The sequence below is a fragment of the Sarcophilus harrisii genome, chromosome 3 (genome assembly GCF_902635505.1).
Source record: "Sarcophilus harrisii chromosome 3, mSarHar1.11, whole genome shotgun sequence".
Taxonomy (NCBI): domain Eukaryota; kingdom Metazoa; phylum Chordata; class Mammalia; order Dasyuromorphia; family Dasyuridae; genus Sarcophilus; species Sarcophilus harrisii.
The window spans coordinates 527,106,241-527,394,598 of NC_045428.1; the positions used below are offsets into that span (position 1 = coordinate 527,106,241).

General features: G+C 33.6%; 1 protein-coding gene across 1 annotated transcript; it reads right to left on the reverse strand.

The window, feature by feature from the left end:
* Positions 1 to 14,188: 14,188 nt before the first annotated feature.
* Positions 14,189 to 217,261, reverse strand: FREM2 (FRAS1 related extracellular matrix 2). Its single transcript, XM_003764540.2, has 24 exons — positions 210,724 to 217,261; positions 203,169 to 203,258; positions 131,070 to 131,216; positions 124,104 to 124,334; positions 114,040 to 114,165; positions 111,638 to 111,889; positions 68,683 to 68,832; positions 66,348 to 66,557; positions 65,317 to 65,514; positions 63,221 to 63,385; positions 62,945 to 63,127; positions 54,916 to 55,046; positions 53,197 to 53,355; positions 50,684 to 50,987; positions 48,598 to 48,729; positions 45,889 to 46,220; positions 26,146 to 26,338; positions 24,324 to 24,428; positions 22,712 to 22,839; positions 22,280 to 22,414; positions 19,413 to 19,539; positions 17,148 to 17,335; positions 16,433 to 16,579; positions 14,189 to 16,042 (listed from the first exon to the last, which is right to left on the reverse strand). The coding sequence occupies exons 1-24, from the start codon at positions 215,954 to 215,956 to the stop codon at positions 15,533 to 15,535; spliced, it is 9,576 nt and encodes a 3,191-aa protein (XP_003764588.1). The 5' UTR covers positions 215,957 to 217,261; the 3' UTR covers positions 14,189 to 15,532.
* Positions 217,262 to 288,358: the final 71,097 nt, after the last annotated feature.

Sequence of the window (288,358 nt, forward strand, 5' to 3'; positions counted from 1 at the left end):
AAATGAATGTCATCTGAAAGTAAGCAGACTTCATTTTGAATGTATTACTGAAAACTATCTTAGTCTCAGGGATACATTTGTACACTGAAGTTAAAAATGAAAGAAAATGATGTTTAAGCGTTTGCCTTATGTATTAAATAGCAGCCAGGTAACAGGCTTTTAAAATCAAATTTACTGCTCCTGGACAAAAATTTTAAAGAACTCAGATTTAAGAGATTTTATATGTTAGTTTCATTCTATAGCAAAATATTAGTGCCTTCATAAACTCCATAAAAGAGCTAAGTAAATTAATGGCCTGAACCCAAATGAACAAATGCAACACCCACTGGATCTTTATTGCATACTTTTGTTTGCAGTTTCAGTTTGTCTTTACCATTTTGTAGTTTTACCTCTCTTTTCAAAGGAGAGGTAAAGAGAAACCCAGTATCCATTGAGATGGATTAATCCTGTTCTTAAAAGCAAGTCTATCCTAATGGTAATAACTAACATTTATAGAACACTTATGATGTGTTGGGTACAATGCTAGTAATCAGCTGAGGCTAGATTTGAATTCTATTCTTTTGACTCCAGGCTTAATACTCTATCCAGAGTCCTGAATTCTAGAGATAGGCAAATGAGGAGGAAAACTTAACTAATATTCTAACTTTGTGGCACGTGTATGACTTCCAAGGGATAAAGACATTGTTGACCTCATGATCTGCTGGCTCTAAATAGCCATTACCCAAACTAAAGTCTTCCCAGGATCACTGGGAGATAGAGTGGTAAAGCTGCAAGGTCTACAAGGGACAAATAAAGAAAAGAAATCAGAATATCAAGTGAAATTTCTTTCTGTGAAGATTTCCATAATTTTGCTTGATCTCAGAGTTAATTGGGATGTTAGCAGTCCCCTGGTTTAACCAAGACATGAACAAAGACCTCTATACAAAATTCTTGACATTTGACCATCAGCCTCCACTTAGACCTTCCACTGACAGGGGACCACCTATTTTCCAAGACAGCAATTCTAATTTGTGATCATTCAAATCTCCAGGAAATTTTTCTTTATTTTAATAATTTGTTTTTCTGCAACTTCTACCTATTGCTTCTATTTTTTTTTTCACTTGGGACCAACTAGAGCCAATCCATTTGACAGCTCTTTAAAAACTTATCATCCACTGAAGCTTCACTGCCCCAACCTAAACAAATCTAGTTCCTTCAATTAATTCTCACATTAGTTTCTAGTTTTCCCACAATTGTGGAGGTTTTTTTTTTATGAATGATCTCCAACTTATCAACATACTTCCTAAAATCAATATCCTTCCTTCCTATCCAAGTATCTAGTGATGGTCAACATAGGTACCCAAAGCTCTCAAATGGAGATTGATGAATCCTAAAAGGTACTATCATACTAGGTAAAGATTACTAAACTCTGTATCACTCATTTCTTCTTGCATTGTTAGAAATGTCATTCAACTAGTCTATTATTCAACAAGTATTTATTTAGCAGTCTATGCTGGGCACTCTGTTAGTTTTTAGGGATATAAAGACAAAGCAGGAAGTAGTACCTATTCTTAAGTATATATATTTGTGTGATCCAGGTTTATAGGTTTATAAACTAGACAGACAAATCAAAATTTAGTGATAATAAATCATAATTTCATAACCCCAACAATTCAGTTAAGATACTCCATATGGGATCACAAACAGTTCAAGAAATTGGGATATAATGATTGGAGTGTGGGACTTTGTTAGAAAAACCTGAACTTGGATCAGTTATTAGGTGGCCCTAGGGCATCATTAAATTTCTCTATCTATAAAATGGAGTTAATAATAGCACCCATTTCATAAGGATATTGTGAGGATCAAATAAGTTAACACATACAAAGCACTTTTCATAACTTAATATGCTATATAAATGTTAATCATAAAACCAGTAACAACTTTTCCTCCTCCTATTATTTTATTAAACATTGTGTGATCCAGAAAGACTGAACTGAGAGTAAGAACTAAGTAATATTTTAATACATTTTTGAGTTTAAATTGATAATGAATTCTCAACTATTGGTAAATTAAAAGAATGTCAACTAAAATGAATTAAATTTTGCAGTTGAACTTGAGGTTCAGAGTAGTAAAAATGTTTGCTTAATTATACAAGAATTGGAGTAGGATTTGAATCATAACAGTTGAAATGGTGGAATGTTAGAGTAATAAAGTACTTCAAAGACCATTATAATAGCTTTCTTATCATGCAAGAAACTGAGAAAAGAAAGTTTAAATAATTTACCCAGGTCACATAGTTACTAGGAGAAGAACTGGGATTATAGTCAAAGGGTTTTTGATTTACAATACTGGGCTTATAGAGGCAGAAAAGACAATGCAAACATGTTTTCCCTTTGTGTCTAAGGCTAATGGTACCACTGTACCACAGACTTGAGCTAGAATGATCAAAGGCTCTGGTTCTGGAAGGGGCCTTGACATTACAAGGACAGGAGGAATCATAGGATTTAGAAATATAAGAAACTACACCACACATTCTACCCACTTTTTTTAGCTCTATTGGAGAAAGCCTTAAGACTCAATTTCTCAGTCACAGTAACACTGAATGCTAAGGAGATTGGCTAGAACTGGAACTCAGATTTGCTTCCAAGTCCACTGATCTTACTTTTATACATACCACCTGACTCTGCTTGATTCCCAAGTTAGAAAAACCTTCACTTAACTTTTGTATGCTAGCACATCATACATACAGTTTGAGCTCTCAAATAAAACTTGTCCAAGGAGCTCCTTTTCTAGCTCAATGTGCTCAAATTTGTGCTAGCAATACATCCCCTTTCCTGGGCCCCCAGTTAATACTATGTTGGCAAATGTTTAACAACTGGTTTTCTGAAAAAAAAAATTGTGGACCACACATTAAGTATAATCTGTATTACTGACATTTTCTCCATCACTTCCTTATATCTAGGTAATCAACAAAGCAAAAAAATTTGTGTCTCGAGTTGGAGCATTTGTTGAGATATATATGCTCATAATTAAAATTTAACAACAAGTTCTCTAGGGTATGTTGGAACCGATTTCACAAAACCCATTCTTCCAGTCTAGTCCGGCCAACAGGGACTTAAATGAAAGAATATGTGTATGGTTTTTTGTTTTGATATTCTTAGCTATGTCTATAATTCATATATTTTGATGTTAAATAAAAATTAAAACCTTAGAAATCTTCCATCAAATCATCTCTAAAGGCACAGTTTTATCCTATCTTTTAGCCAATAGCAGCATGTTCTGGAATACTGTTGGGGTGGGGGACAAAGTTATGTCAACTATTATTACCTGTCAGTTGTGATTTTTTTTTTAATGGATGAACAATGAGAAGTAGTTCTTTTTCAGCACCATAATGAAAGTCTCTCCTGGGGACATTAAAAATGACTGATGACTTCAGTTAGATGAAGGCAATAAAAACTTCCCAGTTTTCACAAGACTTTTGAATCATTTGAAGTCACCTAATGACAGAATTATAAGATGGCTGAATGCACAATGGGAAAATCTAGTGGACACATGTGTGCCTTCAAAACTGATGGATGGCATGACATAGGATGTTAAAATGAAAAAAATGCTATTGGATGGTTAGCAGAATATGTAAGAGATTGTGATATATAGTTATTTCCAGGTAATGTTTACTGAACATACAGCAAGGAATAGATGAGAACAGGTCCCATTTCTGAGCATGTTTCTACAGGAATGATGGATTGGCCATGATGACAGCTATTTAAGTATGTCAAACAGATAGACTAAAATGCTTACTGTTGTTGTTGACCTGTGATCTCTTTGGGGGTTTTCTTGACAAAGATACTGAAGTAGTTTGTTATTTTCCTCTTCAGCTCATTTCACAGATGAGAAAACTGAAGCAACAGGGTTAAGTGACTTGCCTAGGATCACACAGCTAGTAAGTGTCTCAAGCTAGATTTACATTAATGAAGAAGACTCTGATTCCAAGTCCTTTGCTCTACCTAGCTGCAAAAAATACTGATACCTTGAAGGAACTGGAAGTCTAAGTGAAAGATTTTTCAAGATGAGGGAGAACAAATTGGGTTTGTATCCATCTTTCAAGACCCAATTCTTCTCCCTTTATCAAGACTTTTCACACACTTGAGCTCACTGTTATAAATCCTTCTGAAATTCTCAAACATTCATTGTTTGTATCCATTCAGAAATCAATCATGTATTTCTTTGTGTCACTGCTGAAGCAGAAATTGATTGATCTGTGATTAGCTGGCTTCTTTTTTAATGTTCGTTTCTAAACTGATGGAAACTCAGATACATGTCTGTAGAAGTAGTGATATGAATAATGTACATTTTCTTGGGGCAGATACCGCAGACCAGAGTGCATCTGAAATATGATAGAATGGAACAAAAGATTAGAGCTGTAAGAGTCCTCAGTGTTCATTTAGTCCCATCCACATCCCAAATAATACCAAATAAATAAATACTTCAACACATATGACAAATGCCTATACATTCTTGACTAGAAGATCTTGCATGAGGGTTTGGGGAAGTTGCTACCTGCTGAGGGAATTCATCCATTTGGGGAGATAGCTCTAATTATGTAGAAAATGTGTATGTATATGTGTGTAGATATATTCATATAATACATGCACATGTATATATATATATAAACATATATATGAAATGAATCATCTGACATAAATATATAGTAAAACTATTCAAAATAGCTTTAGAAAACTATTCCTATCTAAATGGTTCCATAGAATCTAGTGAGCATGTATAACAATGGTTCTCTGAGAAAATGACTTTATAATTGAAAGTTAGGAAGTTAAGAACCCGTCTCCCATTTCCCTTATACCTTTTCTCCAAGGTAGTCTGAGTGGGTCCTGTCTCCAATTCTCATCTATTTGCAGGTTACTTTTCTGGCTTGAGTAAGGGCTGTACATCTTGAACTGATAGTTCCGTAGATAACTCATCATGTCCAAAGTTGAAGTCATTGTTCTCCCTTCCAAACCTTCCCCTTTTTCCTAATTTCCCCTTTGCTGTCAAGGGCATCGCCATTCTCCAGTTACCCAGTTTTGAAATCTAGATGTTAACCTTGATTCCTCATTTTCTCATCCTCCATGTCTAATTTGTTGTCAAATCCTATAATTTCTAACTTTGTAACATCTCTAATATATGCCCTTTTTTCTATTCTAAGCCTGACATTATCCCGGTTTAGAGCCTTGTCATCTCACACCTGGACTATTGCAGTAGCTTTTTTTTTCCCCATTGGCTGTTTCTCCATGCCTCTTCATGACCACCTCCTAGCTTTCCCAGCTTCCTTTAAGTCTCAAGCTAAATTTTCATATTTCTTCTTAATCTTACTGCCTTCTCTCTGAAATTATTCTCTTTTCAATTTTCTGTACATATCTATTTGTAAATAATTGTTTGTATATTGTCTCAGTCACTTTAAGTTTTGTCTTGCCATAGGACTTCAATAATTCTGGAAGAATTGAGGCTAATGACTTTATGTAACTCTGCAGCACTTAAATCCACTTCATGGGCAAGTTAAGAAACCACTTCATAGTATCATTGATCCTCTTTAAAAACAAAGTATGAAAAACTTTTTTGGATTGGCAGAGAATATAACTGACTCCATTTTGTTCTATATTTGCTATTATTTTTCTTTACCTTTCTGTGAAATATCCTATGGATGGCAATGAATGTCCCTTTCAGTTACCCTCTTCTTTCTTACTGCTTTTGGATTACAAAAGAAAACTCATAGGATCTCAGTAATTCCAAGAAACTCTTCTCTTTCTCTTTATCCTACAGTGTGAAACACAGATAAGTGGCTTAATAAATGCTAATTAACTAACTGACTGATAAAGAAGATACTGTTTTATTCTGTTTGGCATAAAATGACTGTGCTAAAGGACATATTCTTACCTTGCAGCAATTGAAGCATTCTTTTTTATTGTAATAAGTCTCCTTTCCTGCCTATATCCATCACCTGCAGACAGAGTTCACACTGCAGTGGATAAATAAATTTGTTTACCTTTCTATTAGGATTCAATGCTGGCTTATTTGGGCAGTTGCTAAAAAGGATCCTAAAATTTCTCATATTTTTCTCATAAGATAGTGAACTCCTTGAAAGCAGGGAATCTTTTGACTTTCTTTGCATCTCTACTGCTGAATACAATATCTACCACATATTGGTGCTTAATAAATTCTAGTTGACTTTGTTACTGGCTGGCTGCAAGAATGGATGTTGGGGGGATGAATGGAGGTTTCAGGAAATGAGGATCAGGACCTATAATGGATGAAGTTCATTCATTGCAGCCTTTTCATGAGCTCATTGGGGTTTTCTTATTAGAGATACTGGAGTGGTTTGCCACTTCCTTTTCCAACTAATTTTACAGATGAAGAAACTGAGGTAAACAGAGTTAAGTCACAAAGCTAGTAAGAGTCTGAGACTAGATTTGAAGTGAGGAAGATAGATCTTTTTGTCTCAAGATCTAATGCTCTGTCTACTTAACTATCTAGCTGCCTGAGACATGTTCATTAAAATCTAATTTAAAAAAATCTTACTATATTATAGGTCATCATTAACTCCTATAACCCCCCTTTTTTGGCTGCTAGAGGATAACGAAGGCCCTTTTTCATTGCCATTTCTCTCCTCCCACCTCTTGCTAATTGCTTTTCATCAAGTTTTCTCTCTTTCCTTGTGCCAGTGTCACATTCGTGTAGCCCTTCATGTTCTATACTCTTTCTGAAGCCAATATTATGAATTTTTTCAATTAATTATTACTGTTAGTAACTGGAAAAGAAACATGTATAACTCCCACGTGGTTATCCTCCAACTTCTCTTTTCTTTGAGTAGACTTTGTACAGAAAGATTCTGAAAGGCAATAATAATAATAATAATAATAATAAAATAAATAATTTGAATTATTTACCTTTATTTCCCAGGGAAACTCAGAAAGGATCTAAGGGGAGAAGGAACCCTGAACTGAGGTAAATGGGTTGGAAACAGGCAAGCAATAGTCCCGAACAACACTGTGACAGAGGAGAAGGAAATCTCTAATAATTGTCATAGGGAGAGGATTATGTTTGGCAGTCTGGTTTCACTTTCCAAGATGTCTGTACACTTAAGTTGGGCATACATAAATCAGGATATATCTATTATTTACCTTGTATATTGTTATTTTACTTTTCACATGCTTTAGTCATATTTTTCCCTGTTTACCTTGTAAATCTCTTGACTGTAGATATTGTAGCTTCCAGAAAAGCACTCATATGTATTAGAATCTCAACAAATATATGTGCTAATTGACTAATTTTGTTTTTACTGAACAAGAAAATTAAGTCAAGATTTTACTTTAGGGGAAATGAGGGCATTCAAATTTAAGCATTCTGGCTTTAGCAGATGACAAAATCCTCATCTCTTATAACCATAATGCTAAGACCTCAAATATAGATTTCAAAATATTTAAAACTGGACACAAATAAAATGGATGTAAAAATAATGGAAGTTTATTGCAAACCATAGTAATTTTCTGCTTTTGATCTAAATAACAAGTTCCTGCAAGCACCAAGATACTATTCAGTTATCTTTTATTAGTACTCAAATGTAGAGATGTAATCAGAAAGTAAAAAATTAGATTTTTTTTCCAATAAAGAAGCTGAGTTATTATAGGCATGGACTTAAGACGAAATAGTTGTTTGTAAAACAGAGGAGAAAAATGCACATGTAAAAAAATCTTAGCATTTGTAACTAGCAATGGGAATGAAGTATTTGCACACTGCTGGTATTATAAGCAATCTAATAAAAAACATTACATGGGCTACAAAACTTTGAAATACATTCATTACATATATATAATTTTATGATGTAACTAGATAAATATCAATTGATCAGATATATGAAGTTCACTTCAAGGAAGAAGCAGGCACTCAATAAAATACTACACACATAGTTCCTTGTTCAATGGAAAGGCAAAGTTATTTAATAGGAAAATCGGCCTGAAATATTTTGCCAAAGACTTCAAATTATTGAAACTACAATGGAAGATTCTGGGGTAGATGTCTAGGACTTTTTTTTTTTTAAAGTTTAATTATATTAACTAAACATTTTTTCTGCCTCTGACTTCTACCTCCCCACCTCTTGAAAAAGATCGAAAACTAAAACATTTAAAAAATATATACATAATCAAGCAAAATAAGTTCTTACACTATGTCCAGAAAAATACCTCTTTTTTCCTTTTTTTTTTGCTAAGGCAATTGGGGTTGAGTGACTTGCCTAGGGTCACACAGCTAGGAAGTGTTAAGGTCAGATTTGACCTGAGGTCCTCCTGACTGCAGGGCTGGTCTCTATCCACTTCACCACCTAGCTGCCCCAATATATCTCATTCCTTACCGTGAGTCTATACTCTATTCATCCAGAGGTGGGTGGTATCCTTACTCATCTTAATATGTGTGTAAGTTTTACAATCCTTTTTTTCTCCCCAACCAGTAATTTCATTATTATTTCATGGATGCCTTTTGTCCATAAATTTTTATTATTTTTTTCCATCTTGGTAATTATTTTGTTTTCATCAGTTTTTCTTTTAAATATAGTTCTTATGTTTTCCTACAAAATACTTTTATCAGGAGATATATCACATAACACATTGACTATGTTATTTACATTCTGAAGTTCAGGATACAATTAAGAACTGGTTTCTTTAATCAGTTACCACCAGCTTCAATAAGATTGTTAAAAAGGGGGAAGGGGAGAAGGCAGAGAATTAAACTTAAACTTAATTCTAGTAGGCACAATTTTTTATTATTTTTCTCCTTTTTGGTTCAGACCTGTGATTTGACCAAAAAAGGAGATTATCATATCTTTAATTCTTTTCAAGTTTTGTCTTAAAATGCTGCCATGGTACTGAGAGGTTAATTTGTCTATGGTCACAAAACATGTTAGGACTCAAACCAAGATTTATTAACTCCAAGGATGACCTAATCACCAAAACACATTGTCTTTATTTTCCTTATTAGTGGTCTTTATTTTCATGCTTTATTTTGCGAATCATCAACAAGTGTATGAACGCAATCTTTTCTGTCTGTTAAGACAATGTTAAAAAGCCATCAACAAACTGACTGGGAAAATGTGCCATTAAAATAATCAGTAATTTTTTTAGTTTTCTCTTGGCTAATTCTAGCCTGATCCTTTATTTAAATGTGTTGCAGAATTCTGCAGAGAGGAGACATCCCATAGACAGGTGCTGTGTTGACTTATCCTATCTCTCAGATGAATAGAGCTCTGATCTAGAGGCATCAGTAATAGCACCCAAAGGGGCAGAGAATAGTAATGAGAACCATGCTCACTTAATTAGAAATGAAACAGAATCTTAATTATTGGTATCACAGTAGGATACCACTGCTGGAGTTGCTTTAACTTTGGCAGGGTATCCTGTAAAATTGAGTATTTTAAGGAAAAATGAAAAATGAAATAGAACAAAACAAAAAAACAAGGTACTTGGACAAAGGAGTTAGAAACATCCTAATGAGACATGCCTTAAGCCACATCCTAATACAAGTCAAAAGGAAAATTTTCACCTTTGAGTCCTTTCCTTTAATCAGTCTTGGATCTGGGGAAAGACTAAATTTTTATATTTTAAATTCCCTCAATGTCATTTCTATTCTGAAACATAGTCTGCATTTCCATTTTGAGACTATAATCTAACGAAATCAAAAAATTGATAAAACCCTAGAACAATGTTAAAAATTGTTTTAAAGGGTCAGGAAGTACTGAGAAATGAAAGTCTTCACCTATGTGATTTTTTAATTTTATGAATTAACCAATACATTCTAACAGTATAAAAGCATTTAATGCTTACCACGTGTGATAAGCATTTTTCCGTCTTAGTTTTGTTGTCATTATAATGGCATTTTCTCAAGGAAAGATTATTTTGATGGTATGTGTTAAGGATTAAATTGATTTAAATAAGTTGATTGCTATTATTTGAGATTTGTTTTTTTTTTTTTTTGTTTTTTTTGTTTTTTTTTCATCATGTCACTGAGAATATGAGATGGGAAGTTCTAAAACTGTGATAATACAAAGACAGAGAATTTCAAATTCATCCTTATCACTGTTGTTCTGAACAACTGGAGTAGACTTCAGAGATCATATATTCTAAGGCTTTTATTTTAAGGATGAAGAAACTGAGGCACTGAGAGGTTTTGGCTTATCCAAGTTCACACAGGTGATGTAGGAAATGACAAGTGTAATGATGCAAACCCCTTCCTCTAATTCCAAACAGTATACCCTTTCCCACTTTGTTGTGATACCATCCCTAAGTAATCAGTTTCTCTGTGAGTTTCATCCTAATAATAAAAAGTGTTTTACTGTTCGTTTCTGCACACATATATTGTATCCAAGATCTACTGTAATCTATTTAACATGTATAGGACTGCTTGTCGTCTGGGAGAGAGGGTGGAGGGAGGGAGGGGAAAAATCAGAACAGAAGTGAGTACAAGGGATAATGTTGTAAAAAATTACCCTGGCATGGGTTCTGTCAATAAAAAGTTATTAAAAAAAATAAAAAGTGTTTTAACTGATTTTTTGAGGTAGCTAAAGAGATCAGATTGTAAAAGTAAATGACAAGAACTTTATGTGAAATAAAAATCAGTGGGAAATGATAGTAATTATTTTGGAGACATAAGATTAGATTCATTGAACATGGCCTTCTGAGTTAATTCTTGCCCTTGTTCAGATCTACATAATGGGGGTCACATCACACTGGAGATAAAATATTTGATTGTCTTTAGTTCTATGGTGCTGTTTCTAGAACACATAAATAGAGGAACCTGCATTTCTACATTCTTGACAAATGACATGGTTACCTGAATGAAGCTCAGCATACTTAACAGACTGGTTGTTTTGGGGTCCTTCTTTATTTAACCATTGGAGTCTTTATCATGTTTATGTTAATCAACTATTTCTGAGTAAGGCATTTTGTAAACTTCAAAGAATTATATAAATGTAAATAGTTATTATTACTCATGTTTCATTCTTTTGGTTTCTATTAGAGGAACCATGTTATATTAGATAGAATATTAGACTTGGAATCAGGAGACATGGGTTTGAGTTGTAGCTTTGATAACAACTTGTTTAATCATAGCCAAGTCATTTCAGCTCTCCAAGCTTCATTTTCCTTATCCATAAAGTGAGTATAATGACACTTACTTTATATACTTCAGAGGGCTATTACAAAGAAAACATTTTGTAAATCTCAGTGTTATATGAACAAGAATTATGATTATTTCTCTTTTGTCAGTGCAATGGCTGAAGAGAAGAGTTTCAATCCAAATAGAATGCACTTTTTATTGCAATTAAAACAAAAAATAAGAAAACATCGAGATTAATACTTACACTTTTAAAAACAAAGATATTTTGTATCTGAACCAAGTAACCGAATCAAACATATATTGAAATGGTTTCTTTAAAAATACAACATAAATGTAACTATATATTTTAAAAACAAAAGGCCTTTCTTTTCAAAGGCACAATAATTAATTGATTAATCCTCTCTTTAGCATGGTCATTTAATACTTACTGAGCACCAAAATTATTAATGGGGTTGAGGAGCAAAGCAACTTTGTAAAAAGTGAAAGTCTGCCTCTCTCCAACCCTGGCACCTAGAGTCCATTTTATGGGATGAAATTATGAGTGAGAATGGCTTATAATGAGGTCCTTTGGGTACTTCACTAACTAAACATTATTGGGTGAAGTCCAAAATGAAGCTCCCTTATAATAACAAGTTATAATTATAATCCTTAAGATAACAATAATTTACAGAGACAAAAACAGTATTTTGAATATAGTAGACACTTAATAAATGTTTGTTGAATTTTATAAATTGAACTTTAAAATATTTGTACATATAATATTTAATTCTTACAGAGAAGAAACTTTTTAGGACATGGATTTCAGGAAACAAATATAGATACTACTACCTATGAAGTACTGAAATTAAATATTATGCTCCATTCTTTTAATAAAATGGCACTACTAATTGGATAAGAATTCAAATCTACATTGTTACCAGCTGCTTTATAGATATGTGAAATAAAGTTATTCTTCGAGAACTTTCATTCACATTTTATAAATACAGATGTGTGGTGACAAAGGCAAATAACACATTTTATTTTTGTTTTTTAATGGCAAATATTAGCACTCAAGAGACAAGATGATGTGGTAAAGGGAGTACAAAATTTAAAGCCTAGTCAGGAAGACCTTGATTCGAATTATGTTGCTAACACAAAGTCAGTCAGTCAGTGAAGATTTATTAAGTGTCTTTCAGGTACCATGTCCTGTGCTACACACTGGAGATACATAAAGTGGCAAAAGACAGTCCCTGTCCCTAAAGAACAACCTAATAGGAAAAGTAGCTGGGAGTTTATGAAACTACAATTTCTTAAGGTATTATTAATACTTTCCTCTTGTTCTAGGCATGAATTTTGGTCATTTTAGTTCTAGAGCTACAAGAGACCTTTGAGATCATAGAATCGAAGATTTAAAGCTGAAAGTTACCTTAGAGATCTATTGGCTTCCTCCTCCACATTATCCAAATGAAGAAACTGGGAATTAGAGAAATTAAAGGACTTGCCCAAAGTTAGACAAGTAGTAAATGTCAGAGTAGGAATTTGAATTAAGGTACACGCTGTGTCACACTGATAGGACTCTTGGTTTAGGGAAAGTTTTATGGTAGCAAAGCTTCCATAAAGGGAAGTAATCATGCATTCCATTTTCTTTCGGATTCCTCACAGTAACTAATAGAACAAGCTGCATGCAGAGAATACTCCATAAATTTGGACAGTTTGAACCTAAGCAAACATAACTTTAATTTACTTGTTGACATGTAAAAAATAGAAACAAACAAACAAAAAGATTCGCCAGTGGGTCCTTAGCACAATCATAAATTTTACAAAGATCAGTGACATTTGTTTTTAATACTATGAATTTTCAGTAGGATGACATTCTAATCAATAGCCAAATAACAGCTTCTGATTATCTAGGGAACTGGCTCCATTCCTACTCCAGACAACAGAAATTTTTTTTTAAAGATGGGAACTCATGACAAATTAATAATAAAAGATTGGAAATGAAAAAAATTAAGTAGTTTTTCAAAAATCTGTGAGGTCAATCAATCTTACTATAAAATACATTCTTTCAAGAAATTGATTTTTTTGTGGCCAAGGAGCACAATTTATAGATGGAGGTTAAGATTCTCTATATGCTACAGTAAATTGAAATGGATTTCATTAGAGAACATTGAATTTCCTTTGAGTCCTATAAAATTAAGAAAGTTAGGCTGCATAATTTTAACTCAGCTAATTTTCAGATACTTGTTCTTTGCTCCCCAAACCAAAATGAAATTATGCTTTCTAAAAAGAGAGGGGGAAGAAGAATAAAAAGGAAACAAAGATTTCTAGTTCTTTAACAAGGAAAGTTGTCTGTATATTGGATTCTACATGGCATGAACTATCTAAAAGCATTGCTAAAACACTCCATTATAAAATGGAATTTGACCTAAGATGGGTTTGTAAAGGTATTAATTATTGGAAGTCTCAGAAGGATCTTGTTATAATGGTGACAGCTATAACACAATCTTAAGGGGTAGTTTTGCTTGGTCTGTGAACCATCTTTTTGATGACTTAACACAAGGTTAGATGAAATTCTATACTCTGTACAAATTGTCCCAAAAACCATTAAATGGTATATAATTGATGTATTGTTTACTGCAACAGAGTTAATATTCAATTCATACAAGGTAGCCAAAGAGCACATAACATTGGCCAGAACACTGAATAAGGTAGACAGGTGGATGTTTCCAGATGTCTCACCACTGACTTGTAGGGGAAATCCTAGGATTCAGGGAACTATATATAGTTCTGCGTGGTAAGAGATGCTATGTGGGTTCCTTTGAATTGTAATTGAACCATGGTAAACTCATTTATTGAGTGAAGAATTAGCCAACTCTGTTTTTTTTTTCTCAGAGATTTCTACAATGTTGAATTGCCAAACTGCCTAAGTTTTTTCCCAACTGTACACAGGTAGTTTTCCCAAATCAGGTTAATAGTACATAATGACTGAGAGCTACTTTTACACTAGATTTTTGTGTGAGCATTTGCACACACACATTTATATACATACATATATACACATTTATATGTATAGACATGTGCATATGTATAAATATATATTTTTTCACATGTGTGTATATATATATATATGTATATATCTAAAAAGACTCTAGATGTTGCACTAAAAAGTTTTGGCTAATTCAAAAGCATTAGGCTTGGAAAGAGATTTTTTCTGGATTAAGAAGGATTTTTTTCAGATCTATGAAGCTGAGTAACTTGGAGGGCCTTTTTAGCATGGCAACTATAGGGTCTCTCCATTTGGATCGGTTTCTAAATAGAACATTCTTAAAATGTGTCATTATTAATTTGACTCTCATACATCTAAGTGTGACCATGCTATTAATGCACACTGCCTGAGGATCGGCCTGACAGGAGATGGGAAGCTATCACTCTCTATAGTACTTTCAAAAGACCCCACCATTAGACATTACTATATTAATAAATATAAATCCCTCCAATAAAGTAGGTGCTGCTCCTTCACACCCATTTTCTATAAAGTCCTATCTAACTATAAGACATAGGACTCAGAGTTGCAGGTGTTTTCTAGGCTCAATTCTTTTAGAATCTTGTCTTATGTATGAGTTTAACTTTACATCTTCTCTAGATGACCAACATACCACCAAACCTGTATCCTTTCCCATATCTGTTGGTATTGTCAAGAAGGGTAATTCACTATTTAGTAGTCTATAACCAGGACAGAGATGTCCCACTTCCATAAAGATGTGCTCTCTTCTAGACAGACCATATTCTTTGGTTAAATATAAACTTAAATAAGCAAACAAAATAAAGTGGGTCTGGGGAGGGCGAGAATCAGATCAAATACTATTGGGAGACCTCTTCTCTCTCCTTCTCCCACAGTTTAAGAGACCTGAAACTCATGGATTAAGAGATAGCCCCAGTCATGATTCTGTGCTGTTTTCATTTCTTGGAAAACTTGTCAGGTCAAACGAAGTGCTTCCCATTCCACCAGATAAGTGATAATGAAGTTTCTAGTAATAAACAGTACATCCTGAATAAACAACATGAAAATTGCACCTTTGAAGTTCATACACAGTGAAAAAGAGAAAGAACAGACTTTCTCTTACACCATTTGTAAGATCTACTAGCACCTTTGGATAGTTTCTTCTTCATGTTCTTGAGAGATTGCTTCAGTGGAATGTCATTCCCTTTCCATGCTGTGCTTTCAGCAACTATCACTGCTGTGAAGACATGGGGCTGACTTTTGGCAGAATGAGAGACTGGCTATGAAGTGTTCTTGTGTTTGTAGAAAGAGAAGAAGAGTTCAAAAAGAGTCTGTGAATATACCTAAAGACTCCAGAACTGTCCGTTCACAGTATTACATTCTGGGTTCCTTTTTGAGGCTGAATTGTAGCACCTGAGATCAAACCTCTGAGCTGTCGCTAGTGTACCTGTGCTGGGGCATCATTGGTTCACTGCTCCCTGATCCCTCTGGGGCATCCTTTTTGGAGCTCTGTTTCCTCTTTAGCAGCAGTACAGTAATTGCAATTAGACAAATGGTAAGCAGGCCAGTGGCCACACCTGTGATAACTGTGATGAGGTTTACTTCAGGGTTGCTATTGTTCAACTCCCTGGGAAGAACTCCATCCAAAGGAACTTCCCTTTGAGGGATCTGCTTCTTGTTGGAGCGGTCCAGGGCTATGTGCTGGATGTTTGTCCCTCGGTTATTTTCAGCTCCAATTTCCTTGGCAAGTGACGGAGCATTTTTGGCCTCTCTTTTCTTTCTGTTTTCTGTGGATGTTTTCAGTATCCCAGGATTTGATAGAGAGTGGTACTGGTATTCCACACTCCTTTTGCCAATACCTCGGTTAGTATTGTCTTTTGATCTGACTGTATAGATTGTATGTATGTACCATTCCCTGCCAAGGGACACCTGGAAAACATACGAACAAAAAGTTATCAGACAAAAGCTTTTGGCCAGTCTTGATCATTGTATCCTAGAAAGTAAACAAAAGATGGGTTTTAAAGAATGATAATTTTACTTAGCTTGTTGTATTCATTCATTCAACACACATTTCAGCCCTTATTTATCATTCAATAAGTATTTATTAAGTGCCTAATATGTTCCATGCATTATGGATAGGATTAAAAGCTGGACCTGTAATTCCATTGAAGAGGGAATTCCTAGGTGAGGAATCTTCCTCTTCCAATACAGGTTGCTATGTTCTCTTTAACATAGAGTTTTAGAGAGCTGCCAGTGACATTGCAAAGTTGAATGATTTGCCCAGAATCCTCAGATCTCAAAGAGTAACTTATTACTTACTTGAAATAGTGGTGTGGAGTCAACTTTAAATCCATCAGATCCAGGCTGCTTAACCAAGAGAACTGCTTCAGGATCATCTGCTGCAAGTTTGGCATTGAACAGGACATTTCCAAAGCTAGTGGCTTGGGTCTCTGGTTGAGCTTTGTCCTAAATGATGAAGGAAATAATTGGCTACTGAAGATAACACCACACTTTGTAAGCCAAGAGTGCAACTTCCTTCCTTCCTCCTTCCCTCCCTTCCTCTGTCTCCCTCTGCCTCTTCCTCTCCTTCACCCTATCCTCTTTCTTCTCCCTTTTCTTCTCCTTCTCCCTGTTTCTCTATCTGTCTCCCCCTGTCCCCCTTCCTCCCTCCTTTTCTATTCTTTCTTTCTTTCTTTCTTTCTTTCTTTCTTTCTTTCTTTCTTTCTTTCTTTCTTTCTTTCTTTCTTTCCTTCCTTCCTTCCTTCCCTTCTCTGTATTAATAAAACTTCCTTTTTCTTTCCTCCACTCCCTCCTCCCTCCCTCTTTCCTTTCTTTCTTCTTTCCTCCCTCCTTCTCTTTCCTTCCTTCCTTCCTTCTTCTTTCTCTCCACTTCTTCTTCCTCCTCCTCCTCCCTTCTCCCTCCTTCTTGTAAATTGGAAGCAAGACAAATTTTCTTCCATGTGACGGAGTTCAAGAAGACTAGACAGTTTTATTAATACAGAGAAAGTCAGTGCCTTAAATTATGGATACTTACCACAATTTTAAATCTATACAGGAGAGAGGGAGAGTCTGCTAAGCAGCCATATTCAGCATTACTTGGACTATATTTAGGTACATATCCATCAGCTCCAGTACATAGGAACACTTTCTCAATGCTACAGTAGAAAGAATCACCCAGGTTCTGTACAGGATCCACCATTACTCGACCATAAATGATATCACCTGGAAGAAGAAGTAGACTATACCAAAGCTTCTTAAATTGTGGGTTATTACCCCATATGAGGGTCACATAACTGAATGTGAGAGTCTTCAAATTATGATTTATTATCAGTAAATGTTTGCTTTAGATAATTTCTCAGATGAAAATGTGTTATGAGTGGAAAAAAAATTAAGAAGCCCTGGGATATACTATCCTTATTAAGCTTCTGTGAGAGAGATGGTAAAGAGGTCACTTTTTTGGGGCACAAAACAGTTTTTGACCTGGTTCTAGGTGTATTACAAGGCCCCTTAATGGTTGTCTAATAGTCTAGTGTATTTCAAGAGTTTTTTTAGGAAAACTTGCTCTGTTTCATGTCCATCCCAGCAAGTCAATGAAGCTTTTTCAATGTGATTAAGGTTTGAGTAAATGTAGCCCTCACAGCTTGGCCCAGCATTTGATATTTGAAGCATCCTACCATAATTTAACTCATTTTACATAAAAAAAACTCTAAACAGAATAGAATAACACACTTTACAAGTGAATATTTTAATCGATCAATTAGATTTATTTTATTTTTAAAAATAGTCTGGAAACAAAACCTAAAGCAATTTCTGAAGTACCTGCCAGTTTAAGATGACATAAAAAATGAAAATAAAATGTTTTAGCTAAATCCCACAATAAGTGTTTCAAAAGATAATTTAACTCTACAGAGAAATAACATCTAAAATAATAAATTGTTTGATGTAGTTGGGAATTAAGTTACCAACCCATATACATAAATATAACTAAAGATTTATTAAAGTTATTTCTAGAAAACTAAGATAGGTCATTAAAACATGACTTATAAGGTATCACAGTCTCAAATTTGGAAAGAGAACTCAGAAATTCCGAACTTTAAGTTCAGTACTTTCTTTTCTCAACTAGTGTCATGATGTATGTTAGACACATAAAATCAACCTCAAAACAATTTTTGCACAAATAAGAAAAAAAGTTAATTTATACAAGTAAAAATAATTATATAGAGATATTCAATAAATACTTCTTATTTTAATCTATGTATTTAATGTTATAAAGATTAAAATACAAATCACATAGATATCTCTCTGGATACCCACACACTTTATTCTGTTACTAGAGCTATATAAAGAGTTCCAGGTGAAGAACTATATCTCCCACTACATTTTGTTTCTTTTGCAACTCACAGTCCTAGAGAGTAATCTGGAAGCCTGAAAGATTAAGTGATTTTCTCAGGATCACATGACCATATGACCAGATTCCAAGACAAGCTCTCTGCCCTCTACACCATATTTCTCATGTGGCAAAGTCATAACAAAAGCAAAAACAAAATATCAAAGGGATTATGAAAAAGAAAAATAACAGAGGATGGAAGTGTTCTTACATTGCAATTATCCTCTAAAGCAGAATTAACAAAATTATCTAATAAAGGATGAAAAAATAGAAAAAATAGATTAGTGGAATAGGTTGTCATCATTTGTGATGCTGAGGTAAAATAACTGACTTAGGATTCTAAATCCAGAACATATTCTGTATATGGAAAAAAGATTATGAAAACAAGATTAATGTGTATGCTACCATGTTAAAGGAAATATATATGTATATATATATATACATATAAATTTTAGAATGAGTTTAATAATTGTTAAAAAGTAGAAGTCATAATCACAAATATAATCATTTTTAATCTTCTAGGATTTTTTGCTTCATCTTACAAATTCATGTTTCACACTTTCTTCTTCTATGCATATATATATATATATATACACATATACACACACACACACACATATATATATACACACACATTGAATCCCTGTGATTCTTATGAAAATTAAAATAAAAATGTATTTACATAACATGTATATATTAAAAATCATTCAGGTAAGGATACTTTCCTCAAATCTAGCATTTAGCCTATAGCAAAAATTCAGCTCAAAAGCTCATATGAAAATAAATTTTAAAAATCATTTTAAAAATCCTCCAAAGAGAGTTGGTTTATTCTTTATGAAAATAACTTTAAAAGTAATAATTTTATATGCTTGATTAGCAGCTGAATTAGACCTCTTTCACATGTAAACATACCTTCTGTAAAAGCAACATCACTCTCCTGCCCAAATCCCATTGATCCATCAGATAGCCAGAGACTCTTCTTGGATAGGAGAAACATTTGTGTGTTCAAGCTAAACTCTGCTGCCACAGGGTCACTGACCTAAAACCAATCATAAAAAAATCTTCAATATATTCCTCTTGAACAAAGTGAAGATGTCAAAATAAAACACTGTTGTTCTCCTTTGCTTGCCAAGAAAATGCAGCTTTTACTATTCTCTTTATGCTTTGGATAATCTCATTCTAATCTACTCTCAGTCATTTTGCTTTTGTGATACTATGCCAGCAGCAGTGATTTTGTTTGCCCTTATGAGATCTATTATATCAATATAAAAATATGATTTTGTCGATAGAGAAAACTGATACTGACCACATGCCATCTGTATTGGGCCATGATGCTTTGAAACAGAGTTGGTACCACTTGAATTAATTTCCCACTAGGTAAATAGGTTGAAAACACAAAAGTGGTTCCTTTGGGTCATTGTATAACAACTGTCTTATGTATTGTCTTGGGGACTTGACAAAATCCATGGAACCCTATGGGCTACTTTTACCTGAAGAATCACAGAGCATGACTTAGGAGATATTGAAGGAGAAACCTGAGAAAAGTTATGTTCAATTTGTTCTTTCACTTAGGGAAATAAACAGGATTCACTGCTTAGTACGTGAGTCTTAATGGGCTGTTTCTTAGAGTTCAAAGAAGTTAAATGACATTCATGGAATTTGAACCGAGGTCTTCAAAACTATGAACCCCATACTTACTAACTTGTCACTTACTTCTTATGTGTAAGATTCAGAAAAGCATTAAAACGGTGGATCAAACTGTCTATGGGGACAGAAAAAAGCAAAAATCCTACCACTTAAGCTCTTTTCCACTAGTTTGTCTTATGGAATGTATGTGGTTAGATTAGTTAGCCAACTATTCAATATTACTCATTGAACTCTATCAACCTCCAAATCTGTTTTATGCAGAGCAATGTAATATATCTTAGACCAGTATCAAAGTGTAAGAATTTAAATGTCAAGAAAAATATGCAATAGAGATACTTCCATAAAACTATCCCTTAGGGAGTTATCCCCCCTGTTTTGTTTTCTGTCCAGAGAATTCTACTGAGTCTAATTCAGGAGACACAAAATCAGTTAAATGTTACTTCTTTCTTCAGTGAACTTGGCTTATCTTAAAGATTTTCTCCTAGTGTAACCTGCAGTTTAAGCAGAAGGAATAGCATGAAGAATTAGAGAGATACTGAATTCTGAGCCAAAAATGCCATTATTTCCAGTTTTGCTTCAAGTTCAAGTTCCAGTTTTGTTAATATGTGGTATTAAGTAAGTCCCATAATATCTCAAAGCCTTTGATTTTCTCATCTGCAAAATGAAATGAAACTAGGTGACTTCTAAGGATTTTCCCAGCTTTAAATCTTATAAAGTATCCACTAGTGATCCTCAATAGATCCCTTATACTAGCACCTCAATCCAAAAGGAGACAACAGCCTTCATTAAATGCTCAGGATGTGAGAAGCACCGTGCTAAGTGTTAAAGGTACAAGAGTTAAAAATAAAACAAAAATAGTCCCATTTCTTAAGAAATTTATATTCAAATAGAATAGACAACATTTATGTAAATATGTATATATGTACATATATATGTCTAGTAATACAAGATATATACAGATTATATGAATGTAGTCTGATATAGGGAAGGTATTAGCAGCTGGGAGGACTAAATAGCGTCCCCTGCAGAAGTAGGATTTGAGCTGAATCTTTAAGGGAAACCAAAGTGAGAGACAAAGTTTAAGGGGTAGAGCACTGGAAACTGCCATTTCAAAGCATGGAGATGAGACTTATTTGAGGAACTATAAGTAAATTAGGATAAATTGTAGCACCTATAAAGGGGGAAAAAAGTATAATAAGGCTGGAAAGGTAGGAAGGGGACAGATAATTTAAAGCATTACATGTCCAACGGGGAGTTATTTTTTATCTTTTAAATGAGAAGGAGGTACTGAAGCTTCTTAAATAGGGAGTAGGAGGAAAGATTGCCAGATTTTTGCTTCAGAAAAATTGCTTTTGGAACCTGAGTGTAGAATCAGCTGAAGTAGAAGAGATGCAATAAGGAAACCAGTTAGGAGACTATAGCAGTAGTAGGTTATTGCAGTAGTTCAGATGAGAGATGGTGGTGGTCTGAACTAAGTTTGTGCACGCATGAGTGAAGAAAAGGGCAAATATATGTTAAGGAAGATTTGGCAATAGATTGGAAATGTTGCGTGAGAGTAAAGAGTTGAAGGAAAAGATTATAGTCCTGGATGACTGGAAAAATGGTAGCATCCTCAAAATTGATAGGATTGTTTGGAAGATTTTGGGGGAAAGAGTGAATGTTTTATAGAGTTTACATGTATTTCAATTTTTATTATAATTCTAACTTGTTCACGAGCTAATTTTTAGGTCCTTTTTTCAGGCTTTGGCTTGTGAGTTTGTGTGAACTCATCCGTATGCTACTCTAAATTCTATACTTAATTTATTTACTGGAATATATGACTGAATATATCAACACTTTGTCTATAATAGGAATTGCTGCATATTCAATAATACAAAATCTCAGAATCTTTTAACTTGAATAAAGTTTTAACCATTGTATCATGTTTAGAAGGTATTTAATTTTAACTCTAAGTTAAATACAAATGGATATGATTTCAACTATGAATACCCTTTTCATTTGAAAAATAATCCATAATTCTTTTTTTAATGTTGAATACTTGATATGGATGGCATTGGTTAAAGGTGACTTCCCATAATTATGAAAGCCTGCCAATAAATCAACACAATAAAGAAATAATTCTCTAAGAGTACCTGCTGAAATCGAATGTCCAGGTCAAATGTGATTGGCTCTCTAGGGTTACAAATCACTGGTAAGCGGTATTCCTGATGTGGAGAGGTTGTACATGGTATAAGTTTCACAGTATAAGTTCCTGAATAGTCCCTGACCTGGAAAGGAAAAAGAGAAAATATGGCCCTTCAACTAAAAAGTTGAGTTAAGATTAAGGGAAGAGTTTTTAACCTTTTTACTATCATGAACCCTGTTGGCAGGATGGTGAAGCCAATTTTATTCATAGAATAACATTTTAAGTATACAAAATAAAATACATAATATTGCAAAAGGAAAGAATTATATTGAAATGCATTTGTAAAAAATGTTTTAAAAAGTCCATGGACATCTAATTAAAACTTCCTGATTTCTAGCCACCAATGAAAAGAAATAAAGGTAGATTCTTTATCAATTACCGAAAAGTCAGAAACAAAGCTCCATTGCTGGACTGGCTGGTTATATGTTGGTTCACTCCTTATGAGGCGGAGAGAAAAAGTCAGGCCAGGATGATCAGCTGAGATGATCATAGAACTTGTGGAAGATGCTATAAAGGCAACAACAATAATAACATCAACAATAATGGTACTTATAATACTTTGCCTTTTAAAGTACTTTATTTTTTAAAATACATTTTTAGATACATTCTCTCTTTTATTGCACATATCTCTCTATTATTGACAGGAAACGGAAGAAATGAAATCAGAGAAATTAACTTATATAAGTTAAAATTGGTTGCTTCTTGCAGTACCTGGACTAGATAGCAAATAATTTTGTTTCTTTGTGATTGTTTCACTACATTGTACCATACACTCAATAGACAGTGTGATATGGTAGTCCATTAGGTTTGAAGCCAGAAGTTTGAATTCTGGTACTGCCAATGTGTGTAATCTTGGATTTTTCACCCATCTGGGCTTCAAATTCTTTACTGTAAAATGAGGGTTTTGGACAAGAAGCTCACTAAAGCTCTTTATAATTATGACATGGTTCACTGAAATACTTGCACTACTTAGGGTCTCTTTTCTAGTGAGTTAGAGTCTATTCACTTTCCTACTGCACAGATGTTATGGGCTGAACTTAATGTACCTAGTTACAGTCAACACAGCTGGGCAAGTCTAATTTAAGTACAGAATCTATTTTTAAAGATTCATATGAAGCTTTAAAGCATTTTAAAACTTTGAAACATTTTAACTTAGTAAATTATGTTAGAAAGTCCCTATTTTTCAATAGATTGTTAATGCTAAGAAAATAAAATTATATTGATTGTTTATTTTTTGCAGTTTGATTTCTTTGAAGATATTATGAAAAAATCTCATTCTCTGAAGGGACATTTCATTTTCTCTATTGTCAGAACACACATTCAGGAAGAGGGAAGACTACACAAAAAGAGTAGATGATGTTCTTATATTCTTAGGGGACATATGCACATTTTGCAATGACATATGGATTTGAAATGGTGGGTATTGGTATAATTAAATGAGGAGTTAAATATTGTTAGAAAAAGATCTTAATAAAATATTTCTTTAAATGAGGATTTTTTCAACTTTTAGAATATTGTTGACTGTTAAAATTAGCCAATTGTTTAGGACAGGCATTTCACAGAGTACCACTGTAAGTAAAATGCCTTAGATAATATCCATAAAATACTGTTATAAAAGTCAGTTTTTCATCTTGAGGAAGAAACTGAAATTCCAGTTTTTTCCCTTACAGTTCTATATTTTTATAATACATTTTTCCTTTGGTATATCAATCGTTTATTCCCCAATTATAGGTCTCCTCACTTTTCCATAAAAAAAATAAGCAAAACTATTTAACATAGCCATTGTTATTGAAAGCGCTTCCCACTTTTAAAATGTTGTAAAAACAACACTCAAGTTTTTTTTTTTTTTTTTTAATAGAAAACTGATTATATGTTGCATTTTAAAAGTAAAATTTCTGTCAATGGTAAAATGCATTGAAAATTTTGAAAACAGAAGAAACTTATGCCTGTCTTATTGAAAAGATTATAGGAACATGAAAACAAGCTGTTACCAGGATGGGACAACACAAATAAACCATGAAATCGAGCTTCTGTCTTGAAGTTTACCACCAAACGTCCTTCCTCACTGATACGCATGCTGGTCGGATAAAGGGAACCTACAAGAAAAGAAACCAAAAAGCATTGAAAAACAAACAGGAATAAGAGATCCAAGTCCAGGTATTTTTAAGAACAATAGTTCAAGTATTTTAAAAATTATTTTATATTGTTAAATTTTCCTGGTCCTTTCAACAGAGAGATCAGAGCAGAATTCTACAGACCCAGGTTAAGCAGAACTTGGCTTTCTCTCTATCCCTGTGGTAAAAGATTTCTAGAAATGAAAGGAAATAAGATTGGTAAAAGTAGATTAAGTTATTGTAAACTCTGCAAGCCAAGCAGAACGACCAGGAGTCTTATACCTTGTGAAAGTCCTCTCTAAGCTTTAGCGTAAAGAAATGAAGTAAGCAGCTAAAATCCATGACAAATTTGTACGAATTAGTGAGTTTTGTGGGTCATGGTTTTAAAGATACCTGCATTCTGCAGATTCTACTAAAATTTACAAGCTTGCAGAAAGCAAACTAGAAAATCTAGCTGTCTGACACAAGTTGGCTCCTAGGTACAAGAAGGATGTGATGTCCTTATGCTGGAGATTGGAAGCATTAAAAATACCACCATGAGGAGTCACTTAAAATATGTGCTCTGTGTTTTTTTAAGCAAAAGAAAAAAAAGTTTGAAGATGATCTCTAGGTAATTTTTCAATAATATCACACCATTTGACACAACTCTTAACAAAACTATAATCCAGTTAAGACGATGAGTTCACACTTGAAATATCTTGTCCATTCTTTTTTCTTTATTATTTTTTTTAAAGATTGTTATGGGCATTGTGCCACAATTGGGTATGTAACTAGGATAACACCATAATTCTGAAAGTAAATACAACCTTGTTTGATTAATGGAACTCATTAACTGCATATTTCTGAATTTTGAATCATGACTCAGGAATGGGGATGGATCTAAGGTCATGAGATAATAAATAGAAAACTCTTTGCAAATCTTAACATGTTATATTATATAAAAATGATTGCTTAGGAAAAGTGAAAAAAAGTATGGTCCTATACTGACACTTCTCACTATCGTTCTCACAATCATCTCCCAATGACAGATTAGCATGTTTCTATTGCACACACATTTTCATAAATAAAAGCCTATGTAATTTTTCTGATGATATATCTGTTACTGAAAATATCTCTTTCTTTTCAAGAACTAAAATTGGCTTTTATGTTCCTTTGACTGATTTATAAGGCTTTTTTGCAATATGTAAGTTATTTTGTTTGGCAGAATGTTTTCCCTGATCTTTTATAAGATTTATATATTGTAATATTTCTGAGTTTTAAATGATACAGCTTTCTATGTACTTAAATTATGGGAGTAAAGTCAAGTGTTTTTTCATGAAAAATGATGCTATTATAAAAGAGTAATTAGATATAGTGAAATGTTTCCAATCTTTTAGGAACATAAAACTGGGAGGGGATCCTCAGATTATATACCTCTAGATCAGAGGTCCATGGACCTCAGGAGTCCTAAAATAGATCCCAGAGGGTCTGTAAAATTATGTGATTAAAAAAGTATCTTTATTTTCATTAATTTCTAACAGAAATTGAGTTTTACCTTCAATTATCAAATAACATAATTCTAAGAAAGTTTCCATAAACTTTAGCAGACTGTCAAAGGGATGCTGTTTCATATGTATATTTATTAATATTAAAGAAACAAATTTATATTTATAAATATTTAGTAGAAATCATTTAAAGCTCTTGAAATCCCAGGACCTACCTTGGAGCTCTGCTTCTGGTGGACTGCCAATTCCATCATTCCACAAGATGGCAGTATCATACACAAAAGTGAGTCGAAGCTCAGACTTCAGGTCAAAATGCTGCCATCCTCCCACGCCAACAGGGGAATGGAAAACATAGGAAACATAGAGGGGAACTCGCAGGGTGACATAGGACTGCACTAGATTCAGGACCTAAAGAGGGATGACATAATTCTATTCACAATTGTACTTAAACACAAGAAAAAAAAACAACATTGCATTTAAACAATATACCACAAAAAAACAAAGCAATACAAACCAAAAAAAAAAAAAAAAAAAAAAAGCTGAAGTCCTGGAATAGGCTAATTTACTTCACAGTAAGAGCTTTTATCCCCCTCTTATTTAATATCATTGGTGAGAGGAATCACTGAAGTTGCAATATTTTTACTGCATTTTTGTTCTATAGCAATCAATTCAGGCTCCCTTAAAGACCTGTTATTAGGACTGTTTTCACATAGAGCAAAGAATTTTTAGTCTGAAATCTGAGTTCACAACTATACAAAGCTAACAGTTCCATTATTTGGAGCAATGTCTGCTCCCAGCTGCCCACTCCATTAAAAAAAAAAATTTGGGCCACATTGTAGACAATGAAACAAGGAAGGAAATATTTTCTGACTATAACCTTGCATGGGATGCTTCCAAAGTGGCCTATGTCTCAAGGAACACTGGTAACTGAGGCATTTATCTGGATCTTGTACTATTTCCCTGTTAAAAGTTTAGATTACTCTAAAGGTATTTGTGTGTGTGTGTGTGTGTGTGTGTGTGTGACAGAGACAGAGCGATAGAGGGAGAGAGGAAAGGAGAGACACACAGCAGAGAGAGATGACAAGAAGAGACAGAGACAGAGGGAGACAGAGAAAGAGATAAAGAGAGAGAGAGAGATCATCTTTTTTTATTTATAGTTCCATTATGAGACATATGTATACTATTATGGACACAGAACTTATAGATGATCTAATTCTAGTCCAAACCCTTATTTTACAGAGTGAGAAAATGGAATTCATATAATTAAAGGGATTTGCTTCAGGTTACACACCTTACAAACAGCAGAACCAGGATTCACTCTTTGGATTCCACAATTAAAACTTTGACTTTTGATTCCACAATCCCCACTCCCTCCCCACAGAACATTGTTATTTCAGGCAAAGCTCAGTGCCACAGGTTCAAATGGCCTTGCTAAATAATACTCCAGTTCAATCTATGTCTTTTAAAAAATCTTATTTTTTTGTTTTCTTTTATAACATTTCTATTTTAAAACATATGTGCATGTGTGTATATTTGTATATGTGTGTACATGTGCCCTCCCACCTTGCTGCAAATCAACTCTTATGACAAATTATTTTTGTTTGTTTTTTAAAGACAGAAGTAAAGTAGTTCAGAAACCTAACAAACATTTAAACTCTATATGACAGTGTAAGTAATATTCCCTAACTGTGGTCTTCTCTCTCTGAAAAGAAGCATAAGAGGGATATTATCCCAACTCTTTTCTGGAGTCAAGCTTGGTGATTATAATTACAATGTTTCATTTTCTTTTATTTTTTCCTTCCTTTCTCCCTCCCTTCCTTCCTCCTTTCTTTTCTCCCTCTCTTCTTTTCTTCTTTCTTTCCTTCTTTTCTTCCTTTACTTTTTTTTGCAATCTTTTCTTAATAAAGTTCCCAAAGCACCACTTTCTCAGCCCAAGATGGTTCTCTGTTCGTAGAATTTTCTTGTGTAAGCAATCAAAATCTGCTTTCTATGTTGCTAGGCACAGCCTGCTTGTAATAGGATTACTCCCAAATATACAGAAACCCTGCTTTCAATGGTCAATAGCTACCCAGGAGGAACTGTCCAATTTAGAGTATAAACTCTCACCTCTCGTCACACCCCAAACAAAAGTAATCTTTTCCAAGTCCAGGATCTTAACGATCTCCTAACTCCAAGCATTTTTACTGGCTGTCTCCTGTGTTTAAAAAGTCTTTCACTCTTATCTCCACCTTCCAGATTCTCTGGCTTCCTTCAAATTTCAGCTAAAGACATACTTTCTGGAAGAAGTCTTTTTTACATTTCTCTTTAATCTTAATGCCTTCTGTCTGAAATTAGCTCTACTTTATGGTGTCTATATCTTGCTTGCATATTATTTGCAAATTGTCTCTCCCAACTAGAATGTGAGTTATTATATAAGACCGTATTTTTGACTTTTTTACAGATGTTAACACAGTGCCTGGTACATAATAGGCACTTAAGAAATACAAGTTGAATGTTTGTAGTCACAGAGATGGTGACAGATTAATTTTTTTTTTTTGCCAGCTCAATACCTATTACAGTGCTTTTCACTATTAGGCACATGGCAGTTGAATTGAATTAGGCAGCAGTCAAGTCAGTATGGTCAGGTGTACTGTTAGAACTATTCCAGTCATTTATATGGGATGTCCCTGGCCCAGATGCTACCCCATATGTCTTGTCTTTCTTCTGACTCTACTGAAACTCTATCCTCTTAATATATTTCCTCCTCCCTGAATGCTTCATGAAAATAGATATTGTCTTATTTTTTCTAGCTAGATTCCCTACGCTTAGTAGAGTCTTTAATAAATGATTTTCATTCATTCATTCATCAATTCAATACATATGAACACATCCATAATATATTATCTGATAAGTAACTAGAGTACTAACCCTTGCAGTTCCTACAGCTGTTGGAAGTCTATGTTGTTATCTAATCATTTCTGTCATGTCAGACTCTTCATGACCACATTTGGGTCAAAATATTGGGGGGCAAAAATATTGGAATAGTTTGCCATTTCCATCTCCACTAGGTCTATATAAATGAAAAGAAAATACTCTCCAGAGCATTACCTCAAAAGTATCTCTATTAAGGATGGTATCCAAGCTGGACTTTTCCATCATGGACAGTCAGGTATCTTCTTCCCTACCCCGACTCTTTTTAGTTTTTTTTTTTTTTAATGTATTATTTTCCCATATTAGAATGTAAGCTCTCTAAGTGTGAGATTTTTCTTTCTGCTTGTATTTGTATCCTTAGCAATTAGAATAGTGCCTGGCAGATTGTAAATGTTTATTAAATGCTTGTTGTCTGATTGATTGATTCTCTGAATCCTACAACCTATAATGTAGGCATTCCTGTGGAAATAGGGGATTTCTACAAAGCACTTGTAAGTTAGCTGCTTTAGAATAGGGATTCTTGATATGGGGTATACTAGCCTCTAGATTTTAGAGGAAAATTGGATAGGAAAGAAATACATCTTTTTTTCAATATAATTGATTTCTTATGTTATATTATTTGTTTCATTTTATTATCTAAAAATCATTCTTCTGAGAAAATATCTATAAGCTTCTCTAGACTGCCAAAAGGATTCATGACACACACACACAAATGACTACGAAACCCTGCTTTATAGAAAGGGGGTATAAAACAGGATGGAATTTGGGGTAAAGAAGTATCAACTTGGGGGAGTTACAATTGTGTATCTAAGTATGAGTTAATTAATACTGAGTTTAAACTGGCAGGCCACTTTGACAATCTACATGGCAGCAAAAAATACCTTACTTAGAAATTTCTCCATATTGTAGAACAAACCTATTAATTAATGAACCTATTTATGAATCTTTTTAAAGTTTCAAAAAATTTCCTTATATGTGGTCTCATTTAGACTTCATAGCTGTCCTGTGAGGTAAGACAGACTAGTTATTATCTTCATTTTGTGAGAAAACCAGTGTACCAAAAATTCAAGTTGTTTGCCCCAGGCTACATAGAAAGCAAGAGGCTAATTCAGGATGAATACTCAGATCTTCTTATTCCCAGACCACTGTTTTACCTGCTAAAATGCAAATGCTTTTGCTGAAATATTTCATTGAGGGGGTGGGGGAAATGAGAGTATATGATTTAAGAAAGTTTTATTTTCAGTATGAAGAAGTAGCTATTCTTCACTATATACCTTGCAGTATTTCAATCACTCACATTGACTTTCATTTCTTTGGTTTGTTTGCAAGGCTGCTAAAGAAGAAATTAAATAGTTTAAATGAGCAAGTAATAACCTAAAACCATTGAGTTTACATCACTGCTCTGGCTGACACATTTTAATGAAACAATGCTTCCAAATCAAATTCTTATAGGCCTTCATTATTAAAATAAATTTGGCCATGGAAGTTGATCAAACACATGGGAGAAAATGACAGCTCAGAAAACTAAATGTTATTTGTTTGTTTATGACACTAGGCTGAGTGACATTGTCAATAACTAGTATAATCAGAATAACATTAAAGGAAAGCTTAAAGCTTTTAAGAAATTGTTGACCCCAAATGAGAGGAAGTTAAACAGGAACAAATACATCAGTTACTGAGCTGGAAACCAATGAACTGTTGGGCAACTTTAATTGCTACCTCTACAATAATTTGTCTACTTTTCATGAGATGCAAGTCATAAAATCACCAAATAAACAAATCCATATTAAAAAGAAAGACCATTTATTAAGCTATTTGATTCCTAGTCAATTTTTCAACCACTTGCTGAAATCCATAAAAGCAATCTGAGAAAATATATTAGTAGGCATAAGTCATTACAGCAATTTAGTAATAGTTCTTTAAATAATCTTTTGTTACTAAAGGGAAAGTGATTAATTCATATGTTATGGTCAATTCAGATTGATATTTTTCTATGCAAATTAAATATATCACAAGTTTTACTTTAAAAAATTTCAGAGCTTGCCTTATATATAGTTCACCAACCTCATGTGTAAAATGGAGCAAATTGAGGAAAAAGGCAGTATGGTTTATTAGAAATACTAAGTTTGGGATCAAGAAAACTGAGTTTTAGCTTTACCTTCATCTCTAGACTTTGAGAAAGCTATTTAATACTTATTCATTTATTCCCTAAGTATTTCTAAAGTGCCTGTTATGGGCAAAGTATTGTGATACACAAGAGAAGTGCAAAGACAAAAATGAAAACCTGCTTCTGCCCTCAAGGAACTTACATTCTATTGAGGGATGCAACAGTTAAAAAGATAAGGAAGCAGAAAATAAATCTAGGAGGCAGAGAAAACTGATAATTAGTAGCATCAGGAATGGAATGCTTGGTCTGGGAAACAGAAAAATCAGTATATCTTTTTTCTAGTCCAAACAAACAAGTATAATTCCTATCCTCGTTCCCACATATGCTGAGTGGATAAAATTAAACAAGAAAAAGTGAAACTGTTCTACAAATTAAAGAGATTATTGCTTCAATCTATCAACTTTTCCAGACTACTGTGACTAGAAAATAATTTACATAAAATGCTTACTAAATATAATAGTTAATTAAATTCTGTAATATTTGTTGCCAGGTTAAACCTTTATGACTTCGTCATGAAACAGAAAATCAACTCAAAAAAGAAACAATGTCAATTTAGCTGTAACTGAGACAGATTTCCTTCTTAAAAACTACCTGAATTTAATCCTTAGTCCCATTGTTCTGCCTCTAATTACTTTCTATATAGCTTGTTTTGCTTTTATTTGTTTTCATATTGCCTCCCCTATAAGAATGAAAGTTTCTTGAGGACATGGATTTTATTTTGCTTGTGTTCATATCTCCAGCACTTAGTACAGTGCCCGGTACACAGCAGGGACTTGACACATGTTTATTGATTGTTTGAATTATCAATGGACTTCTTTAAATGGGCAGGGGAATGGATCCTTCTGTTCTTCCTGTTGTCTATGCTAAGACCCTTACTAAGAAAGTTCCCAGTTGTTCATATTTTGCTTCATCTGGTGACTTGTCGAGACAGCAGACAAATTGAATAAGGACTATGAAAAATTAACTCCGCCAAAAGATAGAGAGGGAGCAAGTCACTTTCTAGCTGTGCTTTAAATTCTCAAGCACACTAAGACACATATTTTCAGATGCACTCATTCATTCTCTTGGACATAGTAAATAATTCAGAATGATGTGTTGGAATGACCCTTACTTTCCTCCCACATTTACTCTATTTCTTATAAACAAAAGACATTTAGGATAAGATTCTTATAGCCTTATAGAACTGACATATTGAGGTTATTCGATACTGAGGATGAACACAGAAGGTACTACAAAGCATAGAAAAGCCTACAATAAATAATAAAATGCTTCCTAATTAAATGATTCTAGTAGGGGTTGTCCAAAGAACTCTTAAGTATAAAACAAAATTTTCTAGTTCATCAGCTTTATATTTGAGAAGGCAAAAGAAATGTCTGTGATATCTGTTTCCAATTTTGGGGCAATTCTGTCTTACTATAAGGACAGAAGTAAGTTATAGATGTTTTTTGTTGTCATTGCCCTTTCTTATATTTTTTTAAAATTAAATTTACCTAATAAATTATTTTTCATTTTTCAATACCCCCATAATATGTCAAATGAATTAAACAACATAACTAATTTAGTACTTATTTCACTGTGTGTGTTTAGAGGAAAACAATGAATCCCTAGTGGAAGGGAAAGCAGACAGTGCCAATAACCACATAATTATTAGGCTTTTCAACATACATTATTTCATTCTTGGTTGGCCTTTAGAAGATCTGAACCACATCCACGTTGATATTATCACTATAAATAAAACCAAAAAAAACCCATAAAGATGTTGCAGCTAAATGGAAGCCTTGATCATACATTCTCCACATAAAGGTGAATAAAAGAAATAACAGGTTGGTTTCATCATTTGCCCAAAGTCAACAAGAAGCATTATTTTCTGGGCAAGGGATCAAGTTTTTTCCTGGTGCTGAAAATAAGCAGAAATAAGCAGATCACAATGAAGATAACTGAAGTTTATACTTCGATATCTATTGCATTGGCTGAATTGGAAGAAACTCTATGGAGATAATGTTATCTTCAAAATTAAATCATTATATAATTTGATATTCAGAACTTTCCCCTCTTGATTTTGCTTCTGACTTTCTGGACTTTGCCTTTAAGTATAAATTACCATCTCATCCTGGAACATCCTTGTGCCATGCTGGTTCACCTTCCCATTGGTGAGTTTCTTCCAGACCATTCATCTTGGGGACTTTGGCACATAATCCACAATCACTACCTTTGCTCTGTTCTCCTTCTTTTCATCTTCCTTTAATGTGTTGTCTCCCCCAATTAAGATGTAAGTTCATTAAGAGCAATGAAAGTGTTTCTTTTTTGTTTGTATCCATATTCCCAGTACTTAATACAAGGCTTGGCACAATAAATGCTTAATAAATTAGTTCTTGCCTTCCTTTCAAAATAAAAGTGGGTAATGATAATTCATACATACTTGATTGATTCATATTTGAATGTTTGTAGGATGTTTTGCTCAAAATATTCCTCTAAATTAAATTGTATCTTCTCCATTTTGCATATTAGGAAACAAGCTTTAAGATTGTCCACATAATGGCCATTATACTAAGATTGCTCATGCTCATAAGTAAGCAATAAATCAAGAAAAAACCATTTATTAAATAGCTACTATGTTACGGTTACTAAAAGGGAAAAATGGGACAATCCCTACTCTCAAGGAGTTTACATTCTATCATACAATATTCCAGTGTGCTATAGAACATAGTAGTGTCTATGGCAGAATTTGAACCCAGTTATCTTTTGATTCTGTCTAGTTCCCTTTCTTCTGCATCACTCTGACTCTATCAAAAGGAAAGATAATGAAAACTATTCTAGAAAATGTGATCTGAGATCAAGAAAGGAAAAAGTACAGAAGTTGGTACTAAAAAGAATATGTACTCCCCCAGGAGTGAGTAAGATAGTGTAGATTATGACAAGCCCTAAACAGGATCACAAAAGATGAAAAGGACTAAACCAAATTGACTAAATCATGATCACTCAAAACAGGAATCTTAGTGATGAGTTTTTGAGTAACGAGACAGGGTTGGCCAAGAAAGACTGAAGTACTGATAAGATTACTCTCAGAGGCAAGTAGGGAAGGACACTGCTGGGGATCAGTTCAATCTTACAGCCCTACCTTCTGTGAAGGTCATGAATTGTCTCACCTTGCTATTTCCAGTCAGAAATCCAAGTTATGTTAAACCCTAAGGTAAGTTTTCCCCCATTAATCTGTCCATGACTCATGCCATCTTTGCTGAATCCCTTTTGGACTGAGCCTGCCATGGTGGTGTTCTGCCTTCTGATGTCTTTCTCTCCATCCCTCCCCCATGCCTCATGGTGTCTTTCTCCTTCTTATAAATAACTAACTCTTATAAGGTGCTAATAATCAATGGAGTACTTGCATCTCATGGCATATTTCTTTAATGAATTCTTCCAAATTCCTTTCCTTGGTAACCCTACTGCTCTACCAAATCTATTTCCTATTTACCAGTCCTGGTATCTATTGTATCTCTTCATTTTGTCTGTAATCACTTCTCTTAAATAAATGTAACTTTGTTAAGAGAATGGCCATTGTGAACTCTTTACATGATCAAATCCCAACATTTGGTACCAATTGCTCTCCTCAATCTAATCATCTAGTGCCTGAACTTCATATCCATCACTGGAGATTCCCCAAAGAAGAAAAAGGGAATAAAGAATGCCTACTATCCAGACTATCACCTATAATTGCAAGGACATATATAGGTACATATATCTTGGATTAGCAATGCTTACCATCATGCCTGATGCATAGCAAATATAGATGGCTAGAGAACTGGACCCAAAATCAAATAGGAGGAGATGGAACTGAATCATATTCATATGATTGTACAATGCTTCAAATGAGCTAAAATTGTACTCTGTTGACTATCAATGGTGATTGTGCCATTGTAAATCATGAGCTACCACGATGTCAGAAAAATTACAATTATAGATACCTCAAAGGACAATACTAATACTTAATACTGATGGTAATGATTGATGATATATTAAGGAGTAATATAAAGGACATTCTAGAACATAGATGATCAGAAGAAGTCTGGCCAGCCATGTAGTTTAGGGACAACAGATAGACAGCCCGAATCCTGCAATGTATTTGAAAATTTTTGAAAGAATGAGAGGAAGATCAATACTGCATTGGGAGATCCTCTACAAGGTATTTACCAAAAGACATAAATAAGCATCGTGCCAGATTACAAATGATGAAAGGGATCTCACACTGTTCAGTGTTATACAGATAGTAAATTAGCAATGTTATAACTCGAACACAGTTTACTCTGTCTCCTAACCCAGTGCTCTTTCTTATATATCATTGTTAAAGGATCCTAATCATCTTGTACAGAGTTTCTGATGGGAGAAATTATCTGTAACATGGTGACTAGAACTAAAGATTAGCTGACACTGGAAAAGAAGGGGAAAATCCTATAACTGGAGGGACTGTTGTTGTTCAGTTACATCCAACTCTTATGACCCCATGGATTATTTTTTCCATGGAATCTTCTTGGCAAAGATAATGAAATGGCTTGCCATTTCCTTCTCCAAGACCATCTTTCTTCCCCCCAGAGTATTTGTTATCTACAAGTTTATCTAAGTTGTAAATATGGCCATATATGGCCTTAATTTACTTAACCTTGAAGTTATTTTGTTTTTCTGTATTTCATTTAATCTAGTTTCATTTTACTTTAGACATAAACTTTGTTTCTAAAAATGGTTTAAAATAGTTAAAAAATACTGTAATATGGGACAGTTAGGGACATTAACAAAACATTTCATATAGTTTACAGCTGGGGAATTAGTAAGATCAAACAGCTAACAAATCATTCATTTACTTTTGAAATCTTTGTACTGAGTCATAGGGATTTGGATACTCTTCAGAACTTAAACACCAAGTTTAGTGTTTAAAACTGTATCTATATAAGGAGTTGTGTCCCTGTTGCCTATTCATGCCCACTGATCAATGTTATCAGATGTTCATGTATTAAAGTTAAGATTCTGTTCTAGTGAGATAGTAGACCAAGTCACCTGAAGACAAAATGAAAAATAGTGGACTTATTTTTCTTCATAAAAATGGAAATTAACACAAATCAGTTTTGAAACAACAGTGTTTAACCTTTGTCTTTTTGTACTTGCTTTTATAATGTTACCTGGTAATAAGACATTTATGGAACTTTCTCTAAAATTATTTCATTTATTATTTTGGAAAAAAGGCATTAAAAACTCTCCAGAATATCATTATCTTGAGAAAAATAATCTTTATGTACTTGTTAACAGCAGGTGATAGTTTTAATAAATCTTTAAAAACCATATTAATTCAATATAGTCACTGAATTCAAATCAATTGAAACATCATTTTCTGACCATAGCTAAATGTGATCTCTTTCCTGAATGGTGAAGAGAAGCTAAGTGACTTCATTTGGTCAGAATAGCTTCAAGCTATTTATTGTACTTTACCTTCCCCCCCCCAAAAAAAAAGTACTTAAGAAGCTCTCTCTCTTAACTTGATGTAGTAAGTAAAATTGGTTTAAATAATTTCCTTAGGCTGTGAGGCCAGCTCTAGTAAAGAAGTTTATGAAGGTAACTTTTGGTAAGTGCTTGGCAGGAACTAAATGGAAGTTGCAGATGCTAAATTTGCCTAGTATGCAGATGCAAGATGGCAGTACAAGTTTTATTACCTGTAAGAGTAGAAAAATAAGCCCCAGTGCTCCTTTGTAAAGATGTAAAGAAAGGATAGATTTACATTTATTTATTGACAAGTAATCTAAATTACATAAACAATTTCAAAGCTGGACATATTTTTAGTAAAATAGTCTAGTGGAGAGAGCACTGGATTTGGAGTCAGAGGACCTGAAAGTTTTCCTAAATATTCATGTGACCTTGAATTCCTTTATGGGCAGCCAAGTGGTAGTGGTGGGGGAGGGAGGGGCTGAAGTCAAGAAGACTCAGATTCATGAGTCCAAATTTGGCTCAGACACTTGCTCTATGACTATTGACAAGTCACTGAAATGAAGTTTGCCTCCATTTTCTCATCTGTAAAGTGAGCTGGAGAAGGAAATGGAAAACCACTCCAATATTTTTGCCAAGAAAACCCCAAATAGAGTTAATAAAGAATTGGATATGGTTGTAAATGATTGAATATCAATGAATTTCTTTATGTCTTTGTACCTTAATTTCCATCATTAGTTTTCTTCAAAACTCAGCTCTAATACTATCTCCTCCCTTAGGCCCGCCTTAGTCTACTTAGCTATTATTGCTGCTCCCTTCCCCAGCCAAATTACCTTCTGGATACTTATTTTGTGGATACTTATATGTTGTCTGCCCTGACAGGATGTAAAGTCCTTGGGGGAAGATAAATATTTATTTCCTTATTCCTGTACTAACATCAATGCATTTTGTTATAGTGATTTCTGCTTCTTGCATATTAAAAAGGCATAGCTAAAAATGATACGTAAATATTCCATTTCTCCTTCTCCCTCTCCCTCTCCATTTCCTTCTATTTCTCCTTCTCCTTGTCCCTCTTTCTCTCTCTCTCTCTTTCTCCCTCCCTCTTCCCTTTCTCCTTCCTTCCTTCCTTCCTTTTTTCCTTTCTCCCTCTCCCTTTACCTCTTCCTCTTTTTCTCCCTTTTCCTCTCACTTTCTCTTTCTTTTTTGCTGAGGCCTGAATTTAATTCAGAAAAAGAAGGAAGAATTTATGCAAGGGCTGGATTAATACCATTTGCATTTCTCAGAGACAGGATGTTACAGAAGAAGCAGTACTGACTGTGAGACCAGTGTATCTAAGTTGATATATTCTTATGTTTGATTCTCACTACCAATGTGACCTTAGTCAAGTCATTTTAATTTTTTCACCTATAAAATAAAGGATTTGGACACAGCAGTCTTTGAGTTTTGGGGCTAAGTTCTGAGCTATTTTTAAAAAACACTATAGATCAGAAGGAATGTTAATAAGAGAAGCACAAGGGAGAATGGAAGTAACTGTCTTTTGAGAGTCAGTTTAAGATTGTATCATGAGTAAAAAGTACACTTTTAAAAAGGGGTTTCATGAAGATAGATTTTAGTATTTATTTTGGCAAGATATTGAAATTCTTATGTTTTACACAAAATTTTACTCTCTATATACAATGCTGATAGCTGAGATTACAATTTTATTATTAAATTTGTTTCCCAGTATGAATAAAAAAGAGGATTTTTTGAGAAGTGTTTCATTCCCCATTCTGGTGGTCTATAAGCATATTATTATTATCAGTGTATTTCTCAAACATTTTTTTCATGATTTCATCATTTGTCATTCATAGTGTTGTGTACCAGAAATCTCCCAGGGGTACTGAACCCAAGGAAAGTTTACAATTGCCAACTTTTGCCCCATGGGGTAGGATTATTGGCAAGGAGTAACAATGTTGACAGCCCGAAAGTGAGAGCAAGAACTGGGTTTCTCTATTTAATTCTTTGCTCCTGCCCACAAACACCAGAATTAAACAGAGAAAAAGAGAATCAAAGAATCATTGTTAGTTTTTTTTCTAGGAACAATACTTCACTTACGAATAAGCTAGCTCTACATTTTCTATAAAGGTCTGGCTTAGAAAATTACTATCTTGGAGGCTAGAATTACTATTCAAACTGACCTGAATAAGACAGAAAAATGGATAGCCATCAATGAGATAAAGCTTATGAAGTAAAAATGAAATGTGATTCAGAAGAGTAGCATTATAGGATCATCGACTTGGAGTTATAAGGGACCTTGGTTGCCCTCCAGTCCTGCCCATTCTGTTTACAGATGAGGAAACCAAGGTCAGTAACAATTAAGTGATTTGCCAAAGCCGTACACTGCATTTCTTAACTCTAAAAATTATATATTGCATAAAGAAATATGAATTTATTTGCATATTCAAATTGTATTAATTAAAATGCATAAATAAAATATTAGGACTCTCTACTATATTCAAAACTGTCATGAAAATCCATTGTTATGATATATCATAGTAATAACAGGTCACATGAGAGTTGTCTAGGATCTTAGAGGTCATCAAACATGTACTTTATTTCCTCCATTTTACAGATGAGAAAACTGAAGCAAACAGAGTTTGTGCCCAGGATCACACAGCTAATAAATGTTTGAAGTCATATTTGAATTCAGATCTCCCCATATCCATCCAATGCTCTATCCACTATCCACTGTCACCTATCTGTCCTCATATCAAGTATTTAGAACAGCAAGAAGTCAGTGTAGCATAATCAGGCTCCAAGGAGAGGAACAGAAGACTGGAAAAGTTGGAGAGGATTGGTTTATGAAGGGCTTTGAGTAGCAAACATATATTTGACCCTAGAAGCAATAGGGAATCACTGGTGTTTATTGAGTGAGTGTGTGGGGGGGAGGTCAAATAACATGGTCAAACCCTCATTATAGGGAGATCACTTTGACAGCTGAATTAACAATGGACTGGAATGGGGAGAGACTTGGGACAGAGGTAAACTCACCAGTAGAGTATTGTAGTAGTCTGGGCATGAGGTCATGAGTAGGATGTTGACACTATTGGAAAAGAGGAAGGGTACATCCAAGAAATATTACAAAGGTAGAACTGGCAAGACTTGGCAATGGGTTGGATATGGGGAGCAATGAGTGCAAATAAAAAGTGGAGGATAAAGTCACAATTTTAAATGTGGGTGGCTAGGATGGTGCTGGTAATCCTGGAAAATTATTAGAAAGATGGGAAAATGAGAGGGATTTTTTTGGGGGAAAGATAATGGATTTGACAATGAGATGTCCAGTTCAAGCTATCTGAGATGTACTTGGTAATGTGAGATTGAAGCCCAGGGGAAAGACTGGGTCCAAATATATAGATCTATGATTTATTTGCATAAAAGAATAGTTGAACTTATGGGATATGATGATATCATCACGTGAGAGAACATAGGAGAAGAGGAGAAATAGATCCAGGACACAACTTCGGGGGATAAGCACTGTTAGTGGGAATGATCTAGATTAAGGTTCAGCAAAAGAAAATGAGAAAGTAAAAAGGGAACCAAGAAAGAGGGGGAGGTCATAAAAAGTAAGGGAGAAGAGAGTATCTAAAATTAAAGATTGATCAACAATATAAGAAATTTCAAAGAGGTGAAGAAAGATGAGTAATGGGAAAAGGTCATTGTATTTGTCAGTTATGAGATCAATGATAACTTTGGAGAGAGGACTTTTAGTTGACTAATGAAGATGGAAGCCAGATTAAAAAATATGGAAGAAATTCAAGATAGAAGAAGTAAAAGTACCAACTTTAAGTAGCCTTCTCAAGAAATTTAACAGCAAAGGGGAGCATGATGACTAGTGGGGAATGTTAGATAAAGGTTTTTTCATTATGGGGAAAACATGTGCATGTTTGTAGGAAGCCGGGAAAGATTCAGTAGAGGAGATATTAAAACTTATTGAAGGGGTAGAATGATAAAGGGGGTAATCTACCAGAGAATACAACTTGGAATGGAGTCAAGTGTACATGAAGAGAGCTGACAATAGTGAAAAAGAAGATAGCACTGAAAAACATCTGAGTGACGTGAAATGAAAAGGGTAAAATGGGACCTGTAGGCAATGGCCTCCAATTTTTTTTTTTTTTTTTTTTTTTTTGGTAAAGGATGAAACAATTTCTTCAGCTGTGAGATTAGGTGAAGGAGTGATATGGAGAGCTTGAGAAGAGATTTCAAACGACTGTGATGAGAGTATGGAGATGGAAAAGAATTGCTTTGATAAAAGGAGGGCCAAATTGAGATTATGTAACATACATTTGTCTCAAACACAGTCAATATGATTTCATGACTTTTATCTATCTCTCTGTTCAGCGGCATGTAAATAGGAGCAAAAGTGTGGATTATGGGAATGATCCAAGGCTGGGGTTCCACAAATTTTGATCGATTTTAGGATAAGGGAGCAATTGACCCAAATGTTCATTAAGTTATTTGCTCAAGGTTACACAGTGTCATTGATGAGATCTAAGCCTACATCCACTACTCCAAATTCAGCACCTTTTTCATTTTACTGTAAATACAATGCAATTCTAACATTTATATAGTGTCTTATAGTTTACAAAGTATTTTACATATCTTATCTCCTATGGACCTCACAACAATAATGTAAAATACATCATCTCATTTTATGGTTGATGAAACTGAAATTGAAAGAGATTAAGTGGCTTGTTCAAAGTAAAATAGCTTACAGGAATCAGAGGCAGAAATCAAGATCCTGCATTAATATACAACTCCTTATCATACAATATCACAAGTGGAAAAAATTCAGGAATTCAGGATACTATTACTTAATAAGTTAATATGATACTGGGTAAACTACACAATAAAATAATTTTTCTTTAAAAAAATCACTGGTTAAATCTTTCTTGGAATATATACCAATTTGTAGATTCTTTCATTCTTAAGAGAGGAATAAGTGTTTTGTTGGTATGAGGAATTCTCAGGGGAGGAAGCTCCTCTACCAAGACATGTCAACAGCTTTTCTGCAACTAAGATTCTTAAAGAGTTGCCTACAGCAGAGGTGCCAAACTCACTGCCTATGAAAGGAATGGTGACTACAGTCTATCTTCAATCAAAGGTCTCGAATTGCCATTAGTAAACATTTGTTGAATCAGGGAGCTCCAATGCTTGAAAATAGAGGACTATCAATGAATGATATTTGTGTGAATCCATATTTTCATGTCTGTTGGGATGTCAAGGCCAGATTGGGGTTAAGGGGGCTTTGGAATAGATATTTTTATTGTCCAGTTTTTCAGTGATGTTTGACTCATGAAACCATTTGAGGTTTTCTTGACAAAGATACTAGAATTGTTTGCCATTTCCTTCTCCAACTTATTTTATAGATGGAAAACTGAAACCAATAGGGTTGAGTGACTTGCTCAGCATCATACAGCTAGATAGTGTTTGAGGTGAAGTTTAAACTCAGTCCTTCCAGCTCCAGGCACAGTATTCTATCCAAAGTTGCCACCTAGCTGCCCTGGCATAGAAGTAGCATACCTTGTGCACAAATGTTTGTGGCAGCCCTTTTTGTAGTGGCTAGAAACTGGAAACTGAATGGATGTCCATCAATTGGAGAATGGCTGAATAAATTGTGGTATATGAATATTATGGAATATTACTGTTCTGTAAGAAATGACCAACAGGATGATTTCAGAAAGGCCTGGAGAGACTTACACGAACTGATGCTGAGTGAAATGAGCAGGACCAGGATGTCATTATATACTTCAACAACAATACTATATGATGACCAGTTCTGATGGACCTGGCCATCCTCAGCAACGAGATCAACCAAATCATTTCCAATGGAGCAGTAATGAACTGAACCAACTATGCCCAGAGAAAGAACTTTGGGAGATAACTAAAAACCATTACATTGAATTCCCAATCCCTATATTTATGCCCACCTGCATTTTTGATTTCCTTCACAAGCCAATTGTACAATATTTCAGAATCTGATTCTTTTTATACAGCAAAATAATGTTTTGGTCATGTATACTTATTATGTATCTAATTTATATTTTAATGTATTTAACATCTACTGGTCATCCTGCCATCTAGGGGAGGGGGGTGGGGGGTAAGAGGTGAAAAATTGGAACAAGAGGTTTGGCAATTGTTAACGCTGTAAAGTTATCCATGCATATAACCTGTAAATAAAAGGCTATTAAATAAATAAAAAAAAAGAAGTAGCATACTTGTTAACTGCAATTTAACTATCCTAACCATTAATCCCAGTTTAACTGACTGACTATTGGACAATATCATAGCTAGATTAGGAAACTGAGAGAAATTTACTGACTACAAGCATTGTAAAAACAAAATTATCCCAAGGATTTTTCTAAGTCCAAGCTATACACTTCCTTGCAAATCTTGCCTCAAAATACGACATAAGACCCCTTAAATCCTAAAATTCTTCTGACAGTAGGGAAAGAGAATGGAAGAGTAAAGAGTCTTGGAAGTGAAATGTTCTTCAGTAGGTAAGAGATAAGAACTAGAGCATAAGAAACTCCCAGAAGGAAAAAAAAAAAACAAAAAATCTCCCTCTATCAGTGCAGGCTGGCACTTTATTTGCAACTTTTTAGATTTCAAGGAGCACAGAGGGCTGCAAGGTCACAGCCATTAGGTATCAAAGGTGAGATTTGAACTCAGCAAATTCTGTTTTCCAAGCCAACTTTCTATATACTGCATTTGCTGCCTCATGTAGTTTCTCTGCACTTTTCTTCATTTAAACAGTTATTAGAGTTTCTTGATTTTAAGACACTAGTTAGAAAGCATGGTTTCTTAGAAGTAGGAAGCACTTTCTCTGTTTCCTTATTTAAAGTTTCCCTCTTTGAGGAAATGTGGGAAATTCTACAAACTAGGATAGGATGGGTTTTAGATTTCCTTTCTATAAGGCAGGATTTCTCAGATCATATTTAGGGTTCCTTTTCCCTTTCTGCTTAACTCGGTTTTAGAGCTTCAATATATTAATGTTAGTGAATTGGCAGCTAAACTTTTATGTGCTTTCTGTGTGCAAGGAAAGCAAAGAAAAAAATTCTCCCTGTTTTTAAAGAGCTCAGATTCTAAAAAGAGGAAGCAATATGTAAAGAACTAGGTAATACAAGATATAAACAGGTAGATGAAGCCATTTCCCAAGACAAAGACACTAGCAATAGCATGAGGGACTGGGAAATCCTTTTGCCAAAAGTGGGATTGAGCTGTCTTGAAAAACCCAGTCAAGCTAGGAAGAAGAGGTGAAGAGGGAGAGCTTGAAAATATTAAATGTTTCTTTTCTTTGCCCTAAAGTGACTGGCAATGGTAGGTACCTCAATAAATGACATTCCTGGATAAGAGTGCTGTATAGGATGAAAAGCTATGGAATGGGCTATATACTGATGTAGGGAATTCCAGGTCTGGCAGTTAGGAGATCCAAATTCTAGACTGTTCTTGGTTATGTGACCTCAAGCAAATCACTTAACTACTATGTAACTTGATTTTCACAACTGTTAAACTGAGATAATTATTCTTTCTCTATCAAGGTTGTGAGGATAAAATGTGACAATATCTCTCATATTTACTGTCTTTATGACTTTGGCTACTCATTTAATATCTTTGGGACACACTCTCCTCCTTTGTAAAATTTGAGAACTGTTACCTGAGTGACCCTGGGCATATCACATAATATTTGTGAAACTCAATTTCTTAATCTATAAAATAAACTATTAGATTAGATAATCTCCATAGTCCCTTTTAGCTGCAATTAAATGATAGCACTAAATAAATCAATAAAGAACATGACATAATATATTATCTTCTACCTACTCTGTTTATATCTTCTACGCACCTAATTATTCACATACTCTCACCCCATTAGAATATGAGCTCCTTGAGAACAAAAATAGCCTCTTGACTTTTTTTAAATCTCCAGAGTTTAGCATGGCTCTTAGCACACAGTAAGTACTTAATAAATGTATCGTAATTATAAGGTTAGCAAATGGGAGAGTTGGGAGCAAACTATTACTTAATTTTTAACTGTAGTGGAAAAATACAATGGTAAAAATTTCCTCACTTTAAGAATGTTTTTTTTTTTTTGGGTGGGGGGAGAATTCTGCTTTATTAATAAAAACACCTTTATTCTAGGAAACTTTAAGAAACACAATGTTCTCAGATAAAGAATGAAAAACCTGTACTGAGGCATAGAAGATATAAACAGAGTAGCCAATTACTGAATTAAAAGTTTCAAAAGTTCTTTCATAAAAGGTGACAGTTTGTACCCAAGGAACTAAAATGCCTAATTACTACACATAAAGTTCTGGCTTACTAACTTGAGTCTTTATTTCTATAGATGGATTTAAATGGTTTTGAGTGACGAGTAAGAATTACAGGATTCTTTTGTTTGTGTTTTGCTGGTAGGTACAATTACCAGTTTCTTCTGGCACTAGACAGGTATGTTTTATACACTTCCTTACTGCCTGGGGAAGCACTGAAAAATCACTGCTATATGCCCACATCAACACAGCCTGAACAAAATAAGTTTCATAACTTTGAAGTTTAATGAGGCTGAGAGTGAGCTATCTCTTGCTTTGCTTCTTCCACATTTTAACACCCTAGGAAAATAGCACAGCTAAGTCATTTCCAAACACTAGCCAAATTTGTAATACCATGTATTATATGATTTATCTACATACCTCTATAGTAAAGATTTCTAACCTGTCATTCATGACAGTTTTGATCACTATATTTCAATAAAATTGTTTTCCTTTATAATTCTATGTAGTTTATTTTATAGATCCAAAAACAATAGTCTGAGAAAGTTTAAGCTTGCTTCCTAAGACTGCCACGGTAGGGTCTAATGACAAAAATAAGGGTTAAGGACTGTAATCCTACAAAGTTTTTAAAAACTCATTTTCTTATGAAAAATCTATTCTTATGATTTAACAGGAGATAAAAGGCTAAAATTTCTAAGGATTTTTATAAAGAAAACAAAGTATGTTAGGATAAGCTAAGGATCTAATAATGATGCTCTATCCTTCATATACAAAACTGATGCTATTGATTCACTATCAATAGGAAATCATTTCGTCTTTTCCTCCACAGTATTAGTGATAGAATTTCACTGAGTCATTGACACATAGTAATCTATTTCTCCAACAGCACACATACAAATATATACACATCTATATAGGTATAGATATATGTGTGTGTATATATAAATGTTTTTATATCCATATCTATAATCTATATCTATACTAAGATGGTTAATTTGGGTTAGATTTACTCTGTATCCAAGGCACAAAGCAAAAGTCCTCTATACAGAGATATATAAAAAACCAAGACCTTGATCATTAGGGACAAAAGAACTTATGTTATAAACTCTTACCTGCCCATCTGTCCCAATGGAGCCTCCACAGTCTGTAAGGAGCTCAGACATATCATAGTAGCTAACAAATTCCCATAAGCAGGCTTCCAGATTAAGGTTACGGTAGAATCTCAAGGTTCCAGAACCCCTGATGGATGCACTGTATTGGTAAGGATATGTCTCTCCAATCACTTCTGAGTTTCTGGTAGCATCAGTCAAGAAGCCATGATGAGTCTTTACTTCAGTGTAATCCAGGAGGTTGGAGCACTTGTGGTTCCCAACTCTTGTGCCGTCAGGGCTGAGAGTCAGCTCAAAGTTGGACAGCTCTCTAGTGGAGATCACGGGGAGCATACCTACAAGTTATGGTAAGTTATTGTTCATGTCTAGTGGTCACTTTAAAAATTGTATAGGGTAGAGATCTTATGAAATGGGTTGCATAAACTACATAATAATAATTTATATTTTATAGAACTTTAAGGAATATAGCATTAGAGATTTTGAGATAGAAGAGTCCTTAGAGATTATCATTCAAAGATTGAGAATAAAAAGTAAATTTAGAGCCCATAAATTCCAGGCTTCTCATTCTATAGATGAGGATACTGAGATATAGACTCATACAGGTAGTAAATAACTGAGGGAGGATTTTAATCTAGGTCTTCCTGACTCCTATCTGCTGCCTATCTACTATGCTACATGGTCTCTCATTCTATAGATGACTAAACTGAAGCTGAGGGAAGTGGAGTAACTTGGATAAAGCCATATAGACAGGAAGTAATAGATTCAAAATGAGAACTCATTCCCCTTATTCAAAATTTAACACTTCCCATTTTATTAAATTATGTCTTAATGTTTACTAACTGCTTCACAGGGAGTATTGTTATCCGTATTTCACAGATGAAACTAAAACTATGAGGGACAAAGAAACTCATGTCAGATCTGTGACTGCAACCTGGGTCTTCAGACTCCAACTCTAGGGTTTACTCCACTATATTAGACTGCTTTCTGAGGTTCATCCCTGCATCTTTCCTGTGTCCAGTTTATACCTTCAAACAGGTTCTCAGATTGTAAGTTGAGAACTAAAGTATGGAATTATTCTGTTGTTGGATAAATAGGGCAACAAGGAATCTTCTTAGTTTTATCTTTTCCTGACCTCTCCTCCCCTGTCCTCCATAAAATTTTACATAATCTTAAGGTAGGAGGCAACTAGTATTCACCCTTAGTGAAACAGGCAGATTTTATCCTCATATTCTTGACTCTTTTGGTTACATCATCTCCCTCCCCTTCTCTGTCTCTCTGTCTCTTTGTCTTTGTTTGTTTCTGTTTCCTGTTTATCTGTTTCTATCTTTCTCTACATATGCTATATATGTATATATATATATACACATAAATTAGAGACATTGCACTATATCATGAAATTAAATTTAAAATTTTTCAAAATTTAATTATGAATTTTTATAACAGATAAATTGATTGACTGAACTCAAGATTTTGGAGTACCTTCTGAACTTAGGGCAATATATTTATATTTCCCAACAAATCTGAGTCACAGATTAAATTCTAATTCACAATTATAAGAGAATAATTAAAGATAATTAGAAAAATTAATGAATTAATTTTAGACTGCTATTTGCTTCTCAGACATAATTTAAGAAGCTTCTTCATAAAAGAGGGGAGAAGATCCACATTGCAAAAATGTTCAAAAAAACTTTTTGTGTTGACAAGGAAATTAGAAAATGAGTGGATGCCAATCAATTGGGGAATGGCTGAATAAGTTATGGTATATTAATGTAAGGGAATATTGTTGTTCTAGAAAAAAATGAGATGTCCAGAAAAGGCTGGAAAGATTTACATGAACTGATGCTGAATGATGTAAGTAGACCCAGGAGGAGATTGTATATATTAATGGCATGATTATGTAATAATCAATTATGATAGACTTAGTCGTCTCAGCAATGTGGTCATTCAAGAAAATTCTAATAGACTTGGGGGATGGAAAATGCCATCTACATCCAGAGAAAGAACTATGGAGACCAAGTGCATCAAACCATACTATTTTCAACTTTTGTTTGCTTTTTCTTTCTCATAGTTTTACCTTATTGTTCTGTTTTTTTCTTTCACAAAATGGGAATGTTTAAAATGATTATACATGTATAACATATCAGATTGCTTGCTATTTTAAGGAGGTAAGGGAGAAAAAATGTAACTTAAAATCTTACAAAATGAATGTTCAAAACTCTCTTTACATATAATTGGAAAAATAAAATACCACTGAATTAAAAAAAAAACAGAAAGCATCCTATTATAAATATTTAGAGACAAAGACTCATCATATGTTTAAAGGGAATGCTCTGATATCTACATCAACTACTCCATTTTCTGAATGCTTAATCTTTAGCAAAGTTACTGAGCACTTTAGAAGCAACTATATATGTATTGCTATTTCTCAAAGATGGGGAATTCAAGTATTTGTCTGTGGCTTTATTTAACGTTTAAACAACCAATTTATTGAATTTCAAAGATAGAAGGAAGAAAATGAATTTCAAAGACACAGAGGGGAAAAAAAAGGCTGTTGTAGGAAAAAAAAAGGCAGAATAAGTCTAAGGGCATGCTAGCTACGGGTCTTCAAAGGCCTGAGTTTATGAATTATATGTAGGGTTATTTAGGATAGTAAGCAAAAAAATTCTAATTACCAAAACATTTTCATGATTTGACCAAATTTAGTTTACCTACCATCAATGTGGGGCATTGTGACAGTAAGCTTGATGAGATTTGTGTAATCTGTATCTTCAGAGCCTGTATAACGCAATTTGGCTGAGAATGGTTCTGCACCGACCACACCTGGCACCCGAGGCTGACAAAGACCTTTGTGAAAAGTATAAAAAATGTTTTTGCCTGTGCAGTTAAGAGGAAGAATAGCTTACTATGGAGCTTATATATATATTTTGAAAAAAGATAATTTCTCTTAATACCAATTTTTAAAAAACCACATGTAATAGCAGGTTATATCATTAGGAAATGAGACAATCCAGTAAATGGTTCTAAGGCAATTCTACCTACCTTATGTGCTCTACTAAAGCACAAGAAGTTTTTTTTTTTTTTTTTGTTGGAGGAAATTTTTTTGGGGGGTTGCCTTTGGACATTTGAGTTAATTTAATACTATGTCTATGATCATGAAGCCTTCTTAATGACAACAGAAAGTGGATGATTAGTAGGTAGAGAGGTGGTAACAGTGTCTGATTCAAATTGAATTTGATTTCTGTTTCAGATACTGATTAGTATTGTAACAGTAAAGTCACTAAATTTTTATTTGCCTCATTTTCTTTATAGGTAAATTAAGGGAGTTGGACTTTATGTGTTCTAAAATTCTTTTCAATTTTAAATTTATAACATTATACTAGGAAGGTCATATATACACAAATAAATGAAATAAATAGGAAATTTCACTGAGTGGATTTAGCTGAATTAGCATATTTATCTTTATAAGCACTTTGTTGTATGTGTAAATATGAAGGGATTCTAAATAAACATAAACTTTTTGGTTCACAAATTAAACTCATTGAATGTTCTTTCCAACTAATTATAGCTATCCTTAGTAATAGATGCCAAAGATATAGATTTTTTCCCTTTCACACTGAATCATATTTTAAAAAAGTAAAAGTGACTCAGGGCATAAAAAACCAAAAGCACCAGTAATTCTGACATATAATATCTTATAATATAAAATATAAAAATATCTTATGATAATAGTACACTAGCATTTTTTTGGAAAGAACTTTATATATCTCATTTGATCTTTACACCAATTTTGTGAGGGAGATATTATTATTCCCATTTTAAAGAGGAGAAAACTGAGACTGGAAGAGGTTATGTGACTTGCCCAAAGTCTTACAGTTAAGTCTCTTAGGAAGGATTTGAACTCAGTTCTTCTAGACTTTAAGTCTAACATTCTATCTATTGTAATACCTAGGTGCTTCTATATTTTTTTCAACACAAATTTATATACTATGATTTCATTTCTGCAGAAAGGCTTAAACTCTTGGATTATGAAAAGGTAACATTAAATTTCTTATCTATTTCTATTCACACAGAATAGAAAAGAATAAATGGCCAGATCAACATTACAGTGGAAATGAAAGAGAGAAGTAACTATTAAGCCTATTTCATTTTTGGATCATTTTGTGTAATGGCAATGTTTAGTATTGTTGCCTAAGCAATTGCTTGATCTCAAAAACACTCAAAACTATAGATAATCAAAAGAGATAGAGACTAGACTTATTGATTTCATTTTAATAGGGAATTCCCAAGTTAGGGAACTCCTTCCACCAATGACTCATAGCTTATAGTCTTAAGTGTTCCATATAACAATGAGTGGTTAAGTGATTTTTTTCCCCAGGGTCATACAGCTAATAATTGTCAGAAGTGGTGTTTGAACCCAAGTCTTCTTGACTTCAAAATAAATTATACCATGTTGTGTGTTTTTTAAAAATAGTCATATTTGACCTAAAAAACATTTTTTATTAAATAACAGATACTAAATATATAACTGCAGTATACTTCACTTCATGTTATATATGTGTTCCTAAAGTGTACAAAGGAACTGAATTTATGTAAATTAAACCATTATTAAATGTACTTGTGAGATCATGATCTTCAGAACATGCAAAAAGTTTGTTTCTTGTAACAAAAAGTATAGAATGCTTATACAGTGATGCTGATTTGCTTGAGAGAAAGATAACTTTCTAATACTGTTCTGAATGTAGATGCTACATACATTTGACTATAACTTTGACTTGAAATGAATAAGGGCAGAAATTACCTTCCTCTCTGTTCACAGTGACGATTGGGCTCATTAGTTCCAATCCTTCATTTCCATCAGCGTTCACAGCTCTAGCTGCACACTGTACTCTGGAACCAGCTTGAAAGTAAATGGAGTCCAAAGTGATCATCTTAGAGGATGTAAAAAAGGTGTCAAAATCCACTTCTTTCATAGGGCTGGTCACACCATCCGGGCCTGTGGGTGCACTAACAAGCCATCTGTATCTAGTCAAAGTGTCATTGATACTCTCACTTGCGCATATGGAGCCTGTCTTCTCATAATCAGAATATTTGGGGTTGCAAGCCTATGGAAAACATAAATAATGTTATTGTGACAATTATACATAATTACCTGAAATTGTTCTTTTCAGAGTGATCTTATCTATTTCCAAAGTTCCCTTGACGCTTTCTTAGATGTACAGATTTCTTAAATAAAGATTTCTATAGTAGAGGATCCTAGACCTGTCTTTTCCTTCACCCTAGTCCTACATTGCCACACTTTCAATGAACATCTTGAATAGGAATGCTACGTTAGCATCTGGTTGTTCAAGATATCAAACATCTACATATAAATTTATTTTCTTCACTTTCCTATTTTTCTTGATGGTATTAATGTTTCCCACTTATCCAGTCTTCAAATTTTAGAATCAAACAAAATGGATAGAGACTAGACCTGTGATTTCATTCATTACAGAGAATTCCTAAGTAATGGAACTTCATCTACCAATGAGTCATAACAACTTTGTTTTCCCTATAACAATGAGGGCTTAAGTGATTTTTCCAGGGTCACTCAGCTAGTAATTGTCAGAGGTGTTGTTTGAACCTTGGTCTCCTTGGCTCCAAAATAAACTACATGTTGCCTTTTTTTTTAAAAGGGTCATTTTGATTATTATTATATTATATTATACCATAGTTGATGTTATATTATGTTGATAATGTTATATTATATTGATTCTTTCTTATAGCTCATTTAATATTCCCTAGTCAGGGGATCAAATCTTACTTTTTGATATATCTTTCCATTGCTATTACTTTAGTGAAGGTACATGGTTCATACCCAGAATAATGTAATGAGCATTTGACTGATATTTTGGGGTTCCTTCCTCTTTTCATTCTATACTGTACACTATTGCCAGAATAATATTCCCACAGCATCATTCTGAATTTATCCTTTTCTGCTAAAACAAAAAAAAAATTGTAGACTCAATTTAATCTAAAAATCCTCTATGCTACTTTTTCAGATTCAGTTCCAAGCTACTTTTTCAGATTTATTAATTCACTCAACAAAAATCATGAGCTCATTTTCTTGGACCATACTTCTAATTCTGGAAAAAGACTATATATGAATACCATGGAAACTGAAGGAATTGGCTTGTATCTTAATGGATTGAATCTTAATTGAGTTCTTTATCACAGGAGATGAAGAGTCAAGATCTAAAGAGATCTTGATAGAATAGAACATTGGGATGAATCGAATAAGATGAAATTCAGGAGAGATATGTGTGAAGTGCTATATTTGTGTACAAAAAGATCAACTTCACATATGTAATATGGGAAAACATGGATTTAGCAGTTGTTCTGAAAAAAAAAAAAAGATCTATGTTTGTACTGTACTGTAAGCTGATTATGAGTCAGCAGTATGATATGACAGTCAAAATAGCTAATGCAATCATGGGTTATATTAGGAGGGATGTAGCTTCCACGAATAAAGAAGTGATAATCCCACCTTGTCAAATGTCATTTGGAGTATTGTGCTCAGTTCTGGGTACAATGATTTAGAAGATATATAAACTAGACAGTGTTCATATTTAATACATGAGAAAAACATGGTGCCTTATATGATGCAGTCACAATACAAATGTATTATCTCTTCTATTTTATGTTTTTGTCATTTTCTACATATGATTTGTGTTTTAATACATCTATATCTTTGACTGGGTACCTTGACTTAGAATTCTTTTAAACCCTCATACCATCTTTCCCCACCCAATTGTTCATAACAATTCTTCCAAGTCAATCTCTTCCATGAAACATTCTAAAAATATGTCAAATCATTTCATCTGAATTCAATTTAATTTGATCCAAAATAACCATCATTTGTTAATTGGCTATTGTGTGTAGAATAATTTATTAACCATTGGAAAGATACAACAATGTTATAACAAATGCCTACTTTTTTATCTCTTATATTACCCTTATTACATAGATAGATCATTGTAGTTATCTATGAATATTTTGAAAAATTCTATAATAGTTTGCAAGGTTTTTGAAAACAATGATCTTATCTTAACTCATTTTCCTATTCCCAAAGCATCTAAGAAATAGTTATTCATAATTGGCACTCAACAAATGAATGAAGGAATGGATAAGTGAGTGAATAAAAATAAATTATTCATTAAATGTCATCATAATTTTCCTTTGGAAATGTCAAGATTATCATATCCAGAAAAAAGCATACACTTATTTGACTTTTAAAAATCGGCTATTTTCAAGTATTCCATAGTTCCTACTCACTGTAACACAAGCCACAGGATAGCCAGGCACTGGGCCAGGGCTGTCTTTAATTTGGAAAGTGTCATCATATATCAAAAGGGACACAACTTGAGGCACAGAAGGGAAAGTGACATCTGCCATGCTGTTCATTTCTTCTATGTACACAATGGCTTTGGTCACCTAGAAAAAAAAGAATAAATACCATTGATTAATAATTTTTTTTTACCCTAAGTACACTAATCAAAATTGATTGTTGATGTGATTAGTATTTTTCTTTAATCACAGATGAAAGTGATTATCTTCTCTACTTCTTGAATTTAAAAAATAACAAAGTAAAAACAACACAAGTTATTATAAGAGAAACATAAAATAGAAGAGACTATGAAATTTAATGAAAAAAACAAATTTTGTTTTGAATTTACATTTAAGTTTAAGTTAAAGTTTAAGACTGAGAATGTTGATTTTATCTGCCCTTTAGTTACTAGAGTTACAGAGAAATGTCAAAAACAGTGTACCTGGATTTCATCATTGTTTTTGATAAATCTCTAATGATAATTTAAAGATAAGAAACTTTAGCCAAGAAGCAAGTGCTGGTCTTAGGCTACATTAGGCTACATTAACAGAAGTATAAAAGTCTAGGATGGTGTAGTAGATAGAGATCTGGTTTTCAAGATAGGAAGACCTACAACAATCTAGGTCTAACCATTAAACAAACATGCAGGCTATGTGACCCTGGACAAATCACTTAATCTCAGTGTTTTAGGCAACTCTCTTAAGATTCTAATATAACAACAAGAATAAATAATATTTACATAAAGCTTTAAGGTTTGTAAAATAGTACATATATATGTATATATATGCATGTAAATATGTATATATATATATATACATTTTATTTTATCCTTACAATAATTCTGTGAACTAGGTGCTGTTATTAATTCTAATTAAGGCAGATAGAGGTAAAATGATTTGCCCAAGCTCAAACAATAACTAATGATAAAGAAAATCCCAACTTGCATTAATTAGAGAGAATTTCCTCATCTGTTCTTTGTATCAGGGAAGACACAGATCCAGTATCTATCCTTATAATGAAATGAAGGAATGAAACAATTAAGCTTTTACTAAATGCAAGACACTATAATAAACACCTTAGCAATATTATGTCATTTATTCAAAACAACAACCCTGGGAGGTAGATGCTATTATTAACCCCATTTTACAGATGAGGAAATTTAGACTGAGAGATAAGTGATTAAGGAATCTATTTCATTGATTCAAAATCATTAGATTTGTTCAGAAAGGAAATGTCAGTATTTTATGAAAGCTGTGATTTCATCTATGTAGAATAATCTTTGAAATAATGTCTCTTCAGATTTTAGTAGATGGTTTAATTCATTGGTATGACCAACAATATTCATTTCCTGGAGATCACACTTATGGTAAGATGACTTTCTGAACTTATTCTGCTAGGTTATTCTGCAAGGACAGATGCCACCTCTTTCCAAGTTTAAACCTTCCTGATTTGATAAAATCCAACAGAGCTTGTTCTATGATGGCATAGGCTCCAAGTAAGAGGCAACATATCATGGTTGATGGGGCACAGATGGGGTTGATGGGCTTAAACCCTACCTCAAGCATTCATCTTGTGAATGTATATAGAATTTTTGTAGCAGATTTTGGAATAAGTCTGTAACATGGTGACCAGTAGAGTACTTGCACATATGAGGATTACTCACTTACCTGTGTCTCAGCTACCATGTTTTCATCAGGCTTCAGGTGAACAGTGAAGGCTTCTCTCATCTCTCTGACTCCATCAAAGAGCACTTCAATCTCAACAATATGCTGGGTTTCACCCTCCTTAAATTCAATTTCTACAAATGTAAAAAAATATATAGATTGAATTCTAAAGTTTATAGGACAGATTACATATAAATTTTAAATTATTTTTTTTAAATTAAAAAAAAAAGGTAAACAGAATTTTCTATTTTCATGACTCATTTCCTACATGGCTACCACTAGTCAATATCAGGAATACCCTAGAAGCACAATATGATAAAATCAGAGGTCTAGATTTAAAGCTAGAAGGATTTCTAGACCAAGCTTCTAGTTTTACCCAGGAAGTGTAAAGGGCATTGAAGTAAACTCTCTAAAATCACAGTTAGAATCTGAACCCAGAACCTCAGATCCTAAATCCAGATCTTGTTTTGCTCTAGAATACTAATTACAAGTTAACTTGACTAAGTATAAACTAAATTGAATCAACTAAAATGATTTTTTGTCACTAGTTCAGAGGGTGTTTTTCTTCTGGGTTGACAAAAAAAAAAGCTTTAAATGGAGTTTTAATTTTTAGTTTCATTTCAATGAATAATTTAATTTGATTGTACTTTTGGAAAATCAAGTGGTTAGAGACAGTAGAGCATGATGGAAGGTTAAATTTTAAATCAAAAGACTGGTTTACAGACTCATTTTACTGTTTACTAGTTGCATGACCCTGGGAATGACTTACTTTTCCTCCCTAAGTTTTACTTATCCCATCTGAAAAATCAGGGAAATGGACTGCTGGTTTATAAGGTACCTTTTAGTTCTAGATCCTGTGATCTTGATTGTATTTAAAATATTTTTTTATTAATTGCTTAAATTATTTTTTTTTCTTTTAGAAATAAGAATGTAGTTGAATTTTTGCTCATATTTATTTATTGCTGGACATGTCCTAGTAGAGAAGGGATGATATGTTGATAAAAATAGAGTACAGATTAAAAATAGATGACAATATTTGCCTTTTAAAATTAGGCCAATTATTAGGATAAAATAAGTAACCACTTTAGGTAGATGATTCAATGCATATATTTTTTCTTTTTGTTAAATATTTTTAAATAATAGTTTTTTATTTTCAAAATATATACAAAGATAATTTTCAACATGTACCTTTGTAAAACCTTGTGTTCTAAATTTTTCTCCCTCCCTTCCCTCATCTCCTCTACTAGACAGCAAGTAATCTGTTTAAAGGTTAAACATATGCAATTCATCTATACATATATGCTATTCGTCTATACATATTTCCACATTTATCATGCTGCACAAGTCACATTAAAAATGAAAATAAAATCCCAGAAAACTAAAAAGCAACACACAACAAAAAAGGTAAAAATATTATGTTGTTGTCTAGATTCAGTTCCCACAGTTTTCTTTCTAGTTGCAGAAGGCTTTCTCCATCACAAGTCCATTGGAAGTGGCCTGAATCACCTAATTGTTGAAAAAAGCCATATCCATCAGAATTGATCATCACATAATCTTATTCCTGTGCATAATGTTCTCTTGGTTCTAGTTACTTCACTTAGCCATTAGTCCTCTCCAGGACTTTCTGAAATCACCCTACTGATTGTTTCTTATAGAACATAATATTCCCTAACATTTATATACCACAACATATTCAGGCATTCCACAACTGATGGGCATCCCATTCAGTTTCCAGTTCTTTGTATCACGCAAAGGGTTGCTACAAACATTTTTGCACATGTGGGTCTCTTTCCCTTTTTATTATTATCTCTTTGATTTATAAATCCAATAAAGATACTGCTGTATTGGACACGGTTCCAAATTGCTCTCCAGAATGTTGGATCAATTCACAACTTAACCAACAATGTATTAGTGTTCCAGTGTTCCCACATCCCCTCCAAACTTTATCTTTATCTTTTCCTGTCATTTTAGTTAATCTGAGAGGTGTATAGTATGTGCAATAGAGTTGTCTTAATTTGCATTTCTCTGATCAATAGTGATTTAGAGCATTTTATCATTGTTTTAATTTCTGAAAATTGTTTGTTTATATCCTTTGACCATTTATCAATTTGAGAATGGCTTTTATTCTTATAATTTTGAGTCAATGCTCTGTATATTTTAGAAAGGAGGCCTTTATCATAACTCTTGGATGTAAAGATTTTTCCCCCCAGTTTTCTATATCCCCTCTAATCTTGGCTTACATTGGTTTTGTTTATACAATAATTTTTAAATTCAATATAATCAAAATTACACATTTTGCATTTCATAATGTACTCTGGTTCTTCTTTGGCCATAAATTTTCTTCTTCTCCACATATCTGAGAGGTTCCTGTTCTCCTAATTTGGTTATAGTATCTACCCTTTATGTGTAAATCATGAACCCATTTCAACTTTATCTTGATATAGGGTGTTAGATATTGACCGATGACTAGTTTCTACCAAACTATTTTCCAATTTTCTCGGCAATTTTTGTCAAATACTGAGTTTTTATCCTAGAACCTGGGCTATTTGGGTTTATCAAACACCAGACTAGTATATTCATTGGCTATTGTGTCTTGTTAGCCTAATCTATTCCAGTGATTAACTATTCTATTTCTTAGCCAGTGCCAAATGGTTTTGATGACTGATGTTTTATATAATATAGTTTTAGAGCTGGTACAGGTGGGCCATTTTTGTTTGCATTTTTTTTTATTAATTATCTTGAAATTCATTTTTTTCCTTCCAAATGAACTTATTATTTTTTTCCTAGCTTTGTAAAGTAATTTCTTGGCAGTTTGATTGGTATGGCACTGAAGAAGTAGATTCATTTAGGTAGAATTATCATTTTTATTACATTAGCTCAGCCTACTCACAAGCACTTGGTATTCTTACAGTTGTTGAGATCTAACTATATTTTGTGGGAAGTTTTGTAATTGTGTTCATATAGTTCCTGACTTTGTCTTGACATGCAGACTCCCACATATTTTAAAATATCTAAAGTTTTTAAAATGGAATTTCTCTTTGTATCTCTTGCTGCTGGACCTTTATTAGTAACAAAAAGAAATGTTGATGATTTATATGTATTTATTTTGTATCCTGCGACTTTGCTAAATTAATTGTTTCTAGTAGTTTTTAGTTGATTCTCTAAGAATACCTTTATATCATCTTTAAAGAATGAGAATTTTGTTTCCTTATTGCCTACTCTAACTCCTTTAATTTATTTTTTCTCTCATTGCTAAAGCTAGCATTTCTAATATAATATTGAATAGTAATGCTGATAGTGGGAAACGTTGTTTCACCCCTGGTCTTACTGGGAATGCTTCTAGTTTATCCTCATTACGTATGATGCTTGCTGATACTTTTAAATAAATGTTGCTGATCATTTTAAGGAAAACTCCATTTATTCCTAGACTCTCTAATGTTTTTAATAGGAATGGAAGTTGGATTTTGTCAATTGCATTTTCTGCATCTATTGAGATAATCATATGATTTCTGTTAGCTTTATTATTGATGCAGTCAATTATGTTAAGAGTTTTCCTAATATTGAACCAGTCCTGCATTCCTGGTATAAATCCTACTTGGTTATGGTGTATTATCATAGTGATAACTTCGTGTAATCTCTTTGCTAATATTTTATTAAGATTTTTGCATTTATATTCATTAGGGAAATTGGTCTATAATTTTCTTTCCTTGTTTTGATATCAGCACCACATCTGTGTCATAAAAGGAATTTGGCAGACCTCTTTCTTTCTCTATTTTCCAAAAAGTTTACATAGTATTGGAATTAATTGTTTTTTAAATGTTGTGTAGAGTTCATTTGTAAATCCAAGTGGCCCTGGAGATTTAGGGAGTTGATTAATAGTTTGTTCAGTTTCTTTTTCTAAAAATAGAACTTTTAAGTAATTTATTTCCTCCTTTGTTAATCTGGGCAATCTATATTTTTGTAAGTATTCATCCATTTCACTTAGATTATCAGATTTACTGGCTTACAGTTGGGCAAAATAGCTCCTAATTGTTGCTTTGTCCTCCTCATTGGTGGAAAATTCATACTTTTCATTTTTTATACTACCAATTTGATTTTCTTCTTTCCTTTTTTCTAATCAAATTAACTAAAGGTTTATCTATTTTGTTGGATTTTTCATAAAACCATCTCTTAGTTTTATTTATTAGTTTAAGAGTTTTCTTATTTTCAATTTTATTAATCTTTCCTTTTATTTTCAGAATTTCAAATTTGGTATTTAATTAGGGTTTTTAAATGTTCTTTTCCTAAATTTTTTAGTTGTATGCCCAATTCATTGATCTTCTCTTTCTCTATTTTATTCAACTAAACATCTAAAGTTTTGGCTGCATCCTATAAATTTTTGTATGTTGTTTCATTATGGTCACTTTCTTGGATGAAATTATTTAGTTTCCAATTTTTTTTTTTTTTGGTTTATTTCCCCCTGGACTTTATTATATACAATTTTCATTGCATCTTGATCTGAAAAAAGATGCATTTGATTTTGATTTGATTTGATTTCTGCATTTTTATGCATTAATACAAGGTCAATTTTTGTGTAGGTTGAGATTCCCACTAATATAATTATGCTGTGTATTTCATCTTTCAGTTCTTTTAACTTCTCTAGGAATTTAGATGCTATATCACTTGGTGCATATATGTTTCATATTGATATTACTTCAAAATGCAATTTCCTTTTTTTTAATCTCTTTTAATTAGATCTATTTTTGGTTTTGTTTGATCTAAGATCAGGATTGCTAGCCCTGCTTTTTTTTCCCCCTTTCCCTGAAGCATAATATATTCTGCTTTAGCCTTTGACCTTTATTCTGTCTGTATCACTTTGCTTTAAATGTTTTCCCTATAAACAACATATTGTAGGATTCTGGCTTTTAATCCAGTCTCCTATCTGCCTCAGTTTTATGGGAGAGTTCATTCCATTCACATTCATAGTTAAATTACTATGTATTTCCTGCCATCCCTCCCTCCCCCCATCCCTTATAGTTTTCTTTTTTTTCTCCTCTCCAATGTTTTGCTTTTGACCACCACTTGCTTCAATCTGCCCTCTCCTTTTACAGACCCCCCCCAATTTTTTCTTATTCCTTTGCCCTTCTACTTTTTTCTTCCTTCTACTAGCCTTCCTCTTCCTTTTTCTCTTTCCCATCCTTCTTCACTTTAGAGTAAGACAAATTTCTCTATCAAACTAAATATGTCTGATATTATCTCTTTGAGCCAAATCTAATGAGATTAAGGTTTAAACAATGCTCATCTTTCTCCCTTTCTTTCCCTCAATTGTAATGGGTCTTTTTTTTTTTTTTGACTCTTCATGTTTTATAATTTACTCCATTTTACCTTCTCTTTCCTCTTCTTCCAGGACAACCCCTTTTTCCATCCCTAAGTTCTTTTTTTATGTCATCATAATAAAGTCAAAGTATATTATACCCTCTAAGTATATAAAACATATATAAGTATATAAAACAGTTTTCAAGAATTAAACATATCTTTTCCCCATATACGAATGTAAATATTTTAACCTTTAAAAAAACATAATTTTTTTTTCTTCCCTTTTTACCTTTTTACGCTTCTTTTGTGTTCTGGGTTTGAAGATCAATTGAAAATTTCCCACTTCATTGAATGTCCATTTTTCCCCCTGAAATATAATGCTTAGGTTTGTTGAGCAGTTGATTTGTGGGTGTGTTCCAAGTTCCTTTGCCCTCCAGAATATCATATTCCAGACCCTTTGATCCTTTAAAATGGAAGCTGTTAGGTCTTGGGTAATCCTGATTGTGGCTGCTCAATATTTAAATTGTTTCTTTCTGGCTGCTTGTAATATTTTCTCCTTCATCTGATAATTCTGGAATTGATCTACAATATTCCTTGGAATTTTCATTTTGGAGTTTCTTTCAGAGGAATTCTTTCAATGGCTACTTTACTTTGTGGTTCTGGACATAGGGCAGTTTTCCTTGATTATTTCTTGAAAAATGTTTTCTAGGCTTTTTTTTTTTTCATTGTGGTTTTCAGGCAGGCCGATAATGCTTAGATTGTCTCTCATGAATCTATTTTTTAGATGAGTTACTTTTTTCTGATGAGGTATTTTACATTTTTTCATTTTTTGGGTCTTATTTGAATGATTCTTGATATCTCATTAAGTCATTCACTTTCATTTGTTCAATTCTAATTTTTAATGAACTATTTTCTTCAGTTAGCTTTTTTTTAAACCTTCTTTTGCATTTGATCAGTGAAAATTGTTCACTTGACTTTTTCCATTTCACCAATTCTATTTTTAGAGAGTTATTCTTTTTTTTTTTTCTTTCTTTTTTTTTTTTTTTTTTTTTTTTTTTTTTTTTTTTTTTTAACATTTCACCAAATCTATTTTTAAGTTTTTCCATTTCGCCAAATGTATTATTTAAGGAGTTGTTTTCTTCAGATAATTTCTGTTTCCTTTTCCAAACTCTCCAGCAAAACTTTCATTTTATTTTTCTATTTTTCTTCAAATTCTTTTTAAAAACATTCCTTGAATTCTTCCAAGAGAGCCTTTTCATATCAGACCAATTCATATCATCTTTTGAGACTTCATCTGGAGATGTTTTGCTTTTACTTTCCTCAAGGTTTGAAGCCTGTTCTTCCCTATCTCCAAAATAGAGCTCATTTTGCTTTTTTGCTCATTTTTAAAGGTTGAGACTGTTTCTTAAGAGAGATTGTCACTGCCTTCCTCTACAGGCAGAAGGGATTTTATGCAGCTCTGGTGCTGGTGCTGTGGGTTTCCTTCCCACTGGATAGGAATAATCAAGTTCTGTTTGTTATGCTAAGGTTCAGGGGCTCACTGTTTGCCTTCTGTAGTTACGTTGGAAGTCTCACAGCTAGTCTGCTGATCCACTGGTTTATGAATTAGCACAGAGTAGCCAATACTGCTGTATTTTGGCTCAGAGCCTCCTACTAGATTCCCCAGTATGCAGGAGTCTTTCTGTCCTGGCCTCCTTATGCTGTACCTGTGCTTGTCCTCCCCTGCCCAACTGAGACAGACCTTTCCCAAAGTTCTTCCAAAAATATCTTCTGCTGGAAATTTATTACATTCCAAATATTTGTGGACTCTGTCACTTCTATTGATTTTGAGGGAAGTCAGGAAGAACTCAAAGACCTATCTAATTTCTTCCATCTTGGCTTCATTCCCCATATATTTTTCTTATAAACCAAAATTTACCTCTTACTATTGAAAAATAGTGCTTTGGTGTATACAAACACCTATAAAATCTTATTTTTTTCTATTAACTTTCATGAAATGGAAATATTTTCTTTAAACATTTAGTCAATACATGTTAATATTTTGTTCTTTGGGGATACAATAATGTCAAGCCTAAGAATTTATTATTTCTTTTTATTTTGTTTGCAAATCTATCATTAAATGTATTTATTTTCTTTTTGAAATAATTTATTTGTTCTTACATACTTCACCCTCTCTTCCTTCTCTGTCATAGAGAATTATCTTTATCAAAGAATAAAAAAGAAGGAAAAAATAGTTCAGCAAAATTAACCAACACAATGAAAAAAAGTCTGTCATGTGCAATGTTCAATGCCTATTATTCCCATTCTCTGCAAAAAAAAAAAAAAAAAAAAAAAAAAAGCAAACTTTTCTTTGGGATCAAACTTCATTATAATTTTCCAACATTCAGTTTTGATTGTTCTGTGGTTGATAATATTTATTCAGTTTATATTGTTTTAGTCTTTGTGTATATTGTTCTCCTGGTTTTCTTCATATTGTATCACTTCATTTAAGTGTTTCCATGCTTCTCTCTATTCATCAAATTCATTGTTTTGTCTAGCATGGTAATATTCCATTATAGTAACACATCACAATTTGTTGAGCTATTGCCCAGTTGATGGACAACCACTGCAACAGAGCAAATATTCATGTATCTATGTGAATAGTTCTTTTCTTGGTTCTTTTTTTCAAATGCATTTATCAACATAGAAAATCAATTAAACACTAATCAGTTTAAAAGAAAATATGGCTTCTGCTCACCTTCTGACACGGGGTGATAGTCTTCTCCTGAGACAGCAGAGCCATCCTTTGTATGCACTCTCACAATGGAAACCTTTGAAGTGTCTCCTTGGCGAAGCACAGGAATTTTCACAATGACTGACTGACTTGGTCCCTTTGGTTCATGGACACTAAATTTGGTTTCTCCAAGCTTAATAATTGTCTCTGAAATTTTTTTGAAAAATAAAGACAAAGTGATTATATTGGTAGTAATCTCCATGCTTAGTTCACATTAGAATAGAGAAAATATTTTCTTACTGTCAGCATCATCTCGGATCTTTATCAAAGTTTCATTTTGTTCACCAACTGAAGCTCCAAAAGGGGATTCACTTTGTGGAGTACCAAGAACTAGACGTAATTCTTCTTCTTCTTCATAGATCACATCATCCATCAATACAAGAATACAGGGCTTTTCAGTCTCACCTGGAATGAGAATGCAAGAACTTGATAAGTCATTATCATACAACCCAATCATAAAGTACATTTGCATAGTGAAAAAATACAAGTGGAAGTGGATGCAATGTTTTTAAAAGACCCTGAAAATACTTATACTCATAAATATAGGACATATTTTTAGAAAACTGAATACATTTTCCAAATTTCATAGAGATTTTCCATTTGTGTTCCTATATCTTTAATAAAATAGGCAGCTTTCCAAATTGACATATAAAGGTTAGCCAGATTTAATTTCTTATTTTAATTTTTTTTGAAAATAGAACTTTAAAATGTTATGGCCTTCAACTTGCAGAATTTTGAAGTCATTCAAGACTTTAGAGGCTTTTTAATTGTAAGCTATAGTAGACATTAATTACAAATTAAAGGAAATGAAAATATAATTGATAAATAATTAAATAAAATATATTTTAAAAAGAAAAAATTCAATATTAGATTAAGAAATATATATATATATTTTATCCCATTAGCAATGATTCAGGTACTTCAAAAAGTGACTTTGTGAAGCATAGCTCTCAGGAAGATTATTTAAGCACTTATATGTAATGGGCTGAGGCTTGAGTTGATGCACTGAGGTCCCAAGTACATCAGGCTAAATAGTAATTGGACTATACTCTATTAATATACATGATTGGATAAAGAATGGTCCCTGCCCACTCTCTGTGCAAGTCCTGATGTGTTGTACAGGAAATGACGATTTTGGTGGGTGGAGGCAGAGAGAGGAACAGGAAGAGAAGCTGGGAGAGATTGGGCCTGGAGTCCATTCTCCTGGCTGCTGGTCGTGTGGCTGGTTATCTAGCTAGCTTCTTGACTCAGCTGCACACATTGCTATCGCCGATTCTCTTCCACCTCCGATCCTTCTTCACTGAGAATAAAGACTGACGATTTTCCCCTAACCTGAACTCCGGACTCCTGCTGATTTTAAAATACGCGATCTTCACACTTAATGGAAGATAAATTGGAAACGGGAGAAATGAATCAGGCCAGTTGGATATATTGGAAAAAGACAAAAGAGACTCAGGGCAGTTGGGCGACTATTGAATTAATTGTCCAGGCCAGAGAAGATGTGGGGCTGAACTAGAATTAAGGTAATAGCATTTGAGAGAAGGGAAATTGACACTAGCAACGTAGAGGAAGGCTGAGCTTGTCTACAGCTATCTGCTAGCCTAGCTATAAGACCAACCTCTTGGCATACTGGAGTAAAGAGCTTCATATTATTCCCCATAAAACTGGTTTTCTGTGACTGTCATCATTTTTCAATGGGGACAAAAATTGAGGGAGGCTTTTTCTTTCCAACAAGGCAGGACAAACATGATTCCCTTCTTAGTCTTAAAGAGACCTGAGGAATAATTATATTAATGCTACTCTTTATCGTTTTAATTTCATGTCCATTTAAACATGCAAACTATTATTTAACACTACTTTAATCAAAGAAAAAAAAAAACAAATTACGAGAATTGAAAATTATTTATATCCATTGCCATAAAGGACTGAGAAAAAGTTTAAATTTAACAACTTTTTAAAATGTGTTTTCTTTTTAGAAAGGATAAATTTGTTATCAACCTTGTTATAGTGGTTATCAATCACAATCAAAGATTCTTAGATCTTAAATACAGAAAAAAATGTTTTGTGACAATGAAAATCTACTAAGTAATAATGCACAATCAATGAAAATTTTTTCTCATTTTATTCTTTAAAAATCTATTTTTGTTGTTACATTTTGTTTTTATATAATCTAAATCTCTGCTTGTGTTCCTCCTTTTTCTCCTACAAAGCTATCCCTTATAATATTTTTTAAAAGAAAGAATAAGACAGAAAATCAGCAAAATCATGCAATATATCCATTTAAAAAACCTGATATTATATGCAATGTACAACCCAAAATCTGAGTTCTAACATACCAGGAAAGAATGTGATAATGGAACTGTCTGTGTTTGGACGTTCTTCAAAGTCCATCATTACTTGCGCAGATCCTTGTCGAGTGTAGCATCTCACTGAAGACTTATGTTGGATATCCCCACTCCTATATATCATGGCAACAATCTGGCCATCATTTTCATTCCCACTGTATACACGTTCTTTAAATTGCATCTTAGGCACTATTAAAAATATACAAAAATCAGAATGTTTGGAAACTAAATTTTGGATGAAGTTGCTCAAAATACATTTCATTTTAAACCATTTATCCATTTTACTTGGAGACATGTAAAAGGCAAATAGAGTAAGTTTTTTTTTTTAAAAATTAATGACATCAAAAAGAATAATTAGTTCTTTCCAGAGAATTCTGGTCACAACAGGTTTGAGGTAGGTTATAGTTAGAAATATGTTGGTAAATGTTTAACAATTAGCTATCTAGATAAAAAAAAAAGTATGTTCAATACATTTTAAAATTTAATTTTATTATTAACATTTCCCCATCATTTTTAAATGTCTAGATAATAAAAATGAATAAATCAAGCCCTGATTTGTAATATTTGCTGACTTCTGAGGTGTAAGTGCTTATACTGAGAATTTAACAATTCACGCATGAGTGGCCATTGCATCCTCTTGGATACTGATTACATTAAGCAAAGCTGACAAAAAATTGATTATGTGTTATTTCACATGGAACTTGGATTGTTTCAACTAAAAGAAAAAAAGTAATATGACAATTCAAGATAATAAAAATGTGATGTCTTGCACAATTTGACAAATGTTGAATTGAATGGAATTTTACATTTCTAGAATAACAGAGGTCATGGCAACTTTTCTCCAATTCCATCATAATTTCTGATTTGAGGCAAATATTAAAAATACTTTTAGAAATTGAAAAATTCTATAAAATTTACCTATGGAAAACATGAGCCCAATTCAAATGTCAATGTAGTAATAATCAGATAGTATTATGGCACTTCTAAAAATTATGAATAATGTGAAGACAATATATACTTACAATCAGAGACTGAATCATTAATAAAAATTGTGGCTTTGTTGGGTTCTCCAAGGGCAGCATTCATAGGCATACGTAATACTAATTCAAATCTCTCAATTCCTTCTAATATTGGTTGTCCTCGATCATCCAGAATAATGACCCGGAGAGTTTGCATGTTAACTCCAGGTGCAAAATCTAAATTACGACTGATCCCCACATAGTCAGTTCCAGCTTTTAGGGAAATAAAGGATTAATCAATTAAAAAAATGACAAAAGAAACTAACATTCTTCCAGTCACCCACATTTATGACTTTGTAACTTTTTCTCCCTCATCTTTCACATAATGCTAAATCTTGTCAATTCCACCCTCTCCCAGCCCCCATATTTCTTGCATCTTTCTCTTTCTTTCCATTTGCTCAATTAATATCCTAAGTAGGATCTCATCACTTCTCACTATAGTTAGGTCCTATTTCAATATGACAGGTTCTTCTAATGGTTCTTCCATCATTCAGTCTTTCTCCATTATATTTCTACTTCTATAAGCTTGCCACTTGATATTTCTAAAGCAGAGATCTGACCATATAACTCCCCTGCTTAAGAAGCTCCAATAACTCATTGAATATTCTAATATAATTAAGATGGATAAACATCTGGAACATAAAGAAATCTCGAGGGACCTTTATGAAATAATCCAGAGATTAAGGTCTTTGGACAGGAACTATTTGGTTTTTGACTTTGTATCCTTAATATCTACCACAGTTCCTAATATGAAGTTGGGATAAGGACTGAAACCATGATTTCACAGGCACAGGAAAAGAAATTCCTCAACCAAAGGAAAATATCAACTTATCTTCAACTTTTTGTCTTTTTTGCCTAGAGTACTGTGAGATTTAAGTGCTTTGCTCAGGCTCACAAAATCCCTGCATCTTAAGGGTGGCACAAAATAGGCACATGATAGATTCCTATTGAAGTAAATGGAATTAAATGTAATTAAAGCCTTACTTCCCACCCCCACAAAAAGCCAGACCAGAACACTATTCCTATGTGAAAGGAAAAGATAGCTGGAGTTAATGAAGAAACAAAGAATGCAGAGGGAGACTGAAGAATGAATGATACATTGTTCTGGATATTTTATATGTTTGAAAGTAATTTATTCAATTTTAAATAGTTAACAAAGAAATTGATTTCATGAATGTTTAATATTACATTTCTAATAAAGCATCAATGAACAACAAAAAAGTCACATCACATCCCCTTCTCTAAGCCAAGAATACGCCCTTCCCTATTCTTCTTGACAAACAGCTTGAAAAAGGCTTTTTTGTTGTCCTTTGCTTTTTTCCCCCTCAATCTTCAGCGCACTCTAGACTTTAGCCTTTCTAAAAATTTTCTCATAGGTCTGTGCCACTCTTTTTATATCCATCACTTCCATCTTTTGTAAATGTTCTTTTTGAATGTGAATTCATCAGAGAGCTTTCTACAGAGTCACATTGAATCATTTCAATACCCTGCCCTCAGGATCATTATGATAGCCTTGCCAGAGTTCCATTTTAGAGAGCTCCTCTTAATCTTTCACAAGCTTAAACCATGTAATTATGCTTATCTATTCATTGAACTTGCAAATATCTGGCTTTCTTAATTAGTCATAATACATAATTGAACCTCAATAAAGATATTTAGGTCTATTCATTAAATGGAATTATGGTGCAAAATTTTAAAAAGAAAATAAACAGATTTTTTTATTTTTCTATTTAAGAAAAAAGAATCAAGTAACACATATATAACATAATGAAATTGCCGAATACATATCTCATTCTTGGATGAAAAAGATCATTAAGTCACTAGCTTATAACTTAGTTTAAGCCTCATATAATATATTGTGACTTCTCATAATGCCAAAAAGTCTCATGTTTACTTAACAGTGATAAGAATATATTTTAAGTAAGCCAATTATTTTAATTATTCAAATTTATATATATTTACATATATTCAAATTTAAATATATTTCTTCACATTTCTATTCAGTGATGCGCATAATATTCCTCTTCACAATACTTAGAAAATGTCTCTAATAAAAAAGCAAAAGGGAATTTATTTAATTGAATTCATTTCATGTATCATGGAGTCATTAATTTAGAGGTAGAAGACCTCACAGGTCATTTAGTCCATTCATGCCTTCATTTTACAGGTGAGGAAGCTGAGGTCTAGGTAGACTGTGACTTGTCTAAAGTCATATAAATAGTAAATGGCAGAGCTAGGGTTAGTTTTTTAAATTAAATATAATAATGCCATATGGAAAGGGCCAGATTTATCAGAAACTTTAATAAATAAATAAGAACTAATATAAGAAATGACTCACCATCTGCAGATGAGGGCTCACTTTTCCGAGATCTCACCATGACACTAGAAAGCCTTGAGAGATCAGTACCAGTTCTCCAGATGCATACTTCAACAAATCCAGCACTCTCATCTACAGAGTACTCAACAGCACCAAAGTAGAAAGTTGGTTCTGTGAGAAAGAAATGGAATCCAAATCATGTTATTTTTATTTTCTTTTCCAATCCTCAAATTTATAGACAGTGAAAATTAACTTGCAATTATGAACCTTGGGTATATTCAACATTAATAAGTCTTATATCACATTTTAATTCCCCCATTACTAGAATAGAATCCCATCAGCACAAGAGTTATGAATCATAACAACTTCTAAAAGTGTCATAAAAGATGATTAGCCTAAAGTATCAGTATTAGTTTTTTTCCCCCCAAAATTTTAAAGTTAAAAGAGAATTCCATTTTATCTACAGGACAGCTAGTTTTGGTAAACTATATAAAAAATGATATTGTTACCAGATGCTGAATAGCTTTGTTTTCTCTGGGGTTTATTTTCTCTGGGGTAAGACTTCATTTTGGATGGCAGATTCCGTTGTTTAACTTATGACTTACCTAAGTCTAAATTACATCACCTGTTTCCCTTTCATCTTTGATCCTGAGGCCTCTGTATCAACTCTAATCCTGAGAATTAATCATTTTCCAAGATTAACATAGTTGGATGGGTCACTATAGCCAGAGATTAGGTTTAAGGATCTATTTGGGCTTGTGAGGTACTTTGATTAGTCTGTATGAAATCTGGGTTCACAAATAAAATTAAGTTTGTCTCACTGGAACTTCTTAGGAGCCACTTAGAGTTGGGGAGAAGAGATTTCATATCTACTTTTCCCAGTGTTAGTAATAGATTTGTGCTGACCTACCTATTGCCTTTTTCTTAACTTTCTGACTAACCACATATGTTTATGATATAGATAAGTGGAGTTTGAGGCATAAGTTGGTATCCATGGAAAGTCATTTCACTACCTGATTTACAGTTTTGGGGGGATAGATACTTGCTACTTGAGTCTCAGCTTCTAGTCAACAAAGTGGTTGACTACACATATGTTTTGAGCTAAAAGTGTGAGAAAATTTGAGTGACATTATATTCTGCTGCCTTTTTTTTTTTTTATCAATTTCGATTTACACTAAAACCAAGGTGGCCCTAGGCAAAAAGAGGCATGGAGCTTGAGCCTTTGCTCCTTAAAACACAAGGCCATTGTGAGCCTGATTTTCATGCTTCAGAGGATATAATTTTAATTTAAGCTCATTCCTTAACACCAATGGCTTACAAGGATAAACACACACATACACACACACACACACACACACACACACACAGAGAGAGAGAGAGAGAGACCCTTATTTTGTACTGCTTCATAGTTTAATTTCTTCACTTATTTCATTTATTTGGATCAAATAATTCTGAATACAAGAAAGCTATTTTTGTTCTTATTTTCTGTAATACAACTAGAAAATAATCTTTCTTAAGAATTTTTGAAATATAGGATACCAAACTTAGAGATTTTGTTTGCATATTTTGGTCAAATGGGTGATAAATCTCCTGGAAATATTTCCCCACTTTTAGACCTTTCAACCTGAGCTGTTCCTGCTCTTCTGGATGCCAGGGCATGTGAGTGTGTGTGTATAGATGAAGGTGTTATCTTATTAACCTTAGTCAAGTTAGACTTTAAATGTAAGCCAATAAATTCCTGACATTTCTCACTTCAATGCAAGCAGACAAAGGTGAAGATAAAGAGGCTGGATAGAGTAACTAACACAGAGAGTTCTTATTTTGACCAGCTTCCAAACCACAGAATATCTGAGTTTTCTGAAAGGCTCCCAAAATCATTTTGGAGAAAAAACATTGAGTTGGATCCAATGTGTTCAATAAATAAATGCACTAATCTTTCCCCCCTTACAATCCTTGCAAATTATGTTTTTGGATAAATTAGATTTTTGGGGGTTAAGGAACCAACTAGTGATTCAATAGGGGAAGAAATTCTATTTATCTATGCTATATCTGCTTTCATTAGTCCCCTTACCATCACAAACCCAGAATCCTGTTTTGGCCCCACCACCTTATATTTCTCTATATTAATGGGAAAATGAATAGAATAAAATATTTTAAATAAAGAAAATTCTTGTTATTGATCATAAACTTATTTAAAATCTTAGTTTTCTTTTTTGGGTCTATGTTCATTTGGTCAAGTATGGACCAAAAGTTCTTCACTTTATAATTCTATACAGCAATTATGTTTTAAAATGAGTCTTATTCAAGCTTTTTGTTTTCCCTAAGTTGTCAGATAAGATGTAAATTGGAATATTTTAAGGGGAAAATAATATTCAGTCATAATCATTTGAAATCATCCAGAAAACATCAAATTATATGATGATCTATTGGGATGGCACACTTGTCAATATGTGGATGGAAAAAAACTGGAAGTTATACATTATATATTGAATGACAAATCTGAGATAAAAATGCTTTTACAATCTACAACAAAGGATTAAATATGATGATTGAAATTCTATTAGGATATAAATATAATGTCCAACATGGTTCTGAGGAATATTACCAAAAAACTTAACTCACACTTGATTATAATATAGAATTACATCTATGCTTTACTAAATTAAAAAAATACATATTATTAATGGTCTTCTCTTTTCCATTAACAATGGAGACTGTTTATTTTTAAATACAGAATTCTCTCTTCGTGATTCCAGGATGATATTAGATTAAAAATCAAGTCAATAAGCATCTATTAATAATCTACTATGAGTCAGACACTGTGCTAAATGCTGGAGAAACTGTGGTCCAAGCTAAATTATCATCTTTAATTTCACTTAATTTTTGCTTATTCAGGAGTTTAATTATAATTCATATATTTATTCATTTGTTCATTTAAACAATGAAAACCAAGTCAGAAGACTATACTTATAGATCAAGGGCATACAACAGACATAGTGTATTTGGATTTCATCAAAGCATCTTATAGTAATATCACTTTATGAATATAATAGAAAGATATGAATTGGATCACAATTTAGTTAAATGGATTTGGTAGTTGCTCATAGATTATTATAAACTTGTAAAAGGCACTTTAGTGGCAGTGTTTAAGGAATCTATTCTTGGTCTCCTATTCAATATATGTCAACAGTCTGTAGGACAACATAGATGGCTTGCTTGTCAAACTTGTGAAGGGAATAAAGGTGGAAGTTATGTTATATATTAAATGACAAATATGAGATAAAATGCCTTAACAGTCTACAACTAAGGGCTGAATATGATAAATAAAAACTTATTAAGATATAATTATAATGTTCAACATGAGTTTGTATAATACTTCACAAATACAGAATAAGATGGATGTGGCTAGATAGCAATTCATAGAAAAATACCTAGAAGATTCATTTAGATTTCATACTTAATGTGAATCAGCAACATGACCTGGCAACTAGAAAAGATAATATCATTTTATAATATATTGAAAAAATATAATTTCCAGGATGAAAGAGATGATAGAGAAATGTAGGATCAAATTATGTCTAGAATATTATATAAAGTACATTTTACAATAAGTTTGTGCATGTTTAGAACATAGTAACTGGGACAGGGAAAAGTCTAAAGACTGATATTTGAAGAAACAGGAATAATTAGCCTGAAGAAGAAAATTTTAGAGGTAAATATCCTCTAAAAACTGTCATGTAAATTTATTAAAAAGGCAGATGTTGACTTGATAATTAGAAAATCTCCCTAAAATTAGAGCAGCTATAAAAAGGAATGGGTTTCTTCAATAAGTAAGGAATATCCAGTTACTGACAGTGCTTAAGCAGAGACTGATTAACAACTTTTAAATTTTGTAAAATAATTTCTTGTTTAGGGATGGGGTGGATTTGAAAATAACAAATACCAAGACTATCATTACAGTGACAATAATATCCCTTTTATCTGTGTTAGTATATTATATGGATAGTTTCCTATGACATAAATAAAAATATTTTCTTTTGAATTTTGCATAATTCATCCATATTTCAATGGAGCTGTAATCTTAAAGACATGAGAAGTCCCTTTCCAGGTGAAGAATACAATTCCATTGTGCCCTCCTTTCCCAGATTATTTTTGTTCATGTATTTCCATAAATTCTCCTTAAAGAATGTATAAAATATATCAGGAAAATATATCTTCCACTTTTTCCCTATACCAGGGAAATGTTTAAGTTATCCATGTAAGATCAGAAAAGGAGGATATACACTGAGAATAAGGCTAGTTCAAGATGAACAATTAAAATACAATTGAAACAAAATATTACTCAGATCAATAAATTAATTTTAGATCAAATCCCAAATACCTACTTAAGTCTTCTGAAATTTCATCCAGTCCAATACGTATATTCATTTCTTTAAAAAAAAATCCAGCTATAGATAGATATGATATATGTTCCAATCATTTCCTAATGTATGTTTCTCACTAAATACTTGACTCCTTTCTAGTGTCACAGTTAAATAAAACCAACTTATGAAATAACAATGTCTGACAGAATATGCAGCATTTTACAAACAGTTTCTTACCTCTTGAAAAGTTTGAGCATTTTACATTTAAGTATATCTATTTTGACAACACATTATATAGTATGGTTGAATTAAAGGATATTCTTTAACTGTGAGAATGCTTTGAGAATGACTAAGCAACTTTAAACAATGTAAAAAGATAGGTAAATCTATTCTACTTGCCTGTCATTAACAACCTACTTTTGAAAACCAATCTCTCCTTTCTCCTCTAAAATCTGACTCCATTGACTAGTTCTATTCTTTTATCTTCATTTTTTTCTCCTATCATCTGGGTAACTTCTATCTACAAACAAAGCTCAGTCAGGTCTAGCTAATATAAAAACCACAAATTTATACACATAACTTTTCTTTAACTTTGCTACCCCTCTCAAGTTTTATCATATTGTCATTCCTATACATTGAATATGCTAAGGTAATGAAATAATAAAATGATGTAAGTGTCTGGAACTTTCTCAGATTCTGAGAAGGATATAGAAGAGAAGAAATAAAACAACATGTGTTCAGCAGTTGAATCTCAGTTTAAGATCTCACAGGCAATGGCTAAGCTTTTTTCATTAGAACTTTGGCAGAAACCTGCTAATTATGGATCAAAGAGAGCCTGGCAAGCTAGCAATATGCTATGAGAAAAAAAAATCATAACAGTTCTTACATAAGGTGATTTGCAATAGCCAGCAGAAATAAAGGAAAATGGGGCAGAAAGATGGGGATCAGTATCTTTCATCTAATCAGCAGGCAGAAGAAAAGAAGAGAACAGGTGAGAAGGAACTTGAAGATGTAATTTATGTTGAACCTTCATAACATTTAGAAAAACTTCCAGGAGCATTAAGGCTTTGGCATATGAATCAAAGGCAGCTGAGTAAGTTAGTGGTAAATCATAAAGAAAAACTAGAAAGCCCTCCCATAAATAAAACTCTGATCAGGAGGTATCAGCAACTAAACATTTCAGTCATGACAGTGAGCCATAAAAGTTACTAATATGAATAACTGAGAACTGAGGAACTTGAAGTATGAAGAACATCAGGAAAATATTCCAGGAGCTTTTATTGTTGCTCAGTTGTTTTTCAATCATGTCTGGTTCTTATTGACCCCATTTGGGGTTTTCATGATAAAGATCCTTGAATAGTTTTCCTTTTCTTTCTCCAGTTCATTTTACAGAAGAGGAAACTGAGGCAAATAAGATTCAGTGACTTGCCTGGGGTGACACAGATTCTAAGTATCTAAGGTCAGATTTGAACTCAGGGAGAAGAGTCTTTCTGACTCTTAAGTTTGTAACTCTATCAAGTGTGTCACCTCACTAATCAGTAACTATTAGCCTTCTGTTTCTGCCAATGCCAAGTAATAAACACAGTGCAGGATAGTATGTAAAGTATTTGAGTTAGAGTCGGGGAAGACCTTGGTTTTGAATGAAACAGTCACTAATTGTATGATGATAGGCAGTTCAGAATTTCTTTGAACCTCAGTTAATTCCTCTATAAAATGGGAATAATAGTGTCTGAAGTACCAGTCTCACAGGATTATTTGAAGATTAAATCAAAGTAAACTTTAAAGAATTACACAAATCCCAACTATTATTATTTGAATACTCAAGATTCAAAATGGTTTTTCTATAAGAGGAGGAGAACAGTTTGAAGAAAAATAATAATTGATATTTATGAAGCCTGTTAAGGCTTTTTTTGCATTTTCTGTACATCATCTAATTTTGATACAAATAACAAATCTGTTAACAAAGTACTAAATGAATGTTACTCCCATTTTAGTGAAAAAGAAACTAAAGCTTGAAGGTTGACTTATCCTCTAAAAAGAGTTAGTAAGTTAATAAGAACTAGTAAGATATAATTCAAAGTCTAAATCACTGTTCATTAGAGAAATGCAAATTAAAACAACTTTGAGGCTCACAGCTATCAGACAATCAGACACACAGCCAATGTGATTAAAAAAAAAGGAATATTAAATGTTGGCAGGGATGTGGGAAAACTTAAGCACTGTTGGTGGAGTTATGAACTATCCAACCATTCTGGAAAGCAATTTGAAACTATACTTAAAGGGCTATACAATTGTGCATATTTTTTTATCCAGCATACCATTCCTAGGTCTATATTCCAAAGACATCCAAAAAAAGTGGGGAAAGGACCTATTTGTGCAAAAATAATTATAGTAACCCTTTCTGCGGTGGCCAAGTTGAAATCAAAGAGTTAGACATCTCTTTGGGGGATGTTCCCCTAAATTGGGGAATAACTAAGCAAACTTGGGTATATGATTGTAATGGAATATTATTGTGCTATAAGAAATGACAAGCAGAATGATTTTAGAAAAACCTGTAAAGACTTACAGGAATTTTTTTATAGTGAAGGGGACACATAAGCAGGAAAACTTAGCAGACAATAACAGCAATATTTTTTCAATGAAAAACTGTTTGTGCTTTAACTATTCTCAGCAATACAATATCCAAGATGGTCCCCAAAGATTAAAGCATACTAAAGTGTACTGCCTATTAAATACAGATTCAAGCATGCTATTTTTAATTTCCTTTCTTTTTTTCCCTTTTATTCAAATATTTTTGGGCAAAAGTACTAACATGGAAATGTTCTACATAATTGCACATGTATATTCTAGATCTGATGGCTTATCAACTCAGGAAGAGGAGAGATAAGGGAAAGAGCAAATGATAGAATTTGGAACTCAAAACTTTAAATAAAAATGTTAAAATAAAATTTTAAAATAAGGGACTGCATAATCTCATTTAACATCATTACACTTTTCAAGGCTGAACTTTTGCTCCAAATGGGACAGATAGAATCATGTGTGTTTCCTATATGCATAAAGTGATGAGAAGGATTGGCATATTATATAACACATCTGCAAAAGAGATAATGGAAAAGTAATGGAACTATTTTTCTCCCAGAGGGCAATAAATCAGTTTTTTTTAACGTCTGTGGTGTCTAGATATAAACATCAGTTTATAACCACATTTTATCTCATGAGATAAAAAGAAAATTATTAATTGCTCTCTTAAGCTAAATCACATTACTCTCATTTATATATATGACAAATAGGACCACATTATAAGATCTTTAATACCTGTTTAAATATTCAACATCTAAGAATAAAAATTTGTATTGTAATCTTTTTGCAGGACTGAAAAAAGGACATGAGGTTAAAAAGACAATTTCTTCCCACATATTTTTAGTGGCAAATAAATTCATTTTTTGTGATTCTAGGAAGTGGAAGGTAATAAGAATAAGAACTTAGGTCTTGGATGGTACCACAGATTTTTACCAACAAAAGTAATACATCTAGATTATATATCTAGATTAGATGTCTCAGACATAGGAGACTACTATTTGTATCTAGAAACAGTCTTCATTTTTAAGGGGAAAATATAACCTGGATGAAAAGGAGCTAAGTGATAATCAGTGAAGAATATTTTACCAAGATTTTTTCTATTTCATATTTATTTATATTACTTAAACACATATATATTTATCCTACCACCACCACTATACATTCATATGTTTTTAGTTATATTTGTCTTAAAGAACACTATCAAATTTTTTAAATTGAAGTTAAAAATCTTTTGTACAAGATAAACTTAATAGATTTTAATTAATTATTATAGGTAGGAGATTAAAAGGATGCATTTATATAGCTTCTTTTCTCACAAATCTCACAAAATTTTCCTTTAAATGAAGAATAGTTACTATCTATAGAGTGTGCTAGTAACTTAAGACCCATATTTTCCTACAGATTTCAAGTGGGGACCCTCTAAAGATAACATTATCAGAGATTCTACTATCAATTTACCTCTAAACCTTTCATCTGACCTTTCTCAGAGTCAAAATGAGTTCATGGACAAACTTTAACCAAACTTCATGTGATTATCAGGATTCATGACCAATTCATGGCCAGCAATGTTTGAAGAAGGCTAGATGGGTATTGCTTTTGGTTTTCACATGCTTTCCAATTTTCAAGGTAGTAGAATTGATAAGCAGGAGGGGATTCAAATGAGGAAAATCCAGATAGCTAAAGACTTTGCAGACTAGTTGAAGAATTTTTTTTTTATTTTGCTTTTAGCATGGATAAAATTTTGACTATTACAAATGCCCAAATTAATTACAAAGGACATATGAATAAAGAAACTATCTGCATCCAGAGAATTGATAAATACATATTTGGATCTAATGTTAACCATCTCTAGGGAAGTGGGGAGGGGATGGGAAAAAAAAAAAAGTTATATGACAACCATTATATGAGTAGAAAATTGTACATAATACATTTGTAGATTCATGTGCAACTATATGATACTATTGGAAAAAAATGCTTTTTAATTCCATAAATTTAAAAAATAACAACTAAAAAAAGATTTGTGGAAGAGGGGAGACATTATATCTCTCTTCAAGAATACAAAATCTTTTCATGTGGAAGGGGGATTGGACTTTTTCTGCTGGGTCTGAAGGTCAGAACTAGGGGCAATGAGAATCAACTGTAAAGAAGCGGTGAAATTTGAAGAAAGGAAAAACTTCCTAACATTTGGTGGAATACAGTCACCATTACTTGGAGGACTTGATTCTTGGTTCTACAACTTATGCCCTGGAAGTCTACCATCCAGGTTGATTAATGCCTCACATTGCTACGAGGCCTACCAAATCTAAACAGGTTCCAGATATACTTCATTATATTCCTGGCCACTTTTTGTCTACTTCCTTGACAAATCAAGTGTTTTCCAATCCACTCTGCTCCCTACTTTAATAGATTAGGAACCATGATCAAACCAATATTGCCATTCGTTCTTCAAAGAATGTGTTAATCTACTTCTACATTTACCAGCACTAACTTCCCAAATCAAAATCCCCACTATATCCCTGACTTTTTGCATTTCATTCTATGTGAATGCATTATGTTCTAATATAAGCTCCTTGAGGGCAGGAATTGTCTTTATATTTGTATCTCTAGTGCTTAAGCCAGTGTTCAGCACATGTTCAGTAGTGTTTGACTCTTCATGATGCCGTTTGAGTTTTTCTTGGCAGAGAAGCTGTAATGACTTGCCATTTTCTTTTCCAGCTCATTTTACAAATGAAGAAACTGAAGCAAGAAGCATTAAATGATATGTCCAGGATAATATAGCTAGGAAGTATCTGAAGCTAGATTTGAATTCAGGAAGAAGAGTCTTTCTGATTCCAGGGATGGTACTTTATCCATTGTACAAACTAGCTCACTTGTTCAGCATGGAAGAAACACTTTTCATTTATTCAATAAAACTTCCTCAATCAATTGTTACATCTACTTGGATTCAAAATTAGAAAAGTAGATATAGATGCTTGTAATATTTTTCTTCACTTTGTATAAATCATAATGGCTTCCACTTAAGATTCAAAAGTTTCTTCAATTAAATGGAAGTGGTTCAGCAATCAGTATAAATGAAAAAAAAAAAACTATTCCAAATCAAAGGCTGCCTTACCACTACTGAGACCACACGTAGGTTCATGAATCTCTTCAGTTATTCTAGGAATTTGGAAGCCAATAGGAAAATGGAAAGGGGTCCAGGGTAGTTTCTATTAAAGATACTTGTAGGATATCCAAGCATTTAAAATAAGTTAAATACCAAGTATAAATGAAATGGAGCATTACTGTGCCACAAGAAAATAATCATGAAGAATAAAGAGACATATAGGAAGACATATGAAGCACAGTGAAATCAAGCAAACTTAATCAGTAAAGCAGTAAAGCATTATAACCATGTAAATAATAAAAATGACAAAATGATCAAACCTGATTGCAGTAAAATTATTATAATTGAACTTCATCTCCCCCCGCCCCCCCAAAAAAAAGATAGGAAAATATATCAGGATTCAAGGCTCACCTTATACTTCTGCTTCAGGGTATCTCATCTCTAAATATTATGTTTAGGTATCCAGTTAGTGGAGAGATGGAACAGATGAAACTCCATTTTTTTTGGAATTAGACATCTAGATAGATGTCTTATGTGAGGAAAATTTAAAAATATATTAAAGACATTTAGTCTTTGGAGTATGAGCTAAAGGAGGATAATGAGATAATTAACATTTGTACCTAACAGCTGACTAGTACAAGCAGCAAGAGGAAAGTCTGACAGAAGCAGAATTAATGTATAGGGATACAATTACAAGCATTTAATTAGTATTTAAATTAATAGCAAAATACTGGGAACACAGTGGATATTCGATTCCTAAGACAAACATAGCGATATGAATATATCACTATGCTGGAAGAAATGATGAATGCAATGAATAGATGCAAAGTGAAGTAAATGGAGGCAGGACACAATATATTTAATGATTACAAAAATGGAAATATAAAGAATAACCACAAAAAATAACTAATATTGTAAAATTACAAAGAACAAGCATGGTTTGAAAGAAGAACTATGAGAAAACACTATCTACTTTTTATAGAGGTGAAAAGTCGATCAACAAGTTAGAGAGGTCCACTGGAATAATGCATATATTGTCAGATTTTTTTATTCTTTGGTTTTGCTGAATTTTTTTTTCTTTATAAACATTCTTACATCTAATAAGTGCAACACTTATTCTACATGGTTATTTTTTTCACATTTTTAAAGTAGAAAGTAAAGTTAGTAGACCAACAGGTTCAGACTGCTACAGTTTGAAGGGAGCTGACAAATTTATGCTATTGGATAGACACTTTTTTTTAACGGCACAAAATTTACTATATTTTATTAAAAACAAAACAAAAAAGATAAAACAACCTCCAGAAAAGTGTCCATTCCCTGGTCACATATTTGTTGCCTGAAACCTTAAAAGCCATACTATCAAAACACAAACTATGGAAGATGCTATTGAAAGGAAAGTTTTAAAATAAAGATGCTCCAGCTCCCCCTTCCCTCCCAAAAAAAGATTGTGCTAAGGAGAAATTTAGTTTAGAAGGAGAACATATTAAGATCGGGTTAAGTGATTAGGTTATCCTGAGAGCATTTATAGATAAAATTGGAAGACAACAGAAGTAAAGCTAGGAATTTTTGTACTTGAGCCAAAAGCAATCAGTATGAATAGCAATTACTTGAATTGATGGGGAGAGGGGAAGGGAGAGAAATGTTTAGAAATCATTCCCTTAATAATACTTTCTAGAATTTTGCTAAAAATAAGTTAAAGGTAATTAACAATTATAATAAATTACATGTATATAGTGCTTAATATAGTGTACTTGATATTCACAACAACCCTGGGAGGTAGGTGTTATTATTATTTTATAGATGAGGAAACAAGCAAACAGAGATTGAGTGACTTGCTCAGGTTCATACAGCTAGTTAATGTTGGAGGTACTTTTAAAACTTAGGTCTTCCTGACTCTAAGCATAAAACTCTAACCATCAACTAGCTGGGAATCAGTAAAAGCCTGTGAATAAAGAGAAAAGAAAACAAAGGAAGTTGATATTTTCTATTCCATATTTTTAAGTTCAGATATTTCCCCTTAACAATCAGAAGGATGTGGTCCAAATTGCTGCCTCACATTAAAAATGTGCAACAATCTACAGAAACATTATATCATTTCTCTGATTATTCCCTTTTGGAGTCATCAATAAACATTTATAAGCACCTACCTCATGTCAGATATTGTATTAACTGTTGGGGATTTCTTGTCCTCCACCAAAAAATAACAAAGGAGTTCATAGTCTAGTGGACCATATCCTTGAGATTGCTTCTTGCTAGTTTACTAGATTACTACTCACATTCTGGCACCATATTTATTTATGAAACCTCCAATTTTGCATAGAAATTAAGCAACATATTCATATAGATGCATTAACACATTCTACTTAGTAATTCTGAGAACTCCTCTTAGAGTTACTCCCTTTGCATACCATTCTCACTTGTACCTTCCAATACAGTGACCTTTTTCTCACAGTTTCTGCACTCCTTTCCACACACTAATGGATCTATCAGTACCATGCCTCCTCCTACCATAGATAGATAACAGCAGTCAACAGGGTGCTTTTTTTTTTTTTTTTAAATAAATGGGGATAATTTTCTGTATTAGCACTCATCCTCACATTAGCATATTGTTTTTTGTAATTCTTTTTCTCATTCACCATTAGGAAAACTTCCTGGTGTGTTGGTGTTTACATATATATTTAAACAACTTTGACCCATAATCCCTCCTCTTCCCCTTACAATTGGGTCATCTCTGCCATGCCATCCTTTTTAACTTTCCATACTTAATTGACATCCAGTTAAAAGCTATACAATTTAAGTCATATTTTAGATATCTGGACAGTATAACATACTGGCAAATACCAAACATCAGATTCTGAATGCAAGTTTTTTTTTTTTAATTCTTTCTGCAAGATTATATTATGCCAATATATCTATATATGGCACCACAGCTTTGGCTTATAATGTTTTTCTAATATCACATTATTGAAAATTATCCTTCAGACCAAGTATAATTCTCTCCTAGAAAAAAAGAATAAACTGCAAGTAGGCTTTTCAACTGAGGAGATCTGGATCTCAGCACACTTCCAGGAACTTTGAGATAGATTAATAAATACTTGAGGAGAAACTTAAGCTGAGATAAATTCAGTCTGATCAGGTGTGAAGATAGATTTCCTTTCCCCAAAGTTATTGCATTGAGATTATTTATACATTACTAGCTAGTGAACCTCTACTATTTCTTTCATCAGTTTCACAAGATTGCAGTTGAAGCTATTGGCAACCACTGAGCTGGACAATGTCAATGGAAGGATTTATTCCAAATCCTTCAGCTGTCTTTATGATGAACAGATTGCTGTGTCCTAATTGAGTACTTGGCAGTCCAAATCAACCTGAAACTTATTAAAACAAAGTGCCAGTATAAACTCTTTGGGTTTTTTTGTTGTTGTTGCTAGGTCTGGATAAAATGTCATTTCAAATAATCTGTCCAACCAAATAGAATAATGGAATAAAGGATAAAAATGCAGTATCATTTTACAACCCTTTTAAAATGATAACTATAGAATTAAATGATTTTATTTGTTACAAACTTTATAAAAATGATTTTATACATACCTAAACATGATACACATAATATACATTTTTGTTGTGTTCATTTGCAATGTGGCACTCATTTTCATCCTTATAGGAACCTTAACATCTTTGGAGCCCAAGGGAAATTATACTAGGTGTCAGTAGGATGAATAACTCTATCTAATGTATTTAACTATATGTAAGTATCATGCATTATCTCTAAATAGAATAATAAGTTATACAAAAACAGCTTGAAGTAAGCCTTTTTCTGACTTTAAAGCAATTGTAATTAGAAGAGAACTATTGCTTGATGGCAGGGGGTTTACCAAACTCACTGAAACTTCATGACTCTGCATATTCCTAACTGCAGTAACTGCTATAAAGGAAAAAGCTTCACTCTTCTCAGTCCAGAGGACCATTTGCCCTAGCAACATCTTTTCTCCTACTTGCTTCTTTTCTAGAGCCAATTCACACCCTAAATACCACCGTCTGGAATTCTATGCCCAGAATCTTCCAAACTAGAAACTTCCAATTTTCTAGCAAATTGACTTCTCCCTACTTATGATAGTAGAGTTAGAAAACCTGTCAGAACTTACTGAGCAGGACCCCACAATTTTCTGTACATACACTAGGTCTTTTCAGCTTCTGGAGTTGCCTTAATGCATAATGATGAACATAAAAATACCACTCATCAAACTGGTGAGAGCTTAAGGTAGGTGGTTGCTTGGGATAAGCAAGACAGAATTCATTCCAAAGACCATCAGGACCAAAGGATTTAGTAGGCTGCCTAATTTAGCTATGTCATCTGCTGTTCCAATTTCAGGAGAAGACTGGATATTGTTTTAGTTTTCTTCTCTTGGTGACTATGCCTCCCATTTCCAGAGGTGTTTATCTCTCTGTGTGCTGAACCTATGAGTTCTCTGTTAAGTCACAACTTTTCCTTAAATGAACCAAATAAAGATTCTATTGTTTTCAATACTGAATAACTCTTTTAATTCTTCTTCTAAACCTTTGTTATTCTAGCAATGGGCATATCTAAAAATTTGATAACATTCATATTAATAGTAACATATCTACAACAATAAATTATATCATACACTTATAAAAATGGGTTTTTAATATCAATAATTGCAAAAAATTGAATTAAATAAGAGCACTAAAACATATGCAATTATTAAATGAATAATAATATTGATAATAAATCATTAAAATACACCTTGCAATATTAAAGAGATGTGAGAAGGAATGGCAGATTTTGATAAGTATTCATTTTACTCTTTTTAAGGTCCTTTGTCAAAGATGAGTGTAATATAGATAAAGTTTACATCAATAAGACCAAATAAATATAAGACAGGATTTATCTAGAAAAGATACAGCAGGAGACAGGCCAGAGCATTAATCTACCAGAAAGATAGATAATCCCTTAACTTGGTTAAATTCCTGAGCTATGTGAATTGAACAGTTGCTCCTTGTACATTTTAAGCTAGGTTAAATTCATGAACTCACTGAAATGAGCACTGAATTTGAAGCTAGAGACTAAAGTTGGAATACTAGCTCTACTACTATCAGCCATGTAATTGTGAATAAATATTGAGTCACTAAGTTTCAGTTTCATAATATATAAAATGTATAGATTGGATAATGTCTAAAGTTTCTTTCAATTTTAAGCTCCACAATTCTGTGATTAGGTTTTACAAAAATGTTGCAAGTAACTTTTAACAAGCCCCTGCTACCACCATTTTAGCAGATGTGATATAGTGCCCCTCTGAGCAGATGTTCCCAAAGGATTTCTCTGGCAGTGCTTCTCCTAGTTATTTCATATCATATCAGAATCTCTGAAACTTTGGCCTCTAGGACTCCTTTCCTTTCCAAATAAAGAATTAATATTCCTTTGAATTGCAGTAGACTCAAAGTATTACTCATAGAGAATAGAAAAGCATGGTAGAGTTGCGTTATATATAATTAACAACTTTTTTTTCCCTAATATCTCTAAATGTCATATGTTCTTTTAAAATGCCTTGTAATGTTTTGGTTTGCTTTCTGGAAGTCTTGGGACCAACCTTCATTTCAGCAGAGTAATCACCACGAGAATAGCCAGGGATAAAGTCCAAAAGTCTTTATTGTCTCCTTCACAGTCTGTCTCCTTGCCTGGGGCTGGGATAGCTTTCTGGAGGTCCTCCTGAATGTGACTTAGTTTCAGTGGAGAAATGCAAGAGAGCCACCAGGATGGTCTCTATCTTGAAGTCTGTCTGAATCCGACAGCTTGAATTCCAGCCTCCAGTTCTCTTCCAATGACTTTTCTGAGCCTGTCTCTGGCTGAGTTTGTCCAAGTTTATATATATGCTCTATTACAATTACATCATTATAGTATACTGAATATAAACCAAGCATTATATCACTAGGGCAATCATACTGAACTAGAGAATTCACATAATAAAATAGATAACCATTGTCTTATCAATTCCACTGAGTTAACACCTTGCTTAAATCAATCATACTGAGCATTAAGTATATTTGTCCAAAGTTTCTGCCCTTTACAATGCCCTACATTTGAATGTAGCTTATTTCAGTAAAATGAAAAGAACATGTTGTGTCCCACGTTTTGTACAAGTGCAAATGTACCTTTTTAAAAAGACAGAATAGAGAGATGTCAAATTCTGCCTTGGGTCATCAGAATGAAGCTACAACTCATAAAGATGCAAATCAATATCTTGGCCATTCCCATTATACATCCCTTGATCATTTGCTTAAGTTGATTTCTTATGTATTTCAATTCTCCTTGTATTTTGTAGGCCAGCAAAATTGCCTTCTTCCTGGTCCTTACATAGGATGTTTCATCTTCCCTCTTAACACTTCTTCATTGATCATATCTTCTGATTGGAATGTATTCCAATATCACCTTGACTTCTCAGAATCTATTGTTTTTTTCAAAATTCTATTTAAGTAACAGCTTCTTAATTAAGTAATTTCTGATAAAAGTTTGCTATGTATTTATTTTGCATGTATACTATATATTATTTATTTCCACATTTAAGGACCAGCCTCTCTGTAAGTCAATCAGCCAGTATTTGAAGAACAAGGCTGGCAGATGAGCTTGCCCTAATCCTTGGGGTACATGTTCCTTGATCTTGGGTAAGACACCACCTAACCAGGAGATTGAAGCGTAAACAGAATCTAATCTTTGTGAAATCGTGTCCTGAGGGAACAAATTAATATCCTTTGTCCTAATTGCTAGAGGTGGCTGAGCTTCATGATCAAGTAACATTCTCAGTAGGAGGAGTTGAAAACTTTGAGCCCACCCCACAATAATTATTCACCAATCAGGGTTTTCACTTATCAGCAGGACCCTCTTTTCTAAAAGTATATTAAAGATTCTAGTTTCTTCAAGTCTTTATCTTTGATTACTGAAAGAAACCATGGACCATCAATTTATTCATTATTAGTTGGCATAATTAATACATTGGTTATTAATTATTCAGAAACTTTGTCACTTGGATTTTTCATTCATCATATACATATCAACCCCACATGATGTTCACAGAGTACCAGTAAGTAACCAGATGAGTTAAATGTCTTCAATCTCATGAATAATAACAGTCCATCCAATGACCTAACCTGAATATAAAGGATCTCTCAAAAAGTTTTGATGTAGTTTTAAGTAAAACTAAAATAAAGAAGGTAATTAAGATAAATAAAGTTGATCATGGCAGTAAGACATTTGGAACATCCCAAACTTTATTTAAAACTTTACTAAGACTTTTGTGGTATCTACATTTTAGCCATATTTCCATGGCAGCATGATATGGTGAAAAGTTATTGGAACTGGATGGAAAGGACTTTTATTGAAATTAAAGCTGTTTTTGATAGCAACATGGTTTTGGGAAAGTTGCTTCCCTTCTCATAATTCAATTTCTTCATCTGGAAAGTAAGGTTTCATACTTACCTGGAGTGTTTATTTTTAATATTTCAATATAATTTTTTTCATAATATATTTTATCTTATTCACTTCAAAATATTATTGTGAGAAGTGATCTATAGGATTATTAAATTGCCAGCAGAGTCCATGTTACACAAAAATATTCATAATCCCTGGAGTCAGTCATCTTTAGGTCTATTCCTATTTCTGCAAGTTTTGTTTTTACTAAATAACTTTGTTTTACTCAATCAACAGACAAAAGAGATTATTTCTGGCACTAGTCATTTTGTATATCTTGATGGTGAAGATGATGTCATTCTGAAATGTAAGATATGCCAACTTCTTAGTTGTGCTTACAAACAACTCTAACCTTTACCTTTTCTTTTAAAGGGGCGCTGAAATAGTTTAATGGGAATGACAACAAGGTTTGAAGTGGATATGTGTGTGTGTGTGCATGCATATGCACAGTGGACCAAATCTATTTAACATCTTTCTTGCTATAAACAGTTTCAATGGTTTCAGCAAGGTAGGAAAGCCGCTCAACAGCAGGGTAGCTGGCTTTTTTGGTGATATTAGCTAGTGTTGGGAAATAGATATATTTTAACTGCTAACAAATAGCTTGACCTCAAAGTTAATGGTATATGACCTTTTAGTCACTTTCCTTTCTTGGAATCTATACAATCATACCTTTATTGCTATTCTTAATAACTCACTTTCTTCTCACTTACCCACTCAGTCCACAAAAAGATATGTTTCATTAAAAATAAATATAGCTATTGAGAAATCTACTTTTAACAGTATATTTTCTTTATTTGTTTCCCTAACTCACACAATCACTTAAATGTAAATGAATTTTTTAAAAAATGGAGACAAGATTGAATTTTTGAGTTGACTTAGCTATCTCACTTTAAAATATATAATATTTAAATTTAAAATAGGCTTCATTTGAAAATAGTAACTCCATATTAAAAGTTACATAAAAATGCTTTAAATTATTATTGATTAGAGAAATGCAAATTATTTAAAAGAACCAAGAGAACTCTGTATTCTTATTGTATGGAGAAGAACAATATTTTTTTTTTTAGAACAACTTTGAGCAAATTAATTATTTTGACTATTATAAATGCCCAAATTAATTATAAATGACATATGAAGAAAGATTGGCTGCACCCAGAGAAAGAACTGATAAATAAAAGCATGTATAGAATAATTTTATGTATATATGTGTGCATATTTACACATATATATGTTATACATATGTATGTCTATATGCACATGTAGTATTTATCTACATACCTATTTATTTATTTGTGTCTAATAGTAGCCATCTATAGGACAAGAGAAGAGGGAAAGGAAGAACAAAAAGGAAAAGAAAAGAAATTTACAAGAAAATTTTGTTGTATATTTGAAAGGAATAGCAAGTTGTGTATAGTAGATTTGCAGTTTCATGTATAATCATTTTTTATTGTGCTATGTTATGCAAATATTTATTTTACTCCATAAATTAAAAAGAGAAAAAAAATAGTAATGGAGAACATGCTTTTAATTCCTTCCTATAACATACATTGAGAATTTCTAAAATCATCTACCCACACAATAATACAATGATCACTAATTAGGATCATAGAATCATAGATTTAAAGTAAAGAAGAATTTTAGAATATTCACTAGGTTAAAGTATTTATATTCATTGTAAGGAACTGAAAGAATTTGTAGCCCATGGCTACAGAGCTACTTTCAGTGATATGTGAAAAGTTACAGGGAATAAATAGCTGAGATTCACATAGGATTTTAATATTTTCAATGTTTTACATAGTTACATTACATTACATAGAATGAAAATTCTATAGATATTCTATTTTACAGATGAAGAAACTAAGGCTCAAAGAGCTTAGGTAAGATAGCCCAGTTCATTCACTAAGTTTTGAAAGTGGTCTGTGAAATTAAGTCTTTCCTTCTTCCAAGCACAATGTTTTCTGCTACTTTATTTTATGTCTTTTACAAAAATAAAATTTGGGAGAGACGAGATGTTTAAACCAGAGGCTAGTAAATTTGAGTTTGATTCTTAGCAGAAATCTAAAATGTTTATTAAATGAGATTGTTTATAAACATTAAGAAAGGAAGAGTGTGATTAGCAAGAGACAGTATGGGTTCCCCAAGAATAATTCATAGTGCTCATCAATTGAGAAATGGCTACGGTATAGGAATATAATAAAATATTATTGTGCCTTAAGAAAAGATTAATATAAGGAATTTTGAGAAATTTGATAAGAAGTTCAACTAGATGCCTTTTGAGATCCCTGTCGGCTCTAAAACTGTTTTTATGGCTTATGTGAATTGTGAAGTATGTAGGATCCAGAATAATTATAAAGACCGATGAGAATTGCAACTTCCTTCTTTTGGTAGAGAGGTATGTTTGGCAGGCAGGGCAGGGCAGGGCAGGGGATTATGGGTGTATAATAAACCATACCTCATTTGGTACAGTGGCTCTCCTAGTTGATTTTGGTTAATTTTTTATTTATTACAAAAGAAGGCATAAAGTGGCATGTCTAGAAATGAATGTGATGTAAAAACAGAGATATACAATTATTTTTTAAACTTATTTTTGTTTTTAGGGAGGTTTAGCTTATTTTCTTTTATAACATGACTAACATGGAAATATGTTTTGCATGACTGCACACATATAACCTATATCAAATTGCTTGTCTTCTCAATTGGGGGAAGGAAAGGAAAGGAATTTGGAGCTCAAAATTAAACAACAATCACAACAAATGTTAAAATTGCTTTACAAGGAACAAAACCATTTTTTCAAAGCATGAATTATGCCAGAATAACTTCACTTTTTAAAAAATAACTTACTATAATGGTAGATCAAAGAAATAGTGCTAACATGTCGGGATTTCAGTGAGACATTCTACAGAGAGAACCAGAGATCCCCTTGGAGATAAGATGAAGAAAAAAGGCATGGTTAAATGTCCAACTGATTGTTACTAGTTAAATGACTAGACCTAAAGAGTAATGATTAAAAGATAATTATTATTATCATTCTGGAGGGAGGTCTCTGGATCAAATGAAAATTTATTTAGTGCCTACTATGTGTTAATCATAGCCAGATGGCACAGTTGTTAGAGTGCCAGGTCTGGAGTCAGGAAGACCTGAATTCAAATCCAGCCTCAGACACTTAATAGTGTGTGACTCTGAACAAGTCACTTAACCCTGTTTGCCTCAATTTCTTCATCTGTAAAATGAGCTGAAAAAGGATAAGGCAAACCACTTCAATATCATTATTTTAAAAATCCCACTGAATCACAAAGTTTTGGATACAATTAAAAGCAACTAAATAACAACAAAATTACGTGTCAGTAACGTGCTATACATACTATGTGCTTTGCAGCCAATTTTTATCCTCAAGAAAGTTACATTCTGTTGGAAAGTGTGTACACAGATGGGTCAAGATCAAGATAATGGATGGAAACCTTTCATTGTAAGGATTAAATGATGTCTAGAAGCCTGTCATTCAAGCACCAGCATGGCAAAGTTCATTAAAAATCATATAAGGGCAGAGAATAACTTTGTAATTCTCAAAGATGCCTTTGAGGAGTTTTAGCCTAAATTGGTGGAGGATATCTTGGGGAATGGATACTTCAGTGCAAATTATGTAAAGAAATGTATGTGGCAGAGGCTAATATTACTGAATATAGAATTCAGGGAAACGAATACAAATAAAGCAAAGTATAAAATGATAGGCCATGATAATCTATGGAGATCTTCTACCTTTTGGCATATAACCTTTAGCATGACAATTTCTACATATAGAAGATACAGTGAGTGTTTTATAGTCTTGTCAGGAATGAGCCAGATCTTTGTATAATTTCTTGATTACATTATATACTTGTCTTTTGGGGGTTCAGAGATCTCTATTCGCTATTCCAATTTTTTCACATTTAAACATATAAGGAATATACTCGCTTAAAACTAAATAAGGAAATACTGAAAACAGATTATTAGCTTTTAGATTGACTGGCCAAGGAAACTACTTAGATAAGGATTTGTTACTCCAACTGAGTGAAATGAGAAATTCCATGGTGGGGGTCAACTTTCTGTTCTTTTCCTATATTACTATAGGAAAGGAGGCTGGTGGGTTTAGTTCTGCACCATGGCACTAATCTCCATGTAATATCCATAAATTTTTTTTTAATCTAGTTATATATGCTCTTTCCAAATAAACCATTTTAAAGCACCTTACACAAGAGTCAAATTGTGACAAAATATTAAGAGGTAAAGTCTTTTACTACCAAATCAGTGGCTTTGTTGGAAAATCATAGGCCAAAAATAATTCCAACATGGTCACCAATTTATGTCATTCTGAAAAATTCTTCTAGGACTAAAGGACAAGACATAAATAGCCTTTTGTTTTTCTGGTTATAAAAAAGGCTCAAAATTTGAGCAATAAAGGTAAATAAGCATATTTCAGGGTTGGGAATACTTCTTGACTCCTAAGTCTAGTGTGGTTGAAGATATGAAGGAGAGTGATAGAAGATAAAGTAAAAATAAGGTAAAAGATAAATCAAAGTTGCTTGTCTCATTTCCTGGGAGATAGCAATCCCATCACAATGTTTAAAAGACAAGAAGTAATTTTCAAGGGAAATGATGGATTTGGCTTTGGATATATTGAAGGTAGAATTCTACCAAGCTATAAAATATAAAAATATTTAGGTGGCAGCTTCAAATGAAGTCATGAATATAAGGTCTTCTATTTTTACATAAGTTTTCTTGAAATAGAAATCATTTGTTACATATTTTGAAATCTCTCTGCTGTTCTATTGGGTCCATGACAATATTTTTTGTTTGTTTGTTTTGTCCTTTTTTGTCATTTTTTCTTTCTATTTTTTCCTATTTTGTATTTAGTTTTAAATAAAAAATGAAAAAGAAAAAAACATCCATTATAAAAATGATGAAATTAAGTCAATAAGATTAAATCATTTAAAAAAAGAAGCTGTATGGAGAAGTAATAAGGAAGTCAAGGAAGTAAATTGTTTCAAATATGAAAGTTTTGGTCAACAGTTACCAATGTAAGAAAACATTGGATTTAATGATCCAAAGATTATTGATTTCAGTAGAGTGTGTGTGTGGACTTCCTAACAATTTATTGCTTGGTTATTTTGCCAGGTCTAACTCTATGTGACCCAGGCAGGGGTCCTCAAACTTTTTAAATAGGGGGCCAATTCACTGTCCCTCAGACTGTTGGAGGACTGAACTATAGTAAAAACAATAACTTTCTTTTGTGGGTCTTTAAATAAAGGAACTTCATAGCCCTGGGTGAGGGGGATAAACGTACTCAGCTGCAGCATCTGGCCTATGGGCCGTAATTTGAAGACCCCTGTGAGCATAGTGAGCCAATACTGTCCACAGGACTTTCTTGGCAAAGATATTGGAATGGTTTGCCATTGCCTTTTCCAATGAATTAAGGTACACAGATTAAGGCAAAAATGACTTGCTCAGAGTCACATAGTTTATAGGTTTTTGAAATCATATTTGAATTCAAATCTTCCTGAATCCAGGCCAAATGCTCTATTCACTGAACTATCTAGCTGTCCCTCCTAACAATCAAAGCTATCCAAAGTAGAACCCCTATGAGTTCATTTCATGTCTGGAGGTCTTCAGTCAGGGTCTAGGTGACTGACTACTCATTGTAGATTGAGGCAATTGCTTCAAAAATTCTTTCCAAATCTGATTTCCCAGAATTGATTTGATAAAGTTTCTTACAAATCTTTGTGCATAGGACTGAGAAATATGGACTGAATAAAAATTTCAGTTAGATACATTCTAAATTAGTTGAGTAGATTGAGTAAAAGAATATTGATTCTTAGCAACTTTGGATGGGAATCTCTAGAGGATGCTTCTTTGTCCCTGATCTGGTCAACAATTTTAGCAGTGAGTTTGTTAAAGTTTAACATTGCATGTTTCTCAACTTTGCAAATTATATTACTATCTGGAAGGATATAGCTTATATCAGTGGTATCAAACTCAAATAGAAGTGGATTCTTGTAGTCCAGATTTAGAAAAACACAAATTAACATGATCTATGTTTTATTATATTTTATTTAGCTGTTATACATTTCCCAATTATATTAACTTAGGGGAGTCTTATTAGCCTTTGTGAGTTTGACACTTCTGGGTTATATAACTGATAAGAGAAATAGGAAGCAAAATTTTCTTAACAGACAGAAACAATGGGCTAAATTTAATAAGCTAAAAATAACCCACCAAGATATCCAGAAGATTTTTGTGGACTACCAGCTCAAAAATTAGTCAACAACTTGTTATGGTAACTAGAAAAGTCAACGTTCTCAAAGCAGGTGATGATTTTGCTTCATTCTATCTTGGTGAGACAACATTTTGATTTATTTTGGTTTAAAAAAAAAACTCATCAAAATTTATTCAGCATCTACTGTATGCAGAACACTATGATAGCTGTTTGGAAAAATACAAAAATTAGATAAGGCATAAATTCTCGTGGTCCTTACAGTCTATTATGCTACATAATATTGTGTTCTTTTCTGGCCATCAAATCTTAGGAAACATTTTGAAAAAGCAAGAGTATGGTCAAAGGTAAGGGACCAACACAGCAAGCAGACTTGAAATCATACCACATATAAGGGTTATTTGAAAGTAATGGGGACAGAGGTGACAGAGTTGATAAATTAGACCATTACATACTTCATAAGTGCAAGGATTTTGAATATTTCCAAATTCTTATCTTTTTTATTTAATATGTGGTAACTGAAATAAGGTGGATTGGTAAAGAAGTAGTCAAAATACTCTCTGACAAAGTGCTAATGAGGTAATTAAATGAATAATTTATTTAATGTGACAGGAAGGAATCCCTTTTCTCCCTAAACCCTTACTATTGCTTTAACTAAAGCTTATACAACTACATACGGCTGATTTTGTAGTTAAATAAAGATTTGCTCTTTCATTGACTCCAGATCTTATATTAATTGTGTCTAGTCCTTGAATATGATTAAATTGTCATTGCATAACTGTAGCTTATGTTAAAAGAAGCACTTGTTTCAAGCAGAAACAGGCCAGTGACCAAGTCTTTTAACTCGGGGATAAATGAAAAAGATGAATTCCTCCCACACAACCACAATCTCCATGTATTCTAAGAACTGATTTTTTATTCCCTGTCTTCAGAACTCCTGCTGTCAAGAAAATCTTTTTGATGACAGCCTGCTTTTGAATGGGGTTGAACTGAGTTCAGTAAAGAGACCACCATGCAGCTTTTTACTTATTCTTGGCTTAGATGTAGCATGATGACTTTTCCAGGATTGGCTGGGAAGCCAACAACTTTAGCTGAAACCACCTATTGGTTTAGGCTCAAAGAGATAAAATGGATTCAAAATACTGAGCTTGAATATTTCCTAATTAACAAATAGGTAAATATCAGCAAAAGACAATCACAATGCAGCCAATGTTGGCTTTTATTGTACCTAGAAAAAAAATAAAGGACCTGATGTGGTAGTATTATTAAACCTGACCTCTACTGTCTATTATCTATAACATTAATTCATGCCTACCACTTAGACAGTAAATACCACATAATAGCATTACTGTTCAATAGACTTTTGCTGTCTATATAAAAACCCTTTTGAACAACAAAATGAGAAATTTATCTGTCAAAGATATGAAACCATGGGAAGCAGATTGAAAATTTGTTAGCATATCATTTCCATTTTTTTTTTCAGAGAAAATTACTTCACAATCAAACCTTCCTCAGTGAAAAGAGCAAAAAGGAAGAGTGGACTAACTGCTTAAACAGATTTTATCAAAATGTTTCCCACAAGGAATTTTCACTTTCGGGTCACTGTGGGCATGGGGTCTAATCCTTAGCTTTGCATTTCAGTAACTTGATTTTAGCCACGTGTCCAGAACAGAAAGACAACTTAGCTTGGTGTACAGAGAACTAGTGTGGGAGTAAACAAAAGCAAAAAAAGCAAACAACAAACCCCAACACACCTGAGTTCAAACCCTACCTTTGATACATACAGACTGTATAATCCTGCCTGGGTAAATCTCAGCATCTCAAGTAATTCTTGAATACCACACATTATTTACTTAGTTCCAATCTGCATTAGTAGGTGAACTACTCTCTAAATTGATGAAATCACAGTTTCTGGTTAAAAAAAAAATCCTTCATTGCTCTTCTCAACAGGGAGATGATCCAGAACAGTTCTAATGATCTTATGATGATGAGAGCCATCTACAACCAGAGAGAGGTCTGCAGGAACTGAGTGTGGATCACAACATAGCATTTTCACTTCTTTTGTTGTTGTTTGCTTGGATTTCATTTTCTTTCTCATTTTTTTTTCTTTTTGATCTGATTTTTCTTATGCAGATATATTGTATAAATATGTATGCCTATATTGGATTTCCATATACTTTTACCATGTTTAACATATATTGGATTACTTGTCATTTAGGGGAGGGGATGGAAGGAAGAGGGGGAAATTGGAATACAAGGTTTTGCAAGGGTCAAGGGTGAAAAATTATTATTGTATATGTTTTGAAAATAAAAAGCTTCAATAAAAAAAAATCCATGAGTGATGGGGCTCTGGGGAAGTGATTCATTTGTAGACCAGTTTCGATTCATTAATTTCTCAAGGTCATGGACCTTCTTAGTGACTGGAATACTTGTGACACTTGTCTAAGGCAATTCCCTCCTTGATATGAAACTACTAAGTAAATTAAGTTAATAATTAGAAAGTTTCAGGGTGGGCTTGGAAAGGGAGCAAAGGGAGTTAAGCTCTTGTGGGATATTTTATATAGGTTGGGGCTAGAAGCAATTAATTATTCCTGCTTCACTGTATAGTAAACCTTCTAGTACCCGGAATACTCATGCCTGCCAAATGACAACAATAATGGTTTAAAACTTTTAACATTTACATTTAATACTTTAAGTTTTGGAAAACATTTTATACATGTTATCACATTTGATCCTTGTAAGAAGTCCAAGAGGCAGATGTTATTATAATCTTCATTTTACATATGGAGAAACTGAGGATTAAAAAGATTAAAAAGATGAAATGACTTTTCCAGAATTACACAGCTACAAAGTGTCTAATGTAGGATTTGATAAATTTTGCGCTTTTGGATAGTCTCAAATAAATATCAACAAAAGTGGAAAACAGAATAAAGTTTTTAAAAGTACACAGTAGAGAACAACCTCCAAGGAAGGAAAGAAAACATGAATACTCATGAATATAAATTCTTCTACCATTATATATGCTTTCTTGAAATGAAAATTTATTGTTATATATTTTAAATCCTACCTGATGTTCCAGGCACATGACAATGTTCTCTTTTGCTTTTTATTTTCCTTTTCTGTATTTTTATTGTTTTTTTTTAATTTTACATTTAGTACAATAAATAAATTTAAAAAATAAATGTCAACAAATTCTTGCTCTTTAATATTCCTTTTTCTAGACTCCATGTTGACCATTCATTCTTTTCTGTATGTAGTAGACAGAAGGAATAAGGAAGATCTGAATTTTACTTCTGTATCAGATACTTCCTAGTTATGTACTCCCTATAAGATGTAAGGCAAAATGCACACTCCTTAATTTAGAACTCTAGTCCTCCATAGTTTGGCCTTCTGTTTCACATTACTCCCCTTCATATCCAGCTAAGTCTGTTTCCCAGAATTGCCTTGTTTTCTTCTATCTCTGCCTCAGAATGCATAATGCAATCATTATTCATCTTCTCTTTATTTAATGTTCATCTTAAGTGTGCCAGGTTATCGGGATCTCTCCCAAATTAAATTTGGCCAAGAGGCCTCTAGTCCATGAGAAAGAACCAACATGTCTGTCATGTTGTCAAGTAGTCTTTACTTACTTCCCTAGGCAGTTCATTCCATTTCTGAATAGCTCAAGGGCTTAGAAAATGTTTTTCTTCCTTTATCCAATCTATCTGCAATTTATACCTATGGCTCCTATGTCTGCCCACTGGGGCCCAAGAACAAGAAAGTTTAGAAATGTGTGTATGTATTGTTAACTGCACTTTTGGGATTGCTGATGCCCTAGATTCACTGCATGGATGTGTTTTTATGTCTTTTTTCAAAAGTATATATTGTTTGTCTTTGACCTGTCTTCTTTATATTACAAACTCTTTATAAGCAAGAACTATGTCTATCTCTTTTTTATCTTCCTCAGGGGTCTAGAACAGTGTCCTCTGGTAGGTGCTCAGTGAATATTGACTAATAGAAAACAAAATCAAAACCCACATATTAATGTAGATAGGATGGTTGTCTCTGAGTACCTACACTGCAGCTAGCTTTCATATTAAGAATGTTCACAAAACTCTCCTTTAACTGATTAAATATTCATCTATTTTTCTTTTTTGATTTACTTGGTTTACTTGTATGAATTTAATTTCACAGAGCTATCATACAGAAAGAGAAATGAGTAGACCTGGCATAAAAACAAAAAGACTTCCCAATAGATGCCAGATTAGGCAGCAGAGGAAGCAGGGTGGTAAGTGAAATTACTAGGATATTCCTGTAGCCCCTAAGCCACAGGAATTGGTAGAGGGAAAAAAAAGTCCCTTTTATCCTAGGAGGTTTATTTATTTTTTTCATACAGTGAGAGAAATGAGTTAGGAGGCAGTGATCAGACGCATGAACAAGATAAAAAAAAAACCATTCATTAACCTTCTTTGTCTCTGTCTCTGTGTCCCTCTCATCCACCCTCCTTTCCTCTCTCCTTCCTTTATTCTCATTCTCTCTCTCTCTCTCTCTCTCTCTCTCTCTCTCTCTCTCTCTCTCTCTTTCTCTCCCTCCCCCCTTCTCTTCCCCTCTCTTTCCTTCCCCTCTCCTCTCCTCTTCTCTCTTCTCTTCTCTCTCTCCTTCTTCCTCCTTCCTCCCCTTCCCCCCTTTCCCCTACTCTCTCCTTTTAGTTAGTTAATTTTAGTTTAGAGGCAAAAACACAAATGAAGGCAAAAGAATTCCAGCATAGACAGGGACGAGACAAGGGAGATTGACAGACAAACAAAGGAGAAAAGTAAGGTTTAGAAAATGAGGGAGAGGTTTTCTTTTGTATACTTAACTCAAACTCTTATGTTTGTAAAGGTACCATTAGGAAAAGAGGGAGGGTTTGGTTTTTCCTATTTGTTGGTTTAATATTTAACTTGTTGCCTTTGTCACCCTTCTTTAATGTCTATTTCTAGCTTATTTCTCTGATAAATGAGCAGTTAGCTGTCAGGCAACACCCAGGTTCCACTGTCTTGTCAGGTTCTTTGCCAAAGGCTTGAATGCTCATTTAAGGTATTATTTTCTTATAGTTGTCTCCTGCATAAATAGATGCTTGTTTAACAGTGTAACTGTGAGAACTGAAAAAGAAAAGTAGAATAATTCAAAGAATCTTCTCCTTTGTTCTATATATACATGGATATATGTGTGGGAGCACCTGCATTTGTGTGTAAATACATTTCATGGTAGGTAGGTGATGCACTGGATAGAGGGCCTGGCCTAGACTCAGGAGGACTTGAATTCAAATCTAGCCTCTGACACCCTCCAGCAGTGTAATCATGGGCAAGTCACTTAATCTCTGACTGATTCAGTTTCCTCATTGGTAAAACTATCTGTTTTTCAAGATTGTTCTGAGGATCAAATGAAACCATATTTGTAAGGCATTTATTTAGCAGGGTGCCTAGCAAAAGTGCTTAGTAAATGCTCTTATTATTATTTGAGGCAAAGTGATCTGAAGGGCAAGAGGAAAATGTTTCATAGACATTTGAATGACCCAATATATTAACAATGCCACAAAACCATCTCATACAGGCGGCTATGTGATAAAGCGAATAGAGTGCCGGGTCTGGAGCATGGAAAATCTGAGTTCATTTCTGGTCTATGTGATCAAATGGAATCATGAAGAGTTGGACACAATAAAAAATAACTGAACAATAATAAATGGAAAATTGTGACTATGTTAGGTGAATATTCTAAGGGAAATGCACAAAAAGGGCCAAAAATTTCACAAAATGAGATGGCATGGGGGGTTAGTAATGCACACTTGAAGAAGAGGCATTCAACTAGTGAGACTAAGAATCAATGGTATTCTTGAGGGATGTCTATATCCTATTTATTTGCTAAGTGCTACTATAAAAAAATGGAAATAAAAAGGTTATCTCAACTGATAAGAGTGTGATACTGATCAGTCCAGACTACCAATGAATTCTCTTAGAATTAGTTTGTTTTTCAAAGGAAAACAAATAAAAACCTGTTTTAGACTGTATTTAGATATATTACAAAATAAATGTCCTTGGTCTCCATGGGAATAAGAGTTTTATCACACTGATAAACTATCAGCATTCCTGGAGAAATCCATCTGAATTAATGATGTTAGTACAAGTATAAATAAGTCAGTGTTATCATTTTTGTACTAGCAAAATTGTGCTCGTAATTAATTATCCATGTTGTCCTAAAAGTGCCAGAGTATTTTTCTAGATTATATTCCCCTGACATAAAGAGCTATGGAGAGTTCCTTTTAATGAGAAAAATACTCTTTAAAATATTTCAAATATGTACATGGTCCTTATTTTAGAGATGATTAGTAAATGAGATACATTGTTTTTAAGTCTCACAAACTTGAAGTAAACCTTTTTTTAATTTAAAGACTTTTACTTTGATTTTTTGATAGCTTTTAGTTACACTACAATGTGGAAGTATTCAAAATTTTCAGCTACCATCTATGTGAACTTTGGCAAATCATTTAACAAAAATTGCCTGCCTTAGTTTCCTTATCCGTAAAAATTGGGGACAATAATAGTACTTACCTTCCAGAGTTATTGTTAAGATCAAATGAGATAATAATTGTAAAATGATTAACATATAATAAGTGATATGGAAAATTTATCATTAAATAGGCATATTTTCACTAACACAGGACATGGTCATTTGCAGTTGTCAATCTAAGAATATCATTGTAAGTTCTAGGGTGTTTTATTTTAAACAAGACACTGATTTCATGGATTTAATTGTTGAGGTAATAATTCTTGGATTCTTTGGCTAAGATACCACAATAGTATCATAAAGTAATGTCAGTTATAAACAAGTAGATTAATAGAATTTAGGGAACTATTGGAAAAATTAGGTCTAAAAATATCAATGTAAATTGGATGAGATTAACCAGCAACAGAAATGACTTATTTATCCTGTGCAAACTTCCTTCTGAAGAGACTAGGCTATCTTTTACATCTTATTGCTGTAAAAACTAATGTAAGATAAGCTGTAATCTTTGAAATTATGGCATGTAACATGCAAATAGAAGTATGGTGTTCTGTGTGGAATTTAGAGAGGAAAGTGAGTCAAAGAGTTAAGAATTTATCAGTGTTTATTTAGAGAGAAGGGGAGAGAGAGAGGAAAGAAAGAGAGAGAGAGAGAGAGAGAGAGAGAGAGAGAGAGAGAGAGAGAAAGAGAGAGAGAGAGAGAGACATTATATCTAATAGAGTGATAGAGATCAGGTACCAGGCAATGAGTATGCCCACTAGAAATCTTTGAAAAAGTATATTCAATTAAATAAATATTTATTGAGCATTCACTATGTACAAGCACTATGCTAGATAGATAAAAACAAAACCAAAGAAATAAAAAAAGTTGAGATAAGCCCTGTATTTTAATTACCTGGGAAGATAATAAAATATATACAAACAGACAAGTATTATAAAGTTTGTTTTTTGCCAAACTTTTGATTTTATTATTATAGGTAACTTAATGATAATGACATGATTATAATACCTGTATCAGTGCAAGTTAAAGTTTGCTTTCCATCTTTTAATTTTAGATAGCTGTCAAGATGTGCTAAGCAGGAAAGTTAGTCAATTAACAGCCATGGATATTTGCTTGTTGTCTTCCCAATTAGAAATTGAGTTTGAATTGAGTACTGGGACTATATTTTTACTTTATGTTTCCATGGATATAAAGAAAGTAAAAATACAGTCTCTGCTCAAGGAGCTCACATTATAACTGGGGAGATAACATACAAATAATTGTCATACAAGATATGTACAGCATAGATGGGAGATAATATTAAAGAGAAAGTACTTGGAGTAGGAGCTTTGACTGAGGTTATGAATTTGAGCTGAGCCATGAAGGAAAGCAGAAAATCCAAAAGAGGCAGAGCTGAGGAGGAAGGGCATTTCAAGCATGGGGGAGAAGCACTGTAAATGCACGGAGTTAGGGGATGAAGGATACATGATTAAATCACTGAATTGATTAATTAAATTGTCTTTCTGGTTTCTTAGAAATTTTAGAACCACTGCATGAAGTGATAAAAAATTGTTTTTCTGACCATGTAGGGATGAAGATCAGATCCTATATCCATGAGGATTCAAATAAATCATAATTGTCCTTGTAAGGCTTAATCTTTGCAGACATCATATCTTTTATTCACTTTAACAGAACTGCAATTCTAGTTTTCATTTGATTTTTAGTGGTAAATAAAGTATATATCTAGAGACAGAAGATTCATGGATCCCTGGAGAGGAAGCAAAATGCTTGCCCTTCAATGTGAGACCGCTTTAGATGAAAGTAGTAGGAGTCTCCTTTTGTGCAACTCTCTTTGATAGTTAAGAAGTCAATGCAACAAATATTGTATCAAGAACTATGCCAAGAGTGAAGCCATTTTGGCATTTATTCAATCACACTCCCCTCGGGGCATAATGAAGGAGCCCCACATTCCACAGTTTCCATTGCCAACATTGTTGTTCTGTGATCTGTCTGTGGAGGAGCTGGGAAAGAAAATCCCAAGGCAGTGATGAATCACACAAGCACAAAAAAGTTTCCTATGTGCCGAGAACACACCCTATTCAAAGCCCCAAAATTCTAGAGTACCCATTAATCTGTACAAGTGAAATGTGTATCAGATAAAATAAAACAATACAAACTATTTTGAAAATAAATGTTAGTCTTATTAGAAATGCTATGTTTTTAAAGCATCCTGTAACTCAGGAGGAAGGATTTCTAGGGATGAGGGATAATTTTGAGCAAGCACCCAGACACAGGGCTTCCTTCATTCAGCTCTGACTTGTACCATGTTCACCATGCCACCATGCCTGGATAAGGACCAGGGCTTACAAAATCTAGTCTTCATGTCATCTTTTCTCCCATCTCTAAACTAATAGGTTAACCTCTGACCTAACAGGTCACTTCAGTGACATACAGGCTGGTCAAACACTTGATCTCATCATGATCCATATGGATTTAGCCTTTATAAATACACAGAGTTCTTTTAAATTACCATATCCTTCTACTGTTCCATCCCTTCTTACCCATAAACCTTCAAATGCCATTTTTTTCTGTATTCATCACAGCTTCCAGTTACTCAGCCCCTATTATTTTCTCAAATTGGTCACACCTCCCCATTTCAGCTATTTTCTTTGCTTCAGAATCTTTATCCTATAGTTCAACTTCACACCATTCCCTATCCTTGAATCCCTAGTCTGGCTTGTCTTTTCCCTACTTAGGTCTTTCCAAACTGCTTCTCTAGAGTACTCATATCATATACTCTCTCAGTTCCCATTTGTTATGCTATTAAATGTCCCTGGGAAAAGTCACAAAGTCATGCTAATTATCCACTACAAATTTATGTTATTTGTTTTCAACTGGGCCCTTAAGATTTCCAAACATTCTTTTCACTTTTTACTGGTAAGTCTATCTTAGGATCTGTATTAGATGTTCTAAACTTTTCCTTTAAACACTTGTCCAATCTCATTCTGTTTTATCTTAAGCAGAATTATTCTCGTATTTTACTGGAAAAAAATTAGTGTAAACTAGCATTCATGCACTACTTTAATTTTGTGAAACCTTTACAGATTATTTGTTCCTTTCCAATTATGTACTTCAGGTTTCCTCAATGTCACCCCCTCACATTCATTCTTCCTCTTTTGTTCCATTGTCAGATAAAGAATTTGCCTTTCTCCTTGTTAAGGTATGCCCCTCCACTTGGATTCCTGAAAATTATCATTTCTTCTTGTTTCTTTTGGGCACCTTCTCTTGGCCATTCCCTATTATTCTCTTTAACTTTTCTTTATTCATTGGCTCCTTTCCTGCTACCTACAAAAATACACAGATCTCTTCCTTCTTACATTAGACCCTCAAACTCTCATCTTATATTACTCTCTCTTTCACAGGCAAACTCTTAAGGAAAATGCTATTTACATTGGTTGTTCCTTTTTTCTCTCAACTCCCACTTCATTATCAAAACTTATATTCTCAAATCTTGCCCGTCTATTCCAGCCCCTCCTATTGCCACTACCATTTGATTTATATGCTTTCTCTTAAATCAGAAATTATTTCTTTGTTGGTAAATAGTGATTGTTCTGTCACTGTTCTTCATTCTTTTTAGCTTTCCATACTTTCAAATTATTCTCTTCTTACCTCTATGCAGAAGAGTCCCAAAGCCACATATCATAACTGAACTCTAGTCTTACATTTATAACTAGATTAAAGATTCTTTAAATGGTATCCATAAAGTTATTTTTTAAAGTTTATTACTTTAATAATTAAAACATGATTAGCTTTCTTTATAATTTACTCTTTATAACTTCTGTTATGATATATATTTTATTTTATACATTTAAAATATTATTCTAAGATTTGTAGTTTATGTATAATCCCTCCCCCATTCTACTATTTCCATAAGGAAATGCTTATTTCTTAAGTTCACAATAAAATAAATTATTTTTTTAAAAAGAAAAACTATTATTCTGACATGGGCTTTACCAGATTGCCAAAGGGATCCATAACTCAAAAAATGGTTTAGAATTCCTAATTTACCCATCCCAAGGACAGCTCAGGTTCAACAAAGCCACTATCATTCTTCTTATCACATGTTTTCTTTGATGCTTTCCTCTCTCTGAAGTCTCATATCTAATCCACCACTCCTATCTACATAACTTTTCTCATATCTATATCTCTCTACTTATGAGGCCATAAGACCACTTTGGACCTTTATCACCTCTTTCTATTACTCTATTCTAATAGCTTCCTAATTAGTCTCCCAACATAAAACTTCTTCACTCCAAATCATCTCTTCACAACTAACAAATTGATGGTCCTAAGACAGTTTGACCACAATACCTACATAGTCATGGAGCTTTCCACAGTTCTATATTGCTTCTTGTATAAACCACAAACTCCTTGGTTTAAAAGGAGTTTAAAAGGAGTTTAAAAGGAGTTTAAAAGTTCTTCAACTCTTTTTATGCAGTTATTCAGGATTTCAAATTTGTTTTTACAAATAAAAAGCAAAATCATCAAATCTATGCATTTTCTACATTTCCTTACCATGCTGCTTTTTTTTTTTTTATAAGTGAATTTGAAAACCTAGAATCTCAAATTAAGGAGATAGAAACAGAAATTTTCTATTTCTCTTTTAGTGAGGAATTTCTCTATATAGGAGGTTTCTTTTTGTCACTCCAATAGTTAAATCCTTTCAACAATGAGAAAGTGATTAACTTTCTGTGATCCATTCCATCTCCAGTTTCTTTGCTGAGGCTGCCAATTAACAAGAATGGGGTTTTGCCAAGATGAGTGAACTCAAATGCAAAGGCAGCGCACTGCTTTTTTGCACTGATCACTAGAGGGTGGAAATATTTTCACATTTCAGATAGGATCAACTTCAAGTCCAGTGAAGAATCACTATCACACTCCTGTACCATCCAGTCCATTTTCTACCAAGACTTAAGTGAACTGTTTCTTTTAGGTTGAGAACTCTAAGCCTTGCAGAAGTCTTAAGCAAACCAACCGATAAGATATCTTTGGGTTAGATATTCATGACTCATTGAAAGTACAATGCTTATAAATTTTAGTATCAGATCAAGTCTGTAATAAAATTCAGTAGAGCCCAAAGCTATTGTAACTTTTTCCTCTCAGATGTGTGTGTAGATCTAAATCTTTATAAACTCTGCCTAAGGACATACTAATAAAAAGAAGCCCTGCTTAGTCTCCAAGTAAATAACTAGTACTTTTGGAGATTAGATTAAGCCATTCTTGGCCACACCAGGCTATTCCTTCATTCAGTCATTCATTCAACAAATACTTAATGAGCAGGGATCCTAGTCTCAACTCTGTTCTCTAGAAGAAGGCCATGCCATTGATTCACAAAATTCCTGATTCAGCCCTCATTTCCTCTGTTTCCTAAATCAAAAAATTTAGGAAAATAGGAATCTGTTGAATCATTAGTCACAGACCTGGCAAAGGTCTTATGTTTCAGAGATAATGGTTTATTGGAGAGAAACATTAACTATCAAGGGGAGATACACAGTGGAGGACCAGTCACTCAGAATGATTACACAGGTAGTCTGCTTGGACCTTGGATGGAATTAAGTACTCAACATGGGTAAATTTGGTAGGTTTCCATGGGGCAAGAGTTGTGCAAGAAGTTGAGCTGGGTGCTCAGACCTGAAGTGTTGGTCAAAGGGGAATCATTGGTAGCAAGTTAATATCTATTTTCAGGGAAAGAATTCTTCAAATTCCTGCAGATTACATAGGGTGACTCTGGGATTTTTAAAAAAACTCTCCTGGTTAAGTTATTGTATTCTTTACAGGGAGGATAGGGCTGTAACTGGTCAAGTTAGTCTCATCCAGCCAACAAGTGAAATAGTTCTGGTTATCAGAGCCCAAGAAATAACCACAACTAGTTGAACTAATGGAGTAGTTATTCCTTCCATGTCTGAGATAATAATTTACCAACTGGGAAAAGTGGTTAATCAGCTAATTAGCAACACAAAAACAGTGATGAGATAAGCTTTGAAGTGAGTAAGAGTCCAAAATAGGAAGCCCTAACATTTTAGAATACCAACTAAACCTTATCTACCTTCTATTCTTACTTCCTCTCCAGTTCTTTTGATCTGTCTCTCTCTCCATCATATTCATTTTTTCTTTCCCTTCTTTTCCTGGCTTTCTTCCTAGCCCTCTGATCAGTATTCCTTTCTCTTGAAAAAAAGGAAAAGGGATATGTAGCCTGTATTTTGGTCAGGAAAGAAAATGGGAGGAATTCATAAAATCCTCTGGAGGGAAATGGAACGCAAGAATTTACACTGGCAAATCAGGGCAACTGGTTGTAGTAGAAATAATAGTTCTTCAAATGATGGATGAGCTACAACCATACTACAGCCATTGATGACTATAATGATGATAGAATTTTAGAATATTAAGCTTAGAGTCAGTCACTGGAATTTATTAAAGTACTCATAAAGTGCCAGGTACTATGTTAAGTGAGGAAAATGCAAAGAAAGGGGAGGAAGGAGGTCCTTTCTTTCAATGAGTCCATAGTCTAATGGGAAAGATAAAATGCAAACAACTCTGTACAAATAAATTGGAGATAGTGGGGAGAAAGCACTAAGATTAAGAAAAGGCCTTTTACAGAAAGAGGGATTTGGGGTCAAAACTTTAAATCTGGTTTGAATCCAAACCCTAAAGTTAATTTTAAATTCCTAAATAACTATGCCTCTAAGTACCTAATTACCTAATGTCTATATCCATAAACTTATTTACCTAAATACCTAAGTACTTAACTAACTGATTACCAAAGTACCTAATTAAGTAGCTAAATGCCAAATTACAAAATTACTGAAGCAACAAAGTATTTAATTTCTTAATTGGCTATATAACCAAGTATCAATTACCTAACATATACTTAAGTGCTTGAGTTTAATCCAATTTAAATAGGTTCAGATCACTTAAATCTAATTTAAAACTGTTCAAACCATTTCAATCTGGTCTGAACTGGTTCAAAGTGATCTAAATGTCTTTGAATTGTTTCAAAGCAGTTCAGTTTCTTTAAAATAATTCAGCTCAATCAAAAATGATTTAATCCAGTTCAGAATTGTACCCAATCCTAATTATAACCCAAAATACCAAAATGCCTAAGCACATAATTACCCAAATACTTTTTATGTCCACCTAATATTTAAGTGCTTATGTCCCTAAAGAACTAAGCATTTAAGTACCTAAGTAAAAAAAAAAAAAATATATATATATATATATATATGCGCCTTATATATATAAGGTCCTTATATATATAAGGTCCTTATATATAAGTGCCTAAATTCCTGAGTATGTCCTTAAATTGTTAGTCCTTATTTTCAGAGAGGATCAATGACATCACAGGATGATCAGATAAAGTCTTGACTTTTGTATAAATTGTATTGAAGTGAAGAAGAGTTTCACAAAGCCTTAGCCTTACTCTTGCAGATTCATCAAAGTTCTGTGACAGGACCAAAGCTAGGACAATTGGCAATGGACCAGGAGGAAGTGGATGACTGAACTCTAAGTGTTCCATATCACCTGCTTGAGCCACTTTCATGGTCTTTAGAACAAATTATTCTAATTCACTGATTTTGTTGGGGGAAGTCTTCACAAGCTTTAGGTAGAGAGTTTTATCCAAGTGGGGTTGCTTCAAATACTATAACTTTTTGGAACTGTAGATGAAAAAGTGAATGAATGGCTCACACTCCATAAAACCCGAGTGTCTAAGTGATTAAGTACCTAATCACACAATTAATTAGTGAAGTACCTAAATACCCAAGAGTGAAGCCAGGGAAAATAGAAAATAGATGAGTAGTGAGAGACATTCCACTTATAAAGAAAAACAGCCAGTGAATATGCCCTGGAATGGGCCAAGGTAACTGGATCTCAGAGTTCATAAGAGAAGATTAGAGTGTAAGAAAACTGGAAAGGGGTAAGGTTCTGAAGGGTTTTAAAAGCCAAACAGAAGATTTTATATTTAATCCTGGAAGTAATAGGAAGCCAATGGATTTTATTAAATTGGGGAAAGGGGGTAACACAGTCACCTAGATTTGTGGTCTATAAGAGACGAGATTAAAGTAGGATATAATTCCTGTATTCAAGCTATGAAAGGTGTTCATATTTACAAAAGACTTAATTTCATTTTGGCCCTTGACAAAAAAAATTGAAACAATGAATAAAAGTTGTAGAGAGGCACATTAAAATGGATAAAAATGTTCATATCATTTCTTACAATGTTTTTTGGGTTCCTGATATTATATATGTGCTTGTGTCTGTCTTTCTTCCCTTTCCCTTTTTACCTATAATACTAATATTTCATTAATTTAGTAGAGTCTTCATATTATTAATACATTCCAATTCAACAAATATTATTAATCCTAACATGTCCAATTGACTGAGACACAAAGACAAAAAAGATTTCTTGTCCTTAAAGAGTTAACATTCTGCTGAAATGAGTGTAGAGAACAATGTCAGTATAGTGTCTAACTCATTGCTGGCACTTCATAAATTTTTTTTGACTAACTGAATTATATGATATCCCAAAAGTCTTAGTGCAGTTTTAAGCTTTAATGGCTTTGAGGACACATTGAATAATAAAATGTAATTTCAGGAGTGTGTTGGTCAACAAACATTTATTAAGTTTATAATGTGTCAGATACTGGGTTGAATGCTAGAAAATCAAATACAAGCTAAAAAAGCAAGTTCCTGTTCTTAAGGACTTTACATTCTTAATGGAGGAAGATATTATATAAGAGACTGAAAAGGATGGTTATAAAGATAGTTGGAAAGGGAGCATGATAAAGAAAATTCAAAGTGCCACAGGGATAGGGCACTAGAAAACAGCAAATGAGCTGAGTTTTGAAGAAAAACTAAGGTTTTTAAGAGGCAGAGATCAGGATTGAAATACATTTAAAGCAGGAAAGGACAATTAAGTATGAAAAGGCATAGAAATAGAATGTTCACTTTGGAGGAAGGCTAGAAGGTTAATGGAACTGGGAGTGTATAAATGGGAGTGATAGACAATAATGTCAAAATGTGGACTTTTCTTCTTACAGAAATTATTCAGGATAAGTATAATTAGAAAAAGAGATGTACTGCAAAGAATAACACAGCCAGTCTAAACACTGAACTAGTAGAGATAAAGAGATCTAATACTGAACTGGTAGACTCAGAATGTTAAAATATCAAAAGAAAAACCAATCAGTATAATGAATAGATATATTTCATGGGAGAATGTAAAATGTAGACAATATGTAATTTAAGTACATTTTAAAAATATTTATGATAATAAAATTTTACATTCTTTTATTACTATGTAAATCAAGTGAATTCAACTTTTTATAACATATTAAATTTTAAAATCACCCACCACTAAAATAAGCTTCTTTTCCTCTCCTTGATGTATTTTTTCGTAAGTTAGTCAGGACAATTTATATAAAAGAAATCCTTCTCTTTACTGCTCTAAGCCAAGGGTTCTGAGCCTGAAGTCTGACATATTTCAGGATGTCCATAAATTTGGATGGAAAAAATATTTTCACTAACCTCCAGGTAAAAATTTTAGCACTTCCTCCAATCATTTAGACAAATTATTCTTAAAAGGAACCCATAAATTTTATCTACCTCTCAAAAGAATGCATGACATATAAAAAACCTTAGAGATTTTGTTACAGGCAAATAGAAAATGAAATGTTTTTGATGCTTATTTTAGGCAGATTCACTTGGGTATAATGTTCATAACAGGAGTAATTAAAGCTGATGAGATCTTGTGGGAGATTATTTCTATAATTTTGACATGTGATGATAAGTACTGAAAGCTCCATAGAGATAGTGAAAGACAGATGGTAAGAACATTAAAGAAAAGAGAATGGACAGGACTATTGCTTGATGACTTATTTTCTATGGGTTTGTAGTGATAGGATAAGGAAAGAGACCAAAAATTTGGGTGATGGGGAGGAGAATATTGTTGACAGAAACATGGAAGTCAGAAGGGGTGCTGGTGTTTGAGGATGCTGTTGTAAATATGTTGAGAGTAGAAAATACAAGAAGAAATATCCAACAGTGTGGAGAACATAGGACAGAAGTTGGGATGGAATTCAGGGATGAAATTACAGATGTAGCATTCATGTACATAGAGATGCAAATATCCTCCTTCAGAGAGCAAGAGAGAAATGTTAAGGAAACATAAATTTAGATTTAACAGGTCATATCTTAAGATTCATTACAATTGATTTTTGAAAAATATTCCAGATTTTCATTATTTCTCTGTTTCTGTCTTTCTATATCTGTCTCTGTCCTTCTCCATGTGTTTTTTTCACACACATACACACACACACACACACACACACACACACACATATATATATATATATATATATATATATATATATATATATATATGTATAAAACCCAGGAATATTAGACATTGAACTGGGGGGTCCTGTGTGTGTGTGTGTGTGTGCTATTTCATTATTTCAAAAGACTCGGGAACAATGTCTGTAATCCAGAAGAGTTGCCACCAGGTGGTGTATGAGGTATACTAACAAAGTCCAGGAAGCAATATCTCTTGACAGGGTCATTACTATCACTAACAGAACTCATAGTTTGCAAAGCACTTTATAGATGTTATTTCATTTGATCCTCAAAACAACTCAGTGAAATACATATTTGTTATTTCCAATTTGTTGTTGTGCAGTTTTAGTTATTTCTGACTACCTGACTCCATTTGGGATTTTCTTGACAAAGACACTGCAATAGTTTGCCATTTCCTTCTTCAGCTCATTTTACAGAGGAGGAAACTGAGGCAAACAAAATTATGTGACTAACCCAGACTCACCTAGCTAAGAAGTGTTTAAGTCTCCTAACTCCAGGCTCTCTAGAATCCATCCATTGCCCCATCTAGGTGTTCCTATTCCCATTTTACAATGAATAAACTGAGGCTGAAAGAGGTAATTTAATTTTTCTAGGGTCTCACAGCTTTTAAATGTTTCAAATAAAATAAGTCAGGAAAACTCCAGGTCGAGCATTCAAGTCATTGCCACTTAGTTGTATCATGAGTTTCACAAAAACCTTTTCTACTCGACTTGTAAGATAAAAATTGTTGTTACTTTTTTTTTTTTTTAAACAGGTCCTATTTTGAATTAGCCTTACTTCTCCTCTCCCATTGGCCCAAAAGAAAGAGAATGAAAAATCATGTGGCAGTTCAATATTACTGGTCTTTTTGAAGACAGGGATGATGACCATAACTGTTAATGCTTCCACCATCCATGAAGATCTTTTTCAAATGAAGTAGGAATTTTATTACTATTTGATAAACTTTTTCTAAGCTTTTCCTTTGCATTCTCTCCTCAAACCTTTGTATTATTCTCACCCCCCCTCTCCCACTATGTATATGTATTTGAAAATTTGAATATAATACGCAGAATTATGTTGCTCTGGATATAGACAGCCATCCTTTTTTTGAAGGATCTCTTTTCTTATAAAATATTAAAAAGAAAGTTTTAAACAGAGCTGAAAGGCAATTTCTTAAATTAAGCAATGAAATATTATTTTAAAACTACTAGATAACTTTCATGAGTTGAGGATAGCTGGGCCCTTTGGCATATACTTCATGATTAAAGAGAACTACCTGTTAAGGAAACTCCCTTTACCAATATAGACAGGCACCATATATAACCTTAAAGAGTTGCATAGACTACTAAGAAGTTAAATGACTTCCCCAGTCATTCAGCCTGTCCTCAACTGATGAGATTTCAAAAGTGCTTAAGTGTCAGAGATCCAATAGCTTTTCTCTCCAAACCAGACACTGACTTTGTCATTCTTCTTTTTATCCCAAGAGAAAGAATGGCTGGAGAGAAGAAATAAAAATCTTGTATCCTCATCTCTTTGTGGTTTCCCATATGGCCATCCATGCCTCATTCTTTTTTCATTGGTTGTTTAAAAAACAAATAAACCCCAAAACAAACCCAATAATACACCTTTCTACATGGAAAGGTTATAAAATCCATGTTTGTCTGCCTATATGTTGGTCTATCTGTCTATTTCTCTCTCTTTCTCTCTGTTTCTCAATCTTTGTCATTCTTCCTATCAGAGAAAGGAATTTTTCTTCAGAATTTCTCTTTAAGGAGATGGAGTGGAATAAGATTCTCCGGTTCTCTTTCACAAGCTTTCTAGTTACTGATTTAACATCCATGCCTGGCGGGTTCCATCAGGAATGACTTTGGATATAGAGTTTAATTACCAAATCCGTCCAGACTAGCACAAGCAGAAAATAACTGGATTTACTTTTATTTGCTTTCCTTATTTTTTTCCCTCATCATTAAAAAAAGCATCAATCATTTGATATTGCCTGGCATCAGGTTATAGAGCATATAAAATGAAACCATTCATGTGGGGACCTTGTATTAAGAGGATAAAATTACATATTTTGCAGAGACATTGAGGAGTCACAATAAGAATAACTAATTCTAAAAATAAGTGTGAATATTGCCACTTTTCAAAGACTTTTATTTCACTAACTTTACGCTTGATTGAGGAAGGAAACAGTTGGGGATGGAAAGAACACTAAGTTGATATATGATGGGAGGGTGACATTTATATTATCATATTTTGTAACATTTTGCTTCTTTTAGAAACAACATTTAGAATGATAAATTAGTTCTTACCATCATCTTTGTCAGGGATAATCGTAACCTGAGCCCCTGGGAACTCTGAACCAATTCTTCCACCCATGGGCATGCTCAGCAGAACGTGAAATGTTTCAGCCTCTTCATACAAAGAGTCGTCAATAATAACAATCCGGCACATTTTCTCCTGTTCATCTTTGTCAAATCGGACAATACTGGTATGATCCTCAGGCCTGGATATGTAATCAGAATAGGAGAGCACAGATGTAGGGACAGTCCCTGTTGCAGTTCCTAGGATGAGAGAATGGTCCAAAAGTTTCATGAGGAAAAAAATCTCAAAATTGCTTTCAAAGACACTAATTTTCATACCTAGGATTTCACTTTGTTCTCCCAATGTATAATCATAATGATCAATTACTTCTTTCCTTTTCCTACTATACTAGTTAGTATTTAAAATTCTGGAAAATGGAAAATGGAAAATTTTAATGTTCTTGGTAAGAAAAAATATTTAATTTCTCGTAAGGTTCTTCAAAACCTTAATTAAAAAATAATGTGCTATACAAAATCAATTTAGTTAGAGTCACATTTTGGTTGGAAATAGTTTGATATTAAAAGAAAAGGAAAATTTTAAACATAAATATCTGTTACAAGTTATAATGTTACAGATTATATGTATAAATGCCTTATTCATGCAGAAGCAAATTATTTTGAAAGGTGCTGTAACTAAAATTTAATATTCAAGCATCTAAACTGTCATTCTTTGTTCCATCATGTTTACAAACAACCTGATTGACTTTTTATGCTGAAAGAGAACAATATTTTTAAGCCAAATATATATTTCTAAGGGAGAAGGAAACTGTTGGGTTAAGTAATTAAGGCTACTTTAATGTGTTTTAGGAATCTTTACTTAGGGTATCTCCCAAAGATTTTCCTAGGAATGATGCATAGTGTTACAGGTACTGAGTAGCACCCCTATAGTTAAGGGGGAACTTGGTACAAATTCCAATAATCTTTTAGTTGTCTTTATTGTGGCCAGTAAAAGGTTAATCTTGAAATCTTGCCTCAGTCTAGTAGATCAAACTATTTCCTCTGGCTGCTCTGATTTTACTGTAATGATTTACCCTGCTAAGATATCCTCCTGGGTGAACTGGTTTATTCCTTCTACTAAAAGATCAAAACAGTCCAAGAATGCTAGAGAAAATCAGTACCTGTCAATGGATGATGGATTAGAACTACAGAAAAGTCAGCTACAAATCCAATATGAGTTGGTCCTGAGTTTAAGCTCTAAAAAGTTAAACTGGAAAGACCCATAAATACCTCAGTAAGATATTGTATTTGTCCTTAAGAAACAAAATCTTGATTAGGTATAGTTAAACTATAAAATTTCAGATGTTCTCTCTTCCATTAAGCATTTTGTCATTTTAAATTACCTTGCAAATTAAAAATAAATAAATAAATAAACCTGTCCAGGTGCTATATATTACTGACTTTTATATAGCTCCTTGCAAAGCACTGTGTGTGTGTGTGTGTGTGTGTGTGTGTGTGTGTGTGTGTACATGCTCTTATTTGATCTATACAACAAAAATCTGAAGAGTAAGTTCAATTTATAAATAGGGAAAGTGAGTCCCAGGATGTTGAAATGATTTGCTAGGTGTCAAGTATAGGATATGATAATTGTTTTTGTTTTAGTCCTGTCTGACTCTTTGGGATTCCATTTGAGGTTTGCTTAGCAAAGATCCTAGAGTGGTTTATCATTTCCTTCTGTATCTCATTTTACAGATGAGGAAACTAAGGCAAACAGGGTTAAATGACTTGCCCAAGGTCACTCTAATAGTAAGTGTCTGAGGTAGGATTTGAAGTCCAGTCTTCCTGATTTCTGGTCTATCATTCTTATCTACCTGCACCAACTACTGTGTGATAATAACAAACATTTATGTAGCACTTGTTATGTGCTAAGCATGGTGGTTTATAATTAGTATCTCATTTGATCCTCACAATAACTCTGACAGATATTCACAAATAACTCTATTATCTCCATTTTACAGATAAGGGTCACACAGCTAATAAGTGTCTGAAGCTGGATTTGAATTCAGAACTTCCTGACCCTCTGATCCTGTATCAAATTGAAATACTGACTTGTATACAGAGGGCTGCATGTTTGATATCTCTGTCCTAAAGTTCATCATCAATAATCCACCAAATCCACCAAATCAAATTATTTTGCTTCAGAGGCATTTAAGGTTGTTTGAAAAAATAAACTTATTTATTCAGTAGTACTATTTCCTTAATGAATAATGCTTCATAAGTTTCATTACCTGTTAGTGGTTCATGAAAAATAAAAGGGAAGGGAACTGATCTTAGTATAAATTTATTTGTGTCCTTGCTTCAAAAGGATTCCCTTTTCTCCAACCATCATTTGTACTTAACCTGACTTGTATTACCTTGTCGAGTGTAGCAGATCACCATTAATTCTTGGCTCACATCTCCACTTCTTTTGATGGGAATGAACAATTCACCAACATCTTCTTCAATGGTGTAGACAGACTGAGGAATAAAGACAGTTGATTCTGCAGAGATAACAGAATAAACATTCATTACTGTACTTCCTGAAATCATCACTGTGAAATAACCATATACATATTCAAATTTTCCCCGTGTTTGTTTTGGGTTTTTTTTTTTTTTGGTTGTTGTTGTTTTTCCTTTCATAAACTATTATAGAACAATGATGGGGGGTAGGAAGAGAATGTGGAGAGGACACAAACTTCTAAAATATACAAACTCAGAGCCAATGTATCATCTCTGTGAACATTAAAAAAAAAAGATTTCTCTTTCATCTCTTCTGTAATCTCTTTTTCTCACTTAAATAAGGGCTTCTGGCATACCTTCCCAGAAAACTAGTTTTGGCCCCTTGACAGAGAATGAAACTTCAGCAAATTAATTTAATCTCTTTCATTTTGGATGTTGTATGCTTAGAGGGATAATCATACAATGTACACATATTGTAAGCAAAAATTCCTTTGGAATTCAGGACTCCATTCATTAGATGTAAAGAAGCATTTATTTGGACTCTTTCCCTAGAAGAGTCGCCATGATATATACAAGTGTACGCATACAAGTATAAACTTCTCATTTTTTAATGGCAGAAGAAGGCTATATCAAACAAAGGGTGATAACAAAAAAGTTCCATGCAGACAATATAAATGATTTTCCAAGACATTTTTCATATTACTATATGTAGTAAATTTTTGTTTGACATAATTACTTCAGAACTTATTACATAAAGGTTTTGTCAACAATTTCCTTTATAAGAAAGATTACAGAAAACAACAAGTTATCATGTTCTCTTTGAAGCACTGAAACACAATGGCTCTCTTGCAGTCAAAGAATACTAAAAATACTGCAGGTAAGAAAATAATAGAAAATGTCATTATACTGATATGATTAAATCTGTGGCATTTCAATTTCACAAATATAATTTTAAACATTTCCAAATTTATTATTTGAATTATTTCTATAGCAGTTGCTTTTATCTAGGTAATTTATCCCATATCATTCTTAATTTAAAAACAAAAGTCTATGAAGTGGAATTCAGCTTTGGATTAACTACACTTTTATGAATTCGGATTTCATTATGTCTAATTCCTTTCAAGCAAAATCCACACTCACAATGTTCAATTTCAAGGTAGAGATTTTCATCAGACTTTGCAACAAAGAAAGCAAAACACATCATACACAGTTGATATATATAATATTTTAGTAGTGCTGTTTTCATTCAGATCAATATAGGAAATCATTCCATCACTAAAAGAAATTTGATATTTGCCAGTGGATTTATTTTATTCTACCTTGCTTAGAATTTGCAAATTATGGAAAAATCTACTTTTTTGGATGGTATTTGCTATTATTAATACAGATTCAATTTGTCTGTACTACTCAGAACTTATTAATAAAATTTACTTGAAAAATTCCATGTGTTGGATTTTAATTATTAAAGCCCCATGAGGTTTGAATCTTGAATGTTATTTTCTTACCCTGTACCACTTAAGACTGTAAAGTAAGGGAGGGCAGCTCTCCTGCCATTTGTCAGTAGATTTGAATAATGAAAGAGAGAAAAGTAGGGTGATCTTGGTGGGGGGCCTTCAGTTCTGGAATTTCCTCCTCCACTTGGTTTGACAAAGCTTGGGCTTGCTGACCTGTAGGGCACAGTACCAGGCTTATCTATTCCCTTGGGCTTTTTGTGTATGGGAAATATTACTGGATATTTAGAGGGAGAAAGTGGTAGAGAGTTTAGCAGAGATTAAACAAGGGAAATTTTTTGTTAGATTTTTCTGTTCTTCACTTTCTCAAGAGAGTTGTTAATTTCATGTGTGCAGCTTGCTTCAAGTGGGCACAGAATTTTGAGCTCATTTGATGATGGTGTAAACTTTTTCTTTTACGGCAGTATGATCAGTTTATCTTAACGTAGCAATGTCCTTGGAGTTAAAGAGCAAAAACAAGAGAAAAAGAATGAGATCAATTTAAATTAGATTAAAAAGAGCTGCCAAGAGGGACTTAAATTCTGGAAAAATAAGAGTAGAAGCAGAATGAAAAATATTTAAAGATCATGTATTTAGAGATTGATCACTCAGCTTGGAAAAAAAGTATTGCCCAGAAGATCTGTCACTGTTAAAAGAAAACAAACCAAACCAAAACAAAAAAACCTAACAATAAAAAGTTGGTGCTCAATACATGTGGTTAGTTGAACATGGTAGAGTGAATGAATGAACAAATGTTTCAGTATATAAGAGGATGAAACAATGTCATCAATACTATTGTTTTTTGTATTAGAGGAAACTAAGTGATGACCATTGCTTTCTGTGTGAACCGATGAGCACGAGTGGAACAATGTCTGAACAGAAAAATATGAATGCTTACTGGGACTGCCACTGTTGGTAACTTTAAAATTCCAAGGAGTTTTCATAAGCCAAAAAAAAAAAAAAAAAAGTGATTTTAAGCACTCTGAAAAGGAAACATTTCTCTCTATGGAAGAGGTTCTTAACCTGGGGGTCCATGGATTTATATTCTAAAGTAAATTTCAGTGACTGTATTTCAATATAATTGGTTTTCTCTTCAATCTTATGTTCTCTATACCTTGAAAAGCATTATTTGAAGAAGGGACTGATGGGTTTCTGCAGAATAACAGAGGCCCATGACACACAAAAAAGAACTTGGTTCTATAAGCTAACCAAATCCTAGTACTAAGAGAGACAGAGATAGACAGACATTACTCTATAACATTTAATAGGACAAAGCGAGTTCTTAAAAAACTCATTTGCATCAAAAAATGCAAGAAAGGAAAGAAAATAAAGTCTCATGACTGATATTAAATTTGGTCCAATAAAACAACTTTTTATAAATATTCACAATACTTTTAGATTGCATTCTTTAAATTTGTGGACAACTGATGGCAAACACAGGGTTTGTTACATATTTGAAAACTAAATCTGGGAAAATCTATCAACTTTTCTATGTCTTATTTTTTTCTTCTCCATAAAAGAGAAATAATCATATTTATCAACCATAGAGGAGACATGAATGAATGTAAATAGGAACCTTGTAATTGAAATCATGACAACATGTACAAGCTCTCCTAAGAGCTGTCTGGGCAAAGCACTGATGTACAACTTAATAGCATGGAAGCTGAAAACTTTCCTGAAATACCATATAAACATGCAAATCTTCTCTGATTGGTGAGTTCCTATCTGGCACCACCATTCCATGAATAACTTAGATAATTCACTCTGTCTTCTTTCCTGATTTCATGTGCCCTTCCAATACTCCCCATTCATCACTCTCTTCAACAAACCCCACCTTTTCCAGCTTCCTTTTTATGTTGTTTTTCCCTCAGAATATAAGTTCCTTGAGGGCAGAGACGATCTTTTTGTCACCTTGTATTTATATCCCTAAACCTTAGCACAGTGTTATGTGCTTAATAAATTATGTCTCTCGATCTATCTTATATTGGATGGTCAAGGAATGCTATTTTATGTGTCAGCAAAATTTGGTGTTTATTTCATGTAGCTTAAGGGATTTTTTTGAGTAGGGTTTTTTTTCCCCACAATCACTTTTATTTGTACTTTTCTGTATCTATTAGAAAATTTATATTCTATGGTTAACAAATTATTATAACCTCCTGTTTTGTCTTAAGATTCTTAATCATATCTTAATCTCAGTACAGGACCCACATACTGTACTGAGAATTCATGGGTGTTATTCAAAGGCACAATTCCTGATGTTGGCAGGACTGAGATTCTGGCTTCCTTTCTTTATCACTACTCTGTTCTCAGTTATAATGGACTGTAATGTTATCAATTCTTGACACTTAAGCCTTCAAATTTAGCAGTGTACATGAATCAGTCACCCAATGTTTCTCTTCTTCCTGAATTCCTTATAGTGCAACAAATTACAATTAATTTTAGGTCTAGTGAGGAAAAAAAGTGCCTGTGTCATCTAAATTCTGTTACGAACTTGAGTTCATTCAAGGTACATTGTTACCATCCCTTTTCATTCAGTTATATTCTTGAGACATGCAAAATTCTAGACTTCTTTGTGTAAATGAATCTTATTCTGTTAAATAATAATTAATCAAACATACAGTCCTAGTGAAAAAGTGTCTGAAGTGGGCAAATATTTAATCCATTAGTTCAAGACTATAAATATACATACATATTTATATATGTTTTGTTGTCATTCTGCAAAAAAAAGTTCAATTAGTTCTTTTCATAAAGAGGTTAGGAAAGACTTCAAACACACAGTCTAAATAATAGTATTGAATTACTTAAATATTTTAGGTGGTCAGTCCTGCTAGAGTAGACTTAGCAAAGTTCTATTCTCCCATGCGTACAAAACCTATGCTCTGATTAGAACTGGTTTGACGTAAAAAATGAAGGAAGCTTTTCAACATAAATATCTATTATGCCTTATCTTTATAAATATAGAAAATATTAATTGAATATATGAGGAAGTATTTTAAAATGAAAGTAAGTCCAGTGAAATTTAGGTCTATTTTATAAATATGTTAATATGCAAATATAAAAGAAAAGAAAGCTTCATTTAAAAAATTATGTAAGGTAGAAATATTTTTGTTTTTCCAGAAAAATCATATTGTGCTCATATTTTAAATTATGTTTATGAAATAAATATTTGTCTTTATGTGGTTTTTTTCCCTTAAGGATATTTGTTTATTTAAACAAATATTAACAAAATCTCACAGATTCTTTGAGAAGTAAGAAAACACTACCAATCAATAGTAGTTGGTAAGGTATGAAAATGGGTTGGCAAGAATCAGAAAGTGAGAAACTTTTTAAAGTCACAAAGTGATTGCGTTTAAAATCATTATTTTGAGCAACAAAGTGAACCACTATGTTCTATTAGGTGAAGGGCATTGTTAAAATCTGTTCTAGAAATTAACTTTATCAGGACATTTGACATGTTTATAAGTTCCTGATAGACAAATTTGCCATTTGTTCCCTAGGGTGTGGGAATGCTTTCTGTACTTTCAACACTAGAAATAAGAAGAACACAAGGACCTACAAGGACCTGTCACTTGTAGGAATTCAACACAGTGCTCTGAGCAATTAGTGGGGTCTGCTTTGTGGGACATTCCAACCCAATCAGCAAATGATCAGTTCAAAGTGAGATGGTTACTGCACACAGAAGCATTGTGGATGGAACATTGGACTTGAAATCAGGAACACCTGGGTATTAATCTAACTTTAGATACTTGCTAATTGTGAGAACCTGGATGATAGACTTTCTCTGTCTCAGTTTCTTCCTCTGCAAAATAGGATGGAGTTGAACTTAATGATTTCAAAAATTTTTTCCAGTTGTAAATTTTTGTGATGTTATGATCCTATGAATTGCTTAGGGGAAGAATTTCCATTCTCTCATCTCCAGTCTTTTCAAGGCTTAAGAAAACAATCAAATAATACCATCTGAAAAAGTTTAGCTTCTAACAAGCTAAGGAAGGAATCTACCAGAGTGCAATCCCTCATCTCCAAAGTGAGGGTACTGGAATGTCCCTTTCAACTTTAAAATTCTATGACTCCGTATAAAGCAAATGAAGAAACAAGGAACAAGAGTATTATTTTATTACACTAAAACAAAATAGAACTCTAAAGTGAAAGAGCCAGAAAAGAGAGAAAAAAGCAGAGAGAAAAGGGGAAAAAATTAGCAATATTTGTTAAGTTTTCTGCAGGTCTATAAGATAAAGTTGATTTTTTTCATCTTTTTTTTTTGCATCACATGGCATGGGAATAAGCCATTTTTTTCTATTAAGATACTGAAATTTACAAAGTAGCGGATGTATTATTTTGGCTATATAAACATCTGATTTTTTCTCCCCAAGTTTTCAACTAACCAAACAACTTTCCTTCCTAAAGACAGGGGAAATGAATCATTGCAAGAAAACTTTGGTTTCTTAAGTCCCATATTCCCATAATTTCTTGAGTACATTTAATACTTGGGTGGTCTTCTATATGTGTGAAGGGCCACTGTGTGGGGCAAGTGACAGGTGCCAATGGTCAACAATTGTCAGCATCTAGCCTAGAGTTGACTGAGGTCATCTAGGCTTGAATCTGTCTAAACTCAAATTCTGTCATGAAAAAATCTCAAGCTAGGGTGAGTTTCCAGAGCTTTGTGTTGCTGTAGTACTTGGTACCTACCACATAAAGTATATACAAAGACTCAGGCTTTCTTGATATTTAAGCTCATCCTTTCCATAGATGACAAAATTCTTGTTTTTATAATAGTATCTCTATGTATATGGACACACTTAAGAAAGGAATCAAAGAATTTAAAGCTTTATCTCTAGGTGATGAGAGGAGGACATTAGCCCTTTCTGATCCCCTCATTTGCTAGAATCTCTATGAAAATGTCTTTTTTTTTCTTTTTTGCTTTCCATATGTTCAAGTTCTTTCCCTTGGTAACATGTAATTCTTTTTGACCTTTTTATTCTCAGTACTTAGCAGAAAATTGAACCAGAGCGGTGTTTATTCGATTTTTGTTGATTGAATTGATTGATATTCACAGCTTTTTTGAAGAGATAGAAATGTTTTTATAATGGAGAATATAGTCAGAGATTGGACTAGTGGTACCTATAGTGTAGGAACCTCCAGGAGAGAAAATGCTTCTACCAAGGCAGTTCAATAACTTTTTCACAAATAATATTCTGAGGACCCCAGGAGATTGTGGCTTGCCAAAAGTTGCAGAACCAGGATGTATCAGAGGTGGAATTTGAACCAGGTTTTCTGGTTCAAATCTTAGAAATCATGTTCTGGGAAAGGAAAATACAATAACTATCATTATTCCTTTACTCTCATCATTTGTATGATCCATAGCCAAGACATTCTAATTTTTTAAGGAATATGAAGAATTTAGACATGGACTAGAGTTAAGCAATCACTAAGACTAAAGGTTTGGGAAATTTATTCTCTGTGGGATGATCAAAGGGTCATTTAATCTGATGAAGAAAGGGTCATTGTTGATTCCATGATTTATTAATATGCTGTTCTCTATTTTGTATTGAAATGAGAACAAGAAAAAATGTTTAAGTTGGAGGAAGAGGGGCACATTCTAGGCATTAAGCAGCACTTGTTAATTATCCAGGTTTCATATATGAGGTTGCATTAATGAAAAGAAACTAAGATTTCCTCTGGAGATTTTGAAGGATGACAGACAATTAAGATGGTTTTAGCACAGGTCCTCTTCGGATACAGGATAGAGAAGACAGACTCCAGATTAGAAAGCCTCTTTGGCTCACTTCTAACCCTTCAATTTCATATGACTAGAGGCATAAAGAGTCAGATAGAACTAAAAAATACTAGAGCAGAATCAAATCTCTTCTTTCTTAATACAAAGAAATTCAGCTTTGTAAGTTAACAACCAAGTATTCAGAAGTTAATTCAAACAAAATTTTAACACATGAGTGGACATTAAGGACAAATGAGGCTTTTAAATCAGAAAGCTTTGTTACATGGGCATTTACCAAATTCTCAGGACCGGATGAATGAAAGACTGGTTTATCTTTCTACCATGCTGACCAAATCAAATTTTAATGCTAATTGCCCTTTTATGGGACTCCAGAATATATTTGAACAGTGCATTTAACTAAATGAGAGACAGGGTAGTTTTTTTTTTTTTTTTAAATTAAAGTTGTAACAATAGAGTCTCTATTTTCTACATTTAACTGTGCTCAACCATCTAAAGCAGGGATTTCCTCATGACTCTTCTGGTTAGTGCACTCAGGTCGATTTTATCTTGGCAGAGGTTTAAGAGCTTTCTGATTGACAAAGCAAAGTGAGCTGGCCATTTAAAAAACAAACCATGGTTTCTGACAGAGGAAATTTTAACTTCAGAAGAGCCTCTAAAAGGTTTTCATTAAAAAAAAAAAAAAATGGTTCTCAAAAACGTGCTCAGACATCATTTTCAGCTAGGACTGATAAAAAAAAAAGCCCTGAGGGCCTGTGACAGTAGAGAACAAGGGTCAGAGGCAAGTAGTAAGGTTCACCCATATTGACCACTATTGACCTAAGCATGTTCATGGATAAAAAAACCTAATTCAAAAGGAATTTAAAGGAAGGCTTCAAGACACTAAGAACTGAGACAGAGAGGAGGAAGAATCATAAAAAATGAGAAGCAGAATATATTTTTTGTAAATTTTCTTACATTCCCATCAATATCAAGAGTCCAAAATCTAGTCAACATTAATGAGCCTGTGTTTTATTAAAGAAAGTCTCTATACCAATGAAGGTTGTCAGGTCTACTTATAATTTTAGAGCTGCCTCAGCACTGAGACACTGAAAATTAAATGATTTGTCCAAAAGACTTAGCCTGTGTTAGATTGAGGACTTGAATAGAGGTCTTCTTGATTTTACAGATAGTCTTTTCTCTATTTATTCCTAGTTGATACGGTAGGTTATCCAAGAGATCTTGAAAAGCTATGCTAAGTGCATGAGGAATAAGAGTACAAAAAAAAAAAAAATGCTCTGTTACATCCTACTACTATTCCTGCTGCTGCTGCTACTACTACTACTACTATTAAACAGAAATAGTAACTAGAATTTATATAGTGCCTACTATTATTTATACTAAGAACTTAACAAATATTTGATTCTTATAATAAATAATGCTGGGGGAAAAGGTACTAATAGTATCCTCATTTTACAGATGAAGAAACTGAGGCAATCAGAGGTTAACTGAGTTGCCCAAAATCATATAGCTATTAATTGTCTGAATATCTGCTACTGTCTGATTCCTGTCTAATTCCTGAACCTATTCTCTCAAATTATATAGATTTTAGTTTTCAGCCTAACTTTAAGATAATACATTGATCTTATTTTTCACAGTAGGATTTTTATAAGGAGTTCCAACACTGGCAAATAGGAGATGTTACAGAAATGCCAGTTGTTAACATTACTGATCATTTTTAGAATGTTACAGAGCATCCTTTTTTTCTCTCATCCTTCATGCTCTTAGCTTTTTAACACCTTTTGGACTAATCTTAATTCACTATGTCACCTAGAAAACAATAGAAAAAAAGCTATTCTTAGCGTCAAGCAGACTTAGTTTCAAGTCTTGAATCTAACACATGATAACTTTTGGGATTCTGAAGAAGTCTCTTAACTTCTCAATACCAAGCCTACTCCAAGATTATAAGAAGTAGTCAGGAAAAAATCTAAAGCGATGTTCTATCTTAAAATAATAATAGAAACTAAAATTTATCTAATGTCAGAAAAGAAACAGGTTCAGAAATTAGACAGATGTTCAACTCAGTCACTTACTGGCTGTGCGACCTTAGGTAAGTCATTTAATCTCTGCTTCAATTTCTTCATCTGTAAAATGGGTATAATAACATGTACCTTCCAGGATTATCATGAAAATTAAATGAGATAACTGTAAAGCCCTTAGGACAGTGCCTGGCACATAGAAAACACTATATAAATGTTAGATATTATTATTGCCTGCTGCTTTTTTGGGATAATATTTATATGTTTATAAAGTCTTAGGTCTAGAACTTGAAGGACTTTCAGGGAGATTTCATATAGCCCTTTTGTTTTATAAAGGAAAAACTAAATGTTTTGCCCGAGGTCATAATTGAAAATTTAATTGATAAGACATTAGAACTGGTAGGAAGAGATTTACTTTTCAAATAGGAAATATCAATTGGCCTGGTTTTACTGTCATATGTCAAATAGCTCTTAATAATAATTTAAGGAAAATAAGCCAAAATGGAAAGAACAACTAAAGGAAAGAGAACATGAATTAACTCATATTTGTGGTACAAATGACTTTTAAAAAAATCTACCTCCACTTAATTTCTAATTTTATTTCTAATGCTTACTGAATACAGAACTGTTATTTTGGAAAGTTCTTAATAGAGAAATTTCAAACTGCAATTCATTTTTGAGAATGTGTTAAATGGAGGCTACTCTTGGAAACAAAAGGAAAATATATTAAATCCTCTTACCATCTCCTGGGTCAATAATCTCCACTGTTGTCACAGCAGGGAATTCTAGAGCAGCCATGACAGGCTCCGATAGCACCACCTGGAAGGTTTCTGACTGTTCATGTTCACCGTCACTCAGAATTCTCACTCGCCATGTGGCTGTGGTTTGACCTGGGTTAAATTGTACTTGTTTCTGTGCCTTTCCTTTGAAGTCTCTGTCTTTTTTTGCTGTACCATCTTGTGTGCCAATACCTTTTAAAGAAACACAGTATTAGTTTTGCTTAATTTCATTTGAAATCAAATCACTTACAAGTTTTTCTACTTACAGTTGATTGATTCATATTCTGTGTCTCTGTTTCTGTCTCCATCTCTGTCTTTATCTGTGTGTGTGTGTCTCTGTCTCTTTCAGTCATGTCTGTCTCTTTCTCTGTCATTTCTGTCTCTTCCTGTGTCTCTTTGTCTCTTTCATTTCCCCTCCCATTCTCTTTCCTCTTCTAAAAAAAAAATTAGTCTTTAGATCCCTTTCTAGAAATGTTTCTTTTAATGTTGGTCCTGAGATTATGGCTATTTTACAATAGCAGAAAATTTAGTTTGATAATTTGGGTAATAAATGGAAATCAGAAGCAAATTTTCTGTTCTTAACATTATTCATAGTGTTGAAAGAGATTATTTTTCTTTCTACTCTACTATTATATTTCAATTTCCTTTGTTTTTTTGTTATTGATTTTTCTAGGGCTTACCACAATACCTAGCATATAGTAGGTGCACAAATATGCTTCTTGATGTTTTGATTTCAAATGATAAATTGACTCTAATTGAATTTTAAAATATTGTAATTACTTCTGGTTTAATCCATATACTTCATTTTTACAGATATATTTAATCCTGAAAAGTAAAGATGGGATTGAATTCCATATATTGAGAAAAATCAAGCGAATTAATATATCCTTTCCAGTGTTATGGACCACTTATAGTTGATAATGGATCTACTTGGAGAAAATATTATGAAGAATCCAAAATAATATATTTTCTTAAAGTAAAAATAGAAATTAAAATTTATATATCTGGAAAGAAGAAACAAATTTTAAAAATTAGACAGGTATGCTATGCTGTAGAATGTCATGGAACAACCTTTTTGTTCTCTTAAATCTTTATGCAATTTTGGCATAGCTTTCAACACCTCTTGGATTAACCTCAATTAGCTGCCAACACTGACTGATAAAAGGGAGAGTCATTTCTAAGATTTCCAGCACATATACTGATCACTCTTTGATGGGATCTATTATTTATCCCCAGTGGCATTGTTGACAGAAGATACCTGCTAATACTGACCTTTTGATAGGTACTGCCCAGTTTTTTTTTTAAATGACATTATTTTCTTATTTTTGTAGATTATAAGGGAGTGACATTTTTTTTAAAAAAATGTAACTTCTTTATGCAAATTTGCTTCCTCAATGAGGGCTAGTCTTGCTGAAAATAAATTCTGGTAGCTTCCAGACTCAAACTATTAGTTACCAAAAAGAAAAGAAAAAAAAAAAAGTCTCCTTAGTAGACTTTTAAGAGATCTTTGTAATATTGTATTAAATCTATGGATATTTTTGAATTTTGTCATGTGGCAGGCCCATAGCAACATGTATCCAACTGAACATGGTTAGCAAACTGCCATTAAAAAAAAAAAAAAAAAACCCAAAACTTATCTAGTATTGTCCTTCATAGACAGTTTAAACTTTTCCCCTCTCCATGCCCCTCCCTTTCCACTTTCCCAACCCTGTGTTTTTTACATGGCGATTTCCTTTGAGTTTTGAACTTTTTTTCCTCTCTAACTCAATTTATGATTTTCTACCTAACCCTTAGCATAAAACTGCTTTAGTCAACTTTTGGTCTCTGAAAAGTTTTCTGTTTAAATGATTGGCTCTAAGACTGGAGATACACAAACTTTGACCCCACTCAACTTCTTCCCATTTCCACTTCAACTGTCCCTGATCTGTGGTTCAAGTAATCAGCCCACAACATAGGGAGTGAGTTTAGGACTCCATGGTAAAAGAAATGTGTATATATATGTATATGTGTGTGTACATACATATGTAGATATATGTATATGTATGTGTATATATATATATATATATATATAAAATCAGTTTATCTCTGATTTGTTTTATTTTCTTCTGGAACACAAAGTAAATATAATATGATGAAAGTACTTTTATCCATGAAAATAATAAAATAACATAAATGGCATATTAATGTCATTTCATGACCCAAATGAATATTCCTTGGGAAAAAAATAATTGTTAACCAAAACATATAGTACCTATTCGGTCTATGACATTGTGCTATACACTATGAAGCAAACAGAATTGATATTTATGTAAGATATTTAAAGTCTACAAAGCATATATCTTAATTTGAGCCATAAAAAATTTGAGCCATAAATAAAACCTTACAATTCAGAACAATAAGTATTATCTTCATTTTACAAATGTGAGAACTGAGGTTATGAAAAGTGAAATGACTTGCTCATTATAACACAACTAGTAATTATAAAAAAAATAGTTTTAAATACTATTTTATTTTTTATTTTAAAAACTTATTTTATTTAATTTTAATTTAATTTTATTTTAAAACTAGTTCTTTCCTGATCTGGCACTGTCCTCTTTGATGGGCTCTCACAGGTATCTGGTGCCTTGTATGGCCCATAAATAGCACTTAGAAGATCACTTTTCTTCAGGTGGTAGGCACTTGATAACAATACACATTGGTTGATTTATCAATGTATTTATTGATTATATGATAATAGTAACAATCAAAACTTATACAGAACTACTATGTGCCAGTCACTGTACTTCTTATATCTACTTTGAATGTTTTGCATTTGTTGGCTTTATATTGGTTGGTATGGGAATAAGAAAGAATACACACGAGTAGCCAAACAGCTACATTTCTACCTTATTCGTTTTACTTCTTCTCAGGAAGTAATGAAGTCTAAAGCTAAATGAAAAACCAGTCTCTTGGGAACCTCACCCACTCTTGTACAGAAATCCATTCAAAAGGTAAAATGCATGCACAACAGAAATATTTCTGCCAAACATTACCTGCAGCAAGGAAAATCACTTCAGTAATTTGAGCTGTGCTAAAGTTCATACTTTTCTTCCAAAGATAATTAATTTTTAAACAAAACCCTTTGGCCCTAATTAAGACTTGGAAGTGTTAAGGAGCCTCTCTGCACATTAATGTAAGGCCTTTGATATTTAAGCACACTAGTGAAATTGATGAACTTTTATATACATTCTTTTTTGCTATTGGGGATTTGTGAATGAATCAATTATACAATTACACAGTGAAGAAAACCATAAACTTAAATACAATTCTTGAGTTTTCTTAGCGATTCTTCCCTGACATTAGCTATACATACTGTCAAATATTCAGGAATGTATTAGTAAATTGCATAGGGCTTAGTGATAGAAAAAAGTGTTGGGTTTTTTTTTTTTGTTTTGTTTTGTTTTGTTTTGTTTCTTTTGGTTTGTATTTTCTAGAAAATTTTGAATAAGGAGATGAAGTTTCAGGCACACATAAAGACTTGAATCACATGCAGAGAAAGGAAGCTTTTTGAGGTTCTGAAGACTAAAGGGCCATTCTTATATCTGAGCATTACTCCATGACATGCTAAATCCTATTCCTGTTTGCTCTGACTGACAAGGTGTGGGCCACTAAGGGGAGATTTCCAACTTTCTGTTACCTCAGGTTATTTAGTAACTCTGTGAGGTTAACCACTTACAGTGGTAAAATGTTGTATCTTTGCGGCTGATGACATCCATGTCTATTGGAAAAAAATGCTTTGTTCCAAATGAAAGCCAGATATCATACAGAACAAATATAAGACAACCAGATATAGCATGAAACTGCTCATTGTTTTAACATTCAACCAAAAGGAAGCCAGCAGGTCAAAATGAACTAAAGACAATGTCTTGAAAGAACATCTACTGAGAATATTCTGCAGCTGTTGACTTTATTGATTAAACACTAGTTGGTTATGTTGTAGCTGATAAAGTAAAGATAACCCCTCATTTTGAGAAAATACACAAAATGCAAACAGATGCAAACATTATAAAAGCTGATAAAGAGATTTGTTTTTAGCCCTCTCTTCCATTTCCTTTCCAGACAAAAAGTTCAAGAAAAAACCAGTCTTGGATCTGTATCAAAGTGTGAAAAATGAATTGTCCTGATGTTTTATTGCTATGTCATTTGGTTTGGATCGCAGTCAGGAAAAAGATTTAAAAATTATCTGTGACTATACTGTCATCCAAAAATTGAAATTAAAAAAAATGAAGCAAATGATTCTTAGAATCAAATCTAGAGAAAAATTTTTGGGAAAAATCTATATAGTACAAGAATTGTGGATCTAAAAATGGTTTTAAATTATAAGCATTTCTTAAATGTATATTGTATACTAGGTACTGTTTTAAATTCTAGGAAGAACTAGGATGGCAAATGTATAATTTTTGTGATCAAGCAGCTCATATTCTAATGAGGGAGACAACATGAAAACAATAATTTACATATAAATCATATTAAGAAAAATAATTTTTTTTGCTACAAATTCCAATCTAAAGAGGAAACAGATTTATTTATTGTATTATAATTGTCTACAGATAAAAAAGGAAATATTTCAGGACATGTAGGAGATAAATAAGATCATCAATACTGCTACTATTCTTGTGAGACTGGTGCCTTTTCTCAAATAAAATTGGCTTTAGTGATTTTTTTCTCCATTTTTGACAATTTGGTTGAGAGTCCTTACCTGAAAGATTGAATGGATTATTGGTCATAGTAATTCCCAAATAGGGAAAATTTGGGCTATTATTCTGCTTTAGACATGAAAAAGCCATGTGGCTCTGGAATGTCCTAAAACCTTTTTCCCACCTCATTTTCCTCATCTGTAAAATAGATATAATTATGGCAGTTATATCACAGGATTGTTGAGAGTATCAAATGAGATAATGCATGCAATGAGTTTTCTAAGCTTAAAAGTTATATGTAAACATGATATTTTGTTATCATTGTTCAATTGTTTTTCAGTTCTGTATAACTCTTCTGACCCCATTTGGAGTTTTCTTGGCAAAGATCCTGGAGTGGTTGGCCCTTTCCTTCTCCAGTTCATTTTAGAGATGAGGAAATTGAGGTACAGTAAAAATGAATTTTTAGCAGGTCAGTTTAACAGAGGACCTCAGTGTCTGATACCTTATTTTGCCAGGTGATCTTCAGGATCTTCCTGAGATAACTCAAGTAAAAGTGGTTCAGCTTTGTGGGCAGGACTGATAGACTATCCAGGTTTCAAAGGCACACAAAAGTTGATAAATATTTTTTGACTGAGTTAGAGGACATGCATTTAAATAATTGTTGATTGAATTCTTGTTCTTCCACTTACAATTATTCCTTGCACATTACAACTTTCCCCATTGTCAGTATACCATAGGTGGGCCAAAAAATTAGATGGGAATTTTGGGGAGTTTTGTGAAAGACGTAATGACACATGAAGGCCAGTAGACAAAGAAAAAGTTAGAAATTAAGAAATAGATAAAATATATGTATATCATTGTATCATATAAATATATTTTATATTTTAATTCCACAATAATTTGTACTTCTTCTTGGCACACAAGAAGGGTCAAACAATTTTACATGGATTTCTCAGATTGTGGCGACACTGCAATCGTATTACTTGTGTGATCTAACCTTAATCTGTCTGGTTTTACTTTTCTCATTTGAAAAATGAAAAATGCGTGTACTCTCACATTTGTAGTCAAATTTAAATAGAAATAGGGCCACTAAGCTACATGAAGATGGTTAAGGGCTGCTCATTGACTAACAAAATCACATATTAATATTCTCTATGTTCTATTATATTTTTATTTATTTTTGTCAAATATTTTCCAATTTTTTTAAAAATTCAATTCAGAGGCCCTTGTGCGATATGTTTGATATCTCTGGCCTGAATGAACTCAAATTCTTCTACCTTTAAAGTTATGACCCTGTGACCACTTGATCACCACACTAGTACCATAAAATCATAAGCATTCTTTCTTTTTTTTTTATAGCTGCATACAATCATATACAATCTGATAGAAGAAGAGTTTCTCTTCCAGTTAGCATTAGTTTTGTTATGTTTATTTTTTTAAATGCGAGATGACTAGGAGGAAAAGCATGATAACTATGCAAGGTTCTATAACACCACCAGGAGACATGACTTTAAAAACACAAAGAACATTTCCTTTGTCTAGTGTGCTTTATTTCTCTGGAACTTGTAAGGGCTCACCTGAGCATTCAAGTGCAACCCATGACAGGAAGTACCTCCTATATGCTTAATGAGTTACTACTGAATGGTTTTTTGTTTGTTCATTATCAAAGGAATGTTCACATGGATTTCATACAACTATTTCAACAGTTTAATTACATGGTTACATCCTAAAGCCCTCTAGATGTTAAACACAGAGGAAGCACATTCTCCCTACCATATTATCATAATATATCTGTGCCATTTACTTCATTTTGTTTTCAAGCCTCTATGTAGAAACAACTTTCCATTATGGAATTTTATTTCTGAGGGCCTGTTGAAGGTGGTGTATTGTAAGAGATGTATTTTACAAACAGGTTTCTGATGTTCTTGTCTTTTGTCCCTTTGCTGGGGCCACACACTAAAAATAACACCTAACTACCAAAAAAAAGATCCTGAGTAGGAAGTACCCTGAGACTTGAAGCCTTCATTACAAGTCTTAGTAGCTAGTACTTTTTTCAAGGCAAGTCATAGCATTAAATACTCAGAATAATCTGTAAACACATGCTTATTGGCAGCTTAAGAATTTAGTTGATATTATGCATTGCTAAGATTTAGAAGTGAATTATAAAATTCTATTGAGATACCCATTCCAGGAAAGAAAGTACACATTTTCAACAGGAAACGGAATAGAAAAACCAAATGAATGAACTTACTGACAAAAGAAGTTTCTCCCAAATAACCTCTTCGTTTGAGGACAATATCCAAAAATTTGAAGTCTTCATTGACCAGATAGTATTCTTTTTCCAAGGAGATCCATGCCCAATTCAGGTGAAAATGCTGGTTTGTCAACTTGTTTCCTCCTGGAAAGTACAATATTAAACTTAAAATGGTATCCTTTTTCTGTCTAACATTCCTAAGCATGCACTAAGAGTCACAATAATCTAGCATCTACTATCTCCTTATGGAACAATCTTGTACAGTTTTAAACTTATAGAAAATAAAAATCATTGTAATAACTTGCTATGCAGTTCTTGGATACTTACCTTACAGAATTCTTTGGGTTGCTCAGTCATATTTTTGATGTATACAATCCCTTATAACTTCATTTACCATTGGGTGAGCCACTAAATGTGCTATTTGTTAACCCATGGCTTACTGTCTTTGTATCTTCCCCTCACTTCATCTGAGCTCTATCTGTACATTTCTTAAAAAAAACTCAGCAGATTATCCCATTATGTCAAACTGGTAGCATTTGTGAAAAACAAATGAGAACTGCTTGTTCTTCTGATTAGAAAAAGAAGGAAGAGAAATGAGGCATTTTTCAAAACATGTGATAGAGTGAAATAATCATTATCCATCTTTTTTCTTTAGATATAAATAACACTTAGTAGTTGCTTTTGATATTCTAAGTATTGTTACTACCAGAAGATTATCATTTCTGTGTGTGTGTGTGTGTGTGTGTGTGTGTGTGTGTGTAAAGAAACTGCTGCTTTCTTCCATGTAATTTTATTACATTTGGAGACTAATATTTATTTTCAGGTAAACATTGCCAATTTTTCTTGAAAATCAATAGAAAAATGATTCGAAAATAAAAGATATTGAAGTAATGGAAACAATTTTAGTAATGTAACTATTCTTCAAAGTGATAGACAAGTGAGGAATAGATCATTGTGTTTTGTTGTTAATAATAACAGAAATAATAATAATAGAATTTTTTAATGTTTTGCTTTGTTTTGTTTGATTTTAGAACATAGTGACCAAGCATCATAATACAGAAGTACATTCCACATTGTTAATCCTGAGCCATTTCCAGTCATCTTGATCTATATCTTGATACTGGACCCAGGTGGCTCTGGAAGGGACCTTACACAGCCTTCCCTCACATAAATCCAGTCCATTTGTATATCATGGCACCTCTCTGATGTTATGGTCCTCTCTGAGAACAAAGGGCAAACCACCACCACAACAACAACCACATTGTTAATAGGAATGGAGAAAGTTATGATTACCCAGAGTATATATCACTCAAAGGACAATTGCCCCAGGTCAAGACAAAAATGGAATGAATTAAGTACAGCCAAGATATCTATAAGTATGCTGCCAATTATTTTTCAGTTCGATAGCCAATTTTATAAATAATAATTATCATTTAAATGAATAAATATTACTCCTCTACTGCATTTATATTTAGCATAATTATCAAAGTATAAATTTAATATTTTCATTACTCAAATGTGTTACTACCAAGAATGTAATTTAGATCTCTGGAAGAGAGAGATCTTCAGGTGCCCAGTAGAATAATTAACCCTTTTGTTGCCTTTCTAATTGTTGAATAAAAATGAAATATTTTCATTTCATAGGAAGTTTTCTTCTGTATTTCATTTAAATCATTTTAAAATGAATTTTGTGTGTGTGTTTGTCTCTGTATGTAAATATAGAAAGACTGCAAGGCTTGCAGTCATAAAGACCTGAATTTAATTCAGATTCAGACACTTAGTAGCTGAGTGACCCTGGGCAAGTCTGTTTGTCTTAATTGATTGGAGAAGGAAATGGCAAACCATTCCAGTATTTTTGTCAAGAGAACTCCATGTATAGTGGGAACACAAAGAATCAGACACAAATGAATAATAAAATGTGTGTGTGTGTGTGTGTGTGTGTGTGTGTGTGTGTATGTTTTGAAACATCTAGGGATCTTATAGAAAAATGAAGACCTTCAAAATTCTTTCAAACTGATGATAGACATTCACGAAACCTCTGTGCTAGAGCTGGAATCTCCTCATGTAAACACATGCCTAGAGTAGCTGTTAAATAGCTGTCCTCCATAAAACCTAAACTTCAGGTGAGCATCTGACACACATTGATTCTGGACCGTGGGCAAGTTACTTACCCTGTCAGTATCCCAGGCAATTCCCTAACGTTTTAGTTGAAGACTGTCGCTCTACAATGGCAGAAGGAATTTCATCACAGGTAGCACATTACATAGAAGAAATTGCACAACTACTCTTCTCCCTCAAAAAACATGCCTTATCATATTTGAAACAATAGTCAAATGCTACGAAATTGAAATTTTAATTAAATTGTTTTGCTTTTCCAAAGAGCAGCTTGATTATTTTCCCTTTATTTTCTGAAAGTATAATAAAAACTTTACATATGATTAAAGGAAGGGAGAGATAGGTAAGGAGGAGGGGAAAAGGGAACGAGAGGGAAAGAAAGGGAGGAAAAAAGAGAGAGAAAGAGATGGAATTTGGGAGAGAGAGCAAAGAAGGTAAGTACCAGAAGAAAAGATAATAATCTGACATCCACAAAACAGACCACTTAACTCACCTTCCTTCACCAATGTCTTAATTCTGGCTATGGCATGCCAGGTAAGGCACAACATTGCTATGAATTCTTAATTCCCCACAAGAGGCCACTGAAGAGCAAGTTTTGCTCTATTACTGATTGAATGGAACATTTGTGACTTAAAAAAACAACAAAACTTTTTCAAAAATTGTTTTGGGTTAGTGGAACTCTTTTGGGAAATACTTTAATTCACGTTAATTATAGCCACTTAAAAATATCTCAATGTTTTCCACTTTGTTCCTTTGGGCACACAAATATCTTAATTTCTCCTACTAGGCTGGGGAGAGAAGACTTTCTTTCCACAACTTTCAACTAAGTGGAACTGCTTGTTTAACAGAAAAAAAAAAAAAGAAAAGAAAAGAAAATGTGTGATCTCTCTAATGTGAAAGCTATTATGCTTGGTAAAAGAAAGGAAAAATGGTAATCAGATGATCACACTCAAAGTCCTCATTATTACAATTTCCTTTGATGTGTCCCAACTATTTCAGAGAAAAGTGAGTGTGGTTAAGAACATAGCTATGATAAGTAATTTCTTTTTGAAATGGGGCTAAAAAATGGACAGAATTGGAAGGTGTGTTTTCAACTTTTCTTTTCCTTCTGGTATCTTTGTAGTTTACATTTTCAATTAGCTCACTCTAGATAAGAAATCATATTTAGGGGACAGAAATAGCCAGCTTGTCCCATAATTAATCAAAAGAAAATCAAAGAAGAAACAGAAGGAATAAGTATTGTCTGGGTTAAAAATAAAAGAAATTATCCATACTTCAAAGTCTAACTCCAATGTCTACTTTCCTAATTCCCACCAGTCAGAAATAAATTCTCCTTACTTCTACCAAACAAAATGCGTCCTTTTGTACCTATTTTATGCATTCATCATATACTAGTTTGTATCATATTTGTATTTACTGCTAGATCAAATGCTTTTTAGAGAGCAAAAGAGAGGGGAAGCATCTACTATGCACTAAGCATTGTGCTATGCACTTCACAAACATCATTTTATTGTCACAACAACCCTGCAAGATAGAGATTATGTTCTTTATTTACTTTTTTAGGAAACTGAGACAGTCAGCAATTATGTGATTTGCTCAGGGTCACATAGACAGCAAGCGTCTGCAGTATATTTGAATCTGGAGTCTTGCTGTGTATAGGGCCAGTGCTCTGTCTACTACTATAACACAATGTTCTGCATGTAGCAGACTCTTTAACAAATGCTGAATTATAATTTGTTAAACTTATGTTCTAGTTATCCTTATCCCTTTATGATTGAATTAATAATTGCGTTCTCTATCAAGTTTCCATAACTCCAATTTTTCCCTCCATAGCCTCTTCCATACCACTGTTAAGCAATATAGTTTGAATCCTGTTTTCTCCTTGTCGTTTTTTCTGCTTAAAAATCCATAATACCCTATTAACTTATAAAATTAATTCTGTTTATATCAGTATGACTTTCAAGCTGCTCACAATGGGGTCTAAACCTGTTTAATTTTATTTTCCATTCCTCCTTAAGTCATGCTTTCCTCTTCCAGGCAAATCAACAAGCATTTATTAAGTACTTAAGGTCAATATTTTGGAAAACAAATAAACCAGGAACAAAAACAAGCCCAAAACAATTCCTGCCTTCAAAAAGCTCACATTCTAAGATTGCTGGTGGTATATAAATAGGTACACACCCACACACACACTCACACACATACCCTGCAGTTGGAAGGCAGTCTTAGAAGAGAAGGACTAGCAGTGAAGTGATGCTTCATTTGAGTCTTGAAGAAAGCCAGGGTTGCTAAGAGTTACAGGTGAGGAAGGAGAGCAAAGGGGAAAAGCAATGTAAATGCATGGAGAGGGGAGGTAAAGGAGTGTCATTTGTGGGGAGCAGCAAACTGATCAGTACAGCTGGATTGGAAGGTACATGGAAACATGTAATTAAGAAATACTGGCAAGACATTCAGCTTGAAAAGTCCAATAATCAGTTGATAAATGTAGATTTGAAACTCAGGTAAGAGACTAGAGTTGGCTATGGACAGAAGATCTCTATATCATCTGCCTAGAGATGAAAATTGTACCCATGGGAGTAAATGAGATTATCAAATGAGACAGTAAAAAAAAAAAAAAAAAAAGACATTTTAAAGCAGTTGTCCAAGCCTTGGTGGGACACCTTTAGTTAGAGAGCATGATATGAAGTTCTAATAAAGGAAATTGAGAATGAGCAGTAAGACAAAAAGGAAGAAAAGATCAGAATCTTGAAAATTAAGAGAAGAAACTGAATAGCAGTGTCAAGAGAGATGAGAATTAAGAAAAAAGGTCTTTTGATTTTTACAAATAAGAGACCATTATCTCTTGGAGAGGGCAACTTCATTTCAATGATGAGATAAGAATTCAGTGTGAAAATTTAGAAAAGAGAAGAATGAGAGAATATGAGAGCACTGAATTCACATGACTTTTATAAAGGAGGTTAGCTGAGAATAGAAGCAGCTAGATGGCTCCGTAGAGGGATCCCTGAGCCTGGAATTAGGAAGAGGTGAGTTCAAAATCCAGCCTAAGACACTTACTAGCTGTGTGACCCTGGCAAATCTATTGCCCATTAATCTATTACAAAGGACATGGTAAACCACTCCAGTATTTTTGCCAAGAAAATTCCATGGACATGAACACAAGCAAGCAACTGCAATAATAAACTGAAATTAGAAAGTTTCCTTTCACTGAACATGCATGTTATACTTCCCTACCTAGTCTGCTATTTATATTTTAGAGATGAAGAAAAAGGCCCAGCAAGGTAATCAACTTCCCAGAAGCCACACGGATAGGAAGTGGCAGAGCTAAGATTCAAATCCAGTTCCTCTGTTTCTAAATCAATTGTTCTTTCTGTTTAAATGTATTGTCATCCATTATATTAGTATCCCCATGGACCAGTGTTATAGCTGGAAAGCCTTTTTACATTATCACTTTCTTATTTTTAATTCATTTTAATTTCAAAGCCCTGGATTTCAAGTTCAATATGATTTGGCATCAGAGTCTGAGTTCAAATCCTACCTTTTTTCACTTACTAACTGTTATGACTCTGGAACAATCCCAATCTCTAAGAGCCTCATATTCCTCATCTCTAAAACAAGGAGGATGAAGTAGATGACTCTGAAGATCTCTTCTGACTCTAAATCTATGATTCTATTAACCTGACTCTAAAACTCACAATCTGATTATGGACAAGATTTTGTCTTTCTTTCAGTCTCAATTTCCAAATCTGTAAAATGGAGTAAGAGTAACTATGAATAAAGTTGGGGTTTTTTGTTTTTTATTTTTTTTGTTTTTTTTAAGGCACTAACATGCTTTGTAATTTTCCCATCTCTAGCACATGGGATATTTGTGGTAGAATGCCAAACATCCAAGATTTGGAGTTGGGAGATTTGCATTCAAATCTTATTGTTAATACCACTAGCTGTGTGATTATGGGAAAAATGGGAAAACTAGCATAATACAAAGGAAGAAAATGAGCATATATGAAGCACTTAGCATGTATCAGAAATCATGCTAAGCACTGGGGATAGTAATATAGAAGCACAAAAGAAAGTCAAGAAGCTTCTTGCCTTCAAGAAGTTTCCATTCTAACAGGGCAAAATAACAGACAAAAAGGATCTAAATGGACAGAGAGCAGAGGGAAGTACTTAGACTGAAGGGCTGTTTTTGAAATCTGGAAAGTCAATAACAGGATCAGAAGGAGAAAGAAGGCAGACTGGTCTGGACTCTTGCACAGAATGAGGTTCCAGGAGGAATTTGTACATGGGAAAAGGGGGGCAGACCTTATGAGCAGTACTGGAAGGCTATTTCATGGGTAGAAAATCTAACAAGTTCAGAATGAGTCAACAGCAGAGAAGCAATGATTCTGAAGTCCAGAAAGTTAGGAATAAGATGAGTAGGAATTATCTCAATCATGCTTTGTAAATGTATATAAAAGTGCTTATTTTTGTTTTCTTTCTTGGTTATAATTTCCCTTAGTCTTTCTAAACATTAATACTATGTCTTTACATTCTTTTTTCCCCTAGGATAACACACCTCCCACTTCTCAACTCCCACATGGCTTGGGTCTAGGTCCAACAAGCTGTTTCACATGGTAAGGGAAGGGGAGGGTGGTGGCCCCAGAGCACACAGCACAATCAGCTGAGGTTTAGACAAGTGAAGCTGACCATACTCAGCATTCTGCCTGACCTGCTAACATAACACAGACCAGATTCAGGCATTCAAAAACTATACCTCCCAGAGTACATCTCAGGCACTCACCAAGCCCAGACAACTGAACACTAATAAAATTTCATTAAGGTAATAAATGCACTTGTGTCATCTATGATACTTTTCCTTCGTTCAGGTTTCAATCATAACCCTGGCAGTTGTGTAAATATTCTACAGATCATAAATCAGTGACCTTCCCCCTCCTTAGTTAACATCCTAGATGAATATCTGTAATACAAATATGAAAAAAGTTAACTCCCAAAGTGACCTCAAGATTAAACAAAATGGTAGTAAAGATTTTTTAAAAATGCTTAAAATCTAGTATCTGTATCTCATTGCAAAATGTCCTCCAAGGTCTCCGGATAATATTGTTCTTTCTTGATTTGGAGAACAAAACATATTGAATGATTTAACATACTTTAAGTTTTTTATTGATCACTAGTGGGGAGATTATGAGCATCAGTTAATATGCCATGCTATATATAATACAGTACTGTTTTCAAGGCTCTTGATATACTTAGTATTGATCTCTCCTAATTCAAATGGCCTCCAAACTTTAATTTTCAAGCTGGAATTTATTTTGAGATATGGCATTGTGATATAGTAAGTAAGATTCAATTTGAAAAGTCCAATAAGTGATAATGTGGGATTGGAACTCAGGAAAAAGAATGGAACTAGACACATATAATGGATTTTTAAATATCATCTTTCTGGAGATGTCTGCAAATTCATCACTGACTATACTGCATAAATTTAATATCCTCAATATGCAAAATTTTTCAGCTGATTAACATTCAGAAATTCTCCCTCAGTTTGGTCTAAGAAGATAGAAACAAAAACATGGATTTAATCCTGAATGATATGTGATCCATAGAAGGCCTCTCTATAATGGACAAAATGTGATGTATTATAAACTATTCACTAAGTCTCATTTGAAACAAATTAAAGTACTTAACTGATGTCATAAATCCACACAACAGGTGCCCAACAGCTGAAAACCACAATCCCGAATGCTTTGTCCCCAAACACTATCACTAAAAAGCCACAGAAATCTTGATGAAAAGACCTCTTTTGAACTTTTCCAGCTGGTCTAATGACTTCTTCATATAGGCCATGGGAACTCAATACCTTTTCAGAACAACAAAGAATCACAACCTCCAATTAACCCTCCCTAAAAACACAGCCTTGTCTGATTCTTCAGAAGATGAGGCACGCTTCTTAAACACAAAACTGGTGTGACAACTCTGGCTCGTGCTTGATCAAGGGTAATTCCAGGGTGCCCATTGAATTTCTAAAAGGGACTTTCTGGAAAACATCCCTTCAATCACCAACAACTAGTTGAAATGTAATAGTTCTCTGATAGAACAACAACAACAAATTATGGGAAAACCAGTTCTTGTCAATGTTAAGAATGAATTTAAAGCTATAAACTAAATTTGGCACTATCATTAATATAAATACTTTCCACTAAAGTCCTACTCTGATGCTTCATGAATTATTTGGAGGTAATTCTGGAATTCTTCAAGACTATGTCAATGTAGCCCAAATTCTGACAGTTCATACCAAGACAGAAAGAAGCTAGGATCAGTGAGAGACCATGAGATGTCTGTCCATTGGTCATCCTGAACAGGCTAGGAGGAGCTTCTTGCCAGGTTGACCACAGGGTCATCAGTGTTTTGGTTATAGAAATTCATGAAAACTATCTATTTAAGCCCTAAAGCAGGTATATTCTGTGTCACTATACTGGAAAAAGCATTTCCGTTGCCATCCAAACCATATAAATAGAGAAGCAGAGACAAAAACGGAGATGAAAAAAAACAAATGCTGAGGAGAGTAGACCCATCTATACCCAGAATGAAAGTAACACTGATGGAATACTATACTCATTTACAGTCCTTTGAGATGACATTCTGTCTTCCAACTCTACTATTACACAGGTTATTTTCCCTGCCTGGAAAAGTCTAAATTAAAAGCCCATCTTCTGCAAGAAAGCCTTTCTGCTCCCTTTTAATTTTTGTGTCTTCTCTCTTTTGATTATCTCCAATTTTTTCTGCATGTATCTTCTTTCTATATAATTGTTTGCATGTTTTCTCCCCCCCAAAACTGTGAACATTTTTCTTTTTATCTTTAAGACTTAGCAAAGTACCTGCCACATACTAATAAGCAGTTACCAACGTGACTAAAAATTTATGTCAATGGTGCATTTTCAAAACCACAGCATCAATAAAGGCATTATTTCATGATCCACATTCTATAGAGCTAATCATTCCATGTATTAGGAATTCCATAATATTGTCCTATAAATTAAAAAGATGCCAAAACATATTTTTGAATAAGTATGTGTGTGTCTGTGTAGATATAGACACACTTCTGAAATATATAGTGGAAGTATAGATAATTGGGTTCATAGCCCACCTAAAATACTAGTTGTGACCCAGAAGTCTTTTATTTCTCACAAAATTATACTTTCTTCATTTGCAAAATGTAAACATTACTTTCATAACCTACCTTTCAAGGTTTTTATGACTAACATATTTAACATATTCTAAAGTGCTATAGAAATATGATTTTTTTCCTATAGAATTAATTGAATTCTTTCTATATTCAAAATAATGATACATTTAATTTAGGCAGTGTAGAATGGGAAAGAGAATCACTGGAATCAGAAAACATGGGCCTGAAACTGGGATCAACTACTAATCATGATCTAGGACAATCAGTCAATCAAATACTTATTTCAAGAATATTATATGCCAATGATTGTTCCAATTGATGGGAAGACAAAAATAAAATGGAATAGTCTCCTACCTAAAAGAGTTTACATTCAAACAAATGAGATAGCATATATCATATAGACTGAGTAAAATATAAAATTTTCTCATTTGTAAGATGAAGAAGTTAGATTGATGACATTTAAGTGGTTCAGTAGGTAGAGAAAACTGAATTCAATAAATTCTGAGTTTAAATCCTGCCTTAGACACTCCTATCTGTGTGATTCTGGACAAGTTATTTGGACTCTGTCTGCTTCACTTTTGTCTTCTATAGAATAGGGGTAATAATGGCATCTAACTCCCAGAAAAATAAAATGTATATTTATAAAATACTTTGCAAACCTTAAGAATCTATAGAAATACCAGCTATATATCTATACCAATATTTATCTTTTTTATATATTTATATAATATATGTACACACATACATACACATACACATACATTATCAGTAGTTAAAAATAAAAATATTTCTCAATAGCTATTATAAATATAGATATGTACCTAGGTGGTACATATATATATATAGTGCTACTATATATTTTAATAGATATTAGATGTAATCATATTAATATGTTATATTAATTATTTATATATTTCTTTATATAATATATTATGACACAATGTACTTGTTTTATTATTATAAATTATTAATTTTTATATAATTATACAATGTTGAACTCAAGAAGATCTGATTCCACACTCCAGCCTCTGATTCCAACTATGTGACTCTGGATAAGTCACTTAAATCTCTGCCTCAGCTTCTTTATCTTTAAAATGAAGATAACCCAGGGTTTTTATGAGAATTTAATGGGATGATAGTTGTAAAGCACTCTGCACACCTTAAAGTGTTACACAAAGGCTAGTTATAATTACACTTCTTATGATCATCATTTTATCTAAACTTTTTTCTAACTAAAAATTCTATGGTCACAATGTATAGCTAACGCCCCTAAATCTTGTATTTCAGTCCTCCATGCATTGGAACAATGATTCCCAAGACCGATTAAACAACGAGATCATAGTTCACTTGTTTGGAAAAGTTGAAAGACTGACACTAAAAATATGTGCACAAAAAATTATGTATTTGTTTTCTTAATTTGCTAGAATCCCCATTGTAGAGGAGAATGTAGTTGGTAATAGCCCTTATCTCTGTTGAAGATATTTACTGGCAGCTTCCCCTCCCTACAGCATCCTTAAGATTTCAGAGAAAAATCAAACAAAACAATTTTATACCTTATTTTTTGTTTCCTTCATTAATATTACTTGTGTGTTTTCTATTATAATTTTATTCCCACCAAAACATATAAATGTAGATACATTCAAAAATAGAAGTGAGAAAACACAGTCTGAGGAATCTATTTGTGGAAATAATACCTATTTCATCTAGAATTGAATTAAGTTCCAGAGAAAGATTTACACCCTTTGCCTACTTTAGGGGAAAAAAAAAAAAAAAAAAATCCTAACATTCATGCATATACAACCCACCACCTGGCTCAGCAAGGTTCCATGCATGCACTGCCTGCAGCTACAAACAAATTTATTAGATCTCTGGCAACACATTCTTAAAATAAACTTAATAGCCTTCGGGTCTTTGCTCAAATCATAGCCTAATTCCTTTTGTGGCGCCAGACAACTTCCCCCCAAAAGGAGACTCCACTTGGAAATGAAAGCTGGGTTTCTCAGTCATCACTGCAGAGTAACCGGTTTAGCACCATTTACTTGGTTAATTCCCTGTGATGTGAGGTTGTTTTCTGATCCCTATTTGTAAAATAGTGCCTCACACGTTACTATATACAAAATGCATAGCAATTAACCTGAATTACTGTCTGGGTCATATTTGGGGTTGCTGGGGTTTTAAATTATATTTTTAAAAATTACTTCTTTCCACCTGAAATATCACAGAAACAGTCAAGAGAAAGAGAAAGGTTGGGGGGAAGGGGAGGAATAAAAGGTTGGGGATTTCATTACAAGTTATTTCATAAGTCAGTTGTCAGAGAAAACAAAACAAAACAATTATTATTTTAAATTATATTCCCTTCATTAATCTTTTTTAGATACTATTGTGACTGTGAATTTAATAGAGGTTCAAACTTCCCGGAGAGATGTTCAAGGGTTAGTTTAATTTAGTTTTATTCCTTTCACATAAGCTGGTTACATGATCTGACTCAAGGCCTTTGTTTTCAAAGGCAAAATCAAGATTGGAAAGTCTAAAATTTCTAGGCTTTAAAGTAAAAAAGAAATATATTGGCTCACACCTGGTCCCTTGGTCTCTATTCCTGTTCCCTTGTTAAAAAAGATGACTTCTTTTCCCCACCTTCATCCCAACACATGCCATACCCTCCCCAACACACACACAGTTTTTCCTATCCAAAAGATTACACTTCTCTTAGAAAGGGAATCATTGTCCAGAATTCCATCTCTACCTCTGTCTCTGCTTAGCTGATACAACAAATGAAATAGGTTGAATAGACCACTACAAATGCCACAAATGTTTGCTTTACATTTTTTCTTTTCATTTATTTCAGATTAATTTTGCAAAGTAATCTTTTGTGTTTAACTTCTAATATTTGATTGGATAAACTCTTTGGTGACGGCTCTGATACCTTTAAAGTTATGCCAGGGCTAGAAATAGAGCCCCACCTTCCATCCCCCAATTCCGCCTTGGTGATTTAAATGCCCTGGACTTATATAAAAGCTCTTTGTTTAGTTATTTTGCTACAAGAAAACAAAAGAGGATAAAAAGTCTATTTATATATTGCAACCTAGCATCATAATTCTAAATGCAGAAAGTTCAGAAATAGTAAAGTAACTCAAATACATCAAGAATATCAGTTTTTCTAGCAGGAAAAGAGTAAAATCTTACCTATATAAACATCTCATGAGAGAAAAAAAATGTTCCTTAGAGACAGCTTTTGAATATGGCATAGAATAATGTGATTATAGATTTAAAGTCAAAAGGGGCCTTTGAGGTCAGATAGCCCAATTTCCTTATTTTGTAAATGGAGAAAGTGAGATCAAGAGAAGTTTGATGGCTTTTTACTTTCATAGGCATGGATAGCACGACCAAGGACTTGTCCAAGGACCTTTGCTTACAAAAGTTATTGTTCTTTTATATTGTGTTGCCTTTGACTTAGCTATAAACAGCAAAATGACAAACTAGTTCTCCATTTTAAGTCAACATAAACTATGAACCCTAAAGTAACTACATTGAATAAAATACAACAATCACTTTGTCCTTTAGATCCATACCAAAGACCCCTTTATTAATGAAATCACCTCATCAATAGAATTGCTGTCTTCATACAGGGAAATAAAGAAGTGAGAGGATTGATTCCATTGTGTAGTCTTAGGCAACAAAAATCATAATTTAGTGAGGCACATGATCATTTGGCTTAAACAGAGACTTCTATGGCAGCTTATTGGGGAACATCCATTGTAGACGTTGAAGAAATAAATTCTATGAATAACTTGACAATGACTTTTTCCTCTTGAAACCTCTTTTTACTCAAGAAATTTTTACATGACTCAGGTAGATAGGCATATAAAATAGCTATACAGATAAAACATTTACTGAAAAAAAATCATTATTTTGTGACTTTAAGTATTTGACTCATCAGTTTAAGAAGCTTTGCTCTAAACTCTGTTAATATATACCTTGATTATCAGTGACTCCAATAACAGTCACTGTGAGCATATGGGAGACCAACAAAATTGAATATTCAAAAATATAATTTGGGATCAAGAAATGAACAAGACTAGATAATGGTTTATGTACTTGGAAACTTCTCACCTATATATCATCAATATTTTCTTCAAGAAGAGAGTTGGAAGATACTGGATAAGATGAATACCAAGTAGAATCTTTAAAACTTAAATTTTCTATATCTTGACAGAAAATATTTATAAATATAGCTGTCATTTTGGAATCATATATGTGTGTGTGTGTGTGTGAGTGTGTGTATAGTCAGATTATCAATCAGTTAAAGATCAAACTTAATCACTTTAAAGGATAGCAATGATATAATTTTGGCACCTCCATTCTGACTTATTTAAACAAACTATTGATTCCTAAAAATGTGAAATGGATAAATGAAAAGACATTGACTTTGGGTATAATGGTTTCTCTTAAAGAAGTTCAATTGATGGAAGAAGATATCACATAATAAAAATGTAGAAATGGTTTAGAAATGTTATCCCAGGAACTGCTTTACCACCTTATAGTTAAGGATAGTCATCCTTGCTTGATTCAAAAAACAGAACTTCATTTACAAAAATATCACAGAGAATGATGGAAGGCTCTGAACAGTATTGCTTTATAATACAATATTAAAGCATTTGAGAAGAAAATGAGTAAATAGAGAATGGGAAGTCAATTCTAATTAAAGCCAAATCATCATATGGACATTCGGACTAAAACTGAAGAGAAGACAAAGAAGAGACATACTGTTTAATAATTTTTATAATGAAATATTTCATTAACAAAAACATTAGAGCCACCAGATTTGGGCTCTTCTCCAAGTACAACATTTAAATCTATGTCTTTTCCCAGGCTATAACTCAGGCCTAGAATCCTCTCCCTTTTTACTTTTCCCTCCTTGGAAACCCTAGCTTCATTAAAGGCTAAGCTCAAATATCACTTCCCACATGAAGTCTTTCCTCACCATCCCGTATTGTTAGTCTCTCAAAATTCTTTTGTATTTCTTTGTGAACATTTCATATTTATTTATTTGTAAAATATTACTTCTCCTTAGTTGGTTTTAAGCTCTTCGAGGGCAGGATGAAATTTCTTTTTTGATTTTTTTACCCTCAATATCTAGCAAAGTGCCTCAGACTTAAGCACTTGATAAATTATTGTTGAATTAAATACTACTATAATAAAGCAATGGAATTTAGGAAAATAGAATCAGAAGAGTGGTACCCACATTTGTATAAATATGTAAATAGAAATCTCTGTGGTAGATGACATATTTTATTAGCATTCGAACATCAATTTTTAAGATATCTTAAAGAGATTGAGAAATATTGGGGAAGATCATGATGGTATTTTTTTCACACACGCACAAAAGTGACAGCTATTTACCAATCCATATGTTCATTTTCTTATTGCTATTATATCTTTATAGAAATAGTCTCTAACATAAATATAAAGGGTAACCAGAAGGCAAAATAGTTACATCTTTATGATTACTTATTAACTAAAAGCTATAAAGAACATAATGATCCCACTTTTTTTATTTATTTGAATTTCATCAAACAAAAACAATGCAACTCAAGGCTGTTTTGCAAAGTATCTTCTGTATGTACCTAGAAATTATATACATAATTTATATGTATATAAATTATATATAACATGTGATGTATAATTTATATACATATAATTTGTATATTTATATATAATTAAAGTTATATATATATATATATATATTTACTGCAGATGCAGCCATGGAAATAATTGCTAAATATGCTACAGAATACTGATATCAAGTGAGGAATAAAGTAGACATGTTCATGTTGCATCACAGAAAATGTTCTCATCAAAGTATGATTCCCTAATGATATTATGGTGAGAGTCTCCAACTGTTCATCTTCAAAGATAACATTATGTTAATTGCTTTATGTTACAGTGTTCAATTAAATTTCCTTCAAAACTTCCACAACAACCTGAAAGAAATCAGTTTTACCAACAATGATGGGAAAAAATGGGGGTGGAGAAACTCTTCACGACCTCATTTTAGGTTTTCCTGGCAAATATACTAGATAGAGTTAAGTGATTTATTGAGGATCATACAGCTAATAAGTGTCTGAGACCAGATTTGAACTTAGGAAGATGAACTCCAAGTTTGGCACTTCCTGACATCCATTGAACTACCTAGCTTCAGGACAACAATGATAATGATGATTATGAGAATAACAATATTTTGATTCTTCCAAGTATCTGGCATACTAGAATCCATAGTCATAGATAATCACTCAGAGATGATTTGTAGTAAAGATATATTTAGTATCAGGGAGCAGTTTATCAGTTAAGGCACTGTTTATTATCCCCAAAGTGTTCTTACAGGAATTGATCTGCTCTTTTCTGGACTCAGGTTATATCTCCTTTGCTACACTATTCCTGGCATATAGTAAACACTTATTAAATGCTTGTTGACTGGCTCACTGACTAATGACAAAATAGGTCCATAACGTGTATTATCTGACTCAGATTTTTGCTTTTTTCAACTACTTTTCTGGGAAATATGGGCTTCCCCCTCCATTTTTTCCCATCATGATTGGTGAGATTTTCTTCCAAGTAGCTGTGAAGATTTTGGAGAAAATTTTATTGAATACTTTAATACAAAGTAACTAGCATAATGTATCAGAATCACATGAAATACGGTGAAATCACCATTATTTCATCATTAGAGAGTCATTTGTTCTTAATTTTATTAAGAACATTTTCCATAACATTGGGTGAATATGGTCATAATTTAGTAGAATATAAAATTGTAAAATGTTTGGTCAAAACAACTCTTAAAATTGCTTACATGGCACAGAAGGCTTGCATTTTGCATCAATAAAAGCAATAAGTATATCAATGAATTTTAAAAATGCTATGAGTTTTTGTAGTACTGTAGGAGGAGAAATATTCTTAGAACTTCTAGAGAAATTAAATAAAATATGTTTCTATTTATGTGGAGATTTTAACCCTTTCTGCTGATAATAGTACTGACTTCCCAGGGTGATTGTGAAGACAAAATGAGATGATATGTATAAATCTCTTAGCAAATTAAGTTTCTTTGTAAATTTGAGATGTTATTAAAATTATTAGTTATTATAATAAGTAAATTTGGGAATATCAAACTTAACTATGAAAAAATATGAAACAAGGAATTACATAAGAGAAATTCAAGCCAAGTGTTACATACAATACAAAGATTAGGGTGAATAAGAAAATGTTTCATAAAGTAGGGGGCATTTGAGCTGGACAATCATTTTTATTTTTAAAAATCCTTTAAAAATCATTAGCATAGGGGCAGCTAGATGGCACAGTGGATAGAGCTCCACCTCTGAAGTCAGGAGGACCTGAGTTCAAATCTTATCTCAGACACTTGAGACTTCCTAGCTTTGTGACCCTGGGCAGGTCACTTAACCCCAAATGCCTCAGCAAACAAACAAACAAACGAACGAATGAATGAATAAAAAACACTAGCTTCTTAGTGGAGTTTTTAGCTTCTGTCTAGTTACTTGAAATATAAAATTGCTTTACATTGTTATACTTTACAGAAGATAGGTCTAGAATTCAGGCCTATGTCATGGTCTGAAATAAGAACTTCACTAGGAGAGTGGTCCTAGAATGGTTTAGAGAGTTGGGATTGAATATTTTAAAATGGAAGCTGGGGTATGATTTGGTCAGGCAAGTGGAAATCAAGGTCAACAAATCTGGATGTCAGATGGCTTTAGCAGGAAAGTCAGACAGAGCAAATGATCATTATTATCCAAAGCTAGCCTAGGTCATGATTACCTGAGCATATGTCAAAACTGAAAAATAAATGTGCATAGCTTGGAGCTTAATACTGAATCAGAAAGACACATACAGAAAATTAGATAGGAAACAGCTCCTTTAAGCAAGCAAAATAGGAAAGTGGTAGCAGAGAGGAAATCCAGTCAACAGATAATGTCATGGTAGGTAGATTCATTAATATGGATTTAAGATTTGGAAATGAGAAAGAATAGACAAGAATTCAACCAAGGTGAGAGCTGAGTTTGCTCAGGGAAAGCATTTTCCTAAAAGATTCTTGCAACTTATCAAATGTGAATTTGTCAAAGATCTGGCTTTTAAGAGATTGGCTCAAGGTTACATCTTGGGGTAGTCTCTCCCAGTTTTATTGGTTTCTAGTCCATCAATGGTCCTGGAGGGAAGAGACAGATCTGTTGAGGATTCATCTTTTGCAACATGTGAGTGACAGAATCACAGAATCTTGGCCTTGTAGAGAATTTTAGATGTCATTACATCCAACCTATACATTAAGCATGAATGCTATTATTCTTTGATTCTTCTATGTCTGTCTTGGGAAGCAATCATATATCCTTGAGGCAAGGAAATACTCTGCCAGTACTTGAATGTGTGTCTAGCTTCTCATTATTTGATTTATCTCACAAGACTGGGGTCTTTGGTTATTCTATCCTTTACCCTGACTGTGAAATTCTTTTATGTTCATAAAAACCGAGAACTGGTATAACAAAAATTCACTTTTTAGCCAAGACAAACCACATTTTTCTTTGCTCAGTTAATATGCAACAAAGGAACAATTTTTGGACTGTGGGAAGATAATCATAGGAGAGAATTCATGGGTAAAATGAATTTTTTGAGAACTAACTTTAATGAATCAAATACATAGGGCATTTCAGTCAGTAGAGGCCACATTACTTGCCCTTGATCTATATACTCCATTTGCAACTTGACACCCCAAGTTTTTAAATGTTAAAGTTGCCTTTAATTCTTACCTCAAGATGCCCATCTCTGTTCAAATATTGGAAAACTCATTGATGCTCAACATTTCTTCTATATGAATATAATTTAAAATCAATATGCTTTTTATCCAGTCAGTTTCACAGCTACTCATCAGAGGAAGTCAGGAATGAGGATTGATGTTTTACAGATAATGAAATAAGACTCAATAAATGTTACAGTATGGCAAAAAGTGATTTGGCATTTGTGTTATAGTGTATAATAAGTGAATCAGCTGTAGTTTTCATTCTTGAAGTTCTATGAGCTATTCCATAAAGTACTGATGATAAAAACCTTACCTGTAAAAAGAGTCTGCTAGAGTGCAGATGAGACTTCAAAGAAACAGCCTGAAGCCAAAGTGTAATGTTTGATGGTAACAGCCCAAATTCAAGAGAGAACAATTCTTAAATAATTCTCTATGAAGTTGCCAGAAGAAAAGATGGAGAACACAAAATGTCGGGCCTTGGAAGTCATTTAGTCCAATTTTTTCATTTTAAAGATAAAAAAATTGAGGTCCATTAAGGGTAAGTGACATCCAAGTTCATACAGATAAACATCACAGTAAGGATATGAACTAACGTTTTTGGATTCCAAACTTTAGCTTTAGCTCCACTGTACTTTGTTATCTATCTCAGGTTAAAATGAAAATATTTTTCACTCCATCATTCACTAAATGCCAGAGGACAACAGATAATACTTAAAAGAAAAATGCCAATAAACTGGGCAGTTTTCAATTATTCATTATGTTATACATTAAGTATAACTGTATTTGATTTATTGTATAATATATTTATACATTAAGTATAACTGTGATGAAAAGCTTGACTCACAACAAACCAATTTCCTAAATCAAACTGCAGGGCAAATATGTAACTTTGGGAAGTACAGAGAGTAAACTCTAGAAAACATAGCCTATACAAAGAACTTTTATGTTTATTTCATTGGAACTGGACTCATACTTTGAGACACGTGCATCCCCTGTTTATAACTCAGTATTCTGAGGCAGCTTCCACACAACCAAAGGCAGAATCAACTTCCAAAAGAAACAAAGATTAGGGTTTCAGGGAGTTACAGAACAAGCTGAGCCAAAATCAACTACACTATACAGTGAACTATGTCAGCCTCCCATTTTCCTCTTTATCTTACTCACAGCAGACACCTGAACCTTCTGATCATCCCTGTTCTGATAAGGGGCTTAAAGGCTTATCTAGAAGAATGTTTCTGAGGCATATAGAACAACAGGCAATGGAAAAAGCAGAGTAAATTGAAACTCCAAAAGGAGGAAATGGTGTAATGCAGCAAAAACTTTTTAAAACTTAACAAAAAATTTTAAAAGACAAAAGAACAAAAAAAATTCCTATAGTCGGTATCTCCTTTAGCCTAATGAATATACTAACTGTACCTGTTTGTGAATTGTAGGGGGAAAATGCTCAATCTCTTTCAACCAACTCATATTAGCTATCTACTTTGTATAAAGCATTATTTTCAGAATTTCATATTTGGTGTTTAATTTGAGGTTTTAAATGTGTTATTTTTCTAGCTTTTTTAGTTGCAAGCCCAAGTCATTGATCTTCTCCCTCTCTTTTTAATTTTTTTTTTTTATTTTATGCAAGTATCTAGAGATATAAAAACCACTTTGGCTGCATCCCATAAATTTTGTTATGTTGTCTCATTATTATCATTTTCTTGGATGAAATTATTGTGTCTATGATTTGTTGTTTCACCCATTCTCTTTCTTTGAACATCTTAGAAGCAAGCTAAGGGGCTTATCATTTACTCATTTGGCAGTGGATAGTCACTGAATGATTTTGGGACATGTTGAAAGGGTCACATGGTCAGATATGCTCACTAAGAAAGATTATTTTGGTATATGTGTATAAAATGAATGTATAACAGAAGAAACTGGATGGAACCAATTAAGAGACTACTACAATTGTCCAGAAGTATAATGTCCTAAATTATGGTGGTGAAAATATGAGTAATAAGAGTATGAGTTTAAGAAATATTGTGGAAGCAGACTTGACTGGATTATAGAGGGAAAGAGAGGGAGGAGTACAAAATTACTTCAAGGCTTTAAGAGTAGATAATTACAAGAATGGCAGATCATGTCCTTTAACCAAAAATGTCCCTCTTCCTCAGGGCCTTATTCTCTTCATTTTTTACACTATTTCACTTGGTGGTCTCATCAGCTTCCATGAATTTAATTATCATCTCTATGTCTGTAAACTACTTAGCCTGTCCCAATAGCTTTTCTGACTTCCAGTCTTACATCTGCCTGTCTTAAACTAGATGTTTAGTTGACATCTAAAGTTCAACATGTACAAGTCAGAACTCATAATCTTTCCCCCTAAATCCTATCCCCATCACCTTCCCTATTATTGTTGAAGGAAATATTATCCTCCCAGTTCCTTAGGCTCACATTTACTTTTGCACATCTTACAAATATTCCCCCATTCTTTGATACTATCACCATTCTACTACAGGCTTTCATATGTTTATTGCAATAATCTGCTGGTGGAGCTATCTGCCTCAATTCTCTCCTTTTCAATCCATCTTCCACGCAACTACCAAAGTTTTTTCCTAAACCACAGGGTCACTCTCCATGTCATTTCCCCTCCCTTTCCCCCAATTTCTTTGTCTCCAGAATCAGATACAAAATATTTGTTTGACATTCAAAGCTCTTCATTACAGCTTCTTACAACTTACAACTTACTCCCCACTATGTACTCTGATCCAATGGCATTGGTCTTTTGGCCATTTCACAAATACCATGCATCCTCTCTCAAGATATAAGAATTCTTTTCTGTTTCCCTTCCCTAGAATGCTTTCCTTCCTCAATTCCACCTTCTGGCTTCTCTGGCTTCTTTTAAGGCCCAATTAAAATCCTTTCTTTCACTTTCACATCCCTTCCTCGACTACTATTAATTTTAGTGCCTTCCCTTTGAAAATTATTTTTTATTTATCCTGTATGTATATTGTTTGTATATATTGGTTTGTATGTTGTCTCCCCCATTGGACTGTGAGATCCTTGAGAGCAGATTGGTTTTTGCCTTCTTTGTCTCTGCATTGCTTAGCACAGAGCTTAGCACAGAGGCTAATAAGAGAGTTAATACCTAAGATAAGCAGGAGGTAGTAAGAAAGTTTCTCTTGAAAAGTTTAAGACACTAGGCCTTGGTATGTCCTATATCATAAGAAACTGAAAGAACTGGAAGATATGATTTTTGAGTTATTGATGATTTGAAAGATCACAAAGTAATGAATATCCATGCTATGCAGATATACTAAAAAAATGAGAAACAAATATCTATGAAACATCTTCTATCAAATATATGATGGCCATCAAAAATATGATGTCTAAACCATAGAATGATAAAGCAAAGAAGTAAAGACAAATATCACTAATGGATATTAGTGTAAAAATTTTAAAAACTACAGCATAAATATATACATGTATATTTATGTATACATATACATGAATATCTGCATAAACATATATATGAAAAATACATATGTGTATGCATATAAAAACAAATACTTTCACTATGACTATTTTGAATTTGTATTAGGATACAACAATGCTTCAACATTAGGAAAAAATATTTTCAGCTTATCATTGAAAGGAAATAAAAATTATGCCACACGTTTGTATCAATGGATGCCAGAAAATGTTTTTAATCAATACAACCCTCCCCTATGCTAAAATCTCTATAAAACATAGACATAGGAGAATCATTTTATATTCAAATACATATATTTACATATGTGTATGCATATGTAAGGGTGTGTGAATACAACAAAAGTTATCATTATTCCTGATAGAGAGACAACAATCTTTTCCCACTAAATATAAGAGTAAAATATGGAAGTTATCTTTACCATGAATAATTATCATTATCATCATCATAATTAGAATTTGTAAAACCTCTATTGTATGCCACACATTATATTAAGTGCTTTATAAATATCATCTCATTTGTGAGAATAATAGTATGAAGTAGATTCTGTTATTATTCCCATTTTACAATTGAAGAAATTGAGGGAAATAGAAAAATTTAATGAATATTTAAACCGTTTTATTTCCAAAATTCCAAATGGTTTTCCAAAATGCTTGTATTGATTTATTATTCCACTAACAATGAAACCAATATTTATTATTTTCATCTTATGTCATTTAAATTTTTTAATTCAATTTATTTTATTTTCAGTTTCTGTTTTTCTCCTTTCATCCAACCCTCTTATACCATTAAAAAGACAAAAACATAAAACCCATTACAAATATGAAGTCCTCCAAAAATAGATTTCTGCATTAGTCACATTCCAGAAAACAACAAGAAAAAGAAAGAAAAAATTTTCAATTTGCATTCAGAGACCAAACAATAAAGCATTTTTCATCATGAGTCCTTTGAAATTGTAGTGGGACATTTGTGTTGATCAGAATTGCTAAGTCTTTTACAGCTGATTATCTTTATAATATTGCTATTACTATGTAAATTCTTCTCCTTATTCTGCTCACTTTACATTTCGTCAATTCGTAGACCAAGACTATCTAAGACCATCCTCTCCAGTATTTCTAACAATGCAATAGTATTTCATTGCATTCATATAAAATAACTTTATTTAGTCACTCCTGAATTCATGAGTCAGTTTCCAATTCTGACTCTAAATTTATGCTCAGGTCTTCCCTACTCCAGTCTAGCTGCTTATTTGACTTTGGAAAATTCAAGTGATAGTAGTAAAATAAGAGAAAGAAATTAAGGTCAATAACATTGTCAAGGAGACAACAAAATTATTTGTATTTCCAGATGGCCTGATGGTTTATTTGTTTTAAAACTATAGTCATCCAAGAAAAAATATTGATGAATGTTGGACAAGATGTGGGGAAACCTGGGACACTAATACATTGTTAGTAGAACTGTGAGTGGATCCAGCCATTCTGGAGATCAATCTGGAACTATGCCTGAAGAGTTATCAAACTGTGCATATTCTTTGATCCATCAATATCTCTTACTGGGCCTATATCCCAAAGAGATCTTAAAGGAAGGAAAGGGACCCACATGTGGAAAAATGTTTGTGGCAGCCCTTTCTGTAGTGGCAGAAAACTGGAAACTGAGAAGATGCCCATCCTTTAGAGAATGGCTAAATAAGTTATAGTACATGAATGTTATAGAATATAACTGTTCTGTAAGAACGATCAAAAGGATGATTTTAAAGAGGCTTGAAGAGACATGAACTGATGCTAAGTGAAATGAGCAGAACCAGGACATCATTGTATGGCAACATCAATATTATATGATGATCAATTCTGATGGACGTGACTCTTTACAACAATGAGATGATTTAGGCCAGTTCCAATGATCTTGTGATGAAGAGAGTCATCTACACCCAGAGAGAGGACTGTGGGAACTGAATGTGGATCACAACATAACTTCTTTTTTTTTTTTTTTTATTTTGTTCACTTGCATTTTGTTTTCTTACTCATTTACTTTCCTTTCTGATCTAATTTTTCTTGTGCAGCAAAAGAATTGTATAAATGTTTATACATATTGAATTTAACATATATTTTAACAAGTATAACATACATCAGATTGCTTGTCATCTAGGGGAGGGGAAAATCTGTAACACATGGCTATGCAAGGACCAATGTTGAAAAATTATTTGTGCATATGTTTTGAAAATAAAAAGCTTTAAAAGTAAAAAAAAATTAAGAATAAAAAAAATAACAACCTATAGTCATCCTACTGTACTTTCTGTTGCTCACATACAACATTCAATTTCCTAATTCTGTGTACCTGCTTTGGTTGTCCCTTAGACTAGGAATTCTCTGCCTTCTCATTTCTGCCCCTTAGAATCCCTTCAAGATTCTTTCTTATCCTTCTCACCCTAGTCATCTGCTAAAGGCTTCCCCTTTAAAATTATCTTCTGTGTACTTCATATGTTATCTTATATGGAGCGCTTTGGCTTTCCTTTGTATCCTCAATATGTAGCATAGAACCTGGGATATGGTAAAAGCCTAATAAACATGTGATTGATTATTTGACTCTTCACCTTCACCACATGCAGAGAATGGTGTGGAGAAAGATGGGGCTAAAGTTACTGTGAAAACCAGGTATTTTGGGATACCTTGCATTTCCTGAATCTATTTGCACCAAAGGTACTCCAACCATAGCATCTAACTTCTTATGAGGGAAAGAGAGGGAATTAGCTTTTATACCATGCTAAATGATTTACCCTTTAGTGATTTATTATACCAATAGCTTTTATATTATGCTAAGTGATTTACAAATAGTTGATGACAATAGTCATCATCATGACCTTGCCCCTAAGGGGAGATTTATCAGTAGTTAACCCTCACTCTCCCAAGTTCTCATAAACCTATTGATTAGTAATTAAGTGAAGTTTCAGCAGATTTCTGCTCCCATCATTCTTCTCAGGCTGTACAATGGCAACAAACTATTATCTTCCACAGCTGAACTTAAAGACAGATGAACTGTGTGCAGATCTTGACTCTTACCTTTGGGGACTTAACATAATTCACTTAACATGTTAAAGCCTCCATTTCTTCAATAGTAAAATAAGTTGAGAAAGATAGCTTCTAAGATCTTTTCTAGCTTTCAGCTTAAGGTCCTGGGAATGCTTGTTTCTGCTTGTCTTTTAACTCTTTTCCTCAAGTGTTATTCCATGGAAACTTCCCTGCTCCCACAACAGAGTAGCATCAGTTTCTCTTCTGAACCAAAGAAAGATTTCTATACTGTTTTAAGGCATTTTTCTAATTTTATCTTGTTTTCTATTAGTCTTATTCTCCATTGAAGTATAAGTTTCTTTGAATTGGGAACTTGGTCTTATTTTGTAATACTTAGCATTTATAAGGCACTTTAAAGGTTGAACAGGACATTTTATCTTTATGGCGAAATTGGGAGATAGGTCTTACTTTTCCCCCTATTTTCACAGTTGTAAATTTACTTGTCTCATATTCCCCTCAGTTCATTGTACAAAGAAATTATGCAATAAATATTTAATTATATGAATTGAAGCAAATGAAGGAGAAAATATCAGAGTGATTAGCAACTGCCAGCTCTTTTGAAATATTGCCACTCTGATAAGATAAAGGCATTAATTGTTTTAAGAAGTACTTAAAGGCTTTATACTCTGTGGAACAGACTAGCATAATAGTTTAGCTATTAACAACCACTTTTATCCACCTTGTCTCTATTGTGTGCCATCTCTGGGCATATCCATTACGCATCGCAGTGAAATATATCCTTTTCACATGACAGAACTTTGATCTAATCCATATTCTGGTAGGAAAAAAAATCATAGAAAATCAAAACTATATTCCTTCTTCCTACAAAAGCAAAAAATATTATTATATACACTTCTCAGGTTGGGTGGATAAAAGCTATGAATACATTAAGAAAAACAAATGACATTTTAAAAATGATGGTCATAATTGCGTTGTCACTTGCAACTAAAAGTCTTTCATTATCATCAATATATATTGTCTACTGAATTCATAGCACCCTATTAGGCACATGTTTTGAGATGCAATTCATCAGGTTGACATGAACCACAATCAACAAAGAGAATATAGAATAGTTCTTTTGTTTCTTTGTGAAAAATAATGACTCCAAATAGGATAATGTAATTTCCTTTGTCCTTTTTGTTCTAGCAACAATAAATACAGGGGCAAAAAGCAACTCAATTATTAGATTTACCTATTGGCTCCAATCAAACTATGTTAGCAATTCATGTTTGTTCACATTCATTTCAAGCAATACAGTGTTCTAATAGCACATGACAGTGCAAGTATTGTTAAAGTCATAATTTCTTATTGAAATACACCAGAGTATATTTCAAATCATCCTTTAGTTTACTTCTCATTTTCCTGATCTTCCATTCTTTGTCTAATTAAAATACTGAAATGCACAGCTCAGGATACATATATATATATATATATATATATATATATATATATATATACACACATATATATGAATTAAACAGAACCAATATATAATTTTATTAACTACTTTTTTTTTTTAGTATGGAGTAATGGAAAGAAAACTGGCTTTGAAAACAAAAGACTTGGATTCAAATGCTTTTAATACATAATTGGTATGTGACCACAGACACATCACTTAGTTTCTCCAAGCCCTAGACTATTCTCTAAGACTAAATTACAGATAAGGTACTTACTTACTTGCATTGATAGGGGGAATTTCCTAATCTGCTAATTCGCTTTGTCAATCAGTGAAATCACAGATCCTGTCCTCATTACAATTTATATCTAGTAAATAGGCATTTATCTAGCCATCTGCCTGAATAAATCAGAATTAACAGCATGGTATAGTGGTAGAATCAGATACCATGGTACCAAAAGAACAGAGCAGCCTCAGCCAGCAAGTGTGATTTACTTGCCAAATAGAGATATTTGGAAGCCAAAGACAATACTGTTTCAGAATATAAACTTATTTGAAAAATCTTACAGAGGATAGTGGGAAAATGCGAGTGGCATTACTTCATAAAATATCAAGAAGAAATAGAAGAAAGAAAGTTATTGGAAGTCTGGCAAGAGAATTAAGTCAAATCATCCTGAGCATTTAAGAATGAAGTAGAGGGGAAAAAAAAAAAAAACAAAAAAAAAACAATAAGTAGTTGAACAAAGGAAACAATCTACTCAGAATTATGTGTCCAACTATTTTTTCTACCAGTGACAGTGAAGCCAGCAAATTTGAACTCTTATTACATGACTTTTGAGGTGATATTGAAATAACAGTTTACAGTGGTTAATGGTAGGATGAATCTTATATATGCTCATTTCTGAACTTATTTAGTGGTCCATGATAAACCCTTTATTCTGTTCCCTCTGAAGTCTACTGATGGGATTAGAGAAATCTCAAGGATATGGAAAAAAAGAGAGATGGAAATGCAATCAAGCTGTGACAAATTACTTTTGTGGCCCTATCAAAATTTAATAATTTCCCTTTACACCCTGAATGATAGCTCTAGATTTGGAAAAGTTCAAATGCTTAATTTGACAAAATAGGAAATCAAGAAGAAGAATCAAGGAGAGAATCAGATGATTTATTCAAGGTCATACAGATTATAAATTTCAGATATGATATTTGAATATTGACAAGATTGGTCATCGTCAACTCTGAGGTACAGAGTTCACACATCTCAAATTGGCTAAGATGATAGGAAAAGATACTGATAAATGTTGGAGGGGATGTAGGAAAACTGGGAAACTAATACATTGTTGGTGGAATTGTGAGCTGATCTAACCATTCTGGAGAGCAATTTGGAACTATACCACATATTAAACTGTGCATACCCTTTGATCCAGCAGTGTCTCTACTAGGTCTATATCCCAAACATAAAAAAGGGAAAATGAACCACATGTGCAAAAATGTTTGTAGCTGTCCTTTTTCTAGTGGCAAGGAACTGGAAATTGAATGGATGCCCATCAGTTGGGAAATGGTTGAATAAGTTAAGGTATATTAAGTTAATGGAATATCATTGTTCTAAAAAAAATAATAATAATGAGCAGGTTGATTTCAGAAAAGCCTGGAAAGACATGAACTGATGCTGAGTGAAGTGAGTAGTACCAAGAGAACATTGTACATAGTAACAAGATTAAGTAATGATCAACTATGTTGAACTTGGCTGTTTTCAACAATGAGGTGATTCAAGGTAATCCCAATAGACTTGTAATAGAAAGAGCCATCCACATTCAGAGAGAGACGACTATGGAGACTGAATGTGGATCAAAGCACAGTATTTTCACTTTTGTTGTTATTGTTTGTTTGCTTGCTTTTTTCCTTTTTAATGTTTTTCCCCCCCTTTTAATATGATTATTCTTGTACTGCATGATGAACACAGAAATACATTTAGAAGAATTGCATGTTAAACCTATATTGGATTGCTTTCTGTCTAGGGAAGGGGGGAAAAGGAGAGGAAGGGAAAAATATTTGAAAAACAAGACTTTACAAAGGTGAATGTTGAAAATTATCTTTGTATGCATTTGGAAGGATAAAAGGCTATTCTTAAAAAAAAAAATTGATCATTGTATATGAGGACAAAATTGTACAGCCAGAATTTCCTCATAGTTATTATCATACCACAAGATCTTAGCACTGAATAAAGTGTAACATTTTAGGAATTTCCACTATCCTATTTTAAATGTTAGGAGTCAACCACATATGGGATTCTATGTATCTCCTAAACAAAAAAGAATTTTTAAAGTGCTCACTATAATTTTTTCCTGTGATGTTACACCTAATTACTGTTTTGATGGGTAGACTCTTTGTCTAAGAACATAAATTGCCTGCAACCTAATAAAGGAGTGCTTATCTCTTTAACAGGTATAATCAGAAAGAACCATCAAAGAAACAGGTAATGCTTTCATTTTATTGAATCATGTTCACAAACATAGATATTACTAGAGAGCTATAGCTTCATAATAAAACTCAAGGCATGCAAAATCTAACATTGTGTTTTCTACACTGAGGATCATATGAGCTGAGAATGTGAAGGCAGTTAAGAAATTTCGAAACTTTACAATTTCTGATACATAGAAGCAAACTTCACTTTCTTACCAGTTGCATATAGGAGTATAATAATAAAAATATTCCACAGAAGGTCAAGTTTTCCCCTTTTAAAGAATAAATGAGATCAGCTTGTCTCATAGTTCTGGAAAAAATCCAGAGTTTCTAAGTTGTAGATTCATGTTTGAAAATATGTGGTATCATTAAAATAATCCATTACTGCTGGGTACTTTGGGAACTCCTTTTGCCCTCTGGGTGTTCTTAAGGAAGCATTATCAAAAGTACAAGAAAAAGTTGTAAAAGAAGGAAAAGAAAAAGGAAAGATAAAAGGGAGGGGAATGTGAAAGGAAACCTATTTAATTGATTAAGATTGTTGTTTGTCCTTCATTCCTTTTATTTTTTATCCTTCATTCTCAAAGAGGAGCATGATATCAGGGAGGTGATGCCATGACATGCAAGTGAATTGGATTGAAGTGAGGGAGGGCTGTGCTAGATCACTTGCCTCACTTTCCCCTCCAGAGCCATCCTGGGTCCAGTGGCCAGATATTGACCAGGATGACTGGAGATGGGTCTGAATGCTGTGGGAGATGTTGACCTTTTTAAGTTAAGTTCTTTAATTGGTCTCACTTGGACTAAAGCAACACCTAATCAATGATGGGCTAGATAAGAAAGGTGTCAGAGAATGATCTCTTTTACCTAATAGGAAAAAAAAAAATCAAATGGGAGGGGAAGACCCTCTGGACAAAACAGAAACAAACAATTGCTATTTACCTTCACTCTGAGTCAAGGTGGAAATATTAATAGAAATGTCACAATAATAGCAGATAAGAGCTGATACATTAAGAAGAATACTGTACTAAGAAACATAGGAAAGATTGTTGAGTGGGGAGGGAGAGGGAACAGGGAAAGCAATGTGATATAATGGAAGGGTCTGAGTTTGAATTCTACTTCAGCTATTTACTCCTCTGACATTGGGTAGGTATTCTTATAATCATGTAAATCTTCCATCTATCTCAAGCACCTCCCCAAAAAGTGGGAAATGAGATAAAACTGACAATATTCTGACAAATGAGTTTTTATTTTATGTTTGACAAGTGCCAGGTATCATGCTAACTTCTGGGGATGCAAAGCAAAGAGCTCACCCTTGGGGGAGTCAACATGAAAATAACTAGATATATAGAAGATAGAGACAGAATAGAAAGAGGGAAAGACACCAGCAGTTAATAGGCCTGGGAAGAACTTCCTAAAGAAGGTAGGCTTCTTTACCTATAGCCAAGTAGGTACTGAGGTACTGAGGTACTGAGGTACAAAAGGTACTGAGTTTGAAAAGAAGCTAGGAAAACTAAAAGGTAGGAGTGGAAAAGGAAGAACATTTTAAGCATGGAGGAAAGCCCATGCAAAAGTACCAAGAATGAATATTGTGCTTGAAAGAATTATAAGTGGGCCAATGTAGATATATTACAGAATTTGTAGAGGGCAATAAATTATAAAAACACTACAAAGGGACAGTCCAGGTTGTGAAGGGCTTTAAATACCCAAAAGAGGATTTTATAATTGATTTTATAAATGATAATATATATAATATAATATAACATAACATAATATATTAGATCAACACTTTAGGAAACTGACTTGGATAGCTGAGTGGAAAATGTCTTGTATTTGGGAGAGCCTTGAGGAGGGACAACTGACTAACAGGCTATTGTAATGTATGGGACAAAAGTTATGATTACCTATGTTAGAGTGGTGAAAGTATCAGAGGAGAGAAGAACCACACAGGCATGCCTTGTTTTATTGTGCTTCACATTATTACATTTCATAGATATTGCATTTTTTACAAATTGAAGTTTAGTGGCAACTGAATCAAATAAGTCTATTGGCATCAATTTTTCCAACAGCATGAGCTCATATAATATCTCTATGTCACATTTTGGTAATTCTCACAATATTTCAAACTTTTTTATTATTATTATGTCTTTTATGGAACTTACTGATTAGTGATCTTTGATGTTGTTATTGTAATTATTTTGGAACATCACAAACTATGCCCATATAATATGGCAAACTTAACAGATAAATGTTTTGTATGTCCTGACTGCTCCATCACCTATCTCTTCCCCCTGTTTCTCTCTTTCCCTTCTGACTTCCATATTTCCTGAGACACAACAACATTGAAATTAGGTAAATTAATAACCATATAATGGCTTCTAACCATTCCATTGAAAGTCAATCAATGTAGCAAACTTCATTGTTGCCTTATTTTAAGTAATTGCCACAAACCATTCCAATCTTCAGCAACCACCACCACCCTGATCAGTCAATAGTCATAACCATCAAAGCAAGATCCTCCACTAGAAAAAGATTGTAATTCATTGATGGTTCAGATAATGGTAAGCATTTTTAAAGCAATAAAGCATTTTAAAATTAGGTCTGTATGTTGCTTACTTAGATATACTATCCTAATAATATACTATCCTAACACTTAATAGATTACAATATTGTGGAAGCATGACTTATTTGTACTGGGAAACAAAAAAAAATTCCTGTGACTCACTGTATTGTGATATTTGTTTTGCTGCAGTGGCTTGGAACCAAATTCACAATCTTTCAAAGTATGCCTGCATACAAGAAACTGTTAAGAAGGCAGAATAAATAGGGCTTAGCAACATACTGGCAATGTGGGGTGAGTGTAAATGAGGAAATAAAAATGATACCAAAGTTATGAGCCTGAGTTGTTGGAAGGATGGCATAGTCCTCATTAATGATACAGAAGAAAAATCAATTAAAAAAATGACAATAAGGGAAAGGATTATATGTCAAGCAGATGATGAAAGCTTAAAGATAGATAATATCAAAGAAATAAAAAAAAAAAAAAAAACCAAGGTGGGGCAATTCAATTGCCTTTATTCTGTGTTGAATGTACTTTGCTTAATGGAATCTTGTCCCTTAAAACAATAAAGAACATAGAACACACCAGAATTCGAGAACAATGGAAAAGTAAGTGAAGAAGTTAATAAAAGTTCTGAAGACAGATGTCCATGTCCAGTCAGAATAACTTAACCTACTTTGATGACTTCCTTCTAATGTTCTCTGGAACTTAAGACAAATGCAGATCTGCAGCTGTTACCTTTAGAATGTATCTGGAGACTATTAAGACCCTTTCAGAGCTGTCGTTTTGGACTGGAAAAAGCATGACCAAACAAATTGCTCGTGTGTCTCTTAACAAACCATCTCTGAAACCTATTTCGTCTGTAGGTTTCAATACATCTGAACCTAAACGTAACCATGAATTCATAGGTTGAGATTTAGCATCCCTAAATCTGAGAAAGGTCTTTCTCTTTATACTTATCCAAACCCATATTCCTATTATAGACAAGATTCAGAATTACCGTTACAAGAGAGTGTATAGGAAATGTACAGTCAGGTAGTAACCAATAGGTGCTATATGTCCAAACTATTCCTTTTTTGCAGGGGGCTTTGCCATTTTCCCCAATTGACCCCAAGTATAGGTCATGAGTGTCAATATAACTGAGAAATCAAAACAAAGAAGGAGTCCTTCAAGTCCACATCCTTCTCTTGCACACAATTTGCCCAAGAATTCAATTTTCCCTTCCCCCTTCTTATTTTATATCTTTTCTCCATGTTATAATGTTAATATAGATAAAACTTATTCCAATAATAATAAGGTCAGTATTAGAAAACTTATACCAGTAATAGTAAGGACTTTAAGGATCAAAAAAACAACAACAACAATCTTTCAAGAGAATAGTAGAGAATAATTACAAACTACCAGGATAGCTTGGAAAGTTACATACTGAATTTAATAAGTTCAGAAAAAAAAAATAATTCTCAGCAACATAGTGAATATTTTTCCCAAGGGGTCTATAGAAAAGATTGTATGGGGTAAAAAGAGAAATGAATATTCTTCTAATGATTTTGAGGATCTGTTCCACTTCCATCCACCAGAATAATAAAGGCCAAAATCTTTATAAAGTAATCATTCCATGAATAATGGAGACAAAACCACAATTCCACAAACTTCTAAAGGTAGATTCTTAATCAAACTCAAAGAGCTTCAATATATGTAATAAGTGAGGGAAATGAAAGAGCAATGAGATAAACATTTCTAGCACTTATGAAATCCTCTATGAAGCTGGCACTCTCGTTTAATTTATCTTCTTGAAATTGATTCACAAATAATACCACATGGTATTAAAGCTAAGGTGATCTAATACATTAACTAAGCCATTGTTAAATTAGCTTTAACTTATGCAACCAATTTATTGAGCTTTTGCAAGTGCTTGTTTAGGCTCCTGGACCCCTCTCCTCCCTCCTTCTCCATTTGTTCCTGGCTCAGGAAATAGAAGTGTCATTTCCCCCCTTAATTAGTCATTAAACATAGTTTCAAAAAGACATTTCACAAGCTGTAGGGAACAAATGATGCTTTGAAAAAAATAAGAACTGGAAGAATTTTACTCAATGACTTTTCAGAACATTAATCTTTTTTTTCTTAAGTAAAACTAATAGACAGTATCTGGGCTGGAAAATATGACAACATATGTGATTTACAATTCCTCAGATTTTAATCATAAGGATTAGTTGCCTATATTAAACAAAACACCACCTGCTATTCTATAGCTTCTAGTTACATTGGTTGCTGAAAATAAACATGGATTATGGCTTCTCAGAATCCTCTATTTTTATTAGTGCAAGCAATAATATATAATGCAGAGGTCTATTGCTACTACCACTCCCCCCACCTTTCACACCATCCTCCACTCCCATCCCTCTTTGGAAACTTTGAGGAATTATATGTCTGTTGAAGAGTCAATTTCAGACTATTGCTGGGTATCAAATCAAGGTAGGAAGCATCCTATTTTATAGATCACAGTGGAACCAGTATGGAGGAGAAGCAGTCAACACACTTCTGGAATTACCAGGACTTGAAAGCCCCAAAGACCACATTATGGATCTCTCCTTTAGTATGACCTGGACTGCAGACTTCTCTTTGTATATGCTCTCTTTAACCTTAACATCTTGGAGCCCTGTTGCCATCTTAGCATAGCCCTATTTTGAAAGTCTTCTCTGACTACAACAGGAAATGTCCCAAAGTAGCCATCAAGAATTGATGACAAGATGTTGCTTTGGGTATCTCTCTGGTGACAGTTAAAATAACAACAACAATAACAATAACTTCTTAATTGATGCCCCCTCCCTTCAAGTCTGAGTCTCCTTAGAACCTAGGTTGGGGGAAGGGAGCAATTTTTTTAAAGGATCTTATCTGACCCACATTCCATTTGGGAACACAGGTGCTGATCAATTCTCTAAATTTCTCCAGTAAAAGTCATACCACTTAGCATTTGTCCTCTGAAACGCTCTCTTTCCATTCTCTTCACTCTCATTTCCATTTAGGTTAGATTTCCTTTTTCACATTTAGTCCATCCTGTGTACTCCATGTCTAGGTCCTTTTATTGCATCCTCTGAAACTTCCTTTCTATAGGTAGAAAACTGCTGTATAGCTAATCTTTTTTGATGAGTACTATCTTACTATTATCACCTTAACTGAAATATCTATTTACCAAGGCAACAGTTTTTATCCTATAGTTCATTTCAGCAGAAACAACTTCTTTTAACCTTGTTCCTCTAAATTCCTTTTCATTGAATGAATGAATGAGTGAGTGAGTGAGTAAGTGAAGCAGTAAATGAAGTGGTTTGTGGTCCCTTTAAGAAACTAGTCCTTTCAGTTTGCTTTATTCCTTTCTGATTCCCAACCCCTCCTAGCTGATGCATTATTAGTTCAGGAAGCTAGGACTTTTGATTCACAAATCTTGGTCAAAAGCACCTCTTCTGAATTCCAATAGGAGATCTGGGCTTGTCCCAGCCCCCACCAGATCTGAGTCAACTCCACCCATAGCCCCTTTTAGCTAAATCTCTCATTATAAAAGAGCCAAGCTGGAGTCTTCTCTTTGCAGAGGTTCCAAACAGGCTAGCCTTACACCTGGCATGCCAAGGGTCTCTGTGCACTGGAATAATATTCCCAGTGCCCTCTTCTCTTTACCTAACACCTTTTACTACTAACTAGACTTTAATTTTCCTATGCCCATAATAAGCCTCTTTTATCAATCTAGTTTTTCATTTAACTTTCCTCTCTTGCACCGGATCCAAAGGGGTTGCAGGGAGCTCTATTTGACTCCCTGTATCCTGAATCTGCCACTAGGCCTTATTTTCATTTGGGTACCCCAAATCTAGACCTCATCAAAATGAGCACAGACATAGTGAAGAAAGACAATTCTTACTCTCAGTGAGCTCATATTGAATGCAGTAGAAAATGGTTATAAGAGAGTTTAACTGCAAGGCAAATGAAAATGTCTGATAATTTTTAGAGCAAGTGAGTATGAAGGGAGTCTTATTTTTCTCATGAAAAGAGAAGCAATGGATAGACTTCTTGCTCCCCAAGCCTCTTTCAGACCATGTTTTATTTTTCTTTGTAGCTATACCACACACATAGTTGTTGCTTAATATATGGTGCTGAATAAACTGCTTCTGCCACCATTACAACAACACTCTCTTTTGAGATCACTTATAATACACTTTCTATCCAGTCTTTACTGTGACTTTCATTACATAAGTCCTCTATTGTTTTGACTTGCCTTCCTAACTTGTGCTATGGTACAATGGAAAGAGTACTGGATTTAGAGACTGATAGTTTGGGTTTAGATTCCAACTGTATTGACTAGTATTCATATGACTATTTGGTAAGTTGCTTGATCCAACCATGACCCCAACTGCAAAATGAAGAATTAAATGAAGTGATCTCTGAGATCCCTTTCAGCCCCAAATCTATATTCTTAAGTTCTTCTATCTCTCCAAGAGCTTATCTAATTTTGATTCAACTCTCCACTCTAAGTTATTTCAAGATTAGTTGTTTAACACCTGTCAGATTGGCTAAGATGACAGGAAATGATAGTGATCAATGTTAGAGGGCATGTCTGAAAACTGGAATACTGATACATTGTTGATAGAACTGTGAACGGATCCAATCATTCTGGAGAACAATTTGGAATTATGCTCAAAAAGGTATTAAACTGTGCATATCCTTTGATCCAGCATGTTTCTACTGAGATTTTATCCCAAAGAGATCTTAAAGGAGGGGAAGGGATTCATGTGTGCAAAAATGTTTGTGGCAGCCCTTTTTGTAATGGCAAGAAACTGGAAACTGAGTGGATGCCCATCAGTTGGAGAATAGCTGAATAAATTAAGATATATGAATGTTATGGAATATTATTATTCTGTAAGAAACGACCACCAGAATGATTTCAGAGAAGTCTGGAGAGATTTAGATGAACTGATGCTAAATGAAATAAGCATAACTAGGAGATCATTATGCATGGCTACAGGAAGACTATACAATGATCAATTCTGATGGACATGGCTCTCTTCAGCAATGAGATAATTTAAATCAGTGCCACTTGTTCAGTGATGAAGAGAGCCATCTACATATAGAGAGAGGGCTGTGAAAACTAGTGTGGACTATAACATAACATTCTCACTCTCTGTGTTGTTGTTTGCTTACATTTTGTTTTATTTCTCAGTTTCTTTTTCTTCCTTCTTGATCTGATTTTTCTTGTGCAGCAAAATAATTGCACAAATATGTGTACATATATTGGATTTAACATATATTTTAACATATTTAACATGTATAGGACTTCCTGCCATCTAGGGGAGAGGGATGGGAGGCAGGAGGGGAAAATTTGGAACAAAAGGTTTTGTAAGAACCAATGTTGAAAAATTATCCATGCATATGTTTTGTAAATAAAAAGCTTTAACAAAAAAAAAAAAAAAAGAGAGAAAAAAAAAAGGTTACTTATTTAACATCCTCAATTCTCCTACCTTTTATGGAACCAGTAGCCAGTCTTAGTATATCTATAGAGTAATATTGTTGTTATGGTAGAAGTGGTAGCTGCAGATGTGGTTGTGATTAAATATTTCTGTTTCTATTCCCTTGTTTCTTGGTGTCATTGAAGACAGTTCTTGGCCACTACAATTCACTATCTCTTATTTTATATGGATTATTTGTGACTCACCTGTGGTAGAGTCTCTCAAACTTGTATTGATCTGACCAACCACAATCAAATACACTGTACCCAGAGCTCAAGAATAATGTTATTTTGGTCCTCTTTGAGAATGAAGGATAAAAAAAAAATCCAAGTATATATAACTACAATGTTAGATATGTTTGCTGCTTCTGGGCAATCCTTTCATTGATATCTTGTTGATTCCTTATCAGACTGTCCCAGATTTTTCAAAATACTAAATGATTTATTTACTTCTCCTTTTTTTTTTCTTAGTTACCATTTCTTTGTTCCTGGGTCCTTTCCTCTCAGAAGATGATATCATTTCTTACTTATTGAGAATACTGAAACTGTGTTACATGAACATCTTAGATTTCCGTCCCCAAAATATTTCTGTTGCCATATATTGTCCTAACCTCAACATTTCTCTGAAGTCTCACCCATTTTCTTCTATCTCATCTTGTCTTTAAGCTTCCAAACAACCCTCCATCTTTCTGTACTTTATAGTACTGACTTATTAGTCTGAGTAAAATTTTGATCATATTATCATTGCATTGTTCAAAAATGTTCAGTAGCTTTCCATTGTTTAGCCAACAATATCCAACCTCTCCATTCTAAAAGTCAAAATTCTTCACAATCTGGTCTTATCTTACTTTCTCCATTTTCTCTCTTATAGCTCTCCTACAAATATCATATGCTGTGATCAAATTTTCAGGCTCAACTCAAACAAGCTTTGGTTTTCTCATCTTTTATGCTAATCACTTTAATTAGAGTAGGGGGTTCTTAAATTAAAATACTTGTTAAAGTTAAAAAATTATCACAAGTTAAAAAAAATCACAAAAGTAAAAACTATCCCATAGATTCTTTTTTCTGCTAGGGTAAAATAGAGCAGGCATCATCATCATCAGTATATGTTACTTTAAAACTATGTTTTATTTGCATTATCTCATTTGAAACTTACAACAACAATGTCTAGTTATGTGATCTTTGTTTTAATTGCCTTTAGAGTGAAGTTATTAGACCCACAAAAAGGATTGCTCAATTTTTCATCCATGTGTAGGAACTCTCCACAATTCCCTGGAGTCTACAAGCTTGCAAAAATATAGAGCAACAGGTGGCATAAAAACATGACGACCTTCTTCCAAAGGCTGAAATGGTAAATGCCATCTCTCAAAGAGAAAATGTCATACCACTAAGAACCAGTATCAAACATAACTCATTCACAGAAGCAGTTTCCTTACCATGACTTTCTTCCATTGTAAAATTTTAAGCCTAGTTAATCTTGTGCGAGATTATGATGTTTATAGTTTAAGTTTAACATGGAAGGCAGCTGCATGCCTGGGATGACCTGGAGAGATATTTCACTCTACTCTCATAATACTTTTTATTCCATATTCATATTCATTTAAAAGAATTAAGATGAAAAGTTGGTTTCTGTGAAAAATATAAAGAATCAATTTGTCACATTGTTGTGTGTAGGCAGTTCGAATGATCTGTTAATTCCTTATGAATTTTTGGAATTCTAAGGTTAATATATTCCTCAGTGAGTTTTTCCAGAATAATTTTTAAGAAAAGCAATCTATTTTGGTGCTTTTGTCATAATTTTGTTTTCATTTTATAACAGAGAAGAAAGTGTCTTTGCAACTTCATTTCCACAGAAAATAATCAACTAAAAGTTACAAGAGATATCATACTAATAATCTCTTTAGCTATAAGGTTTGCATACTTGAGCAAACTATAGCAAAATATTGGTTTGCGATCCAAAGATCACCTCGTGACTAGAGTAATAGGCCTGGAATCAGAAAAACCTTAATTTGAATACAGCCTCAGACACTTTCCAACTGAGTAACCCTGGACAAATCACTTAATCTCTGTTTGCTGCAGCTTCCTCAAATATAAAATTGGGATAATAACACCACCTGCATCTACTTCTTAAAGTTATTGTAAAAATCAAATAAAATAATATTTTTTTAAGCTATGGACACATAATGGATATTATGTAAATGTATATTCCCTTCCCTTCCTAATGAGAAATGAGAGAAACTAAAGGCTTTCAATTACTCAGAAGCCTTGTTTCTATATATCACAAATATTGTCTAAATAAAGTTGGAAAGTGCTGGATAAAGTGTGCCCAAAACAACATAAAAAATAAAATGAACTTCCTTCATATACAAGAATCAGCTAATTATTGATGTGTTGCACAAAGTCCAAAGAGAAGAGAAAGACTTCTTACAAGTATAGGGATATCCTCCAGATTTATCTATTTAGAAATAACAGTGAATCAATTACATTATGCTGAGCTCTGGTACACTACAGGTCTTTCTCCCTGAGACTATAAAAACAACAAAACAAAACAAAACAATAACAACAACAAAACAAACCTACTTCCTAAAGTGGGTGCAAAATGAATATTGCCTGATTTTGTGCCTATATTTATATTTTATCTGCATATATATCCATATTTATGTCTATATCTATATTGACATGATTATCTACCCTATATCTATGTCTATGTCCATATTTATATTTATCTTCATCTGTGTCTATATCTATATCTGTGGCTATATTTATGTCAGTATCTGTGACTATGACTCTGTTGAGTCTATTTCCCTATCTACATCTACATCTATATGATACTATGTGACTATTTGTATCCAATGTATTTGATATCTAAATACTGCAGATAAGTGATTCTGAACTGATCTCAGAATTGAATAGTAGGAGTTAATTAGGCTGCAGCGTTTTTTAGGAAATGCATAACATTTGCTTTAATGCTTCTTATTTGCATCCTTAATTGCTCACTGTCACAAAAGTCCATCTTTTCAACGCCAGTATTCAATGCCATAAAGTTTCAAAAACATGGAACATTAAAGTCTCAAAAGAATAAAAATTACAGGTGACCCAAAGGGCAATGAAAAGACAGTCTTTTTTTTTTTTTTAAAGGTCTCTTCTAAAACTAAATTCTGATAAAAGACATAGTTTGAGGGCAGCCAGGTAGCACAATGGATAGAGAGAGCATCAGCTCTGTATTAAGGAGGAACTGTGTTCAAATGAAGCCTCACATACTTACTAGCTGGGTGACTGTAGGCAAATAATTTAAGAAAGAAAGACTACATATTCTACCACTTTAATATATATATATATATATATATATATATATACATACATACACATATATACACACATATATATATACATATGTATATACATATGATGTATGTGTAATATATATAATATGTAAAAGACATAGTTTCATGATATAAAGGCAAAGATAACAATTTCAAGGAAGAGAGAGGTTCTTAATATATTTTGTGTCATTGAGTTCTTTGTTATGTGGAATTGATGGTATTCTTAAAATAATGTTTTAAAATGCATAAAATAAAATACATAGGACTACAAAGGGAACTGATAATATTGAAATAGTTATAAAATGTGTTTTCTTAAAGAGGGCCCTACATTATGAACCCACACTTTATGTGAAGGGCCTAACGCCAGGGGAATCTTGCTAGGTTAAATGCAATTATTTAAGTAATATCTTGGAATAATTTCCAAGAAAATGTCCTAAAATCTTTGATATCTAACAGCCTCCATTGCTCCTTTTACTGGAAAAGAGTATGGATTTAGACTGCCTCAGGAGACAAGTACTTTTTTTGGAGGACTAGAGTGCCATGAATCATTATTATTGTATGTATTACTTAAGATTTCATCTTAAAATGTTTCCATTTATAATCCTTTCATTATAAGAATATTATATCAAACATGATGAATTGCTTCCCTAGAAATGTTGTGCCACAGTTCTCTTTTATTATCCTGACTCGGTTTCCCTAATTATTCTGACTCAGTTTCCCTAAATTATACTGCCTCCTGTTTCCCTGAATTGTTCTGCCTCAGTTCCTAATTGTTCTGGTCAATCCTGCAACACCACCCCTCCCTTCTAATTATCAGAATATTTGATAAGGATAAAAGACCTTGCATCTTAGACATCATGATCCCAACCCTTCCTTACTTATCAGAATGCCTCTCCCAATCCCAGAATGTCCAGTGCCTCCCCCCCACCCCCTGCCAGAGTCCCTTTCCCACTCTTAGCACCCTGACTCCACCCCTGCCTCTGTCTACCCCCTGGGTCTGAGCTACTTCTATAATATGTCATTGAGAACTCACATTGTTTGCTGGATTCTTGGAAACCATAGTTTCATTCAGCCCTGGGACCAAACCATGGATCCATTTGGTCCCAGTAAATCTCTCCCTTTCAAATAAAATATTAAATATTTTCTAATTTCTATCTTGCCTCAGTTTCTCCGGCATTACAGAAACACATTTGTCCAAACATTATCATGGATAAATTATTATAAAATGTGATACCTCTCTGAATATAAATACTTCTGAAGTAGGAGCATTCTGAAATGTGTATGTATATATGTATGTATGCACGTATGTGTGTATATACACAATAAGAAATACTACCAATTATTATTCTGTATTTAGATTTTGTATAATCTGGATCTGGGGAGATAGGGGAATTTTGCAGGAGAGATTCCAATCAATGTAACCCTGAGTTCTATGTTCTTGGTGGCCAAAGTATAAATAGACTTTAAATTAAGTCTTCACAGAGACCTCAAGTGATGCAGTCTTAATCAGTTGTCCCTCCTCTCCTTTCTTTCTACTTTCCTCTTCTCTCTCCCCCTTTCATTTCTTCCAACTTTTCCTTTTCCTCATTTAAAGAGACCTATGGTTGTTCAACTTTTGGATGGGACAGAGGCAATGCCCACATGTTTCTTTGTGTTTTTGATGAACTAAGAGAAGATGCATAATGCTGTAACAGTTTCCAGTAGAACTGTGTTGTCATTCCCTTGTGTCTTGCTGTAGGGCCTTAGAGGAGAAGCCATCAACAAACACTCATTGAGGTGGAGCTATATGTATTTAGAAGCAATGTCCATGTAGGTTGATGCTCCCTAGTATTTGTTGGCATTGGCACAGGCCTACATAGCAATTATTTTCTGACTAACTCTGAAGTGGGTTATTCCCCATTGTGTACTTGTCAAAGTTCTGAGGATATTTGCATTCCTGAAGATCAGTCATCAGTATAAAGTGGTTTTGATGTAACAACATTGATTGGGTATACCTTATTTAGGAATTACCCTCTACTGTACTATTGTGAACAGAGAAAAACTTATCTGTTATTGGAGGTGAGAGGCAATGTGGGTAGAATGGAGTCCGAGGATTAAAAAGATGTAGGTTTAAATCCTGCATCTGACAAGTACTGATTATGTGACTGAGGACATGTCACTTAATTAAATGTTGCCAAACAACTCTCTAAAAATTAAACTGTTTTTTTTTTTTTGGGGGGGGGGAGGTAGAGAGGAGTTAAGTGACTTGTCCAGGGTCACACAGTTAGTAAGTGTCTGAACACAAATTTGAATTCAATCCTTCCATACTCCAGGGTCAGTGCTCTAAGCAGGGCCACCTAGCTACCCCTTACTTATTTGTTTATTTGTTTGTTTGTTTGTTTGTTTGTTTTTGTAGAGAGGGGCTGCTCTGCATTGATAGAGAAACTCCCTCACAGCTAGTTTTTTTTTTTTTTTACACCTTTGAAATGATAAATCTGGCCCAAATACAATATAATTAAGAAATTTCTTCTAAATAAGTGAAATTATATGAGTTGCTCTTTCCTTTGGGACAATATACATTTTAACAGAAACTAAGATAAAACTCCTGGGAAATTCCTATAGAAATGTAATTAAATCATTTATCAATTGAACCCCAAATTAGTGTGAAAGACATCAGTGATCCCAGGAGATTTATTTATTTTATTAGGAAGACCAGTGTTTTTTTTTCACATTGTTTTTGCTTACCTTTGAATTCTTGAACCATTAGTTTTTTACTCCCCTCTCCCCTTTCTAATCAACTTGGCCTAATAAGGAATTTTTGGGAAAACAAAAGACATATGGCCCTTCATCCTTCCTTCATTGCTTCATTAGCTGCTCTCTAAAGTACTTTGTTCTGCAGTTTTTATCAATGATTGATTAAGCCAAATACACATAAAGTTGCTTTATTTTCATGTAAAAACCAAAGAATAGATCCTATCATTTCCACTGAAATTTTCATCTTACTATAAGGAACTACTTTGAATAGTCTAAGCTCAGAAAGAAATGAAAGATTAAAAGTAAAACTTGCTGACTGCAAAACCTTGAAACCTTGACATAGGATAGAGTTAACATTTATAGCTATCATATACATGTATTCTTGTTCATATATGATAGCTCTAAATAAAGTCACTGGGTGTGTGGAACACCTGTCATAGTGATCCCAAAAAGGACCACCTTACTTGAATAAAGTATAAAAACCCCAGTACTGATACTCAATTAAAATATGTTCTAAATGAAAATCTACTTTCTCTTTTATTTCAAACTTTATGAGGACAAGGTCCATCTATGTTTTACATATCATTGGAAATCCCTTGGTGACAAGGATAATGTTTACAAACAATAAGCACTGAATACATTGAATTAAATTGATATCAAATTGAAATTAATATATTAAAATAATTTAATTTAAAAGCATTAAATTAAAAATTAATACATTAAATTAAATGTAATTTTTATTTAATAGTTTTACTGATTGTTTCAGGACAGTTTTCTTCCTTAAATTAATGATCAATGATAGGAGATGATAACTGTTTATGGACCTGTTGGATATAATCCCAATTAGATACTTTGAGTATATTTTAGAGTATAAGAGGATGGGAGGGCAGAAATGATTTTATACTAAATACTGATTACCACATTAATTAAAAATAATACTAATTTCTGTTAAAGACATCATTGTGCAAGTCCTGAGTCAAGAGGACAGTTTCCAAAAACTGTCTCTGACAAATAATGGCTTTGTGACTCTTTTCAGTGCTCCCAAGCAATTCTAAGAATGGAAGTTGCACACAGATGTACATTTTGCATTGGTAGGTGGAGTTCATTTACTGGAATAGTACTTACACCAATGAAATCACAGGTCTGTAGCAGAACAACAACAATAACCTCCAAATAAAATAATTTTCAAGTTATTTACAGTCACAAATTACATAGATGATTGCATTTGTTATATACACACACAAACTTTTTTAGTGCTATGTAAACATGTTATTTACAAATGGAGAAACAAGCTCATAGAAATAAAATAAGAGAGAACTGAATTGGTTGAAATCATACACCAATAAGTGACACATCTGGGATTTATATCCAGGGCTTCTGCCATAAAGTCAGTATTCTTTTGGGTCTATCATACATTGCCATTTCTTGTTTTGAATAGTTAAAAGCATGTGTAACTCTTGCACTGACCCAGAAGTACAATTATATAATTTAATATAGTCATACCCCATACATTCAGAGGACAATCAAGACAATAGAACAGAGTCACAAAATCAATAGGAAAAAAAAAATCTCTGATCAATCAAAATAGATGTCACTCAGTCAGCTTACTGTTTCATGACAGAACACACAAGGCTCTGTTCCTATCTCTTTTCCCATTTACACAATTCTCACAATACTGGCAAGCTTATCAAATCCAAGGCAGAAATAAAACTGCAAATTAGCAATAGAGAAAAGGGTTGTTGTTACCAGCAAGTCCACTAAGAGTAAAAAGAATTAGCAGCTGGCAAACTGATTGGGAAGTTCCTAGAAGAATAAAAAAGTACAACACTTTCAGGCTCTTCTGTGCAGGATCACACATCTCTACAAATTTCCAAAAAGGAATATGCTGTACGATTCTAGATGCTTAGAAGGAAGGCCCTGAACTATCAAGAAATGGTTAGAGTAAACATAGCATTATCTAAAAGCATAAAAGAAAACAAAAAATCCCAGATATGCTTTTGGTGCTACCATGTTTTAAAATAGAAAATAAAATCTCTACCCCTTAAAAATTTAAAGGATTAAGGGTAAAAGGGAAGGACAGAAGAATTAATTAACTTCTCAGTGGTTAACAAACTTTTTTGATCATATACTTTCGATCATATACTTCTAATAGTCATTATTTAAAAATAAGCCATTGCCAACATGTGTACATGTTGGTACTTTCAAGCACTAGAGTTATTTACAAATTAAATATACACTTGTGTCTACTGTACTAATATTGTTTGCCCTTCAATCTTGATATTTTGTATACCTTATACATAATATTGCATATTATACATCCTATAAAAATACAAAAAATAGAATTAAAAAATGAGATTATAGAAATAATAAAATTTGAGAATATGAAGGAATATTAGATACCATCTAGTTGAATCCATATATAAAGGGAATGTCCAGGATAGCTTGTTTAATCAAAATAATTAGGGGTGTATATAATATAATTTTCATGCAGGCTCTGTTTGAAGATTTCTCACTGAAGACTGGAGATATGATATACCATTTCTAGAGGTAGCTCAATTCATTTTGGAACAAGTCTAGTTGTAAGGAAGTTTTTCTTGACATTAAGTTTAACTTTGCTTCTTCATAACTTCCACTAAATGCAACTGAATCTGCCATGTGTGCTAAACAGAATAAGATTTGTGCTCTACATGGAGCCGTACTTATACACAATCAATTAATGGTGAAAAAAGTTATCATATTCTCCCTTTAGTCTTATCTCCCCCAGGCTAATTCCTAGTATTTTCAACCATACTCATTTCTTCATAATAAGTTGGCTCCAGGCCCTTCAATCAATCAATCATCAATGTAAATTAATTAGGAACCTACTATGTGTCAACATTATTCTTCTCTAGACACTCTCCAATTTAATAATGTTCATAATATTTTAAACATTTTTCTTTTTTTTATTAATGGAACAAAAAGATCTTTTTTCTCTTAACTAAAATGTTTTATATATATATATATATTAATAAAAACAATGTGGTATGTAATTCATTATTTTATAAAAACTGGCTTATGTTCTGGAGAATAGCCCAGACTTATAAATAATAATAGTTTATTAGTAATTAATTATTCAGTTACTTTAGTCAGTGATGCTGCCCAAGCAACATCTTTAAAGATTTTTATTTTTGCTTGTATCTGCAATGCAATGCAACCATAAAAATTACAGATCATAAATGTCAGTGACCACAAAAACTTTTCATCAGGTATCATGTTTCTTCATATGTTGATATTAACCCCATATACAAAAAAAAAAAAAAAAAAACCAAGAAAATATATATTGTTTCTGATTTGCACTTAGAAGAGAGTTTTCAGTATAAATCAGTTCCCCTTTATTTATATAGTTCTGCTAAATGAATACTTCAATTTCCTATTAATATTTGGATATTCTTGTATTCTTGTTGATTGTATTCTTGAGAAATAGCTAGAAGACCTATTTAGCTGAATTGTAGGGCACCAGACTTCTTAAATTGTGAGGGAATTTGTATTTGATCCTTGAGTCAATAAGAAGACATTGGAGTTAATTGAGCAGAGTGGTGACATGCTCAGACTTGCCTTTATTGGATATGGAGCAGATGAATTAGAGAAGGGAAAGATTTGAGAAAGAATGACCAATTAGGGACCCCTACCATAATCCAGACAAGAAGTGATAGATTCCCAGAGGAGTGTATTGGCTGTGTGAGAATACAGAAGAAGATATGTGTTGTAAAAACAAGAGGATTTGGCAACTGCTTGGATATATGCAGTGAATAAGTGAAAAATTAAGGATGATATAGAACTTGCAACCTGAGTGGGACAGTAATGCCCTGGGAATAGTGAAGCATACAAGCAGGGTGGGCTTGGGGTGTGCAGTGAGGGTGGGAGGTGAAGATAATGTAAGGAAATCTGCAGTGCAAATTGCAACCTATGCATGCTGGTTCATCCAATATAACACATTTCCACCCAAAACAAAATATGGAGACAGCAGAGTTCTCACTCCCTAGTCACTGTCTCAAAGTCTCATCTCTCCCAGGGAACCCTATTCACAACCCTGAGGTGATCTGGGTGATTAAAGGATATGAACTTATAGAGTGCAAATGCTGCTGCGGTTCTGCAGGTGGTAATTAAATTATAACTGCCCTAAGGGGCCAGTCCTCAGAAGAAGTGGAAAGGTCAGGACCTTGCACAGCAATAAGAGATGATTGAGTAGGGGAGTGTCAGATGATAATGGGTAAAGGGTTAGTGAGGATGTGTTGAGAACAAGCCTCACTAGTGACTATTAAAGGATGTAATCTATCTTCCCATAGTCCAGTTGGTTGAACATACCACTTTTAAAGTCATCCCACAATACCACTGGGGTCATTCCTTGGCTCTTAAAGAGGTACAGGACTCTTAATTTGGAGACTACTGGCTTATAATTAGGAATAGCCATAAAGAATCAAGTCTAGATTTAATCAGTTTTGGACTTCTTACAAATCTTTCTTTCTCTCTGGACACATACACACACACACAGACACACACACATTAATTGTAGATTAATGACACAGTGGATAGGTAGATAGAGAATAGGGCATGGAGTTAAGAAGACTCATCTTCATGAATTTAAATCTGACTTCAGACACTGGCTGTATAACCCTGGATAAGTCATACCCTATTTGTCTTAGTTTCCTCATCTGTAAAATAAGTTAGAGAAGAAAATAGCAAACCATTCTAGTAACTCTGCCAAGGAAACCCCAAACAAGGTCACAAAGAGTAATACATGAATGAAATGACTGAACAACAACAACAGATTATTCCCTTTTTGGGGCATTTAAGTTGAGAGATATTCTATAGCAAATATAGAAGCCTCTTCTCCATATCATAAAGCTTAACAGGCCAATAACTAATCCCCTCTATCAGACATCTTTTTAAGTAAATAATACTAATCTATTCTATGAGATAAACTTGTATTCTTAATGTTCAGAGAGTTTGGACAAGAGTTTCAAGGGCCAGCTCTGTCATTATCTAATGTGACTTTTGATAAGTTACTTAATGGATGAATAAAAAGCATTTATTAAATGCTCTCTGTATTAAGGGCTGAAGCCATAATAAACAAAAGCAATATGGTCCCTTTCTTCAAAGGAATTTTAAGGGAAGAAAACACACTGAAGAAAAAAATAATGGCCAGGGAAGAATAATTTGGCTTGAGAAGTCTTAGAGACATTGATTTATTTGTTCTTTCCAAAAGTTTTGGTCGGATTGATTTCATTACCATTTCCAGAGCAAAGGGGTATGATATATAAACTGTAGCAAGGTAGACTGCAAGAAAATGGTTGTTGCAACATTTGTGAAGCATTCACTGAGACCTGAGGCTTACTAGACAAAATAGTTCATATGTACTTTTTTGACTCATCAATCAGAAGACCACAGCCCCAGGGTGTTAGTTCCAAAATTCAGTTTATTATACCCAGGACATGGTCTTAGGAGGTCTGGGATCCAGAGAAAGCAAAGACAGGGAAGAGGGCAAGGACATAGATGAAGCATATAGTTAGATGGAATATGAAGCATAGTCCTTGATCTGGGACCAATGAATCATAGATTAGAGCTGGAATGGAATTTATGCAATGGAACTAGTTCAATCCCCTTTTTTTCTGGATAAAAAACCAAAACCAAAATAGACAAAAGAAAAACAGAAGTTTTGAGAGCTACTTGCTTGAGAAGTTACTTATTGAAAGCACAGCTTGACTTTCTTTCTACTTTGGAAAAATAAATAAATGATAGGTTCTTGATAAATGAGTGAACAAAGGAATAAAATAATTTAATGAATATATGCCTAGGAAAATTTTCTCAAAATTACTTTCAACTTTATTTCCTAATCTCCCAGAATTGTTATGAGGATTGAGTAAGATAATACTTGTAAAGTACATTGTAATGCTTAATGAATACTTATTTCCTTTTCTTCCCTCTTTCTTTCTTTCTTTCTTTCTTTCTTTCTTTCTTTCTTTCTTTCTTTCTTTCTTTCTTTCTTTCTTTCTTTCTTTCCTTCTTTCTTTCTTTCTTTCTTTCCTTCCTTCCTTCCTTCCTTCCTTCCTTCCTTCCTTCCTTCCTTCCTTCTTTCCTTCCTTCTTTCCTTCCTTCCTTCCTTCCTTCCTTCCTTCCTTCCTTCCTTCCTTCCTTCCTTCCTTCCTTCCTTCCTTCCTCCTTCTTTCATCCCTCTTGCTCAGCATCCACAGAAATTTAAGAGATGAAATATTTATGATTTATAGGATTGTTTCGGCATGTCAGTTGAAAGATTTTCTTAGAGTATTGGGAAACTTGGATCTAGAATACTAAAAGCTACTCTATGCAAACTTTAGAAGGGTTAAAACAATACTTTCCTTTGCACCTTAATTAAAATCAGTAATGGAACCACACTTCGATTTGCCAGACCTCACAATCACACCTTTCATTTCCAGTCTTTTAATTAAAATCTCTGGCAATTTGGCAGAAGATTTACTGATTAATTGAACCACCATTAAACTCTTTTAGTAAAATCCATGAGATTCCAAATTTGTGTGAGGTCACAATTGTGGGTTCATCAGATAGATAATGGACAAATATTTTTCTTTCCTCCACCCACTATTGCATGATTTTGTTAGGAGATCATACAGAGGATGATTTGGCTCTAGAATATGAAAAAGTTGGTAAAAATTTCCCTGTAAAAACTCATAAAGATTTCACAACTAGGGTTAGTCAAGAACATCAATAAAATAAATGAAGGCACTTTTGTCTTTCAATTGGAATCAAGCCTTGAGCACCTTAGCAGAAATTAATGTACCAAATTAAGTAGCACTTTCTTTCAAGAGATTCAGTTCTCTCTGTTAAGAACCTGGATTGTTTTCTCATCATCAATAAGTGTTAAGGACCATGCCTAAGCGACTGGACAGGTCAATTCTCTGAGAGCCTCTACGGCTGTGAATCATAACACTTGAAGGAGTTACAAAGTAGCCTTCGAGGATGTTTCTTCTGGATTGGGAATGAAATAAATTGGAAGCTGAGGGAAGAGGAGATAGGTCAGAGAATGCAATTGCCTCTCAGTCTCTTTGCATTATCATCATCATCATCAATCATCATCATCATCATTAATCATCATCATCAATCATCATCATAATCATTATCATCACCATCATTCTCTCACATAAAGAGATCCATTCTACCGATTTGAGTTAGACCTCTAGCAGCCACTGGCAAGTGGCTATCATATCACACCAAATAAGCTATAACTTAGAGCCCTCTCCTTCCTCATCTCCATATCCTGTTAAAGTCTCAACTAAAATCTCATCTTTTCTGCAAAAACTCTTTCCTGATCCCCCTCAATACTACTATCTTGCTTTTGAGATTATCTCTAGTTTATCCTGTGTGTATTTTGTTTGTGTTTTCATGTGTCTATCCCATTAAACTGTTTGCTCCTTGAAAACAGAGGCTATATTTTTTTTCTTTTTATCTCCAGTACTTAGTACAGTGCCTACTGCATAGTAGATATTTCATAAACTTGTGGATTTGACTTGGCTTCAAATGTAGATGATGAGAAATAGAGAACTAAATAGATACTTATGATCAAAAGAAACTCTGAAATTTCCTTTTTTGCAAAGGGTATTGATAGCAGCTTTGGTTTTTAGTCATTTGCTCCTTCTCCATAATGGCAGAAAATGCTTCACAAAACTGGGCTGGGTGAAATTAACTTTTTTTTTTTTAAAGCTAGAAGCCTCATAGGGCAACCCAGTCAAGAGTTTAAAAGAACATTATGAATAATCCCCTTATTTATTAAGCATAGGGCTTTTCTCACAATCATTCATGAGATTGGTAAAACAAGTATTACTAATCTTCACTTCATAATACTCTTCCAAAAGTCTTAGTGCAATTTTAAATTTCAACTGCTTAAAACTACATTAAGATTTTTAGAACATCCTGCATACAAAGACACTAAGTTTATGAGAGATTAAGTCACTCATCCACAGACATATAAATCATGAGTTAATGTGAAATTGGGGCTTAAATTCAAATAGGCTCTTTTAGTATTTCAATATGAAAACCATAGTTTATTACAAAAATAAAAGAGGAAAGGATGACAAATGTAGTCAGTTTGAGGTTTTTGAAACAACACTTGTAATTTCATTGAGTTTGAGGACTTCTGCTAAAGAAATTCCTTCTAGAAATGCAAATATTTAACTGCTTTGAAATTAGTAGTCTGAAATAGTCAGTATTGTTCAATTCAGTAGTCTCTCTGGTATACAGAAATATACTGAATACAAGTTACCAAGTGGGATAACTTTGTGAGAAAAACATTTGATCCTCTATGAAGGTAACAAACATAGACCCTATCAACCAATCAATAACTATTTATTAAATACCTACTATATGACAGGCACTGTGATAAGTATTAAGTGTACCAAAAGAGGCCAAAAAAACCCTGCTCTCAAGTTACTTCAGAAGCTACATAAAGGATAAATAGGACACAATTTATAGAGGAAAGATATTAGAATTAAGAAGCGGTAGGGAAGACTTCTTAAAAAGTGGGATTTTAGTTGATATTGGAAAAAGAGTATCCTGAATAATAAACACAATTATTCAGGTTATTAGAGAAATAAGTGCTGACAAATCAGCACACTTTTTAATTGATAAATGATCAAAGAACATGAAAAAAACATTTTATAGAAGGAACCAACACAATATCAATAACTACATAAAAATACTTTAAATTATTATTGATTAGAGAATTATAAATTAAAATAACTCTAAGTTACCACCTCACACCTGACAGAAAAGGAAAATAACAAATGATAGAGGGGATAGATAAAAATGTTTATGCAAGCAAAAATATTTATAGTAGTTTTTTTGTACTGGCAAAGAATTAAACATTGAAGGGATGACCATCATTTGGAAAATGGCTGAATAAATTGTGGTATATGATTAAGATGGAATACTATTGTGCTATAAAATAATGAGCAGGATGGTTTCAGAAAAAGTGAGAAAAGTTATATAAACAAATGCAAAGTGGAATGAACTAGAACAAGAAAAATCTTGTACACAGTAATAGCAATACTGTAATGAAAATCATTATGAAAGATCATTTCAAAAACACCAAGATAAAAAATGCTATCCACATCCAGAGAGACCTGATGAACTCGGAGTGCAAATTGAAGCATACTTTTTCATTTTTTTCTTTTTGCAACATGGATAATATGAAAATATATTTTGTATAATTTCACATGTATAACTGATATATTCCTTGTCCTTTCAAAGGATAGGAGAGGTTAAAAGGAAGAGAGAAAATTTGGAACTTAAATTTTAAAAATGTTAAAAAGGAAATAACAAACTTGAATTACTGTTGATACATCAGTGTCTCCCAACTCTGTTTAGCATAAATCATTTTCCTATTTCTTGATCATTCAGTGGTCACATGATAAAATGAAATTTCACAACTAGTAAAACTGAATCAATCAACAAATTAACTTGTGCTTTGTTTATACCAAGCATTGTTCTGGGTACTAGAGAGATGTGGATAATAATGAAACAGCTCATCCCTCAGGGAGTTTATATTCTATCTGAAGACCTGCATCATCTGGTAATATATGTTGTAATCAATTCATGACCCTTATCTTTACTAACTAACAAAACTTTCCTTAGTATGCACTATCCATGGTGGGAAGAGAACAACAACATGAAACTAGGTTAGAAATTTTAATTAATTTAATTAAGCTTTCTGCTTAAGGAACCTGGGGAAATATGCATTCAATGCTAATGCCTATTTTAAACTACATAAAAGCTCTGGGAAAACAAAAGACAAAAGACTTTCCAATTCATAATTTAGCATTCTAAGTACAATAATAATAAAAACAAATGAAATTTTAAAAGCACTTAAACATTTATAAAACCTTAAGCTGTTACATCAAATCTAAGACATTTAGTAATTAAATTTCTCTGTACTTTTGATCATAAAAATGTATCCGATGTTTTTCTTCTACAATTCTTTCCTCTACCTTTCCCTTGTTTCTTTGATGAAGTTTGGAAATCTGGAGATTAGTTAGCAAATATTTCATATATCCTTCCTGCTCTTTGTTACATTATGTTGTATGCCTACACAAATTCTAGATAAAGACTCTTAATTTTCTTTTGATTTGGCAATGAGAAAAGAAATCCCCCTTTTTGGACCATTTCCCTTAGGGTTTAATCAGCAAATCTTTTTAAGTAAAGTTTTTAAAAAGTGGTTTGAGTTACTTTGGGAACAGATTTTGTGAACTAGTAATTAATATTGGTCTTTTTTTCTCTCTCTCATAAATGTATTTTTGTGAAATGGTATAAAAATAGTGCTTGAAATCTTTCAAGATAAAGCATTAAAATAGTACCTAATTATATATTTGTGTATACATATGTGTCAGGCCATTTTAAAAGAAACTTGACTGATTTTATATTTTACAATTATGAATTTTGAATTGATTTAACTAAATGTATGTTGTCAGCCTGAAGCTTTACTTTCAAAAGTATTTAATATTTAAGTATAGCAATTTTACGAGGTACACCATGAATTCTTATATGTGCTATGACATTTCTGGACTACAAATCAGAATTTTATCCTATCTACTATGGTAATGGTGGTTTTATTCAAGATATCTTAAATTTTGAATGAATGGATACCTATTATGTACGAGAACATAGTTAGAAGTGTGAGGGACTTAAAAATGAAGAATATATAGTAATAATGTACAAGAAGTTCATAGTATAGGGAAGTGATAATAATGGTGGTTCATAATTATAAAATATAGCTTATAAAGTACTTGACTCAAAACAACCTTGACTTGTAAGTAGTAGAAGTGCAGTATAGTGGCAGGCTGCCTGGAACCTACTTTTTTTCTTTTCTAAACTGGTTTGTTCACCCAGTCTTTACTAACCCTGGCTGGTTGGGGAATCACACTAATACAATTCACTTTCTCAACAATCTTAATAAGAGAATTTATTTCTATTATACACTATCACTCCCAAGCCCCTACAACTGTTTCCCATTTAACAAATAAGCGAAATATAACATTGTGTTCTTAACCAAAAACATTTATTAACTAGAAGGTGAAACAAAAATAATTAAAATATAATTTTCTATCCATAATCATGAGGCATATTATCCGAGTAATATACAGTGCTTTGTGGGGAAGCAGTGGGGGAAAAAAAAACTTAGAAAACTATAACATGAAGAAACATGAAAGGGTTCATGTTCTTCTAGGTAATTCATAACCCTGGACTATGGAACTTTGTGTCTTCAATATCTCTCAGGGACAATCTATTCTGCAACCATTTCATGGACAGAGCTTCTATTTTCCCAAACTTCTCCAATCTCTTGCTAAACAGAGTCAATTCTATGCTAGATGCTATATATAGACCATTCCTCTTTTGAGTATATGAGGAAATATTAAGCTTCCCCCAACTCTGTGAAACAGAGACCCTGAGCCTAGGGTCTGAAGATCCTTTCCAGGTGTGTTTCCTTGACTCATGTCTAACATGACATCCCAAATCTAGGATTCAAAGTATTCTTTCAAGTATTTCTCCATTTACTAGACTTTGAGGAGTTTCCACCTCTTAAGTAGTAGATAGAAATTCCAGAAAAGATAAGAGAACTATTCCTCCACAATCAATTCTTCAAAAAGGCAAATCTTTTTCTCTAATAAGCTTTTTCAAGAAGCTGCTAATAGTACAGATTCTGAGGTCTTCCTCAGACCCAACTCCAAGAATTCTTCTCATCTACTCAAAGATCTAGTCTTTGTCTTTAGAAGTCTGATCTTGATCTAACCTTTTGACCTGAACCTTTCACTGTAAAACAGTGATAGCTCTCCTTTATCTTATGATTAAAAAAGAACCAACCCCCCATTTCTATCAACCAGGCCCTAAATACACAATACACAGCTACCTCATAGTCACAAAACAATTCTAAATATCAGAGTTCTCAGCTCTTATAGTCTCAAGATAGTAATGTCAGTTTTAATTTGATGCTAGGAAACAGGAAACAATTTTTATTTGCAAATATGTGTTGAAGTGCTTAGCACAGTGTCTAGCATATAGCAGATGAAAAATAGTGCTGTTTTCCTTCTCTCCTTCCTTTTTTCTTTCTATTCTTTTTCCCTTTCTTTTTTCTTCCTTCCTTCCTTCCTTCCTTCCTTCCTTCCTTCCTTCCTTCCTTCCTTCCTTCCTTCCTTCCTTCCTTCCTTTCTTCTTTCCTTCCTTTCTTCTTTCCTTCCTTGTAAGATGAACTTCTTCTCCCTTAGACTTGGATATAATGGAAGAAACATTATACAATGTTTGAGGAGATGATAATTTGAGATCTTTTAGCATAGAGTGTTGGATGCGAGACAAACTGAAAAGAAATTATTCAAAATGGTAATTTTCTATGTTATTTCTGTCTCATCTCCTTATCCAATTAAGATTTGGCTCTATGTATATCTAAATCAAGGGCTCTTAATCTTGTTTATGTCATGGACTCCTTGAGCATCTTGCTGAACCTTATGAACACCTTTACAACATAATATTTTAAATGCATAAAATTAAATACGTAAAATCACAAAGAAAAGCAATTATACTGAAGTATAATTGTCAATTTTTTAAAAATTCCTGGAGCCCAGATCAGGAATCCTTGATTAGATCCACATGATAAAAAAACCAAAGATATAGATTTTTGTGAAGATCGTGTATTTTTAAATCAGCAGAAGTCAGGAATTCAGGTTAGGGGAAAATCGTCAGTCTTTATTCTCAGTGAAGAAGGATCGGAGGTGGAAGAGAATCGGCGATAGCAATGTGTGCAGCTGAGTCAAGAAGCTAGCTCGACCAGCAGCCACACAACCAGCAGCTCGGAGTCTTGAACCCAGGCCCAATCTCTCCCAGCTTCTCTTCCTGTCTCTCTCTCTGCCTCCACCCACCAAAATCGCCATTTCCTATACAACACATCAGGACTTGTAAGGAGAGTGGGCAGGGACCATTCTTTATCCAATCATGTATATCAATAGAGTATAGCCCAATTACTATTTAGCCTCATGTACTTGGGACCTCAGTGCATCAACTCAAACCTCAGCCCATTACAGATTTTATTTGTTGTTTTTTGGTCATTTGGTTGTATCTGGCACTTTGTTACCCTATGGACCATATTATGTCCGACCCTTTTATCCTCCATTATCTCCCAGTGTCTGTTCAATCTCATGTTTTTGATTTCATTATAATATCCACCTATCTCAGTCTCTGCTATCCCCTTCTCTTTTTGCCTTCAACATTTTATTGGACAACATCTAAAATGAATGTGTTGCTTGAAGTAGTAGTACACAATAGGTTACAAAATAGGTTCTTTGGTGGTAATAAAAACCATGCAGTCTTGTAATTAAAACAACAGCAACAGCACTGATAGTGTCACTTGTGCTAGTATTACATAGTATGCAAGAAGAATAAATCTTAACTTAATAAGATAAGGAAATTATTGTCCTTCTCATTCTGTTCCTATGCAGCACTATGTGTAAGTAAGTCCTATAATCAGCCTGACTCTAGCAATTAAGACAAAAATAAGAGCTAAGAATAGCTAATCTTGATGTAGTGCATTAAACTTTATAAAATGTTTTCCATACATCACATCTTTTGATCTCCACTATAACCCAGTGAGTTATGTGCTATTATTATACTTGTTTTCAGGGTGAAAAAACTGAGGCTCAGAAAGATTAAGTATCATATAGTTAAGAAAATATTTTGTACATCTATAAAAGCTAAAATATAGATAGGTAAAAGCTATCTGTAAACCAGTAACAGACAAACAATAGTAAACTGTTAGAAACCTAGGTAAAATAACAATTTGCATACTCTGAGGTTTAACATTTCCCAATGTCCATTTAACATTCCAACAACAACAAAAAAATACCATCAAAAGGTAAATATAAGACCCTAAAAGTTAAAAATGTCCCAAGAGAAGAACCTGGAAGAAAATGGCTTAAAAACAAATTCTTTTCAAATGGTTTTTACTTAGTGATTTCATTATGAATGAAGTTAAAGAAAAGAGTGTGGAGAAAAAAATCCAAAGTTAAATTTCTTTTTTAATCTCCTATGTTTACTTTATTTGTAGCCAAATGTGTGTATACCATCCCATGTTTTAGTTCAATTTAGTTTAGTGTATAACTCATCTGGATGTTTAGATTTACCAGGGAGATATTGGCCTGATTATATCTATTTAAATATAAATCATCTTGGGAAAGAAAAGGAGTGCTGATTGCTGTCATCAGTTTGTCAGGAAGAGAAGGGGGAGTCAATGGGAGTCTAGGATCAGGAAATCATTTACCCTGCCTTCTGTTCATTCTGTGAAGTCTTGGGTATAAATCAATGAGATAGTCAATATGAGTACAACTCTGTAAAGAGAATCAGAGCATTTGTAAACATGAAACACAATACAATTGAGAACAATCTTTATGTATCTAGGACCTAGGTGTTCCTCAGAAAGAAAATTCTACTTAATGAACAATACTATGCATGGATTGTCAGAAGTTGGGAGAGCACTTCCACTATCAATACAGACTGATTTGTCTCAGAGAATTGCCATCAGGAACCGAGAAGTTTAAAGATTTTTTTCTGTGTCCCAGAGGCAATAGGTATCAAAGGCAAGCCTTGAAAAAAAGACTCCGAGATCAGTTTTAATCATTACACCACACTGTCTCTCAAGTGTAATCATAACTACAAGAAGACCTTTCCAAGAAAAATGACTAATTCTTTAGCAGTTCAGTGTGACAGATGTGCTATATGAAATGGGTATAAATAATAGGGAAACAAAAGCAGTTATTAGAAAATGCAATGGCAACTTGCTATTATTTTATTAATTGCTAAATACAATACTAAAAATCCACTAACTCCTTAAATGTAGCCTTAGTCTTCTAAGAATTCCTAGCTTTATCCAAAGCTATTGATTATAGAAAGGAAATGTTAATCCTCCAACAGGAAAATAAATTTCTCTAATAGGAAAAACACTCACATATGACTTTATTTCTTTCCACAAACTTTGCAATCCAGCTATATCTTGTTTCTTCTATATGATACTCCACTTCCAGACTCAATGCCTTTATATCAGCTGACCTTCTTCTCACCTCTGCCTCCAAGCTTCCCTGGCTTTTTATTTCACTTCTCATTTTTTATAGGGGTCCTTTTCTAGTTCTCTCAGCTACTCATTCTTTTCCTCTGAGATTATCTTCCATCTATACTTCATGTAGGTTATATTACCTGGTTATTTACAAGAAATATCATGTTATCATCTTCATTTGAAGATGAACTCCTTGAATGCACAGGCCACTTTTTTTGTTTGTTTGTTTTTCTTTATATCTTCATCACTTAACACATTGCCTGGCAAATAGTAAATGGTAAATAAATGTTTATTGACTGTATAGTACCTTTTGAAGTCTAATTAGAAAATATTACTAAATTTACATTCTTTTTCCAAAAAATAGTACTTCTTAGCAAAACATTAAACATGAATATTTCTTCAGTCAATAGATATTTCTGCTCTTAAGAGAAAGGATTAGTACACTGTGATTCATTCTTTTAAAAATGTCCATGTAGTATTCAAAGAAATCTTGGAAGGAAGGAAGGAAGGAAGGAAGAGAGAAAGGGGGAAAGAAGGAAAGAAAGGGAGAAAGAAGGAAAGAAAGTGAGAAAGAAAGAAAGGGAGAAAGGGAGAAAGGAAGGAAGGAAGGAAGGAAGAAAGAAAGAAAGAAAGAAAGAAAGAAAGAAAGAAAGAAAGAAAGAAAGAAAGAAAGAAAGAAAGAAAGGGAGAAAGAGAAAAGGGGAAAGAGAGAAAGATAGAAAAGGGGAAAGAAAGAAAGAGAGAAAGGGGGAAAGAGAAATGGGGAAAGAAAGAAAGATAGATAGAAAGAAAGAAAGAAAGAAAGAAAGAAAGAAAGAAAGAAAGAAAGAAAAGAAAGGAAGGAAGAAAGAGAAAAAAAGAGAGAAAGACAGAAAGAGAGAGAAAAAGAGAAAGAGAGAGGGGGTAGGAGGGAGAAGAAGAAAGAAAAAAAGGAAGGAAGAAAAGGGAAGGAAACCAATAGCCTTCCCAGGTGGTTTGGCTCTTTATCAATTCCTATTTTTCCTTATTTGTCCAATAGGATTAAGCATGACGTTTTGTCCCTTTGACCTCACTGAGAGAAGTGAAGCAAGGTAGATGATTAGAGTAATATCAGATAATAAGTTTGTTGCGTATAGCCATAAAAATAAGTCTACTATCAAATTATTATTTGAAGGAAATCAGAGTATTAATCAGTTTATTTTAATGCTTAGAAAAAATAGTTCATCCATTTTTTTAGAGGGAAGAAAGTTAATGTTTCATATTTGTTAGAATTCTTCACAATCCTTAAAGAAATATATAAATTCTCTGATCATTATTATTAACTAGAGAAAGCACTCATGATCCTTAAACTAATTTTTTTCTTTAAAGATGGCAGCACATATTTAACCTATTTCAGATTGCTTGTTGTTTTGGGGAGGGGGAAGGTAAGGGAGGGAGAGAGAAAAATTTGGAACACAAAGTCTTACAAAAATGAATGTCGAAAACTATCTTTACATATATTTGGAAAAATAAAATACTATTGAAAATTTAAAAATAAAGTAAAAACTAAAATAAATAAGATATAGCAACAAAATGTCAATTTCTTTTTATATCACATGGAAATAAATCAATAATCAGGAAAATTCTACAATAATCCTTCATATACAATAATTTACTTAGAACATACAATAGGAAAAACAGTAGAAACAAAAAAGAAATTATGTCAATCAACTAATTTTTAACTTAAATATGCTTTTAATTCTTCTAATATATAAGATGGTCTACTTTTCAAAAGAACTACATCATGAACTATAAAAGATATATCATACTCTATTCCTAGGACTTAACTAGTAAAAAATAAAACTTTAATTATACTAAGAAACCCTAGTATAATGTTTTATAAATATTTTTAGCTCAGAAAATTAACATGCTATGATTTCACTCTTTTCATGCTCTACATCACTACTGAAGTAAAAATTAAAATAGGTGGGTAGCCTGTAAATATGCCTGCCACTCTAGGTAGGAGAATAAATTTAAAATGGACATGTATATTAGATAATCAGATAATGTAGGAAGGTGATAAGATTAAACAGTCACATCAGTACTCACCATCTTTTTAAAAAGTGTGGTAAATGCTTTTTTAAAAAAAGCTATTAAGAGCACAAAACTGTTGAGGATTGTTGAGTGGCAGTTGTAGGGAGGTACATCAGTTAAAATCTAGATTAAAGCAAGCTAGCAGTGAAGTAGAGGATTCCATGTATTGGAAATATTAAAATGTTGAGTAAGTATCTGTGATTTATATTGAAGAAAAATCAAGACCAAGCACCTGAAGGGACCTCAGAGGCCATTTAATCTAACCCTTTCATTCTAAAAACAACAACAACAACAAAAACTAGACCCAAAGAAATTAAATCACTTAGTAAAAATCACTCTCACACACACACACACACACACACACTTTTAGGTAAGATTTAAACTCATGTCCTCTGACCTCAGAGCTAGTACTCTTTCCATATACAACACTGCTGGTTCCATTATACAAAGTTAAATGCATTCTGGATAGGAGTTGACTGTATTATTTTTATTTTTATTTTATTTATTTATTTTGCTGAGGCAATTGGGTTTAAGTGACTTGCCCAAGGTCACACAGCTAGGAAGTGTTAAGTGTCTGAGATCACATTTGAACTCAGGTCCTCCTGACTTCAGTGTTAGTGCTCTATCCACTGTGCCATCTAGATGCCTCTATTACTTTTAATTCTAAGATTAAATCTGTTCAATTCTTCAATTATGTGATTTTGGGGGATTTCCACAAGTAGTCAGCCAATAAACATTTATTTATCATTTCTTATGTGCCACTGGAGACAAAAAGAAAAACTAACAGTGTCTATTCTCAAGAAACTTATATTCTGATAGAAGGAGATAATATATAAATGAGTAGCTACATTCAAGAATTAGAGAAAGTAGATGGAAGATAATCTTAGAGGTAAAGTACCTGCAGCTGTGAAGATTGGAAAGGCTTCCTATAAAGGGCGATTTGAGCTGATGTTTGAAGAAAACAAAGGAAGCTTTACAAGTGGGATAACATTATGTAGAGTGAAATTTGAAAAGTACAGGACAGAGCTTTGGGGGGACAACCACAATGAGTGGGTATGACCTAGAAGCAGCAAAGGAAATGGAGGAGCAGGAGAACCAAGAGAAAGCAACATCATAAAAGCCTAGGAAGAAGAGAATCTCCTATGAAAAAAGTGATCAGCAGTATCCAAAGCAACAGAGAGGTTAAGGAGGGTGAGGATTAGGAAAGGGCTATAAAGAAATCATAGGGAACTTTAGAGAAGGCAATTTCAACTAAATAGTGACATTAGAAGCCAGGTTGCAAAGGGTTTAGAAAAGAAGAAAACAGAGAAATTGAATATGTATGGCCCTTCAGCACATATTTCTAGGGCTGCTAGTCACACGAAGCAAATTTAGAGGAAGTGAGTCTTATTTAATTGAGTAGAACAAATTAAAATATAGATGATTAAAATATATTATATGAGGTTTATTTAACTTTTAAAAATCACAATAATTAATAATGGTAGTAAAGATATATGTATACATATACATCAAACCTTTCAAAATAAATGTAGATTGCTATACATTAATTTATTCATATTCTGATGGATCTTTGATCTCGTCAGTTTGGATATTTCTTGCATTTATATATATAAATATAAAGCCAATGTTTGCCTATTCCATGTAACTTATCCTTGTCTTCCCCCAAATTCTCTGGGTGGGAAAAAATAGAAAGGGTCTTCCTCTCATTCTCTTAACATCATGTGGACACCAATAGAAAATATATTTCTTTAGTTTCCTTTGCTGTTCCTATGTGGTTGACTCAGCTTTTCCCTCTAGCCACACATTTTTTCTAGTGACATTTTTCATGGTTCTTCTTTTGAGCAATTTTTTATAATTTGTTGTGGTCTGCTTATACCATAAACCTTTTCCTTGACTTTGAGTTAGCTTCAACTTTAATTCTTCAGAGACCATGGTACTCCTTAACTCTCAGTCATGTAGATTACAAAAAATATCATTTTAAAGAGATATGTCTTTGATTCAAGAAGATGCTTGGGGGTCATTAAAAATATTGCAGAATTTTCCAAAGGCAATGAAGTGGCCTTCATTCTATTTAATTCAGCTTTTCTCCTATTTAATTCAGTTAATGGATAATTAATCTTACCAAAAGAGACAGTGTTTTTAGCTTTTTTTTTTTTTTTTTCCTTGAAGGAGACTTAGAAGGTAGTTGTAAATAGAAATTAGCCAATGTATATACATGGAGAGATTATGTTTAATTTTATATTTTAAACTTATCGAATTTATCTTCTCATATTAGACAAAGAAGCACAGAATCTTAGTTGTGGAAGAGACCAAGGACAACTTACGCAATTCTTCACTTAATGTAAGAAGCTCCTCTACTATATTCATGAGAACAGGTAAATCTTATGAGATGGAGATTTAAAGCCAGGCATCTGAGAAATAAAGGTCTCTCCAGTGTGTGCCCTGAAGTGCCACACTAATTTGAGCCATTCTGTATTACTCAATGAAAAATAGAAATGGCTGGCATTCAATTATGGCAGTCAACACCCATTCCCTGAATCTATATTTTGAAACATGTGCTCTCTTATGCTCATGGATCAAAAAATATTTCTATGCAAGTCTGACATTACTTCACTGCCTTATTATAACCCCCTTAAGGCATTAATGTCTTTCTCTGGTTCTCATGTCACCAGCAATTAATTTTATTGCCAAAAATGCTTGCTTTCCCCCTCTAATCCTAATAGGTCTACATAATCTTTTAATGCTTCTACTCAGACCTTATTTTCCTGATCACTGACTTTATTTAAATTTTCCTTTGTCTTAACTTTACTTTATGTTCAAGCTAGTAATCGATAATTCATTTCACTACTAACCCTGACATTGCTCTCTAGCTTCATGACCCTGCTCCTTCTACCTATAATGCTCAGTTCTTGCTTGTTTATGAGTACTAAACTGACAAATTTACCATATGAACTCTGAAAGGCTCCTTGTAAACTCATGATATTACATATCCAAAAATGACTTTGTAGCTTCCACTACTATGTCAAGCTTCTATTTATGTCTTTCAAGAGCATATGAATTAAGAAGTATGATTGATGGGAAACTATCTGGGTACTTGGAAGTTCAGTCAAAGAACAGCAGCAAAAAGGGTTGGCTTGGACCCAGATTACAGATGCAGCTGTAATGCTTGACACTAATGGTATCCCTGATGGCCCAGTTCTATTGCCAACAGTAAGCCTTGCTTTCTGAGGCTGCTTGCCCTGTGACACATGAGAGTTCAGATGAGGTCAGTGCTGGCCAGTTGTCTTAATAAGAGGAATAAATAAAATTACAGGTTCAAGTCTTCCTCCCCACAGGCCAAGTGGGACGCATTTTATGATCTTTTTCATAGGCTCATCAAAAATGCATGAGTAGAATATTTTTGAATAATAACTTTAAAGAATAATCTCACACAATAATTTGTAGCAAAGATGAATCACAGGATCAGATTAAAGTTGAAAGAGATCTTTGAAGTTATTTAATCCAAATCTCTTATTTTACAGATAAGGAAACTGAGGCCCAATGAGGTAAAGTGGCTTAATAAATGCTACATGGCCAATATAATTTCCCAAAGTCTGCTTGTTCCCTTGTTACTATTCTCTTAGTACATCTCTTATCTAAACTTTTGCAATAACTTCTTAATTGGTCTCCTTGCAACCAATCTCTTCCTTCTTTCATCTAATACACCTAACACACAATGCCAAATTGATATCCCTAAATTTCAAAAAAACATTTGTTTTCTGGTTGGATGCAAAGTTAGTGGTTTATTATAATTATTATATATATAAATATAATAAATATTATATAAATATAACATAATATAAATTTATATTAGTTTATATAATATATAAATATTATATAATAATATGTAAATATTATATAGTAAATATAAATAAATATAATAAACTAGGCTCAATCTCTTGGTGATTTGAATTCAAATCTTACTTTTAACACATAATGACCATGCAATCCTGAGAAAATTCCTTTAACTCATTGCCCTAAGTAATTCCCTTAAAGTTGTGTCAATAACCTTGTTTTTGAGATTCCTATGTTTTGCTTGTTTAAAGATCTTCTTGTTTTTCCTTTACCTATCTTTTATTTCAGTATATTTATATTCTCAATTTGTTGTTTTCTCTTTGGCTTCTTTGAAAAGACCATTACAGAGTCACATTTTTGATTATTCTATTTCTTTCTGCTGTGTAAGACATAAATTCTGCCATTTGTTTTTTATGCTCTCAAAATTCTTCTCTATCAAACCCATTCTAATATGTCAGACTATAGTTCCATGCTCTCTTGGGAACAATAGTGTTCTATGTTTCATCAGGGATTGTAGAGGGCTGAAACTTTGAAAAGGTATGCTTGATTCAGACAGCAGAACACTTAAGGCTAATTACCCACTCCATGTGAGATAATACCTCTATATACATATTTAGATGAGATGGTGATGTGATGGCTCTCCTTACCATTGGTACTTGCTGAATGTTTTGGTGGTGAGATAATCATAGGTAAGGATTGGAGGGCTGGGAGGGAGAAGTCATCCTGGCAGCAGGATGAGGATGAGAGAGGCAGGAGACTCTGGACTCCAAAATCCAGGATACATTTTTGGCAAGCCACAACTTGCCTGCCTCCTTCACTTCTCCCTCTAAAGACCAAAAACTTTGATTAATCCTGACTCTGACTGATCCTGAGGCCCTCCAGATAGCTATCCAGACATTGCAAGGGATTGGTTCAATTCACTTTATCTTGAAATTTAAAAAATTCTGTTGGACTTAGCATCAGTTTTATATACATATATACATACATAAACATACAAACAAACACACACACCCATTTGTGTTTAATAGTAGCTATTTCTAGGGTGGGGTGAGGTTTAGGAGATAAAAAGGAAAAAAATTTACATGATAAGTTTGTACATTTGAAAAGAACAGCATGTTGTACATAGTAGATTTGTGGTTTTATATGATATCATCTTTTTTGTTGTATTATGTTAAAAATGTTTTATTCCACAAATTAAAAAAGTAAACTTTAAAAAATAAAATATAGTTAATTCTATTAAAAGTTCAGAAAGTTTTCAAATAGCTAAATCCCCATGACATTCCTTTTCCCATTAAATTAAGAAAATGAAGTTACAAGACTTTAAAAAAGAGTTTCCTGTAGGTCAATTCACCATATTTTTTCCACCTAAGTCAAAACTTAGTTTCTCAGAGTTCACACTAGAAAATGTTAAAAAACAAAACAAAACAAAAAAAAAAAAACCAAAAAAACATACAAACAGGGCTGAAGCAATAGAAAGATAAGCACATAGCAAAAATGGTCTTATTTGTAGTGATAAAAAAGCACCTTTCTAAACATTGTTCACTAAATCATGAAATTCATTAAATGAAGAAGTGTTCAAGGTAAACTTATAAATATGCCATATTATAAATTTCCTCACAATACAGCCAAAACAAAGGAAATATTAGATAATAGAGATTCAAATTCCTGCTTTAATTTTCTCCTCAGGATAATCCATCTTCCACACAACCACCAAAATACTCTTAAAGCACAAATCTGACCCTGCAAATCCATTGCTAAAAAAATCTTCTGTGGCTCTCCATTCCCTCTAGAACAAAATACAACTCTTCAGCTCTACATTTAAAGCCCTTTATAGATTGACCCCAGCCTATCTTTAGGGAACTTTATGTGTTTATATACATATGCATGTATATAATTTCATTAAGTTTTTTAAAGCTTAAAGTGCACCAAGACTTATGTGTATGTTGTCCTAAAAGTCTTAGTGCAGTTTAAACTTTTTAAAAAGGTTAATGTAGTTACATAGAATTATAACAGAATGGTAGTTGAGTTTGATCTCTGATCATCAAAATTTTATTTTTGATACTCAAAATTTTAATAAGCTTTAAAAAGACAGTGTATAGGTATATATATATATATATATATATATATATGTACATTTGTATGTATACATGCAAATATAATGTTTTATCTATATAAATCATACAAATATATAATCATATTCACATGTAACATATGCATCCGTATATACTTCCACATATGTTCATGCATGTGTGTATCCATATTTCCCTTCTTTCACTCTAGTCAAACTGGTGTCCTTATTCTTCCCCAAACTCAGCATTCCATCTCCTCCACTCATGCCTTTGCACAAATTTCTATCCATACATAGAATGCACTCTCACTTCACCCCAGCTCTTAGATTTTCTAGCTTCCTTCAACATTCAACTTATTTGCTATCTCTTATGGAAAGTTGAATTTCCTGAAGCAGTTAGTTATTATTGTTCACCAGTTCCTTCCTCAAATATTATTGTATAACTTAATTATGTAGATTTCCCAGTAGAAGATAAGTTCCTAGAGAGTAGGAACCATTTCACAGTTTGCCTTGGTTCTCCCAAAGTCTAGAATAGTGTCTCAGACATAGCAGGTACTTAGTAATATCTAATTGTAATTGAATCTTTTACTTTCTGAAAGTGAAAAAATGAAAAATAATTAAACAATCTTTAATGTCATTTTTAGTGATTGGTAGAAGGACCTTGAACTTAAAAAAAATTTTTTCCAATGTATAAATTTAGCATATAGTCAATGTTATCATCTTGTTTGACCATGAATCTGACATTTCCATGTTCTAGAATTATATTACAAATAATGCAGTTTGCTATAGGGTAACAAATGCAAAGCCTATAATATCAACTCACATTTTAACAAATTCTATTTTACATAATTGTTAATATTTTAAAAGGATAAAAGGGAAATTTTTTTATTTGGCATTCTACTAGCTTAAATGATCATACTCAAAAGTATAGGAGAAGTACCTGAGCTTCTCTTTTCTAATTTTTCACTTATATGTTTGGTGGTTAACACCTTCTCAATCTCCCTTGATGGATTGTCATCTAAGTCATTCCTATTAACTTGGTGTCCCCAAGGTTCTGTCCTATGTCTACTTTTCTTCTCCCTCTTATACTAACTATACTTTTCATGATCTTATCAGCATCCATAATCTCAATGATCATTTCTATACTTTATCAAGACTTAACATCTCTCCTGACCTACAGTCTCATAACTGTAACTGCCTATTAGACATCTCAAACTGGATTTCCTATAAACATCTTAAATTCAACACAACCAAAACATAATTCATTCTTTTTCCTCCCATTCTTTTTCCTCTTCTCTTTCAAATCTCTTATTACTGTGTTGTTGAGGATACCATTAGTCTCCTAGTCATCCAGATTTACATCCCAGTTGAGGATAATAACTCTCAACTCACTCCCTCTCATCCTGCAAGACTTGTTGCCAAGTCCTATTGATTTTACCTTTGAAACATCTCTCACAAATGCTTCCTTTTCTCCTCTGACACCATCACCATGCTTGTGTGCTCCTCCCCCACCTTATGCCTGGTCTGGCAATCATCTTTTGGTGCCTTGAATCTCTCATCACCTCTCATCCAACATTCATCTGTCAAAGTGACCTTGCTAAAGTGAAGTTCTGACCATTCACTTCTTCCTTCCCATTAAATAAACTTCCACAATCAAATACAAGATCTTTTGTTTGGCTTTTAAAGCCCTTCATAACCACTTTCCTTCTTCCCTTTCTAAGTCTTCTTACATTTTACTCATTTCCATAAATTCTGAGACCTAGTGATATAGTACTCCTTGCTTTTCCCAACTTATCACATTCCATTCCTGCTCCCTATTGCCCCCACACACTCAAAATATATATATATATATATATATATATATATATATATATAAATTTTTCCTAGCAACCCCCAATGTATGAAATTCTCTTCTTTCTTTTTCTCTCCTATTTCAGGGCTTCCCTGGTTTCCTTCAAATATCAGTCTAAATTTTACCTTCTGCAAGAAGCCTTTCCCAGTCATCTTTAATCTCAGTGTCTTCTCTCTGGGGATTCTCTCCAATTTATCCCGTATATGTCATGGTTTGCACATAGTTATTTGTATATTGTTTCTCCCATTAGACTGAGAAGTCCTCTTGGATCTTTTTAAACCTTTTCTCTAGTCCTGGGCCTTTTAGTTTTCACTGGTTCCCTGTGCTTGTATAGTCCCTGGCACATAGCACTTAATGATTGCTGATGACTACAAAGGGGAGTGAGGAGAAGGACAAATTTTAAGGACTTTAAAAGCCAAACATCTTGGAAATGAGAGAGAGTCCCTGTAGTCTATTGGGTTGAGAGGTGACATGATCAGACCTGCATTTTAAGGAGATCACTTTGACAGTTGAATAGAAGATGGACTGGAGCATCAGCCATCAGGCTATTGTACTCAACACTTCATTCTTACTTAACTCCCACCCAGGATTCAGTCAACTACCAAGTCTTGTCACTTCTGTTCAGTCATGACTTGGCTTGTCTGACTCTTCATGTCTAACTTTCTTGGCAAACATACTGGAGTAGTTTTCTTCTCCTGCTAATTACACATCCTTAATATCTTTTGCATCAATCCATTCTTCTTTACTCATACCCAAACTGCCCTCATCATCTTCTGCCTGAACTATGTATAGCAATGGCCTCCTAAATATTTTCCCTGAATCCAGTCTCTTCCCACTTGGGGGAATCCTCCATACAAAGTCAAATTGATATTCCTAAAAATCCTGATCATATGATTCCTTTGTTTAAGCATTACAGTGGCTTCCCATTACTGTTAGAATAAACTAAGTTCCTCTATTTGGTATTTAAGGCCTTACACTAGCTAGTTCCAGCCTGTCTTTCCAGGTTCTTTATAAGTTATTCACTCAAACATCTGTAGCTCAGCCAAACTAACTTACTTACTGTTCCCTATATACATCATTCCATCTTACACTTCTGAAGCTGGAATGCTCTCCTGCCTCTGGTTCCAATAGTTGAAGGTAAGCATCCTATTATTTTACTCTTATCGTTAAGGATGTATTAATGAAATTCAAGTTGTTTCTCTTTCATTTTCCTAAGTCTCTTCCACATTTTCCTTTCATCATCTTTTACTCTTGAGCTTCCCAAAATTCACATTTTGAATGCTTTTTCTAGGCATTCTGTTACTTTCTGCAATTATCTTAGAAGGTAACTAACTAAAAAACAAGGTACTCTTCTTTACAACCTTGTTGACTTGGAAAAGAACCTGATATAATTGGCTGAATATTAAATTAGGAATAAAGATCTCTTAATTCCAAACTCAACTACACTATTCATTTGTTTCCTGATGATTAAATACAGGAAATGTTTCCTATGACTTCCAGGGATTAAGTGATGTCTTCTTACTACTAAGATTTTAAATAAAGCAGTATATGAATTAAATTATTATATCTGATTAGAGATAAATTGAATCATCTACTTTAATTCACTATTCCAGATAGTACACACAGCAGGGACCTTAAATATAAAGAGACTTCAAAATGTATTTTAATTATACATTTAGAAAGAGCTCTCACTCCTACTGTATGGAATGTGTTGCTAAATTAAGAGATATAAAATGTTCACTTTTCAATCCACAAAAGGTATTCTTAATTATAGTTTGTCTCAACCAAAATAACTGTCAGCTTTACTAGAGTTTAAATGTAGTATAGTAACACAGGTATACTTTCTTGGCTCCTAATTCCTTTACTGTGAGTCTTCAGCATGTTTTCCTCCCACTATATTAGATCTAGTTGTATAGTTTCTATGGGAAGATGTTATGAACTACACTGTTGCTCTACAGAGGATCTGGAAAATACTGAAACGGTATTTATGCTATTTAAGCTTTTTAAGTTTCCTAATATGATACTGTCTTTGGTTCAGCCTGATCCATTCATTTCATTAAGAGTTCCTTGTATATTTGACAACAAAATTTGATCTTAAATTGGGTTTCAGAGGCTAGTTATTTGGCAGAGTGGATCGAGTACTTTGCTTATAATCAAAAAAATTCATTGTGAGTTCAAATTTAACCTCAGACACTTACTAGCTGTGTGACCCTGAACAAATCACTTAATCCTGTTTGCTTCAGTTTCTTCATCTATAAAATGAACTGGAGAAGGAAATAGCAAACTACTCCAGTATCTTGCTCAACTCCAAATGGGTCATGAAGAATCAAACATGATTGAAATAATCCACTAACAGTGTTTAAAAGAAAAGAGCTTTTCAAGGTCATGCACATATTTAGGAATTTTAAAATGTAATACAGACTCCTGAGAAATAAAAGCAAAGCAAAAACAACTCTAAAGATACTTGTGACTTTTTATTCTCTGCTTCTAGATCCTTAATGTATTGATTCTTTCATGGAAAATTGGTCTTTCCCCAGGGACACTGAAACATATGTTACTCAGCAGGTATTCTTCCAGGGCTTACCTGAACCACATAAGCAATGCTTTGAAGTCTATGGAGAGGAGGGGGATATCAAGCAACAATCTCTGAGTTTTTTTTTTTTTTTCCCTTCTCATGGGAAACTCTAGTTGCTAAAGAAGCCGATATAATAATTTAATTTTCATTCCCACCAGACAATTCTTAGTGTCTCAGCCATATTTCTATCAATGCCAAACACAAACTCATTATCATCAGCTAGCCATCCCTAAATATTTTGAAATTTTTAATGACTCATTGTTTTATACAGTCTGAATAAAGGCTAAAACTTTAAGGTAATTGCCACCTTGTCATCCATTTAAAGAATGTGTAAAATGTTATGATCCCTGGCATTTAGGATTTTGTTCAAAGGATGAAAACATAACACACACATTGAAATTATTTTGATGAATTATTTCCACTTTCTTTATAACAGCTTATATGCAATTTTGGAGGGAATAAAGTCATAAAGTATGAAAGTATAGAACTTTATTTCTTCCTAGAAAAATCTGTTGTCAGGAGCCATTAATTTAGTTATTGATCTCTGGCTGTTAAATGAATTAAATTGTTTTGGAGTCTATTACTGAAATTCATGTGTAAGGGCACTTCCAAATAAGTAGGGAAAACTTTAGAAAATACCTAAGATTGATTTCAGTTTCAGACCTTATTTCATACCATGATCTCATTTCTCAATTGCACAGCCTTGCTAGAGAAAATTAGCCCAGTGGAGAAACATAAGTAAATTATACTTTTTTTGATTACCATGGAAATGAAGGAGCTGGATGCATTTTAATTCTCAGAGATAATAAGAACATAATATCTTGAATCCAAATCAACATTAATATGTTGATAGTATATAGACAGATGCACTCATTTAGTTGATAGATATATTGGGTCCTTGATACATATTTAGCAGCCTTCATGCCTTAAATGCTTTGGATCTTGTTAGGCATAGTTATCTGGTGAGATTTCTTTGAATAATTACTTTAGAGTATAAATTGTTATAGGGCAAGTAAATAGCAAAAGTATATTTGTGCATGTTACATGTATATGCATATATATATATAAGTACATATACATGCATATATGTATCTATATAGATATATATACCTGTAAACATACATATATACATGCATACCTATATACACATACACAATACAAATATATGCATATATACATGCATATATAGATATACGCATGTATATACATATACTTATACATACACACATGTATACAAACATATAGATATATGTTTATACACAAAAATAGATATATACATCCTAGAATGTCTCTAAAAATGACATAATAAATTAATATATAATACTTTTTTACATACTTTCTTAGTTCTCTTTTTTAAGTTTATTATAATTCTTGCTTCCCTTTTCACAAATATTTATTCTACCCCTACTCCTGCCCCTCCGTTTTTAAGTTTCCTTTTTTTCTTGAGAAATAACAGCAATGGTTTTATAAGAGAGAAAATTATTAGACCCTTTGGATGTAGGGCAATAGCAATATGTTTAAAAGGAGATTTGGAGGCAGCTAGGTGGTGCAGTGGATAGAACACAAGCCCTAAAGTCAGGAGAACCTGAGTTCAAATCTGGACACTTAATGCTTCCTACTTGTGTGACCCTGGGTAAGTCACTTAACCCCAATTGCCTTAACAACAAAAAAAAACATTTTGATCATGAGCCTGAGCTAGTTATCTGTAGCACCACTGCTTAAAACACTATTTTGAGAAGCACCACCTTAAACTAGAACCATTAAAAGTTATGTAAAAAAGTGGTATCTGAATTTTTTAAAGTCCTCTTCCATTTTTTCCAAATCATATAATTCATTCAAAGGCTTTTATCACTTCTCTTAGCAGAATATGACTGTCTTGGTTCCAGAAAGATTAGGACATTTTTTTTTATTGCTTATACCAAATACCAAGCATTCATTATAGAAAAATAATAACAATTTGCCACAATCAAAACTATATGCAGCTATTAAATAAAGCATGAATATCTATACTTACCACCATCTTCAACTGTAAAATGGAAACTATCACTTGTGGCATTAGCCCCCTCTCTTAAGACATAGCATATTTTCATGTCATCAATGTCAGCTGAAAAAATAACAAAAGCATAAAATGACTTTTTAAAATTAGGGGAAAATGCAAAGTATCTAACAGGTATTAACCTGTAACCTCCCCCATCCCATCACCTTTTGCTCAGCCAGATGTAAAATGCTTATCTACACACTAACATGCCCATGCCTGAATCCATTGTTAGATACAGAACTCTGAAAGGGGAATACCTAGTATCATATTGGAATTTGGTTTTTCCAGCAGTTGACTTACACTACTCTGAGATAAGTTGAGTTCAGCTAAAGAAACTAAAGAGTACCCAGAGGTACAGGGAATGTCAGGCCTAGCTAAAAAAAGTGAGGCAATAGAAGAGCTCAATTCTGGTATCCTTTTCCCTCTACCTTTTCTCTCTTGGCACACTAAGTACCTAGGTACTTGTTCTCTGTCTCATTCCTCAATTTCCCTTTGTTTAATTCTATTAAACTAAAATCATTTACAGAGTATCTCTGTGATAAACTTTGATAAAGATGGAAAAATAACCAAGACAGAATCCCTATGTTCAAATATTTTATTTGTTTCATGATTTTAACCAGCTTATTTCCCTCTATGATGGTGTACTGGCAATGAAATTGATCAAACAACATTCTTTTCCAATATTGTAATCACCACCATAAACTGATATTTGTTTCAGGCAAGTCAAATAGTGACTGTTTCTAAAACTACATGAAAAGTAAATCGTCACTAAAAGTAGATTCAACTATAGTCTAATATTTATGTGTTCAACAAGTATGTCAGGGTTTTCTCCTTTTTAACAGAACTTTGAGGGCTCAGCTAAGGGGAAATATGTACACAAATAAACTTTATTAATGCCTCCAAGAATACAAGTTCAACATTATATAGAATTGTATATGGATTATTTTATAGTAATTTGTGTAAGTACAATCTTCCATGAATGGATCTCATAATGAATTAATTTTCTCAGGGTCAAACTATGTTAGTAAAATATATGCTGTATATGCTATAGAAGTTTAAAACATGGTCATCTTAAAAGATTCTTTGGACTAACTATTATCAATTACATGTGGGCATTTTGGTGATGTTATTACCTATGAAATACCTAACCTTTTTAGAGAAGATATTCCATTTACTGGTTGCATCAATATGAAATCAGACTTTGTTGCATCATGTAAATTCAGACTATAGATTTCTTTATAAATTCACTCTTTTCATCACATGGTAATATGTCTGCTTTTAATTTAAACTTAGGCTAGTATAACAATAACTACTGAGTTTATGAAATAAACATAAAACAAGATGTAAATATCCCTGTTAGATACTGAATTTGTATAGAAAAAAAGTTCAAATAGTTTGCTTTAAAAGCACCAAGCCAGAATTGCCCCCCCCCTTTTCTATGATATTCCTGGTTGACGTAACTTCTAAAGTAACTTAGAACTGGGTGGGGGGAGAATCTGATTTAGTACTCGTTATTTTTCACATGCCATTGTGAAAAAGAAATGTCCTTTTGTTGCTAATTGAAGATCCAATTCAAGAGGCTTGGAAATGAGGTTTGTCTAATGTCATGAAAAATCATATCTATAGAATGGCAAGGGTGGAGCAAGAATTATTAGTTGATCCCCCAAATCCCTTCCAACTGAGTAAATTCATAGAAAATTCAAGACTAGAAGAAAAGAAAAAAAAAATGCCTTGTCAAGTAGTAGTCTTTTGTTCCCTGGATCCCACTTGACACTTGGCCTTAGCACAAATAACAGGAAAGTAGTATAGTAGAACCTCAATTCAACCACTGAGGAGCTTTTCACTCACTGGCCACTCAATCTTGACAAGTCTTAACTTATCTTTTGGAAGAAAATTGCACTCGGCTCAACCCACATAACTAAATAACTCAAAATTAAGGTTACTTCTGACCAGGAATTAAAATACTTTGATTAGTTTTTTCCCCTGCTCCTTTTATAATTTTCAAGGAAAATTGGTAGATTCAAGATTATAATCTTTTGCAAGCAGAATTTGAAAAACCTCCTCATTAAAACAAAGGTCTCATCACTGTTTCATAAGGAGTAAAACTTTCTCAGAGAAACAAAACACTAGTTCAAAATGGATTTTTAATAATTCTTTAAAGAATAAAAAGAGCAAAGGGAAAAGAATGTATTTGTATAAAATATTTCTAGAAATCTTTTTTGGTGGTTAAGAATTAGAAACTAAGGAGATGTCCATCAATTGGGGAATGGTTGAACATATTGTCCTATATGATTGTAATGGAATAATAGTATTTTGCTATAATAAATGACAAGCAGGATTATTTCAGAAAAAAAAAACCTACAAAGACTTAGATGAAATGTTATAAAGTGAAGTAAGCAGAACCAGGAGAACATTATATATATTAACAGCAATATTGCACAATGTAGAATTGTGAATGACTTAGCTATTCTCAGCAATATGATGATCTAAGACAATTCCAAAGAATTCATGATGAAAAAATGCTATCCATCTCCAAAGAAGTAAAGGAGTCTGAATGCAGACCAAAGCATACTGATTTTCATGTTTTATCTTTCTTTTTTTGTTTAAATTTTCTTCCACAAAATAACTAATCAAGAAATATGCTTTACATGTTTGTACATGTATAACCTAAATTAGATTGCTTGTTGCCTCAGAGAGAGGGTATGGAAGGGAGGGAGAGATAGAATTTGAAACTCAAAGCTTAAAAAAAAGAACGCTAAAATTGTTTTTACATGTAATTGAGGGAAAGTAAAATATTATTTAAAAATGAAAAGAGTACACTATATGACACCCAATTATCACAGAATTTTCATTCCAAGTCAAGGCAAATGATATTGATTAGCTAAAATATGACAAAAGCATATTTTTCTTCCTACTTCATCTTTTAAGAAGTAGAAAAGTATAATACCCAAGTTTTTAATCTGAAAGAAGGAAGACCCATTGACAAAAGCAATCTTATTCTACAATTATCCTCAAAAACATTTAATAACGATTAAGCTAGAAATTATTAAGTTGTATTCACATTTTAAATTATACACATACACACATATTCAGGATGTTTAAGGTATGAATATAACATGTGTGTGTGTGTGTAAATAGATAATAAATAGATAAATTCCCTTTGTTAAATTATAGATGAATTAAGAAGATAAAAATATATTTTAATAAATCTAAGAGATAAACAAAATTTCTTATGTTAATTAATCAAACATTAGATTTACTTCTGCTAATCTATACAATTTTCTCATGTTTTAAATAATAAAACACAATTTATCATTTGATTAACTGCAAATGAATTGTAAAATATAACCAAATTTTTACTATTTGGGTTAATACATTAAGCTTCTCCAAAGTGAATTCTAAATCACACTATATATTCATTATGCAATGAATTCTAGTGATAATTTGTTCCATATTCATCTGGAATACAATGTTATATTTTAAATGTTTTTAGTCTGCCTGAACTATTGTTTTAGTAGTTTTCCTGAATATATTTTTAAGACTGAAATATATAATATAATATATATTATGTTAGACACAGATAAATGTGTATATTAATATATGTATATGTCTACATATATATATATATATATAACATTGTAACATCATATTCTTCTAACTTGCTAAATTCCATCAAAATATAATTCAATAAATCTTTCTATGATCAAAAGTTAAAGCTCAGCTTAGCCCTCACCCTAGACATATACATCATTCTCTTTCTGGAAGAGCAACCATAGCAACTCCATAATGGAGTTTTTTCATACTTTCTTACTTATCTAATCTCCATAAATAACTCTTATGAACCAAGCTCCAGCCTCAACTTGTTGAAATGAGTGCTCTTTGATTATATACATAAAGTAATTTTTTTAGTAAATATTTATATCCTTGCTAGTGTTATATGAGTTTGCTAGTTTCACAAAAGCAGGTTCATCATTCACAATTATTTTAAATTTACAAATGGCTACAAGGCTATGGCATACTGGGTTTGAGAGCAGAAGGGATGGGGGCAGGGGAGCAGAGGGGAGCAGTGGAGAGCTGCCATACACCAATATTTGAAAGACAACGTATGTGTTTAGAGCTGTTGGAATTGGTCTGGGATCACTTTAATTAACCTTTTACTCCAAATTCTCCAGGACCCCTTATTATCTGTAATACCTAATCCTTTTCACAGTAGGGAAGAATGTTTAAAGCATAATTTTCTGCTCTTTTTGCTCAGTAAACATTCCTCTCACCTTCTTTGCTTTGTAAGAACCTGGAACAGATGAGAGACAGTATGGCATCATTTATATGGTACATGTCAGGGGCCCTGACAAAAAAAAAAAAAAAGCTTCTTGCTGGTTTGGCACGACACTTGGCATTCTGTAGCTTGCTTGTCTCTGCAGGCCCTGGGATATATTCAGGCATTCAGCCAAGATTCAAGGAGTTGGAGTGTGAGGCTATTTGCCAGGGTCTAAAACAGGCAAGCAGTTCACTTTAACACATTTTGAGACTCCCATGTTTATTAAAGCATTTACTATCTAAAAGCAGAGTATTGCTAGGAATCTAGAAACAGGAAAAGAACACTCCCATTGGGATATCCTAGAGTTAAACTTCATCCCTGAGCATAAAAATCATTGTGAAGGATATATATCCAGTTTCCATTCTGTCACCCTGAGAGGGATTTTAATGAAAGCAACTAAAGCACTTTGAAAAAATAAAAGGGGGGCTAGGGAGCATAAGGTCTAGGGTCAGGGTTTACACCCAAAGAGAGATTGCTGAACTAGGTAACCAACTAAACCACAAGTAGCTATGCATAAATCACTCACCCTTCCTGTCTCAGGCTATATGTAAACAGAGAGGGAGCCAAAGCAAGTGGTTTATTCATTCATTCATCAAACATTTGTTCAATGTATATTATGTTCTAAGAATTTTAATTCAGATTAGAAAGGTACTTAAGTTTTTAAAATATCTAGGGAATGGAGGCAATTAGTCCCTTAAGTTACAGACTAGTGAAGGGTGGAGGAGAGAGGAGGCTTGAATTAGTTAAATAATTTGTTTTCCACATTTTAAGATTTCCTAACAGAAAGTTGGAAATGTGTTATTACTTAATTTATTATTGATTGTGCATATTCAATAGCATCTTATTCAGAGGTTTTTTGTTGTTGTTTTTATCTGTATGGAACTTTAGATAGAAGTTGCCTAATACAACTCACTCAACTTGTCTTGAAAAGATAAATTAATTCACCATTTATCCTGAGGATATAATGAGTTATTATAATAACACTTTCAAAGTGATTTTTCTAAGTACATACATAGCAAGGTACACTATGTATGAATAGCCACAAAGTTATAAGAAATCATAGTCCTCTTAACATAAAGTAAAGGATAGCTAGTTGATGTAGTAGAATGAGTGTCAGGCTTGAATCTTTCTAAGTTCAAACATCACTTCAGGCACTCACTACCTATGTGACCCTGGGTCAGTCACTTAACCTTGTTTTCTTCAGATTCCTTACTGTAAAATTAACTGCAGAAGGAAATGGCAAACCACTCCAGTATCTTTGCTGAGAAAATCCCAAATGGATTCTTGAAGAATCAGAAATAAATGAACAGCCACAAAAAGTCACTATATAATATTTCTGGGGATGGATGCATTTTTGGTATCTATGTTTTGTCATTGTTGGGCTTTGTTGTTGTTGTTGCTGTTGTTTTTCGGTCATTTTCAGTCACGTCCAGCTCTTCATAACACATTTGGGATTTTCTTGGCAAAGTATGGAATGGTTTGTCATTTCCTTCTCCAGTTCATTTTACAGATAAGGAAACTGAGGCAAATAGGATTAAGTGAGTTCCCCAGGGCTACACAGCTAGTAAATATCTGAGGCCAAATTTGAATTCATAAATATGAGTCTTCCTAACTTTCTATCCACTGTATTCTATTTACTTCACCACACAGCTGCCCATTGGTGTATGTAACTGGACAGCTATTCTTCCTCTGTTCTTGAATTTTCCATTTGGAAATACATTTATGTAGAATAAATAAAATTATACAAAAATCAATGACAACTCTCTGGGAGTTCAACATTTCAGTCAGTTCCTAGAATTATTGGGAGAAGTTAGTGTGCTACTGTGGGAAAAAAACAAAACCAAAACCAAAGCAAAACACTTAACTTGAAGTCATAGGAATCCAGGATTTCTAATCTCAGCTGTGTACTTGTTAAACCTTGGACTATTCATATACCTTCTTGGTTACCTTGTGTATAAAATAATGGGTTGGACTAAATAACTTCCGAGTTCCCTTACAACTTATGTCTATGATCCAATGAATTCTAAAAACAACTTCAAAATATTAACTGAAATCAAATAAAAAAAAAGTCCTCTAAAGTAATTTTATCTAGTTTTGAAGTTACATTATTATTAATAATTTTTATTACTAATATTGCGGTATTATTGTTCACATAACAGCATTCTTCCAAAAGAGCACTGTATAATAGATTGAGGACAAACTTTAAAATGTGGAAGCCCCAAGTTTGAGCCTTTCCTCTGAAATATGCTGTGTGTGTATGTGTGTGTAATTATGGATAGATAAGTCATTTCATTTTCTGGTGCCGTAGGCAATTCTCTAAGACTGCAAATTATAGGTGCATTCTTAATCTGTATTATGGAAGGAGTATCTACCCTGGGAATTTTCTATACTAATGAACTGACAAATATAGATTCATTTTTCCAAAAAGCTAAAAACTCTTTCTATGCTGTTGGGAAATTTTTTCCCCTTAAAGGTACAAACCTTAAAAGGAATATGGCCCGGGTAATTTAAGAAAGATATAGGGCAGTGTCATTGCTATCTAAATCCACTAATTGTTCTAGACATAGATGTGACACAGGCCTTCTTTCCTGCCCCTTCTCAGCTTCTTAGCTGACTTCCTTCTTCTAATCTCCTTCCCCATATATTCATCCAAGGCTTTTTTTTTTTTTCATTAAAATCTTTAGTCTTTCATACCTTTCTCAGTTATCTTCCTCATGTCATCACCTCCCAACCATTCATTCATCCCTCTTCTCCTGCCTAGCCCCTCTATCAGCTGTCAGTACAACTGGACACGTGACTACAGATGATTAAAAGTTTTCTTTGTTGTACCCCCAAAATAAGCCTAAGCATTCCAGAGAATCCAAAAATGGGATAAAAGCTTGTGCTCTGAAGGCACTAAAGCAGTGAATTCCTAATTTCTTCCTGAAGGGGAAGATAATAATCAAAAGCATCATCTCATTTAGTCTCACTGCATCCTTCTGAGGCGGAGTTAGATAGGTATTAGTATCCCTATTTTAAAAAGTAGACAATGGCACAGAGTTTAAGTGACATCCACAGTGTTACACACAGGAAGTTAGTAGCTGAGCCAAGAGCAGAATCTGGTCCTATTCCTATTCTAATACTCTATTTTTGCATTTATCAATGAAAGCTATCACTTCCGGAAATAGAACCTGGTGTATTCAGTAACTGTAAGTAGAGAAAAGAGAATGGTACCTTGTGTAAACTGAGTGATGCTGTGATTGCCTTTCCCCAGGTTGAAGAGAAAGCCGTGTTGTGGGGCTTCTGTCACAATGAACTTGAGGGAAATGTGCAAACTGTCCTTGTCTTCCACTTTCAGTATTTTGTTTGTAATCATGAAACCTAAATGTCCAGTTGTCAAGATGCGAAGGGTGGAGGCACCTTTGTTCACCACTATTTGAGGTGAGCTGTTGTCCACAGCAATGACCTGGATTTTCATCCTTTGAGGTCTCCTTGTTTCAAATACAGTATCAGGAAAAACATAGAAATCGGCATGTGTGCCATCAGTCACAGTGAATGAGAAGCTATCTTCAGTTGATTCTGTCCCATCATGTTTATAGCTGATCAAATTTTCATTCAGGTCCTGTTTGGTGAAGACCATAACAGGTCTGGTATTATTGAACATAAGATGACCATGAACAGGCATTTGAATGACAGTGAATTTCAGGAGATGGTCAGGAGTATCTCTGTCTTCTACAGTGAGTTCAAAAGGAGTGATTAGCTTATTTTCACTTTCACTCACCACCAGATTTTGAATAGTGACTACTGGCTTCTTGTTGTCTACATCACTAATAGAGATCCGGAAAGTACGAAAGACAGAGTTATGTCCATCAGTAACTTCAAACTCAAAGCTATCCATTTTCACTTCATCATCAGATGTGTGAATGTAGTAAATTTTGTTCCCTGCGAGCTGAAGCTGGGTGAAAGAGGTGATAGGCACTCCTGAGTGATCTGTACACTCCAAGTGACCCCTCATAGGGGCCCTGGTGATGCTAAAAACTAAATTTTCATCTGGACTGTTGATGTCACTGGTACTCAGTAAGTCTGTTGTGAGTGTCACCCTGCCACCTTCTTTCAAGGATACTCCCTTGCTTATTACATCTGGGAAAACCATGTCAATGCTACCAATGGAAACATAAAAATATCGGTCAATGAGAGGATTTATTCCATCAGTCACATCAAATTTAATTAGGTCTCGAATACCTTCCTGCCCCAAATGCACATATTGAATTAAATTTCTGTCTACTTCATCCTGAGTAAAATTCATGCCCAGCGTGATGTTCTCAACTGCACCATCAGGCCTTTGTCTTTGTAACAGGCCATGCCCTGGTCCATAACGAATAATATAAACCAAACTTTTATCTTCAGAGTCTAAATCAGTTGCCATCAATACCTTGTTGTTGATAATTTTGGTTTCTCCCATTTCAATTTCTAGTCCATTATTGATAGTCATTCTGGGAGTCTCATCATCAACAGGAATAACCAATATGATTACCCTCTTCTCTACTGAATACTTGCTATCAGTTAATTTTATATCAAAACTATCCTCTTGGGTCTCAGAGTCATCATGCTCATAAATAATGCTAGAACTCTCAATGATCTGATCCAGGGTAAAGCTTTCCACCAAAACTGTACCATTTATCAACTGGTTCATGATGTGACCATGGGAGGGAAAACGGGTAATAACAAAAGTCAAATCATCTGCAGGAATATCTCCATCAGCAGCATTGAGAATGGGAGTATCAATAACCAGACTCATGCCTTCCATCACCATAAATTCTCGCATAAACATTTCTGGCTCTTCATCATTGGTTGGAATGATCACAATGGGGAAAAAGTGTCTATGAGAAAAATTAATTCCATCAGAACAACGGAATGCAAATCTATCTTCCACTGGTTCCACACCCTTGTGTATACTCTGAACATAATATATATGTCCCTGTTTAAGGTCTTTCAGAGTGAATGCACTGATGGCTATGCCTGCTCTTGATTTCTCTGAGCCTGGAGCTGGGGAAATATTTTCAACATATCCTGAAGCAGGTTGAGTAACTATAGTACATAAAATGTCATCATTAGGGGAATCAATATCTTCAGCACTTATATGGGAAGTGGTAATTACCCTCTTATCGCCCTCTACCACCATAAATTGCTCACCCACAGTGACCTCTGGGGCTTGATTATCAATGGGGAGAATGGTCACCAACACAGTAACTCCCCGCACAATGTTGCTACCAATACGCCACTCCTGAGACATATCTGACAATGTCAGGTTGAAAGAATCCTCTTTGGGAAATGGACCTATTTCACCACTAGTGTGGGCATATACAACAGACCCCTCTAGGATCTCTCTTTGTGAAAACTGTTCAGCTGGGACTCCATTGACTAGGATTTCCCCATATAGTGGGGGATTTTCTAAGAGAAAAGTTAGCATCAAATCATCAGTATCCTCATCGGTACCCTTGATTACATGAGCTGTGATTTCAGCAGCTTCATTTTCTAACACATCTAGATAGGAACCTAAGGTACCAGTAGGCAAGGACAAAATGGGTACCTCATCATCTATTGGACGTACATTTGCTCTGAGGGTAATAGGTACCACATGGAGGCCATCACTCACTTCTATTGAGCAACTGTCACTTGGATACTCATCCCCATTGTGGACATAAGTGACCCTGCCCTGAACAATATCCTCCAAGTGAAAGAATTCACCCACTCCTAGCTTCCTTTGGTTTAATTGCATTTGACCATGCTTGGGAGCCTGAGTGAGGGTGAAGGAGATCTGGGTAGCAACAGTGTCCACATCAGTGGCATGTAATTCAGTTTCACTCAGGATGTGCTGGCCCCTCTCCTGGATGGTGAAACCTGTATTGAGGATCTCAGGGGGTTGATTATTCACTGGCTGCAGATAAAAAGTAAAGGTCCCTGGAACCATATTCCCAGACTGGTCTTCTACCCGGTACTGGAACTGGGCTACCCGAGCAGCCACCCCCAGTTCCTGCTCTGGTGGTCTATAAGCAATTTTGTGGTGATTGATCTGGGCCTGAGTGAAATGAGTCACTGTAACTGAAGGGTTATCAGTCAAAACCAATGTGCCCAATGGGGCTGGAGCATGATTTTCATCTGTGTCTGTAGGAGGCTGTGTCACAGTGTAGCGCAGTTCTCGGTCATCTGTGTCCAGGTCAGTATAGCGCAGCCACTTCTTTCTTAGTGGGGTAAGCTGGTACTCTTGTACCACCATCCTCAGTGGGCAGCCACTGCCCACCTCTGGAGGTAAGCGATCCACGGGATGAATACGCAGCACAAACTTTTGTAATCCTGATTGGTTGGGGGGGTCATGGTCATCCTGGACTCTGAAGATGAACTGGTCTATGACAGGACCCAGTCCAGGGCTGTGGGGACCAATGTGCCGGTAGAACAGTCTCCCCTCAACAATGTCTTGCTGCCTCCACTCTATCACTGACCTCTCATATAATATACCTTTCTGAGAGTCTACCACTTGCCTCCAGGGGCCTCCAGAAAGCTCCTCTCCATCCCTAGGGGGTTGGGTCTGGCGGAGTAGGAATTGTCCTGTTGCTGAGTATGGGGGTTCCAACACAAAAAGTATCATAGAGTCATCTGAGTCAATATCAGTGGCACTCAAAGCCAGTGGTGGAATTGGAACAGTATCACCCTCAGCCAGCACCAGTCCAGTATTAGCATTGAGAACAGGTGGCTGGTCATCCACAGGCACCAGGGTAATGGGAAAAAGGAATTGTACCTGATGTCGACCTCCTCCATCTACCATTCGAAGAACCAGGTTATCACTAAGGGAGCCATCATTATCATCATGCTGGTAGACTACCTGCCCAGCTTCCAACTCAGCTACTGTGAAGTACTTTCCTGGTGGCCTAGCACCAGGATCTCCACCAGGGGAACCCAAGAGAGCCAAATGCCCATGCTGAAGGCCAGCCACCACCTCCAGCTGCACAGCATCCAGGTCATCCTCATCACTGATGACCAGATTGGAGGATCCACTCCCTGGGGGGCCAGTGAGGGGGCGGGATTGGCCCTCATAAAGGATAAGACCAGTATTTCTAGTGACCACAGGAGCAAGAGTGTTCATGGGTTTCACAACCACCATGAAGGCAAAGGGATCTGAGGCTGCACCTTCTGGATCTACCACTTCAAGCTCTAGTTCAAAAAGACGCTCCTGGTCAGAGTCCTCTGCTGGAGGCTGGTAGGCAATTTTGAGGAGCCGCAGGTCTCGTTGGGTAAAGGAAGACAGAGGTAAGCTGCGGTCATCTGTGCTCACCAAGTATCCTTGACCCTGCTGAAATGGGGAAGTGAGATTGAAGACTAGCAAATCAGGGTCTGATTCAGAATCTTCAGCTGCTAACATGTCCGGTGTCAGGGCAGTCAGCACAAATTGGTCCACTTCCATCATCATCATGGCAACGAAACTGGGCTTAGGTGGCGTGTTCTCTATGCCTCCCCGGATCCTCACCAGCACCTGAAAGTGCTCACGTTTCAAAGACGGGCTTCCTATTGGGGCATCTTTGGGGTGCAACTCCACGACCATGGGCACCCAGTCCCGATTTGGGGAGCGACCTGGGGCTATATGCAAGTATCGCACTCCCAGTTCCAGAAAAGCACTGCAGTCCATCATCAGAGGCTTCCTCAGTCCCCTTTCCCCTCCCCCTTCCCTCTCTGCTCTTAGAGCCTGCGGATAATGAAGCAGTTTCCCATAGCGAGGAAGAGCCCCCAGCCCAGAAAGGATGCCTACCCTGCATTCCTCTGTCTCTGGCTGGTAAGTGAATTCCAGGCTACGGCGATCTAACGGGTTGCTAGTACCCAAAAGCTCCTCTACGACCAGGGGCAGGTTCCTGGTCACTATCTCCAGCTGGGTAAAGAGTACCTCCACTTCCAGCACCAGGGGCAGCACCACTGACCCACTAGGAGTATCATAGCGCAGCTGCAATCTGACCCGGTCTTTTGAAGGGCTGCGGGCGCCCAGATGAGAGTAGCTCACCTCTCCAGGTCCAAAGTCACAGGGAAACCGCTTGGGACTGAGGTGACCCGGCAGCTGAGCCAGCGCGTCGTTGTCCAGCACCCCCACCTGGCAGCGATCCCCAGGCTGTACCTGCAGCACCAGATCATGCAGAGGGTCCAGCCAGACAGCGCGGCCGAAAGGCACGCGGAGTCCGCGATTGGCCAGCACTATGGCCTCTTCGGCTGGGGTGCCAGATGGCCCAGGGAACCCAAGAGACACCCGCGCAGAGCTGGAACTTTCAAGGTGAGCGGAGACACACCTCGCTAGGGACAGAATTAGGAGGAAGAGCCAGGGCGGCAGCTGCGCCCAGGGTGCCCGCGAGGTGACAGAGCGTGCAGTCGCGGGCTGCGCTGGAACGACCCCAAAAGTTCTTGAAGCTCCGCTCACGGCGTGGTGCATGATGCCGGTTTTTCCTTAATCTATGGCAGTGCGTCTGAGAACTTGCAGAGTCTGCTTCCCGAGCAAGGAACAAGCAGCACCCCTGGGAAGCGAGGGGGCTGAGCAAATCTACCACGTTCTCCTAGGGTCCCTGAAGTAACTGGACCCGGCGGAGAGCGCAGCGCAATTCAGGTTGGCGGTGTCGCTCAATGGACCGCTCCGCCAGGGCCGAGCCCGGCCAGCTTCACACTCTCTGACTCCTTCGCTCGGGTAACGCTACAAACTGAGTTTTCCCCTGCGCGCTTCTTTGCAGGTCCGGGGGGACCCGGGGCAAGGAGAGAAATCCCGCCCCTCGCCCCCCTTGCTCCTGCCTGTCAGAGTGACCAATGGATCCTCTGGAGAGGAGGGAATCTCGTCGAGGATTGGGTATAAGATACTGCCAATCAAATCGAAAGCAGAGGCGGAGAAACGGTGGGTTGAGGGAAGAGGAGAGAAGCCGCAACAGGTTGTTCTTTAGTGATCCGGGAGAGACTCCCTCCAAACCAGATCTCCCAACTTTAGCAGGCTTCCCCTACACTGCAAGTGCCCCAGCTGCTAGTGAAGGAGCGTGAACATGCTGCAACGGAATGAAGTTATCATAGAATCATTCTCCATTGAAGTTTGGGGATTCTCCTTTTCCCTCCTCATAACGAATTTAAAGCCCTTCCCTTTAGAAAAGAGGTGAGAATGGAGGGGCGGGAAAAGATCTAAAGCCTGAATTTCAATAATCCAAGCGGATTCAGAAATCAAGGCACTCCGGGATGACCGCTTGGAGATTTTCAGGTGAATAACTTGAGTTGATGAGAAAAGAGACAAAACTTGCGCTGCGTTTCTTCTCCCCTTTAAGAAACACGATGGGTACTGTACTGAGCGTTGGGTGGCTTTATTAGTCCCTCTTTCCCCACCCCCTTTGCTATCAAAGTTCACAAACTGAGAGAAAAGGGCGCTTGGAATGCGTGAGAAAGGCAGTCTGAGAACACTCCTGAAAGAACCAAATTAAGGAAGGAGCAAGAAAGAAAGTAGCCCCAGGCGTTCAAAAAGCCGGGAAGGGCTTGAAGAGCTGTCTTTAGAGATATTCCTGTTCCTCTTGCAATAATTAGACCGAGTACAAACTAAATCTACTTGTCAGCATCACATTTCTTTGCATGTAGAGAGAATTGATAAATATCTGGAGGGTAAGTTAAAATAAATTGGATCGAGTTTCACAGTAGTCAGAACTGAAAAAGTCAAGCTTGAGCTCTTCCTGCCCTCTTGTGTTTATACCTTTTCATTATTTATTTTTTTAAAAAGCCATTAATAAAATTTCATATATGTTCCTTCCAATAGTTTGGTAGCTTTACTTATCATTAGCAAAATGTTTATTTTTCAGGTATTATATAATGTAATTTAACTTACAAGAAAATAGACATTAGCTATTCCCTTCCTGTATTTAGCCTAATACTTTGGGATTGGCGGACAAAATATACTTGAGGGTTGGAGTTGGTAGAGGTAGTTACAGGTATAGAAAATGTTTGATTTCACTTAGTCTATATTAAAATGTAAAAATAGGTGACTTTAGTCTGAATTCAGAATGATTATCTGGTGATAACCTCAGATACCAAGTGGTCTCTCAAATAATCCGTCAAGGAATTAAGATCCAGAGAGGCGAAACAATTTCCCCCAAATTACACAGCTAATTAATGACAGAATGAAAACCTTACTACTCTTCCAATATCCTTTCATCTGATTCCTGAATATTTTATGATTATATCTGTAACAGAGCTCCCTGTACACAAAAGGTGTGTTGTAAATAATGAAAAATATTGTAGGCTAAGGCAAATCAGGCTCAGGAATACCCTGTGGGTTGGGCAGTGAATTGATTCAACTACTTGAGAAACATTTTGGAATTATGCCCCCCAAAGTGTTAAAATATGCATACCCTTTGAGCCAGAGATCTCACTGTTAGGCATATTCTTCCAAGAAATAAAAGATAGAAAATCCTATATAATTTAGATAGATAGATAGATAGATATGCACACACATGTATATATATATGTAATTTATAAATTAGAGGTAGCAAAGAACTAGAAACAAAGTGAATGCTCATCAATGGGGAAATGACTAAACAAGTTGTAGTAAATTAATAAAATATAATGTTATTATGCCATAAGCAAAAATGAGTATGAAGAATTTGGAAAAATATGGAAACCCTTATTTTAACTGGTGGAATGAGAAAGAAGAAAAATGAAGAACACAGTGCCCAGTGGATACATCAATATATATGAAAAAGGCAACCAAAAAAAGAAAGAAAAGAAAAGGAAAAAAGGAGGGGGGGAAGCAAATTCTGTGTAGTTGTATTGATCAAGTTTGATCCTAGAAAAGAAATGAAAAAAGTGTGACTTATTTCACTCTTTGCAGAAGTGGAGGAAAATGGATGTAAAATATTGTGTAGAATATTGTTAGGTTGGTTTATTTAGTTTTGCCAAGCTGGCTTTTCTTTTTGTTTTATATATTTTTTTATTCTTGGTTAGAAGGAATGGAAGAGAGTCCATTTTGGTAAGTGGTAAAGGGTATATTAAGCAATAAAGGTATTGTAAAAACAACATACTCCTCAAAAGCGTTTTGTTTTAATACTCAGAACTGTTCATTTAGACAATTTAAAGTATCTTAAGAATGTCTTCACATTTTGTAAGACAAGAATTGAATGGTTTAGAAAGTACATAACTTCCTGTTGATGATGCAATGAGATGGTACAGTGGATTGAGCAGTGGACTTGATCTTATGTGTTCCAAAAGTAATAGAGTGGTTATAGATTGGTCACTAAATCTATATGTTTCCTTATCTGTAAAGTGGGAGTTAAGAATAATAGTTACACCCCAAGATTGTTGTGAGGATAAAATTGAGATAATATTTAATATAGTTTTGCAAGTATGAAGATGCTATATAATTTGTTATTATTAAAATACAGAAAAGTAATCTGCATCCCTTGTTGTGATGATTGTTTGGTTCTGTCCAACCCTGAGAGCCTAGTTGATTTTTTTCTTAGCAGAGATATTGGAATGATTTGTTATTTACTTATCCAACTCAGTTTACAGATGAGAAACTAAGACAAATAGGGTTTTGTGACTTGCCCAGGTTTATATAACTAGTTGTATCTAAGGTCACATTTGAACTCAGATCTTTCTGACTCCAGATCTGGCGCTCTATCAACTGTGCCATTTAACAGCCCTATTGTGAAATGATTTTAACCACTTTAAAGATATTCTTTTACATTGCTATCCAATAGTAAATTTTTAATGGCTAATGAATATCAACATTGCAACTGCTAAACTGGTATTTGCTTTATTATTCCCAGACCCTAAATAGTAAGCTGAAAGAAACCTATTTAGTAACATAGAATTTAGTATTTGAAGAAACTTTCTAGTTCAATATATTCTTAATTTTAGGACAAGAATCCCAGAAGAATAGAAATTCTCATGGGGCAGAGTCTATGGCATTATCATGATGTAAATCAGAGTTCCAATTTGGAAGGGATCTAAAGATTATCTAATCCAACCCATTCCTGAATAAAAATACCCTCTTCAATATATTAGACAAGTAGTTATTCTTTTTTTTTTTCCTAAGACAATTGGGAGATAAGTGACTTGCCTAAGGTCACAGCTAATAAGTATCTGAGGCTGCATATGAACTCAGATCTTCCTGACTCCAGGACTTAAGTATTTGTCATTCCTTCTAGTTGCTCCCAGTCTTTGCTTCTAAACCTCTATAGAGAATTCATTTTCTTCAAAGGCAGTCTATTCCATATTTGGATAGCTGAGATTGTTGGCAAGTTTTTCCTTAATTCACTTCCTTTGTGTGGTTGCTTCAGCTTCTATCCTTGAGGGTCAAGCTAGCCTAATCCCTCTTCCATGAGACAACACTTGAAATACTTGGAGGTAAGGATTTTATCTGTGTGACAAGTAGACAAGTTGCAGAACTTAGTTTAGGCATAGCTTCTTTTTGGTTCTTTAAATTAGTTCAAAAGAGGATCCTGTCAGGTATTAGAAGGTCCATAGGATTAAAGAGAAAAAACATAATTGGAAATTTTACAACTATCAACTTTTGCTTTAGAAAATATTTAGAATTGAAAGGGGTCCTAAGAGATCTTCTAGTCTTTGTTATTGTTCAGTTGAATCTGACTTTTTGTGTGCTCATTTAGGGTTTTCTTAGCAAAGATACTGGAATTGTTTCCTATTTCCTTCTCCAGCACATTCTGGAGATGAGGAAACTGAGGCAAAGAAGTTCACATACCCTTGCCCAGAGTCATACAGCTAGTAAATATATGAGGCCAGACTTGAAGTTGGATCTTCCTCACTTTCAGGACAGAAACTTTATCTACTGTGCTACCTAGTTGCTCTCTTCTAGATTAACTTAATTTTAAAGATAAAGATAAAGAAATTAAGAACCAGAAAGATTCAGTAATTTACCTAAGGTTCTATAGCAAGGTAGATTGTGTGGCCCTGGACAAGTACAGTACTTATGACATAATAGGTATTTAATAAATATATCCTTCTTTTCTTTCCATATGAACAATCCACATGTTCCATTTTTCTGAGACTTCAAATAGGTCTTAAAATCTGCTAGATAGTCCTTTTAAAGTTTGCAAAGTCTATATTACATACCTTGATTAATTAAAAACTCCTGTGAAGTATGTGCTATTATCCCCACTTCACAGATGAAGAAGTTGAAACTGAAAGAGGTTAAGTGATCATATAGTTAATCAATACCTGAGATAGTATTCAAACTAAGGCCTTCATGAGCTTCCTCAGTTCCAGCACTCTAACCACCATAGCAATTAGAATATAAGAAATACACTGAAACTTATTTATGCCCATTATGCATCTTCCCTTGTCTTTTTGGCATCTCATAGTTTTATTTTTTGGGTTGTAGGGTATTCCAACATTCTAAATCATTGAGTATCATTGAGAGAATTTTTCATTTACAAGGCAGTTTCTTTGTACATCTTTATAGATTTATGGGAATTCAGTATTGAAGGCAACTTCTTGGGCAATATAATCTAACTCATACATGAAAAGGAGTTCTTAGTACAATATACATGACAAGTGACCATTTGATCTTCAGTAAGTGGAATTCCATTCATTACTTCTGAGGCTGACTGCTACTTTGAGGGACTATTGGGTGATATTGTGCATAGAATGCTGGTCCAGAATCAGGAGGACCTAAGTTCAAATGTGGCCTCAGACTGCTGAAGTGTGGGCATAGTGGGAGAGATCCCCTCTGCTCAGAGATGCAAGTCCAGATGAGAAAGAATTTGTGAACCCTGAAATCTGGCAAAAAGGAAGTTTTAAGTGAGCTGTCCCATTTTGCCACAAGACATTTACTGGAAGCTCTGTTATTCTAGGCAAATTACTTGCTTGTTTGACTCAATTTCCTTATATGTAAAATGATCTAGAGAAAGAAATAGCAAACCACTTTGTTATCTTTGCCAAGAAAACCCCAAATGGAGCTACAAAAAATTAGACCCAGCTGAAATAACTAAACATCAACAACATGTTACTTTGGGAAAACTCTAATAGTTAGAAACCTTTTTGCCTAAAGCCTAAACTTGTCCCTTTGTATCTTTAATTCATTGTTTATAATCCTGCCTTCTAAAATAAACAGAATTTATGTTTCCTTTTTCACATGACAGTCCTTCAAGTCTTTGAAAAAAACTATCATATACAGCCAGTCTTTTCTTCCCCACGAAAGAAATATCTCCACATCCTTTAATGGATCCTCATATAGCATGGACTCTAAGTCCATCATCATCTTAGCTGTTCTCCTCTGGATGCTCCATCGATTTCTTTCTTGGACAGAAATCCCCAGAAAGGAACTTGATACTTCATTCACTCACCAAAACAGAGTACAGGAAGACTATCACCTCTTTATTCTGAGAAGTTATAACTTTCGAAGGAATCCAAGACTATATAACTATAATTATGTATATACATACACACATACATATATAGTACTACATATATAACTATGCCTATGTGGGTATATGTGTATATATAATGTATGTATGCATAATATGTATAACATTTATAATACATTATAACATATATGTGTGTATGTATACATATATATATATTTATATATAATGCTGAAACATTGCACTTTTAATTTATTAAGCTTGAAGGCCACTAAGATTTTCAGAACTTGTTCAGATAAACTAATGTCTAACCATGTCTTTCCTCTTACTGTACTTGCAAAATTGATTCGTTCAAATCCAAGGATGAGACTTGATATTTATGATTTATGAATTTTGTCCTATTAAATTTATTCCAGCATTCTAGACAGCTATAATTTGTCCTACACAGTCAAAATCTTGATAAAATGTATGTATATCATTTCCCTGATCCATTGTTTATGATGTTTAAAATGATTTAATATTACATTTTAATCAATTTCAAGTATGTGTGGATGTTAGAAGATGCTTCTCATGACTAATATCTCCTGATTCTTTTCTTTAAAAAAAGTATTCATGAAATGAAGATTTGAGCCTTAGATATAAAGTCAGGGAGACATGGATTCAAATACAACCTAGGACAGTTCCTAGCAGTGTGACCTTTCTGGACTTCAGTTACCTCATCTGTCAAATGAGGAAGATGGATTTCATAATGTCTAAAGTTCCTTCCAATTTAAATTTGTTATTTTATGAGGTAGACAAGCCTTTGGGTTCACTCATTTCCTGTTATATGCAAAGATAGTTTTCAACATTCACCCTTGAAAAAGCTTGTGTTCCAATATTTTCTCCCTCCCTTTGCCCCATGCTCTCCCCTAGATAACAAGTTATACAATATTTTAAAGATGTGCAATTCTTCTATATATATATTTCCGAATCTATCATGCTGCAAAACAATAATCAGATCAAAAAGGAAAAAATTAAAAAGAAAAAAAAAGCAAACAAGCAAACAACAACAAAAAGAAGGTGAAAATACTATATTGTGATCCCCATTTAGTTCCTACAATCTTCTATCTGAATGTAAATGACTCTCTCCATCACAAGTCTGTTGGAACTGACCTGAATCACCTCATTGTTGAAAAAAGCCAGAGCCATCAGAGTTGATCATCACATAATCTTCTTTTTGTATACAATGTTCTCTTGATTCTACTCACTTCACTTGAGGCATATTCCGCAGCATAGTTTTGATCATCTTCCTCCTATGCACTTTTGCAATGCACTGCTAAATAGCAAAGCACATATTGATTTAATCATAGGGTTTTATCATATAATGGATGACTATGGTGATGCCAATAATAATGTCAATAATATATTTATATAGAAATGTATATATTAAAGTGTTCTTATATACTCGGATTAGTACATTTTTAATTTCTCACCATATCTAAGAGCCATAACAAACAGTGTGGCATAGTGGAAAGCAAATTGGCCCCAGAGTCCAGAAGTGCTAAGTTCAAATCCCTCTTCTCACACATAATGACTGGGTGACCAAAGACTTAACCTCTCATTGCTCTGAGATTTGTAAAGAAGTAGCGAGCCTGAATTGATAGAAAGCTTCTTATGCAGGAGTTCTTTATATGGGTGAAATCACACAGATCCAATACCTGCTCCTATCTAAGAGAAAAATGTCACATTTTAGACTTTGAAAGCATATTTCATTATCTAAAAAAAGGAAGTTTTGATGGTGGGTATGGTGCAATAGAATGGTCTGAGAATCAGAGATTCAGAACTTATCTCTGATGCTTATTTTTGTGTATGATCTTTAACAAGTCATTTGCTCCTTCTGTATCCCAGTTTTCTCTTTAGTAAAATGAGAGTGAAACTAGATATTTCAGTCACTCCAGTGGAATTACATACTTCAGTTCCAAGGTTCCTTACAACTTTGAATCTGTGATCTTTGGGATAAGTTGCACTGTTTTTGCTAAATAAAGCATTTCTCACAAAATGCCACAGGGTCCTCATTTTTTTCTTTTTTAAAATTACAAACTTTGCTTTAGAAGTTTCATTTCAGAGCTGTTATAACCCAATGCACTATGACCTTTACCTGCACTATATAACACTGGATTGGTTTTTGACTGGACTAAAACAGATAAACTGGGAGATCAACAAGACTTCCTTTTGGCTTCAGGGTTTTCCCTTCATCCCTTTTAAATCTCAACTCTGTTTGACTTGTAAGAATTGATAAGATCAGCTCGCAAAGTATGGTAGTATGCTAGAAGGCTAGAGTTCACTTAGTTTGTTTGGGGTAGGAAAAGGTCTATCCCACAATTAAGAAGAAAATCAATAATCTATATTTTTGTTGTTGTTAATTTTCTTTAACTGTTCTCAATTATTTTTGTTGACTCCTTAGTTACTCCCTACATTTCCCTAATGGCATGGGGCATATATTGAAAATTGCAATTTTTCAATTAGTAGGGAAAAAAGCAAAATCTGTAATATTGCTTTTTCCCATTCATCATTCAGAGAAAAATAAATCCTAGAGACAAATGATTAATTTGAAGAAGAAACCTTAGGCAGTAACTAATTAGAAAGGAGCTTTCATCCATATCCCTTAGGGCAATTGAGATCCCACTTCATTATAGTGCTAAAAATAAGAGTTCATTCATGACAACTTCCTGAAAACAAAAATAATAATTTAGAGAATATAAGAAGATAGAATAATGAGAAACTTAATCACTTCAACTGAAATATCTCCTCATTTACTTGCTAGTATTCCTCTTAACACAGAGGCTAAGCACTTATCTTTGTTGATAGATTGACTAGCTGATGCCTACTGACAGTTCCAGCCAATAATTTTATGTAACTTGTTATCCATTTAGACTGGATAATTTCATGAATCTTTGTATACGAAAATATCTTTCCTGGGAAAATTGTGCTAACTCATAAGTGAGGACAAATGAATCTAATTAATCTTTCCCTCTCCTATTCCCACTCTGTCTTGGACTTTCTATGTGGGGATGTCTGTGTATCTCAATGATTAGAGAGACTAGCTCTCCCATTTCTAGGATTCATCATATTGCTTCTAAATTTAGTATGGACATCTGGTCAATTGACTGTAGCTTAGAACTAATACAGGTAGAACTCCAGAATCAAAGCAATCTGCCAGGTTAAGCCTCCCAGGCATCAGGGACTACAGGCACAGGCCACCATACTCAGTCAAGTTTAGCTGGTCTTAAAACATTTAACAGTTAGCTAAGGAATTAGTCAACATTCATTTATTAAATGTTTACTATGTGCCAAGAACTGTGTGAAGTTTTGGCCATATAAAGAAAGGCAGCAATGTCTCTGCTCTCAAAAAGCTCATATTCTAATAGATATATCTATATAATTTATACACACAATAGCTTGAAGGTAATTTTTGAGGGGAAAGCACTAACAATTGCAAGAGAGAAGAGCTAAGACAGACTTTCTGCAAAAAGCAGGATTTGAATAGCGTCTTCAAAGAAGCCAGGGAACCTTGAGAGTAACAGAATCCAAATTATATCTGAATTGGAATTTCCTTTTACAATTATCTAATTAAAGCTGCCAATTTGAATTCTTTTGAAGAGACTCAAAAATCTCAAAGAAACCCATTCCATTTGGACAACTCTAATTGTCTAATTGGAAATTCTTTTTTTTTTTTTTTTTTTTTTTTACAAACAACTGAAATATGACTTCAACAAGTCTTTACTATGTGCCAGACCCTGTGCTAAAAGTTAAAGAAATAGATATGAAAGACAGAAAGAACTAACATCAAGGAACTTGGAGTTTACCAGAGGAAGATAACATCGAAAGACAAGCTGAAAGCAAGAGAGGAGAGCAGGAAGATGAAACATGGTAGAGAACCCAGTCAGATAAGACCCAGACTAGTTCTCCAGGTGAGAAATGAGAAAGAATCTAAGGTGAGCCCTCTGTTAAAAGGAAGTTTGGAGATCATAACTTCTATCCTTCAATCAGAGAGGCAGAGGATAATAATAAGGTTGAATACAAAGACTGATGAGATCTTGCAGGATGATGAGGTTATCCCAATAATGAACTTCCCGGAACATGATATAGAAGACCATCAAAGAAGTCCTAACATAGTATAGCCAGATGAGAAATAAGATGTCTGAGCAGATCTCTTTTCATAAATGGAGAAAATGCTCATTTTTACAAATGAGGAAAATAAGATCCATAGATCCATAGCTGCTCAGCCAAGGACATCCAGGTTTGGTTCCAAATCCAGTTCTCTTCCTACCATTTCATTTTTTCTCTCATTTTAAGTCCTAAGGAATTCTGTGGCCAAGTTAGCTTTAAAAATGCTTTCCCATGAATTGTGTTCATTAAAAAGTCCTTAGAACCAATGACTAAATTTCCACATATTCTATCATGAATGACATTTTATTTTATTTTATTTTTACTTTTTTAATATTTTAATTGTACTACAAAACTGGAGTTAACTAGAGACCTGTGAGCTGAATTCATTCTTGCAATTAATGATGCCAGACTTGCTGGTTCATTAAACATATCATCCACTTTCCCTCACTCTACTTTACCTTCTATGGCCATTATTAACTTTGGCTATTAACCAGTAAATATGTATTATTGCTCACAAGGGAACTAGTTTGAGACAACTATGTGACTGTTATTGTGGAAAAGAATCAACTCATAATCTCAAAACTTAGCGATATACTTCTGACAAATGAATTAGTAACTTCATTTTCATAAGTAAGGGACAGTATGCTTATTTGTTTTGTTGTTATTACCTAAACAAAATATATCTTCCCCTATATCTCTGACATGCTTCCCTAAATCATTATTTGTTTGGGAAGGGTTATTTTTTTTAAAAATGTAGACAAAATTTTAAATAAAGTAATGACAAATTATACTTATCATTATTAAGTTTAAATATTAAATTAAATGATTCACAAGTTGAAGACATTATATCATCCTAGTGCACATGATTATACATGTATCCTGACTCTTTGAAGCTGCATACAATATTCTAGCTATTTACAGTAGATAAAAATGATGATAAAATAATATAACAATATTTTGCATTTATACATTGTTCTAGTTTGCAAAGTGCTTTGAATAAATTACCTTATTTGCTCTGAAACTCTCTGAAATATGTCACATGGTTATCCTTGTTCTATAAAAGAGAAAACAGTCTCAGAGAGATTTAGTTATTTTTTCAAACATACTTTTTAATTCCATATCTGGAATACTATCTACTATAAGACAGTATGTAAAGGGGTGAAAGAATAAGAACAATTTTTTTTAAATATTATACTTGAGAATAACTCAATACACATATATATGTATTTATGAATGTATGCAAAGATATAAAGATATATAGTCATATTCAAGGTTCCATAGCCTCTTTCCATCATAATACAAAATGTGTTATCTTCCCCCATTCAAAAATATTTTTCAATTTTTTTTGTTACATTTTAACTTCTGGACTGTTTCCCTTTCTCCCTCCCTCTCCACCCCACAGAAGACCAGCATTCAACAATGTAAAACCATACTATGCATACTCCCATTTATCAATTCTTTCTCTAGAGATGGATAGCATCTTCCTTTATAATTCCTTTGTAGTTGATTTGAATACCTACAGTATTCAGAATAACTTAGTCATTCACATTTATTCTTTGAAAAAAAATTGCTCTTACTGTATACCACATTCTCTTGGTTCTGCTCATTTCACTCTTCAATTTATGTTCTTAATAGCACAACAAGCTATTAATTCTCATTCCCCTCCACTTCCACTGCCCTACCCCATCAGTCAAAGGGGTAATTGAAATTGTAGAGGCAATTGTTTTAAGACTACTTGGGGTGGGGTATTTATAGGGTGAAATAAGGTAGAGGTTCATGAAAGGAAAAATTAGTAAATACATTTGATAACTAGTTCTACATAAAATGAAATAACATGAAATGAAGAGAGTAATCTACAATTAAAACAAAAGGTACTTGTGAGATGATGATTAGCTTTGCTGATTTTTCTTATTTTTCTTTTTCCCTTTTTTAAGCAATTAAAAAAAATAAGGAATAGCTTTCTGAGCAAAGAGAAAAGATAGAGGAGAAATTAAAAACAAAAGATTATTAATAAACATATCTTCAAAACTATCAAAGGCAAAATGAAGGCTATTCTTCTGTAGAGAGAGGCAATAAGAAAGAGAGAGAAGGTTAAATGGAGTAAGGCCAGGTTGCTACAGCTGCGTGGGTCTGACCCAAGTCATTAATAACAATTCACTTTAGTTTGATGTTCAATACACAAGGCCTCAGGCTGGGAACACATTTTTAAAAAGATGTTTAATGTTTCCCAACATTTGGCAGGGTTTCTTGTTAAGAATTTTTCATCTCAGCTATTCTAGGACTTTGCAATCCATGAATTTTCCACCTGTAAATTTTCAAACAAAGCTCTGAATTAAAGAACTTGCCAGGATTTAAGTAGAATTTGAACAAAACCACTAGTCATGCTGACACATAAGAAGATAAACAAAAGCAAATGAGGGGTGAATGTTCTATGACTAAGGCTTAAACCAAATTGTAGAAAATCCCAGATAAATAGTCTTCTAGTCTTTTCTTGAAGACCTCCAAGAAAAAAAGCTACTGCTTCCTAAAGCACCTCATTATACTTGTAAACAGCTCTAATTGCGGGGAACTTTTCCCTTACTTTAGTTTCCTTATATGAATATTATTCTCAATTTTATCTCTTTGGACTAAGAAAACCAAGTCCAGTCTATATTTAGTTTGGGGGGGGTATTATTATGAGGTCATTATTTCAAGCCATTCTTATATTATCAGGAAAAAAAAGGAAGGAAGAAAGGAAGGAAGGGAGGGAGGGAGGAAGGGAGGAAGGAAGGAAGGGAGGAAGGAAGAAAGGAAGGAAGGAAGGAAGGAAGGAAGGAAGGAAGGAAGGAAGGAAGAGAGGGAAGGGGGACTTATAGAACAAAACTTTTATAGGCAAAAATGAAAAACCGTCCCTAACCTCAAGGAAATTATATTTTAACTGACAACAACACACTAAAGGGATTATGATTTTGAAGTCCAAAACTCAGGGACATGATAATGGAGGTCAGACTTGGCCTTTCTGCAAATCTGAGGCTCAAAGAGGAACTCATCAATAGGAGAAAAGAGTTGACTTTACAGAGGAAACTTCTATCTAAATAAGACTACAAGGATGGTTAGATATTCCAAGGTTAAAGGCCTTATGCACTAAGAGAAGTATCAATATGAGACACCAAGATTTTGATGACTAGAACTTATGAACAGGACTGGGAGAAGGATGAATGCTATCTAAAATTCATCATCTTGACCATTCTCCTTTTGAGTTCCTTCAGTTTATAAGTATCTTTCCTAAAACTTCATATCCAAAGCTAAACAAAATATTTCGCTTATAACCTGACCAAGATAGTAAAATGGAACTGTCTCTAATTTGTTCCTCTATATTATACTTCTCACTGCAAACTTAAGATCTCATTAGTCAAAACTAACTCTGCCATCACCCTAAACACTTCAATGGCAGGGGCAGACTTAGTTGGTTATGTCTGTGGCCCATTAGGGGACCCCTACCCATATTCCCTAAGCTTCAGAAACTGTCAGCACAACCCTTGACCTCCCCCATCATACAAGTGGAAGAATCTGATTTTGCCCATTCAAATGAAAGGGAGGGGTCACTGAAAATATACTATCTTCTTAATAGTGTCTGACCCTAGGTTAGTGGTCCTTAAATTTCCCCACCTTTCCCAGTGATGAATAGAAGTATTTATATGTTCATCAAGACCATAAAGAAAACAGATACATAGGAGGAAATGGTAAAGGAGGCAATCATTTATGATTGTTCTAGGTTTGAAACAAAAAGAATTTTCTTCTCAGGACAGGTATTCAGTGTGATACACGGCATAATTACTGATATAAAGAAGCTGAGAATGCTTTACAATCCACATCAGGGGCTATACCCATTAGTCAAGAGAGAAAAGTAAGAAAGTGAATGACAGAATATTTTTTAGATGAAAGATCACATATTTCAAGAGGAAAAATCATAATAAAAACTCAGAATCTAGGCAGATAAATCAATAGAGAATTTGTAAAAAAAAATATAATGAAATGTGAATAATAAATCCTCAAGGAAATTATAAAGCTCTTGTAATAATTTAAGACCTAAAAGAAAAAGAGTGTGGAACAAGAAGCTCCAGAATGAATGAAAAGAGGAAGGAAATTTTTAAAAGGAAAAATAAAACTGTATCTCTTAGACTTCTGACCAATGTTTTTCATTCCTCATTCAAATACAACTCTAATCTCTTCCATTTCTCCAATAATATGTTTGTAACATATTTAAGTTTGATTTGTATTATTTTAACATTTTCTTTCACTTTTTAAGATAAATTGGCTTATTTTTTGTTTTAATTGTTTAATAAATTGTCAAATTTAATTTGCCGATTTCTGATATAAATGTTAAAATGAAAATTTAACAATCCCTTCTCAGGAGATGGTTCAACTCACTACATTGCCACATCACACACTTGCTTTATCCCATTATCACACCACGTATTTGAATACAGTTGTAATATCTCCACTATCAATGATGTTAAAATTCTTCAACTGATCCCCAAACTCTTTTATATATTGATTACCTCCTTCTGGACACATTCTATCATGTCATTATCCCCCCCTCTCCAAATATGCTTCCTTGATTTGATCACAATACTCTAGATATGGGATGACCAAGGCAGAGTGTAGTAGGACTATTACTTCCCTTGTTATACAAAATAATCTCCTAAGAATACATCCTAATATTATATTTGTTTAAAGCATTTCTTGTGCTGTTGTTGACTTTACATTGAGCTTAAAATTCTCTAAAGCTCTAAAGTCTTTTCATATTAATAATTTACTAGCAAAATCTTTCCTATCTTATACTCATGCTATTGTTTTTTTAACAAAATATGTTATTTTTCATTTGTCTATATAACTAATGATAATAATAGTAAATTATATTTATATAGTACTTTAAAGTTGTAAAATGCTTCATAAGAACTATATCATTTCATTCTTACCACAATCCAAGAGATGGGTGCTATAATTAAGCTCAATTTATAGATGAAGAAACTGAGGCATATAGAGGTTAAGATATTTGTCCAGAGTCATACAGCTAGTGTGATTATGATTTGAGTTCAGATCTTCCTGATTCCAGGTAAAGCATTCTATTCATGGTATCATCTAGTTACTTCTATGACTTGCCATCTCATTGGATTTGGCAATCACTCAGCAGTTTGGGATCTCAAATCTAATTTTATCCTTCAACATATTGGTGATCACTATATGACTTTTATTCACAAGTGTCCAAGCCTTACATATTCTCTTTTGATTCATTCATATAAATACTCCATCGAAAATGAAAAAAGTCACTAGGTGGTGCAATAGATAGAGCTCCAGGTCTAGAGTTAGGAAGACCTAAGTTCAAAACAACCTCAGGTACTCACTAGTTTATCTCTGAATAAATCAGTTAGCCCTGTTTGCCTCAGCTTCTTCATCTGTAAAGTAAGCTGAAGAAGAAAATAGTAAAACACTCTACTATCTTTGCCGAGAAAACCTTAAGTGGGTCCCAAAGAGTCTGACAGAACTAAAAAACAAGGATAATTTATTGACTATCTGAAAAAATTAATTTTCTTGGGCATAATTCTTAATGAAAATATGTTGGTGGCTAGGAATCAGTATTTTCTTTTCTAAGCACTTGTAAACTGTTTAATAATTGTTTTTAGAATTTTTGTAGAGATTGAATTCAAACTTATCATTTTATGTTGCCAGTTGCAATCTTGATCCTACTTATGAAAATCAGAATAACATTTTTTTTCTGAGTTCAGTCTTTTGTGTATCACTACTTTCCCCCCACGATTTCTCAGAGATTACTACCATATTTATATGATCAATTCTACAAGATGTTCACTTTTTTAATATAGTATACAATTCACCTGGACTTAATTTTACTAGGATACCTAAATAATTTATTAGTGGCATTTTATTTTCTCTCCTTTAATCAACTCCAAAGCAGGGATACATTTCTCCTCTTGCAATTTAAAGACCAATCTTTTTTTCTAATTTAAAGACCAATCTTCTTGTTAGAAAAGGCAGATATAAGCTCCCATCTTCTCTATTCTCATTATTCTATCTTCTTCCAATGGTGAAGACCTAGCATTTCTTTCTTCTTTTTAGTCTGATCATAGACCTAAGCACATCTAAAATAGCCTTTATTGTCCATAACATTTTTCCTCAAGTCTCAACTCACTCTAGGAAAAATTGTGCCATTATTTAGTACTCATTCTCAATTTTGTGCCCCTCCTTCTATCTATTATATGTGTTCTTTAAAAGTATGAGCTCATTCAGTGAAACCTCATGTGTGAAGAATGTCTATTGTCTAGACTGTGACATTATAGACATATGAGAACATAAATCTTTTAACTAACCTGCTTTCAGGTTATCTTGCCTGAAAATAACTGGCTATATCTTCCATTCTGGTGAATCTTTTTCTGTCACATCTGCTGTTCACCAGTGTCTTTAGTATTTCAGTTTTGTCTGGACATTATTCTACTTTTTTCCTGTAATTTCAATTAAAAATGCCTACACAAAAGTATAGATCTAGATAAATATCTGAGGTTCCTTGAAGTCTAAGTCTATGACCTATAATTAGATCAACAGTATCCTGATAATTTTTTTCTACTTTACAACTCCAGGAGAAATGCTAGGAGCAGAATAAAGTTCTGTATACAAAATTTAGAGATCTGACCAAGGCCTTTGACACTATCAGTCAAAAGGACTTATGAAAAATTATGTTGAAATGTGGTTGTCAGTTTCATAACGACATGCTTGCCCAGGTCCTGGATAATGCTCTCAAGCTTTCCCAGTTACCAGTGGAGTGAAACAAGGCTGTGTGGCTTTTTAGCATGATGTTTTCAGTCATATGCTTAAAGACCCTCAATGAGGACAAACATGACATCAAAGTTATCTACTACACTGATGGTAAATTCTTCAACTTGAAATTGATACAAGCCAAAAATTAAACTGGTGGTAGTATGGTACCTGATTTTTTGTTTGCGCATGATTGTGTATTTAATGCAGCCTTTGAAGCTGAGATGCATCAAAGTATGGATCAATTCTTTCCTACTCATGCTAATTTGGGCCTAACAATTAACACCAAGAAAACACAGGTACTTCATCAGCCAACACCATACCAACCACTGGCTACAGCAATGGAGAAATCTTGAATGCTGTGGATAAATTCACTTTCCTTGGCAATATACTTTATAGTTATGTCTACATTGATAATGAGGTTGACTTATGCATTGCCAGAGTTAGCTCAGTGTTTGGGAGGCTCTGAAGGAAATGTGGGAGAGAAGAATGTCCTTCTGGTCACCGAATTTCATAAAATTTGTTTCATCCTTGACACTTCCTTTTCCATTGCCTTCCATTATAGCCTATCAGTTGTCAAGTTTTTTTTGTTCTTCTATTATCTCCTATGTATTCATACAGCCTGTATTCTAGTTCAGATCCTGATCACCTTGTATCTAGAACATTGTTATACTTTGTAGTTCAATGAACATCCAATTGTATGACTATCTATCTATTTATCTATCTATATATTCACCTATTGAATTTTATGCTTGCATTCATGTGCATGTGCAAGTGTGTGTAGTAAAAAAAAGCAGCAAAGAGCCAAGAGAGAGGAGGACACACCAATTACTTACAGTTACCAAAAGAGACTGTGGAACTCAGCTAAGGAAAGGAAAACAAGTAACAAAGAAAAGAATAGCAACCTGAGGAAAGTTACTGAAGGAAAAAATCCAAGTTTTATCTACCTTAGTAGCCCCTGATGACATCATTATTTAATAGTACCCATTGGAACAATTAATGCACATTAAAATAACTTTAAATTAACAATAAAATATTACATTATATTCCTTTATATCTTGTTCCAAAAGGTAGAAAAATGTAATTATTCTTTTTAAATTCAATTTTAAAAACCTTACTATTGTACCCATATTTAGAGGACGCAATGGGGAGGGGGGTGAGAAGGAGGAGGAGAAGAAAAAGAAGAATTGAAATCAAGAGAGAGGAAGAAAAAGATTTTAAGGAATAGGACTATGATTCTATGATTCAATATATGATTTTAGAAAGAATGCAACTAAAAAAGAAGGGACTAGTCAATGATAACTCAGTCCTTAAAGCATATACAATGTGCTCTGCTTGAGCATTTGTACATGGAAATTTGTAATTTTTATGAAATCTTTATGAAAGATGCATTTTTAAAAATAATAACTTTTTATTTTCAAAATATATGCAAAGATAGTTTTCAACATTCACCTTTGCAAAACCTTGTGTTGCAAATGCCCCCCCCCCATCTTCCCCTGCATGTTAAAACATGCAATTCATCTACATTTCCACAATTATCATGCTGATCAAGAAAAATCATATCAGAAAAGAAAAAAAAATTAGGGAAAAAATCTAGCAAACAACACCAAAAAAAAGGTAAAAATACTATGTTTGATCCAGAATCAGTCCCCATAGTCCTCTTTTATGGATGTAGATGGCTCTCTCCTTCTCAAGTCTATTAGAATCGGCCTGAAGTCACTTTATTGTTGAAAAGTGTCATGTCCATCACAATTGATCATCGTGTATTCTTATTGTTGCTGTGTGCAATTTGTCTTGGTTCTATTCATTTCACTTAGTATCAGTTCCACGTGGAAATTTGTTGATCTTGCTTCCAAAAAGTTCATGATGGAGGGTTAGCTTTTTTACTTCCCTGATCCAGAGAATGCACAGATGTTCTCTGCCTCCTATTAGCTTACCACATGGTGATGAAAAGTCTTTTATCTAGCTGCTGAATTAGACCTGAGTATGCATTCAAAAGGCACACATATATGAAATTGACATCTCTCTCCTTGGTGATTTTACCATGAAAGAAATGCTGTGAACTTCTGATTGGGAAGAGAGGTAGGATCAGTGACAATAGCAAGCGATGCTAAGTAGACTTATTGCTCATCTAGATGCCATGTATTTATAAATACACAGTATATCCTTCTGTTTTAATTATGTCTATTTTTTCCTGATTTTAGCTGGATTATTGGGGAATGGTCCAGATTATGATTTTATGTGCTTCAAAAATTTTTAGGCATGCACTTTAATCCAAAGATTCTTTATTTACAGTTTGTGAATTAGATTTCAAAAAGTACTTGAACTACATTTCAATTTCATTTATAATTCTATGTTTTCTATTTAATATATTTATTTATTCGAGGCAATTGGGATTAAGTGACTTGACCAAGGTCATAATAATTGTGGGAGGTCGGATTTGAACTCAGGTCCTCTTGACTTCAGGGTATCACCTAGTTTATGCCTTTAAAAACATTATTCTAACAAAGGGTCCATAGAACACTGAATTGACTGCATAAAACTCTAACCTTTAAAATACCTAATAGAGTCTATAATACAAAAAAAGTTAAATCCTCCTTCCCCCCTGCCATGTTTTTGACATATTTCTTTGCATTTCATTGGGAAATCCAGAAAACTGGGTTTGGAATTCTTTCTTTACCAAAACAGGTTTTTCTTTCTTTTTCTTTCTTTCTTTCTTTCTTTCTTTCTTTCTTTCTTTCTTTCTTTCTTTCTTTCTTTCTTTCTTTCTCTCTTTCTTTCAGCACAATGGAATGGTTGCATTACTGTGTTCACCAACAAAACATATTGTTTGCAAAAGTGAATGGGTTAATTGTGCTACATTATTTATAGTGCATACATAGCTATGTATTATAACGGAACATAGCTGAGGCTGGCAAAAATCTGAAAGCATTTCAAAATTAACAACATCTTGACTAATCTAATGATACATTGAAATTAAATCTAACAAACCACAATGAGGAATGTACTTTAACAGAAAAAAAGACAATGAATGTAATAACAAAATTGAAATCTGATTTGCTAAACAAAAAAGACTTTTAAAACAGGTTAATTCACATCAGACAAATGTATAGCTCCATTTATCTCTCTTAATGACACAATTAAGGCTACACTAACCACATTATATTTCCCTGGAGGCAAGAAATCATTTTTGGATTACAAAATGTACATAGAGTCATAGAATATCAGCTCTGGAATGAACTTTGGAAGTCATATAATCTAAGTTATATATAATTAGGAATTCTCTTTAAAATTTCCCAGGCAAATGGTCAAATCCATGCTTAAAAACTACCACATTTATTACATTCAGCTTTTTAACAGCATTAGCTATTTAAAAGCATTTTCTTTCTAAGGATCTGAAATCTGCCTCTGTTACCTGTTATTCCCACTTTTGCCCTCTGAATCAGTGGAAGCAAATTCTTCTTTTCCATGACAGCCCTTCAAAACTTACCGATAGGCCTCATGTCTTACTTCCCCTATTCTCCCCCAATCTTTCTTCACTAGGCTAAAAAGAAAATCAAAATCACTTCATAGCATATCATTTAGATAAACCTTGGGGTAACTGAGGACCTCAAACCTTATCAACTTCAATTTATTCCTATCCAGAAATCCCTTCTACTTCCTTATCAATAAATAGTTATCTCACCCAAATTTGGTTAAGTCTAATGGGGGCAGCTAAATAGTTCAGTGGATAGAGTGTGGAACCTGGAGTCAGGAAGACCTGAGTTCAAATTCAGCCTCAGAAGCATTAATCTGCACAAGTCACATAATCTCAGTTTGCCTTAACCCATTGGAGAAGGAAATGGCAAATCATTCTAGTATTTATGCCAAAAAAAAAAAAAAATCCCATGAACATTAAGGTCTATGAGGTTACTACTGAGTAATTGAACAATAGTAATGAAAAAGTCATTAGCTCCTCGGGGAATAGTTTAAGCTTTTATTGCACATTTAGTTTTTGCCAGTCACTGTGCTAAACCTTGGAATACAAACAAAAGTCACAAGAAATACAAACTTTGACCCCAAGGTGTTTATATTCCATTAGAGGAAAACAACACATTTGTAGAAGCTGTAAATAAGGGTGAAAAAGTATTCTGGAGAGGCAAAGGCCAAACCGGGATACAAATGTGGTGTCTTGCATGGATACTTCCTCAAGTGGAGGTCCCAGGAAAGAATTTTGAAACAAGAGCAGCATACCTTAGAGATGAAGTTATTTCCAGCATTTCATTTAACCTATTCCAAATTCACATATCCACAAATTCAAATCATTAATAGAAATAATGAATAAAATAGGGCCATGAAAACCACTTTAATTTTGGATGGCTCTAATTTTTAGGAAGCTTTTCTAACACTAAATCTTCTCTGCGAATTCCATTTTGTTGTAGTTTTTCTTCCTAGGGCCAAGCAGAACAAAGTTAATCCCTCTTCTATATGATATATCCTATTGTATCTACTACAGCAATAACTACAACAGCAATAATAGTTTTATTGCATTTTCAGACTTGGAAAATGCTTCATGTTATCTCAACTGGGATATCCCAATAACCCCATGAATTAGGTACTATTATCATTATTCTTATTTTACAAATGAGGAAACTTGGACTTAAATTTTATCAGTTATAAACATCAAAACTCTAAAGACAGTCACACTAAAATGAGCTGGTAGACCTTGATACCCTACAACTATCTTTTACTTCTGTCATTACTGTATGTTTAGAAGGTTTTCTCAGTATATTCATTTGAGGGGCAGTTTACTCTCTTATTATCAGAATAATCTACAGCTCATAGAAGCTGAGATGAATCAAATGATTTGATTAAAGTCACAAATTGGGAAAACAAGATTTGAATTCTACAATTACAATTATTTTTTGAATATTATATACTGTATTGTGCTGTGGGAGTTTTTCTGCAGTATTTCTTAAGAGAAATTTCTGGTTCAGTATTAGATATATTATGCACCATTTGGTTCTTTTAATGGGTGTTCCATTTCATATAAATTTTTCATGCCTTTTATCTGAGAAGAGCAAAAATTGGTCAGTTTACTCAAATATATTTCTGTCTCCTTCTGTCTCTTTCCGAATAACTAAATAAGTACGAATCAGAAATCATAACTACTCTCAGAATTTTTAATTTTTATACCCTTCATCCTAAACATAATATTTAAACTTAGTTTCTTTTACAATTGTATGTATATATCATACTATGCAAACTCTCTCTTGTCTGGCCAACGCCATCTCTTTTTAGAATTGTAAGTTCTATAGCTAAAAACATAAATTAAGAATTGTCCACTTTTGGAAAAAGACAATTGTTTAAGGAACTATAAATAAATGTGATTTATTCATGAGAGTTGTGCCCAAGTCTTTCCTTAAAAGGCAGGTATGAATGCATACATGTGCATATTCACATTTTCCATAGATATCATAAAAGGAACGAAAGTTGTATTTTTTTTTTTAGTGAGAGCGTTGAGGATCTTTGATCTTTTCCTGCTATAAAAATATAATGCATAATGACTTTCATACCTGACCATGTCAATAAATAAATGGCAGATAGAAAAATAGAGTATTTATTCATCACAAACTATGTACTAGAGACTGCACTAAATACTGAGAATACAAATATAAGCAAATAAAACAGTATCTACCCTGAATGAACTTACATTCTAGGGAATTATGTGTTCATGGAGGTATGCTGTAGAAATTGCAATAAAGAATAATAGTGACCTGGATATGGAGAAAATAAAGCCAAAATTATCCTATCAGAGTTCAGAGTGGCTCTGTAAGTGATATCCAAAGTTTTGGTGGGGAATTGATATATTTGATGGAACTGGTAGAAATATCATGGTTTAAATATTGCTGGAAAGTGAAGTATACCTTTGCACCTGGGCAAAAAAAGGCTATGACTATTCTATTAGATAATAGATGAAGCATGCTGAAGTGGAAAAAGTTCTGAATCTAGAGTCAGAAAGCTAACCTTTTGAGGTCTTGATTTGTTTATGTATTACATGTGTATTTCTTTAGCAAATCGCTTTAACTTAAATTTTCTTTTCTCCAAAGATGGGTCTTCAGAAAAGGCCTAGGGATTAACATTCTCCTCTTCTTTGATATAACTGAAGAGTCCTTTTCCAGATATGATTTACCTCAGGGAACACAGAGGACTAGTGGAGAAATTTCAGGGCTGGAAAAGTATTTTCTCTTCCCCAGGGTATTCTGGTCCTTGCAATAGACCAGAATCTCTTAAATGTCTCCATCTCTCTTAATAGAGTTTCTCCTCATAATTTCAACCTAGGCCTCTTATCTTCTTTTCAACTACTTCTCTTCTTCCCAAATTGTGAATTTATGGGAAAGCCTACGAAAGGAGAAAGGGCACAGCAGGGGCAGAAATAATGTCCCAGAATTAGGAAGACAGGGTTATCTTAAGAAAGAAAAGCCTTCCAGTCAAATATAGAAGTGATGACCTTTGTTAGCTTTCTTTTTTCTGTGGGGACATTTTCTTCTGCTCCCTAGTTGGATCATGGGTAGAATAGGTAAGCTATACCAAACAATTAATTTCTTGTATGCTCCCTTTCCCCAGATTGTTATCCATAGTAGGAAGTGACCTCTTGGATCACCACTTTGCACTGAAGGGAACAACTTACTAGGTAAGGGACCCTTCTCTCCATCCCTAGGCCAGGTCAGAGCTTCGGTCCTGCTAGACTTTGCCAAGGAGACAATAAAACTGTTCTCATTTTCATTTTTATTGTCTTGACACTGGCTCATCCCAGACATATCATTAGCCTTGATCATATCCTACCACCACTATCCTTTCCTTTAAATCACCCACCATAAGAGTCTCCAAAATGAGACAATTTCTTGTCCTAGGATTAATCCCTAATTGCTTACCCTAGTTGTAGTTCCAGATGTTCAGTGTCTTGGTAGAACACCATGTCAAGAATATTGAAATGTTTTTGAGAAAGTGGGGAAGAGGAAGAGAGAGAAAGAGGGATGAAAGAAGGAAGAAGGAAGAAAAGAAGGAAGGAAGGAAGGAAGGAAGGAAGAAAGGAAGGAAGGAAGGAAGGAAGGAAGGAAGGAAGGAAAGAAGAAGTTTGAGCAAAGGAGATTCTGATTAACTCTTCATTTGAAAGAGAATACATACTACCCTCTGTTACAGGGCAGGACTCAGGCTATTTCAGTGGTTCAGACATGGGATTAAAATGAATTGAAACCCTTGTAGATTATAAAATATTTTGTAAATGAAAGTTAACTTAATAATTACTTGGAAAGGTTGTTCAGCAAAGATATAAAGTCTATTCCTTTGCTTCATATAAAGGCATGCCAATCAGATGTGTTGAACTCAGAGAGATAGTAGTACTATCTGTGGTACTCTGTAGACCAGGTAGGCTATTTATACCTTGGTTGACCAGGAAGTGACAGCATTTTAACTGTGTAAGACTTAATTCCTTGAAACAATTAAATTCTGGAAATAGATCCAAGGATCTATTTTTTTTAAACAGGGAGCCAATTTTACTAATTTTTTTTTACAGGAAGCCAAAGTAAGAGAGCTGGCTTTTGAGTCAAAAAGATTGTGTGAATGTGCAAGTCATTTGGCCTCTTAGTACTCTAGCATTTTCTAAGACTATAAACTGTAGAAGAATTCCCAACTTGCATTGATAGAGCAATTTTTTTTTCTCCCAAGAATTCCCTGTACAGATATACTTGAAGATATTGTGGGTTCAGTTCCAAAACACCACAATAGAATATCATAATAAATCAAATCATAGGAATTTTTGATTTCCCAGTGTATATGATAGTTATGTTTATACTATCCTGTAGTTTAAATGTGCAACTATATTATGTCTAAATAAATAGCCCACATACCTTAATTTAAAATATTTTATTGCTAAAAAAAAGAAAGGAAACTGTCATCTGAACCTTCAAGGACCTATGATCTTTTCCAGACCTTGCAGGAGAAGATCTTAACTCTATGTTAATGGCTGCTGCTGCTGAGGATAGTAGTTGCTGAAAGTTGAGGTAGTTGTGGCCATTTCTTAAAGAATGACAAAAATGAAGTTTGCCTCATCAATTGACTCTTTCACTTTAATACTTAGAAAACATTGTAGGGTTATTAGTTTGCCTAATTTTACATTGTTGTATCTCAGAGAATAGGGAAACTGGAGAAGAAGGAGAGAGATGGGAACTAATATGTAGAATAGCTAGAATACAAACTACATTTATCAATTATTTGCTATTTTATATGGCACAGTTAATGGCATCCCAAAACAATTACAACAATAGCATCAAAGATCACTGGGTACAGATCACCATAACAGATATAACAATAATGAAATATTTCAACTGTTGTGAGAATTACCAAAATATGACACAGAGTTAAAATATGAATACATGCTATTGGAAAAATGACAAGATAAATTTATTCAATGTAGGCTTGCCCTAAACCTTCAGTTTGTAAAAAAAAAAAAAAAACTGTATCTGAGAAGCATAAAAAGAAGCAAATGCAGCAAAATGAGGTATAGAAATCATATGTCCACTCCTTATCCATAGCACCTAGAAAAACACATGGCACCTAGTAGTCCCTTAATAAATACTAACTGACTGATACCTATACTCATAGTATTTGACTCCCTGGACCCATGCCCCTTCTATTTTGTTTAGTCTCTGCTCTGATTAGTATTTTAGTTTTTAACATATAATACATTAAGTTAAATATTTTAAATTACTGACATTAAAATAGTGTGTATTATTTTCTTATACTTATCTATGGGATTAGAAAGGAATATTTTCTACAAGTCAAATTTATTCTTTTTAAAACTTTGAGATTCATGCATATTGGTGTCTGGTGACTGATGTGAAGAGAACTTTTTATTCTAGTACCAGTGATTTTATTACATATGTAACCCTTAGTCCAAGGCTCAAATAGACAAGCTATGTTCCTAGAGACCAAGAGTATTATTTTCTCACTTTGATTTATTGCCCTGACATGGAGATCCTCTAACAAATTTCTAAAATAAAGCTTATATTCGTTTTCCCCCAATGTGGGTAATAAGCATCACTAGGTCCCATACAAACATACAAAGTAGCATATACAAACATGGTATAAGACAGATTTATTCACTCAACAAAAATAATGCGGAGGATGGAAAGGATTAAAAAGAATCTGCAAACAGATATAGAAATACTCAAGATACCCAAATAACCCATACTCTTGTCTCTCAGAAGGAGCTAAAATTGGGATTGTCAGAGCGTTGGCTACATACACTATCAAAATAAGTTATTGCCTTTGTTCTCCAAATAGGATGGTGCTGTAACTATGTTACTGAGATTTTCTTTCACTAAAGACCACATTACATCAGTGAAACCCTTTCTTTCTCTGGAAGATCCATTCCTTGAAATCTCAAATTTAGGAATTGTTGAACTTGAGAACTCTTAAAGTATGCATTACTTGTGAGTCAATCTCCAAGCTTAGGATTCCTCCCTTTACTAGAGCTGGCATTCACATGTTCTTCTATCATGTACTTCTTTAGGAAATCTTATAGCATCCTGGCTGCTATCATATTTTGACCTTAGAAAATCTACTCCTAAGTCTTCTCCTATTACAAGAGCTTATCCCAAAATAACCATATCTTTTGCCTTGGGAGAGAAAATAGATATCACTTGTCTATTGATTTGTCTTTTGAAAGTAAAAATGAATTCTAAGCTGCTTTTATACATCACAGAGAAAGACAGCATCTCTGAGTCTCTCCTACAGAATCCCAGGGAGAAAACAAGTGGCACTATTCCCAATCCTTGAAACCAAAACAAAAGTTTTTTGTATAAGACAACAGTGAACATGCTCTTATGCCAAGGAGAGTTGCTTCTTAAATGCAACCAAGCAAAAGGTAATGCTCTACGGTTTCATTCAATTAATTGAAAAAACTCATCAAATTGATAAAAGACCTCCCTTCTTTACCTTACTTAATCTGATAAATGCAAATAGCAAAGTCTGATGACCTATGGCCAAAAGAAAATTTTGGTCTCTGTGGCTTTATCTATTCAAGTATAATACATAAAAGTATAAAGTTTGCTTTTCTTCGAGTAGTGGTCAAGGGTGCTCATATCTTTTGTTGTAACATTTGTGTGGCCAGAGGGTATCCGAGTGTTCTATGTAGCATCAGATGAGAATCTCTGTGAACCTAGGGAGATTTTTTTACTTTTTAATGTTAAAACAAAATTGTCAGAACTGGAGACTGGAGTCACCAATTTTGGAGGTGATTGTACGAGTTTTTCTTTCTTTAAAAAATACAAAGTTCACTACTTGGAAAGGAGAATCAAACAGAATAATGTATTAATCATTTTTATCACTTAGGTTTTATAGACCACCTCATCAGAAATTAATAGATGATCTAATTTACATTCAGCTCATAGATAATCATGTGATATGCTTACAAGTAAAAATGGGCATTACACTATTAAAATAATGATGTACTTAAAAAAAATATGTTTCCATTAAGAGATATGTAAGGCTACCCTTATGTAGAAAGGATACTACTCTTATTACTCTGTGTGTGTGCATGTTACTGGAAATAGTATTGTGTTAGAACTATAAATACCATAATATTTCACAAATGTTCTGGATTATTTTAGCCACAGGGGAAAACCATGTTATTAAAAGAATTAATGAATGCCTTCAACTTAATACAGATTCTAAATGTAGCTTCTTTCTTAATACATTTTTTTCATGTCACTGATAGGTAGGCATGAACTGAATTAAAAAAAAAAACAACTACCATTTTGGAATGTATCATACCTCATGATATATAGCTATATGATATATATATATATATATATATATATATACATACACATACACACATACCTAAGTATACTTGCATATAAAATGAATACATTTCTTTATGTCAGTAAAATATTTTAAAATTTATAAAAATTTGTAAAAAACTATTGATCTCTAGTTCTCAAAGACTCATAATCCATGATCTCACTGATTTGAGGTTTCATTCCAATGAGATGGAATGCAACCAATAGATACCTGCCTACTTCATGGAAGATGCATCCATATTAACCCCCAAGTTCACCAGAGGAGATTTAGTCATCATGCTAAAGGCTTTCCTCATTTTCCTTTGATATTTTGAGAATACCAGTGGAATATTCTGATTGTGTCACATGACTAATCTATCTTATTTTCTTGTCTTTAGTTATATAATAAAAAAAACTCTCAGAAATTTTCCAAATGTATAATATACTAAAATGTATTAAATTGTTACAAATGAGATATAAAAATAAGACAAATATAGATGAATTACCTTATTTCTTTCCTATGTTTTTATACTGAATGAAAAAATCATTAATAGCATCAGTCATTATATCTATGACATAAAAAAGACAAATATAGATGAATTACCTTATTTCTTTCCTATGTTTTTATACTGAATGAAAAAATCATTAATAGCATCAGTCATTATATCTATGGAAGTTAAAAGGTCAATGGGTAGATGTGGGTCTTAGAATCAGGAAGATGAATTCAAAACCTGCTTTAGAAACTTACTAAGTACATGATGCTGGGAAAGTCATTATACCTCTCTGTGTGTTCATTTCTTCATTTGTAAAATGGATATGATTGTGGTATATGGAATATTCAGGGAGGAATTTATGGTTAGTACCTCTAGTTGGAGGAATTGCTGAGCCCTTTTCAGAGCTGCTTCTTCATCTTCGGTTTCTATCCACACTCAACATTCACTTGTAGCTCCAAGTAGCATTTGCAATGACCAGACCCCAATAAGATCCTTTTGGCAGGTGGCCTAACCCTATTAAGGACAACTGATAGATTGTTTCCTTGAGTTAGGGGAATGTTTACCATAAGTATGTGAAGATTTGCCTTGGTGAAAATGTGTATAAAACAATTTATTCCAATAGTCTTCCATGAAGGTGGCTGAATCCAGTGATGTAGACCTCTTAGGACTGACTTGGTCAGACATCAAAGATATCAAGTCATCTACTATATCCTATGCCTTCTCTAGTCATCCTGACTTTTACCTAAATAATTGACTTTGATGATTCTAGAAAAAAACAGTGGGTATGATGATTTTTGAGCAACTCTTTACGCCAAGACATTACCCATGATATCAATGGTTTTCTTAGAAAATAAAGGGTGCACAACAACTATACTTACATAACTGGAATGTTCGAGGTTCAAATGAGATAGCACATTCAATACTTTGCAGAATTTAATGTACTATATAAATGCTAATTATTTGATGACAATGATGATAATGATGATTCATATTGTTATTGTTGTATGAAATGCAATATGGAGAGACACTCTGCCATAGTAAAAAGAACACTGGAGGTAGAGAAAATAGGACAATTTAAATCCTATTCAGATACTTACCAGCTTCAGCTTCTTCATCTTTAAAAAAGAAGATAAATGCTCTGGCCTGCTGATATCTCCTAGAGGTGTTGCAGAGAAAGTGATTTTTAAATCAGAAAATGCTATGAAAATAATTTATGCTATAATAGTAAGGATTCTGAATTCTGACCTCCATTTTTTAAACCCTAAGGGAAAAATTCAGCCAGTCATACAATATTGTTCATATTTTAGAAACTGTTGAGGACACAGCTTCATCCAGAAGGAGTGGTGACTGATGCTTGTCACTTGTCATGTACCAGCTAATGTCATGTGGTATAGTGGAAAACTTCAGTTTCCTCATATATAAAATGGGCCTATTAGCTGCTACTTTATAGGGGAAGTAAGATTCTTTGTTTAATGAATAATATATCCATAATATGTTACAAACCTTAAAGCACTACAGAAAATGAGTTGAAACTAGTATTGTTATTATTTTTAGCACTGAAAATCCTAGTTGGGTTTTAATCCTACTTGCAGTAGTTCAAGCCATATAACCATTAATTGGCTATAAACTTTTTAAGCCTTGGTTTTTCATTTGTAAACTAATTATACTTATGATACAGGGTGATTGTAATTCTAGAGTCATCAAAGTCAAGTATTTAGATAAAAGTCAGGATGCCTAGAGAAGGTCGAGGATGTAATAGATGACCTTAGTATCTTTGATGTCTTATTAAATAAGATAAGGCATGTAAATTGTTTTGAAATAGTTTTGTTTCCATCATACTTTTAATTCATTCATTGAGCTTAATTCCACTCCTTTCCACCAAATACTGGATATCAGTACACATAGTGAAGAGAAGATATCTAAGTAAATGATGAACAGGTATCAGTTAAATTCTACAGATTAGAATATACCAGAAAAGTAAGTGAAGATTAAATTTTTACAAGATAAAACTATAATTCAACCTAGAATGACAGTTTAATTGTACCCAAGGTAAAAATCCTCAGAATCTTTATAGAGATAAACTGGAAATCAGAGACATTGAGAACCATCAGCTTCCTTTACTTGTGTACTACTTCCAAAGTCAATCTCTCTCTTTTCACTTGCTTGGGGTTGATACCCAATGGAATCTGTCATCACACATGTTCTGAAAATAACAAACATTTTTCTCCTTCCAAAGCTCTTTCACTTATTCTGCTCTTCAAAAAAGTAAATATATTGTGTGATCAGTTCCCCCACCATTTTAAAGAATTTCATGCAATGTACCCTAAGTTTGACTAGAAATCCTGGTTATAAACACACACACACACACATACACACACACACACACATACACACACACACACACACGAGATTTAGATCAATTCTTGGATAAAGTATCGCTAGATTAATTTATCTATTGTTAATAACCAAATGAAAACAATGGATTAAATAATTCTTAAATGTGTATTTTCAGCTCTGACCTGTGTTTTGACTTCCATTTTCAATTGCTCTCTAGGTAGCTTTACCTGGCTATCTCATTATTAGTCCTTTAAACTCAACAAATCAATTGAGAAATTACCTTCCACTCAAATCTTACTATTTAATCTACCATTATTTCCCAGCTTTTACAATTTTAATTCTTTCTTTAGTGATTTCTAGTTTCAAGGTGAATTCTCCATCAATTTGTTCTGCATATCACTATTGTCAAGTTTCTTCATGAATAGTTAAGAGCATAATTCCAATAATGGTACATCTATATAAAAATGGAAGTAGAAAACCCGCTGTATTTGGACTCAAAAGACCTATACTCAGATTCTGGCTCTGCCCCTTGCCATTTATGTGATTTTGGGTAAATTACTGAAGCATTCTTAGCCCCACACTCTTTATCTGTAAAATTAAGGATTTAGACTAAATATCTCCTAAAGTCTCTTCTGACTCTTAATCTATAGTCTTGTGACAAGATGTCTTCTCAGCTCTAAATATCCTGAGATTCTGTGATGTTTTTGTCTGCCAGTGAGTCTACAAAATAAGGTCAGTGGTGTTTATCAATTTGACTTGTTCAGTGCATCATAAGTTTCACCAAGGCAAACTCCTATATGCACATCACTTATTTTTTATTTTTGGTTTCAAGTTTTTTCTTTCCTTTTCTCCCTCCCCTGTTATGGGCCAGAACTCTTGTACTTAAAACAAGGATTCTTACAAGGTGCTAAATAAGTGGAATTAATAAGACAATGATTATCAAATTTAGCATGGTGATTAATAGTTCTGTAGTTCAGTACATGTACTTAGTACTTAATATAGTTCTACAAGATTCACACCTATGATGGTGTAATTATAACGTAATATATAACAGCCAGCGGGGATGCAGAGACAGACTAATTCCATTGTCCATCTTTGTGGTGGCTGGAGGCTGAAGCACAAGCCCTCAGACAGGCCTCCTGCACTTCCCCCACTGAGACCAAGGCCAGTCTGAAGGGCTCTCCAGAAAGCTGCCCAGCCAGGCCAGGAGACAATAAAGAATTTGGACTTTAATCTGCTGAAAAGAAAGCCAACAAGAACATTACAGTCCCCACCCATTGAGAAGGCAAGAAATACCATAACCATATACACGTGAAGTCATACAAAACATAATTCCACAATAGTCATGTTATAAGAGAAAAAAGAAAAAAAGGAAAAATAATGCTCCAATTTTTCCTCAGAGTCCATTAGTTCCATATCTGGAGGATGTAGCATTTTTCATCTTGTTATTTGGAGTTTTAACGTTCATGTCACTTTAGAAACAATTTTTTTTTTTCTGGGATTGACTTTCAACTAACAAGTCACATTTAAGCAAAACATATTACAGTTAGTTTTCAATTATTCCCAGAATAAATCAATGGAATTTTTTCTTCTTAAATAGTTGATGGGACTTAAAGTTAGAAAAAATTTGCATTTCAGTCTTTCCTTTGATATTTATTAGCTTGGAGACACCAGGTAACTCACTTAACCTTTATCAATCTGTTTCCTTATTTGGAAAATGAAGATAATAATAACTGCCTCACAAGGTTGTTATGTTGAGTGAGGTAATATGACATGTTTTAGAAATATTAAAGTGCAATATAAATGATATTTTTGTGAATCTGACTGTCATAAATCATCTGTTTTCTTGACTTGAAGTTGAGGGCGGAGTGTGTGTGGAATTCAATGTTGAAGTACAGACAAAAATTCCCACAAATGTAATGTTAAACTTAATACTTTCTGGTCCCCTAGTCTAAATGTTTGAAATTTTAAGGGATTATTGGCATCCTTCCAGATAAGACAATATACAAATGGGAAGCTGTATGCTTTTCTCTTGGTTAGCTTCTGACAAGACTTTTGGTTTAGTATTGATACTGGAATTTGTACATTACTGAATAAGACTAAGTTCTAATTTGATCATAAAACAAATGTAATGCTTGATTTTGAGAATTATTCTTGCATTTGTATAAGTACAACAATGAGACACATGCAAACACATACAGTCAGTAGCAAATGTGAAATAATCTATACCTTCTACTTTGCTGACCAGTCTCTCAGAGATCATGGGGACATTGTTTTGACTGTGTTTTGATAAGGTTTTTCTTTCTTTTTTTTCTTTTTTCTTTTACTTGAAATATTACTTTATTGGAAACTAACATTACATAGATAGTATACAGAGAAGACATGGGAGATATTACAATCTTAAAAATTATTAACACATCACAGGTTCTCTTTTTTCATCTTTAGCATTCTTTTATATGACTAAAAAGAAAAGTACTAACCTTATTTCCTAATATCAAACAAAATTTATATAAACCATAAGACTAAAAACTATACTTTTCTTAAAAAAAACCCGATATGTTTTTTCTTGATCAATTCATACAATCTGACTAATCTCTCATATACAGATCTGGCCATCACATTCCCTGAACTAAAATTGGCAATTTTTAATACCTGGAGGATACTGAGAGAAGCAAAAGCTGAGTAAGAAGGCCTTATTATGTGATAAAAAAAGGGTCACCAAATAGCTTCCTATATTACCTAATTATTCTTGATAATTAATTGCTAAAATAAGCTATTTTCAGACTACTGATGAGAAATGGTATAAAAAAGTCTATTTTGCTTTACTTTAGTTACTAATAATAGCAATTAATGAATAACTGACACTTATAGAGTTCTTTGAAGTTTGCAAATTGCTTTACCTATAATTTCTTTTGATTTTTACAACAACTTGAAGAGGTAGGATCAGGCACTGATCATATGGATGAACTTTGTTAAATTCAATTTTTTAAAAATTTAATAAAATTCTAGGAATTATGAATTATGGTCTGTATTTCAAAATAATATGCACACATATGCCTTTATGCTTAATCATGATTGAAATTGCATATGAAAACTCTCTAAATAATTTCACAAAATAATAATTGTACTCAACTAAACAATAAAATCTTTTAGCTTTGTTGTATGGTCTTTTGTATAGTATATCAGACAGCCCTTTTTTTCTCTCTGTTATACTCAAATGTTTTTCTTTTTTTAGGTTAAACAAGTGCAATTCGTCTAGACATAGTTCCACATTTATCATGCTACCAAAAAAAAATCAGATCAAAAGGAGAAAAATGATAAAGAAAAAAAAACAAGCAAACAAACAACAACAAAGGTGAAAATACTATATTGTGATCCACATTCAGTCACATACAAAATGTGATAGATACAAATGATTCTCTCCATCACAAATCTATTAGAATTGGGCAAAATCACTTCATTGTTAAAAAGAAACAAATCCATCACAGCTGATCATCATATAATGTTGTGTTTGTTGTGTATAATGTTCTATTGGTTCTACTCATTTCACTTAGCATCAGGTTGTGTAAGTCTCTTCAGGTCTTTCTGAAATCAGCCTGCTAATGGTTTCTTAGAGAACAATAATATTACATTATATTCATATACTATAATTTATTCAGCCATTCACCAACTGATGGGCATTCACTCAGTTTCCAGTTTCTTACTTCTACAAAAAGGGTTCTTTTCCCTTTTTATGTATCTCTTTGGGTTACAGACCCAGCAGAGACACTGCTAAAGGGTATACACCCCAATGCCCTTCTAGGAAGGTTTGAAGTATACATGGAGGGTGAGTCAGGTGCAGGTGGCAGAGGGAATCTGAACTTGAGACTATCAAGACTCTGAATATACTTGGAAAATCTTCTCTGCATAGTCCTCTGCTCATGTGAGTGCATACACACATGTTTATTCTAATCTCTAGGTTTTTATTCATAAAACTCCTTCTACTTGGGATCCCTTCCTTATTTCTCCATCTATTCAAATCCTATTGGTCATTCAGACGCAGCTTCAAGTTAGCCTTATTTGTTTAATCTTTCATATTGAATGAACAAAGATTTCTTTTTTCTCTTAATTTCAATGTCATATATAGTCAATGCCTCAAATTCAAGACTCCTCAATTCATCTTGTTCCTCAAATCCTGTATCTCCAACAACATTTTTTTTTAATTAAAGTTTTTTATTTTCAAAATATATACATGGATCATTCACTCCTACAAAATCTTGTATTCCAATATTTTTCTTCCATTCTTTACCCAACTTGACAAGTGATCCATTAAATGTTAAACATGTGCAATTCCACTCTATATTTTTCCACAAATATCATGCTGCACAAGAAAAATCAGATCAAAAAGGAAAAAAAAATGAGAAAGAAAACAAAATGCAAGCAAACAATAACAAAAAGAGTGAAAATATTATGCTGTGATCTCCAGACAGTCCTTCTAGAGTAAAATTTGAACTTAGTTGTTTCTAAGGTTTCTAATTTTTGTTCTATTATCCTATGATCTACATGGGGCATTGGATACATCTGAATTTTGAAAGCTTATATCTCTTGGAATCAGGGAAATCTGAGAAGTTGACATTTTTTGTTGTTTATGCATTTCAGTCATTTCTAACTCTTGTTGACCCCATTTGGGGTTATCTTGGCAAAGATTCTGTTGTGGTTTGCCATTTAATTATTTAGTTCACTTTACAGATACCAATATAGTCACATTGAGGGTAGAAACCAACTAACATGATTAAAGAAATGGGAAATTGAGTGAATAATGGGCAAAAATTTCATAGTAACTTTTTCTCTGATATGTTGTTCTCCTTTACAAACTTCCTTCTAAGGAATGTAAAGTTGCCCAGAGATTCCCCCCTTCCCCTTTATCCTAAGGTATTACATATAAATACTGGGTATGTAGAAATATGACAATGTCACAGAGACATCTCTACTTTCAGAGTGTCTATCCTCTTTCATTCAAAATAAGTGCATTATTGTGGAAAGCTTTAATAAAATCCTGATAGCAAAAAAAACAAGGAGGAAGAAATATTAGAAAAGACAACTCAGAAAAATGGAATAGTAGGTGGGTTGAGAGAGACTAAAATGGATGAATATTTTTAAAAAGAATGGATACTAATTGAGGATAAAAATACTCATGTCTTTTACATGTATTTATAACAAAATGAATGAAGAAACATTATTGGGCCCATGATTTAATATGTGTAGAAGATCCAAGACCTTTTCTCCAAAACCATATGGAACATGTAGCTCCATACTTAGCCTTTCCAGAACTTCTTATGGTTGTCAATTTGAATTATCATTGTTTGACTAAAGCTTAAAAGTCTGAGTTTGCAGACATTATATTATTAAAAGCCTGAGTTAGAAAGTTTGTACATTAACATCCTTTGTCAAAAGGGAGTGTTGCATGACATTTTAAATAAGCACATAATTTAGTCTTAACAATTTATCTTTCAAAATGCAAACAGAAATTTGACAATATGTACTTTTCCTATTGCTACCTCTTTCTTTGTTCTCTTTGAATCATTTTAATCAGAGTGCATTTATTTTTTAAAGAACATTTGTTCATTTAACAAACGTGTTGGACACTGCAAAATTTTATGAAGGTTAAGAAGTTTTTTTGTCCAAACTTAATTTGATGCATAGAAAATTTAAGGGAACTAGTCAGAGATTGTAAAGGTTATACATATTGGAAATTCTGGTCCCTTGGCTATACAATTATTCCTTCCATATGATGATTTTCCCTGTTGACATTTCAATATATTATGGGTTGGCATAAGAAATTAAATTACATTTTTTGGAGAATATTGTAGAAGCTACATGATATGCAAAGGCCAGTAGACAACTGTAATATTCTTCTCTAAAATATAATGTTCTCTTGGAGCAGGTTTCTTGGGGGGCTTCTGGAGGCAGCCTTAGTTTCACTTCAGTAATCACCCCAAATGCAGCCAGGTGTTAAAGCCAAATCCTTTATTGTCTCCTTCAAAGTCTTGTCTCTTTTCCTGGGGCTCGGTTAACTTTAATAGAGGCCTATCTCTCTCCTTGGTTCTGAGAGCTCCTGCTACTAGTCCTTTGCCTCTGCCAGCTTTTGCCTCTAGCTCCCTCCAAATGTCTCTGAATCCAAAGGTTTGTACTTCAGCTTCCAGGCAGAACAAAGATGGAAGATGGAATGAATCTATCTCCACCTCCAAGAGCTTCCAGTGTGCTTCTCCTTCCTGGCCCTGACAGCTCCTCCTTATATGCCCCACACTGAGTATACATCAATCATTATATCACTAGGAAACCATTATTTATTGTAGGATTAAATCAATGCTAAACTAGATTTAACCACTATCTCCTCAATTCCACTTACTTAGCACCTTGTTTCAAGTTCTGGCCCATAACAGACAACACAGAAAATATAGTGAAAAAAAGTGAAATTGTTAGTTATGCTTCAGTTAGACAAAATGGCTGCTGCAATTGGCCACCACTGAGGCATTAATAAGTCATTTGGAAGGCATTTCAAGAAAAAAAAAAGATTAGGAAATCCATGAAGCCAGAGACTGGGGAGTCAAAAAAATTTTACACCACTTTTCTAGATTGTGGGGGAACTATCCCCCTAATCTCCATGAAGGGGATAACTGTGTTTAGGTTTAGCACAAATTTTACAATGTTCAACCCTCTATCCTAAATTTCTAGTTTTCTATTGCTATTTCCAGCACAGATTCTTAGCATCAAGTAAGGATAGATAATAGTGTTGAAAAGAATGCATGGCATTTCTAGCCATATGAAAAGATGCTCCAAGTCATTATTAATCAGAGATATGCAAATTAAAACAATTCTGAGATACCACTACACACCTGTCAGACTGGCTAGAATGACAGGGAAAGATAATGCGGAATGTTGGAAGGGATGTGGGAAAACAGGGACACTAATACATTGCTGGTGGAACTGTGAATACATCCAACCATTCTGGAGAGCAATTTGGAACTATGCTCAAAAAGTTATCAAACTGTGCATACCCTTTGATCCAGCAGTGTTACTACTGGGCTTATATCACAAAGAGATACTAAAGAAGGGAAAGGGACCTGTATGTGCCAAAATGTTTGTGGCAGCCCTGTTTGTAGTGGCTAGAAACTGGAAAATGAATGGATGCCCATCAATTGGAGAATGGTTGGGTAAATTGTGGTATATGAATATTATGGAATATTATTGTTCTGTAAGAAATGACCAGCAGGATGAATATAGAGAGACTTGGAGAGAATTACATGAACTAATGCTAAGTGAAATGAGCAGAACCAGGAGATCATTATATACTTCAACAACGATATTGTATGAGGATGTTTTGGAGGGGTGGAGGGAAGGAGGGGAAAAATTGGAACAAGAGGTTTGGCAATTGTCAATGCTGTAAAGTTACCCATACATATAACTTGTAAATAAAAGGCTATTTAAAAAACAGAAAGAAAAGAATCCATGGCAAGTTTCACAATGTTCAATAGAATATTCAAGGACTCTATAGACCAGAGTTAATTAAATTGTTGTTAAATCATTTTTCAGTTGTATCCTGACCCTATTTGGAGTTTTCTTAGCAAAGATACTGAAGTGGATTGCAATTTCCTTCTCTGGCTCATTTTATGGATGAGGAAACAGAGGGGCCTGTAACTTGTTAACTGTAACAAGTAACTTGTTCAGGTCACATAGCTAGTAAGTCTCAGAGACAGGATTTGAATTAAGTGAGTCTTTCAGACCCCAGTCCTGACAGTCTATTCACTGTAGCACCTAGCTGCTCCAGGTACTAGGAAAACAATCAAAGTTTGAATCACATACTGGAACTGAAACTTTTGATTATTTTCAGGTTCAGTCCTGGGGCTAAATCATAATCTTTTCTTTTTTATTAAAGGTTTTTATTTACAAAGCATATGCATGGGTAATTTTTCCAACATTGACCCTTGCATAACCTTTTGTTTCAAATTTTCCCCTCCTTCCCCCTACCCCCTCCCTTAGTTGGCAGGTAGTCCAATACATGTTAAATATGTTGAAATACATGTTAGATCCAATATATGTATACAAAGTTATACAGTTTTCTTGTTGCACAAGAAAAATCAGATTAAGAAGGAAGAAAAAGAAAAACTGAGAAAAAAACCAAAATGCAAGCAAATAACATCAGATAGAGTGAGAATACTATGTTGTGTTCCACATTCTGTTCCCATGGTTTTCTCTCTCTGGATGTAGAGGGCTCTCTTCATCACTGCACAAGAGAAACTGATTTGAATCATCTCAATGTTGAAGAGAGCCAAGTCCATCAGAATAGATCATTGTATAATCTTCTTGTTGTGTATAATCATCTCCTGGTTCTTCTCATTTCACTTAGCATAACTTCATGTAGGTCTCTCCAAGGTTCTCTGAAATCATCCTGCAAACAATAGTGTCTTGCAGGACAAAAGTATTCCATAGAATTCTTATATCATAATTTATTCAGCCATTCTCCAATTGATGGGCATCCACTCAGTTTCTTCTTTCTTGCTACTACAAAGAGGACTGCCACAAACATTTTTGTTCATGTGGGTCCCTTTCCCTCCATTAGGATACCTTTCAGATATGATCCAAGTAGAAACACTTCTGGATGAAGGGGTATGCACAGTTTGATAACTTTTTGAGCACAGTTCCAAATTGGTCTCTAGAATGGTTGGCTCCATTCACAATTCCACCAACAATGTATCAGTGTCCCAGTTTTTCCACATCCCCTCCAACATTCATCATTATTTTTTCCTGTCATTTTAGCCAATCTGATAAGTGGGTAGTTGTATCTCAGTATTGTCTTCATTTGCATTTCATTGATCAATAGTGATTGGAGCACCTATTCATGTGGCTCAAATAGTTTCAATTTCTTCATCTGAAAGTTGTTCATATCCCTTGACTATATATCAATTGGAGAATGGCTTGAAATATATAAACTTGAACTATTTAATTATATAACTATATAAACTATATAAATACTATATAACTATATAAATTTGTCAATTCTCTATATATTTTAAAAATGAAGCCTTTATCAGATCCCTTGAATATAAAAATATTTTCCTAGTTTATTGCTTCCTTTCGAAACTTGTCTGCATTAGTTTTGTTTGTACAAAATCTTTTTAACTTAATATAATCAAAATTAGCTATGTTGTGCTCAATAATGATCTCTAGTTCTTCTTTGGTCACAAATTCCTTCCTCCTCCACAAATCTGAAAGGTATACTATCCTATGTTCTTCTATTATGTTCATAGTATCATTATTTATGGCTAAATCATGAAACCATTTTGATCTTATATTGGTATAAAGTGTCAGATGTGGGTAGATGCCTACTTTCTGCCATAGTAGTTTCCAATTTTTCCAGCAGTTTTTGTCAAATAGTAAATTCTTACCCCAAAAGGTATGGCCTTTGGGTTTGTCAAATACTAGATTGTTATAGTCAGTGCATATTTTGTTCTGTGACCCTAACCTATTATGCTGATTAACTTCTCTATTTCTTAGCCAATATCAAATGGTTTTGATGACCACTGCTTTATAATATAGTTTTAGATCTGGTACAGTTAGGCCACCTTCATTTGCTTTACTCTTCATTAATTTCTTTGAAATTCTTTACCTTTTTTTCTTCCAGATAAATTTTGTTGTTATTTTTTATAATTCAGTAAAATAGTTTCTTGGAAATTTGATTGGCATTGTATTAAATAAATAAATTAGCTTAGGGAGTATTGTCATCCTTATTATATTCACTCGCCCTTTCCAAGAGTACTTGATATTTTTCCAATTGCTTAGATCTGACTTTATTTGTGTGGAAACCATTTTGTAATTTTGCTTATATAGTTCCTGATTTTCCCTTGACAGATAAATTCCCAAATATTTTATATTATCAACAATTATTTCAAATGGAATTTCTCTTTGTATCTCTTGTTGATGGATTTTGTTAGAAATGTATAAGAATGCTGATGATTTATGTGGATTTATTTTGTATCCTGCAACTTTGCTAAGGTTGTAGATTATTTCTAATAACTTTTTAGTTGATTCTCTGAGGTTCTCTAAGTATATCATTATATCATCTAAAAAAGTGATAAGTTGTTTCCTCATTCTCCACTCTAATTCCTTTAATCTCTTTTTATTTTCTTATTGCCAAGGCAAGCATTTCTAATACAATATTGAATAGCAGTGATGATAGTGGGCAACCTTGTTTCACTCCTGATCTTATTGTGAATGGTCTCATTTTATCCCCATTACATATAATGCTTACTGATGGTTTTAAATAGATGCTACTGACTATTTTAAGTAAAAGTCCATTTATTCCTATACTCTCTAGTGTTTTTTAATAGGAATGGGTGTTGGATTTTATCAAATGCTTTTTTTGCATCTATTGAGATAATCATATGACTTTTGTTATTTGGTTACTGGTATACTCAATTATATTAATAGTTTTCCTAATATTGAATCAGCTCTGCATTCCTGGTATACATACTACTTGGTCATAGTGTATTATCCTGGGGATGATTTTCTGTAATATTTTTGCTAATATTTTATTTAAGATTTTAGCATCAATATTCATTAGGGAGATTGGTTTGTAATTTTCTTTCTCTGTTTTCATCCTGCCTGGTTCAGGTATCAGTACTCTGTCTGTGTCATAAAAGGAATTTGGCAGAAGACCTTCATTCCCTCTTTTTTTCAAATAGTTTATATAGTATTGGAGTTAATTATTCTTTAAATGTCTGATAGAATTCACATGTAAATCCATCTGGTCCTGGGGATTTTTTCTTAGGGAGTTCATTAATAGTTTGTTTTGTTTCTTTTTCTAAAATGAGACTATTTAAATAATTTATTTTCTATTAATCTGGGCAATCTATATTTTTGTAGGTATTTCTGCATTTTGCTTAGGTTGTCAAATTTATTGTCATAAAGTTGGGCAAAGTAATTCCTGATAATAGCTCTAGTTTCCTCTTCATTGGTGGATAGTTCTCCCTTTTCATTTTTTGAGAATAACAATGTGATTTCTCTCTTTCTTTTTTCTAATCAACTAAACGTTTATCTATTTTGTTGCTTTTTCATAAAACCAACTCTTAATTTTATTTATTAATTCAATTTTTTTTAGTTTCAATTTTATTGATCTCTCCTTTTATTTTTAGAATTTCAGGTTTGGTGTTTGATTGGGAATTTTTACTTTGTTCTTTTTTAGCTTTTTAGTTGCAAGTCCAATTTATTGATCTTCTCTTTCTCTATTTTATGCAAGTAAGACTCTAGAGATATAAAATTTCCCCATATAACTGCTTTGGCAGCATCCCACAAATTTTGGTATGTTGTCTCATTATTGTCATTCTCTTGGATGAAATCACTGATTGTGTCTATGATTTGCTGTTTCACCCATTCATTCTTTAGGATGAAATTATTTAGTTTCCAATTGCTTTTTGGTCTATTTTCCTCTGGCCCTTTATTGAATGTAATTTTTATTGCATTGTGATCTGAAAAAAAATGCATTTGCCATTTCTGCTTTTCTGCATTTGATTTTGAGATCTTTATGTCCTAATACATGGTCAATTTTTGTATAGTTTTCATGAACTGCCGAGAAGAAAGTATACTCTTTTCTGTCTTTATTCAATTTTCTGCAATGATCTATCACATCTAGTTTTTCTAGTATTCTATTTACCTCTTTAACTTTTTTCTTATTTATTTTGTGGTTTGCTTTATCTAGTTCTGAGAGAGCAAGGTTAAGATCTCCCACTATTATAGTTTTGCTGTCTATTTCTTCTTGCAGCTCTCTTAATTTCTCTTTTAAGAATTTAGATGCTACACCACTTGGTGCATATATGTTTAATACTGATATTGCTTCATTATCTGTGGTACCCTTTAGCAAGCTATAGTCCCCTTCCTTATCTCTTTTAATTAGATTAATTTTTGCTTTTGATTGATTTGGGATCAGGATGGTTACTCCTGCTTTTTGTACTTCACCTGAAACATAATAGATTCTGCTCCAGTCTTTTGTCTTTTCTCTACGTATTGCTCTGCTTTAAATGTGTTTCTTGAAAATAACATATTGTAGGATTCTGGCTTTTAATCCAGTCTGCTATCCACTTAGATTTTATGGGAGAATTCACTCCATTCACATTTACAGTCAAAACTACTAATTCTGTATTTCCTGCCATCTTTTTAACCCCAAATTATAATTTTATCTTTCCTTTTCCCCTTTCCATCCTCCCCAGTATTTTACTTATGAACACTATTTGCCTCAAGAAGTCCTCCCTCTTTAGAGACCCTCCCCCTTTTGTATACCTTTCTTCTACTATTTCTCTTTTCCTTTCTGTTTAGCCTATTCCTTCACTTTTCCCCTTTACCCTCCCACTTTTTTATAAGATGAGAGATGTTTCTCAATGAAATCAAACATATCTATTATTCTTTCTTTGGGCCAAATCTGATGAGAGTAAGATTCACACAATATTTGTCACCCTCCTTTCTTTCCCTCAAGTATAATGTTTTCTTTGCCTCTTTCAGATAAGTAATTTCCCTAATTTTGCTTTTACTCCCCCCTTTTTTCTGTTACTATCCCCTTTCTATCTCTTTTCTTTTCTATATTATAATAGTAAAATCAGATTATACATGTGCTCTCTATATATACCCATAACAAAAATACAGTTCTCAAGAATTTTTTTTTTTCCTTTTTACATTTTTATGCTTCTCTTGAGTTCTATGTTTGGAGGTCAAATTTTTTGTTTAGTTCTTGTCTTTTCCTCAAAAATAAATGGAATTCACCAGTTTCATTGAATGTCCATCTTCTTCCCTGAAAGAAAATGTTCAGTTAGCAGCGTAATTTATTTTTGGCTGCATTCCAAGTTCCTTCACTTTTTGGAATATCAGATTCCAGACCCTTTTATCCGTTAATGTGGATGCGGCTAGGTCCTGACTAATCCTTATTGTGGCTCTTAGGTATTTTAATTGTTTCTTTCTTGCTGCTTATAATATTTCTTCCTTGGTCCAATAGTTCTCAAATTTATCTATGACATTCCTTTGGAGTTTTAATTTTGGGGTCTCTTTCAGGAGGCATTTGCTGAATTCTTTCAATGGTCATTTTACACCCAGGCGTTCTATTTGATGATTTCCTGAAAAATAGTGTCTAGGCTCTTTTTATTCATCATGTATTTCAGGGAATCCAATAGTGTTTAAATTGTTTTTCCTAGAAATATTTTCCAGGTCAGTTATTTTCCCCATTAGGTATTTTACATTTTTTTTTCAAATTTTTTTCATTTTTTAAAATTTTGTTTGACTAATTCTTGTTGTGTCATTGAGTCATTCATTTCCATTTGTTCAATTATGATTTTTAGTGAATTATTTTCTTCATTTACTTTTTTTTTACTTCTTTTTGTTTTTGTCCAATTGAATTTTTAAATGAATTGTTTTGTTCTATGGAATGTTTTTCCCTTTCATAAATTCTGTTTTTTGAGGAGCTATTTTTTTTTCTCTTTCACAAATTCTGTTTTTCTGGAAGTTGCTTTCTTTCCCATTTTGTCAAATCTATCTTTTAATGAGTTATATGCATTTTCAAGAATTTCTTGCAAAGTTTCTCTGGAACATCGATGAGGGTTGGAGACAGGACACTCTGGAAGAAAGCCTACAAGCCCTATCTTTGAGGCAAGAGAGATTCATTGTATCTTCTACCTTGGTGCTGGCTGGAGGCTGAAGAAAGCAGATGCAGAAGCCAAGGACCAAGCTGCAAGAGATCAAGCAGAGAGATAGGTCTCTGGGCTAACCAGGCTAATTTGGAGGAGAAATAAACGTTTGCACTTTTATCAGCTGGCTGCGATTTTGGAGTAATTTCCTTTCCCCATTTTTCTTCTAGCTGTTTTTTAAGATCTTTTGAAATTTCTTCTAGGAGAGCCTTTTGTGATGGGCACCAGGTTATATCACCTTTTGGGGCTTTATCTGTAGCCTTTACTGTCCTCAGAGTTTGAAATCTGTTCTTCCCTTTCACCATAAAAGCTGTCTATTGTCAGAGTACTCTTTACTTTTTTACTCATTTTTTTTTTTAAAGTAAGGTCTGCCTTTAGGGCAGGGGAGGTTTTCCAAGTGTCTGTGGCTGTGCTGGGTCAATGCTGATTCACTCCTGGTACTTGGTGGGTGTGGCTAGGTCCCATGAGATTCTGGTGTTTTAGGATTCATTATTGATCTTTTGTGTTTATTTTGGATGTTTTATAATTCTCTGATGATCTACTGGCTTGCAACCAGGGCAGAGTGGCCAACATTGCTGTATATTCCTAAAGATTTTTCTCTGTAGATTCTCTGCCACATGGAGTCTTCACTGCTCTGCAGAGTCAGCAACACCCGCGGAGTCAGTAACACCCCAGATCTCTTGCTGTCTTTGCTAGTGTTTGTGGTCAGCTGTTTGTGTTAGGCTGCCTCCCTCCTATTTCCAATTGAAACAGGTCTTTTCTGGCAATCTTCAAAATTATCTTCTACTGATTATTTGTTGCACTCCCAATATTTGTGGGTTCTAGTGGTCCAGAGCTAATTCAGAGGTTGGACTTCATAATTAGTATGAGGGTTGTAGAGATCAGAGAGAAACATGTGTCATCTTTGCCGTCTTGGCTCCACCCCTGGAAGTCCCCAATCATAATCTTTTCTTGTTTCTCTTCTTCATTTCAATTTCTATTTTTCTTGCTACTTTTTTTTCAATAAATCACCAAGAAGTATTTTTTATTTTCTTTATGCCCAGCAATGTTATTGGGTCTGGGGAAACAAGTATAGAAAATGATAAAGTACATGTGAAAATATGTCCACTTTAAGCAAAATTAAAATGATTCTGTGGTACTACCTCTATATATTTAGATTAGTTTTTGGTCAGAAAAGGAAAATGACAAATATAGGAGGAGATGTGGGAAAAGTGAGACACTGATGCACTGTTGGTGAAGTTGTGAACTGATTCAGCCATTATGTAGAACACTTTGGAACTTTGTCCAAAAGGTTCTAAAGTCATGCATATCATTTGATCCATTAATTCTACTACTGAATCTGTATCCCAAAGAGATAAAAAAACCAAAACCAAAAAATACAAGGACATAGATGTACAAATATATTTATAGTAGCTCTTTTCTAGTGGTAAAGAATTGGAAAATGAAAGAATGCTATCAAGTTTTTTTTTAATTTTTTGTAGAATATTATCATATTATAAGAAATAAGTGGGATTATGACAGAAAAATTTGAAAAGACTACATAAACTGATGTATAGTGAAATGAGTAGAATCAGAAGAATATTGTACCTAGTAATATTAATATTGTAAGATGATCAACTCTGAAAGACTTAGCTATTCTCAGGCAACTCTTAAAGTCTTATGAAAAGTGCCATCCATTCCCTGAGAAAGACTCAATGGAGTCTGAATGCAGATCAAAGCACATTTTTTGGCTTTATTTTTATTGTTTTTTTTTTTGTCTATTTTTTTCTTTTACAACATGACTAATAAGAAAATATGTTTTGCATGAACTACAACTACTTGTACTAATTGTTGGTCTTCTGAATGATGAGGGTAGGGAAAAGGGAAAGAATTTGGAACTCAAAATTTTAAAAATGTAATGTTAAAATTATTTTTGCATGTTGGGAAAAATAAAATATATAATAAATTAAAAAAAAGAATATGTCCACTTTAAAAATAAAGTCCATAAATATAAATATATTTAAAGCAATTTAATGAAAGTTATTGTATGGAAGGAAGGGCACCAGCATTGAGGGAATCAAGAAATATCCTATGAAGAAATTGGTGGCTGACCTTCATATTAAAGAAAAATGAGGATTCTGAGAGAGGGAAGGAGAGAGTGCACTCTAAGTATGAGGAATGGCTAATGCAAAATAAAAAAAAAAAATAGAAGATGGAGTATCACACATAAAGGACAGAGATATGGCTACTTTGACTGGATAATGGAATATAGGAATAATGTCCAGTAAGGATGATTAATTGTATGAGCCAAATTGTATAGGAAGTGCTTGATGATCAATGTAAAAGACTTAGTTACTCTAATCTATGCAATCATCCAAGACAATTTCAAAGGACCCAGGGTGAAAAAGGTCATTCATCTCTAAAAAGAGAACTGATGAATTCTGAGGATGAAGTGAATCATTTTTTCACTTGCTTTGTTTTTCTTTTATTTTTAAACATTACTACTATGGAAATGTATTTCTCATGATTTCACATGTATAAATGATATCATATTGTTAGCCTTCTTAATGAGTTGTAAGGGGCATCAGGGAAGGAGAGTATTTAGAACTCAATATTTTAAATTAATAAATTAAAAGGATGAATAAATGTAAAATAGATAAAATTTATTTTTAAAAGAGAGAACCCATTGAAATAGTCCAAGTGAGAGGTGAGAGGAATCTGAACTAAAATGATGGGTATGTGGGTAGGAAAAAAAATACCTAATGTGAAATTGTTGTGAAGATAAAAATAGAAAGATCTGAGAATTGATTGGAGATATGGGATGAATGAGACTAATGAATCCAGAATTATGCATTTAGATGAATGATGACACAACCCACTTAACCCCATGGGGATAAAGATAGTACCTACCTTCCAGAGTTGTTAGTGAGGACCTAACGAGATAATTGTTAAAAGAAAGAAGGGGAAGGGAGAAGGAGAAGAAGAAGGAAAGAAAGGAAGGAAGGAGAAAAGAGAGAGGGAGGAAGGGAGAGAGGAAGAGGGAGAGAAAGAAAGGAGGAAAGAGAAGGGGGAAGGAGAGAGAAAGTGAGAAGGAGAGAGAGGGAGAAAATTGAGAGAGAGAGAATGAAAGAGAGAGAGAGAAAGAGAGGGAAAGAGAGAGAGAGAGAGAAAGAGAGGGAAGAGAGAGAGAGAGAGAAAGAGAGATGGGGGAAGGGGAGATGGAAAGGAAGAGAGGGAGGGAGAGGGAAAAGAAGAGGGAGAGGAAGAGGGAGAAGGAGAAGGAGAGGCAGAGGCAGATGAAGACAGGGAGGGAAAGGAAGGAGAATATTCAGAAGTTAAGCATGGTTAGTAGTGTCAAAAGATGGTTTCCCTTTGAGAGAAATGGAGAATCTTTTAAAGATGTCTTGGGGCAAATAAAAGATAAAAGAATTCAATTTTGAATATGTTTTTGTTTTGTTTTGTTTTTAATGAATCCAAGACATCCAATGTGAATTACCTAACAGAGAATGTTAATAAAAAAAGCTTGGGCTGGACACACACACACACACACACACACACACACACACACACAAGCAAAAGTGGGGGAGGGGAAGTTATCTGCATAACTGATGAGGTGACTATGAAACTGAGTCAGTCAACAAGCATTTAAGCACCTACTAATTCCAAGCACTGAGATAAGTGCTGAGGATAAAAAGAAAGATTTAAAACAACAAAGAAAAGCCACAACAAACAATGGTCCCAACTCTCTAGGAATTCATACTCTAACTGGAGAGATAACATGAAAACAATTATTTATATACAAGATATGTTCAAGATAAATAGGAAAAATATGAATGAAGGCACTAGTATTAAAAGAGATTGGAAAAGGCTTCTTGTGGAAGGTAAGGTTTTAAATCTTGAAGAGAACCATGACATGCAAGTGAATTGGATTTAAGTGAGCCAGGCCTGTGCAAGGTTATCTACCTCAAACTTGAAGGAAGCCATAACATAGATTTGTGGAGGAAGAAAGTTCTAGTCATAGTTATGTAGTAAAAATTTATGGAGTCAGGAAATGAAGTAACATGTTCAAAAAATAGCAAGGTGACCAGTGTCACTGGATGACAATAATTATAATGATAACTGAAATGTATAAATTGCTTATTATGGGCCAGGCACATTGTTAATTAAAAATTTTTAAATTATCTCTTTTGGTTTTCCAATAACCCTGGGAGGTAGGTGCTATTATTATCTCCATTTTACACATGAGAAAACTGAAGTAAAACAGGGTTAAATGACTTGCTCAGAGTCACACAGCTAGTAAATATCTGAGATTAAATGTGAACTCATATCTTGACTTGAGGCTTTGCAGTCTATCTACTGTGCTATCTAACTGCCTCATGTAGTCTAGATCACAGAGTGTATGGGGGGAGTAAGGTGTAAGAAAGTATAAAAAGATTGGAAAGGTCGATACTGCCAGTCAGTAAGTAAGCATTTTTTTTATTATAGCTTTTTATTTACAAGTTATATGCATGGATAATTTTACAGCATTGACAATTGTCAAACCTTTTGTTCCAATTTTTTTCCCTCCTTCCCCCGACCTCCTCCCCCTGGCAGGTTGATCAATACATGTTAAATATGTTAAAGTATAAATTAAATAGTAAGTAAATATTTATTATGATCTATTATAAACCAGGAACTGTGCTCAATGCTGGGGATACAAAAAGATGAAAAACATTCCTTACCCTCAAGGTGCTCAGAATTCAATGGGACAAATAATAAGCATATAAATAAGTGCAAACAAGCTACATACAGGATAATTATAAAATCATTAACATAAGACAAACATAAAATTAAGATATTGAACCATGTTCTAAAGGACTTTAAAAGTCAAACAATGATTTTTATATTTAATTCTGGAGACAATAGAGATTATTACTCAATATTATTGAATAGTGGAATGACAGACCTGTGTTTATAAAAGAATAATCCAAAGGCTGAGTGAAAGATGGGCTAGAGTAGGGTTAGGGTGGGATGGGGGAAATATATGAAGCAGGGAAAAGTGATAAGACCTTAGAACACAACCTTAGGAAATACCTACAGTTAAATAGCATAACACAGATAATAAACCAGAAAAGGAGAAAGAAAAGGAGCAATCACCCTGGTAGGAGAACCAGAAGATCATAGATTACAAAAATCCCAAAAAGAGAGAAAATCAGAAGAAGATGACCAATCATCTCAAATGTAGCAGATAGCATAGTTCTTAATCTGATATCCACAGATTCTCAAGAGAAATGAGATTCATATCATTATGAATAAATTTACATCATTACTTCAACACAATTCACTTTATTTCTAATATTCTGTCTTATTTTATTCATTTAAAAACATTTTTCTGAAGAGTGTTCCATGGTGTTCACTAGGTTGCCAAAGGGATCCATGATAGAACCCCTGACTTAGATGAAGACGAATGTAAAGACCATCAGGTTTGAAGATCAAGACATCATTAGCTCTGCGTGTGTGTTTGAAAATTTAAAACTATTTATCTAAAACTGCCTGACAAAAAGTGTCTGATTAATATATATATATATATTTAATTTTTAGAATTACAGAATGTTAAAAACTGATAGGAAATCAATTTTTTTTTTTTTTTGTACAGGAAGGAGGACTGGATTTTTTTTTAATGGCATCAAAGTAGCAAATTCTAGATTAGTAAATATCTTCTACCAATGTAGATTAGCTCCTCCTCTGGAATTTCTAATCTTAGAAAGTTATCTGAGGTACTGAAAAATTAAAAAAAACTTTTCTGAGGACATGTAGCTAGTATGTCAGAATCAGGTCTTGAATTCAGATCAAGTAGATTATTGTCTTTAATGATAGTAATTTTAGAAATTTTAATCCAAATTTTTCATTTTATAAATGAGAAAAAGGAGCCCAGCAAATCTGAATGATTTATATAAGGTTATTTAGTTTCTTACTACATTGACAGAATTGGGACTAGAATCCGGTGTTTTAACTCTAAATTTATTGTGGCTCTTTTCTCCCAGTTCATCACATTTTCATTCCAAATAGAACCAGTAAAAGACAGCTTTGTACTAATCCCCATTTCACCATAGCGTCAATAGACATTCAAACAGAAAAAAGTATTGTGGGAAAACTACCATAGTATAAATTCAGTGAAGTATATTTTGTCTTAATTGACTTAGCCAGATTACTTTTGGTTCCAAGTCCTTAGGTATATTACTTAACCTATATATCTGTTTCCTTCTCTGAGAAACAGGAAAATTATAAATCTAAGTTACCTCATTGTACATGTCTGTTGATATTTCTCAAATATTTTAAAAATTACAAAGTTTTCTCTCAGCACTAAAAGCAAAATACCATCCATACATATTTGAAATATTTTACTCTAAGATAGATTTTATGCAAACAGAAACAGGACACATCATCGAGTTTAAACATGTTTTGTCATTTTTTTGTTTTTGCATGTCTCTTCAAGGAAGTGTCGACATTAGTTAGACTGAAGAAGAACAATGCACATGGTTTGGAAACTCTACATGTGTTTCCAGCAGCAGATACAGTATACATATGCTATGTACCCTCTGGGCACTCAATAAATACTTGTTGACTGATTGTTGATACAGGGCCAATAAAGAGAGCTACAAATTAAACATATTATTCAATACACCAGCAGTAGGATTAGTTAGAGTCCCTCTAGTAGTATAATATTTTCATTATATGACTTAAGATGTTCAAGTTGCTAAGCAGTTATAACTTGATTTGTAGAAATCAAAGAATTTCAAATAGCTTTTTTGTAATACAGAATATAAAAAAGGGGCTGATAGTTTTAATTAATTGTTCACTGTGGTTATCGTGTCACTTATAAACATCAATAGGGATTGCTTTTTTTTTTTTTTTTGCAATTGTTGTGGTACCAATTATACATAAAAAGAAAAAAAAAGATTCCATAGCAGAAAGGGCTAGATGAAGAACTCAACTTTGAAAGGGATCATAAAGTGAGAATGGAAAGATTTAAGAATGGTAGTAGAGTATACATGTCAGAATATTTCCATTGTCAAGGTGAAAAGATGATAGATGTTCATACTAAAAATTGGTTATAGAGATGAAGAAGAAAAGTCAAATCCTATTGTGGTAAAAGAAGCAAGATTTTGGTCACTAAGTTATCCAGTGAAAAGATTAGAGAGTCAAGAGACAGCTAGACAGTATATTAGATAGAGCAGCAGTCCTGAAGTCAGGAGGAATGGAGTTCAAATCCATTCTCAAACACTTAATTCCACAAGTCACTTAACCCCAGGTGCCTTGCAAAAAAAAAAAAAAAAAAAAAAAAAAAAAAAAAAAAAAAGTCAAAGTTACTCTGAGACGTTTGCCTTAGATTTTTGGATGGGTTGCCAGTGTCATTTAATTTAAAGAAAGAAGAAAGCAGCAAGCAACTTAGTACAATGTCCAGAATCAGAAATCCTAGAGCCTCTGATGTTTTTAACATGTAGGTGACCTTGAGCAAATCAATTTACTTTTGTAGGCTTCTTTCTTCATCTATAAAATGAAGAGTTGCACTAGATGATTTCTAAAGCCCATTCTAGTTCTAGATTTCTGGTCTTTACCAATTTTATTTTTAGTTGACATTCAAACAATATTTCCTATAGACTAAAATAATTCACAAGTTTGAACAAGCGCAAGAATAGACAAAAAACAATGTATTGAGGGATTATTGAATGACATTTTTAATTCTGTGACAATGGATGGCATTACTCAGTGTCCTGACATGAAATAAGAAGTAATCAAGGATAAATCTACTCCTGGTTTCCTTCTTTTGATTCAGTGTCAGACTTTATCTACTAGTAATGTTCATTATTGATGACAATATTGCTTAGCTATATTACAAAATTAGCACAGAAAAAATATGTTAGGTAGGAAATCTGTATTTTAGATTACATCTATGCCTTTTGCTCTTTCCTATATATATTCTGAGCTATGTCTCTTTTTAAGCATATATAACACCATACTTTTTACCCTGCACAGAAAGCCATAATCCATAAGCCCATCTCCCCAGGGCTCTCTACTTCCATAGAAACATAAGGATATGACTTTTAGACATGCTTTTTTTGTGAAAGTGCCTTCCTTTCAGATTTTTTTTTTAGTGAGAAAGAGTCTCATACAAAGATCCAGCTGAAAAAGTAGTTTAAGACATTAATGGGATGAAATTCTTAGTCAGAAAACAAAATCTAGCATGAGTATCTATGGGATAACTATGGGATCACACAGTTTAACAATATTGGAATTTTTTTCCATTAAGTTGAAAGAGGAAGTTGTTTTTGCTCCTATCAGAAAGGAAATAGAAAAAGAATCTCTCTTATAATGAGAATAGATGGTTTTGAGCATCAAACATACATCTCACTTGCTTTATGGCCTTGGGCATCCCAGGATTACTGTTTCCTGTTCTACAAAATAGGAGAATGGAATGAATTTGATCTCCAAGATCCCTACCTATGAATCTGTGAGTCTATGAATCTGTGAAATGAACTATTAGATATTTCCATTACTGAATTATGTGGCTTGAGGCAAGGGTGGCAGCTGATAAAAATCAAGACTCCAGCTAGGTCATTTGTCAGACAACTTTCAGTCTGCAGCCCTGAGTCCTTGATTCCCCTGAGCCATTCAGTTAATGCTTATGCAGCTCTGTTTTTGATAGGTAACTGCTGGACTTAGCCTCAGTCAAGTTATTTCAGGGCTGATTAGATACTGTCATGGGTTTGTGCTTCTATTGCCGCAGGACCTCTTCCTCTTGGCAGTGATGAGAAGCTCTGCTACTATAACACATAGCTGTGCACAAGGCATGAAGTGATTCCGTCTTCCCCCTTCTCCATGAATAAATGAACATGAGTTGAACCAACGTATATTTACACTAAAAAGTTTTATTTTAAAGTAAGATGAGCCCAGAAGGCATTTAGCCCATTATTTGGTAGTTTTTAGGGTAAATTATGAGCTTTGCATTTTTCCAAAGAGGGAAAAGCAACAAGAATGACCTGTTGTGATCTAAAACTATACCACTCAATAAAATAAAATAAAATAAAATAAACACTTATTAAACCTTTTGTCAGGAATTATGGGAATTCATCTGGCCTATTATTTGAAAGTAATCTAACTTAGCCCTCATGTCTACATGCCCTCCCACACCACAAGGAAGAGAGAGTTTCACAGGGAAGAATTTTGGATCAAATAAAATAACATGAAAAGTACAAATGTAATAAAAATGCTAGCTATTTCTTAGAGTTAAAAAAAAAAACTAAATACAAATCTTTCCTGGATTTTTAATTATGAGTTAACACTTTACCTCATACTCATCATTTTTACAGAATCTTGACATATTAATGTAGAATGTCATCATTTAAAATTAAATATCATCATGCAGAAAAATATAACATAATCATATATAAACTATTACAACTTTTAATAGAAAAATAAAATATTAAATATATTACTTAAATATAAAAAATATTTCCATATGTTTTATTGGGGAAGGAAAGAGTAATCTTCCCTCTGAAATATAGTTGTTATGATACAGTTTTTTTTCTGGGGGGTTTGGGTAGGACAGATTAGCTGTCTTCAGATTTTTGTCTGAATTGATCTATGTCAAACTTCATTTTATCTCAACCACATAAATTCCTTTATGTAAGCTGGGAGGATTCTCTTTAGGTTTTCAGTACAAGAGTGTATGTGGGAAATCTATAATAAGTTAAATTTAGGGAAATGATTCCTGGAAATGGTTGGCAAACATAACAAAGAGTCCAGAGAGTGGAAAATTCCGCCATTTATGTTCCCCAATATAAATAGAAAGAAAGAAAAAAGCATTACATGCTTTGTTTTGTTTTTTTTTAAGTGCACTTTCAGAGTATTTTAAAAAGGTCAAAACTTCAGAAGTTATTTTTTTTTTCTTTTAGTCTGCCTACTGAATCAAAAGAGAGTCAAGATAAATTACTAAGAGGTCTTAGGTCTGTATTGTTAGATCACATGGATAAAAAAGTTATAAATTTTTATTCTTTTCCACAAATAACACCCTCCACCCATATTCCCCATTCATGTAATTAAATATGTTTAAGGCTTCCTTCTTGCTATTATTATCTCTCAGACTTGTGGAGGAGGAAGAAATTTGTGACTAAAGACCAACTAGAGACCATTATTGATCACAAAATAGAAAATTTTGATTACATCAAATTAAAAAGCTTCTGTACAAACAAAACTAATGCAAACCAGATTAGAAGGGAAGCAACAAACTGGGAAAACATCTTCACAGTTAAAGGTTCTGATAAAGGCCTCATTTCCAAAATATATAGAGAACTGACTCTAATTTATAAGAAACCAAACCATTCTCCAGTTGACAAATGGTCAAAGGATATGAACAGACAATTTTCAGATGATGAAATTGAAATTATTGCCACTCATATGAAAGATTGTTCCAAATCATTATTAATCAGAGAAATGCAAATTAAGACAATTCTGAGATACCACTACACAGCTGTCAGATTGGCTAAGATGACAGGAAAAAATAATGATGATTGTTGGAGGGGATGTGGGAAAACTGGGACACTGATGCATTGTTGGTGGAGTTGTGAACGAATCCAACCATTCTGGAGAGCAATCTGGAATTATGCTCAAAAAGTTATCAAACTGTGCATACCCTTTGATCCAGCAGTGTTTCTACTGGGCTTATACCCCAAGGAGATACTAAAGAAGGGAAAGGGACCTGTACGTGCCAAAATGTTTGTGGCAGCCCTGTTTGTAGTGGCTAGAAGCCAGAAAATGAATGGATGCCCATCAATTGGAGAATGGTTGAGTAAATTGTGGTATATGAATGTTATGGAATATTATTGTTCTGTAAGAAATCTCCAGCAGGATGAATACAGAGAGAATTGGTGAATGAACTGATGCTAAGTGAAATGAGCAGAACTAGGAGATCATTATATACCTCAACAACAATACTGTATGAAGATGTAATCTGATGGAAGTGGAATTCCTTGACAAAGAGACCTAATTCAGTTTTAATTGATCAATGATGGACAGAAGCAGGTACACCCCAAAAAAAAAAAATTGGGAAATGAATGTAAACTGTTTGCATTTTTGTTTTTCTTCCTGGGTTATTTTTACCTTCTGAATCCAATTCTCCCTGTGCAACAAGAAAACTGTTTGGATCAGCACACATGCATTGTATGTAGGATATACTATGACATATTCAATATATATAGGATTGCTTGCCATTTAGGGGAAGGGGTGGAGGGTGGGAGGGAAAAATCGGAACAGAAGTAAGTGCAAGGGATAATGGTGTAAAAAAAATTACCCTGTATGGGTTCTGTCAATAAAAAGTTATTATAATAAAAAAATAAAATTAAATTTAAAAAAATGAGATTGCAACAATTTGTTTGATTGCCAGATTACAATGCTGACTCATGCTGAATTTTAGGTTACCTAAACTCCAGGAACCCTTTTCCTTGAACTTCTGTCTGGATACTTCTTCATCCTGATATTTTAAATCATTTTTTAAAAAGTTTTTACATTTATGGATCACTTCTTGTTAGACATGATCAAGTACTGGTGCATGTTGAGGCCTGCTAAAATTCCAGCTCTCATATGATGAATTAGCTATACTTGCATCATCTGCAAACATGGTATATTGCCATAGATATAATTTTCCAAGTTGTTAAGAAAAATGTTCAACAAAATAAGGCTGAAGATAGAATTGTTTGATTTGCCAGTGGTGTGATTTGCATACAATTTGGAACCAAAAATCATAATTGTATTAGATATTTTATTATATTACATTTTTTTGACATTTCTTCACTTTGTTCTACTCCAAAGTTAGTCAATTAGCAGTTAGTCAACTAACATTAATTAAATGCCTACTAGGTGCTTGATGTTGCATTTTTCATTGTCTTTCTTCAGAACATTTGGAATTTTTGATATTGTTTTGAATAAAGAATGTTTTTTCCTTCCTTAGCACAGTGACTGGCACATAATAAGCAAATGATAAATATTTTCTTTCCTCCCTCTCTTCTTCCTTCCTTTCCTGTCTCTTTCTCTTCTTTTCTTTCCTCTTTCTTTTCTACTTTACCTCTTTATCTCCCTCCTTTCTTCTCTCTCTCTCTTTTTCCTCTCCAAAATTCTCTTATCCACTTGCTCCTCATGCAAGCATACTGTCATATCTTCATTCTTTCCACCAATCAGGAGAGTGTTATATGAATGCTAAAGGCTTGAGACCTGGGTTACATCCTTATTATTTAATCACTTATACATTCAATGCAGGCATCAAGGATTTATGTATGCTTTGTTAGACAAGGGAGTAGGATAGTTTATTGAATCTGAGCTGTTGAAAAAAATATCTTGTTTCATGGACACAGTGGTGGTATTCCAAGTAGGAAGAATAAAAAGAGATAACATCTGATTGGTAAGTGGAGAAGTAGCTAGCTCTTGGCACTCTGGATCATGTCTAAAACCTAACTACAGTCATCCAACCCAGTAACTGTTTGTATATATATATATGGAAAACTTGCTTCTTATCTGTATCCTTGGAATTGAAATAAACTTCAATAATATTTGTTAATATAAAAAAAGATAAATATTTTGTTTCTCTAGCACGAGTATAAAGATTGATTCCATCTTAGATAGTATTTGTCTGTGCACAAATCTTTATAATGTAGTGGATTAAGTTTTTTCTGCAATGGAGATTTATTTCCAAATTGGGATGGGGGAGCACTGTGTAGAAAAGAATTCTGTAGTTGAAACAAAATGAGATCTGCATTTGAGTGTTATCTTGGATACTTTTGGGCAAGTCATTTTATCTTTTTGCTTTTTTCTCTATAAAAGTGGTACAATAATACCTGTATTATCTATTCCACAGAGTCTTTGAAAATGCCAAATCAAGTAATGGATAATCTTTTAGCATTTTACAAATCTTAAAGAATTACTTAATTAATGTCAGCTAAAGTTATTATCGGGCTGCTGGTTTTTTTCTAGAGTTTGCCCCCTTTTTGATAAGGTTCTATTAAGTTAAAATTCATCCATTACTTCAACATTCAATTATTAATTTGAAAGTGTATTAGGCATTGGTGCTACAAATTCAAAAATGAAATTACAATGTAGACAACATTAATCTGTGGCTTTCTAAGTAATATGACACAAGAGTTTTATTTCTCTTTGAGTTTGAAATCACTGGTCTAAGATATGATTATACTTATGGATCTGACCGAAAGTTTTGACCTTTCCCCAAGGGAACCAGCACTCATTTCAGTTTTGTATCCCCCATAGCCCAGTTTATTTGAGCTCAGAAGAAAGAAATCCTGTTATGTAAGCAATTAGATCAGAATTGGGTGTTGGTAAAGTATCAGGTTTCTACCACCTGACAGTATCATAAAATCTCAAATTTGTAAAAGATCTCAAAGGTCTTTTAGTCCCAGATATACCTGAGAAGAATATCTCCAAGAAACAGTTATCCAACCTCCTTCCCCTAACCTGTAATTATGACTGTTCCTTACATCATTGTAACACATAGTTCAGATCATTCCCCTCTCCTTTCATCCATTCCAGGGGTCCTCAAACTTTTTAAATAGGGGGCCAGTTCACTGTCCCTCAGACTGTTGGAGGGCCGGACTATAGTAAAAACAAAAACTTTGTTTTGTGGGCCTTTAAGTAAAGAAACTTCATAGCCCTGGGTGAGGGGGTTGAACATCCTCAGCTGCCGCATCTGGCTGGTGGGCTGTAGTTTGAGGACCCCTGCTTAAACTCTTCTAGACTTTGGGCTTATGTTGATTGAGTTTGATTCAGGAGTCTGACTGTAAGAGGATCATGTTACTCTCTTTGGTTCATTGCTTTCACCTCTATTTACTATAGGGCAGGATTAAAAGAAGTTAAGAGTTCGTATTCTATTTCTTTATAATTTTCATTTACATTGGGAAGTATTTTTTTAAATGACTAGTTTCTGCTTTGTTTCTTTTCTTTTTAATAAAAGAGGATGACTAAGATAGTAAAAGTGAAATGTAAAAATTGACCTAAATGATTTATAAAGGTTTGGAGGTAGCTCAGAAGGACAAATTTATTGTTAATATTCCGAGAAAGTGATTGGGATCTGGACATTTTCTTTTTTATGAGTGAAATATTATTAAAGAACAATAGCAGAATATAAGACTCATTTGAAAAAAAAAACCTTTCTTTTATTTTAGAGTCTTTAAAAGTATATCAGGTGTGGAATGGAAGAATAAGAGAAAATAGACTTGGTGACAAAAGAGGCAAGTGCTCTTACCTGGATACCCAGAAAAGAGAAAAGAGCTCAATTATTAAGGGTTCTCATTTTCACAATAGGCACTGCAGTATCTGAATTTAGCAGATTTTTAGATATTTTTACATATAAAACAGAAGCATGTCATTGCTATAGGTATGACGAAATTCAAGTCTTATCTTGCTATTTAGAAATATATGGGAAATTCTTTGTTTTTCATCAGTTTTTATCATGATAGAATCATAATAATCTGAACAGGAAATGGAATAATTCCTAGCTGCATGTGTTTCTGTCATATTTATAAAGTGTTACTAATAGTATGTTTTAAAAACAGTCCAACTGTGAACATCATAATTATCCTAGAAAGTTGAAGTTGTGTCTAAGATTGTATAATACTTCCTAAAACAACAGTCTATGAACAAATAGGGTACTCTTTTTCTAATAAGTAATATGACAAAATATCACAAGGAATTAAAGAATTGTACTTCAGTATTCAAATAAATTCATTGTGTTAGTCATGTGAGGACTCTTTCCAATAGTACAAATAATCCATTTATTTCTTCTCCTTCCATTCAACTGTTATTCATGTCTTTTTCTTCATTCAGCTTGTTGGATGCTTTTTTTCTATTTGTAAATATTCCACAGATACCAATAAATAACTGCAATAGATGATAATGCAATAATTAGCATGAAGCATGATATTATTAATTGTGTAATAATACATTGTTATGCATACAACAGAGGGAGAGATGTTTTTATGAGGAAAAAGGACTTGAATCTTGAAGGATGGGTAGGTTTTAATTAGAAAAATTAGTGTGATAGTATGATCAAAAGGTAAGAGAAATATGGAAGAGTATGGTTAAAGTATGTTAGGTATTTCCGTTTGGCTAGAGTAGAAGATTTGCATGGGAATATAACACTGATAGCATTTATATAGTGCTTTAAAGTTTGAAAAACATTTTATGAATATTATCTTATTTGATCCTCCCAACAACCTTAAAACTATTTAAGAAATGAGGAGACTGAGGAACGTGTGCAGTGACTTGCTTAGAGTCAAACAGCCCATAAACTCACTTTTGAACTCATCATCCTAATTCTAGGATTGGCATTGGATTCACTACATTACCTAACTACCTCCAATGATGACAAGGGTAAAAAGATAAATTCTTTCTCAATTATGGAGGTCTTTAAATGGGAAGCAAAAGTGCTATGAGATGGGGAATTATAGGTAGTTTTGATCAAAATTGTGAGAGCACAACATAGGCTAAAAAGACCATTTTGTGAAGCAATTACGGAAGTTGTGGGATGCTTAATGAGTGAGTGAGAGTGGTGGTGAAAGAATGGAAACTAGATATGAGAGATATTAAAAGAAGAGAAATTATATGACTTAGTCATTGATTAGATGTGGAAAGGAAGTTGAAGGGAAACTGAAAGCTGGAATACAATCTGGGGACGATTATCAGTAATACTATATATTTACATATATTCACTTTTAAGACATGCTGTACATTAAATAAATGAGATTCTCAAATATAGGGGTAAAAATGTAATTGAGAATTCAGGACTAAATGTGAAAGGGAAGAATTATAAATGTCAATTGGTCTGTCAGTAATAAATATTTATTGAGCACTTTATGTGCAGGCACTGTGCAAAGTACTGAAGAAGCAGAAGTAAAAGACAGATCCTACTCTCAAAGAGTCTAAATATAGGGGTAAAAACACATAAACAACTGTATGTAAACATCAACAGAAAGATTTAAGAATTCTTCCTTTGTAAACTTCTTTCTGGACTTCAGAATAAGTAGAAAAGCCTTCCTGTAAAAGTAGCAATTTTTGGTGGAACTTAAAGGAAGGCAGAGGAGAAGAGAAAACATTCTAGGCAGGGAAGAGAGTCAGAAAAAAAAATACCCTGAACTAAGAGATGGAGTATCATAATTATGAAATATAAAAGAGGGGCGGAGCCAAGATGGCGGAGAAGACACACGCGTCTTTCTAAGCTCTTCTCTTACCCTCTTTATCAATATTATATCGAGCCTCAAAAATAGTCTTGACTGCCACAACAAAAGATAAGAAGTAGAACAACTCACCGCAAGAAAATCTGCAGTCTCACCAAAAGGTTGGTTCGGGCCAGGGGAGATCAAGCGAGACTGGGAGAGAAATTAGGTTCCGAGGGAGAGTCTCAAACCAGGGTGAAGGCACAGATCTCAGCAAAGCCGCAGCCCCAACCCGCAGTAAGGGGATTTTCCTTGGAGTTGGATCCTGCACGGCAGGAGGACGCAGCCCGGGTTAGCCTCCAATCTGCGCAGGGGGAGCTCGGCGGGCCATGGAGTTTTCCAGGGCCGATTGGCATCAGGCAGACGGCAGAGTTTGTGGCTGTCTGCGTTCTGCCTCCAGCTGCTAATACTCACAGTCCCACAAGAGGCTCCGCCTGGGCGGTGACACTTTCACCACTTAGTCTCTAGCCGAGGGCAATCGATAATCCACTCAGCCCTACTAAGCAGTTTGATAGCTAGGCCAGTGCTGAATCCACCCCTTGGGGAAGGGAAAACCTCACCCAGAGCACCCCTACCTCGGAGCGAAATCGGTTTACATCTTTCCCTGCTCTGCAGAGGAAGCTGGCCCCTTGCCTAGGAGAACCTACCTAAAGGCTTTTAAAACATGAATAAAAAGAGAAAAGAACAATCGACAGTTTCTATGCAGAAAAAGAGCAGGTCAGCAAACCTGAAGAGACCTCAAACAGCAAAAAATGCATCAGACTGTCCTCCTTACATAATGCTCTCATAGAAGAGGCCATTAAAAGTCTCAAAAAGAGAGTTAGAAGATAAATGGGAAAGGAAAGAGAAGCTTACAAGAGAGCAACAACTTCCTGAAATACGAATTGAAAAATAAAGAATTCACAAAGTAGGATTTGGATTTGAAAAGACAAAGAACTCCAAGAAAGTAGGATCTGTGAATTGAAAGAAAATAATTCACTAAAAAAATTAGTGAAATGGAAAAAATTCACAGACCAAAACAATACATTCAAAAACCTAATTGAATATACAGAAAGAAGTAAAAAACTAAAAGAAAATAATTCTTTAAAATTAGAACTGAACAAATTGAAACTAATGATCATTGAGACAGCAAGAATCAGTCACAAAACCAAAAAAATACAAACTGGAAAAAACATGAATTATCTACTTGTTAAAATGACAGTGACTTTGAAAATAGATCTAGAAGATAATCTGAGGATTATTACTTTCCGAAAACATGATGAAAAAAAGAGCCTAGATATATTTTACAAGAAATCATCAAAGAGAACTGCCCAGATGTAATAGAACCAGAAGGAAAATAGGCATTGAAAGAATTCATCGAACACCTCTGAAAGAAACCCCAAAAAAAAACCCCAAGGAATATTGTGGCAAAATTTAGGAAACTATAGATTAAGGAAAAATTTCAAGCAGCCAAAAAAAACCATTTAAATACTGAGGTCCACAATAAGGATCAAAGATCTTGCCCCACATTAAAGGAAAGAAGGCCTGAATATGAATTCCGAAAGGCACAAGAACTTGATGCAGCCAAGAATAAACTACCCAGCTAAGTTGAGCATTTTCTTCCAGGAAGAAGATGGACGTTTAATGAAACAAATGAATTCCATTTGTTTCTGAAGAAAAACCAGAACTAAAACAAAAAATTTGATCTCCAAGAATAGAACCCAAGAGATGCAGAAAAGGTAAAAATAACTCTTGAGAATTGTATTTCTGTTGTGGATATACAAAAAAATACATGTAAAATTTGATAGTACTGGATATAACATAAAAAAGGGAAGTAGATAAAAAGGGATGATGGCAGAATAAGTGGAAGGAGGGACAAAAGAGGGAAAACCAATCCCACAAAGAGGCTAAGGAAACTTATCATATTCTGAGGGAATTTAGAGAGGGGAGGAACATTGTGTAATCTTACCCATCAGAGTTGGCCAAAAGGAAAAAATAATTGACATTTGTTTTAGAGAAAATTTCCCTCGCCCATTAAAAACGGGGAGAGGAAAAAGGGAAAGAAAAAGTAATAAAAAAGGGGAAAGACTCAAAGGGGGGAGGAGGATTATAAAGAGGATAAGTATCGTGGATACAAGAGGGGTACATAAGTTAAAAGGGGAAAGAGGGTTGGGGAGGCAAGAATAAGAAAGCACAATCTGGGGTTATTAGATTGCAGGAAATACAGATTTAGTAATTCTAACTGTAAATTGAATGGGATGGAACCCCTACAAAGAGGAGGCAGATAGCAGACTGGACTTAAAAGTCAGAACCTCCAATATGTTGTTTTACAAGAAACACATTTAAAGCAGGGGGATACATATAGAGTAAAGGTAAAAGGCTGGGGAGCAAAATCTATTATGCTTCAGGGTGAAGTCAAAAAAGGTAGCCATCCTATCTCAGATCAACAAAAAGTAAAAATTGATCTAATTAAAGAGATATGGAAGGAAACTACATCCTGCTAAAGGGAGATAAACAAACGGCAATAACAATATTAAATAATATGCACCAAGTGGTATGGCACTAGCTTCCAAAGGAGAAGTTAGAGAGTTGAAAGAAGAAATAGACAAAAAACTGTAAAGTAGGAGATCCTCAACCTTGAAACCCTCAGAATTAGAAAATCAAACCACAAAACAAATAAGAAAGAAATTAAAGAAGTAAATAAATATTAGAAAATTAGATTGTTGGATCTTTGGAGAAAATTGAATTTGGAGATAGGAAGAGAATATACTTTTTCTCAGCAGTTCATGGAACCTATTCAAAAATTGACCATATATTAGAATAAAGACTTAAAATTAAATGAAGAAAGCAGAAATAGTAAATGCTTTTCAGATCATGATGCAATAAAACTACATCAACAAAAAGTTAGGGGAAATAGACCAAAAAGTAATTGGAAACTAAAAATCTTATCTTAAAGAATGATTTAGAAGCAGCAAATTATAGATACAATTAATAATTTCACTTAAGATAATGACAATGATGAACATCATACCAAAATTTGTGGGATGCAGCCAAAGCGGTAATAAGAAGGGAATTTTATATCTTAGGCTACTTTGAATAAACAGAGAAAGAAAAGATTAATGAATTGGCTTGAACAAAAAAAATAAAAAGACCAAAATTAAAAACCCCAATCAAAATACTAAATTGAAATTTAAATTAAAGGAGAAATTAAAATATTGAAAGTAAAAACTATTGAACTAATTAATAAAACAAGAGTTGGTCTATAAAAGCCAAAAATAGATAAGCCTTTGGTAAATCTGATTAGAAAAAGGAGGAGGAATATGAAATTAGTAGTCTAAAAAATGAAAAGGGAGAACTTTCCATCAATAAAGAGGAAATTAGAGAAATAAAGGGGAGTTATTATGCTCAACTTTATGCCAATAAATTTGATAACCTAAGTGAAATGGATGACTACCTCCAAAAATATAGACTTAGACTAAAGAGGAAGAAGTAATTGCTTTGAATAGTCCCATTTCAGAAAAGAAATAGAACAGGCAATTAAACAATCCCTAAGAAAAATCCCAGGACCAGATGGATTTAATGTGAATTTACCAAACATTTAAAGAACAATTGGCCCTCAATGCTATATAAATTATTTGATAAAATAGGAATGAAGGAGTCCTACCAAATTCTTCATGACACAGACATGGTAATGATAATAAAACCAGGTAGGCTGAAAACAGAGAAAGAAAAATTATAGACCAATCTCCTAATGAAATGATGCTAAAATCTTAAATAAGATTTAGCAAAAGACTAAGAAAATCATTCCAAGATAATAACTTAGACAAGTAGGATTTTACCAGAATGCAGGCTGTCAAATTAGGAAAACATCAATATAATTGGCTATGTCATAACCAAATTAACAAAACCATATATATCTCAATAGATGCAGAAAAGCATTTGATAAAATCCAACATCCATTCCTATTAAAAAACACTTGAGAGTATAGGAATAAAGGACTTTCCTTAAAAAAATCAGAGCATCTATTTAAACCATTCATAAGCATCTATGAATAAAACCAAATTCCAATAAGTCTGAGTCAATTTCACTATCACGTTACTATTTAATATTGTATTAGAAAACCTTAGCTAAAATAAGAGTGAGAAAGAGATTAAAAAGAATAAGAATAGGCAATGAGGAAGCCAAAATACCTTTGCGATGACATGATGGATACTAGGAACCCCAGAGATTCTGCAAAGTTTTAAAAAACCAAACTTTACAAAGTTGTGGAAAAAACCCAATAAGTCAAGATTCTATATATCACTCAAATCCAACAGTCAGAGTTAAAAGAGAAATTCCATTTAAAGTAATATGATAATATAAAATATTTAGGAATCTATCTGCCAAGGGAAAATAGAAACTTTATGAGCAAAATTACAACCACTTTCACACAAATTAAGTCTGATCTAACCAATTGAAAAATATTAAATGTCTTTGGATAGGAAAATATAATAAAGAAAATATTACTAAATTAATCTATTTATTTAGCGCATACCAATCAGACCCCAAAAATATTTTAATGACCTAGAAAAAATAACAAAAAGTTATATGGAAAAAAAAAGGTCCAAATTTCAAGGAATTAATAAAAAAATCAAATGATGGTGGTTTTAGCTGTACCAATCTAAAACTATACATAGAGCAGCAGTTACCAAAACTATTTGGTATTGGCTAAGGAATAGATTAGTTGATCATGGAATAGATTAGGTTAGGAAAAACAGTCAACAAATATAGCAACCTAGTCTTGAAAACCAAAGATCCCAGCTTTAAAGAACTTACTGTTTGATAAAATTAAAATTGGAAACAATATGGCAGAAACTAGGCATTGATCCATACTTAAGCACACCAAGATAAGGTCAAAAATGGGTTCAAGGACCAGGATAAAGAATGAAAATTAATAAATTAGAGGAACAAAAGTTTACCCTAGACCTGTGGAAGGGGGTTTTTATGACCAAAGAGAACTAGAGATCATTACTGATCACAAAAAGAAAATTTGATTATAAAACTGAAAAGTTTTTGCACCAAAACTAATGGACAAGATTAAAGGGAAGCAATAAACGGGTATTTTACAGTCAAAGGTTCATAAACCCATTTAAAAAAATATAGAGAATTAACCTAATTTATAAAAAAACGCCATTTCCAATTGAAAATGGTCGGATAGAAAGACATCGATGAAGAAATTGAAACTATTTCTTATTGAAAAGATGCCCAAGCAAAATCAGAGAAATGCAAATTAAGACAACCTGATTAACACACACCTGTCAGATTGGAAGATGACAGGAAAATAATGATGATTGTGAGGGGATTGGGAAAACTGGGAATTGATTCAGGGGGAGTTGTGAAGAATCCAACCATTTTGGAGGTTTAACTATGCTCAAAAAAGTTATCAAACGCATATCCTTTGATCCAGCAGGTTACTTACTGGGATTAATTCCAAAGAGATTATAAAGAAGGGGGACCTGTATTGACTGTTTGTGGGCCCCTTTTTGTGGCTGAAACAAAACTGAATGGATGTCCACATTGGAGAATGGCTGAAAAATTGGGTTATGAAAATTTGAAAATGTTCTGTAAGAAATGACCAACAGGGATGATTTGAAACCTGGGAGACTTCACGAACTGACAAGTGAAAAGAGGACCAGGGATCATTATATACTTTCCAAAATATAGATGATGACCACCATGGATCAGGCCATCTCAGCAACGGATCAACCAAACTTTCAATGGAGCAGTAATGAACTGAGGGGCATCCCAGAAAAAGAACCTTGGGAGATAAAAACCATTACATTGAATTTAGTCCCTATATTTATGCACACCTGCATCTTTGATTTCCTTCACAAGTAATTGTACAATAATTAGAGTCTGACTTTTGTACAGCAAAAATAATGTTTTTATGATACTTTTGTGTATCTGTTATATTTTAATATATTTAAATTCTTCATCCTGCCATTTAGGGAGGGGTGGGGGGGTAAGAGGGAAAAATTGGAACAAGAGGTTTCAATTGTTAATGCGTGTTACCCATGTTATTCCTGTAAATTAAAGGCTATTAAATAAAAAAAAAAAAAAAAAAAAAAAAAAAAAAAAAATGAAATATAAAAGAAGCTAGGGTCATGAATTGAAGAAGAGATATTGGGGAGTAAGGTATAAGAAGACTGGAAGGAAAGGAGGGGACATGGAAGAAGCAGAGGGTGGAGAAAGATCTGAAAGGGAGAAAAGTGTGGATACTTGGTCTCTGGGAGGTACTTAGTGACCTTTTAAGTGATCATTTTGTTATAATGGGAGAGAATGTAGATTGAAGGGGTTAAAGAGAGATATTGAAGACTTTGGCTTAAAAGGACCAGAGTCTCCCATTTCATCCAGGGCCATCCCCAGTCATCTTGGTCTATATCTTGCTACTGGACCAGATGGCTCTGAAGGGGAAAATGAGGCAGGTGACCTTGCACAGCCCTCTCTCACTTAAATCTAATTCACTTGCTAGTCATGGCATCACCTACTTGAAGTAATGGTCCATGACTTCAAAAAAAATGACAAACAAGAAGAAGAAGATAATGCAGAAGTGAAATCTAGCTTTAGAAGGGAAGAGGAAAAAACAGAAACAATTAGAAAAAGAATACAAAGAAAATCATTTAAAAGAGCAGGGCTCTTAATTTTTTTTTCTGGATGTCTGTGTATCATGGATCTCTTTTGCAGTCTTTTGAAAGTTAAAGACATTTCCACATTTTAAAATGTATTTATAACATACATAGGATTAAAAAGGAAAACAATTATACTGAAACATTCATGAGGTATGTGCTTTTTCATATTTTGCCCATGTATATTATAGTTGTTTATATGGGATAGATATCTCTACAATCTTCTACATCCACCTTTTTATATAGGAGCCTTCTATATAGGAGCCTTGGACTCTTCCCAGGAGGGAATCAGAAGGATACTTCTGTGGAAGTACAGGCTAGAATTATATCTATTTATTTCCTTAAATATTGCTAGTCTAAGGAAAATAATTTTAAGGTTCAAGCTGAACTCCTGATCGTTTTCCCTTAAAAAGTAAATAGTGTCTCCAACCTATGTATGTGGAATGAATTCTCTCAAAAAAGTTCCACTAATAACCCATCAAACACAGCAGTTGACAATGAAAGATAGAAGTACCTTTGGGCATGGAAACTGCTTAGATGGGTTACTGTTCTTTTAACCTTCTCCCCAGACTCATGCTTTCCAGCCTTAAGCATTAGAAAGCCAGGTGTATCACACTAGAGTAAAGTTGCCAAGACACCCAGATAAGGGGATTTGGCTTGAACCTGCCAAAGGCTGGCACCAACTATTGTTCACCTGGAATGATCTTGTGTATTTCAATGTTTCTATTTAACCGAAACAATGGTAAAAACTCCAACAAAGTAGCAGCTAAAGGAACAATTCCAAATCTACTGAGTAACATATTAGCAAAAGATTAGTTAATTTCTAATTTAATAGGTTTCTCCAGGGCATCCATACATAATTTTTGTTCCTAGGGGCATATTGGTCATTTTTCCCAATTGTCTCCTAAGATTTTTTGACAGCAAAAATGTTCAGTAGCTGTTCTATTGAAAAAAAAAATGACTTGAAAGGCTTTACTTGAGGAAAATTTTGCCATTATTTGTTCAAGATTAAAAATTGAGCCACACCAAAATTCTCAAGAAGCTAATGGTTCCACATTGCTCTATTGGCTGTATTAAAAAATACACTGAATCTGCAGGTCAGTGACCTAAATGATTTTTAGAAACCAAATTCCAAGAAACATTATCACAAGTTTAATGTTCTTTGACATTGATTTGATTACATCTATAACCTTCATATTGCATGAGCATAGTGGTTTTCCTTTGGCAGCCATCAGACAAGACTTCTAAGAGATTGAAAGGAAAGCTTATCTAAAGAATTTTTCTCACTGATGTATAAAGCCTCTTGTTAATAGGTAGACTATTGGAGTCATACACTAGATTATGTTGCTGCTATTAGTTGACCTAGGAAGTGTTTTTAATATAAAAATCTGGATAACAGCCAAGAAAAATAAACTGGAGCCAGTTTAAGGTATTACATACTTCTCCCTAATAGCATTTTCAATGAGTAATGCATTTCAAACTTCTTAGTAGCTATTAATGAATTTCCAATAAATCCCTGACTTAAGTATTCAATGGTCCCCAAAACCTTCTTTTCAAAACATTTTCAATAGTTTTTTTTTTCCAAATTACATTTAAAGATAGTTTTTTTTTCTTTTAAAGCCTTTTATTTTCAAAACAGATGCATAGATAATTTTCAACATTTACCTTTTCAAAACTGATAATTTTAAGGAAAACTCCATTTATTCCTCTAAATCTCTAGTATTTTTAATAGGAATGGGTGTTGGATTTTATCAATTTTTTTGTATCTATTGAGATAATCATATGATTTCTGTTAGTTTGGTTATTGATGTAGTCAATTATGCTAATAGTTTTCCTAATACTGAATCAGTCCTACATTCCTGATATAAATCCTATGGTCATGGTATATTATCCTGGGGATGACTTACTGTAAGCTCTTTACTATTATTTTATTTAAGATTTTTGCATCAGTATTTATTAGAGAAATTTACCTATGATTTTCTTTTTCTGTTTTGACCCTACTTGGTTTTAGTATCAATGCCATATCTGTGTCATAAGAGGAATTTGGTAGGACTTTTTCTTTTCCTATTTTTTCAAATAGTTTGTATAGTACTGGAATTAATTATTTTTAAATGAAAAGATAGTTTTAAAAATTCATTTATGTAAGATTTTGAGTTCCAATTTTCCTCCCCCTCTCCCTTTGCTTTCCCCTTCTAAAGATAACAAGAAATCTGATATGGATTATATTTGTACAAACATTTTAAAAATATTTCCATTTTATTCATGTTGTGAAAGAAAAATAAGAACAAAAGGAAAATGCCATTAGAAAAAAAAAAACAAATAAACAGCAACGACAACAACAAAAGGTGAAAATAGTATACTTAGATCCACATTTAGCCTCCATAGTTTTCTCTGCATGTAGATAACATTTTCTATCCCAAGTCTATTGCGATTTTCTTGGATCACAGAATTTTTGAGAAGAGCTCAGTCCATTTTAGCAAATCTCAAACAATCTTGCTCTTACTGTATAAAATGTTCTTTCAGTTCTCCCCATTTCATTCATGTAGGTCTTTCTAGGCTTTTCTGAAGTCACACAACTTATCATTTCTTTTAAAACAATAATATTCCATTATATTCATATATCATATTCAGCCTTTCCCCAATTCATGGGCATCCATTTAATTTCCATTTCCTCCAGCAACTATTTTATCAAGCTGATGCACAGGATATTAGAGAACAAATAAAAGAGAATTCAGTGATCATCCAATCCATTTCCTCAAGGTTAAATGATTTGCCCAAGAGAGTAATGATTTGCCTAAAATCAAATAGCAAACTATTGGTAGAGTCCAGGCTCTAAACTTCTGGTATTATATTCACTAAAGTTAGCATATGGGAAGTACAATGCCCAAGATATTTTGGGCAGTAAAAAATAAAAAAAAAAAGAGTTGTCGCTATTTTTAAGAATATCAGTAAATGGCCAAGATGAGATTTAATTCTCAGAATTTTATTGCTGGAAGGCTTACAGTCATTTAAGGCAATCTCTGCTTGAATTGGAATAAGAATCTTTACTACAATATTATCAATAAGTGCTCATCCTATTTTTTTTTTTTTGCTTGAATGACTTCCAGTAACTGAAAAATTACTATTTCTTTATTCAAACTATTTTCATTTGAGACATCTTTAATTGTTACAATGAGAATAAATCTGTCTCTTTTTAACTTCTACCAATTATTCCTAGATATGATCCCTGGAACTAAGCAGAAGAAAAATCTAATTCATTTGTTTTTAAGATTTTTGAGAGCAGTTGTCTTTCTTTTTATCCTCATATTTTATCCCCAGTATTTCCATAGTATCTGGAATATGGTGGGTGCTTAATAAATATTTCTTGATTATTGACAAAAGCCCTTCATTGGGCAATATCCACATGATCTCAACAACTGATTTATTGACAAATAATCACCAGTTGGCTTAAAACATATATACATGTTTATAGGAATAGAGAGATACTGTTAATACACCAAGACCCAATCTGTGCTACTAAAAATTATCATTCTTAATGAACCAGGATTTACTATTTGAGTCCAAATTTACAAGGAAAATTGCAATATATCTCTAGATAGTCCTTTTTTTATTAAAGCTTTTTATTTTTCAAAATGTGTGTGGAAAATTTTTCAACATTATCCCTTGCAAAACCTTGTGTTCCAATTCCCCTCCCTTCCCCCATGCTCTTACCTAAATGGCAAGTAGTCCACTATATGTTAAAAATGGTAGAAATATATGTTAAATCCAATATATGCATACATATTTATACAATTATCATGCCATACAAGAAAAAAGAGAAGCAAAATAAAATGCAAGCAAATAACAACAAAAAGAGTGAAAATGCTTGTGAATCACACTCATTTCTAACAGTCCTCTTTCTGGGTATAGATGGCTTTCTTCATCATGTAATGTTCTTTGGTTTTCTGGAGGTCTTTAGGGCAGCCTTCTTTTCAATTGAGCAATCACCATTGTAAAGAGCTGAAACTATGAAAAGATGTACTTGAATCAGACAACAGAGCACTTAAAGCTAATTACCTATTAGATGTGAGACAACGACTCTTTTAGCATATGTTTTGGATAAATGGCTCTTCTCACTGTTTGGTGGTTACTCAATGTTTGGTATTAAGATAATCATAGGCAAGGATTAGAGGGTGGGGTGAGACAGTTCAGAGTCACTTGGCAGCAGGAGGAGAAGGAGAAAGCTGGAGATTCTGGAGTCCAGAATCCAGAAGAGATCTTTGACAAAACTCCTAGCAGTTTGCCTACACCTTTCACTTCTCCCCTTAAGACCAAGGACTTTTACTTATCCTGAATCTGGTTGATCCTGAGGCCTCCAGGGAGCTATCTTGGACTTAAGACACCACGAGAATAACCAGGTGTTAAAGTCCAAAAGTCTTTATTGTCTTCTTTGCCTGGTGCTCACCTAGCTTTCTTGTGGCCTTCAGAGAGGACTTGGTTGCAGTGGAAAAAATGCAGGAGGACAGGCCAGCCACCACAAGGCTGATGAAGATGGAAATGAATCTCTCTCTCCTTAGCTCTGAGAGCTTGAGCTCCCACCTCCAGTCCACCTGTCCTCTCTGGTTCTCTTCCTGGCTGAGTTTGTCTGAGCTTATATGCTCTCTTATAATTACATTATCATAGTTATGAATTTTGTAGAACTATATTAAATACTAAGTACATGTACTGAACTAGAGAACTATTAAGCACCATCTTTATCAATTTCACTGACTTAGCACCTTGTAAGAATCCTTGTTTCAAGTTCAGAGTTCTGACCTATAATATCATCACTGAACAATTGGAACTGGTTTGAATCATCTCATCCTTGAAGAGAGTCATATCCATCAGAATTGATCAGTGTATAATCTCGTTGTTGCTGTGTACAATAAATATATCCTGATTCATATCTGGCCATTGGACCCAGATGGCTCAAAAGAATAAAGTAAGGCAGGTAACCTGGAACAGCTCTCCCTCATTTAAATCCTATTCACTTGCATTTTATGGCATCACCTCCTGATAATATGTTACTCTTCTAGAACAAAGGACAGACTACAACAAAATATAAGAAGAATGAGGATGATGGTAACAACAGGAACAACAGAAATAACCCTCTAAAGGTTCAAATGATTATGCTTTCAAAGAGGCATGGGTCCTGACACAATAAAAGAATGACAGCATGGTATTATTGTACAGTAAGGATTTCACATGCTCTGAGACCTGTGTCAGCTATGAAGGTAGCACAGTGGAAAGATTATTGGATTTGGAAGCCAGAAAGACCTATATC

Coding starts and splice junctions, on each gene's coding strand:
- FREM2 (XM_003764540.2), bottom strand. CDS start 215,956: ATGCACCACGCCGTGAGCGGAGCTTCAAGAACTTTTGGGGTCGTTCCA. Junction 55,047..62,944: donor CTATCACCCCGTGTCAGAAG/GTGAGCAGAAGC, acceptor TTACATTTGTAG/AAATTGAATTTAAGGAGGGT. Junction 19,540..22,279: donor TGGACATTCGATTTCAGCAG/GTACTCTTAGAG, acceptor GATTGGTTTTAG/GTCAGTGACCCTGTGGCAGC.